Source organism: Molossus molossus, unplaced genomic scaffold (genome assembly GCF_014108415.1).
Source record: "Molossus molossus isolate mMolMol1 unplaced genomic scaffold, mMolMol1.p scaffold_m16_p_10, whole genome shotgun sequence".
Taxonomy (NCBI): domain Eukaryota; kingdom Metazoa; phylum Chordata; class Mammalia; order Chiroptera; family Molossidae; genus Molossus; species Molossus molossus.
In genome coordinates, this window is record NW_023425345.1 from 35,202,966 (window position 1) to 35,491,323 (window position 288,358).

The 288,358-nt window shown below is 39.1% G+C and overlaps 1 protein-coding gene and 1 pseudogene across 1 annotated transcript; both read right to left on the reverse strand.

The window, feature by feature from the left end:
• Positions 1-3,727: 3,727 nt before the first annotated feature.
• Positions 3,728-110,939, reverse strand: LMNTD1 (lamin tail domain containing 1). Its single transcript, XM_036251510.1, has 8 exons — positions 110,851-110,939; positions 107,865-108,097; positions 105,059-105,257; positions 92,397-92,577; positions 91,755-91,874; positions 86,967-87,181; positions 86,182-86,353; positions 3,728-4,357 (listed from the first exon to the last, which is right to left on the reverse strand). Exons 1-8 carry the CDS (start codon positions 110,937-110,939, stop codon positions 3,728-3,730), a joined length of 1,839 nt encoding a protein of 612 aa, XP_036107403.1.
• Positions 110,940-192,782: 81,843 nt separating this feature from the next.
• LOC118623676 lies at positions 192,783-194,603 on the reverse strand (annotated as a pseudogene).
• Positions 194,604-288,358: the final 93,755 nt, after the last annotated feature.

The following is a 288,358-nucleotide window of genomic DNA, read 5'->3' on the forward strand; positions in this document are numbered from 1 at the left end:
CACAGGCAGTTAAACATGCCACATCTACTTCATTCACTTGGAAGATTTAAATCTATTAAAAGTTCAAATTGCCCAGTTTATGCACAACAAGAAAATCAAATAGAAGTTTTATGAAACATTGACCCTTATTGTGGTGGTCCGGAACTGAACCCACGATCTTCAAGGTATGCCTGTACATATTGTATCTGATCCTCATATCTCCCACCAATCGCACAAGTACATCTGAGTGTCTCCTACTCCGTCTCGCTGCGCCAGGCAGGAGGGAAATGATGGTGGGCAGGAGAGAAAGGACCCCTTTCCTTGTGGAGCTGCCCTTCTAGCTCTTTCTTCTACCCTAGCACATTTGAGGGACACAGCCCGCTATATCAGTACTGGATGTTCACTGTGTCATGATTTTCAGCTCAGGGCATACTCATGGCAGGTTGGAGCGGTGAGGTTCGATGGCGTTTGGGGGTGCAAGTCGATGAAGCACCCCAAGTGATTCTGATGTCTTCCTCTTCCACGTGAATAAGGACACAGATTCAACAAATTTAAAGGACACTTAGTACACAGTGCATAGGTGCTGTGATGGGAAAATAGTTCTTTGAGCAAGCTGGAGGAGCACCCAGGGTGGAGTTGGGTAGAGCTTTCTGGAGGAAGTGACATACGATGACAACAGAAACAGCAGAAGCTGGTAGTCAGGAGGGCCATGAGGATGAGATGACATGGTATAATCACATTCTAGGAATAGCCTATGCTAACGCTCAGAGAAACAACAAAAGAATTTGCAACCATCAAAGAAACTAAAAGAATTTAAGGGCTGAAGGGTGGAGTGCAGGCAAAAGAACAGCTAGAAGCCTAGGTCTGGGCCCAGTTTTGAGTAGCTTTGTTCTGACGGCGACAGGAGACACTGAGGCATTTGATGACGGGGCTATGGCTGCACAGTGCAGAAGGGTTTAGGGGCTGGTAGACAGAAGCAGCTAACAGCCTGACCCATGGTAGAAGTTGGCCATTAACTGAATGTATTGGATAAAGGAAAGAGGAATTAGCCAGGCTTTGATCTGAACAACTAAAGGGGTAGATATACAGGGCAGGGCACACCTTTTATGAATGGTGGTTGGGAGACAGATAATGAGTAGTTCAGTGTGGAACATTTAAGTTTGAGGTGGCCAAGTGGGAATGTTCTGCGCACAGCCAGATACATGGATCTGGAGCTCAGGAAAGAGACCTGAGCAAGAGAGAAACACTTCAAATGCTAACAAAAGAACCTGGGTAAGATCATCCAGGGAGAGTGTGTTGAGTGAGAAGAGACCAGGCCTAGAAGGGACATTTGAGAAACCCCAGCATCTACAGGACCAGAGGAGGAAAAGGAGGCAGCAGAGGAGAATGTTAGGAACAAAGCTATCAGCAGATGGGCAGGTTAACTCCATTCTACTGACAAGGAAACGGGGTCTCACATTCCACAGTTTGGATAGAATTGGGCTTCGCCCTCGATCGGGTGCTTGGTTTTCAAGTCAATTATTTCTATTATACACAATAGCAATAGTACAAATGGGGGCAACACCCTCCTCCCAAACCTTTCCTCGTTTGAATTTCCCTTCTCAGACACTCATCTCAGTTTTCCAAACCACAAGCATTCTCCCTTCTCTGGCTCTCTTTCCTGCCTTGATGCTAGTGATGGACGATAAGGCAACCAAAGGGGAAAGCAAAGATAGCACTCATTTTACCTTGAATTAGGCTCCCAACTAATTCTGAACATGGCCTCACCTCTCCCTTACATGATAATTCACTCAGATTAGGTTCCCTATATCTTTAACGGGGAGAACAGGCTCTGACATTACCCAATGGCCTGAGCTAGGACTGAAGTACTATATAAAGTTTAATCATTAAATGACTTTCTAAGATACTGTTGCAAACACTTGCAATGAGAAAATCAGCTGACGTAACTTGGGTTTTCCTAAACAGTCTCTCTTATGAGAGGGCGTTAAACATGCTCCCTGACACACACTGTGTTTAACCAGGACTAGGTTTATGGTAGCTGACAGGACAGCAGGGATGCATGAAGGCCCTTGCCTCCTTGGTGTGATGTGAGATGAGACTTGGCAAGTCCCCTGACCAAAGTCATTCGCTCTCCCACAGAGACAGTGCACAGAGAGGTTAACAGTGTGGTTTTTGAAGTCAGACTGGCTGGGTTCCTATCCTTTTAGCTGGTGGACACATTGATTCTGAGAATCTATTTCCTGCCTGTAAAATAGGATAACAGTACTCACCTCACCTCGTTATTATATAAGATAAAGGCTGACAAAACCCTCAGCACCCTGCCTACCTGGCACAGAACAGTCAGTAATCATTACCTATTGTCACCAGCTTTTTTTGTGTAAGTTTTGCCCAGGGGTGGAGTGGGGCTCCCACCTGGAACCGACGATTGAGGTTACCTTGTAATAACCCTGAACCTGGGGTGAGGGAGCGGCAGAGCAGGCAAACTCAACATTTTCCAAGAAGCAAACTGTACTAATTCAGTGTTCTTGGGCTTCAGCTTGGTCCTCAAAAGATTTCTAAAGAGCAGTGACAAGGTCGCAGGAGTTGGGTCCCTAACAGAGAACACGTTTCTTGTGACCGCGCCCCTCAAATTGAGAAATAAGACCCCTGACAAGGTGTTGAGAACTCGTCCAGTCTACACCCTGCTGGGATTTCTCCCCGTCCACCACCTGCTTTCCTGAGGTTGACCTGAGCTCACGCTCCAGGAGACCAATTTGTGCGGTTCGCCACCCCCCCTGAAATTCAGTGAATCCATCTATGCGCGGGGCGATCTTTAAGAGGAATTAGTTATGGCTCCTACGGAGCTCATCAGGGAGGATGACGTGTGGTGGCCCAGGGCCCGGGCTCCTGCCCGAGCCCCGCAGCGCCGCCTCTGCGAGAAGCCCCGGAGCGCAGCACTGCACGCAGGGCGGGAGCCCGCGACCAACGAGGTCTCTCCAAGGGGAAAAAGGGGGGACAGGAGGTTTGAGATAGGAAGAGAGCCAGGTTGCAGATGCAACCCTTGCAGTTTGGATGTCCTCTCTCCTGACGTAATGCCAGTTTCCTGCTTTCGCATTGCAGTCCGCTGGCTGCAAAGTCTGAAGATCAATCTACCAAACGCCAAGATAATCACTGCCACTATCTTGCAATTTACTTTCCACGAATACACTTGAACTGATCCAACAACCCCGCCCCCAATTTCCACGACTTTTTGGCTTTTAAGGCGGTGTTGTGCTCCCCTCCCCCCAGGAAGGCCGCCTCTACCACCAGGAAACGCCGTAGGCTGGTGGCTGGAGTGTGGGGCTGGGGCGGGGTCGGTCCAAATCTTCTGCTCCCCCTCACCCCACTTTCGTACCCCAGTTTTTTTTTTTTTTTTTAATTCCAGATCCTTGGCTTTGTTTTAAGCAAAACGACTGTCGAAGCTGCAGCATTTCCGCCCCCTTTCCAGGAATGGTGCTGAGGAGGAGGAAAAAGCCACGGTGGAACGTGCACGCTCCCCACGCCCAACACCCGATAGGGACGGGACTGGCAGCGGCCGCTGGGCCATCTCACGCGCTGCAGCCTCACTGCAGCCCCGCAGTGGCCGCCGCCGCCCTACCGAGCCCGGGGAGACTCCCAAGGGCTCTTTAAATACGATCTATAAATACTACGGGCTCGGGGCGCGCGCGTCACAGCGGAGGCGGCCTCCCATTGGCCACCGTAACCTCGCTTATGTGCACAGCCCGATTGCTCAACCGGGCGGCGACCTCGGCCGGGAGCGCCCCTCCCCCTCGGCTTGCGCACGGGCACCGGGGCCGCAGGCGGGGACAGTGGGTGGCGATCGCGGAGCGGCGACAGCCAGAATCGCTTGAACTCGGGGACCTTTTGAAGCCTGGAGTCCTGCTGCGGTCCTCTGGGACGCCGGCGGTCTCCCACAAGGATCAGTTTTGGCAAGCTGAAGCCCAACCCTTTTAGACTGGATCTTTTTGCTTTCCACAGAAAGAAAAGACAAAAGTTTTAAGGGGTTCACCCGAGCAAACGCTCTGGGTGGCTCGCAGAGGCACCACGTGAGACCTGGACACGCAGCTACAGCCCTGTCCAATGACTTGCGACTTGGCGTGTTCAAAAAAGGCTTTTGCATGATCACTAGTAAGACCTCGTTAGCTTGAAACCGAAACAAAGAGGATTCGGGAAATGTTAAGATGTACCATTCCTCCTGGTTTAAATCTAAGTTTGTTTTTTTAAAAAATGCAACAATTAGCCAGTATGAAGCTGCGGTGCAGAAACGTTCGCCATCGTGCTTCTTGGAGAAGAGAATCTCTTGTAGCACTTGATAGTGTTTGGCGACTGACCCCGACTTGAGTTGAGGAGGGAGGGGGTGCTGGTGGGGAAGGTCCGAAAGGGAGAAAAAGACCACGCTTTGGAGATGAGAGCAACTCGATGTTGTGGAGTCTCACAGGCACCGAGAATTCTGTCGAGAATGCCATTGATAGCGCGAGCGAGAAAGACGCAGATATTGTTGTATATAAATATTAAGATGTTACAAAATCATTTTTCTCTTCGGGATGTAAACTGAAAGTAGAAACCGTTTTCAATTGTTTGTTCCAAGCATTTTAGGTGCTGTCTATAAAAAAGTGAATCCTTTACTTTTGAGTGGGGTGCGATAAATATGGGGATTTTAATTCCTTCACTTGGTTTTGACATGTTCTGTCGTTAAAGCGCACGCAGCATATTCTAAGGTTCCAAGCCTTCCTGCACAATTATCTGGAGGTGACTGCTGGAAGTCACCTGGTCTTCCTGGTTCTCAGTAAATATTAGTGAAATGATTCAGTTAGACAAAAACATGTATTCAGAAGAGAATAAGCATGTGTCAAAATCAAAGATCCCATTGAGTTATATTTTATAAATGTTCTATTTTATATTCTTCTCCTCTAATTAAAACTAAAAGCTCAAACGGACTCTTGTTATTTGAAAACAATACTTTTAGTTAGTTGGAAGCTAGCGGATTTGCTGCCCTAAAAGCTTTTTAAAAAGTACTTTGGATTTTAACAGAAGAGCGCCGCCTGCTGTCACATGGTTTGTGGGCAACGCACCTGAAAGGTAACTTGTCCAGTGGCAAAGCTGGAAAGGTGAACTTGGGGATGTTTTTCACTAACATCTGGTTGTAAGTCACTTTATAATTCTACCTATTTTAATCATTACTGGCAAGCAAATATGATCATTCAATTGTGAATACCACATTACATATTATTCTCATAATACAAACCAGTTTATGCTTTAAAATCAAGATTAAAAGATAGATGTTTTACAGTCATTATACTCTGCCTTAACAGATACCAATAAAAGAGTTTTAATCATTGAAAATATTTTTTTTGGTTCATTCTTTTTTATTATTATTAATTCATTTATTTTTGTTACGGATGTTTCTCCTTGAAAAAGTTTTTCTAATAATTTTAGTAGTATGTGGTATGAATCATCAAAATGGACTTATTTGAATACAGACTACAGTAAGTTCTCACTTAACTTCATGCGTCGGTTTTTGAAAACTGCAACTTTAAGCAAAACAATGTATAACAAAACCAATTTTATCATAGGCTAACAGACATAAACAAGATGTAAGTGCCTGTGGCATACTTTTGGTCACAAAAAAAATCATCAAATTTCAAAATGAAAACTCAAAAACACTTCTAATACTAGGTACTGAAATAAATGTGAGCTATAAACACATTTAAGAAAGATTAACAAAAACAAGTAATATGATTATTTTCCAATTTGCTTATTTCAGTCCAGGGTCTCGGGTGGCTAGAGCTTCTCCCAGCACTATGGGTGCCTGGTAGGAAAGCTCCCTGGACAGACACCCTTCCATCGCAGGGTGCATGACACACCTACACTCACTCAGACTGGGACCATTCAAACATGCCAGTTCATCTAATGTGCACACGTTTGAGATGTGGGAGAAAAACAGAGTCCCCACACAGGCATGGGTAAAACATGCAAACTCCACATACAGTTGCCCCAGCCAGAACTGATCTTTTTCTCTCTCTCATCATTGTTATAACAAAACTGACCTTGAACAAAACAATGTTATTTTATTGTAATATCTGAATATTTACTGCATTTTCCTTTTCTGTTAAGTTTTTAGTGTTACATTTCTCGTACTAATTCATTTATCTGTTGTCTTTATTAATGTCCGGAAGAAAAAAGATTTTTAAAAAGTCCCAACTAACTTTATAAGTTGAAAACTACACATCTTGGCTGCCACTTCCATTGGTTCTTATTTTTAGAGCTGCTCATCTTGAGGAGGAAAGAGCTACATTCAGAGGTTAGCTGCTGGTACAGCTTTGAGTCATTAGGAGGTATGAGGATAACTGGTAAACCACAAAAGACGAGATAGAGAGGTGTAGGTGTTCTGCTGTAAATGCTAATATGGGCATTTCAGTTGCATTCTTCATATTAAGCACTTTATCACCTTTTGTAGAACCATACAGATAATGATCACAAATTATTCTGTGGTTCTCAATTCTCTCTCAGCTGCAGAGGCAGAAATGGAAATGGAGTCCATTATTGTGCTGAAAAATGTATTTAGAAAAAGCTTAAGCATTCTGTTCTTATATGAACCTGGGGTAAATAATCCAGCACTCTTACAGAAGCACCAACTGTTCCAGCTGTTCTATGAATTGGGCTCCCTTTTCTCAGTTAATGGTGCAGGACCCACATTGTTTTCATATGGTTGGCCCTATGGTCACCATACCACAAACTAGTTCTACAGGTAGAAAGTGAATGCTGGTTGTTGGTGTCATTAGAATATATCTGGCAATAGGTTTATTTAATGGTCTTTACAAATTGTCCTATCTATGGAAGTTCACATTTCTGCTATGCACACAACGTTGGAAAAATGTCAAGGTTTAGGGGTTGATTGGATACACGACAAAAGGCTTATGAATTTGTGGAGCTTCACTGCAGGTAGGTTAGCACAGCCCTGAGATTCTGGGGTGATTCATAAATTACTTATTTGCAGTTGACTGCAATGCTGGCTTTCTGACCTTTGACTGGGAGATGGTCGCTACACTGTGTTACCAATGCCCTTGCTTGCTGACAGGGAGGTTAGATGACCCATATGACATGAAGATGGGAGTATATGCTTTACTGTTGACAAAAGTATAAACTACATACTTACTAAACTTGGGTTTTCTTTCTGTATTGACATATGACTTGAGTTTTGTGTATGTTGAGGAGCTCATACATTTTGGGAAAAATCCAAACTACTTTTGTTTTCATAGAAATAAATTTATAGCAAAATCCAGTTGACATTTATTTTTATAATTACGCCTTCAAAATCATGCTTCCTCACTTAAACACACCTCCCTTTAAGTAATTTTGCTCTGTACATCAGGTGGCCTAAAGAATATTAGTAGCAGAATTACCACTTAATGAGAATTTAATAAATATCAAGGACCATGCCATTTATCAATCAAGGACAGAGCTAGAAGACTTATTTAGAGCCAAATAAGTATTCATTATTTAATAGGAACACAGCTACATCCAATAAAAGGCAATACTTTAGGACATAACTGAACTATATAGAACATTATTTTAGATGTGAACTACAGTGAAAGTCACTTTGGTATATAAAACGACCAGTCATTAGCTTATCTGGTTTCTTAGTCAGTTTGGGCTGCCATAGCAAAACACCATAGATGGGATACCTTAAGAAACAGATTTATTTTCTCACAGTTCTGGAAGCTCCAAGTCCATAATCAGGGTACCAGTGTGGTCAGGTTCTGGTAGGAGCTGTCCTCCTGGCTTGCAGATGACTGCCATCTTGCTGTGTGCTCGCGCGACTTCTTTTTTGCATGTGCTTGGAGGTGTGGGTAGTGAGGAGGGGGGAAGAGAGAGAGATATCTTCCTCTTCTTAGGGACCCACCCTCATGACCTCTTCTAACTCTAATCACCCCTCAAAGGCCCCATTTCCAAATACCATCACTTTGGGGTGAGAGGGTTCAACATATGGATTATGGGAGAACACAATTCATAGCAATGGGAATCTATTCCCTCCTTTTATTTCTGTCAAAAAAATAAATGAAAATAAAAATTTGTTCTCTGATACTTCTTTTAAAATTTTTTATTTGTAAATAATTTTAAATTTAAAAAAAGTTCCAAATATAAGATAAGGAGTTCCTTTATATCCTTTACCTGGCTTCCCCTAATGTTAATAACTTATATAACCATTGTATAATTTTACCTAGAGTAGGCAACCACCAGAGTTCCATAGTTATAATACTATAAACTTATTCAAATGTCACAAATTTCCCCCCTAAAACCCTTTTCTAAAATTTCAGGATACTATACAAAATGAAGTTGTTTTCTTTAGTTTTCTCCAATCTATAACAATTTCTCCTTCTTTCTTTGACTTTAGTGAATGTGACCCTGCTGATGAGTGCTGGCCCGTTATTTTGGAGAATGTCACTCATTTGGGGCTTGTCTGATGTTCTCTCAAGATTAGACTGAGCTTCTGCATTTTTGGCCATACCTCAGACATGACCTTGTATCTTTCTCTGTCATTTCAGAGGACACCTAACATTAATCTGTCTTCTTACTGGTTAGCTTTCCTTGATTACTTGGTAAAGGTGTGTATTTCCTGGGTTTCTTCAAGAAATATTACTATTTTTCCCTTTGTAGAGATATATTCTGGGGGAGATTGTTCTCTGATTCTTGATTGTTTAGTGATGCCTTAAAACAGAAGTGGGGGAGGGAAGGAAACTTCCTGCCTGCAATATGCTATATATTTTCACTCTGTGAGACACACAGTGTCAGACAGAATAACGTGAGGTTATTAGTCCTATTTTAAAGAAGAGGAAGCTACATTTTTTTTTTGGTTTTTATTTATGTTTTTGGTTTAAGTGATTTGACCAAGGTTACAGAGCTAAACCTGTGCTTTTTCATTTTGAGTAACTGTTGGGTTTTCCGAAGAACGTACAAATATAATCACAGAATTTGTGACAATAGAATCCAAAATTCAAATTTGTTTAATACCAGAACATAAATAGATTGTTTCTCTAGTTTTCATGTGCTAGAATTTATAAACTCTTTAAAAGCACATGATAGCCCAGTCTGAAGTATTAATTTAAAACCAGAGCAGGCCCTGGCTGGTTTGCTTCAGTGGTTAGAGCGTTGGCCTGTGGACCAAAGAGTCGTAGGTTTGATCCCAGGCCAGGGCACGTACCTCAGTTGTGGTTCATCCCCAGCCTTGGTTAGGGTTGTGCAGGAGGCAACCAGTCGATGTGTCTCTCTCACATCGATGTTTCTCTCCCTCTCTCTCTGTGTCTCTCCCCCCCTCCCTGCCTCTCCCGTCCTCCTACTCTATCTGAAGGTAAATGGAAATATATCCTCTGGTGAGGATAAAAAAAATTATATATATATATACACACACACATATAATATATATATCATCAAAACTCATTTAAGAAGCCAAGTGCTTAATTAAATCTTGAGTCAGATTATTTAAGTGTTTTTAAATAATTGTGCTCTGGTTTAGGCAAAAATAATAGAGGAACACCATTTGAAAATGTTGTGTCATGATTTAGGGGCCAACCAAAGATACTTTACTACAGATAAATGATGATAAATGAATAACTATAATGATAGCAGCAATTTTTAAGTCATTTAGGATAAGATTTTTTCAATTAAATCATCGCGAATACCTTCTGAATAGAGGTTAAATTTGAGTGAAGGTGAAATGGCACATTATCTAAATTACATTTTTACTGACATAGATAAATGTGTAACATTGCCCAGAATAATTAAGGATCAGGGTGGGTGGGTGGCTCCCATACCAAGCCACCTGTCTTGTCCTGTGCCTAGGGCCACCAGGGACCATTAAACCAACACCCAGGACTCCTGCTCTAGACAAGGCAAGTCTGGCTGAACAGGCCCCTCCTTTTGTACTTGGAAACATCCTCCTCCACTTTCTTGGCCTCCCTCCTTCTCCTCCTCCTCCTCCTCCTCCTCCTCCTCCCCCTCCCCCTCCTCTCCCTTCCCCCTCCTCCTCCTCTTCCCATCCACCCCTGGAAAAATAGACTTCTCAAAAAATGATGTTGGGCAACTGGATATTCATAGGCAAAAATAAAAAATGAGCCTTGGCCTAAGTCTCACATCTTACACAAAAATTAACTCAAAATGGAGCACAGAGTAAATGTCAAATACAAAGCTATAAAACTTTTTAGAAAACAAGTAGGAAAAGACCTTTGTGATTACAGAGTTCTTGGCTCTTAACTCTTTGGCTAGGCAAAGAGTTCTTAGACTTGAAACCCAAAGTAAAATTCATGGAAGGAAAAATTGATATGCACATTTGTTAAGATTGAAAACTTTCTCTGCAAAAGGCCCTGTTAAGAGAATGAAAAGACAAGTTGCAGGGTGTGAGAAAATATTTGCAAAATATATGTTCATAAAAGGACCAATATCTAGAATATATAGTGAACCCTAAAAACTCAACAGTAAAAATCAAAAACCCAAATACATCAAAAACATATGAAGAAACATCTCTTGGAAGAGGATCTATAGATGGTAAATAAGCACATGAAAAAATGTTCAACATCATTTGCCATTATGAAAATGCAAATAAAAACCACAATTATATATCATTACATTTTCCATAAAAAATAGAAAATGCCAAATACTGGAAAAAATTCGAAGTAACTGGATCGCTCATGCTTTGCTGGCGGAAATGTAAAATGGTATAGTTACCCTGCAAAACAATATGGCAATTTCGTAAAAAACTAACTATGCAGGGACCATATAACCCAGGCATTGCAGTCATGGGTATTTGTCCCAGAGAAACAAAAACTCTGTTCACACAAAACCCTGTAGACAATTATTTATAGTAGCTTTATTTATAACTGTCCCCAAATGGAAACAACTTCCAGACGTTCTTCTACAGGTGAATTGTTAAATTGTGGTAACTCCATACCATGGAATACTACTCAGACATAAAAAGGAATGGCCTTTTGACATAGGCAACAACATGGATAAAAATCCAGAGAATTATGTGCGTGAAACAAAGCTAATCCCAAAAGGTTACACATGTGTGAATCCATTTATATGACATTCTTGAAAGGAGAAAATTATAGCAATGGAGAAAAGATGAACACTTGCCATGGGCTAAGGAGAGTATGAGTGGATGAGAAGTGGGTGTGGCTATAAAAGGGACCCTTGAGATGATGGAATTGATCTGTATCTTGAGTGCATCAATGTCAATATCTTGGTTATGATATTGCTCTTATGTGCATTTGTATGCACACAGCTTCACACATCCTGGGTAAAGAGTACATGTAGTCTCTGTATTATTTGTTGCAACAGCCTGTGAATCTACAATCATCTCAAAATAAATAGTGTATTTTAAAAAAAGACTGAAAGTACTTCCCTCACCCTTCAATCCCACCCCCTCCCCAATCTGCCATTAAATATTTTGGTGAGCTTTGTTTCAAATGGTGTGTCAGGACAAAACCCCAGGTTTCAGATAAGGATTCCGTGGCTTTTTAGACCCTTTTATAGATATTAGTCAGATATGCTCACCTTTTCCATTTCATGATATATTCCGGACAATATATTTTTCCAGGGCAATATATCTCCCTCTCTGTTTTTATTAATATAAATTGGTTTATTATAGGCATGTAGAATTCCATTTTTACTATTGATAAGCTTTTAAGTTAGTTAAGGGTTGAATGGTGTCCTCCTCAGCTCCCCCAAAAGATATGTTAAAATCTTAAACCCTAGTACCTCAGAATGTGATCTTATTTAGAAATAGGGTCTTTGCAGAGGTAAACAAGTTAACATTAGGTAATTAGGATGGACCTTAATCTAACATGACTAATGTCCTCATTAAAAAGAGAAAATTTGGAGACAAACATTCACAGAGGGAAGACGACGTGAAGACACACGGGGAGATGCCATGCGAGGACGGGAGACTGGAGTGCTGCATCCACAAACCAAAGATGCCCAGGATTGCCATCAAACCATCTGCAGCTGGGAAGGGGTAAGAGAGAATCCCTTTACTAGTTTCAGAGGGAGTCTAGTCCTGCTGACTCCTTGATTTCAGACTTCTAGCTCCCAGAACTATGAGATCATACATTTCTGGTGTTTTAAGCCATCCAGCAATACTTTTGAATGTTTGTGGTACTTTGTTTTAGCAGCTTTAGGAAACTAATACACTGTTGTTCCTTTTCTTTGCTATTAGCAACTGCTGCAGTGAACATTCTTATGTGCACAGCTTTACACATTTTTGTTATTATTCCTGTAGAATGGGTGCAATTTGTGAATCATAGTATATGTATATAATCCATGTTAGTATGTGTATTAGTCTTCCTGGGCTGAAATAACTAAATACCATAGACTGGGAGGCTTAGGGAACAGAAACTCAATGTTCACAGTTCTGGAGGCTGGGCAATCCAAAGTCAGGGTGCTAGGCATTAGGTTCCTGGTGAGGACCTCTTGCAGATGGCTGCCTTTCTGTTGTGTCCTCACGTGGAGGAAAGAGAGGCAACAAACTGTCCTCTCTTCTTTTTATTTTTTAAACACAATTTTTTTTCTTTATTGATTTTAGAGAGAGAGGAAGGGAGAGGGAGAAAGGGAGAAACATCGATGAGAGAGAACATTGATTGGCTGCCTCCCACATGCCCCCCACTGGAGATCTGGCCCACAACCTGGGCATGTGCCCGGATCAGGAATTGAACTGGCGACCTCTTGGTACATGGGTCAATGCTCAACCACTGAGCCACACCAGCTGGACCTGTCCTCTATTCTTGAAAAACATGAATCCTATGTGAGATTAAGGGCCCACCCTCATGACCACATCTAATCCTAATTACCTCCCAAATGTCCCTTCTCCAATACTATCACAGGGGATTTGGACTTTAACATGTGAATTTGGGGGGTATACAATTCAGTCCATAGCAGTATGTATATAATACAAAACACACTTCCAAATTACTCTTGTAGGCATTATTTTAATGTGTGAAACCAGGGGAAATTTTATCATTTGGGGGGAATTGGGCCTGGAGTTGCAATTTCTATAGGAAGCCACTTCCTTATATAGCAATTATTGTACCACCCAGACATTTTAATCTCAGTGATGTGTGAGTGGGGTGTTATTGTGTAGCTGTTAGCATCTCAGAGCACAGCCGCACTGTGTAGTGCCACCCTTTGGACTCAGTTGCAGAGGAAAACCACAGCTGGTCTCCCTCCTGCCTGATCTTGTGTGTCCTTCCTCTGGCCCTTCACGAGCCCCTCCTCCTCCTTCCTCTCTTCCCTATCCTCACACGTCAACACTTGTTTTTGGAAAAAGACTATAGTGTAAATAATTTACACAGTTTTAAAGATTTAACCAAATGTGCCTTTCCTTCCACCACATGTGCTCTTTAAGCCTGGAATGTAGGCATTCATGAGCAGATGAAGGGAGGGTTGGAAAAGGAAGGGCCAGTCTGGGTGCACTTAAAAATCAGGCAGAGGCCCTCGAGTCCTGCATGAACCTGGCTGGCACGGCATTGCCCACTCTCCCTCCCTTTCTGAGCCCTTAGGCGGCGTGTACGTGTAATGTCCCGTCTTCAGGCACCCGTGGGCAAAAGACCCACGAAAGGGGGATGAAGACAACGGTTCCGATGGAGAAGGCGAGTGGACGAGTAGTTGAACGACTCACCTCTTTCTCACCGCAGGTTAAATCTTTATTCTCCTGTTACTTTTTGGAAGTGGGGAAGGCAACACGTCGCTTCTGTATGGAGAAAATACTTGGAGGATAAACTATAAAAAGATGCTGACGTCCTAGCTCAGCTTCAGAGAAGGCCCCGCATCTCTTCCTCCTAGCCCAACCCCGCCTCCCTTCTCAGGGTTTCTCGTCAGCTTTTCTTTCTCCGTCCTGAGTGGGTTTGTTTTTTCATGTGCTGTTGACAACATAAACGATGAATTTAGTGAGAGCGTGGTTGAACTTTGGGGTAAAGCTAAAGCACAGCTGTTTCCTTTCTCTCATGCGTTTTTTTTTTTTTTTCTCCTCCCCATCATTTTTTCCTTTAAGCTTGGACATTTGATATTTTAAAAAATTAGCCAACTATCTGTATTTTAGAATCAAAATTGGTTTTTGAAAACATCAGACTCATTTTTCTTCATTAAAGCGCCTGAATGTTCCAGGACTCTAGCCACTTGCTGTTAAATATTAAGAGATGCTGGACTGTTTTGAATGGGAGTGTAGCTGTGGTATAGTTTTTTGTTTTTTTCCTTTCCCTTGCACACACCTCAGGAAGGAAAAAACAGAAACACCCTTTAGACTACTCTGCGAGGAGTACATTTTAAGCTCATAATAACCGCAAACAAGCAAAACCTTTGTGTTTAGCAGAGAGTGGGTCTGGAGGAGAAGAGAATGTTTTAAAAGACACAGAACATTGGGCTCCTCTCAGGAAGAAATGCTGTGCTTTCTAAAAGCTGTTTACCAAGGGAAAGGATGGGAGAAAATGTACCCATCACTGGGGCGTTTGAATCCCTACCGCTGACTTCAGTTTCTAAGATGAATGATCTGTGTAAATAAAACTAAAATTACCTCAGCTTTCCGTATGCAATATTTTTCTTCCTTTTTTGTTCGTGGTTGGCACTCCAGTTTGAGTCAAGCTTGTAAGTAAAGCACTACATTTTTAGACAGTAAATACTTCCAGAATGAACCAGATCTTTTATACTCCCAGCCTCATCGTCTTACAACACCTGAGTGGAAATAAATCTTCATTTGAGGAAGCAACATAAAAGTTTGACATTTATAAAGATATTAGTCCCATGAAACATTAGACTTTTCACCAGGGAATTCCCATATTTACAACTGTCTATTACACATTTTCTAACTTCTTGCCTTGACATGCTTTCAGATTCATTCTTTCTAAAACCAATTTTATCAGCTTTCTCTGGTCCCTCACCAAATTTATTCATTCATTGAAGAAAAAAAAAAAAAGAATGCTTTCTCTATGCTAGGCACTGGCTAGGTGTTAGGACTACAGTGGTGATGGAGACAGTATCAGCCATTATGGGACTTACATTTTAATGGGAGAGGTCTGGGAGAAAGTAGTAACTGTCTTAATGACTGCACAGTCACAATCAAGACAGATGTTGTGAAGGAGATGTGCAGTGCTTTGGATGAGTTTAACTGGGGGACTCTGTCCTACTTTGGGGAGTCAGGGAAACTTTACTAAGGAAGGAGTGCCTGAACTGAGCTCTAAAAATGACCGGACACCCCCTGCCAGGATGCTATGGGTGGGTCCAGGGAAATCCACAGCCTCCGGAAGGACCTGAATTGTGAGGAAACCTGATGTGTTAAGGAAACTGGAAAAAGGCTGGGTTTCTGGGATAGAGAATGAAGAGAGAGTGATGTGAGGTTTAGTCTGGTGAAGTAGGCTAGAACATGAACTCCTTCGGGCCACCTTGAATTTTATTTTAAGAGTAATAGAAAGCCATAGAAACATTTGAAGCAGGAGAAAAATTGAGCTTAAAAAGATTTAACTTAAAAAGAATAAAACATAGTAATAACTCTGGCTGCTTTGAAGAGAATTGAAGTGGAACTCAGGTAGAGTTTTTGCTCATCTAGCACATTTTCCCTTTCTCCCTGCTTGTGGGGAACCCCTTCCATGTGATTTGGGTGGGGTTGACTCTCCTTTATCTCCCAGCACAGGGATGGGCACATAACCTATTTCATATATAACTAATCAGAATTCCCTGTTTTCCTGGCCTCAGTGTGTGGTTCAGAGGTGGGCACATGAGCCCAGCTACGCTAATCAACACCCTCTCCAGGACTTCTGCTGAGACTCTCAGGAAAGAGAGGATCCCTGTCTCTCCAGGATGGCTAGCTGTAATGACCAGGTTAGACCATCAAGGACAAGGTTAGCCATCTTTTCCATCATTTGAGGAAAGACATTTGATAATAAAACCAACATAGAGGGAAAGACAACTAAGAGATGGAGAGAATGGTGGATTCCAGAATAAGTTAGGCAAATCCGTAGATGTAGTTATGTCTAGTTCACTCCCTCTTGGAGATGTGATCCATAAATAGCCAGAAACGTTCCTCGTATTCTATAGAAGGTAGTGTCTATCTGGCTGACCTTTGGTAAACCAGACCTCCCACAATGATATCATGGTTCCCTTCAGTTCATCAGATCTTCACTGAGTGACTACTGTATACCAGAGATGATGCTCAGCCCTGAGAATATGATGGCTGGGAGTCCTTGCACGCTAACAGAGACAGTCCAGGTGGTTAAGCAAAGGCGTAGAGTTAGGAGATGTGGGTTGAGTCCTGCTTTACCGCTTAACTCTGACTTTAGGCACGTTGGTTAAAGATTCTTTGAACTTCAGCATCCTCATTGATCAAAATTATATAATGATAGTAATAAAAATAATAACACCCAATTCACAGAGGTGTAGTAACTAAAATAATATTTGTGAGGAAAATATAGTTTTTAGATTGCTGCATAGATGCCAGTTATTGTTCTCAATAGCCATTTACTACGACGGGCGAGAATAGACATCATTATCCTGAACCTTGGAAGCTTGGGAAGCCAGAGTCCAGGATGATTAAGCACCTTGTGCAGAATCACGCAGCCTGTTGTATGCGGTGCTCGTGTCAGAACACAGGTCTGTGCATTCTGTTGTTTCCACCCCACTGCGCTGCAAGAATCTGATGCATTCCTGTTGGTAAGCACAGCCTGTCTATTTTTTAAATGATTCTGGGACACATCTGAAGAACCATAACATGAGGTTAAAAAAAAAATTAAACCTCTGTTTTGCATTTTTCTTGGCAGCTTGGAGGGAACATATTTTTCTGGGCATGTTTGGAAATGGATGACAGTTTTTGATTCTTATCCATATCCTCCAGGCTCTCTTTGGGACTCTTTTAGAGATTATCTTCGGGGTTCAGAAAAGCATCATGCCATTTTATTCGTCAAATCCTCAGGGTTTTAGGAGTTTTGAGTCTTATTTCCCTGTCTGCCCTTTCATTGTGGCTATTATTTTTTATATATAATATTCATAATTCATTTTGTTGGAGATTTCATTTTATGTATTTAAGCCAATAAATATGTATGACTGTTAGAGAAGGACCAAAGCGCCCGAGCTGTGAGTGCTGGCAGCAACGACAGGGCATCGTGTCGTAAAGCAGACCGTGGGGATCACATCACTGCGCTCCTCTGCACAAGCTGCATGATTGAGAAGAGAATGGGAATCATCTTCTGCTGAAATTCATCATAGGAACATCTTTGAAGCATATTGGAAATGGATGATAAAATTAGAAGGACACGGTTTATTTCACTTGGAAAATTGTAATCCCTTATGGGAGATCTGGGTTTACAGACTTCAGAGTTTTGGCTTTGTTCAAGATTCCTTGAGTCGTTGGGTGGCTGGAAAATGTGATTTAAATTCACTCCTTGAAAATTGGAATAATCAGAGTTCATAACGCGGTACTTGGCATTTGAGAGTTAATTATGCTAATGGTCAATGTTTATTGTATGATTATTATGTGGCAGACCATATGCTAAAGACTTTACTAGCTATATAACTCATTTAATCCTCTTCATATTCTGGGAGTTATGCACAATTATTGTTCTTATTTTATAGATAAGACAACTGTGGTAGGAATTTTTCAGTGCCTTACAATTACCTGTTGGTCAATTAACATGTTGGTCTTTTCCTCTCGACCTGAATTTGTGAGGGTAGGCATTGACCCCTCATAGCATCTGTCTCCCACGCACAGCAGACTCTCATTCCCAGGCAGTCAACAGATACGCCCTAATCTATGCTTCAGAAAACCGCTGTGTGTAGGATGAACTAAGGTGTGGAAAGACAAGGTAAGGAAAGAGTTGAAACTATTTTAATTGTTTAGGTAAATTAAATAAGGACTTATATGTGGATTAAAAAATAGAAATGTCACCGCCTTTCAGAACTTTCATCAGTGTTAAAGAAGAAATAGGGCAAAGGAGTGAAAGGATGATATAAGTTACATCAGGGTGTTCTTGGCATTATCCTGCTGGAATCCTAGTCTGCACCTATGGTGGACATCACTAATCAACAGCAGAATTCTTCCTCCATGAGCCTGGACTTGGCCTGGGAATCCTCCTCAACTCAATGCTTTTAGTTCCTGCAACAATTAGAGTAGGCACACACAAATGGAAAATATTTGCCGTTCCAGGTTTATTGTATGCAACTTCTCAAGCTCAGATGTAGGAGAGAGATCACTGAGTGTGGGGGATAGCAAAAATGCTGGCATATGTTATGATATTTTTGGAAGTAATTAAAATACATATTTTATCACAAATGCATTTTTATATACTTCTATGGCAACTTTTATTTTGGTATAATTTCAAACTTTTAGGAAAGTTGCAGAAAAGGATTGCTTTATACCTTTAATACAAATTCACCAATTGTATATATTTTGCCTCACTTGCAGTCTATCATTCCATTTACCCATATATCTGTCTACGTACATATTTTTCTGAAGAACTTGAAAGTTGTAGCCATTATACTCATTTACTCTTCCACTTAAAGTATTATTATTATTATTGTTATTAATTAAGAAAAATACCTTCAGTAACATTGACTTGGTTTTCCTTTTGGTGCGCATGTAAATCTATATGATTCTTTCTGCTCTTCTTTTGAGACCCCAGTGATATCTATATTAGACCTTTTTGTATTATTCTATAGGTCCTCTAGACTCTGTTCATAAAATAATCTTTTTAAATCCCTATTGTTCAGATTGGACAATTTTACTGATATCTTGATGTTCATTTAGTGAGCCCATCCAGTAAGTTTTTTATTTCACTTAATGCATTTTTTCAGTTCTAATATTTTCCTTCGATTCTTTTTTATATCTTGTTTCTCTCCTGAGACTATTTTTTCTATTTGTTTCAAGAGTTTTAACATTTACTTATTAGAGAATATTTTAATAGCTTTTTTAAAGTCTTGATCTAATTTCAACAGGTATATTTTGTGGTTGTTGATTGAATTTTCTCTTAAAAATGTCAAGATTTTCTTGGTTCTTTATATGTTGAATAATTTTGAATTGGATCTTGGACATGTTGGATATTATGTTATGGGACTCAAGGTCTTGTTTAAATCCTATAAAGAATGTTGGCTTGCTTATCTGTCTTAGGAGGCAACTGATCCTACACTGCCTTCTCTTTGCTGTGGTTTCAAAGTCAGTTCAGTTTTTTTTTTTTTTAATCTTCACCTGAGGATATTTTTCTATTTATCTTCAGATAGAGTGGGAGAGAAAGAAAAGAAGAGAGAAAGAAACATCAACATGAGAGGGACACATTGACTGGTTGCCTCTTCCACGACCCTGACCAGGGCTGGGGATGAACTGCAACCCAGGTACGTGCCCTTGACCAGAATCAAACCTGTGATTCATTGGTTTGCAGGCCGATGCTCTACCCACTGAACAAAACTGACCAGGGCGTCAGTTCAGTTTTCAAAGCCTTTGCTGTGTTGCTTGGGTTTGTCCATGTGTATAACACCCAGTGACCAGTCTTGGACTCGAGCAGTGGGCCATTCTGGAGGGTCAGATCCATGCGTGCACAGCTCAGGAATGAGTGCAGGTGTTCAGACATAATTTTATGATATCAGTTTCTTGAACTTCCTTCTTTTTCTGATTTTCCCCAGTGAAATCTTTCTGCTCCCAAGAACCCTCTTCCTGGTCTTCTGGCTAGATAGTCACGACTCTAGTTTCCCTGGTCTGTTATGCACTTTCTGCAACTGTGTCTGCTCCCTGGACGATGCAGAGAGAGGTCAGAGAGAAGAGAGCAGCAGGGATTGCTCTCACTCTTGGATCCGTGGTGCCTCTGGTCAGAGAGAAGGGTTCTCTGTCCTCTGAGTTTCAGGCATTTGCTCAACGATTGTCTGTCACCTCTGTGCTATTGTGGCATTGCCCAGAGTCTGTGCCATGAGATGGAGAGACACCCCCAAAGGATTTCCTCCAATCTTTCGGACTCATGACAGGCCATTTCGGTGCTCCTCAGACAAACAAGAGAGGGCTCCTTTTGGAGCATTTTCTGTCTACACCTATTTCACACTCTGAACTTCAGGTTGCCATTGAGTTCAGGCTGGGAGACTCTGGATTTAAAGAAAAGGGAAACTCAGCCTCAGTTTAGTGGTCCTCAGAGTCTGCTTGTCTTCCCCCGGATGCCTGCTGCATATCCTTCCCCAAGCCCTCAGGCAGCTGCTCCGTACATCCTCTGGGATCGTTAGAGCTGTGCTCAGTGCAAGGCAGGCTTTCTCCACGTTATTTGAACCCAGAGAGAGCTTCTTTGCTTTTAAATACTTCAATGTCATATTTCCTAAGATGAAGGACTTTCTCTTATACGACTACATTATAACAGTCAAAATCAAGAAATATTTTTATAATACTGTTATCTAACTCATAGTCCATGTTCAAAATTTATCAATTGCCTTAATAATTTTCTGTGTAGTTATTTTTCCCCTGATCAAGATTTATTCAAGGATCATGCATTAAATTCAGTTGTCATGTCTCTTTAGTTCTCTTTAATCTGGGACAGCTCCTTACCTTTTTTTTTTTCCTTCTATGACCTTGACACATAAAGAACACAGACCGGTTATTTTGTAGACCACCCTTCAATGTGTATTTGTTTGATGTTTCCTAATGATTACATTCAGGTTGTGTATTGTTGGCAGAAATGCCATACGTGAGATGTTGTGTTCTTCTTAGTGTACAGGAGCTATATGATATCTATTTGGACCATTAGTGGGGTTGTTATCTTTGATCACTTGGTTAAGGTGATGCTTAATAGTTTTTTCTACTGTAAAGTTACTATTTTTGTTTCTAAGGGCTGGCGTTTGAATATGATCACAAGGTTATAACTAAAATTCTAGACTGGTGCTATCCGTAGAGCTCTCTGAAATGATGGGATGTCTGTTCAACATGGTTGCCATGGTCACATGTGGTTATGGAGTACTTGAAATGCTACTAGTGCAGCTGAGGAGATTTAAGGGGTATAATTTTTTTTGCATTTATCATCAGAGCTGGAGGGAGAGAGGGGGGAAGAGAGAGAGAGAAACATCGATGTGAGGGAGACACATCGACTGGCTGCCACCCACACAACCCCAACCGGGCCGGGGACAAACTGCAACCAAGGTACGTGCCCTTAAGGGGAACCGAACCCGGGACTCTCTGGTCCGCAGGCTGACGCTCTAACCGCTGATCAAAAGTGCCCAGGACTAAAGGATATAATTTGAATTTGAAAAATTCTAGAGAACATCCTATACCACGTGGACAAAAAGGGGCCACACACTAAACCTGACAAGCTCAGGGGAGACCTGCATGGTGGGCCTTAGAAACTCAGAGACCTAAAGTAACCACATAGGTTACATAGGATGGTCTGAAATTAAAACATCCTAACTAAAAGCTAGTCATGTCCTAGGCAAAGGTCAATCTTCAGCTCAACTGAGCCTGTCTAGTATTGTCTTTTTGCATTGACGATAACATACCTTTGGAATGCAAAAAGAGTGATCCCCTTTTCCCAGACCACCCTAGGGCACAATCTCTCACCAGAGCCAAGACCAGAGAACCTCTCACTGTTATGGTGTTCTCCTGCCTACCATCTCCATGTGCTGTAAATGTTGGCTGTTAACTGTCCTATACCCATCAATGTAAAAGAAGGATGTGACTATCCATTTTATTTGTATTCAATCCCAGAGACTTCCCCATTTTGCTTTCTCCCGCCTCCCTAATCTATCACTACTGGGTCTTCCCCTTTAATTCTATTGTATAAAATAAGTGGTAAAACTGCCATTTTTCAATCCATCGATATTTTGCTTACTGGCTATTGTCATCAGTTTGGCTCAAATAAACTCATAAAAATTCTCTCCAGGTTTGGACATTTCTTATGTCAACATTTATATCCCAAAAAGTTTCTTTATACCCTTATTTCTTGAAATGTTCTGAGGGAAAAATAAAAGAAGAGCATCCCATGGTCAAATAAGTTAGGGATCATTCTAGAGAGCACGCTTGTGAAACTCAGTACTAGATGCTGCCATCTTATTGTCTACGCATTTTTGTTCTTCCATTTGTCCTAGTACTAGGTGTAGGTGAAACTGTGAGCTAATTCCTCGGAATCCCGCCAAAACTCCTTAACTTGTTTATGACTTCCGGAGCCACACAGCCAAGTCAGTGGCAGTGTTGGGACTTACACCTGGGCCTGTCATCGGACTCCAAAAGCTGACGTGTTTCTGGTGTAACCAGAGGTGATCATGGAGAAGTGCCATTGAAGTCCGGTTGCCTCATGAGACTTTGTCTAAAGTTAATGAAGTCCTTGGAAGACTTATTACTTAGTATTTGGATTCAGTTTTAGGAGTGCAAAAACAGGAAATGTTTAGCAGTTACAGAATGCAGTCATCTCAGTCTTTCTAAGGGAATTGTTATTAATATTAATGGCGCTTGTCAACTTCCAGCATAGCTATCCGAGGATGTGTTTCTATTTAAATAGATGAATTCCTGGAACAGAGTTGTATATGAATGCCTTAGTTGAAGTTATTCAAGCAAATGCTCTCATGCAAATAGAGTCATCATAAAGGGTCCTAAGTGTCTCGCAAAATCATACACACAATCAGTTACTGAAGGAAATATAGGACAGTTAGAAAGCACAAGGGAAGGAGGCTTGGAGGGAAGAGGAGAAAATTTGCAGAGACAAAGAAATCTTGAGCCAGAGACTAGAGCCAGCAATTGGCTGGTTTGAATTAAAGCGGAGTGAGCTGTGTACCTTGTCTTCTTTCTTTTCCTTCAGCTGAAGTTCCTTTGGGAAGCTCAATGCTGAGCCAGGGTTGAAGAAATTCCACTCCTGTAACTGTAACTGTTGTTTTGACTGGCCAACCCCAGTGGCCGAGAGCTGTAGTCTGAAGAATTTTTAAGCAAAGGGACTTTGTCTGGTTGATGAGTTCAGAATTCAGATAAGATCTTGAAAGTGGTAACAAGAGTCATTATTGTTGTCTAAAACTATAATTCTTGAAGTAATTTGGTTTAAAAGCAGAAGTATTTGGGAGATTGATTTCATCTTCAATAAAAGTGGATTTTGTTTTCTGCAAGGTACGTAGTGGCAGTTGTGACCCCCCAGTGCCCCTCTAAGACGTTGCAGATGGTTATTTTCAAGTGCTGCTTGGCGTATATTCGGGAAAAACACAGGGAAAATTGGCTTTGAAATGCGCGTGCTTTAAGGTATATGCTGAGATATCTTGTAAAGATTTGTTTTCTTGCCAAATACAGCATTCAATTACCAACTGGAAGTGTAAAAGTTCATATTTTCATGAAAATCTTAGCAATGAGTTTAACATTTCATTGTTTCCACTCTGCAGGGCCTACCTAGCATACCACTAGAGGGCGCTGTTGGCAGTGAGATCAAGAGAGAGCAAAATAGAGAATTTTGCCTAAATTTTTTTTTGAGATTTTTTTTCAATTTTTATTTAAGCCAGTAAATAATTCTGTAATTTAAAAGTTACTTTGCTATTTTTGTTCTTATATTTCATACCCCAAATACTTATCTTCTAGACATTATTTTTGGTCATTAATTTAAACTTTTGTCCAGATTTCTAACTAATTCTAAATCTAGAATCTGTCTGTTTTTTCCCTATAATGTTATACGTTCTTTTTTTTTTTTTTTTTTTTTTTTTTTTTTTATCCTCACCCGAGGATATTTTTCCATTTTTTGTACAGATAGAGTGGGTGGGAGAGAGAGGAAGGGAGAGAGAGAGAGAAACATCGACGTGAAGGGACACATCGAGTGGCTGCCACCCGCACGACCAACCAGGGCCGGGGACAAACTGCAACCGAAGTACGTGCCCTTAGCGGGAACCGAACCCGGGTCTCTCCAGACCGCAGGCCGACGCTCTAACCGCTGAGCCAAACTGGCCAGGGCTTCCCTATAATGTTATACGTTCTTCTATATCTTCTTTTGGAATGTTATCGAGCACTTGGGGACTCATTATATTTTATTTTCCAATTAGTGAAACAATTTTATTTGTCAAATCATACTTTTCCTGATAGTTGTCCAAGGATCTTAGGGTGGGAAGGGGCCTGTTTATAAGTGATGAAGTCTCTTCTACACAGGGATGAGGGGCTGTCTAAATCTAAAAACAACAAGAGAAGTTCTTGCATTTTGGGCCAACTGTATCATTCATTGGAAGTTCTTCATGTACATAAAAAAGTCTGCCCCCTTGGAATTCAATGTATTAGACAAGATCCTCTAGTTGCAAACAACAGAAATCGAACCAGGCAGGGTCATGCACCGAACACGTGGGGATTTACTGTCAGCAAACAGAGATGCCTCTTGTGTCTGCTTCTCTCTACATCATACTTCATTCTGTTCTCTCTGCATATCAATATTATCCTCTTATTTTATCCCCATGGCAACACAGGCCATTTGAATGCGTAAAAATGACGAAAGCTTTTTCTGTTACCTAAGTACAGGCTATTCCAGCATTCTATGAAACCAGCTACCTCTGGTGGGTGCCAGTGTGAAGTGATCATTGGTCCCCATAGACTCACTCCCACACTGCTTTCATGGGAAGCAGGTCTCCTGGTTCGATGCCTTGTTGTGTGGGTTTCCGGGCCTTGGCGGAAGCACCCCCTAGCTCCTGGCAGCGGTGCTGGCTGAAGTCCGGCAAGTGCACACCCGGAATACGTGCCTATCCTTGGAGGAGCAGGGCCGGCTTCCTAGGATGAAGGGATTCCGTATAGTCAGCTTGCCACTGAGTGACTGGTTCATTTCCTCTAGAAATAATGCTGTTTGGGGGTTCAGTGTGGATTTCTGTTGCCAACAAGTTGGATATTTAAAGGCAGCAGTAGCTAGACCGGCACTGTAAAGGGGGCCCATGTCCTCAGGTCACACATAGCTTCAATTTCGGCCACCATGTCCGCTCTGTTTATGTGCCCATCCTTTCTGCACTGGGTAACCAGTGACAAAGAGTGGCTGATGTCAAGCCATTTTGTCTCCTTGGTTGTTCAGGACTTTTTCCATGGTACATGCTTTCTGGTCAGCATGTACATGTAATACACAAGTCTTCAGGCTTCATGCTGTCACCCATATGTCTATCCACAAACCTCCTTATCTCTGATTGTCCTGTTCTTCCAGCTTCTAACCAGACAGTCAGGGCATTGGCCACTGCCCAGGGATTTATATATGTGCTCACCTTGGGTCACCCGGAGTGAATGACATACATTCCACCATTCATAGCGTTACCGAGGGAGGGAGAGATAAAGAGAAACATCGACATGAGAGAGACACATCAACTGACTGCCACCCACAAGACCCCAGCCAGGACCGGGGACAAACTGCAACCAAGGTATGTGCCCCTAGCGGGAACCGAACCCTGGACTCTCTGGTCTGTGGGCCGGCGCTCTAACCACTGAGAAAAATGGCCAAGGCTTTCTGGCAGGCTTTTTAAACACAAATTGCTGGGCTCAACCCCCAGAGTTTCTGATTTACTAGGTCTGGGATAGCAACCAAGACTTTGCATTTCTAAGAATTTCTAGGTGATGCTAATGTTTCTGGTCAGGGACCACACTTTGAAAACCACTGCTCTAAAGGTTATAGTATGCATCCTTAATTTACCACAGTCTTTAAATAGTATTTTACCACTTTGTGAGCAATGTGAAACATTTATCTCTCTAAGTTTTTCTCATTTATGACTGCCCTTTTGCTGTTATTGTCATATAACTTCTACCTATCTTACAAACTCTAATACATTTTGTTATTTTTGTTGTTTTATTTTATTTAAAATTTTTTTAAAATTGATTTTAGAGAGAGAGGAAGTAAGAGGAAGAGAGAGATAGAAACATTGATGAGAGAGAACATTGATTGGCCACCTCTTGCATGCTCCTCACTGGGGATTTGGCCCACAACCTGGGCATGTGTCCTGACTGGGAATTGAACCAGTGACCTCTTGGTGCATGGGTCAGCCCTCCACCACTGAGCCACACCAGCCAGGCTACTTTTTGTTGTTTTTAAATAATCACTAACCTAAAAAGTTTTAACAGGATTAGTCTTTACTTTTATCTATGTTAACCTTTTCTGGGGCTCTTCATTCTTTTCAAATATTTCCGACTTCCATTTGGGATCATTTCCTTTTATCCTGAGGAACTTTGAGTTTTTGGGGTTTTTTTTGCATTGCAGATCTGCTGGTAGAAAAGTCCCTCAGCTTTGGTTTGTCTGGAAATGTATTTCACGTTCACTTCTGAAAGACATTTTCACTTGGTAAAGGATGCTAGATTAGCAGTTCTTTTCCAGCACTTTAAAGATGTCATTTAATATTCTTTTGGCCTCCACAACTCATATACGCATTCCCTTGAAGATACATCTTTTTCTCTGGCTACTTTAAGTATTTTCTTTTATCTTTAGTCTTTAGTAATGAACTGTGATTTCCTCAGTAGTTTTTTCTTTCTTGTATCTGTGGTAATGTCCTTTATTTGTTGTGAAAAATGTATAGTCATTCTCTTTTCAATATTCCTTTTCCACAGTTTTTTCTCCTCTTATTCTAGGACTCCAAATCACCCATGTTAGGCCATTTGACAGGGTCATTTTCTTTTTTGAATTCCTTTTCCTATCTGTGCTTCTGTTTGAATAATTTATTTTGACCTGGCTTTCCATTCATTGACTTATTCTATGACATCTTAATTTCCTATACTGTATAGTTCTAGAAAGTTCATTTGGTTCTTTTTAGAGATTTTCATCTACTTTCCCACCTTTTCCTCTATTACATTTAATATATTTATAACAGTTATTTTGCTATGTCTGTTAAGTCCAACCTCTGGATCATCTATAGGTTTTCTGCCATCGTTTTCTTGATTAAAAGTCACATTTTCCTGCTGCTTTGCATGTTCTTTTTTATTTTTAATATTTTACGCTGGGCATCTGTGACTATAGATATAGATATAGTTCTCTCCAGGTAGGACACACTTCATCCTCTAAGAGGCAGCGAGGTTGAGGGGCTAGTCACTTCAGTTCCATCAAGAACTGAGTTGGGATGGGAATGGGTTATACTGTGAGGTTGCTTTGGTTCCCATCTGGTTTCAAGGGTGTTGACAATGAGGTCTGTCCCATGTGTCATATGGCTGTTTTTTTCAATCTGACTTTGGGACTTAATCACTAAGAAGCTATGAGATCTCTCTCCACCTCGAAGCCTCACAAACGGATCACCATCCATCCGAAGCTTGTGGGTGAGATGGATTGGTAGGGAGGACTACTTATTTTGGGGAGGCTTTCTCTAGAGTCCAAGATACCACTCATGCCCATGTTGCTATTTTAGACTTGGTTGGATTTTCCGTTCCTTCAGAAGAAGAATCCCTTATGACCATCTCAATCATCTACCAAATCATCAAGCAAATGTTACCATGGAGGAAACAGGTCTTCCCTGTCTGAAATGTAATTCCTGTAGATTCTTTCTTTCTTTCTTTCTTTCTTTCTTTCTTTCTTTCTTTCTTTCTTTCTTTCTTTCTTTCTTTCTTTCTTTCTCCTTCCTTCCTTCCTTCCTTCCTTCCTTCCTTCCTTCCTTCCTTCCTTCCTTCCTTCCTTCCTTCCTCCTTCCCTTCTCTCTCTCTCTCTTTCTTTCTTTCTTTCTTTCTCCATTTTTTCCTGCTTGTTATTGTAGAACTATGGTCTGCTAGAGCCTTTTACATCACAAGTAAAACACAACTCATCTAAATTATTTGTGATCCTTATGAAACCATGCAAATTAGGTAATTTTATTCTGATTTTGTCAGATAAGACAAGGCTTAGAGTGGATCACCTGCCCCACACCCTATTTGTAAGCGACAGAATCAGAATTTCAGTGCAGGTTGAACTTTCCATACCTTCAAACATGTGCTCACCTCCCTTCCCCAACCTGCTCTTTCCATTATAAATGCAATGCTGAAAGGTGACTCAGAAGAAAAAACAAGTTCTGTGATTAAATCAATCTGAGAAATGCTGGAGACTTTCTCCCGTTCTTCAAGATTCATTTTATGTCAGCATGTTTACAGTCCTACAGTAAGAACTTCTTTAATACAATGTTCTCTAAACTTATTTGATCTTAGTGCTTCCCCCACCCCAGCAAGTCATGTCTATTACACTTCACAGAACTAGACTTACGTGCAGCACATTCTGCACAGAGCAGCACTACATCCTCCTGTCTCCCGGTCATCCTAAAGGTCATGTGTGCACGATCTTATAGTAATTCACCAAAGCACTGGACAAAAGACTACAGGGCTAAATGTTACTAATTTTATTATTCCCTGCAGAAGAAACACATTAACTGAATATTTAGAATACATCTACTTTGAGCTATGCTTTTTTTTTTTTTTTATGAATTTTTATTTATTTTTTTGTTACAGATATTTTACCTTTTTACCCCATTGGCACCCCCCACCCTACTTTTTTTTTTTTTTTTTAAGAGGAAAATGGTAAATGTAAGAGAATAAATGAAGCACAATAAAATATGTAGTTTTATTTAGCTATTCTCTTACCTAAATTATGAAGTAAGTTGCTATGCCCATACCAGTAATAAATCATTTTGCAACATATAAAAGAGCTATCTGAGAAGTATTTATATAAAACAACAAGAAAGTTCAACAACTGAGAAATTTATAGCTGTCCAGACACAGGTCATATAAACAGAAGTATTTTCTCCACAGAGTAGAGTCATTGGATATCACTATCTCATATTAATATTTTTACCTGGATTTAACTGTAAAGTTTAAAATAAAACCTATAAAATATATATGTTGCAGGGAATGTATTAGAGTGTGTTAATTTAGGTAAGATGCATGATATAAACTTTCTGATGAACTAAAATACAAACTGACTTCCACTGGATCTTCTGGTTTGTCTACCAAATCCCAGAATAAATGAACCTTCATTTTCTTTGAGATAGAAAGAGTCCTTTGTGGGGTTTGAAAGCATCATGACCATGCTCTGCTGAGTGGGAAAATTTGTGTATTAGACTCAGATGTACCTTTCTTTTTCTTTTTTTTTTTTTTTATCCTCACCCGAGGACATTTTTCCATTTTTTGTTCAGGTAGAGTGGGAGGGAGAGAGAGGAACAGAGAGAGGGAGAGAAACATCGATGTGAAAGGAACACATCGAGTGGCTGCCACCCACACAACCGACCAGGGCCGGGGACAAACTGCAACCGAGGTACATGCCCTTAGCGGGAACCGAACCGGGTCTCTCAGGACCGCAGGCGGACGCTCTAACCGCTGAGCCAAACAGGCCAGGGCAGATGTACCTTTCTGATCCCGAATATCAAATGTTTACTGAGAAACATGTGATTACCCTTAACCAAAAAAATCACACTTCATTTATCATACCAATGTTACCTGAATAAATGCTGATCAGCCCTGGCCAGTCTGACTCAGTTAGAGTGCTGGCCCATGGACCAAAGGGTTGCAGGTTTGATTCCTGGTCAAGGGCACATACCTGGGTTGCAGGTTCAATCCCCGGCCCTGGTCAGGGTTGTACAGGAGGCAACCAATTGATGTTCCTCAAATCTGTTCCTCTCTTTCTCTCTCTCCCTCCCTCCCTCCCTTCTTCCTTTCCTCCCTTCCACTCTATCTAAAAATCAATGAAAGAATATCCTCGCGTGAGGATTAACAACAACAAATTTCTGATCAGTGGTTCCTATTGTTAGAACTATAAAAACACAGCTTTTAGCTCAGAAAAACATAGTGACGCTCTGCCATGCCCACAGTCTCAGTTTAACCGATTATCACCATTTGGCCAATCTCGTTTTACTACTTTTCATCATCCTCAACCCCTCCACCCACCATGAGATTATTTAAGGCAAATCCTGGGTATCTTACTTTAGAATGATTCTGTACTTTTGCCTCCTGTACTATACATTACTTAAACAAAGACAAACACACTTAATTTTGGAAGTATTTTAGGTTTGCAGAAAATTTGCAGATAGCAGAGTTTTCATGTCCCCTATTAATATTTTACATTACTATGGTACATTTGCTACAATTAGTGAACTAATACTGATACATTGTTACTAACTAGAGGCCATAGTTTATGTTCCAATTTCCTTTGTTTTTACGTAATGCCCATTTTCTGTTCTAGGAGCTCATCCAGGATACCACATTACATTGCATCCTCGTCTCCTTAGACCACTCTGGCTGCGGCAGTTTCTCAGACTTTGCTCTGTGGATGGAAAACACTGAGTAACGATGCGCTCCATCTTTCTAGGAAGGCTAAGTGACTTTCCTGATGTCACTTAGCTAGTGAGTGGTGAGGCTGGAGACAGAATACAGGTCTCTGGACCTGGATTCAGTGTCCTTTCCCGTCCAACCCTGATGCCACTCTGCTTTTTTGTGCTCTTCAGCATTGAGTCAACAGACGCAATACCATCATTTATTTGGCAACCTGGAAAGATGTAGGATTTGCCTATTTAAGAGAGAGGAAAGTTTGCTTTATTAGCAACCCACGTTGCTTCAGAGAGAGAAGAGGTGGTCTATACCTCTGGTAAGAAGTTCTGGTAGGGGGTCTCACTATTGTCTTTGCTGGTTTGGTCACCCTGGATGAATGGCCAGTGAAGAACCTATTTATTTATTTTTAACCCTAGCGAAGAAAAAAATGGCGACTGAAGTAAAAGAATTATGTATCTGACCTTTATAAAATAAAGGCATTTCTTCACATTATTTATATCCCTTTCTCTGCTGGCCCCTGGACCACAGGAGCTGGGAGACTGTGATTTGCGTCTCCCATTCTCCCTTTCCAGGAGAGTTTTGCGTTCAATTTACATAATGATAATGAGATGCATTCATGTGAAGTTTAGAAGGAAAGTTCTTCAGGCATCAGTGGCAGGTGTGTGGACCTCAGAACACGTGGGTTTTGCACTTGCCTACTACGCTTCCCTGCCAATGCCCTTCTCAGAGTTGTAGGGCCACTGGAGCTGTTCACAGGGTTTCGGTGCAGTTTCCAGACCCCTGGGAAGCAGCAGGAGCTTCCTGGTTCTCTGGCCCTCACCCCCTGCCACTTTTCCTCCCAAGCTCTTTCCGTGGTTTTTAAAATATCTGCTTCTTTGTGCTAATATCTTTCTGTTTGAAATACATAGAGTGGTTTTTGTTTTTCTAATTGAACTTTGATTTAAAACGTTGTCATCAGAGTCTGAAGTTGAAATGGTAGGACCAATTTTTATCTTTGATAGACAAGAAAATGAGAAGATCCAAAGTAAGTTGTAAAGCAAACAAAAGAATCACATACTATATTTTTATTTAAAAATAAGTCCCCTAGCAAGTGGCTAGTCATGTGGGAGACCCCCATCCTTGGAAGAGAAGAGGGTGCTGGAGGAAAGCCCCATTTAACTTGCATATAAGGACAGAAGACCACCAGACAGGCCCTGATGAGTCTGTTCGAAGAAAGCAGTTCAGCCACCTTCTAGGGGTTAAAAGGAGCCCTACCCCCCCACCCTAGGGCAGCACAAAGAGCTGCCCACATGAAATTTCTCTGAGTGTGGTTTCTCTTTGCTAGCCTAATAAATCTTCTCTAATGAGAAACAAAAAATTAAGTACAGAGAAGTCATAATAGTCAACATTTTGCTTTGTCTTTTTTTAACCTTAAAGCTAAGTCCATCAAATACAACTTCTGGTCAAGATGGTGGTGTAGGTAAATGTGGTACTCGCCTCCTCCCACAACCACATCAAAAATACAACTAAACTACAGAACCAACATCATTCAGAACCACCTGAAATTGAGCTGAATGGAAGTCCTACAACCAAGGATTTGAACAAAAAACCACATCCAGACTAGTAGGAGTGGGGGAGACGTGGAATGGGCCGGTCCCACACCCACATGTGTCAGATAAAAATCAGGAGGCCCTCCCCTGAGGAGCAAGGGGTCCCAGCCTCACAATAGGACCCCAGCCCAGGCTTCCAGTGCCAGGAAGACAAACCCCCATAACTACTGGCTGTAAAAACCAGCAGGGATTATGGCTGAGTGAGACAGAGCTTCTAGAGCCCCAGGCAGTTGTTCTCAAAGGGCTCATGCACAACTAACTCAAACTCACTCCCTCTGAGATCCAGTTTTGGGGCAACAGTTCAAAAGGTACCAGGAACATACAGAGAGGGACTAAATTGTCTGGCATCAGGGTAAGAGTTGGGGGGTGGGGCGGCAGCTTTCTGCCAGACAAAAGTGCTGTCAGAGGCCATTGTCCCTGTTCTGAGATCCCCCCCTCAACAGAGCCAACAGGAAGGCACCATATCTGAGTCTCCACCAACCTGGTTCACACTGTTTACCTGTTCTGGTGATTCCCCGAGACCTTGCCCCACCCAACTTGTGGGTCTATCCAAACTGTTTCCAGTGGCTTTTCCATACAACTGACCTCTCTTGCCTCATGCTTCAGAGTTTTCTAAAATCTCAAACAAGCAGCATTTGGCATCTTCATACAGCTTACCTTTGCTAAGTGGCCCCAGGCCTAGCACTGGTGGCATCCCACCTAGGTTCACAGTTTGGTTTTTCCTGGGCATCTCCATGCCAAACGCAAGTAGCAGCCATCTGCAGATCACTCTGTAGCTACTGCTGGGTGACATGGCACAGGTGGTGGCTGACCTTGCACCTCCCAGGAGGCTTCAGACCATATCAGATTATAATCCTACCACCTCCATGAGCAACAAACTCAAGGGACAGACTCGGTGAGCACGCCTGCACAGCAGCTCCTCTGTTGTAGTCGCAGCTGGTTCTTACAGCTGGTTGGCCTGGGGGGTCAATCTCTCTCAGTGACACCAACAGCAATCAAGGCTCAACTACAATAGGACAGTGCCCACAGCCCACACAGGGGTGCACCTGGATTGCCCAGCTTGGGTAACTGGGAAGGTTGTTCCACTGGGCCCTACAGGACACCTACTATATTAGGTCACTCTACCAAGTCCAGGAGTCAAAGCAGCTCCACCTAATAGAAACAAATATAGTGAAGCAGCCAAAATGCAGAGACAAAGAAACATGTCCCAAATGAAGGAACAGAAAAATCTCCAGAAAAAGAGCTAAATGAAATGGAGGCAAGCAAACTACCAGATACAGAGTTCAAAACAATGGTTATAAAGATGCTCAAGGAACATAGTGAGAACTTCAACAGCATGAAAAAAAAGAGAAACCATAAAAAAGAACTACTCAGAAATGAAGGATACACTAACTGAAGTGAAAAATAATTTAAAGGGAATTAACAGTAGAGTCGATGATGCCAAAAATCAAATCAATAATTTGGAATAGTAGGAAGCAAAAAACAAACAAACAAACAAACAAACAAACAAAACACACAAAACATCCAGTCAGAACAAGAAAAAGAAAAAAATTAAAAAATAGATAGTTTAAGGAGCCTCTGGAAAAACTTCAAGCACACCAACATTTACATCATAGGGGTTCTGAAAGGAGAAGAGAGAGAACAAGAAATTGAAAACCTATTTGAAAAAAATAATGACAGAAAACTTTTCTTACCTGGTGAAGGAAATAGACATATAAGTTCAGGAAGTGCAGAGAATCCCAAACAAGATGAACCCAAAGGGGCCCACACCAAGGCACATCATAATTAAAATGCCAAAGGTTAAAGAAAAGAGAGAATCTTAAATACAACAAGAGAAAAGCAGTTAGTTACCTACAAGGGAGCTCCCATAAGACTGTCAGCTGATTTCTCAACAGAAACTTTGCAGGCCAGAGGGAGTGGCAAGAAATATTCAAAGTGATGAAAAGCAAGGACCTATAACCAAGATTACTCTACCCAACAAAGCTAACATTTAGAATCAAAAGACAAATAAAGAGCTTCCCAGACAAGAAAAAGCTAAAGCAGTTAATCACCACCAACCAATATTTCATGAAATGGTAAGAAGAAGAAGAAAAAAAATAAAGATAAAAAATATGAACAATAAAATGGCAATAAATACATATCTATCAACAATTGAATATAAAAATAAAAATAAACAAACAAGCAGAACAGAAACAGAAACAGATTCATAAATACAGACAACATTTTGATGGTTGCCAAATGGGAGGGGGATTGGGACAATGGATGAAAAAGGAAAGGTATTTGGAAGTACAAATTTGTGATTTAAAGTACTGCATACGGAATATAGTCAATAATAGTCTATTGATTAAGGTGTCAGATGAGTATGAGATTTATCAGGATGAGTTATGCAAGTTATGTAATGTCTAATCACTGGGGCATACACCTGAAACTTATATAATATTGTATGACAACTATAGTTGAAAAATAAAAACTGATTTAAAAAAAGATAAAACTAAGTCTACTTTAATCTTTACACTCCCCACATATCATTTCCCAATTCCCTCTCCATTTCCCAGAGCAACCACTATAGTGAGCTGATTTATATACTTCCAGTCTATATTTTATATGTAATAGACACATAATTAATTATATATTTATAATATTCTTACTACATTATATGTATCACATACATATTAAATATATGAATAATGGCATCATGTACATATTATCCAACTTGTATTTTTCTTCAACATCTCATTTTAGAGGTTGATCACGTTAATATACATAGATCTAGTTCAATTTCTTGAACTCCTTCATAATGTTTCCTGATGATTGATTATTCCACATTGTATTACTATATTCCCCTATTGATGGGCATTTAGGATTTTTCCAACTTTTATGCTATCATCAATACTGTGATATAAGCTCCTCTTATTTTGAATGCTTTCTGAGTCTTGAAGTTTAATGAAGTTAAGACAACATATATTTTTTAAAAATATTTTTTTATTTCTTGATTTCTTTTTATAAGACACCTGCTTAACAATGATAGGGTCCATACACTTTAAAAACTGGGAGAAGTCTGATTTAACATAACAAAACAAAAGAGATTGTTTAAATGAACAAGCTTTTCTCAACTTCCCCATCACTTCTGACTCTATGAAATCATGGAGACAGAAAAGAATCATTAGTGTTAATTAGTATTTGTGAGTCTTTGGTTTTTAAATTGTGCCATTGTGGTATTTGCCTTATAGTACTTTTGTGCCCACATCAAAAAAATGGAAGTATGAGACTCCTTGCTCCTTGGACTTTGCTAATCTATACTTTTTGCTTAGGTTCAATATCAATGTCGTGCTCCCTTACAAATTCCCTGCAGTAAAGAAATCTATGTTGGAGCACAGAATGTAGTGAGAGAATTATCCTTAGTGACTATCTGGTATAGTACTTAATGAGAGTTCTTAGTCACTCATTTGAAGGCATGTTTCATGCAGAGAGATATGCTTTGCAGAGATGCACTTTCAAGAGGGTTGAGATGAATCATAGTAGTTGATTAGTCTATGGTGGTTATGAGTCACTGTAACCAAAACATTTTACAAAATGCTTGGCTGATGACCAGATGCTCTGGCTTGAACTACTGAGATATGGCATTTTGAAAAATGGGAAGAAAATTATGATATCTTACTATCTCCCCTAGAACATGTTTATCAGCTGCCTAGAGGAATATTTTTATTTTTGCATATACCGCTCTCTTGACTTGGAACACCCACTCTAATGCCCCTGACTTGCAAATTCCTATTATTCATCTTTCAAGATCCATCTCAGAAGTGAAGGGTTTCCTGAGACAAAGTGACTCATTTCCATCACTGAGCCCCACAGCTGTTGGTTTCTACTGTTATTAGACCACCTATCATGTAATACTGTAATTTACCTGTCCCCATATTTATCTTCTTTACCATTCTTCTGGGGCAGAGACCCTGTCTTGGTTGTCCTTATGCACATGACACATAGTAGGGCTCAATTCACTTTTGTTACTTTGTTAAAGAGATGTGCTTGTTTATGTAGGCACTATGAGATGCTAGTAATTATAACATTAATAATCATAACAGTGAAAATTTACTGCTTCGTATTCTAAGAGTTTTATAGATTCAGGTCTTTAAGTCTTTAATGCATTTGAGTTAATTTTTGGTTGTGGTGTAAGATAGTGGTCCAGTTTCATTCTTTGGCATGCTGCTGTTCTGTTTTTTTCAACAGCACTGATCAAAGAGACTGTCTTTTTTTTTTTTTTTTTGCTTTTATGTTATAAATTAATTGACCATGTATGTGTGGATTTATTTCTGGGCTCTATTCTGTTGTATTGATTTCTGTGTCTGTTTTTATGCAATATCATACTGTTATATTATAGCTTTGTAGTATAGTTTAAAATCAGGGTGCATGATACCTCCAACGTTGTTCTTCCAAGTGCTTCTTATGAGGTATGCACAAAGAATTATTTTACATTAATTCATTTAATTCCCCATCACCTTCCAGGAGGTACATACAGACAAGGATGCTGAAGCACAGAGAGATGAAGAAACTTGCCCGAAGTCATATAGCTTCTAAGTGGTGAAGTTAGGAATGACACTCAAGCACTCTGACATCAGAGACTGCATGTTTAAGCATTGTGTTATATTGCCTCTATTTTACGTTAGGAAGAGAATCTAAAGATAATTTTAATGAAGCAGAATAAATATTTTTACAAAGAAAAATAAAAATTGGAGTCACCAAAAGGGACTGTCTCAGGATTAATATGAAGGCTATACTTGAATGAGTTAAAGCTATACTTTTTGCCTGGGGGGAAGTCTCTGTTCTATAGTCATGAAAGCCAAATTGTAGAGTAACTATGTGGTGTGATTCTTTGTGAATAATAAGAATAGAACAGAGGGCCCTTATGGCCTGGAACTTTTCCTTTCACATCTTTCTCCATGCTTATAAAACATATATATGTAATCAGGCTGTAAATATTGGTTTATGACACAGAAGGGGACTAAGTAGAGAGCTGAGCTTATTAATTTTCCTTTTATGCATTATTTCACTGGTTTCAGTGCAACATGTTACTCTTCTAATATTTGAAGGGGAATTGAGTGAGGAAAAATTATTAAAGATGAACAAAGTAAAATTCTAGTGAGAAATTCCAGAGAAGGTGACTTGCCAACTCACATGGGGTAGGCGAAGTCGCCATAATTCAAAACAAATTCCATAAAACCCTCATATTAGAAATGGTAGTTTCATTCCTAAGGACTGTAGGAAATGAGGAAATGATGGCCCGATGCTGGACCAGGTCTTGTGGGGTGCACCTTACTCATTTACGCATCTCCGTGCCCCACTCACTGTGCCCCACTTTGCCCATCAGGCTTTGGCAACTCGCTCAGTGAGGAGCCCCGGCCACTTGCCCACAGCCGCTATCTCAGCCTGTCCTGGGCGAGGACCACTCATGCATCCCTGTCTGACCAAGTCTCTCACAAAGGCTCTGACTCCTGTGGTCATTTCCGAGTTCAGAGGAAGTACATGGATGAGATCTGGCTTCCCCAGCAGCTGCCCCAACAGGCTGGGAAACACAACCCAGAGAACAGGGGAGGTGCTGTGCAGCCCACTTGGACAGAAAACAGAAGAGAGCCAGAACATAAATCCTCCTTTCATCCTCCCATTGATCTTCTGAGGCTCAGTGGTTCCATATGGCCTTTTCGGAGATGTCTGTGTGGCAAAGCAACAGAGTAGGTCTTCTCGTGGAGCCAGTCCAGCTCCGAAAGGCACCAGGAAGCCTGTGCCGAATTCCTCCAGATGCCACCTGATGTAACTCTCTCCCCTGCTGGCTCTGCTGTGTATTGTTGTGCTATAATAGATCATGGCTTGATTACACGGCCTCAGTGATAATGAGCCCCGTGAGCCTTTCTAGTGAGTCATCCAACATGTGGGTGGTCCTGGGACACCCAAAATACCATCCATTGTATTTTTCATGTCGTAAAATTTAATTTGAGGTTTTTTTTATATCATCCATGTCTCTTCCTAATAAACTCAATCTTTTATCTACCATCTTGAACATATGGAATGTATTTCTTATAATTTTGTTATAATTGTTTTAATGTCCATGTCTACTAATTCTGTTATGTGTCATTCCTGGGACTGTTTCTCTTGAACAATTACTGTTTTCTCCTCCTCAGGGGAAAAGCACATGAGGATTATAAAGCCTTATACCACTGCAAAGTCACTGTATAAACACACCAAGAACAACAGCCTTTTGGCATACTTAAATTTTGATTGGATGCCAGACAGGGTAAATTTTACCTTTTTGCTTATTGGATATGTTAATATTCCTTGAAACATTTTTGAGCCTTTTTCTGCAGTTCACTGAAAATAGTTTGGTCCATTCAAGCTTGCTTTTGGTAGGACCAGAGCGGCCTTTAGGCTCAGTACCGAGGGAGGACTCTTGTCTTCCCTGCATATCACAAGGTTGTTCCTCTGCCTGGTGGGAACCCAAAGCATTCGTGAGTCCCAGGGGTTATCCTGCTTGTGTCTCAAGGTTCTCTTTTCTTGGCCTTGTTTCTTCAGTTTTTTCATATTCATGCACTGATCAGCACCCAGCTTAAGACTCAAGGGGGACCCTCAAGAAATCTCCAGAAAGTTCTCTCTGTGCAACTCCTTCATCTCCACTCAGCTCTCTCCTCTCTGGGGCTCTGCCCTGTGACCTCCCCAACTTCTCAACTCTGTCTCTTCAACTCAGGGAGGCTGCCATGACTGTTCTGCGTTCCCTCTCCCCGTCCGAGGCCTGGGAACTGGGCAGTAAGCCAGGGACATCACAGGGCTCTGCTTGTTTGTTTCCCTTCTTTAGGGGATCACTGCCCTCCACGCCTGTTGTCCAGTGTCTAAGAAACCACTGTTACATATATGTTGTTCATTACTTTTTCCTTTTTCCAGCTTATGACTTCTTCCTGATTAAAAGTGAACATCCCATACTTCTACGCTATTCTTTTTTTTTTTTATCCTCACCCGAGGATATTTTTCCATTTTTTGTACAGATAGAGAGGGAGGGAGAGAGAGGAAGGGAGAGAGAGTGAGAAACATCGACGTGAAGGGACACATCGAGTGGCTGCCACCCGCACGACCAACCAGAGCCGGGGACAAACTGCAACCAAGGTACGTGCCCTTAGCAGGAACCGAACCCGGGTCTCTCCGGACCACAGGCCGACACTCTAACCGCTGAGCCAAACCGGCCAGGGCTATTCTTTGAATCACGCAGTTAAGGGACTTCTCACCCGCAGGGACAATGCCTGGCACACAGTAGACAGTCAAAGAGTATCTGTTGAACGACTAAAGAAATAACTGGAATCCCTAACTTTAGTATACTTAAAAAAAAATCCTCACCTGAGGAGATATATATATATATATATATTTTTTATCCTCACCTAAGGATATTTTTACATTTATCTTCAGATAGAGAGGGAGGAAGAGAGAGGGAGAAACATTGATGTGAGAGAGACACATAGACTGGTTGCCACCCACACAACCCCAACCAGGCCGGGGACAAACTGCAACCAAGGTACGTGCCCTTAGCAGGAACCGAACCCGGGTCTCTCTGGTCTACGGGCCGATGCTCTAACTGCTGAGCCAAACTGGCCAGGGCTCACCTGAGGATATTTTTCCATTTATCTTCAGATAGAGTGGGAGGAAGAGAGAGAGAGAGAGAGAAACATTGATGTGAGAGAGACATATTGATTGGTTGCCTCCCACATGACCTTGACCAGGGCTGGGGGCCAAACCGCAACCGAGGTACATACGTGCCCTGGACTGGAATCGAACCCGAGACTCTGCTCTGCTGGCCGACGAACTTTAACTGCTGGGCCAAACCGGCCACGGTTAAATTTAAAGATACAGTATGATTCTTAATTCTCCAAACTAGACACATATTAAAATATCAAAAATTTTATTTAGATCTATGTAGGCTTGAAGGAAAATCCTTGCTCTGTCACTGAGTAACCATCTGGCCCTCTGACCTTTTTCTTTCTGAGGAAACCATGAACCTTGCAGGGCAGGCACGAGAGAGCCAAGGGGTGGTGTGTGTAAGCACGCGGTAACTTCTCAGCGGAAATGCAGCTCTTGCTGCTGCTGTTCTTGATGTGTTTCAACAGCGACCTTACATTGATTAAAGGCTCCATAATTCATCTACTTTCCATATATGTATCTTATATAATCCCAACAATACATTTTCTTCCAAATAATTACCTAGGGTTAATAAAAAACAAACAAAAGTCCCAAGAATCTTGTGAAAGAAGGAAAAAAGAATAAAGCAAGCTAATATTTGAGTATTTGGAGACTTGAGAGCAGAGCTTAGCTTCTATGGAGGACCCTTGAGCATCACACTCTAGTTCTGGCTTTGAAGAACAACATCCAGGCTTGCGTGATAGACTTTGTCTCTCAAGTTCTCAACCTGCCTGCCCTCCATCTAGCTGTGTATGCCAAACGCTATTTTTCACAGACTCCCCTTTGTACTACTGTCTGTGGTGTAAGCCCTAAAATGAACACTACAGGCTGCTTGGACAGCTGGTAGAACTGGGAGGGCCTCGGAAGGCCTGAGTGTAAGTTCCCCTCCCCACGCTGCTCTCGCAGATAAGGCCCCGAGCCACACAGCAATCCGTATCAAGGGGACCAGGCACCGTTCTGCTTATCCCTGACTAACAGGTGGGTTGTAGCTCCCTGCCAGCCTGTGGAATTATTCAAACAAGCCAATCACACCCTCCTGTGCAAACCAGGGGGCTCCCCCTCTCCTGACACTACAAAGCCTGCCCCCCACAGTTCCTAGTTGTTCACTCTGCCCTTGAGTGCAACCCTGTGTAGGGTACTCTGTCCTCTTCCCTAGTCTGAGAGTGTGTGTGACTAACAGATGCTGTTGATCGCACCTGCCCAATGTTGGGGGTCAGGTGTTTGGCCATCCTCCTAACCTTAGGATGGAATCTCACCCTTGACAATGGGGTGACTAAAACACCATCCACGTCACTCACTTGCACGGCCTCTGCTCACCCCTCCGGGCTAGTGGGCAGATGTGAAGACAGTGCATTCGGATTCACTCCACCGAACAAGGAGACCAGGTCAAGGGTCTCAGAGGGGAGGACGGCGAGGAGAATGAAGGCATCGAAAGTGTGTTTGCCAGTCCTCTGAAAACTGGGAGTTAGAGACACAGCTTCCCATAAGAGGTTGGGGCAACAAGGAACTGCGCCCTGGCTCTGAGCGCCGGCTCTCCCACTGCTGAGAAAGGGTGACTAATGTGGATTGTGGCAGGACAGGTGTTCTTCCTCTGGTCTCCCCTATTCCCTCCATCCTCACCCCTGATGGGTAGGAGTCTCCTAATCTGATTCTACTTCCAAGCTACGCTGTGAGAGGTGGTCAATACAAAGAGGCAGGCTTGCTTCTCTAATAATTTCTTTGGTCAAGTATCCTACCGGGGATGTTGGAAGCCACCGCTACACCCCCAGTTAGAACAGGAACAACGGTCTGGCTGGCTTTGGAGAGGTGGAGGATGGAGCGGCGCCACTGAGTGGGCAGAGGATAGAAACAGAAGTGTCAGTAAAGTGCCTGTTCTGTTGCAACTGACACACTGCAAGACATAAAATACAACTTCCCCCCAACTTTTTAAACAACAAGAATATTATTAAATGAAAGAAAAAAGAAATATGTGATGTGGTTCTGACTATAGTTTATTTCCCCAGAAAATTCCCAGCTTTAGAGACATTAAATGGAATAAGTTGGGGAGCTACAAGTTAATTGCATTTGAAAGGAGTATTTGATGAATCTAGATGTTTTTCATAGGCAGTTGATTTTAACAGCTTCCTTCTAGCTGGTAACTAGTGTGGCTGTTTTAGTTGGAAAAGCCCTCTTTTCTTGTTGTCTGAGTCAGAATGGTCTCTCCCAAGAGAGTGAGGCAAAAGCCTTTGAACAGTCTGGGAACAACACAAAAACGCACCAGCTCTACTCTGAGACTTGCTTACATGCATGACCTCATTTAGTCTCATAACCCCTATACCAGGTAGGTGCTATCACGGGTTGTGTGACTTCTGGCCAGTTACTTAACCTTTCTGAGACCCATCTGCAAAATGGGTGAAGTCACAATACCATCTCATAGACTTTTCATAGAAATTATGGGATGGAATCACTGTAAAGCACGGAGCCCCATCCCTGGTACACATTAACTGGGGAAGAGAACAGAGTAGGCCACCCCAAGATATGCCTCTTTGGCACAAGGGTTACTCTGAGGAACTGCAGACACCAGAGAAGCTCTGAAAACAGTGAAGGGAAGTTTACATTAGAAAGGGGCTGTACCCGGAAGGGCGCTACTCTCAGAGATAACAATTTCACCTGAGACTTCTCGCAGCGCAGGGCCACCTTTGTTACCAGACATTTCCTCTTCCTCTCTTTGAAGCCCCAGACACCATCCCTTCCCTTAGCTCGTGGTGCAGAAGCCTCAATTGTGTGGTAGCTTTTTGAGTCTCATATCTTATGAGGCTCCTGTACATACGTACTTAAAATAGTTGTTTTTACCTTCTGCTAATGTATCTTGTATTATGGGGGGGGGGGGGAGGGAGGGTTCTTAGCATAGAACCTAAAACAATAGGGGAAAATTATATTTTCTTCCCTACAACTGATAAAAGTATTCCCTGTTAAAAAAAAGCTATGCTATTTTTTTTTATTTTTTTATTTTTTTATCCTCACCCGAGGATATTTTTCCATTTTTTGTACAGATAGAGTGGGAGGGAGAGAGAGGAAGAGAGAGAGAGATAGAAACATCGACGTGAAGGGACACATCGAGTGGCTGCCACCCGCACGACCAACCAGGGCCGGGGACAAACTGCAACCAAAGTACATGCCCTTAGCGGGAACTGAACCCGGGTCTCTCCGGACCGCAGGCCGACGCTCTAACCGCTGAGCCAAACCGGCCAGGGCAAAGCTATGCTATTTTTATTCCTGATTGCCCAAGGGGAGTGTTTATAGACTGTGGATGTTAAAATATTTGAAATTTCAAGACCACTCACAACACCAAACATTCCATCACTGGGCCATCGTTTGAGTGTGAGCTTGGTTCAGTGCAGCGGGCCTGTTACAGCCAGACCATCTCTCAGACCACCAGCTGTGTTTGCGTCTCTGGCCCCAGGCACGTGGTGGGAAGCATGGTGTGACATAGCACAGTTGCTAAGACATGGGCTATGGAGCCAGGTTGCCTGTATTTTAATCCTAGTCCTGCGTCTTAGTAGCTGTGTATCCTTGGGCATTTAGTTTAACCTCCCTGTGCCTCAGTTTCCTCATCTCTATTCTCATGGGAAGAACAGTAGCACCTACCTCACAGGACTGTCATGAGGATGACAGAGACAGTGCAGGTCAAATGTGCCTGGATGTAGAGAGCACACGATAGCTAGGACACCTCAACGAACAGCGTTTGAGTAGATGACTACTCAAAGTGGATCCTAGTACAAAATACTAATAAGGTGTTAACTGGGAATTCTCACCCCTATGACTTGGGGAATTCTCGGAAAAGAATGGTTTTGGGTGTTTAAACAGCTAACGTGCATTAAGTACTATTTGCAAGGCACTGTGCTAAGAATTTTACCTGTTAAAATCTTTATTATCAAGCCACAAGATAGGCACTGTTGTTCTTCCCATTTTACAGAGGAGAGAACTGAGGCACAGAGAAGTTAAGCACCCATTGCTTCAAGCAGTAGGAAGGACTGTTAAAGGGCCAAGTGAATATGATTTTGATACTGTTGTAATTAGTTAGTTGTTATTAACAGGAAGGAGCAAAGGGGGAAGTTAGACATTATAGGCACATAATTTGGGCAGCTTTGCCAGGAATCCACCTCCCCAGGGATCCAACAAAGGGAAGATAGACCACGCCCGGTAAAGTCAGGGGGACTAGGGAAGGTGCTCACTGTCAGTTACACCTGGGAACAGAATGGGCGTGGCCACGGCAAGTACACAGAAATTCGGGCATACGTAATCCCCCAAACAAAGGAATTCATTCTCTTGGTTCCTCTTGGGACTCTTGGTGTGCTTGGCTCATGACTCTTGGCACTCTTGGCTTCCTTGCATTTGCCCAGAGGGCGCACAGCCATGCGGACCCTACCTGCAATGGACTGATGGGCTGAAGTGGGAAACTAGCCTGATGCTGGACTGGACCCGGCTCCCACACGGACAGGAAACTCTGGACACTCACTGGCTCTGCTTCTAGCTCGACTGAAACCCGAGCTACACTTCCTCTATGACTGGACTGTGGGAAATGGGACTTTGGAAACCCAGGGGTGTAATTCCACGAAAACCAAGCTTTCTACTATATCACATCCTCCTGTGTGAGTCTCAGAAAATTCCTTTTCTCGGGATATTGCAAGAACTCCACGCCAGCAACAGGGAAACGAGCCCCTCTTCCATCCAATAACAGTTTGGGGCACAGAGCTCACTCAGGCATAGGGTTCACATACTGGGCTACGCTCAGAAGGCGGCAGCCTGGTCTGGGATGGAAGAGTGGCTGCTAAACCCTTGCAAACCCCCTTACTTGTTTGCAGAGGGGGCAGAAGTGTGGAGGTGGCAGCAATTACCCCCTCGCCTGGAAGCCAGTGCCACAAGAGGCCACCTCACTGAGCCTGCGCCAGGGGAGACTGCAGAGGAATGCTGTGCCAAACCTCAGGCACCTGGCATTTGTGTGAACTGGTAAAAGCTGAGGAGAGGGGAATGGAGCCGGCTTTGTGGGGTAACATGCCTCTTAGTGCAGCACTGAGCTGAGGCAAAGATGGTTCCTTTCTGCCCAGATATATCCATCCTACCACCCATCTGAAAAACCTCATTTTCACAGTCCCCTGTTTACACAGGGAAGGACACAGGGAACATGTTAGAGTGTCTTCAGGTAACTCCAGTTAATCCTGAGGTCGCTGCTTTATGTGTATTTGTTGAAAAGACTGGAAAAGATCGAATTTAATGTCATGCAGCTGAAAGCAAGAAAGAGAAAAAAGAACAGGAAGCCAGAGGGTGTGTGTGCTGGGGCGCGGGGTGAAGTGGCAGAAGAAGGGGCGGGGGAACGGGGCTCTTAGAGGGAAACCAGTTGGGTACTAGAGACAATTCTGCCTGCTTCCAATTTCTCTCAAGCCAGCCTTGGAAATGCCATTTGGGAGGACCTCATGATGACTTTTTGGCATGGATGGTGTATAATGCTAACCCACGGGAGAGAACATACAGGGTATTGTCTCTTTTCATCTTTAAAAACACTTTACTTTCTATTCAGCAGCAGTCTTATTGTAATTGAAGGGCCCATCAGTAAAGTAGACACTGAGTGTCTTCTTACATAAGTGCTTACACAGTTCTGACTTTGCAAGGGTCTCTGAAAAGCATTCTATCTCCTGTAAGTTCTTTTAAAAGTTTTCTTTTGGCTTCAGCAGGTGTGTCCAGATATATCCAGAGGTGAAAATTGTTTGTGTGCAAATGAACTCCGCAACCACATAGTTATGCGAAAGATATATGTTCAAATTCACAGCTGGAGGAGTCCCCAAGGTCATCCCCAGGTACCATGACCAGGAAATGGCTTTTGCTGTTAATTCTTGTCCTCATTTAGAACAGAAACATTAAGACATTTTTACAAATGTAAAGTGTTTGTGATAGACAATCTGAAGGATATAAATGAATTGAAGAAAATAAAAATCACTTGTAATTACAATGCTGAGACGACTGTATTAACAATTTTTGTTCAGATTATGTCTGTATCTCTATCTTTGTCTCTGCTGATCTGCTAATTGACCTGTGACCACAATAATGTTTTGGAATAGTAACCAATTTTTTTTGTAACATTTACTGAAATATGATATACAGAAGAAAAATACACAAGTCATTAGTGGACTTACGTGCAAACCAATATGTTTTATACATTGAACATGCCTGTGTGCCTAACCCAAGCTCAAGAACCAGAAAAGTACTGGAACCGGTATGTATTTCCTCTACATTTGCTCGTACCCTGAGGCCCTTTCTCTACCTCAAGTGGCTGGAGTTTTTCCCCTTCATGTCCTGGGAAAAAAGGTGTCAGCAGACCACAGAAGAAAAGAACTTCACTTTGGATCACTTGACAGAGATCCAAAAATACGATGAGAGACTTTTAAGAACATGAATCAGTTTGAGCTGATTTTTCTAACCCTAAATCTAGATAAAGGGTTCTTGGGGGAAGAGGAGAGAAGAAAGTACGCAAACAGACCATAAACACTGGTGGGTCTCCTAGCAGGGGTATGAGCCCTGCTCTAAGTTCAGAAAATCCGTCAGAGAAACTGTGGATAGGAATTTTGACCCACATAGAAATGTTTTCAGCTCCAATAGCATCCTGCTTTCAATACCGTGAAGGCCAGAACTCATGTTTGCCTCAGCTAAAGTAGCTCCCGCCTTCCCTTTCTCCGTGGTGCTTTCTGTGTGCCAATGTGCACGTCTCAGACACGCAGGTGATTCTGATGCAGGTGGTTCTTAGTCCTCACCTCCAGAAACGTGGGTGTAGGTTTATGTCCAGGCCAAGACCATGGTTCCCAAATTTGTCTGTGCATCAGAATTACCTGGGGACCTTGTTAAATATACAAATTCCCAGGACCCACTACAGAACGGAATCAGGCCTCATACCATTTTATGAGGACAAAGCCTCAGTGCAATGGGACCGAGTAACCCAGCAGAGTCTGTCTGTAAGTCATCGATGGGAGGGGTGCAGCTCAGGTAGTCAGGCTCCTCTTCAACCAGATTGGCCCCTCCTACCTAGATGTACTTGCATAAGGACTCAAGGTCAAGGAAGGTTTGCAATCCACAGTATGAACCAGTATCAACCACACCTTTTTCTCTGTCATTTATTTTGTCAGCAGAGGAATTTATGTGAGGATAAGGGTACCCCTGGAAAGAGCTGTGCAGGCCACAGTCATCTCCTCATTCCCTACAAAAGGGACAGTGCAGCTGAGACACCATTGGTCTGTCTTTTCTAATGCCATGCCAGTATCCTGGGGCTGCCAAGAGATGCTGCCGTGGATGAGATTACGTCCTTCTGACCAATGATCCTCTGGGCCTGGAGGCTTTTCGAGCTCTGTTCTCTATTGAAAGCATAGCAAGGGGGCAGAAAACATTTATAGTAATAATAATAACAATAATGGCCTTTCAAAGTGAAGGCTTTAAAGACTCATTTTTTAAACTTCTTTAGATGAACTAAAGTGACAGTGCAATAACCCACTGGGATGATGTAGACACCACTGATCCGTCACCTCTAGGTTATGTACGCTAAAGCCAGCACCTGTCACCACCAGTGGCTGCACAGACACTGTTTAGGGCTGTCCCTGATGGAATGGAAGCACAGTTGAGGCTTTCTGCCTGCCAATGGGAACAAATGGGGAAAATGGGAAAAGAGGGAACAGGACGGGAGGAAACCTAGAATTTCAGATCCTTCAAATAATGCTCCAAATTTGGTCCAAGAGGAGAAGTTAGAGAGGGTACAAAAGAACTTGTAGGGAGCAGGTGTTTTTCGTTTAAAATATGGGGCATCCAGGAAAAACAAAAGATGGAGAAGAGGTGACCACTGCGTCACTCAAGATCCTAGTGCTGGCTACAGGGCAATACGGCGAGCGTTCTAACTTCTCAGCTACATTCAGGAAGCAAGGATGGGAAATTCAGAACCAGGTGGTGCTTATAAAAAACTTGCTTTGAAGTATATCTTACATCCAGAAAAGCACAAAGGCATAAATAAACAGCAAGGTGACATTTTATAAAGTGAATGTATTACTTGTATACAGCGAGCACAGGATGAAGAAATAGAACTTGAAAAGTTCTCTGGAAGCCCATATTGCCTCCTAATCACTGGTGCTCACGAATGAAACCACTATTCTAACTACTAACACGGGGATTAGTTTCGTCTGCTTTTGAACTTGGCATAAATGGACTCATACAGTACATGCTCTTCTGTAGCTGGCCTCCTTTGTGTCTGTGAGTTCAACAATGTAGCTGTGTGTGGCTGCTCGTTTTTATGACTACGTAGCGTTCCATCCCCTGGGTGTACAACAAATTCTCCATTCTGTTGCCAGACCATTTACGTTGTTTTCCATTCTTTGCTGTTGCAAATAATGCTGCTATGAACTTGTTTGTATGCTTTGAAAACAATCTATCTTCTATATTATCATAAAAACAATTTAACTATTTTTACTTAAGAAGAACACGGTTGAATATATGGCAAAATATGTTTTTGGAATTAAAAGTTACACTTCAACATCTGTAACAAAACTAATTACATTAAAAATAAATACATAAAAGTTACACTTCATCAATAGAGTGGTGTTGACAGAAAGTTATATTAACACACGCAGGAGCCGGGGCATCTTTGATCTCAGGGGAAGAAGGCAACAAGGGAAAGACTAAAGACCAGAGGAAAAGAGTCAAAAGCACATTGTTCCAGTGGAGGTCGATGGAGATAAAATCAAGATCACAGACTGTGGTAGAAAGTAGCAAGGGCAACTTGTTTCCCCAAGAGGCGAGGAGCCATGGTGAAAATAGAGAATAATGAGCTGGAAGGAAGAAAAGCTGAAATTTAAATTACTGGTTAAAAGTAACTTGCCTTTCAGGGATGAGACTAAGGATAGGAGAAACACAGATGAGGTTTGGGAAAGCTGTCTTGGAGGATGTAAGCAATACGGAGGACCAGCGAGGATGGAAGAAGGTGGGTTTGTTGTGGAACCAAGGAGTATAGTCATGAGATTTTCCTTAGTCATTTCGATCAGCCTCAATTAGAAAGAGAGTTCTGGCCTCACCTTATTCCCAACTCCTCCTACATGCAAATTCGTTGCGCTGTGGCCGGGGATGTACTGCACGCGTTTTATCACGACTTTCCAGCAGACCGCGGTCAAGCATTTCATGTTGGCAGGCTCAGCATCCTACCACTTGCTAACAGCTGGAAGTCAGGTGTCTCGCCGAGGGAGAGCCCTCCTCGAGTTGTCAGAAGGGTGCTGTGCGTGCCGAGGGGAACAGAAGGAAGGCGGTGGGTGATGGGATGCACGGAAGCCCTCGACCTCTATGCTGCATCGAAAGGACCAGGCCTGTGCCCCACAAATGGGTGCTCTTCTGCCTTAGCCGGTGCAGAAACGGCCTCCTTTGTGCCGCCCTTTTCCAAATACCAAGGATTGTTGAAACCTAACCCCATTTCCCATCCTCCTCAAATCCTTTCCTGACTTCAGTGTCTGATTTTTTTCTCTCTCTGCTCCAGTCCATTAGCCGGCACCTTGCCTGCTACTCGTAAGGCACTGCCTTGTAGTACCGTATTTTTAGGTACATGTGTCTCTGTAGTTTCTAAATGATCTGAAATCCACAAATAACAGCTGAATTATCATTGAGCCATTGAGGTGCCTTGGCCCATGCTGGTCAGCCATGGGCTAGAGAGCCCCTGCCTCACAGCCTGTCCACCTGCTGCTGGTGACATCCTTTAGAAGCAAGAATCCTTAGGTATCAAGACAGTGTATTCTCCAGGACTCTACAAGACTTGCGCCACCCCTGGCCTCTGTGATAGGACATTCCACTCTCCTCAAGCACAGCCGTTTGTCATGCCCCTTACTGCTCCCTGCACACACCAGGCACACTGCTCCCTGGAGTCTCTGTGTGCCACCCCTACTGCTGGAACTCTCTGTCCCCCATGTGTCGTGTGGCTTGTTTCCCCATCTTCCTCAGTTTGGGCTGACATGTCACCTTCCCTGTGCAACCTATTTCAAGTTCTCAGGAACCCACTCCGGCATTCCCTTTTCACCCTTCCCTGTTTTGTGGTCCAGCACACCGCCACCTTCTAACATGCTACATGAAGGTACTTATTTTGTTCACTGTTAGTTTCCTGCCACTAAAATATCAGCTCCTTGAAGGTAGAGATTTTTGTGTTTCCTGCCCTGGTCCAGGACACCGTCAGCATTGGGACCAGTCCCTCATGACAATGACAGAGCAGGAACTCAGTCTTTCCGTGGTGAATATAATGCTGGCAAATAGCTCCGTTTATTCCTCTGTTAGAGCATATGTACAATGACCAAAGTACTTAAACCAAAAATTGATCTGACCTTTACAAGTCACTGCCAGATATCTGTGCAACTTGGGACATAAGAGTGTGAGCGCTAATGCTTCAGTTTTGGGGGGAGACATTTTAATGATTCGAAGACAATAGACTGTGATTTGAAATCAGTATGGTCATCATGGCTAAACTGTACGTAGATAAACAATAGCTAAGTCCCAATAGAAATCCTATAAACCCTAAAAAAGGTATCTGTGTGACAGTCAAGAGATTCTTAGCAGTCTGATTGCTCAAAATTTCTTCAAATCAAAACTTAAGTAATCACCTAGTTTACTTCCTGGGTCAGTGGATATATATTTAAGTCACCAATATATATTAATATATAATTTATTCTTATGTGTCTACCTTTCTATCTAAAAATGATTGCAAATAAATTTCTCTGCATTTCTGTGTAAAGGCTCTACGTCAAGCAATATATATATATATATATATATATATATATATATATATATTTGGGGAAACCCAAATCTCCTTATTAGTATTTTTCCTTGATAGCTAATTGTAGATGCTTACATAGAAGCAAAATAATTTGCAAACCAGTACAGGATAAGTATAAGAATAAAATGGAGGAAAAACCAAACAACAAAAAAGAAATCCTCATACTCTAAAGTTCGGGCTATAAAATGTCTGCTTTTCAGCAGTAAATGTGAAGGTTATAAGTAAAGTGATAAATTGGTCAAGTTTGATTAGAATCAACAGAAGGTAACATTTTGAGAATAAATAACACTGCATGTTGATCCCAAAACCACATTAGCCTCACCAGTCTTCATCATGTTTAATTTTACATTTCCTAGTAATTATTTTACAGTTGTCAGAGAGTGATCTTCAAGTTCTAAGGCAATCTACTTTCATGAAATAAAACCCAGGACATAAAACAAATTTAACTGCCCCCATAACGAGTTATATATATTTAGCTGTTGACTCATGATATTTGTGACAATGAATTGGGGGTATCCCCTTTTTCTTATGAACAAAATCAGTTAAATTTTGAGTAGATTTTTCTTTTCTTTTAAATTAATTTATTTTTGTTTCAGATGTTTCTCCTTTTTTCCCCCCATTGACACCCTTTTCCCCATCCCCCCCCCCCCCACCCCGGCCCAGGCTTTGTTGTCTATGTCCATTGGTTATGTGTACATGCATATAAGTTCTGTGGTTTATCTCTTCCCTCCCCCCCCCACTCCTTCTCTGAGGATTGTCAGTCTGTACCCTACTTCAACGTCTCTGGGTCTACCCTATTCCTCAGGCTGTTATGTTCATTATATTTCACAGATAAGTGAGATCATGTAGTATTTGTCTTTTTCTGCTTTGCTTGTTTCGCTTAGGATAATACTTTCCAGGTACCTCCATGTCGTCTCAAAGGATAAGAGATCTTTCTTTCTTACAACTGCATAGTACTCCATTGTGTATATGTACCACTGCTTTTTTATCCACTCATCTACTGATGGATACTTGGGTTGTTTCTAGATCTTAGCTATTGTAAATAGTGCTGCTATGAACATGGGGGTACATATATTCTTTCTGATTGGTGTTTCAGGCTTCTTAGGGTATATTCTTAGAAGTGGGATCACTGGGTCAAATGGCAAATCAATTTTTAATTTTTTGAGGTCACACCATATTGTTTTCCATAGTGGCTATACCAGTCTGCATTCCCACCAGCAGTGCACTAGAGTCCCCTTTTCTCCACACCCTCGCTAACACTTGTTTGATGATTTGTTGATGGTGGCCATTCTGACAGGTGTGAGGTGATACCTCATTGTTGTTTTAATTTGCATCTCTCTGATAATTAGTGATGTTGAGCATTTCTTCATATGTCTCTTGGCCATTTGTATGTCCTGTTCGGAGAGGTGTCTCTTTAGGACCTCTGCCCATTTTTTAATTGGGTTCTTTGTCTTCCTTTTGTTGAGTTGTATGAGCACTCTCTATATTTTGGAAATTAACCCCTTATCTGATGTATCATTGGCAATGATGCTCTCCCATAGAGTGGGTTGCCTTTCCATTTTGATGGTTGTTTCTTTTGCTGTGCAGAAGCTTTTGAGTTTGATGTAGTCCCATGTGTTTATTTTTTTGTTTGTTTGTTGCCTTATATGATGTATCAGTGAAAATGTTGCTGCATATTATGTCCGAAATTTTGTTGTCTACATTTAAGTCCTTTAAAATTTTGGATAGATTTTTTGCTAATGTTCCCAAGTAAGAATCAGTGATACAATTCAAGAGGTAGAGAAAAGTAAGTGTCCCCTCCTGAAATGAGAAAGCAGGAAGTAAAGTGGACTCTATCAGGATCTCAGTGTCTCCAGAAGACGCCCCTCTTGTGTCTCCAGAGCAAGCCTAGCATGTTCACCGTTCACCGAACTCCCAACCTCCTGCAGCCTTAGCTGGGCGCTTGTGTTTAGGTTCAGCCCCTCACTTGAAGAGGCACCGGCTTAGGAAACAGCTGTTCACAATTAAATTAATTATCATTTGTCAGCGGCGCTGAGGCCCAGGAGTTCGGAGCTTGCGAGAGAGAACGCTGCCAGACCACAGTGCACTTGGAGTGTGTGTTCACCTACATTACCCGTCTCGTTTGGTCAGATGTCTCTACAGTTTTCAAAGCAGTGAAATGTCTTTGTAAAACTATCGCCACACAATTCGCTAATCTTTTTTTCTTTTTTTAACTTGAGAGCGTTTTGTTCATCATTTGTTTGAGGCTGTTTCCCCCTTGGATTTTGACATACCACTTAAAAATGAAAGACAAACAGCACAGAATGAAGTGGGTATAAGAAATATCAATGTGGTCCTCTAGGAATGAGCAGTTAATGGGTGAAGCTAAAGTTCCTTGGTAGTAACCCTGCAAAACTGATGAATTAGAATTCTAACCATTTAACCTTGTGGTTAAAATAATTCTTCGCTGACGTAAATGGTCTGAAGGGCTGGAGAGACTGTAACTGGACTGGCCGAGCCTAAAGGCTAGTCACAGGAGCCAAGTTCAGACAGGCAGGGGATTAACCCCAAACCTGCCAGCTAACAGAAAACAAGTAAGTGTGTAAGTTACTGGGATAGGTACTTTTGTTTGTTTTATTTGTACCTGGAAATACAAAAAGAAAAAAAAAATTTGGAGTTGAGAATGGGGAAGTCAGATTTAGAAAATATTCATTTTTTTCAATTAGTTTTCAATTAAATTCTTCTCTCTAAATTATTTATTATTATTATAAATATATTTAATGGCATAATCCATAAACAATCCAATGTGTAGAAAAACAACGTGCATGAAAATGTTTCTTTTTTTAATTTTATTTTTCAAGTACAGTTTACATTCAATATTATTTTGTATTAGTTTCAGGTGAATAGCATAGCGGTGAGACAATCACATATTTTACAAAGTGGTCACCCAATATAGCCAGTACCCATCCATAGTTATTATAATATTATTGACAATATTCTCTATGCTGTACCTCACATCCCTATGACTATTTTGTAATTACCAATTTTGAATATGTTTCTTGAAGCACTGCTTTACAATAGAAAACATTTAGAAAATTTAAATGTCCCACCGGTGAATAGATAAATAATGAGATTTGAACCACTGGCCATTTTAAATAGTTACAAAGACTCTGAAGCATGAACTATACTTATGGTAAAATTACAAAAGAAAATTTAATGATACTATTGAAAAATAAAAGGGAGAAAAAACCCAGGATAAAAAGATTGCATGTACTGATTTCAAGTATACTCACTTCTATAACTTTTAAAATCTTTATGATGTAGTTATAAATTAAACATTTGAAGTAACATATTAGAAAGATTTATTTTTATTCCAAAGAGAAACTATAAAAACTTTGCTGATAAAATCTAAAAGAAACCAGAAAGTTTAGTTTCTTTTTAAACCATAAGAGTTTAAATAAAAACCAGTTCTGCGAATATCCTTTTGAGCTCCATGACCCCCTGACCCCCAATTTGTTCAATATTTAAAGGTTTTGAATAAGCCTATAATATGTAATGTATTCTTCTGTAACACTATCCCACTTCTTTCCTAATCTCTCTTTTATAGATAGTGAGAAATAAGCAAACAAATCTACAGCTAGCAAAGAAGCATTATAGATAACCATAGACATCTATAGTATTTTTTGTTACCTGCAGAAGAACTGGTGAAAACTCCATTTGGCAAGTTCAAAGAGGGTTCATATTCATAAAATGTTCCTATGTAAGTGAAGTTTAAACTATAATACCTCCTTCAAGGACATCATCTCTGAAACTTGGCAATTTCAAATCTTAACAAGGTGTATATCTTTAGTTGCCAATGAACAAAAGCAATCAATCCATTATCTAGATGGAGGGAATAAAGTCATAAAAGTTAAAGTGAAGCACTTATACTTAAGGTTTGGCAAAAAGGAAGCCTTATTTTATGGGATAGGAGAGGGAACTACAAACATGAAAATCACTTATTAAGTTTTTGCAAATAGCGTACATTCAGAACTAAAGCCATCAACTTTGCACAGTTAAACTATTATGGTTTTTCTTCTGGGGATACAGGGTCATCAGCACCCTCTCATGCTTAGCCAGCAGTCCTAGTTTTCTACAGACCTTAATCCACAAGTATCTGTGAAGCTTCTGGGGTTCGGTAGTAGCCTGAGTATTCTAGAGCAGTGCTTCTTTTTGAGGTGCCTACTAACCACTTAGGGATAGAACTAAAAATGTGGATTCTAGTTCAGTAGATGTAGGATGGATTATAAGGTGATGGATTTCTAAGAAGCTCCCAGGTGATGCAATGCAACTGTTTGAGAGATTAATTTTTGACCAGCACTACTCCTGAGTACCGAGGGCAATGTTGCATGCCTTTGTGAAAGTGAAATAGACCAATGACCAAGGTAAACTATAGAGTATTTGGCAGGATATAGATGGAGCAGCTGTGACTGAACTCTAGGTGCAGGCTGGTGTAGGGGGCCCAATGTTGCCTGAGGATAAAATGAAAACTTAAAGTATTCGGTTCAGTGGCAGGTACAAGGTAGGTGCTCAGTAACTTTCATCCTCTTCTTTCTATAAAAATAAGTTCCAAATTAAACTATTAGGGAATGTGACCAAATAACATTTCAGCATTTTACACTCATTAAGTCAAATGCTGATTAGAGAAGAAATCAGTGGGTATAATGTAGTGTGCAGAAAACATTACTTAATACATCTAAAATCAGTGTTCTTTTGGGAAGATGCACTCTAACCAAAAAAGCTAGAGAGATTAACTTTCCATAAGAGAATTAAAGGGAAAGTGAAACGTAATGGTGTGGGTTGGATGGAGAGTCAGAACTAGACTATGAAGCTAAGGAAATAGGGCTAAGAAGGAAGGTTGATGGAGACATGTGCCTTTTATGAGGGGAAGTGTTTGAGAAATTCCCAGATATCAGAATGCCTGAAAGACTTCAGAACAGAGGTGTTCATTTTAAGTTATTTGCTGCACTGTGGACTAAAGGATATAGTAAATCCTCTATTGTCCCAAGGCAATGTGTGCTGGACACATACAGCCCTGTGAAGGAAGTGCTTTGGGGTGTGGAGGATTCTGGGTGGTAATGTGATGCAGAGAAAGGACAGTACACACAGAAGACAGGACAATAGTCCATGAAGAATTCAGCAGGAGGTCATTAGTGACAATAACAATCCACACAGATATTGGGAGACACGGGTTTTCCATGATGGGGGTAGAATAACTGGAGTCCCTAGGAACATTTAAGGAATTGACAATTTACATAAGAATAAGACACAAATTGAGGCAGAAATTGTGAAAATGTAGGAGAGACAATGTGACCAGATACCAACCAGAAGACTTACGCCTTAGAGTGCAGTTTGGATTTCAAACTATGGGGAGTAGGAGTTGTTGCGGGATCATGAGCATTAAGTAATGTGTGCTCAGCGGTGCAAATATTCACTTTGGCAAAACAAACAAGACAGGTTTAGAAAAGCACATTGATCAATCTTATTAGAAAATTTTCAAAAATCTTTTAAAAATCAGAACCTCACTCTATCCCCCAAGAAGCTTTTGCCTGAAATTTTTATAATGCGTGCTTAGAATAATTCAACTTTTCAACTGAGGTTCAATCCCTCATCTTTCCCCTTAATAGGATACCCTCCTCACATCCGAGACAGTTTCTTGAACATGACCATTTCCCAATACAGTATTTTCATAATGGAGATTAGAGAATATGACATTTATTAATTAGGGAACATGACCTACATAGTACACATTGATATTGATTGGCTTAACACTGAATTTTGAGTAGGGGCTGGGGAACCTATCACATAAACCATGGCTGCCTTCTTTGATCATATGCTTTGTTCTAACAGAAGAAGATGAAGATAATAATTTTAAGAGGCTAATGCTGACAGCAAAGACAGATCTTTACTTGGAAGCTGAAGCTAGATGTGATTAAATACCATATTACAAAAAGTTTTTTAGGTTTATAACTGTATGAGTATAGCTAGAAATACTACTCCATTTTTTTTTCCTCATTGAAGTTTCTGTTTTTAAGCAAATCTTATAAAAAGTTTGGAAAAGTTGAGGTTTCTTAGAAAAATAACCACATTACAGTGGAACAAATTCAATCTCCATCTCTTGCTATCTAATTAATGCACTGCCAGATTCCAAAGGAGAATCTGGAATTACTATTTCTTTTCTATAACGTATGAGGGCAAGTTCAAACACTTGGCCCCCGAACACAAAGCTCATGATTTGGCCTAATCTCCCGTTCTAGCCTCATTTCCTGTTCCTTCTTTCATTCCATAGTCTAAACTCATCAATATAAATGACTGTTTCTCCAAACCACCCAGGCCTCTCATTTAATTGCTACATGTGCTGATCAGCCTTTCTTTTCTCCATTTTCCTGAAGCATCTTAACCTTTCTCTTAAAATCAGCTCCATAGCTCCTGTCTGGGATTCTTCATTCTCCGAACACCACACAGGACTTTGCATCTAGCTTTATTGTAGTACTTCTTTGATTAGTTTGCTACAAGTATGTTTCCCACTGGCCTATGACTCCCATAAAGGCATGAACTATGTATTTTATAAATTCCAGTGCTTAGCATATAGTAATAGATGCTCAAAAAATATTTGGTGATTAAGAAAGCAGGACTGGCAGTGAAGGTGGTGTGGGGGAGTGGGGAGGAGAGGGTCAATGGGGGGAAAAAGGAGCAACATCAGTCATAATGACAGTAATAAGATAAAAAATAAAAATAAAAGAATGCACAACAGAAAAATAAATGTGCAAGATACAAACTAAACAGATAACTACAAGCCCTTCAAAATATATCTCCAGCTAATCCACAAAAATTTTAGTAATGTAAGAAAGAGGAAAGGATGCTGAAGGGCCCCGAAAAGGTACTACAAGAAATTAAGAGGTTGGATTTGAAAAAATGGTGGCGGAGTGACTGGAAACTACACAGACGATCTTCCAGGACCAAACAGAAATTACAACTAAAATAAAGACAAATCTTCAGAAAAAAGCAACAGAAAACAAGTGGGACAGGTCCATTTAACCAGGGACATGGGTAGGAACTGCGGAGGCGCAAGAGGGTGGTGGGCTGGAAGCTCACGGACAGCAGCAGTCTTAGCTATGAGCAGCGCCCTCAGGGACAAAATACCAAGCCTGCTCCACAGCACAGAGTGTAGAACAGAGCACTGAATTGGCTACAGCCACTCACCTGGGGCTCTGGCAGGGGGAGGGCAGACTGGACTGGAACTCTGTGGGGACACCCAGGATTTGAGGGCACTCAGAGTTTTTGCTGAGTTGTGGCTACAAAAGACGGTGGCCAGTTTGCTCCTTCCCAGAGCTGTGGGGAAAAGCAGCAGCCCCTCCCTTAGAGATTCAGCCTTTTCTAGGTGAGGCAAAGAAATGCAAATTGAGGCTCATTAATAACCAGCATCTGTCCCACCCTCTGGAAATCCTCTTAGGAAGAATACCAGGACTACATTCCAAGGCCCTGAGTAACTGAGACTACTAGCCTCCAGGAAAAGAGCTAGAGGATAACTAAACCATTCCTGGGCTTGCAAATCTACCCAGGAAAGTAATACTTGACAGTGGTATTTAACTTCGGTTCTCCCACACTCACCCAAACCCCGAAGAGGGAGCCACAAACAGCAGAACACCAACACCCACAGGGAAAATCTGGCAGGCTCCAAAACCCACTGAGATAGCCAAAATAGTGAAACAGAAACAAATCCCAAATGAAAGAACAAGAGAACTCTATCAAAGATGAGATAAATGAAATGCAGTGAAGCAAATTATCAGAGGCAGGGTTCAGAGCCATGATCTTGAGGAAGCTCAACAGCATGAATAGGACATCAGCACATGAGTAAAGATATAGAAACATTGAAAACCAACCAAATGGAAATGAAGAATGACATAGCAGAAATAAAGAAAACATTGGAAGGACTAACCAGCAGAGTAGAGGAAAATGAGGACTGGATCAGTGAATTAGAAGACAGGGTAGAAAAAAATCAACCAATCAGAAAACCAAAAGGAAAAAACAATTAAGAAACAGGAAGACAGCTTAAGAGAACTGTGGGACAACTGGAAACGTAATAACATTTGCATCATAGGAGTCCCTGAAGAGGAAGAAAATGGGCAAGGGTTAGAGAATATATTTGAAGAAATAGTGGCAGAAAACTCTCCTAACTTGGTGAAAGAGGAGGGCATTCAAGTTCAAGAAGCACAGAGAGCCCCAAGTAAGAAGAACCCAAACAAGCCCACACCAAGACAGATAATAATGAAAATGCCAAAAATTAAAGACAGAGAGAGAATTCTAAAGGCAGAAAGAGATAAGCAAATGGTTACCTACAAAGGAACACTCATAAAGCTGTCAGCTGACTTCTCAACAGAAACACCACAGGCCAGAGAAGAGAGTGGTATGAAATAATCAAGGTCATGAAAAACAAGGATCTGAATCCAAGTCTACTCTATCCAGCAAGGTTATCATTCATAATAGAAGGTCAAATAAAGAGCTTCCTAGACCAAAAAAAAGGCTAAGGAAATATATTAGCACTAAACCAGCACTGCAAGAAATGTTAAAAGGATTGCTGTAATTAGTAGGAGAAATAGGAAGAAAAATATAACCACACTAAACAAAAATTGCAATAAATAAGTACATATTAATAATCACCTTAAATGTAAATGGTTTGAATGCTCCAATCAAAAGACACAAAGTAGCTGACTGGATAAAAAAAGCATGACTCACATGTATGTTGTTTATAGGAGACCCACTTCACAACAAAAGACTCACATAGGTTGAAAGCGAAGGGGTGGAAAAAAATCTGTCAAGGAAACGAAAAGGAAATAAAGCTGAGGTAGCAATACTCATATTTGATAAATTAGATATCAAAATGAAGACCATAACTAGAGACAAAGAAGGCCACTACATAGTATTGAAAGGATCTATCCAACAGGAAGATATAACCTTGGTAAACATATATGCACCCAATATAGGAACAAAAAAATATATTAAAAATATTCTGGAGGAGGATTTCAAAGGAGAAATCAACAGCAATACAATCATAGCTGGGGACTTCAACACCCCGCTGACATCATTGGGCAGATCATCTAAACAAAAATTTAACAAGAAAACACAGACTCTAAATGAAGCACTATATCACATGGACTTAGATATCTACAGAGAATCACACCCCAAAACTGCAGAATTCACATTCTTCTCAAGTGCACATGGGACATTCTCAAAGATAGACTGCATGTTAGGGCACAAACTAAGTCTCTACAACTTCAAGAAGATTGAAATTATGTCAAGCATTTTCTCAGATCACAATGGCATGAAACTAGAAATCAATTGCAACAAGAACATGAAAAGACATTTGAAAATATGAAGGCTAAATAGCATGTTATTGAACAACGAATGGGTTACCATGGAGAACAAGGAAGACATTAAGAACCTTCTGGAAACCAATGAAAATGAAGACACAACAACACAAAATCTATGGGATGCAGCGAAAGCAGTTCTGAGAGGAAAGTTCATAGCACTACAGGCCTACCTCAAGAAGCAAGAAAAATTTCTAGTAGACTATCTAACCTCACAATTTAAAGAACTAGAAAGCAAACAAAAAGAAAACCCCAGAGCAAGTAGAAGGAAGGAAATAGTAAAGATCAGAGCAGAAATAAATGACATAGAGACCAAAAAACAATTCAAAGGATCAATGAAACAAAGAGCTGTTTTTTTGAAAAGATAAACAAGATTGATGGACCCTTATCTAGACTCACCAAGAAACAAAGAGAGAGAACCCAAATACACAAAATCAGAAATGAAAGAGAAATAATAACTGACACCACATAAATACAAAGGACTGTTAATAAATATTATGAACAATTATATGGCAACAAATTCAACAATCTAAGCAAAATGGCCAAATTTCTAGAAAAACATAGTCTCCCAAAACTGAACCAGGAAGAGATAGAAAACTTGAACAGACCAATAACAGCAAAAGAAATTGAAGATGTAATCAAGACTTCCAGCAAACAAAAGCCCAGGCCCTGATAGTTTCACGGGGAGTTTTACTGAACATTCAAAGAACTAACACCCAATCTCCTCAAACTACTTCAAAAAATTCAAGAAGAAGGAAGACTTCCAAACTCATTTTATGAGGCCAGCATAATTCTAATTCCAAAACCAGAAAAAGACACTACAAAGAAAAAAAGCTACAGGCCAATATCCCTGATGAACATAGATGCCAAAATTCTGAACAAAATACTAGCAAATCAAATCCAGCAATACATCAAAAAAATTATTCACCATGACCAAGTGGGATTCATCCCAGGGATGCAACGCTGGTACAATATTCTCAAATCAATAAATGTGATACACCACATAAACAAAATAAAAGATAAAAATCATAGGATCCTATCAATAGACTCTGAAAAAGCATTCAACAAAATCCAGCACCCATTTCTGATAAAAATGCTTGACAATGTGAGAATAAAGGGATCATATCTCAATATAATAAAGGCCATATATGAAAGACCTACAGCCAACATTATACTCAATGGACAAACACTAAAAGCATTTCCATTAAGAACAGAAACAGGACAAGGATGTCCACTTTTGCCACTCTTATTTAACATACTACTGGAAGTCTTAGCCACAGCAATCAGGCATGAAGAAAAAATAAAGGGGATTCAAATTGGAAAGGAGAAAGTGAAACTGTCATTATTCGCATATGACATGATACTATATGCAGAAAACCCCAAAGAATCCATAAAAATTCTACTAGACTTAATAAATGAATTTGGGAAAGTAGCAGGATACAAAATTAACGTCAATAAATTGATGCCATTTATATACACCAATGATGAATTCACAGAAAAAGAAACTAAAAAAAGAATCCCATTTACCATTGCAGCAAAAAAATTAAGATACCTAGGAATAAACTTAACCAAAGAAATAAAGGACCTATTCTCAGAAAACCATAGGACATTGAAAAAAGAACTAGAGGAAGATATAAAAAAGTGGAAGCACATACCTTGTTCATAGATTGGAAGAATTAACATCATTAAAATGTCCATACTACCCAAAGCAATCCATAGATTCAATACAATCCCCATCAAAATGTCAATGACATACTTCACAGAACTAGAACAAATACATCAAAAGTTCATATGGAACCAAAAAAGACCTCGAATAGCCACAGCAATCTTGAAAAAGAAGAACAAAGTAGGTGGGATCACAATACTGGATATCAGGTTATACTATAAAGCTATTGTAATCAAAACAGCCTGGTACTGGCACAAGAACAGGCAAATAGGTCAATGGAATAGAACAAAGAACCCAGAAATGGACCCAAGACATTATGCTCAATTAATATTTGACAAAGGTGGCAAGAGCATACAATGGAGTAAAGACAGCCTCTTTAATAAACGGTGTTGGGAAAATTGGACAGCTACATGCAAAAAAATTAAACTAGACCATCAACTTACACCATACACAAGAATAAACTCAAAATGGATAAAAGACTTAAATGTGACTCATGAATCCATAAGCATCCTAGAAGAAAATGTAGGCAACAAAATTTCAGACATCCTAAGCCGCAGAATTTTCACTGATACCTCACCTAAGACAACAGATACAAAGGAGAAAATGAACACATGGGACTACATCAAACTCAAAAGCTTCTGCACGGCAAAAGAAACAACCATCAAAATGGAAAGGCAACCCACGGTATGAGAGAGCATCATTGCCAATGATACATCAGATAAGGGGTTAATTTCCAAAATATATAGAGTGCTCATACAACTCAAAAGGAAGACAAAAATACCCAATTAAAAAATGGGCAGAGGAGCTGAATAGACACCTCTCCGAACAGGACATATGAATGGCCAAGAGACATATGAAGAAATGCTCAACATCACTACTCATCAGAGAGATGCAAATTAAAACAACAATGAGGTATCACCTCACACCTGTCAGAATGGCCACCATCAACAAATCATCAAACAACAGTTGTTGGCGAAGGTGTGGAAAAAAAGGGGACTCTAGTACACTGCTGGTGGGAATGCAGACTGGTGCAGCCACTATGGAAAACGCCATGGTGTTACCTCAAAAAATTAAAAATTGAATTGCCATTTGACCCAGTGATCCCACTTCTAGGAATATACCCTAAGAAGCCTGAAACACCAATCAGGAAGAATATATGTACCCCCATGTTCATAGCAGCACTATTTACAATGGCTAAGATCTGGAAACAGCCCAAGTGTCCATCAGTAGATGAATGGATAAAAAAGCAGTGGTACATATACACAATGGAGTGCTATGCAGCTGTAAGAAAGAAAGAGCTCTTATCCTTTGAGATAACATGGAGGGACCTGGAAAGTATTATCCTAAATGAAACAAGATCAATAGAGAAAGACAAGTATCATATGATCTCACTTCTTTGTGGAATATAATGAACATAACAGTCTGAGGAACAGGGTAGACCCAGAGACGTGGAAGTAGGGTACAGACTGACAATCCCCAGAAAAGGGGGTTTCGGGGGGAGAGATAAAGCAGAGAACTTATATGCATGTATGCATAACCAATGGAAATGGACAACAAAGCTGGGGTGGTGCAGGGAGGGAGGGGGAGGAGGGTGTCAATGGGGGGGGAAAAGGAGAAACATCTGTAACAAAAATAAAAAGATTAAAAAATAAAAACAAAACAACAACAAAAAAAAAGGAATTAAGAGGTCATTTATAATCTCTAAAAGCTAATTATTGCTTCAGGGCACTATTTCAAACAGCTTTCCTTTGCTTTAATTACACTCACAATATGCCCCAAATAAATATAAGGAGGTCACGGTTTTGTTGTGATTCTTTGAAATATCAGAATTCAAAGGGCCTCAGGGATATACTTCCTTTTCCAAGATTGGCACAGACATTCCCCGTTGAAATTAACAGGCAAGATCAAGTTGAAAAACAATATGTATCTTCCTGGTGATTTACACATAGTGATGGTTTTAAACTAAGGCCACAACATTCCTTGACAGGTGTCCTAGAGAGGAGTGGGAATCTATGTTCCCTCCCTTGAGTCTAGGCTGTATAACTGCTTGACTAATAGAACAGGGCAGAGTGATACTATGTCAGTTTCTGTGTCCAGATCTTAAGAAAAAAGTAGCTTCTACTTCCTGTTTCTTAGGCCACATGCTGTAGCAACCTAGATACCTTGCACAAGGGAACCCGAGCTGCCTTTGGAGAGGCCAATGAGGACATAAACATGTAGTCAGCACCAGCTTGCCTGCCCTGTGAATGAGCCATCCTGAGAGTGGATGTCTTCCCCACCCCACACTCATCTCTAAACCCCTTGTAGTTCCCTGACTTGGAAAACAGTTCTTATGATATTTCTGCTCATGGTTACTATGTTCCTCCTGGACCTGAACACAAATGAATTATTAGTTCACTAATATAAAATATGATGTGGAATGAAGGTAGCAAGGAGGGAAGATTATTATTGTCACTACCTTTGATATCTATTGATATTCAGGCAAAATCTGGCTACCTGACAATTATATTGACCTCTCTTACAGAAACCTTTTACCCTCTAAGCAATTCCAAAAGTTTTATGTTTTCTCATGCTGTGGTAAAATGTAAATAACAAGCTGGTAATTTCATGGCACTCAACATACTGAAACTGTCTTTAGTCTAAGAAAAGTAAAATATTAAGAAAGTAAAACTCCTCTAAAAATAAAACAATTTCTAAAGAATATAAATGTATTCTGAATATGTCTATATAGATATATTTCAATTCAGTATTTTCATAAACATACATAACTGAGTGGTAACAATGTATATTGTTCTTATGCACAAATTCATGTAGTTACTACACATCTTAAACTTACTCAGATGGTTATACTTGGACTTGGGATAAAGTGCCAAGAGTAGTAGGAGTTTGCCCCTTAAAGGAACTCTTGCACTTATGCTGATCTGAAGATTTGGATTCCTCTGCAAAGCTCGTTGAAAATTAACCAAAAACACTTCATCATCAGAACGACGTTTATCCTGTCACAATATCTTTCACTATTTCCTGCCAAAATCATAAAGAGTGTGTGCATGCCAGAGAGAGAGAGAGAGAGAGAGAGAGAGAGAGACAGTCAGAGTCAATGTGCCGGGGTAGGGCGTACAATGTTTATCTCTTGGGTAATATGCAGCAGTAGGTAAGTTCGGGATTTCTTTTGCATTGTAATTCATCTAGTTCATCTATTGGTAGATGAATTTGTTTCCTTAAACAGTGAATGTTATTTAACAATGCTCATTTTTCAAACGTTTTCAAAATTTCTGTAAGGTAATTATAATGAGTGCTGATGCTGACTTACAGAGGGCAATAACGAGTGTCAGATTTCCGGGACCATAAGGTAAAACTCACTGCTATCTAAGGCTGCTGAAGTCTATAGGATCAATCTTATAACTTTCATTCAGAGCAATTTAGGAAAACAAAATGCTCCAAACCCACATTCTTTCTTTGTAATCCGTGAATAGTCTTGCTTAAATATTACATATCACAAGTAGTGATTTATACACAAGAGATGGGCCATCTTCCCCCAGCTATGCCATTCTAGAGAGATGACAGTCCCTGAGGAGGGAGATACTGGCGGCATTGTGCTAGGACTCTCCGGGGTGACGCAACTGACAAGGAATCCGCTAGAATCCCAGCAGTGAGCATTTATTTCTCTTTTCCTTGAGAGGGCAAGAGGTTACAGACTTTCTAAGAGTGAGCTTCACAAAAGCAAGCAATACTAAAATGTACCATATTTTCGACCACCCAGAGAGGAAATGATCATGGAGAAGAGCTCAGAGGAAATATGTTATTGATGAAGTGTCGATGAATCATAGATATGTAGACGAAATTCTCCTGAAACTACACAATCTTTAAATACAAGGAACATGACTAGCGCTGAAATATGTTTTGGATTTAGGGAACCTCTGCTCAGGAGGGAAATAATTGGAAACACCTGACCCATACATGCCACTTCTTCATGTGTTTTTATTACACATCTTTGCGGGAAAGAGGTTGGGAGGGAAGTTGGTTATAGGTGAGATTGTTTATTGGCCCTTTCAGTTGTATGTTTATATTCCCAATGTGAACATGATAATCACAAATGGAGACAGCTGGAAGAAATTATAAACCATGGAATAAGTTAACTTTTATTGTTCACTCTCAGATGCCCCTGTAGTCTCCTCACAACACCATGACTACACAGTTTCTATAGTAACCATGAAACAGCTATACCAGCCTACCCAACTTAGCCTACATGTGATTCAAAGATCACACAAAATGGTTCAAAGTGGCAGAAGGAGTTATTGAAAGTTTTCTGAAAATGTGCAAGTATATTCCTAAGTGTCCAAAGAAGAGCAATATTGTGATCAGCGTGGCCTGGTCACTAGAAAATATTTAAGCTACAACATTATGTGGGAATTAATGTGTATCCTTTTTATATAAAACCAGAAAGTATATGACACATTATTTTTTCAAGCAATGTATATATTCTCAGATGCTTTGGACTGACATATGACTTTTTTTTTTAGTTTCAAAAATACTAATCAGATGTTATTGAGATGTTTTCCTACTATTTTAACTATGGTTAAGTGTACAATTCGGCAGCATTAAGTACATTCACAATATTGTGTAACACCATCACTTGCTATAACCAGAACCTTTCCATCATCCTGACAAGAGATTCTGTACCCATGAAACAATGACTCCCTGTTCCACTTCCCCCTAGCCTCTAGTAAGCTCTCTCACACTTTCCATTTCTGTGAATTTGCCTCTTCTGGGTACCTCAGAGCAGTGGAATCATAGAATATTTGTTCTTTTGTGTCTGGCTTTATTTCACTTAGCATAGTATTTTCGAGCATAATCCATGCTGTAGCATCTATTAGAATTTTACTTTTGTTGTTGTTGTTGTTATCCTCACAGGAGGACATTTTTCCATTTATCTTCAGATAGAGTGGAAGGGGGAGAGAAAGAGGCAGACAGAGAGACAGAGAAACATCAATGTGAGAGAGACACATGGATTGGCTGCTTCCCACACAACCCCAACCAGGGCCGGGGACCAAACTGCAATCTAGGCATGTGCCCTTGACTGTAATTGAACCCAAGACTCTCCTTTCTGCTGGCTGACACTCTAACCACTGAGCAACTAGCCAGGACTAGAATTTTACTTTTTAATGGATGAATAATATTCTGTTATATGTATGTGCCACATTTTAAAAATCTATTCATCTGTTGATGAACACTTGGGTTGTTGCCCCATTTGGCTGCTATGAATAATGCTGCTATGAACACTGGTACACAAGAATATATTTGAGTGCCTTGACACATGATTTAAAAAAAAAATAAAGTATAGCCCTGGCAGGTCTTGCTCAGTGGTTAGAGCATCGGCCTGCGGTCCAGAGAGGCCCGGGTTCGGTTCCCGCTAAGGGCATGTACTTTGGTTGCAGTTTGTCCCCAGCCCTGGTTGGGTCGTGCCGGTGGCAGCTACTCGATATGTCCCTTTCACATCGATGTTTCTCTCTCTCTCTCTTCCTCTCTCTCCCTCCCGCTCTGTCTGAATAAAAAATGGAAAAATGTCCTCAGGTGAGGATAAAAAAACAACAACAACAAAAAACAAAAAATAAAGAATCTTTAGCGCTTGGTGTTTCTATGTATTAAAACAGAACTCAAGGGTCACTGCTGATTTGGGGGTTAAGTTGCTTTTCTTTATTTTTAAAAATATATATTGTGGAAAAATGCTCACTTTTCTCACTCCTCTTCACATTTCAAGACTGTATATGCCCTGTCTTCCTGCACATGCTATATAAATACACGTAAGTCAACACAAAATAATTTAAATTAGGCAGGGCTACAAGGTATAGAAAGGATGTGTTCTCAGAAACTGAAGCAGTCATACCTTCTGACTTCAGAGAGGGTCAACACTAAAAATGAGCATATTTTGTTATTTTCTTTCTTTTTTTTTTTTTTTTATATCCTCACCCGAGGACATTTTTCCATTTTTTTGTTCAGATAGAGTGGAAGGGAGAGAGAGGAAGAGAGAGAGAGAGCGAAACATCGACGTGAAGGGACACGTCGAGTGGCTGCCACCTGCATGACCAACCAGGACCGGGGACAAACTGCAACCGAGGTACGTGCCCTTAGCGGGAACCGAACCTGGGTCTCTCTGTACCGCAGGCCGATGCTCCAACCGCTGAGCCAAACCAGCCAGGGCTGTTTTGTTATTTTCTCAACTTCTGTATTCTCTGTAGTTATAGAATAAGCTAAAAAGTAAGAAATAAGAATGTTTTTTTTTGTTTTTTTTTTTAAAGAAATGCTATCAGATTATTTAATTAAACCATTCTTGGCCCTTTGGAATTTATTTCCTATCCATGGGGAAAATCCCATGTACCTACTATCACAAGCTGAAAGATGAGATTATCTTGGCTGGATTTGAAGTATGTGTAGGCAGGTTTAGAAACTTCACTTATTATTACCAGTCATTAGGAAGCTCAATTAATCCATGCATTCAGGGGACAGATTCCAAATGCAGTGAATCAACAGACCATGAGATTTTAAATTCCTAAAACAAGTGGCTTTTGGAAAGTGCACCTGCAGAAATGACAGAAATAGATAAACAGTTGGGCAGGGTATAAAAGACTAAAATTATTGATTGGGGAACTTCATGTGTATAAAATGAACACTGTGGTGGTTTTGCTTACGACCATTTTTTTTCTTCTTAACAGCCTAATAAGCAAAAGTTTTACCTTGTCTACAAACTCTATCTCCTTCTTTAAGAAATGGTTACAGTAAAGTCTTGAGGAATTATCTTTTCTAAAAGAAACCACTTTCTTGCTTGCTGTTGGCTTCCTGTCCTGTGTGATGAAGGTTGGCTGCGACATGTCAGGCATCCTTATGTTCTCTAGACTTGGATCTCATTTATTGTTCTGAGCAAAACAATAAAATGGCAATGCATGGTGAAATATTATGCAGATTATTAACATGGTGAAATTGTATTGTTATAGCAGTAAAAGTAGAGATGTTCAGAGTCTTGTCATCATACTTATCTTAAATTAAGACCTAGAAATAGCAGATCTTGAACATATTCACAGATGCAGAACAGTAACAAGAGGGAGGAAATTATTTCTGTGATACCTCAACTTTTGCAAGGTGAAAGAATTATTCATTTTTTAAATCCTTCTAACCCAACCCTGAAAAATATACACTTGTTTAGGTTACAGTTTTAAGGGTGATTTATAATATACAGAGCTCTGACTCCTGTGGATACTGTCTACTTCTGGTTTTACATATGAAGATCAAAATGGTTCTGAGGCATCCAGTTTTAATGACCAATTTCTAAATGTTCACACCATTCATTTCCTTCCTTTTTAAAAAATTTATTTCCATCTCCCTGCCCATCCCTCCTTTGGCAAACATCAGCTTGTTCTCTATATCTATGGGTCTCTCTCATTTAAAAAAAAAAAAAAAGATTTTAGAGAGAGGAAGGGAAATCGAGACAGAGAGAGAAAACAAAACAAAACATTTATGTGTGAGAGAAACACTGATTGGTTGCCTCTCATACATGCCCTGACCAATGATCGTACCCACCACTTTCTGGTGTATGGGAAAATGCTCCAACCAAGTGAGTCATACTGGCCAGGGCTCAATGGGTCTATTTCTATTTGGTTTACACATTTTTTTTTTTTTTTTTTTTTTTAGTTTCCACATGCAACTAAAATTAAACAGTATTTGTCTTTGTCTATCTTATTTCACTTAGCATAATAATGTCTAGGTCTATCCATGTTTTTGCAAATGGCAAGATTTCATTTTTTATTATTGCTGAATAATATCCCATTGTATATAGTAGCTTTGCAGTACAGTTTGATGTCAGGGCATATGCTACCTCTCACTTTGTTCTTTCTCATAATTTATTTGGCTATTCAGGGTTTTTTGTGGTTCCATATAAATTGTAGGGTTTGGAATTCTAATTTTTAGAAGAATGCCATTGGTATTTTACTAGAGATTGCACTGAATTTGTATATTGCTTTAGGTAGTAAGGACATTTTAACAATATTAGTCTTTTCAATCCATGAGCAAGGTTTATCCTTCCATTTTTTTGGTATCTTCTTCAATTTCTTTCTTCTATGTCTTATAGTTTTCAGAGTACAGATCTTTCACCTCTTTGGTTGAATTGATCCTTAGGTATTTTATTCTTTTTGATATAATTATAAATAGGATTGTTTTCTTAATTTTTTCCTCTGATCATTTGTTATTAGTATATAGAAACACAACATATTTCTACATATTGATTTTGTATTTTGCCACTTTATTGAAGTCATTTATCAGTTCTCATAGTTGTGTGTGTGTGTGTGTTTTGTGTGAAATCTTTAGGGTTTTCTATACATAGTATCATACTATCTACAAATAATGAGAATTTTACTTCTTCCTTTCTAATTTGGTTACCTTTTATTTATTTTCCTTGTGTGATAGCTATGGCTAAGACTTCCAATGCTATGGTAAATAGAAGTGATGATAGTAGGCATTCTTGTCTTGTTCCTCAACTTAGAGGAAGGCTTTCAGCACTTTATTAGGAATGCCTAATACAATACAAAGGGTGCCTTCTAGGTATAAGAACGTTTATTGACTATGAATTTAATACCTTGTGTTTGCAATTTTGGTTCATTCTTAGCAGTACGCAATTGCATACTCTTAAGGACAGTAATGATGATATGTCACAAGGTCCATTCTGCCCCTGTTCTTTCTTCCCTCTTTAGAATCCATCCTAGATTTCTCATTGTTTCCTAGCAAGCCCGAGAGTTCATGTGCCAGGTAGCAGAAACAAAAAGAAATTGCCTGGATTTTCCAGAGTTCTCTAATCCTAACTTGTGGAAAGTTTCGTTTCTGCAGCATTGTGTGGCATCACCCGCCTACACTGTGCATTAATCACTCAGCAGAGCTCCAGCGCATTCCTTGCAAAGTCCTGAGCAAAGAGGATATGAGAGCTGTGACTCCAAGCACATGGTTTTAATCCATTGTAGCACAGAATGTCATTAGCCATCAGAGACCCCAGAGATTGAACTTTGATTTTTTGAAACCAATAACTGGCACTTTGTTAAATTAGCAAGTTTGGAAATAGGACCTGAATATATTTGCTCTTTGGAGCAGTCTTAAAATTCTCATGGTAGCCAACTTATTTTCTTGTGAATGGAAACATCTTTTTGTAATCCTACTTCTAAAAGTGTGGTGTGTTTCCTTTTAGACACATTGGGAATGGAGTGATAAAGACAAAGACAGGCAGGTGCCAATGCTTGATTGACAGAGGGGCGTGGAGGAGCTCTGGCTTAAGGCTAGAATTCTAGTCTTAATTCTGACATTAACTATCTAAGTGACTTTAGTTTAGTCACTGAATATGTTTGAGCTAAAATGTCTTCAACTATAAAATGGGGGTAATGTCAGCCCTACCTACCTCATAGTCTCAAACAAGATGATGTGAAATGCCATACAAGTGCATAGCATTACAAATCACCAACGAATGGCTATGAATTCCAATAGAACTGAATGATGACTTAATCTCTGAACAATTTTCCCTGAACAGACACACCTGACTCAGGGGCTGACTGCAATATAGAAGTCATTCACTGATAGATGAAGTAAAATTTTGTTCCCAGTTAAGGTTTAGAAAATATTCTGAGGGCACATTGATGGTCAATCCTAAAAATACCAGCAGATGGGGATGAAAGCTCTGAGAAGACAGAAGTAAGTCATTTCAAGAGGCCTGAAACTTCAAAACAGGGTGGGTTAAAAAAAAAAAAAAGAAATCAAACCTACCAAAGAATCTCCCACAGAGGGGATCAATGAACAAATTTATGACCATGTTAGTTAAGCAAAGTATTAAGGAAACCAACAAAGGCTAAAAATCGTCCAAAATTATGTTATTCAATATTTCATGAGAGGATTGAAAAATTTTCCCAACCTAAACCAATAACAACAAAAAATCCTTGTTATTGTATATAATAACATGACCTTTTTCCAACTCATAACCAGATTAGGTATTCAGTATAATTCCCTTCTGACTATAGAAAGTGAAGGGTAATTGAATTATAGAACTGCTGGTTGCTAATCCCTGTGGCAGATTTCAGATACCATCCTTTGTATTTCAACTACACCCTGCTCAGGGCTATACCAACTGGAGGAAATGGGTCCCAGTGCAGATACAACTCTAAAACCTCCGGGAGCAGGGATTATATCAGTAGGGGCCAAGGCTGGATTCTCTAATTCTTTGCAGTTAAAAGACTCTGGGTTTTGTTTTGGCTCTGTGTTTGATTACTAGGCAAGTTTTATTAACTTGTCTCTACAGACTTCAGTTTCTTTTGCTCTAAAATGAGGTGGTTGGAATAAATCCCTTTGTAGTCCCAATGTCCTATTAAGAAATGTCTGAGAAAAAAGCTTCTCCAAAGAATAGGGAACTTGAAAGTTCAAGGATAATGATGCTATAGAAATGGAGAGAGTGAACTTGCAAAATAGTAAGTGACCTTTAGAAAAATAAAAGATGATGATTAGGGAAAACTAAAAAGAGATGAATTGAAAGAAATTAGACATCTGAGCAATCTGAGAAAAGCTGAAAGGCTGGTGCACAGACGTGGGTAGTAGGGACCACGAGAGGCCAGCAGGCTGTCTTGAGCAGTAAAATGAAGTCATTTGTACCAGCAGAGTCTAGAATACTAACAAGTTAGAGATTAGGTGGCTGCAGTTTTCTTAAACCAAGGAATGAACCTAAAGCTTAATCAGAAAAAAGAACAAGAAAACATAAAATAGATCGTTCATGGACTAGGACAGCAAAAAGTGTCAACTAGAAAAGGATACTGACCCAAAGGAATCCTTGACCAAAAAATCACCTTGTCATACACTCTTTGGCAAAGAGTTTAAACACACCACTTATAAAACAGAAAGCCATTGAGATCTTCCTCAATTACTTAGATGTTGATATCATGAAGAAAAGATGAGGCAATGTAGGAAGTGACCAATTAAATGCTAGAAGGCCATTTATCAACTAAATAGCAGAAGCCAAAGTTCCTACTCTTCCCTTTCATTGTCATTTACAAGATACACAATTATAGAACATCTGCAGTCTTTTTAACCAGAATAATGTCTATTATGCTATAAATAATCTGTTGCTCAAATGAATTAAAATGTATTGGTATAGTTGCAGAATCGTGTTTTTGAGTATTTGAAGTGACTCTGAATTTCAGTCACTCTTCTCCACCAACAAGGGCAGGATGAGAATATAGGGCACATAGTAAAGATGTGATATTTCCTTATTTCCCAGTCTTAGAAAGTTTATCACACAACAGGGAAGACAAAAACGGGCCCCCAAAGCAACATAAACTAGAAACAAAATAGAACCAGAAGCATGAATACATGGAACAGACTGACAGAGGTCAGAGGAGAGGAGGATGGTGGGGGCGGGGGGGGGGGGGACTAGATGAAAGAAGGTGAAGAGATTACTGAAGAACATATATGCATAAACCATGGACACAGACAACAGTGTGGTGATGGCCAGAGGAAGGGGGGCTGGGGGCTGGATGGAGATAGGTAAAGGGGGGAAAAATAGGGGACATCTGTAATAGTGTCAACAATAAATAAAAATAAAAACAAAAACAAAATAAGTATCAACAGAAAATTAATGAGTATAGGCTATATGAGAACAATTCATGTTCTTTCTGTTGGCTCTTAATGATGTATTTTCAAATTATTTCAGTGTTATAATTATATTTCTGCAGAGAAAGATAATTTGCAATATTGTCACTACCTTTAAAGGTTGAGTTGACTGCCTGTTGTTTTTTAATTCAGATGCTTGCTTTTCTTGGTCCCTGCAACCTCCCTACCACCCTCAGAAAAGAAGGAGATGGGTGATGGGCAGGGATTTAGTCCAATATTTCAAGCATTGATTTTCCACATTGATACAAATCCTGGAATAAACTATCAGTAAAAGGATTTTCTTTCATTTAAAGAAATTTTAGGTTTAAGAACATTATTTAATGGTAACTTAAGTCAAGTGGTTTGAAAACTCCTTGCAGAGTATTATTTGATTATTAAGTCCAAGTTTTCAATGAATTATTTAAAACACGCCCACATATATTTCAAGGCATAATAAAAAGTTTGGGAGAAAGAGTATCCATCTGGAAGATATATCTTAAAAACTGAGGTTACAGAATTATTTTTACCAGCTAAATTCCTCAAATGCTTTCTCCTTTCTACACTTACAGATGCCATAATGATGAAGTAGCCGGTGGATGGAGGTTCAGGAGTCAGCTGTATCAGGAGAGCTGCATGAGAGGGTGTGTGGACAGGAGCAGACGCTGCTTAGCCTGCCATCTCAGCCCACTCTACCATGGTGACGGATGAGGCGACAGAGATGGTGGCCTCTCTCACCTCTGTATGTGTACGCAAGGATTGAAAGTCACTTTGCTTAATATAATTTCTACATAGAAAACTAGTATCAAACTGAAATAATGCTCAATTGAATGTTAGCACAAATTACTTCTACCCCAGAAATGAGATGCTCTTCTATTCCTGTAAAGTAAAAGATAAGAAAAAACAATAATGTCCTAGGTACAGACAACAGTGAGCTTCTCTGGGAACAAAACAAAACAGAACAAAACAAGGGGACTTCCGGTCAAGATGGCGGCGTAGGTAAACGCGGTATTGCGTCCTCCCACAACCACATCAAAGTTACAACTAAACTACAGAACAACCATCATTCAAAACTGCCTGAAATAAGGCTGAGTGGAAGTCCTACAACTACGGAATTAAAGAAGCAGCCACATCGAGACTGGTAGGAGGGGTGAAGCCTCGACGGGCTGGTCCCACAACCATGCGTGGCAGATAAAAATCAGGAGGACACCTCGGCTGGGAAGGTCCTCCCTGAGGACTGAGGGGTCCCCGTCCCACACCAGGCGCCCCACTCAGGGTTCCAGTGCCAGGAAGAGAAGTCCCCATCACTTCTGGCTGGAAAAACCATCGGGAACTGAGGCTCAGAGAGGCTGAGGCAGCTGGAGCCCCAGGCAGCTCCTTAAAGGGCCCGTGCACGGACTTATCGGACTCTCTCCCTCTAAACTTGGAGGGGAGGCAGCTTGAAGGGCACCAGAGACATAGAAGGAAGAACTGAGCTGTTTGGCACTGGAGCAAGGGCTGGAGAGGGGGCTTTCTCCGGGACAAACATGCTGTCAGAGGTCTTTGTTCCTTTGGTGAGCCCTTCTCTGGGGCAGCAGACAGCCGCCATATCTGGGACTCCAGTAACCTGGCAGCCCCACCCTGGTGACTCCCTGAGGCCTCGCCCTGCCCCACCCAACTTTCAGGCCCACCCAAGCTGTTGCCAGTTGCTTAACCATAGGATTGGCCTGGCTTGGATCCTGGTTCAGGTTTTCCTAAATTCTTTCAAACAAGCAGCATCTGGTCTCAACTAGCCCCATACCGCTCGTTAAGTAATACACAGAAACAAACACAGAGAGGCAGCCAAAATGAGGAGACAAAGAAACAGGTCCCAAATGAAAGAACAGAACAAAACCTCAGGAAAAGAACTAAGCAAAATGGAGATAAGCAACCTAATAGATGCTGAGTTCAAAATACAGCTTATAAGGATGCTCAATGAACTTAGTGAGAACCTCAGCGAACTTAGTGAGGGCCTCAAGAGCATAAAAAAGGACCAGTCAGAAATGAAGGATGCACAGTCAGAAATGAAGGAGGCACTAACTGAAATAAAGAATAATTTACACAGATTCAATAGTAGAGTAGGTAAAGCCAAGAAGCAAGCCATCAATTTGGAATATAAGGAAGCAAAAAATACCCAATCAGAACAGCAAAAAGAAAAAAGAATCCAAAAAAATGAGGATGGTGTAAGGAGTCTCTGGGACAACTTCAAGTGTGCCAACATTCGCATCTTGGGGGTGCCAGGAGAAGAAGAGAGAGAACAAGAAATTGAAAACCTATTTGGAACAATAATGGCAGAAAACTTCCCTAATTTGGTGAAGGAAACAGACATGCAAGTCTAGGAAGCACAGAGAGTCCCAAACAAGATGAACTCCAAGATGCCCACACCAAGACACATCATCAAAATGCCAAAGGTTAAATTCAGAGAGAGAATCTTAAAAGCAGCAAGAGAAAAGCAGTTAGTTACCTACAAGGGAGTTCCCATTAGACTGTCAGCTGATTTCTCAAAAGAAACTTTGCAGTCTAGAAGGGATTGGCAAGAAATATTCAGTGATGAAAAGCAAGAACTTACAACCAAGGTTATTCTGTCCTGCAAAGCTGTCATTTAGAATCGATGGCCATATAAAGAGTTTCCCAAACAAGAAAAAGTTAAAGGAGTTCATCACCACCAAACCATTATTATATGAAATGATGAAGGGTCTTTTTGAAGAAAAAGATAAAATATATGAACAAACAAAATGGCAATGAATACATATCTATCGACAATTGAATCTACAAACAAAATGAATGGCAGAACAGAAACATTTTCATAGATACAGAGAACATTTTGTTGGTTATCAGATGGAAGGGGGGTTGGGGAATAGATGAAGAAGGTGAAGGGATTAAGAAGAAAAAATTGTTTGCTAGACTGACAAACCTAAAAAAAAATGGGGGAATGGGGGGTTGGGGGGTGGGAAGAAATAAGCCAAAGTACTTATATGCATAACCAATGGACACAAACAACAGTGTGGAAAAAGGCAGGAGGGGGAAGGGAGTGGGGAGGAGGGGGTCAATGGGGGAAAAATGAGGAACATCTGTAATACATTCAACAATAAAGATAAAAAAGACAAAAGCAAACAAACAAAAAAACAACTATAGTAGAAGCTTCAGTCATACCCAAACCTTTCTTTTTCTCTGCAAGCTTAGAGGAAGACTTACCAAGTTAAACTGCCAGTGTTTGATTACAGAGAAACAATTATCCAGAAGCTGGCTGTGAAAATGTGGTCTGCAAGGAAGAGGAACAAAAATGCAAGGTGTTTCTGGTTAGCACAGTTATTTCTTATCCGCTAATAAGTTTCTGAATCCAATGACTCAGGGTGCTGTTTGGCACATCACAGTGTAAACTTTCTGAATAGTAAGTTATGGACCTGGAGTACAAATAGGCCTGTAAGATACTCTTCTTACCACAGGCAGTGGCTTAGGTATAGGAAAAACTAGCACATCACTACCCTTTTTCTGGAGCAATTTGTTGGCATGAAACAGACCTTGTAAATATTTTATGTACGTCCTTCCAAACTGACTAGCCTGAGGATGGAGGTTTTGAATTACACCCTGAAAATTTGTTCTACTGCATAGTGCTGTATTTAAAGTTAATAACATTTATAAAAGTTCCCATCTATAATTTTTTGAAATTTAACCACAGGATTAGTAGTAGTAGTGATGTTTGTTTCAGTGTCAGAAAGTAATGGCAATTACTTGGGTTATTTGATCCTGAAACCCTCAACACCTAGTAACATCAGTGTGAATACTCTGACTTCTTGAACAATATTTCTTATTTGTATGATGAAATGGATCATTAATTACATATGTATTTCTATAAATGGGATTATAATAATTCATAAAGTAAATAATTTAAAATACTTCTGTTTTATTGTTTTCTATTTCATGTTATTTTTTACTTATTTTATTTTATTTTTCAAAATTTTATTTTTGTTACAGATGTTTCTCCTTTTTTACCCCATTGACACCCTCCTTCCCATCCCCCCCCATCCCCGGTTTTGTTGTTTAGGCCCATTGTTTATGCGTACACGATTATAAGTTCTGTGGTTTATCTCTCCCCTCCCTCCACCACCCCCTCTTCTGAGGGTTGTCAGTCTGTACACTACTTCCACGTCTCTGGGTCTACCCTATTCCTCAGACTGTTATGTTCATTATATTCCACAAATAAGTGAGATCATGTGGTATTTGTCTTTTTCTGCTTGGTGTGTTTCACTTAGGATAATACTTTCCAGGCCCCTCCATGTCATCTCAAAGGATAAGAGATCTTTCTTTCTTACATCTGCATAGTACTCCATTGTGTATATGTACCACTGCTTTTTTATCCATTCATCTACTGATGGATCCTTGGGCTGTTTCCAGATCTTAGCCATTGTAAATAGTGCTGCTATGAACATGGGGGTACATATATTCTTTCTGATTGGTGTTTTAGGCTTCTTAGGGTATATTTCTAGAAGTGGGATCACTGGGTCAAATGGCAATTCAATTTTTAACTTTTTGAGGTCACACCATATTGTTTTCCATAGTGGCTGCACCAGTCTGCATTCCCACCAGCAGTGTACTAGAGTCCCCTTTTCTCCACACCTTCACCAACACTTGTTGTTTGATGATTTGTTGATGGTGGCCATTCTGACAGGTGTGAGGTGATACTTCATTGTTGTTTTAATTTGCATCTCTCTGATGAGTAGTGATGTTGAGCATTTCTTCATATGTTTCTTAGCCATTTGTATGTCCTGTTTGGAGAGGTGTCTCTTTAGGACCTCTGCCCATTTTTTAATTGGGTTCTTTGTCTTCCTTTTTTTGAGTTGTATAAGCACTCTCTATATTTTGGAAATTAACCCCTTATCTGATGTATCATTGGCAATGATGCTCTCCCATAGAGTGGGTTGCCTTTCCATTTTGATGGTTGTTTCTTTTGCTGTGCAGAAGCTTTTGAGTTTGATGTAGTCCCATGTGTTCATTTTTTCCTCTGTTTCTGTTGCTTAGGTGATGTATCAGTGAAAATTCTGCTCCATATGATGTCCAAAATTTTGTTGCCTACATTTTCTTCTAGAATTTTTATGAATTTACGGGTCACATTTAAGTCTTTTATCCATTTTGAGTTTATTTTTGTGCATGGTATAAGTTGATGGTCTAGTTTTATTTTTTGCATGTAGCTGTCCAATTTTCCCAACACCATTCATTAAAGAAGCTGTCTTTACTCCAACTGTATGCTCTTGCCACCTTTGTCAAATATTAATTGAGCATAATGTCTTGGGTCCATTTCTGGGTTCTGTACTCTGTTCCACTGGTTTATATGCCTGTTCTTGTGCCAGTACCAGGCTGTTTTGATTACAGTAGCTTTGTAGGATAACCTGATATCTGGTATTGTGATTCTACCTACTTTGTCCTTCTTTCTCAAGATTGCTGTGGCTCTTCAGGGTCTTTTTTGGTTCCATATGAACTTTTGAAGTATTTGTTCTAGTTCTGTGAAATATGTCATTGGTATTTTGATGGGGATAAAATACTTCTGTTTTATAATGTTGAAATAAAAGATCCAGTTATAAAGTTACTCAATCATTCTGTCATTGGGACTAATATCTTGGAATTCTTTGTATGGTCATTAAAGACACCTGTATTACATCTGTAAGAAGGGACATATACATGGTTTGTCTATTCTTTACAAAAAAATGTCTGCAGAAATATGGTGTTGTTATAATCTAAATTTTCTGAAAGCAAGCAACAGAAGAGAAAATCATTACCCTTGAATACATGATGTAATAAAAATTTTCTTTATAAAAAAGTTCTTAATTTTTTTGATGCTATTATTTGATAACAAAAACTAGACAGAAACCCTTGGCAGATTGTAGTACTTCTTCAAGTAATTATTTTCTATTCAGTATGATTGTAAGAGGTCCAAGTAATTGGCCTTTTCTTTACTAAGGATAGCCAGATTTTTTTGTTTAAAATTTCTATATATCAATTAATACAATTTCTAGTTATAACATTGACTAAAAATCTACCGAGTCATAAAGATGTGACATATGATATTTCAAATCCTTAATCTGATAAATTTAACAATGCAATACAGGTATAAACATCAATACACAGAACAGATACTAATATGGAAGACACATAAAAAGAATTTATTTCAAACTTGTATTTCTTTCCTTTGTTACCATTATGGATTAGAAACATGTTCTTTTTTTTTTTAATCCTCATTCGAGGACATTTTTCCATTTTTTTGTAAAGACAGAGTGGGAGGGAGAGAGAGGAAGAGAGAGAGAGGAAAACATCGATGTGAAAGGGACACATCGAGTGGCTGCCACCCGCACGACCAACCAGGGCCGGGGACAAACTGCAACCGAGGTACATGCCCTTAGCGGGAACTGAACCCGGGTCTCTCCGGACCGCAGGCGGATGCTCTAACCGCTGAGCCAAACTGGCCAGGGCTAGAAACATGTTCTTATGGAAAAAAAATTACTTTGATCTTAGGACCTATTGAACTGTAAGGAGTAACTGACCACAGTCTGGCTAGCATAAAATTCCACAAATGTGATCTTAAGAGAGCTTACATTGATGAGATTTTAAATGTTTTATTCCTGCATAACATTATCTACATTCTAGTTTCATTTATTTTTTTAGCAGGCTGGCTTTTATAGTGTGGCTCTGCAATCCTCAGAAACAAAGGGACCTTATCAATATCATTACTATAATGACATTTGCATGGAAGACAGTAGCCACTGTAGCGTTAAAACAAATACCACTGCAGGGTGCACTGTCGATCACAGATGACAGGCAAGTGTATTAGGCAGTGTGCAAATAAAGTGCACATGCCGCAGTGCTCGCTTGAAGCCATGTCTGTAGGATACTATCTTCAGACTAGTTTCTGTCATTTAACTTGAGTTACAGAAGACTGACAAAGTTATCCGAATCGGTAAACTAATCTCAGCAAGAGGAGAGCACATCCTCTGCAGGTCTAGGAACCACAGTGGCAACACATCACCAACGCATCTGCTTTCTGAGAGGTCTGCAGCCTTCCCCAGAGCTCCTCCGTCACACTGCAGCCACAGCCTTGCTTCTGCACTAGCAGCTCCAAGTGCTACATTCTGTCAAACACATCTTCCTTGTTTATTGCTTTTCAAATTTCTACTGTGAAAAATTTCAAGCACAGAAAATATGAAAGAATAATACAACTAATCTGGATACCTATCATCCAGATTCAATCACTAATATTTTGCCATATTTGTATCAGTGATATGCTATTATCACTAAACCACTAGAAATTAAGTACAACCTTCTGAATGAATCTAAGAACAACCAACACAGCTACAACATAATCAACGTTGTAGGAAAGAATATCTAATATTAATTCTATATCCAAATTTACCTAATTATCTTTAAAATGTCCTTCCTCGCTGAGATTTTTGTTTCCTTTTTAACCAGTAGATATTGAGTGAAACTAAATGGTAGTGATCCTGCGTGGGCCACCTGGTTCAGACACAACTTGACGGCTTAAACAAGATTCTTTCTCTCTCACTTAATAGTCTGGACATGTGCCAATCCAGGCCATGCAGAATGTCTTTGTCATCCTCAACACACGGCTTCATCTCTGGGTTGAAAGATGGCAGCTGCAGCCCCTGTTACCATGGCACAGAGGAGACACAGGGCACATGCTCTCCAAGGGCATGAGCAGATGCTATATCCATGACTTCCGGTCCCATTCCATTGTACGGCGTGCAGACACAGTCCTGCCTAACTGCAGGAGAGACTGAGAAAAACAGGCTTCACTCTTGGCAGCCGTGTGTCTAGGTTTCGCTGGACCTGCGGGTCTTGTGTCTAAAGGAACAATGACGTAGGGGCAGTAATTAACCCTCTCTGCCATAGCCATTTCTAGAAATGACTGAGCAATGACAAATTCTATTAAAATTAATTTCCAATATGTTGCAATACAACAATGGGTCTAGACTTATTTCAGGTAAGACTATTTTTCTCCTGTGCTAAATAAACCTCATATTATTCACATTCATTTTGAGTTCATTAGTCTATTCTTTTCAGGATTTCTTTCTCCTTCCGTTTCAGGGTATAAGCTATTAGAGCTCATCAGTATCACTGTGCTGTCTTCCCTCTCTAATTTTCCTTTTCCTGTCATCAAGTTTCTAAAAATAAACTTTTATTTAAGTATAATATACATGCATAACAGATCATAAGTCATAATTACACAGCACGGTGAAAACAGTGATTCATGTAAACACCACTCAGATCAAGAAATGAAACATTGTTAGTAATTCTAGATGCAGTTTTTGTGTAACCTCCAACGGCTACTTCCTTCCTTCTCCCAGAAATAACTACTGTTCTGACCTTGAACACCAGGGTTTTGTTTGTTTTTTAGTTTTATATAAATGGAAACATACAATATGCAATCCTTTTTGTTTGCCATCTTTCACTCAATATTATGCTTGTGAGATTCGTTGATGTTACTACATGTAGCAGTAGTTCATTCATTCTCATCGCTTATGGGATTGCATTAATATATCATAATTTATTTATCCATTATACTGTCAATGAACAATTGGATTGCTTCTAGTTTTAGGCCATTATAAATACAGTTGCTATGATCATTATTATATTTGTCTTTAGTGTGCATGTGTGCATATTTTTAGGCATATGTAATTGCAGAGAATGGAATTGCTGGATTATGGGGTAATGCGATATTCATATATTCATTTTTCTTGCCTTATTTCACTCAGACTTCTAGTATACTGCTGAACGGAAGACAGCATAAGGAAAATTGTTGTCTTGATCTGGATCGCAAGGGAAAATGTTCATTACATTGCCATTAAGTATAATAGTTTGCTTTAGGATATTTGTAGATACCATTTGTCAGATCAAGGGAATTCTTTCAAATACTAATTTTTTAAGGTTCTTTCCTTATGGGTGGGTATTAAATTTTACCAAAAACTTTTTCTAGATCTATTGAGACAGTTATACAATTTTCTTTTTTATTCTGTTAAGATGATGTTTAATTGATTAATTTTCAAACCTTAAACCAACTTTGAATTTCTGAAATAAAACCATGTTTTTGTGATATACTATTCCCAAAAAACCCACGTATAAAAGATCATCATATTGGAAATTAGAATATATTTTTTACTGAATGATAATGAAAGTATGATACGTGTAATGAACATGACAATTGTATGCTATTCTTTTAGTGTCTGTCTTAGATTTTGACATGCATATCCTTGATTTACTGAAGTCTAATATAAATAGTTACTTTTACAGCTTACTGGAAAAGTTGGGAAATTCAGAGTATTTTAATGCCATTTACTCCCCTCCAAACTTGCTGTTGTTATGGGTTAAACTGTGTCCACCCAAAATATATCTTGCAGTCCTAACTCTTTGAATCAGTGAATGTGACCTTATTTGGAAATTGGATATTTGCTAATGTAATCAAGTTAAGATGAGATCATACTAAATTCGGGTGGTTCCTAATCTACTGAATGGTGTTCTTATGAAAAGAGGGAAATATGGACACATACACAGGAGAGAAGGCCATGTGAAGAAGACGAAGGTGAGATCACAGTGATGCATCTACAAACTAAGGAACACCAAGGAATGCCCGCCACAACCAGAGACTGGGAAGAGGCAAGAAAGGATAATCTTCTAGAGCAGCGGTCCTCAACCTGTGGGTTGCGACCCCTTTAATTTTATGGTTGGGGGTCACCACAACTTGAGGAACTGTATTAAAGGGCCAGGGCGTTAGGAAGGTTGAGAACCGCTGCTCTAGAGCCTTCAGAGAGAGGGTGGCCCTGCTGACACCTTCATTTCAGACTTCCAGGGTCCAGAACTGTGAGAGAATACATTTCCCTTATTTTAAGCCACCACGTTTGTGGTACTTTGTCACAGTCATCCTAGGAAACTGATATGTTGTCACGAACTTAAATCCTATATAAATTTTAAATCCTGCCCTGGCCGGTTTGGCTCAGCGGTTGGAGCGTCGGCCTGCGGTCCAGAGAGACCCGGGTTTGGTTCCCACTAAGGGCACGTACCTCGGTTGCAGTTTGTCCCCGGCCCTGGTTGGTCGTGCGGGTGGCAGCCACTCGATGTGTCCCTTCACATCGATGTTTCTCTCTCTCTCTCTTCCTCTCTCTCCCTCCCGCTCTATCTGAACAAAAAAAAAAAAAATTAAATCCTGCAAGTGAATATCAGTATTATTTTGTGCACTAGATACTCATTTCTGTTTATCCATGCTTTGACTCCACATCTTTCCTCACGTCTTCCAAAATGTCTGAGCATCCTTCTTGATCATTTTCCGTCTACTTGAAATATTTCCTTAGCGTGACTTTAATGTTGGTGAATTCTCTTAGTTTTTATTTGCCTGAAAGTGTCTTTATTTCACCTTCACTTTTTGAAGTATATTTTTTCTTGGTGCAGAACTCTAGAATAGTAGTTCTTTCAGCACATTAGCGCATGGGAGATATCATTCCATTGTCTTCTGACTTCCATTATTTGGTTTTCTGAAGTTTTATTATAATATACATTAGTGTGGTTTTCTTTAAGTATTATGGCTGAGATTTATTTTTCTTGACTCTATGGCTTGATGTCCTTCATCAATTTTTGAGAATTTTTGCATGATTTATTTAAATATTACTTCTGCCCCAATCTCTCTCTACCCTGTCCTTTGGGACTCAGATTACAACTCTACAGAAGAAGCTTGTCCCCGTCTCTCTTCCTAACCTGCTTTGCTCTTCCTCTCCTTTTCTTTCTGTTCCTGGGTTCCCCTCCTTCTTTCCTTCCTCCTGGATTTTGGAATACTCCCCACTTCACTTTCTTTTCAACACTGCTTCAAAATTCTCTTTGTAATACAGATCTAACTCTATGAGATGTCTGCTTAAAAACCTCCAGTGTCTCCTTTTCTGCCTGTCCTTCATCAAACACATTAAATACAGTCATGCACTGTATTTATTGCCATTTATGTGATTAAAAACACATAGATTTTACTATAAATATTTCATTGATCCATATATGGATGATTAAAATACAAAAATGAGGACCAGAATGACTCATTCCAATTTTATATCAGACTTCCTCTATGCTTTCTGTATTTTAACATGTTTAAAAACACAAGTTTGGTTGGTAAAAATTAGGCCTATGATGTGTAGATGTTTCTTTAAAACTATCTTTACTGTGAAGCCTCTAGGCTCCTGTCTAATATAGTTGAGAGGCACACTTAAACACAGGGCAATGATTCCCAGGTGGAAGAGTCACATGAAACTAAGATTCTTTCTTCTGTAACTCAGCAAACTAGCCTCCTTATTAGTGTAGGGAGAAAGGAGCAGGGTTGAAGAACCTATGAATAAAATGGCTAGATTTTTGTTTGATATCTTTTTTCTTTGTCAATTATTGAAAAGTGTGCTAATGATAGCAAACAGGTGAATGGTAGGCAAATTAAAAAGAGATTAGATAATTAACAAACTAGGTATCTTTCCCCTGAAAGATCATGTTACATATTCTTTCAGAGAAATGAACTGATGATGCAGGGATTGCTATAAGGATTATTCATAACATCTGCCTCTTTGTATCCATCTTTCACAGTTGAAATCAAAGAAAGGTTCTTACACTTATGATGTATATCTATTCACATTGAAAATTTAATAAATAAAAAATTTTAAAGGTATAAAATGATGAACAGAGGCCTTGAAAGCATCAAAGCAACTATCTTTTTGGATTACTGTTGTAGAATATACTCATACAATGCAATGTCTTGTGTTGAATAGCAAAAATTATTAAGTAATCAAGGTGAGTTGCCACCACTATAGAAAGGTAAATCAAGAAAATCTGAATACAAAATAATATTGAATGTAAATGGTAATTAGAAAAGAAAATGTGAGGTCAAAATTCTTTAGAAAACGAGTTGTCCAGAATGAGTAAAATAGTGAAGGCTATAATTAATTGGAGAAAAACATAAATTAATGTACTTCTTGAGAGTGTTAACTCTAAGTCATAGTGTAGTAAAGGTATGTATGTGTGTACAAAGTAATATATATTATTTATGTATATAATATGTATATAAAACATTGCTGAAAGAGCTCTTTAAATTTCAGACCCAAATCTCTTACTTTACAAATGAAGAAATTCAGTCACAAAGACATAGGGTACTTAATTTTATGAAATGTATTTAGAAATTTATGAAATTTCTATCATCCCACTTCTGAAAGGTATTATTTTGTGGTGTTATTTCCCGATGATGTATTAGCATATTAACATGGTTTTCATACAATTGTTTATAGAATCCCATGTTTCCAGGGAGGAGCCTCAAAGATCACAGGGGAGAAGAAGAAGAAGAAGAAGGGTATAATGGGAATCTCTGCTTCTACTTCCACTTGGGCAGGTCTGCTTGTATTCTTTTCATACGCTGGGACTCCGCCCAAGGTTTCATTAACAAAACATCCCGCTGCTAAATACAAGTTTTCAAATCATTATAACTTCACCAGGACATGGCTTCTGTATGAAACAGCTTAGGGTCCGGCACTGTGTTTTTCTCAATAGTTCTTAAACATTTGGGGACAGGTGATGAACCTCATGGACTCTCTCCCCAGAAAACATGACACAAGTATGCATTTTTTTGTGTGTGTGAAATTTAGAAGATTCATGGACTTCCTGAAATCCATGCACAGATTCTGGGTTAATAACACCAGCTCTATAAGCTTTATTGAGAGAACTTAAATAAAAAACTTCTGGTTGGGGAAAAAATAAGAATTTGGGATTAATATTAGAATGTGTTTGGAAAGGATGAATTTTTTTTTTTTTTTTTTTTTTAGCATACAATAACTTGTAGAACCAGTTTATCCTGCCTAATAAAAAACAAAATGTCTTTTTGACCAAACTTCAAGAACTTTGAATTTTTGTTGGCCATGCTATTTTGCTGTTCTTTTGATTCCTTGATTCATTGAACAGTATTTATCAAGAACAGCATAGATACTGTGCTATAGAAAATGTAAGTGAATGGTTTCCAATACTTCCTTTAGGAGCCAGCTTTTTTTGAAGATATGAGTAATTTTTAATACTTAGCATATTTTACCACTTACCCCCTTTTCACCAGTTACACACACATACAATCCTTGCTCTCAGCCGGAATAAGTATGCATTTGACTTACCAGAGCTGGATCCGACCTGGCTGGTTGAAGACTGGGCTGGCTTTTCAAGGTGCATTCAGCCAAGCTGGTAATGTGAGGTTCAATCAGAGGACAGTAGGGATGTGCAGGAACATTGGGACTGTGGCACCAAGGGCTGTGATTGGGGAAAAGAGATGGTGGGACTTCTTTTTCTCTGTAAAAGAAAAATTAAGCCCGAATTGAACTCAAAAGGCTTTTTTTTTCTTTTTGCAGAGGCATTAGTAATGAAGGCTCAATTAAAAGAGAGAGCATATTTTAAGACCAGACAATATGGATTTTCTAGACCTCATGGGCAGCACTTTTATCACAACATCAGAAGCGTTTGCCTACAAATGAAAAACAAATTCTGCACCTTCAGTCACAGCCAGCTCTTGACCTAAGATAAAATTCTTAGATGTTGCACATCTCCCTTTACCTCAGGACTGCTAAAGATGTGGTGCAGACTTCATCTCTTCACCTCTTCACAGCCTTGCCTTTAACAGCAGCGCCATCGAGACGTGAAATGGCCGGGGGTAGGGTCTCCAATGCTTAGTAGAAATCGCCAGCCTTATTGTCCCATGCATATATCCCTGCTTGCTCTGTGTTTTTATGTCTTAAAATTATTATGGGTTTTATAGTCTTATTTAAAACAGATATTTTTGGACATTACTGATTTACCTATTCATCATAAATTTACTTGTCACCCAGTCATTCCTGCCTGTTCAGTTACCATTATGGGAAGGGCTCAATTAAACAAAACAAAACAGAGCAAAACGAATAACTTTTACCTCTTAAGAAAAGCTAGAACTGGTTCCATCTGAAAGCGTGAGGTATCTTCCACAGATTGATTATGTTTTTCTTTGCTTGTAGTTGTAGCTTTTGGCCAACGAAATATATGCTTTTGAGATGTTGGACTTACTATTGAGCATCTCTCCAATTCAATGTCAGTGTCTAATTTCTCCCAGGCTTGCTTCCAGTGAATAGGAGTGTACCAGGCAATGGCCTAACAAAAATGATTCATTAATATCAAATACAATGGGAGTTATATTTTAAAAGAACATTGTGGGCTTATTGCAATAAAACTTCAAAGTCAAACTGTATGACGTCACTTTACCTATTGTGTATGGATAAGTGAAACACCATAAGAATGTAGTAATACATCCTGGCCTTAGTTTCTGATTCTGAAAATCACAAGCTGCATAACCTCAGTCAGGTTAGTAACTTATAATGTATCTGAATCCTCAGACACAAAATAAGGAGGCTGGGAGTGGGGAATTGCTATATGAAGGTGTTCTGAGATTCAGTTAAGCTACTAAATTTCATAACTATAAAGAACTGTGCAAAAAGTAGTTATAATATTAATAAGTTAAAATGTGCCTTGGCCAGTTTGGCTCAACAGTTACAGTGTTGGTCCACAGACTAAAGAGTCGAGGGTTTGATTCCCAGTCAAAGGCACGTACCTTGGTTGTGGGTTTGATCTCTGAGGGGGTCGTGTGGGAGGCAACCAATCAATGTGTCTCTCTCACATCAATGTTTCTCCCTCTTTCCCTCCCACTCTATTTAAAAAATATCAGTGGAAAAATGCCCTCGAGTGAGGATTAAAAAATGTTTTAAATGTTAAATATTTAAGATACTATATATATGCATATATGTGCATGTGTGTGTGTCTTATATATCTTATTTGAGATGGGAAAATAGGAAGTAGAACCAGAGTCAGAGACACAGAGAGGAGACCACATTCTCTGGGTTAGATCCTAAATGGGACTCCTAAGGAGACCCATGACCACTAAAGCTGGAGTTTGTTTTCTTTTCTCAAATATATGGCATGTGTACAACATACATGTGCAAAAATTATTCAGGAAAATCATGTGTAGGGACTAACAATTATGTCTTTGTTTGACATGAGAAAATTAAGCACCCACGTGTGATCTAATATTCTACTTGTTCTTGTAATTTGTTTTTAGTTTATAAAATTAGAAGTTTTGGGTTTATGCTGTTATCATTGAAAAACTGTTTAGATTGATTGGATTACTCTGATTAGACTGACAAATTAACTAGACATAAAGGCAATGCAAGCTCAGCTAGGCTAGGCCTACGGCAGAGAAAGAGAAAGATGAAATCTATTTTAAAAAGTTCAATTCATGGATCACAACAGAAAAACTCCACTTTTGCTTCAGGTTATCAACTAGGAATTCTCCTCTGTTAGCAGCTCAAACAGACATTTTTGTTGAAAATATGTTGATTTCTTTTTTTGTGTGCAATATCCTTCAGTTAAATTGTAAGATTTTCCTAGACAAGAGTAATATCTTATTTCTCTCTATATTATAGGGACTTAAAAAATTTGATAACAATGATAATGTGATAAAATAAAATTATATGGTTTTAATTATAATTCTGGAATGTTAGCCATATGAACCTTGTAGGCTATATTTAGTACAAGAGAACAATTCTTGGAGTTAGAATGTCTGGCTTTATTTTATTTAGTTCTGCTATTTTACCAATCATGTCACCTTGGGCAAGCCATTTCTAAGCTCCATTATCATTCTTTGTAAATATACTTAAACAATCTGAGAATAAAACGAGATAATGCACAAATAGGCAGCCCTTCAGTGAGTCCTACAGCATAGCAGCCGTCTCTCCATATGTGAATCTTTAATGCAAAAGAATGGATCAGGAAGTTCCCAGGAATTGAATAAGATGCCTATTAATTTTTTTTGCCATATAATATAGAGGCTACAAATACAATAGGACAATGTAAATGGTGAAAAAAAAATCTAACCCTTTTAAAAAATCTGTAGATTCATAGACTGTTAGTGATTCTATTGTAAAGCCTTATGTTATATATTGGAAAACAGAATGAAGATTACATAGATAACTCACGGTAGAGCAGGACTAAATTGACCTCATGAGTTGTTGCTATATTGAATATTCACCATGGACACATTAGTGATATGTCACACTTTACTTTAGGTTTCCTTTTTTAATGACCCATGACCAACAATATAACATTTTTGCTCAAGTCCAGAAACAGAGCCTGTTCTAATTTGTATCACTGACTCTTGTTTTAGGCAGAAGATTACAGGCCCTATAACTTTTTCTGAGATGTGGATTATTTTCTTTACACAAGTTATATAACTAGCAAGCAATTCCAGAGTCATGATAAAGCCTTGGGTTTCCTGTGTTTTAGCATGTCTGTTGGAATGTAGCAAGCCGTCTGATGACTGCAGACAGAGAGGTCAGCATCACTGAGATGAGAGGAGAAATCGATTTGTTGTTCAAAAGAGGAGTGAGGGAGAACTCGGGCTTACATTAGGGTTTCAGGTTAACATCAAGTCACATTTTTGTATTGAATGGAAATATTTTCTATTTGAATTAAATAATGCTGATTGCTTTACCACAGGGTGGGATTCCAATAGGACCTCAATTTAAAAAAGGAGGCTTGCCCGTGGGTGTAGCTCAGTGGTTGAGCATCGACCCATGCACCAAGAGGTCGCCAGTTAGATTCCTGGTCAGGGCACATGCCCAGGATGTGGGCCTGATCCCCAGTGCGGGCATGCAGGAGGCAGCCAATCGATGTTCTCTCTCATCGATGTTTCTACCTCTCTCTCCCTCTCCCTTCCTCTCTCTAAAAATCAATAAAGGAAAAAAGAAAAAAAGGCTTGAGCAGAGGTTTGTGGATGAGGAGGAATTAAGGTACAAAGGGGAGAAAAGAGAGTCCGCGTAGAGGCAAGAGCATGTGCACAGGTCTTGTAGCTTCGTACCGGAAAGTAGAAGAAGGCCCGTGTGGCTGAGAGGAGCGCAGGAAGAGCTTGGGGAGGGGTCAGTCAGGGAGGAGGAAGGGGACACACCCACTGCGGTTCAGGTCAGCTGGGTGGACGCCCTCTCCTGCGTACTCAGAGCATGTCATTTCGCCACCTCTAATGCTTTCCTTCACCCTTCCCTGCACAGAACTGTTATCTCTAACGTGGGCCACTACACTCTATGCACATCTATTAAAGCACTGTGCCACTGTATGGCAGTTACGTGTCATTATCTCTCAGTGTCTACCGCCAGACTCTGATTTTTCTGGGTCAGGAGTAGTTATGCAATAGTTAAGCTCTTTTTTCCCCAGCACCTAGCACAATGCTTGGCAGATATTAAATATATGCAAATATTTCCTGTATGAATCAGATTCACTCTTCCACTAGCAAACAAAATTATTTGTGTTCACATCACCCTGAAGAAATGGTCTGATTCCATGTGAGAAAAGTAGTTTAAATGGCTCAGGAAAAGGGCTAATCTAAATTTGAAGTCTAATTCAGCTGCAGGGAATGACAATTTACCAAACAAAATGTGAAATTTAAGAGCCGAGGGAACTGATCTGTCTGGTTCCACATTTGGTGCCTGGAACAGTGTGCGTACAAGGTAGAAACCCCAAAGTTGTTTGCAGAGTAGATAAATGGGTGCATACATGTGATGAAGTTCTGAAACAAGAATGCCTTATTCCTTATCTGGGTTTTGCTAATAATTTATTATGAGACCAAGTAAATAATTTAGATTGCATAGCTTTATTTTTCACTCTCAATAAAAATTATTGAAAGTATTACAAAATTCAGTTTGAGTCCACAAAAATATGTAACAGTTAAGTGAATGAAGGCTGCAAAATTATACCTAGTGATTGTTCTCTCCATCTAATAACTGCTTGTTCTCACAGAAAGACTTTAAATGGCTCGTGATAAATTAGCAAGTCTATATCATCAGGTATAACTTAGCGAGAAGAAACTCAGAAATAGATTTTGATCAACATATTGTGTGGATTAGTAGTTGTATGATGTAAATTAGACTGGTGCTAAAAAAAAAAAAAAAAAAAAAAAAAAAAAAGGCAGGTATTTAAGAAAAATCTAAAGAATAGTTTTGTAAGAGGGGTAACTTTTTTGTTGTAAAAAAGGATACCTTACTTTACTGTAAGGTATCTCAGCATAAATATAGACCCAAAGACACACCTTACTTTACTGGTTTGTCTTTGGATCTATGTTTATGCTAATATTATACCAAGGAAAAGGTGAAGTGAAAATATAAAATTGTCAAATATTGAGAATTAGTTACTAAGTTATTACTAGTACCCACAATTTTATAGTGAATTAATATCATCAGACAAATTAGAGTTCAGTTTCTTTCATAGAATATTAGTTGTCAAGAGCAGATATCCTATATTATACTCCTGACACTTATTACAACCCTGAGAATAGAGAAGAATCTCCACAAACATTTGAAAAATACATAAATGAATAGAAAGGGCCTGTACAGAGTTTCCTCCTGCTCTTTGGGCTAAATACCACACAAAATATCCATCCTCAATTCTGAAATTTGAAGTAGCTTCATATTTGAAATATCAAAACTATTTTTGCCAAATTGTAAGCATCTCTATGCTACTTTGTCCCTGGGAAGAGGGTGCTGTTGATTTGCTGATTTGTTATGACAGTCAGTGATGGTTCATCCAAGATTTTAGGGATGGAAAAATAATTGCACAAGCAAAGGGTAGAAGGAGAACATGAGACTATTCATTTAAAAGCGATTGTGAAAAACCAGATACTGACCTCACCATTAGGTTTGCACAGGATTGTTGTACAGTTTGGGTTTGTACTAAACTTGTTTTCTTCCTTCCAAAGAAAATCTGACGGTGGCTGATGCTTTGCTTTAGATGCTGCTGCCCAGACCTGTAGAAAAATAGTTTGTTAACAAAGGATGTCGTTGGAGTTTAATAGTTTTGTAAATGTCAGAGGATGGTTGCAACATTATCTTTCCCAACAAATGAGGTTTTAAAATATAATGACTATATAATATAAAATGTCAAGCTGTATAATACTTGATGTGGTTTAAAAGAAAGCACAGAAAGGAAAAACCCTCCAGTATCAAACTATCTATTCTCTAGGCAAACAATCTCTTTTCTCTTAGGGATTATGTTTGCTTAACTTTAGGAACTATTTTATTTTAATAGTTAAATCATAAAAACAAGAGGTATTGTACAACAAATTGAAGAAACCTATGGACTTGTAATGATTTGTATTAACTTACCCACAGAGACAGAAAACAGGGCTCAATTAGCCATAGTAACAAGACCACATTTTACACAGAGCTCGGGTGATGAAGAAACTAGTAGCACTGAGCTGCAGTCTGACCCAGGTAGCTGAGATTTTCCTGTACAATTTCGGTTCATAGTATTGACATCTTATACTCACTGTTACTGTGCAGTTGGCTTGCATTGTGATATTTGGAGGGAATCGGTATCGAGAGACTGTTTGTCCATTCATGTTTTGCTGGAGAATATGATTTCCAATCTCCAGTTCTTTGTGAAGAGAAGAGTTAATGAGATTCACAAATAAATCCTTCACGTCAGCTATTTGAATGTCTCCAATAGCACTAGAAAAATATAAAGAACATAAGGTGCCTTCAGATAAGCATATCTTTAGCTCACATTAAGAACTGAATAATAAATATGCTTTGGAAGTTGTTTCTAAACTGTCTACTCTATTGGACACATTCTATGTGGAGATAGTGTTTTTGGAATCCAAGGTAACTGCCTTGATCTGTTAATTCTGTTTGTTTATCTGTGCAATAAAATCATCTGTTGCACATAAAATAATTAAAGAAAACTTAAAAAGTGCTTTAGGTGTCAAGGTATAAATGCCATAGGAAGATGCGGTGATCATTATTTCAATCCTACTGTTCGTAAAACCACTGAGACATGAAACTCAAACAGATTAAGAGAAAGTTAAATTAGTTTATTTCTGATAAGGTTACTATGGAGATGACTGGCAACTATGTACTTAAAAGAATTCAGCAAACAAAACATGACACAAAGATAAGATGGTAATTTTTCCTACTAACATTTTAAGAGCTTAATATGTAACAGGGACCAGGCTAAATATTTAAATACTAGCATTTTTCTGAGTGTGGGTCACAATCACTTTGATGGATTAGAGACATCATTTTAAAAATGAAATATAGCCCTGGCCAATCTGGCTCAGTGGTTGGAACGTTGGTCCACAGACCAGAGAAACCCGGGTTCAGTTCCCACTAAGGGCACACACCTCCGTTGTAGTTTGTCCCCAGTCCCAGTTGGGGTCATGTAGGGGGCACCCACTCGATGTGTCTCTTTCACATCGATGTTTCTTCCCCCCCTTTCCACTTTATCTGAAGATAAATGCAAAGATGTCCTCAGGTGAGGAAAATAAAAAAGAAAGAAATATAGCCCTAACAATTATAACAACCAAAACTTATTATGTGCCAGGCATTTTTTAAAGATTATAGCTATATAATTTTTTCAATTACAGTTTACATTCAGTATTATATTGTATTAGTTTCAGGTGTACAGCATATTGGTTAGACAATCATATACTTTACAAAGTGGCCCTCCTAATATTTCAAGTGCCCACCTGGCACTGTACACAGTTATTATAATATCACTGTCTTCCCTATGCTGTCCTTTACATCCCCATGACTACTGGTTTGTACTTCTTCCTCATTTCACCTTTTCACCCAGCTCCCCTAAACTCCCTCTGCTCTGCAACCATCAGTCTGATCTCTGTATCTCAGAATCAATGTTTTTATTTTGTTTATTTTGCTCTTTAGATTCCACATACAAGTGAAGTACATGGTTTTAGTCTATTGTATATATGTACCACAACATTTTATCTACATGTCTATTGATGGGCACTTGGGTTACTTTCGTATCCAGGCTATTGTAAATAACACTGTAATGAACATAAGGGTGCATATATTCTTTAAAATTAATGTTTTGTGTTTCTTTTTTTTTTATCCTTGCCCGAGAACATTTTTCCATTTTTTATTCAGACAGAGCAGGAGAGAGAGAGAGAGAAACATCGACGTGAAAGGGACACATTGAGCAGCTGCCACCCACACGACCCAACCAGAGCCGGGGACATGCCCTTAGTGGGAACCAAACCCGGGTCTCTTTGGACTGCAGGTCGACGCTCTAACTGCTGAGCCAAATCGGCCAGGGCTGTTTTGTGTTTCTTTGAACATATACCCAGAAGTGGAATTGATGGGTTATAAGGCAGTTCCATTTTTAATTTCTTGAGGCAACGTCATACTGCTTTCCACAGTGGCTGCGCCAATCTGCATTCCCACAAACAGGGCAAGAGGGTTTGCTTTTCTGCATATCCTCGCCAGCATTGATGCATTGATGATGGCCATTCTGACAGGTGTGAGAGTAATGTCTCATTGTGGTTTTAATGTGCATTTCTCTGATGATTAGTGACGTTGAGTATCTTTTCATATGTCTATTGGCCATCTGTATATCCTCTTTGAAGAAATGTATGTTCAAATCCTTTGCCCATTTTTTAATTGGATTGTTTGTTTTTCTGGTGTTGAGTAGAATGAGTTCTTTATAAATTTTGGATATTAGCCTCTTATTGAATGTATCACTGATGAACATGTTCTATTTAGTAGGTTCTTTTTTGTTTTGTTAATGGTTTCCTTTGCTGTACTACACTTTTTTATTTGATGTAGTCCCATTGGTTCATTTTTTCTTTTGCTTCCCTTGCTCGAAGAGATGTATTAGAAAAAAAAATGTTGCTAAGAGAAATGTAAGATTTTATTGCCTATGTTTTCTTCTAGGAGTTTTATATTTTCAAGTCTTACATATAGATCTATAATCCATTTCGAGTTTATTTTTGTATATGGTGTAAGAAGTTGGTCTAGTTTCATTTTTCTTTGCATGTATCTGTCCAATTTTCCCAACACCATTTACTAAATAAACTGTCTTTACCCCACTGTATGTTCTTGCCTCCTTTGTCATATGTTAACTGACCATATAGATGTGCATTTATTTCTGGGCTCTCTATTTAGTTCCTATATCGTGCTATTTTGATTACTGTAGCTTTGTAGTATAGGTTGATATCAGGTAGCATGGTATCTCCAACATTCTTCTTTCTCAAGTCTGCTTTGGCTATTCAAGGTCTTTTGTGTGTCCATATAAATTTTTGGATTATTTGTTCTAGTTCTGTGAAATATGCCATTGGTATCTTGACAGGAATTGCATTGAATCTATAGATTGCTTTGGGTAGTATGGACATTTTAGTAATGTTAATTTTTCCTTTCCATGAGCATGGTATATGCTTCCATTTATTTGTATCTTCTTCAACTTCTTCAATATCTTATAATTATTCAAATATAGGTCTTATACCTCCTTGGTCAAATTTATTCTTATGTGTTTTTTTGATGCAATTGTATGAGATTGTTGCCTTAGTTTCTCTTTCTGATAGCTCATTATTGATGTATAAAAATGTGACCAATTTCTGAATATTTATTTTGTATTCTGCTACTATAGTGAATTCATTTATCAGTTCTAGTAGTATTTTGGTGGAATCTTCAGGGTTCTCTATATACAGTATTAAATAATCTGTAATAATGACAACTTAACTTCGTTTTCAATTTGGATGCCTTTTATTTCTTCTTCTTGTCTGATTTATGTGGCTAGGACTTTTAGTACTATGCTGAGTAAGAATGGTGAAAGTGGACATCCTTGTCTTGTTTCCAATCTTAAGGGAAATGCTTTTAGTTTCTCCTCATTGAGTATGATGTTAGCTATGGGTTTGTCATATATGGCCTTTATTACATTGAGGTATATCCCTCTATTCCCACTTTGCTGAGAGTTTATATGATAAATAGGTGCTAGATTTTGTCAAATGCTTTTTGTGCATCTATTTATATGATCATATGTTTTTTATCCTTCATTTTGTTAATGTGGTATATCATGTTAATTGATTTGTGGATATTGAACCACCCTTGCATCTCAGGACTGAATCCTACTTGATCATGGTATATGATCTTTTTAATGTATTGCTGAATTTGGTTTGCTATTACTATTATTTTTGAGGATTTTTGTGTCTATGTTCAGCAGGGATATTAACCTATATATATACTTCAGTATCTTCTATATGTATTTCCTTTGCTCCATCCCAACTGTTACTGTCTTCCTTAGGCATTCATCACCTGTCAGTGACCCTATAACAGTGTTCTAACTGGTTTCTCCCATCTTGTCCCTTCTAACCATTCTCCATTTTCCTTCCAGAGCCATCTTTGTACAATAATAGATCCTTCAATGCCTGACCATTTTCTTCCAGACAAAATACCAGTTTCACAACGTGGAAACAAGGGCTTACATGACCTGTTAGTTTCTTTAATAATTTTTTTCCTACTTCCTACTTTTGCTTAAACTGTAGCCACAAAGAAATTCTCGTAAGACTGTGATAATTCATCCTACTGCATGTTTTACCCACTGCCTGCACTTGTGCTGTCCCCTCTTCTTGTTCCCCACATCTTTCACAACACTTGAAAATTTCAGATTTCTTAATGCTTTCAGTACCATGGGCACCGAATTTTATCTCATTGTTATTTTAATTTTTTAAAAATTATAGTGCTGATGAATAATCTTATTAGTAATTCTGTTTTCTTCTGTGAATTGCCTATTCATATTTTGTCTACTTGTATATGGTTGTTTTACATTTTTATGATTGAGTTATGTTATTTAGAGTACAACATTTAAATATATACTCATATATTTTGAAGAACTATGTAGTAACAAATGAGTATTATTCATGTTATTTTAAATGGCTACATTGGTGACAATTTGTTACAGCAGTAATAGAAAACTAAATGTACATCTTATTAATTTTACAATCACTGTGCTAGAAATGTTGCCTATAGTTTTGATTCCAATGTCCTCATTGGAAATTTAGTCCAGAGTTTTCTGTCTTTTATTTTTTCTGTTGTTAATGAACTACCAATCTTTTTGTTGTTGTTTTAAAGGTAAGTATTCTTTTTCTGTAAGTTTTTCTACAATGTACCTAGGATTTTCTTTTCCTCTTATATTGCTGGGATTTGGTAGTGCTTCTTATATCTGTGGCTTGATGTTTTTCATTCGTTTGGGAAAATTCTGTACTGTACCTCCAACAATTCTGTTCTATCTCACTCTTTTCTTTCCTAAAGTAACTTCTGTTATAAGTAGTTAGATTTTTAAAAATCTTGCCCTATTTGTTCTTATGCTTGTTTCTGTTTTTCTAATCTCTTTGATCTCAGCCTGTATATTTTCTTCTGAGAATGTTCCAGTTCAATAATTGTCTCTTCTGTTGCATCAGATGTATTCTGGAAACCAACTACTTTTTAAAAAATATCTAATTGGCTTTATTCAATAATTCATGAATCAGGCAGCATCCCATTCAGTAAATAGAAAGGTGCTTCTGAACCCATCTACTTCTGAAATAGTAATTTCTGGTTTTCTATTTTTTTTATTTCTAGAATTTCCTGCTGATTCTTTTATTTTTAGCATCCAGTTTCATGGTAATTTTTTATCTTGTCATTTAATCTTTTGAATATTTTAGTTGTTACATTAAAATTCCCGTCTGATAACTGTAGTAATTGGATTACCCAGACCCATTTTTAGTGTCCATTTTTAATCTTAGCTTTTGGTCAACTTTTATCTTTTGTTTGCCTTATTATTTTTGACTTAATGATTAGTATAATAGATACAAAGTTGCAGGGATAATTTAAGGTTCTGCATAAATCATACAAGATTCAGACTTTTTTTTTTTTAATTTAGAAAGGATTTTATTTTAGCTTGCAGCAGCCATATAAATTGGGGGAGGGGGGAATCACTTTAATCCAATCACAGTGTAAAATTATTTGACACTAGACCTCAGCCCTAATTAACTTGTCTATTTTGACATTAGCCTTACTATTGAGTGTATGCTTTGAAGCTTTAACGGAAAGCCTGGGGTGTTCACCAGTGACCCTCCTTCTTGACAGGGCCTGAATGACAATCTTTATTCACTCAGTCCTATGAAATTGCCAAAATCTCTGATTAACTTTTCGGCCTCTTAGCTGCTACTTTCAAATTGACAACTGTTTGGAAGAGAAAATGACTCCAAATGTCAGGCTATCACTCTGTGTTTTCTCTCATAGAGGTGGACTTGTGAGAATAAAAGATGTAAGCATGTGTGAAATCTCCACATACACTACCAAACTGCCTTCAGAACAGTGTCTCACTCACATCATGGGAAATGCTGGTTTTGTACAGGTCCATTTTTGAGCAATTTCTACACCTATTCTTTTGTTTTGCCTCACCATTATGGTTCTTACTAAATTACAAATATAACATTTACTCTTCTTTGACAACCCGAGAGTTCCTCTATGTCATCCTTATCCTACCCTTATTGAATTCTCTGTGGGATGTTTTCATTTTTGACAGCTTGTTGTTTTTCAGACTTGGTTTTTTTTTGGTTTGGAGAAATGAGCCCTAGATTGAGTTTTGCTTTTAAACAGATAAGACCCTAGAATAGCTCAGTTATCCCCCTTTTTTTTTTATCACATGTAATTAAATATGTACAGTTTCTTTAAAAAAAATTTTTATTAGTCAAGTAAACTTTTAATTCATTGATCTAAAAATTTTACTTTATGCACAAGAGTATAATAAATTTGATTGCCTGAAAGAAAAATAATAACATTGTCCATATCAGGGATAGTCACTTCATTTGCCTTCTTTTTTATATAAAGACAAAGGCTACAGAAAAATACTTCACACAATACATAAAATTCAGAGGCAGGACTATTAAGCTGCTATCACACAGCCTTCAGTAATTATCTTTTTCTCTTTCTAATAAGCCTTCCCATTTTTCTTTAGTAGAAACGTGACTTGAGACCTCCACTTGTAAGTTTTTATTGGCTGAGAGTGTAGAGTGATGTATCAATCATTCTGTTAATAGTCTTTGCATGGCCTTAATTTGTAAAGAGATTGAAGAGACATATGGCTATATCACTGTTTTAAAAACAACTATTTTCCATTACTAAGCTCTGATTTATCTAGTTGTCGGGTTCTCCTTGAAAGCACTATGCTACTTATGTCCTTCAGGTTTCTGCCATTCTAAAGTTTGCTAAAATTATCCTTGGGGATTTTCTCCCAATTTATATCTACCTAACATTCTCAGATTAGCATCAGTGTTTATAGTTGTGTTGGGGGGACTGGAGAAGGGGTGCAGCATTTAGGGCCCCCTATGTTATAAAAAGACAAACATGGAAAGACTCAGGAAACTTGATTCAGTACATTGGTACCATACGAGAAAAGCTATCAGACCAAATGTTTTGGTAATAGATCCTTAACGCAATGGAGAGGTAAGTTAGTATGTCACTGCCACTAAGTTATAAGTCATCCAAGGGAAGAATAAATGGAGCTCAGTTGGAATCAGCATCCTTTGGGAACATGAGCAGATTTAACATCATAAGGTGCTTTGGGCCAGAACTGTTCATGTAGTTCTCATCCTGGTGAGGCCCATCTCAGCCCACAGTTTACTTCATCCTCACTCCAGATTTAGAGAACACAGAATTACCTGGATGCAGAGATGGGGGCCGAGTGGGAAGGTAGTCTTCTTAATACAGTTTAGTTACTCCTGAAGAAGGCATCTAGAGTTGACCTTGCAGCTAAGATATGGTCTTAGATGTAGGGAGAAAAATGATGAATAACTAGAGAAAATTATAAACTTGTTTCTACTTTTTTCTCATTTGCCTACTAATTCTTTTTTCCTATGCTGGAAGATATTAAACATCCATAGAGATGATGAGTACTGGCTGGAAGGAAGAAACAACATATTTGATGGAAACAACTAAATTGAGAATTGTCTTGTTTCCATTCAAAATGAAATAACAGGAACTGGATTTGTCCTACTACCTGAAACAATTAGTAGTATAACGATAAAATAGAATATTATTCATTCTTTAAAAAGAAGAAAATCCTGCCTTCAATATAGATTTTGACAACATGAATGTGTGACAACATGGATGGAAATGAAGGACATTTTTTTCAAAGAAGACATACAAATGACCAACAGGTACATGGAAAGGTGCTCAAGATCACTAATCATCAGTGAAACTCAAGGGAAAATCACCATGAGATAACACCTCACACCTATTAGAATGGCCATTATCAAAAAGACAAAAGATGGCAAGTGTTGGTGAGGATGTGGAGCAAAAGAAAGACTTGGTGCACTGTTGGTAGGATTGTAAATTGGTGCAGCCAATATGGAAAACAATATGAGGGTTCCTCAAATGACTTAAAATAGAAGTACCATATGACCCAGCAATTCCTTCTGGGTATTTACCTGTAGAAAGTGGAATCATTATCTTGTATAGGTATCTGCAGCACTACGTGCACTGCAGCATTATTCACAATAGTCAACACAGAAACCAACCAAGTACCCACTGACACGTAACTAGACAAAGAAAATGTGATATATCTTTTATATAAACATGTACAATGAAATATTATTCAGCACAAAGTGTAGGTAACAGAGCCATTTGTGACAATATGAATGAGCCTCAGGGGCATTATACTAAATAAAATAAACTAGACAGACAAAGACAACTACTACATGGTCTCACTTATATGTGGAATCTAAAAGAGCTGAATTCACAGGCACAGAGATTAGAATGATGTTTGCCAGGGATGGGGATTGAAGAGAAGTGGAGAGATGTTGGTTGAAGGATGCAAATGTCCAGTTATAAGATAAATAAGTTCAGGGGATCTAATGTACAGCATGGTGACTATAATTAACAATACTGTATTGATACCTGAAAACTGCTAAGAAAATAGATCATAAATGTTCTCACTAAAAAAAAAAAAGTAATTTCGTGAGGTAATGGATGTGTTAACTAACCCTATTACAGTAATCCTTTCGCTATATATGCATATTAAATCATCATGCTCTATATCTTAAACTTATACAATGTTACATGACAATGTCTCAATTAAAAAAACTAAACAAAAAGAAAACAAATCAAGTTTTACATCTTGAATACATACATTTTTTATGTCAATGATATCTCAATAAAACTTAAAAACTGAAGCAAATCTATAATACAAGAAATGTTAAAGAAGGCTTTTTTCAGGTAGTAGGATAATTATACTGGATAAAAACATGACTTACAGACAACAAAAGCACTAAAAAAGCAGTAAAAACATGTAAGGGTAAATATAAAGTATATTTTTCTTATAATTTAAATTTCTTTGAAAAGTTGATTATTTAAACAAAAATAACTATAAAGTATGGGAATTATAACATATGTACAAGTAAAACATGTGACAGTGAAAGCACAATGGCCAGGAAGAGAGAGATGAAAAATAAACAAATCCACAATTATAGTCAGAGATTTTTAACACCCTTTTTTCAATAATTGCTAGAACAAGTAGATACAAAATCAGCAAAAAGACAGACATAACACCATAAATTAATTTGACCTGATTGACATTTATAAAACACTCCACTCAACAGCAGCAGAATATACATGCTTTGTAAGTGCACCCAGAACATATACCAGGGTAGACAATACCCTGGCTATAAAACAAGTCTCAATACATTTAAAGGACTCAGGTCACACAAAATATGTTCTTTGACTGCTATGGAATTTAATTAGAAGTCAATAAGACAACAATATCTGGAGAGTCACTGAAACAGAAAAATCTGTAAAATATTACACAAGAATTAAAGAAAGGCAAATGAAAATTAGAAAGTATTTTGAACTAAATAATATGAAAATACAACATGTCAAAATTTGTGGGATGCCATTAAAGCTTTACTTAGGAAAAATGTATAGTATTAAATGCTTATATTAAAAGAGACAAAGGGATCAAATCCATCATCTCAGCTTTCACCTTGAGAAACTAGGAAAAGAAAAAGCAAATGAAACCTAAAATAGGCAGAAGAAAGGGAATACAGACCAGAATGGAAATCAGTGAAATAAAAAATAAAACAAAACAAAAAAAGAGAAAATCAATGAAAGCACACACTGGTTCTTTGAGAAGCTCAATCAAACTGAGCAGGATTAATCAGGAAAAAGAGAGAAGATATATCAGAATCAGCAATAAGAAATGTGACAACACTACAGATTCTATAGATAATAAAAAGATAGTAAGAGAATATCATGAACAACTTGACGACAATAAATCTGAAACCTTAGATAAAATTCCTTAAAGACACAAACTACCCAAGTTCACTCAAGAAAAAATAACCAAAATATCCTAATATCTATTTTAAAGAAATATAATTTGTAGGTAAAATCCTACCCACAAAGAAACTCCAGGCCTAGATGGAGTCACTGTTGAATTTTATAAAACATTTAAAGAAGAAATATTACTTCTACACAAACTCTTCTAGAAAATAAAACAGGAGGGAACATATCCAACTCATTCTATGAAGCAGGGATTCCCCTGATACCAAAGCAAACAAAGACATTACAGAAAAAGCAAGCAAACTAAACTACAGATCAATATTCTTAACAAACATAGATGTCAACATTTGAACAAAATTTTAGCCAGTTGAGTTCATAAACATTATGACCAAATGGGGATTATTCTAAGTGTGAGGTTGTTAACAATAAGAAAAACCATGTGATCATCTCAATGGACATACATAAAGCATTTGACAAAATCCAGCATTCATTTATAATATTCATTGCCACAGATTAAATATTCTGAATCACAATCCTCTCACTTCTTATTTTTAAACTTTCTCATTGCTTCCCATAGTGAAGTCCAAATTCCTTGGTCTGGTATTCAAGGCTCATTATGATCTGTCCCCAACCTGGTCCCTAACAACCCAGTATGGCTTCACCAGCACTGCTCAATATAGACCTGCTGTAAAATGCCTTGTACCTGATCTTTGCTTTTCTGCCTCTTTCACTTTGTTTATGCTGCTCCTTTGCTCTAGGCTAGTGGTTTTCAACCCTGTTGTGCATAAGAATTACCAGGAGGTTAAAAAGATATACATAGTATATATGATGCCCGACTCTACCACTAGGAATTCTGACTCAGAGTCTGGGGTAGGGCCAGGAAATTAAAAGCTCCCCGGGTGATTCAACCATATAGGTAGAATTGTTCTCACAGACTACAAATTTGTAAATCTAATATTTACTTATCCCTTCAAGATATTCTACATGATAGTTGCTTCCCAGATTATCCTCTGCTAGAAGAAAGCTCTCCTCTGAATGCCTTGATACTTTATTTGCCTGTCTCTTCATCCTTACCTGCAGGTCTTCCCTGATCTGAGCAGAAGTTCTTGAAACCGTATTCATAATTCTTTCTCTGAATTTTTGCCCCAAATGAGTCATCATTTTTACTATGGTAGGTACCGAATAAATAATTTAAGTGTTTTTAGAAGGTTGATAAGTTTTCTCTCTAGTTAAATGGTTAATAGTGGTTGGTTTTAGGAAATCTAACCTAAGGGGGGGAAAGTTTCCTTTATGTCTGACCTGCAACTCTGGCTAACAACTTCTTGTAACCTTTTAACACTTGCTATCAATATGTGTTTGTTACTAACAATTTACAATTCAATCTGTTCTCTATGCCAAAAAAAAAAAAAAAGCAGAATTAAGTAAATGTATAGGACCCAGATTTTATTTTAATTCTAATATCAACTTTCTTTCAGATCAATTCTTTTGCCATAGATACTAACAACCATACAAATGAGTCAACGAGTTAAAAGTCCACCTTTTTTTTGTTGTTCATTAGATTTCACATATAAGTGAAATTATCTGGTACTTGTCTTTCTCTGACTGGCTTATTTCACATAGTATAATACTCTCCAGGTCCATCCATGCTGTCCCAAAGGTAAGATTTCTTTTTTCTTTTTCCTTTTCACATGGTTGAATAATATTCCATTGTGTAAATGTACCTACCACAGTTTATCCACTTATCTACTGATGGGCACTTGGGTTGCTTCTTGGCTATTGTAAATAATGCTGCAATGAACATAAGGGTGCATATATTCTTTTGAATTAAAGTGGAATTGCTGGGTCATTAGGCAGTTCCATTTTTATTTTTTGAGGAAACTCCATACTGCATTCCACAGTAGCTGCACCAATCTGCATTCTCACCAACAGTGCACGAGGGTTCCCTTTTCTCCAGATCCTTGCCAACACTTGTTGTTTGTTGATTTATTGATGATAGGCATTCTGGCAGGTATAAGAGTGATGTCTCATTGTGCTTTTAATTTGCAGTTCTCTGATGATTAGTGACATCGAGCATCTTTTTATATGTCTATTGGCCATCTGTATGTCCTCTTTGGAGAAGTGTCTGTTCAGGTCCTTTGCTCATTGCTTAGATTGTTTGTTTTGTTGTGTTTTTTTTTCTTCTTCAAAATAAACTAACAAACAAAATAAAACAAACTAATAGATACAGAGAACATACTGACAGCTGTCAGAGGGAAAGAGGTTTGGGGGCTGGGTGAAAAAGGTGAAGGGATTAAGCAAAGAAAAAACAACTTATAGACACAGACAACAGTATGGTGACTACAAGAGGGAAAGGAAGGTGGGGAGAGGGAGAAGAGGGTAAATGAGGGATAAATGCTGATGGAAGGAGACTTGACTTGGGGTTGTGAACACATAATACAATATACAGATGTCATAGTTTAGAATTGTACACTTGAAACTTATATAATTTTATTGCCCAATGCCACTCCAATAAATTCAATTAAAAGAAAATATCTACCTTTCTCTTTCTATATCGAACTCAAGGTACTACTAGAAGAAAAAATATACTAAGTCCACCTGACTGACTTGCCAATAATAAAGAAAAGCCCTTGAATAATTGAGTTGACTTTATTTGTAGGGCTATGTAGTGATGTTTTCTCTGGCATCCTTAAAGAATTAACATTCATTCTTTGGTTCCTTAGAAAGTTATATTGATTCCTTTTAGTTGCCCAGAACATGAAACAGTTATATTATATCTAATTTCTTAAATAAAACCATGGATGACAAAACAGATGAAAACTCTGCTTCCTACTGACTATTGCTCCTATCCCAAAAGAAGATATTAGATAATTAGAGTATGTACCTGGATCTATCTTGGCCCACGTCTTCATCACTCATAGACTCAGGCTTCCACTTTTTATTTGTAAGGGATGATTGTGCATTAAGTTTCTCAGAATCACCAAACAAAGATAGGAAATAATCCTCCCCATCCCCAATCATAGCTGGCTCAGAATCATGGAATGACGGAGTCTTGTTATTTGGACCTATGAAGCTGTTGACTTCTTTCAAAGAAATCAAAAAGGAAAGTAACAAAGAGAGAAGTAAATAAAAGAATATTGAAAGAACTCAAAGCCACTATCTTTATCTTTTGCTTCCAAATAACTATTTTCTTTACACATTTTACTGTCACTGTCAAACTAAATGAAGATTATTAAAAGCTCTAAACCAAAGTCTACAAAATTACCAGTAAGTGATTATTTTTAGTGATACTCAATTCCTAGAGATTATTTTAAACTATCAATTACATTATCAGCACAATGACTAACTGATTATTTATTTGTACAAGAATCATCATAAGTTTTTGAGTAGGTAAAACATTTGAGTCTCTCAAATTTGAATGTCATATATACGTACAACTTTGCTCTATTTTATATTAGCTATTCTCTCCAAATTGATACCCATAAATTAAACCTTTCCTATCAATATTCAGTAGTTTAGCCAGGTAAAGATGTAAATTTCCTCTCATCAACTAAAACACTTTATTAGAAAAATAATGTTTAATCAGATTCTCTTATCCTCTTGAAAATACACTCCTTTAAAATTCTCACTATTAAGATCCAAACATGGAATAGGTTTCTTGATTTTGCATAGAAAGAACCATGCTGAGTAAATCTAATAATCTAAGTGCAAAGAGAAAATAACACTACAGAAAGGCAGCATGATGAAGTGGCTAGAGCAATATGTCTTGGATTTAGACAGACCTGCAATTGTATCCCTGCTCTGTCACTGACTAAGCCAACTCATATAAACTCTCCAAGTCTCAGTTCTTCCTGAACATAAAAAAAAAAAAAAAAAATACTACCTTGTTAAGGTGACATGAGGATTGAAGGTAATGTAGATAAGTGTCTAGCAGTGTCTGGTATTTAGCAGGTACTCAATAAATGATAGTTATTATTGCAAGCCTGGGTCCAAAATCATCAAAGAATTAACTCAATCTAGAGTTTGCTTTATGGTTGTGAATATTTAACCAAATCAAAGTGAGGTGAAAGCTGGAAAGAATTAAACTCAGTTCCTAAACAGGATTCCTCAAAGTATTTTGTTTAGAAGGAATGTTTGAAATTAAATTAATTTATTCCTAGTCAAGTGAGTATTTACTTCATCCTTTAATTACTTTGGAAATAGAGAATATATAGCAGCCCTTTTAATAGTTCATCCTGAGGGATAAGAACCTTTGTATTCTAAAGGGAAAGAGATATTAATTTTAGTCCCAGTCATTATTTCATCTAGAGGAACAGATGGAAATGATCCAAATACAATAAGTTGCAGCAAACTCAGACATCCATCTACACAAGCAGGACTTACTGCAACTGAATGAGAAGATTACATCCTAGCTCCACTCTCATCTTGCAAGGGGAAGCCACTATATTTTGGTTTTGTTTTTTGTTTTTTTCCCACTAATACTGGCAGCTTTCCCAGTTTGACTCAAATATAGAACATATGCCCTGATGATACAGTGCGAAAGGACAGAAAATGTGCCCTCCCTAGATCTAAAATCTGTATTTTCACTTTTAAGCACATGAATTCGGTCATTGCTAAAGGTCAGTGTGAACTTAGGAGGCTTCTTTGAAAAATGTATCTTAGGCATGCAAACAATGAAGCACAGGGAATACAGCAACAATGGCAGTAGGTCAGAATCCTAGAACCACTGTGTCAAGGCTTAGGCAACTACCAAAAACCAAGTCAAATGTCGATAAGAAGCCACCAGGCTCTAACTGTGCACAGAATGGTAGAGGAAAATGGAGGCATCAGGAAGCCATGAGTTACCAGTTTTGAAATATGTTAGTTGATTGGTCATTGAAATACAGACCCTAATTTAGCCCGTTCTTTGAGAAGATACTTAGAGATATGTTCAGATTTATAACTAATTTTTTTTTGAGTCCTTACTATGTGCTAGGCGATTTTCATAAATATCTTACATCTCCTTTAATAATCTTTAGGATAGCCCTGTGAAGTTAATATGTTAATCCCTATTTTGCAGTTGTGGAAAATGGGACTCATAGATGCTAAATACCTTACCTAATGTCTCACACTGTTGGGAGTATTAAGATAGTTTGGAACTTGGTCCTTTGTTTCCAAGAACAGTGGTCTTTCCAGGAAACTAATAACATACCCTCAGAGTTCCCTATACATGGTGAGGAATACACACCCTTGTAGCGTGGGTATTGCTGAGTGCATTGTTGGCAATTGTTAAAACTTTACTTCTTCCTACTATAGTTCTGTTCTTATTTTCCTATCCTCCAAATACTTTATTGTTTCTCCCTTTTCTCTCCACCATTTTACCGCCTTCATTTTTCTTCTTTCTGCTATCTATCTGTCTTTTCCTCACCAAAGCTGTAAATCTCCTAAAAGCACAAAGTACATAAGATATTGCTTAAGCTTTCTGATAGCATTAAGAGGAAAGCAGTTAATGTTATACATTAGAATTTTTTAAATTATCTAGTAATTCTAGAATATTTAAGCAGTCAACCCATGAACCATTATGATAACTGAAGATATTTTAATCACGGGGATGATATACTTGGCCACATACGTTTATGTGACCAGAGAAAATTTATCGAATATATAATTTAAAAATAGTCTAAAAAAAAATCAGTACATGTGTTGCTTACCCGTGCTTTCTGATTGGAAATGGCTCACTGTAGTTGATTTAGAAGACTTGGGTGCAGTTGTTGATAAAGATAGTCCACTAATCTGAGAGCAAGGCAGATAGTGAGTGAGAAGTATTTCGCTGGATGATGACTGTGACAATGGCAGTACTTTTCTACCTGAATGTATAACCTTTGGAAAAAAATGTACTAGAGATTGCTGTATTCTTGAGAGATGGGCATGCATATCTTCTCTTCTGTGTACAAAAATTAGTATAATAAACAAAGTAAGAAAGTCAAAATGAGTAGACTATGAACACAAGAAGCAAGAACTATCATCATTACCCAGAGTTCTGCTATTCAAAGGTGTTATGCATCTAATATAAGCAAAGAACATCTTATATTTCTAGCTTTAACAATCCAAATAGCACACTTTAGTATCAAGTTAAGATAAGCTTTTTTTTCTCTTTAAAAATCAATACATTCCCATTGTTGATGGTATTGAAAAAGTGTAAAAGTAGACAGAAAATAAAAATCAACAAAGAATTGTACCATTTATTTCCAGGATTTTAAATGAATTTTTCTTTACACAAAATTAAGACTCTATAAACCATTTATATCCCACATTCTTCACTCATTATATCCTATTTCCCCTTTCTAGCAACATAAAAATATAATTCTTGTTTAATATGTTTACTATACCTTTTTTCTTTGACTTCTGCTGCTGAATTAATTTTCCTATATTTATAAAGATTCTAGGGTTAATATCTGCTTTAAAATACACTCTGAAAATTAATGACTATAAATATAGTACACATGTGTATATATGTATACATATATGTGTGTATGTGTGTGAGTGTGAGTGTGTGTGAATGTTGAAAGGAATAGCAGGAAAAGAAAGACTTAATTTCCAGGTATCATTTTATACACAAATGTTATTATAAAAACATTATTTTCATAAATATAAAAGCATTTAACTAATGCAAAAAGGTTTTTTAAAAGTCCCTAAATTACAGTTAAATTATTTTACAGGTTAAACAATATCCTCACGATATGACTCATGAAAAGGCTTATTACAATCCCATTTTATTCATTACACTGAGACTCTTCTCAATAAACTAAAAGCAATCTCTCTGTGTGTGTTTAATGCCTGAATTGTGAACAAATTTCTGGGGTTCAAAACCTTTTAGTTCTCTGAAACACTGGATAAATGACCAGCCAGCTTAAGTACCCCCTTTTCTGGGGGTCACATATCCACTGTAATTTAGAAATTAAGTATTTTACCTTCATGGATTGTCTCTATTTTGATCTCTTTGTTTTTCAGAGTTCCTATAAAATTATTTTAGCCAGTTTTCAGTTGTATTAAAAAAAAAACCAAAACACATTTTCATAAGGAAACAAGAGGTTGGAGCTTCCTAATCTGCCATCTTGCTGATGTTTGTCTCAATCTCTCTGTTATCAAGAGGTGTTCACAGTCCTTCTGTTTTACAATTTTAAGTTCCTTCATCAAGAATATTAATCTGGAGAGTTTTTACTCAAAACTAGACTTCTCTAAATGTACCTCTCAGAAGGCACAGACATCTCAGGCAAATTATTTTTTATAATTGAATGGCATTGGATTTGAAAATTGCGTCATTCCTGGCCCGGTACTCATTAAGCTTGAGCACTGCCATTCTGCTGACACTCCAAGCACTCATGTCTGAAAAGCTCAAACCCTGAACACACACATGAGTAGGACTGCGGTGGTAGTAGGATGGGGACTGTACAGATATGTTGTCAAATTACCAATATCCCATCTCTGTCCAACTTGAAACAGGCTCCTCTGATGGGATTTCTCTCTGACACTGGCTAGAATAAGCAGGAAAAGTATTTTTTTCAAAGTTCCTTATTACATCTGGGTTTCATTACAGATGAACTGGCTATATATTTCAGCATGTTCATCTTATAAGCTCTGATTTTTTTTTTTCTTCAGAAAAACAATAGTGTTCCCAAATAAATTTAATTCCACAAAAGGTCCCAATAAGCCTTGGTAAATGTTGCAATCAAAGAAATATGGCCTAGGACTCCAGGGTGTTCTTATTTTTATATTTGAATAAGAAACTTCTATTGGCTGCACACCCCTTTGGAAGAGCTGAAATATTTCAGGCAGAGATGCGCGTGATGGAGACCATTGTCCGGAAACCCTGCACTCACAGACCTACTAGACTCTTCTCAGAAGATGAGAGATTTGTCTTAGAGCTTAGTTAGCTTTCCCTACTGCTTAGCATATGGAATTTTCCAAGCCCTTCCTTGGTATTTTTCAGCCTCTGTGATTGGTTAGCACTGAACCAGAGGCAGTTATAAAAGTTCAGTTTCAGCATTTCAAATTTTGGGGGGGAGATGTTGCATTGGTAATACTGAAAACAGTCATTTCTCAGCTATGAAATGATTAAAAATATAAATTTCAATAAATAAAATATTTTAAAAAATGAACTTGAACTGAACAGTAAACACAGGACATCTAGGTCCAAAGTAGTAACACTAGCTTTAAATTGTGTAAATTCAATACAATAGGTTTTTTGTTTTTTTGTTTTTAAACACTGGAAAACCAATGCTAATGCTTTAGTTGGTAGAATGATTTACATTAGTAGTAAAAATGGGGAACTGTAGTTTTTATTTAACATCCTCACAGACATATCCCAAACCAAAATTCGTTAGCAATTCTTTGTCCCCAGGTCAGGAGAGTGGCTCTAAGGAAATTAGCTGCCAATTGTCTTCTCATGTTGGATATGAGCTTTGGACCCTCAACTAGGACTGATAAGATGAAGACCTGGCTAAGTGTATTTTTATTCTCCTCAAGGACTGAGCCTCATAAAGCAGTGGGTGGGAAATAGTTGTACATTATAGTTAATTTTAAAAATGTGTAGAATCAATTCTACTTTATTAGATGTTTTGAGACAAGAGGTCAAGCACTCCAACATTACCCTCTGAAACTCAGGCCCTTCTCGCCTCTCATTTGTGCCATGCTTACTGGGTTTGTTTCTCCATTTTCTCTTCCTGCTCAGGGACTTGACTCTGCAGGGCTGTTGATGTTTCCTGAGTGACTTGTAGGTCTTTCATCTTGTCTAGGAGAAAAGTCTGTTTTCTTTCCTGGAAAAACAGATCATGACATTAGGCAATGAATATAGGTGAGGTTCAAGCTAGATTTTCTTTTTCAAGTGACCTCACCTGTTAATATAACTTCCTTAAAGCATCTGCCATGTTAAATGATTTTTTTACCAAGCTAGTGCCAGGATCCAGTTTCTAAGGGGAAGATGTAAGTTCTGACATAGCCAATGCTGATATTGGCTGAGGCTATCAGACAAATCAAGGTGAAGGTGTGAAGCATTCACTGGAAGAAGCTCAAGAGGCAGGGTAGGAACACAGCATACCTGTCTTTATGACTACAACTTGTACATCTTGCCAGCGCTGCCTGTTAGAACACTGTGGGGTAATATCTCCATGGTTACAAAGTTCCAGTCTCTGAACAATTGCTGGGTTGGTGCTGCACCTGTTTTGCAGTTTGCGGACATGAAATAAGGTAACTTGCTTTTAGCAGAGCCAGAGCTCCCGCCAGACAAACTTTGTCACCAAAATGTTTGATATCCTATTTTGGATTTCTGAGGGTCAAGGCTAGTATGTAATAAATATTAGAAAGTTAATCTCAGTTTTGAAATGTTGATTTTAAACAATTTCTATTGTTTTTTGTTTTGTTTGACACATATTCTTTGAACACATGGAAACAAACAGGAAGCAGGAACGAAACACTTACATACTTTTAAGGCAAAAATAAACCTACTGGTAGAAATGGTGAAATTAAAGTCAGGAGACCTAAATTCTTCTAGTTATGCCAGCACTATGATTTAAGAGATCACTTAATTCAGATTCTACTTTGAGTAAAAAAATCTACACTTAATGTTTTATGATAATGAGGGCATGAGAATAAAATTAATACATATGAAAGTACATCATTGTACACAATGATATGATATATTAATGGTAATGATTACTGGATGAGTAAGTTAATTCAAAAATATTTAAATGAGCATATTCTATGTATCAGAAACCAGCAATGTACTATGAATAAAAAATTCCTGCTTCAAGGAATAATGATAAAACATCTTCCAATTTAGATTAGAAGATGACTTCTAGAATTATAAATGATATTGAAATACAAATAACAATGAACAAAGTAACTATTTTAATAAATCAAAAGACAAGAAATATATCAATATATCACACAATGAGGCAAGTAAGTTAGAGGAGGGTAAGCATTTGACTATATTTTCTCTACAGTGATGAAGTGTAACTTCTTATCTGTGTTATGGGCCAACTGTACAAATAGCCTAAAGAGATTTATAGTAAATTGTAATTTAAAAAGTAAATATAAAGAAAAAAATCAAAAATAAAATAAGAACCATATAAATTTATACATATGCTTAGAAAAGATTTAAACATGGATTTATTATTTATTGCCACTATCCCAGTTTCCCTAACTCCCCCTGTCTGGTTTCCTAGCTCTAAAATGTCTTTACTTCAACTATATATATTAGCATGAAGTCATTATGACCACATGTGTTTTGTCAGAGAGTCTATTCACATTTTCCAACTTAGTTTGGAGAAACAAAATTCTGTCAACTGGGAAAAACTTTGGAAGGTTTTAATTTTGTAAATGTTTCAATAGTCATTTCCTATACAGGATATTTTCTTTATTTCCTTCTCCCAAATTATAGCATATATACAACTAAAACCAATTTCCTCTTTTCTTGTTACTTGAACTAAACAGGTGAGTTTCAACAGGGATGAAATGAACAATAGGGGGCATTTTGTCAATATGAAGAAACATTAGTAGTACTCATAATGATTTGGTGGGGTGCTACTGGCATTTAGTGGACGGGAGCCAGAGATGCTAGATTTCTGCAATGTGGCAGATAATCTTAGTTGGCAAGGATTCTCCCATGTATCACATAATTTGCCTGAGATTCATGTAGGTAAAAAATAGTTTATAATTTTCTGAGCATAAATTCTAACTTCCTATTACCTATAAAGTATTTTTGTACACCTTTTATATACCAATTTCCCAGAAAGTAACTATTTACTGTTTACATTGAAGGAAGATTATATATTGGTTTGTTCAGACCTTTTTCAAGAACTGTTATCAGTTTGGGAAAATTACATCATCTATGGCAATACTACTTGGTGTATTTATGGATTGCTGTAACTTACCTGACATAGGTAATAATAGTAACAACAACAACAAAATTGACCTGAATCTAATGAATCCTCTAACTTACATAAAATGCAGAAAACAGAAGAGCACGTTAGCTAATAGATTAAGAGATTTAAAAGATGAACTTTGTAATTTGTGGGTATAAAGTATATTCTAATTCAAGTAAACTATACAACATTTATAAAACATTGGACACGTAAACACACTGAGTATTTAATAATATTAAGGAATAACAAATATTTTAAATATGTTATGGTATCACCTATTTTTTATTTTAATCATTTTATTTTAATTGAATTTATTGGGGTGACACTGGATCACAAAACCATACAGGTTTCGAGTGTACAACTCAACAAAACACCATCTGCCCACTGCATCGTGCACCCGTTGCCTCGAGCAAAGTCTCTTTCTGTCCCCATTCCCCCCTCGCCCCTTTGCCCACCTCCACCTGCCTCCTACCCCCCTTCCTTCTGGGCATCACATTTTTAAAAAATAGAATCCTTATTGTTTAGAGATACCTAGTGAAACATTTATGGATAAAATGATATGATACTTGGATTTGCTTCAGAATAATATAGAGGGTAGGGAGCGGATGTAGATGAAAAAGATGGGCCATGACTTATACTTTTTGAAGCTGAGTAATGTACATGAAGACTCATTATACAGTATGTCTATTTTTTTTCTGCATATGTTTGAAATTCTCCATAGTAAAAAGGCTAAGAAAGGGAGGATCAGTTTGGAATGCGTAGACTTCCAGCATCGAGAGCATCATCACCATGGCTATCTCTAGCTCAGGAGCTCTTGATAGGGTCAAGCAAGAGCTGAAAGGGAAAAGTAGAAACACTATTTATGGGGTCTTCACATCGGTTCTTTCAACACAACTCTGGAACCTAGAAATGTCCTCATTTTCGAAAATGAGGGAATGAAAGTTCAGAAAAATGAACACCTCCTCCAAGGTTATACAGCCAATAAATGGCATAGCCAGAATTTGGTCTCACATCCATTTGTTACAAAGACCTTTTCACTGTACTCTCTCTTTCTCTGCTATAATTCCTGTCCAATATCTTCCTAACTCCCTTCGTGGTAACTGCCTGACCTCTTATCTACTCCTAAACCAGCTTTGTTCTGATCTTTCTCTCTACTCTGGTCTCAAATCACTCTCGCCCCCACTTCTGGACCTGTGTCAATGTTCTGGGTGACCTTCCCTCTGTTGGGTAAACAGCAGAATGTTGCTTGAGAAATTGAAGCCCCATAAGAGCAGATGTAGAGTCAAATAGGACTCTGAAAATTGAGTTTTATATTGTGAACTTTTACTTGATTAAGAAAAATTTAAAGTGGCAAAATACCATATTCAGCAATTTTTTAAAAAACAGGCAAAATATTACATGTGCATAATTTGTTAAAAGCTGAAAAACACAAAGAACTGGCTTTATGCATTTTAGTCCTCTGTTTCAACATATGGAGAACATTTGCTCATGAGGGGATTTTATAAAAATCGGTAATATAAATAAAATGTCTTGTGTGAATGAAGGCTGTATATATAAACAGAATTTTCCTTCCCTTTCAGGCCATGGGTGGTAGTTTCCAAATTGAGTAATATGTAGTTGAGGATTCGAATTTAAAACATGACATGTTTCACTATCTAAGATTCAAAGAGTTTGTATATATAGGAATATAGTTTCACATTTTATCTATGTAAATATAGTATAAATTCCTATGGTAAAGTATCTTGATAATCTAAAAATGTACTGGGTTCACCCTGGCCGGTTTGGCTCAGCCATTAGAGCATCGGCCCATGGCCTGGAGTCTCCCGGGTTCGGTTCCCGCTAAAAGCATGTACTTTGGTTGTAGTTTCTCCCCAGCCCTGGTTGGGGTTGTGTGGGTGGTAACAGTCGTTGTGCCTCTCTCACATCGATGTTTCTCTCTCTCTTCCTCCCTTTTTCCCTTCCACGCTATCTGAAGATAAATGCCAAAAATGTCCTTGGTTGAGGATAAAAATAAATAAATAAATAAATAAATAAATAAACAAACAAACAAACAAATAAATAAAAATGTACTGGGTTCATTTCTTTGACACTGATCCACATGTAACTAACAGAGCCTCAAACATAGATGTTATTATTTTACCTTGAAGTCAGGGTCACATTAGGGTCCTATTGGAGGTGTTCACAGAGAGAATAAAAGACCATTTATTGAGAAATTCAAGTTTCAGATAGTTTGTTCAAATACCTTCACTGGACATTCCAGTAAAAAATTCTATTACAACGCAGTACTCAGATCTTACATCTATATATGTGATACCGAGTATCAAATAGTGGTTTGAATCCTCAGACATTCATATCAATTTTAGCAATGGTTCATAAATAACTGCATAGTAACTTTATACATAGAGCACTTTAGACTTAGCCTTTATCTATCAATGTTTTCTATTCATGTTCAAAGTACATGCCCTTAGTTCCAAGATAGGGCATGTCAGATTTGCTCAGGAGGCAGAGATCTAGAACACGTGATCTTAGTTGCAGAATACCATATCTTTGTAGAACATTTAAAAAAATACAAATCAATATATTTTTGTATTTCTTCTATACACTATTTTAATACTAGCATAAATAAATCCACCTTTTATTATTTGTACACCATATAAATTCACAACCAATAGCTCACATGTCTTAAAATAAATCAACCAACAAACTGTTGAACCAAAAACAAATGGCTGGTTTTCAGTTTTGCTATAGATATGAATTTGCAATTTTATTTTTTTCCCTGCCATCCACAGGCAACCTTTGGCAGAAAACTGGTGTCTGGAGCCAAAGACTGTAAAAAAATTATTGGAGAATAATTTGTATTGAGAACACTATCCACCAGCTACCCCCCCACCCCCGCCGTAAACAGGGTAAAGGCAATCAGTATCCAATATTGCAGTTGAACGCTCCCTCTCTATAGCTTTTAAAACATGAGAGCCCCATAGGAACACTGTGTGAGAAGCACTGGATTAAAGGAGTATGAAAGAGTGTTACTAGAAGCCTGAACATGAGCCTTACCCATGTCTTCAGGCCCAGATCTAAGACTGCAAGGAGCCCAGCCAAGCTCAGTGTGGACGCACAACAGGCAAGGGGGTGCCTAAACCCTGCTTTTCTGGTTACCACAAATACAACACATTTGATCACTGGTCTCTACTGTTCTCATCATTCATTATTGATGATGGCAATAGGTGGTAACGAGGGGTACCGTTCACAAAGGGTGAATTTGTTATTCTTAAAAAATTTATTGATACTATCTACATAAATGAAGTTGCTTTCATTAGTCTCCTGACAATTTGAAGTATAAACAAATTTAAGTTGGTAAAATAAATTTGCTTAGCAGCTTTTCTCATATGCTAATGAGAGAACAGAAGAAATTGGGAGGCTCCTAAGTATATTAAGGACCCTGAGGTTCAAGTTATATCTTTTGCAAGAGAAGAACACCTATAACCTTCACTAAGAACAGAAAAAGAAACCACTGGAGTGGATAATACTGTGTCTGAGATAACTTTGTGTCATTTGTTTGAGACCCTGGGTATTAGGAAGAGATGAGAATTCAGACACCTGAGATGGAATGAGAAAAATTCATGCCGTGCTGAGAAACAGAAGTCTCTGAAAGATCTTTGATAAAATGTAGAATAGTTTGCAATAGAAGAAAGACAAGCTGGACATTTTTATGTGCTTGAAATTTCCCCTAGCTGTTGTATTATTCTTTGTTTTGTTATTGTTCTGTGTTCATGTTTGTTTCTTCTTAGGTTTCTGGGTAAATGCTTTTACAATTCAGTCAGCCATAATCAATAGTGAATGCTACTACTACTGCTACATTAGCTATCATTTATCATGTTTCTGTTTGTGTTAAGTACTGTGTGTATACTATCTCATTTCACCCTTTTAAGGCTATATTTTCATTCTTCCTTTCACAGATGAGGAAATTGATGCCTATAGCATTCAAGTAATTGCCCAGAGTCACACATCTATGAAGTGGCAGAACCAGGGCCAGAGTTCAGGTCTGTCTGACTTGACAGATTGCATTTGTCAATTACACTATACCATTCCCTGAAAAAACTGAGCAACACTATTTACAAGGCACTTGGACAGATACTCTGTAATAATATAAACAGGTGTCAGGCATGTTCTTTGCTCTTCTGGAATTTATTCTTTTCATAGGACAGTAGTGTCTATGAATATGAAAAAATGCATGATAGAATGTGAAGGAATCATTTTGTTAAGAGTTAGAAGAATTTAGGGAAAATGACTTTTGCCATTATGGTTAGCAAAGACTTCACAGAAGAGGTGAGATATGGGTAGACGTCAAAGGATAACTAGGATTTCAAAAGGCAGAGAATAGGAAGGAAGACATTTATTACCTCACTCTTTTATACATGCATTTATGCATCAAATGCATATTGTCTATTGTGGCTAGACAGTGCTGAATGTACTTTTCTGGTAAGCATCAAACCGCAGGGTAGACGAGATACAGGCATATTAAACGGCTGAGGCAGAGAGATGACCTGGGTGCGCAGTGTGAGGTAGAGCCAGAGAGATGAGAGTCCTGACGGTGGAGGGCCTTAAACCCCGGCCAAGGAGTAGAATATATTCTCAGTATGCATTATGTAGCCATTTATTTGATCTTAATGGATCAGTAATTAGATTAATCACAGGACACTTCAGAAGTTCCTTATTTCTAGTTGTATGTGTTCGTAGTGTGCATATGGTGTGTGTGTATGTGAGTGATTTATAGAAGTTTTTTATATACTCCAGATCAGAGTTCTTTGCTGGATTTATGTATTACAAATATATTCTCCCAGACTGTGATTTGTCTTTTCACTCTCAGGATGGTGTATTTTATGAGTAGAGGCTCTTAGTTTTAATGAAGTCCAATTTATCAATAATTTTTGCTTAATAATTTCATATCCTGTTTAAAAAATGTTTATCTATCCCGGGGTCATGAAAATTTAGACTATTTTTTCTTCCAGGAGTTTTACTGTTTTTAATTTTTTGCATTTATGATTCACCTTAAATTAATTTTTCCTGATAAACAGATTCAAGGTTTAGTTCTTTTCCACATGGTTATCCAATAAATCCTGCATTTCCCCAGTGAAAGACAGTAGTGCCTGGGTTGTCATCATGTAACCCTATGTTTGGGTCTCTATTCTGTTTTATTAGTCTATTTCTTTATCCTTGAGCTGGTACCACAACAGTTTTAATTAGTGTAACTACAGAGTATAGATTTTTCCAAATGTGTTCTTTTAGTACAGGGTGGGACAAAAGTAGGTTTTCAGCTGTGAAAAAAATTTTAAAATTTACATAGTTTTATATAGATAGCTATTGATTAATGTCCAAACATATGAAAAATTTCTAGTTTTTTGTTGTTGGTGATTTTTAGTTAAATTCCTCTGTGGTCAGAGAACAGACTGAATAATTTCTGTTCTTTGAAATTTATTGCATTTACCTCATGGCCAACATATGGTTCATTTGGTAAAATTTTAATGTGTTTTTGAAAGGAGTGCATACTGTGAATTTGTTGAGTATTGTGTTTTATGTCTCAATTACATTAATTGTGAAAACTGTAAATCACTAGTATCCTTACTAATTTTTTTCTACTTACTATAAAAATTACAGAAAAAAGTATATCAAAATTTATAATTTTGACTGCAGGTTTTGCCTGTATTTTACATTCTCATCAACAATATATAGGGTACTCTTCACATCATCACCACACTTATTTCCTGTCTTATTTTTTTAATAATCAATTAATTTATTTTTGTTCCAGATGTTTCTTCTTTTTCCCCCACTGATTACCCCCTCTCCCTCCCTCCCCGCCCTGTCCCTCCCTTTGTTGTCCATGTCCATTGTTCATGCATACATGCATATAAGTTCTGTGGTTTATCTCTCCACCACCATATCCTCTTCTGGGGATTGTCAGTCTGTACCCCACTTCCATGTCTCTGGGACTACCCCATTCCTCAAACTGTTATGTTCATTATATTCCACAAATAAGTGCGATCATATGATACTTGTCTTTCTCTGTTTGGCTTGTTTCGCTTAGGATAATACTCTCCAGGTCCCTTCATGTCGCCTCAAAGGATAAGAGATCTTTCTTTCTTACCACTGCATAGTACTCCTTGTGTATATGTACCACTGCTTTTTTATCCATTCGTCTATTGATGAACATTTGGGCTGTTTCCAGATCTTAACTATTGTAAACAATGCTGCTATGAACATGGGGGTGCATATATTCTTTCTGATTGGTGTTTCAGGCTTCTTAGGGTATATCTCTAGAAGTGGGATCACTAGGTCAAATGGAAGTTCAATTTTTAATTTTTTGAGGTAACACCATAGTGTTTTCCATAGTGTCTGCACCAGTCTGCATTCCCACCAGCAGGGTACTAGAGTCCCCTTTTCTCCACACACTTACCAACACTTGTTTGATGATTTGCTGATGGCAGCCATTCTGAGAGGTGTGAGGTGATACCTCATTGTTGTTTTAATTTGCATCTCTCTGATGATTAGTGATGATGAGCATTTCTTCATATGTCTCTTGGCCATTTGTATGTCCTGTTTGGAGAGGTGTCTATTGAGTTCCTCTGCCCATTTTTAAATTAGGTTCTTTGTCTTCCTTTTGTTGAGTTGTATGAGCACTCTATATATATTGGAAATTAACCCCTTATCTGATATATCATTGGCAATGATGCTCTCCCATACAGTGGGTTGCCTTTCCATTTTGATGATTTTATCTTTTGCTGTGCAGAAGCTTTTGAGTTTGATGTAGTCTCATGTGTTCATTTTCTCCTTTGTTTTTGTTGCCTTACGTGATATATCAGTGAAAATTCTGCTGCTTATGATGTCTGAAATTTTGTTGCCTACATTTTCTTCTAGGATTTTTATGGATTCATGAGTCACATTTAAGTCTTTTATCCATTTTGAGTTTATTCTTGTGTATGATGTAAGTTGATGGTCTAGTTTTATTTTTTGCATGTAGCTGTCCTATTTTCCCAACACCATTTATTAAAGAGGCTGTCTTTACTCCACTGTATGCTCTTGCCACCTTTGTCAAATATTAATTGAGCATATTGCCTTAGGTCCATTTCTGCGTTCTCTATTCTGTTCTATTGGTTTATCTACCTGTTCTTGTGCCAATACCAGGCTGTTTTGATTACAGTGGCTTTGTAATATAACCTGAAATCTGGTAATGTGATTCCTCTTACTTTGTTCTTCTTTTTCAAGATTGCTGTGGCTATTCTAGGTCTTTTTTGGTTCCATATGAACTTTTGAAGCATTTGTTCTAGTTCTGTGAAGTATGGCATTGGTATTTTGATGGGTGTTGCATTGAATGTATAGATTGCTTTGGGTAGTATGGACATTTTAATGATGTTAATTCTTCCAATCCATGAACAAGGTATGTGCTTCCACTGTTTGATATCTTCCTCCATTTCTTTTTTCAATGACCTGTAGTTTTCTGCAAATAGGTCCTTTATTTCTTTGGTTAAGTTTATTCCTAGGTATCTTAAATTTTTTCCCGTAATGGTAAATGGAATTGTTTTTTCAGTTTCCTTTTCTGTGAGTTCATCATTGGTGTATAAGAATGCCATCAATTTCTTTATGTTAATTTTGTATCCTGCTACTTTGCCAAATTTATTTATTAAGTCTAGTAAATTTTTGATGGAGTCTTTGGGGTTTTCTACGTGTAGTATCATGTTATCTGCGAATAATGACAGTTTCACTTCCTCCTTTCCAATTTGGATTTCTTTTATTTTTTTCTTCTTGTCTGATTGATGTGGCTAAGACTTCCAATACTATGTTAAATAAGAGTGGCGAAAGTGGGCATCCTTGTCTTGTTCCTGTTCTTAAGGGAAATGCTTTTAGTTTTTGCCCATTGAGTATGATGTTGGCTGTAGGTCTTTCATACATGTCCTTTATTATGTCAAGATATGATCCCTCTATTACCAGATTGCTGACCATTTTTATCAGAAATGGGTGATGGATTTTGTCGAATGCTTTTTCAGCATCTATTGATATGATCATATGATTTTTATCTTTCATTTTGTTTCTGTGGTGTATCACATTTATTGATTTGCGAATATTGTACCAGCCTTGCATCCCTGGGATGAATCCCAGTTGGTCATGGAGAATAATTTTTTGGTGTATTGCTGGATTCGATTTGCTAGTATTTTGTTCATCTATGTTCATCAGGAATATTGGTCTGTAGTTTTCTTTCTTTGTAGTGTCTTTTTCTGGTTTTGGAAATTGAATTATGCTGGCCTCATAAAACAAGTTTGGAAGTCTTTTACCTTCTTGAATTTTTTGAAATAGTTTGAGGAGAATGGGTATTAGTTCTTCTTTGAATGTTCGGTAAAATTCCCCCATGAAGCCCTCTGGGCCTGGACTTTTGTTTGCTGGGAGAGTCTTGATTACATCTTCAATTTCTTTGTTGTTATTGGTCTGTTCAAGTTTTCTATCTCTCCCCAGTTCAGTTTTGGGGGACTATGTGTTTCTAGAAATTTGTCCATTTTTCTTACATTGTCGAATTTGTTGCCATATAATTGTTCATAGTAGTTGTTAAGGATCTTTTGTATTTCTGTGGTGTCTTCTCTTCTTTCATTTCTGATTAAGTGTATTTGGGTTCTCTCTCTTTGTTTCTTGGTGAGTCTAGCTAACAGTCCATCAATCTTGTTTATCTTTTCAAAGAACACCTCTTTGTTTTATTGATCCTTTGAATTTTTTATTTTGGTCTCCATGTCATTTATTTCTGCTCTGATCTTTACTATTTCCTTCCTTCTACTTGCTCTAGGGTTTCCTTTTTGTTTGCTTTCTAGTTCTTTAACTTGTGAGGGTGGATAGTTTATTAGAAATTTTTCTTGTTTCCTGAGGTAGGCCTGTAATGCTATGAACTTCCCTCTCAGAACTGCTTTTGCTGCATCCCATAGATTTTGTGTTGTTGTGTGTTCATTTATATTGGTTTCCAGGAAGTTTTTAATTTCTTCCTTGATTTCCATGGTAACCTATTCATTGTTCAATAACATGATATTTAGCCTCCATGTTTTCAAATGTCTTTGCATGTTCTTGTTGTCCTTGGTTTTTGGTTTTATGCCATTGTGATCTGTGAAGATACTTGATATGATTTCAGTCTTCTTGAAGTTGTAGAGACTTAGTTTGTGCCCTAACATGTGGTCTGTCTTTGAGAATGTCCCAGGTGCACTTGAGAAGAATGTGAATTCTGCAGTTTGGGGGTATAATTCTCTGTAGTTATCTATTAAGTCCATTTGATCTAGTACTTCATTTAGAGTCTGTATTTCCTTGTTAATTTTTTTGTCTAGAAGATCTATCCAGTGATGACAGTGGGGTATTGAAGTCCCCTGCTATGATTTTATTGCTGTTGATTTCTACTCTGAAGTCCTCCAGAAGATTTTTAATATGTTTTGGTGCTCCGATAGTGGGTGCATATATATTTACCAAGGTTATATCTTCCTGTTCGATAGATCCTTTCAATTTTATGTAATGGCCTTCTTTGTCTCTAGTTATAGCCTTCATTTTGAAATCTACTTTATCAGATATAAATACTGCTACCCCAGATTTTTTTGCCTTTCCGTTTGCTCGAAAGATTTTTTCCATCCCTTCACTGTCAACCCATGTGAGTCTTTTGTTGTCAGGTGGGTCTCTTGTAAACAACATATATGTGAGTCATGCTTTCTTATCCAGTCAGTTACTCTGTGTCTTTTTATCAGAGCATTCAACCCATTCACATTTAAGGTGATAATTGATATGTACTTATTTATTGCCATTTTTGCTTAGTGTGGTTCTATTTTTCTTCCAATTTGTTCTAGTAATTACAGCAGTCTTTTTAGCATATCTTGTAGTACTGGTTTGGTGTTAATATATCCCTTAGCCTTCTTTAGTCTGGAAACCTCTTTATTTGACCTTCTGTTTTGAATGATAACCTTGCTGGATAGAGTAGTCTTTGATTCAGATCCTTGTTTTTCATGACCTTGATTACTTCATGCCATTCTCTTCTGGACTGTATTGTTTCTGTTGAGAAGTCAGCTAAGAGCCTTATGGAGGTTCCTTTGTAGGTAACCTGTTGCTTATCTCTTGCTGCCTTTAGGATTCTCTCTTTGTCTTTAATTTTTGTCATTTTAATTGCTATGTGTCTTGGTGTGGGCTTGGTTGTGTTCTTCTTACTTGGGGCTCTCTGTGCTTCTTGAACTTGAATGCCTTCTTCCTTCATCAAGTTAGAAAAGTTTTCTGTCACTATTTCTTCAAATATATTCTTTAACCCTTGCCCATTTTCTTCCTCTTCGGGGACTCCTATAATGTGAATGTTATTATGTTTCCAGTTGTCCCACAGTTCACTTAAGCTCTCTTCCTGTTTTTTAATTGTTTTTTCCTTTTGGTTTTCTGATTGGTTGATTTTTTCTACCCTGCCTTCTAATTCACTGATCCGGTCCTCAGCTTCCTCTACTCTCCTGGTTAGTCCTTCTAATGTGTTCTTAATTTCTGCTATGTCATTCTTTATTTCCACTTGTTTGGTTTTCAGTGTTTCTATATCTTACTCATGGTGCTGATGTCCTTACTCATGCTGTTGACCTTCCCCAAGATCATGGCTCTGAACTCTACCTCTGATAATTTGCTTAGCTGCGTTTCATTTATCTCATCTTTGATAGAGTTCTCTTGTTCTTTCATTTGGGATTTTTTTCATTTTGGCTATCTCAGTGGGTTCTGGAGCCTGCCAAATTTTCCCTGTGGGTGTTGGTGTTCTGCTGTTTGTGGCTTCCTCTACTGGGTTGGGATGAGTCTGGGTGGGCCCACGTTAAACACCACTGTCAAGCCTTACTCTCCTGGGTAGATTTGCATGCCCAGGAAAGGTTCAGTTATCCTCTAGCTTTTTCCTGGTGGCTAGTAGTCTCAGTTACTCAGTGCCTTGGAATGTAGCCCTGGTGTTCTGCAAAAGAGGATTTACAGGGGGTGGGATAGATGCTGGTTGTTAATGAGCCTTAATTTGCATTTCTTTTTTTTTTTTATCCTCACCCGAGGAAATTTTTCCATTTTTTGTTTAGATAGAGCGGGAGAGAGAGAGAGGAAGAGAGAGAGAGAGGAAACATCGATGTGAAAGGGACACATCGAGTGGCTGCCACCCGCATGACCAACCAGGGCCAGGGACAAACTGCAACCGAGGTACATGCCCTTAGTGGGTACCGAACCCGGGCCTCTCTGTACCGCAGGCCGATGCTCCAATCTCTGAGCCAAACCAGCCAGGGCTCAATTTGCATTTCTTTGCCTCACCTGGGAAAGGCTGAATCTCTGAGGTGGGCGCGGGGGGCTGCTGCTTTTCCCCACAGCTCGGGGAAGGAACACATTGGTCACTGTCCTATGTGGTCGCAACTCAGCAAAAACTGTGAGTGCCCTCCAAATCCCGGGTGTCCCCACGGAGCTCCAGCCCAGTCTGCCCTCCCTTTGCCGTAGCACCCAGGTGAGTGGCTGTGGCTATTTTAGCGCTCTGTCCAGGCTCTCTGTGCTGTGGAGCGGGCTCCGTCTTTATTCCCCAAGGGACCTGCTCACAGCTAAGACTGCTGCTGTCGTTGGGATCCCAGCAAGGTACCCTCTCTGGCCTCCGCAGATCCTCCCAGTGTCTCTGGTTATATGGTCCTGTCCTGCTGCTTTTCTGTTGCTTTTTTTTCCGAGGATTTGTTATTATTTTAGTTGTAATTCCTATTTGGTCCTGGGAGATCATCTGTGTAGATTCTATTCACTCTGCCTCCATTTTCACATCCTCTATGCGTATCTTGTGCGCAGCTGGGTCGCACAGGCCTTTCTGGTGCCCCCTCATCCTTCAGGTCCCGCAGGTCACTGGATTGCACAGTCCCTTTGGGCACCTGGCTGTATGCCTATCTTATGTGCTGCTGGGTCGCACAGGCCTCTCTGGTGCCCCCGCACCCTGCAGGTCCCGAGGGCGGGCAGCTGGATTGCACCAGTCTCTCTTGGGCTCTGGCTTCCCACCGCTCTTGTGAGCTGCTGGACTGCACAGGCCTCTGTGGAGCCCCAGGTCCCGACGCTGGCGGCTGCGGAGTGCTGCTGCCCCATGGGGCTCAACTCCTGCTCAGCTTTTGCTGTAGTTTTTGGGGATAGTTCTCTGCTGCTGGTCTGTGCTTCTGTTGCCTGGGGATGGATGTCTTCTCCCCAGCCTCTGTTGCTGGGGGTATATCTCCACTCTGATTGGGCTGCTACTATGGGGGATGGTGCTGGGCTCTGAGCTGTCTGCAGCTTCCATGACCAGCACCTTGGGGGCTCCACTACTGTGCACCGGTCTGTGTTGACACAGAGTGTCCACTGGTCCGATGGTGCCAGGTGCACTGGTGGGCTCAGGTTGCTGGGCCCTAGCCGCTCCCACTGCCTCCTCCCAGGGAAGAACCGGGATCTTCCAAAATAGTGGGACCTCCCCGCAGTGCAGGGAGAAGCGCCCTGAAGGGCCGCTGACCGCGGTAGCCGGCTGCTCCGTCCACAGCACAGGAACATTCTGCTCTGAGGCTCTGCACTGCTCGGAATTGGTCGTCCACCTTCACGTCCACTCACACTCTCTCACATACTCACCCTCCCTCCGGTCCTGCCTGCCGCCATCTTTTTTCTCTCCTGTCTTTTTTATAAAAGCCATCCTAACAGGTATGCAATGATACTGTGATTTTGATTATATTTCTCTGATGATTAGTGATCTTGAGCACCTTTCATGTACCTGTTGGCCATTTCTATGTCTTCTTTGAAAAAAGGTCTATTGAGATCTTTTGCCCACTTAAGTGGATTATTTAGGGTTTGCTATTGGCTTGTATAAGTTTATTATATCTTATTTCTGTCTGTGTTCAGGCACCTGTCATGTTTCCTTAGGTTTTGAATATTCTTGATTGAGTATCAAATGTAGTTTATGAAAAAATTTTAGATAGACCTAGGCCTAAAGCAATGTTATAGTCCTTCAGAGTTAGGGACACTAGAAATTCTGTATAAACTTAATTCAACCAAAATGGGAAGTGTCCTTGTTAAAGGTCAACCTTGTACCCTAGGAAATTGCTAACTAGCAATGAGACAGAGGTGGCTTAAACCAATCCTTTCCCCTGTGGATCAAACTTTCTCTCAGCTTCTCTTATTGGTCCCTCCCTCAGGACAGTTAGTCTTAACCTCCTTCATGAGTCACCATGGTCCAAATTGTGAGGATCACCTTTGGTACACTATGGTACCTCCCGGATGGATCTGAGTTGGAAGCACTCTGGTGTAAGACTATCCCTCCTGGAAGGATGTTCAGAACTGTATGAACCCTGACAACACTGATTACATCTCTCACCTTGCTTGGCCCTTCCCCCAAGCTCCCTCTCTGCTAGCACAGACAGTGTTAGTACTTTGATAATTAAGCTCATTAGGACAGAACCCCTATGTCCAATATGATCTGTATTTACCATTTCTTTTCCTAGCATCTTATCCCCGAATCATTTCTTCATCTTTGAAAAATCGTCCTCCTGTGTTACTCTATATTAAGCCATCTGCCAGGTTATTTTATTCTATCACCATGACAACTCCCTTTACTCCTCCATTACCTAGTTAAAACAAAATATTCAGTTTTATCGTTCTTATTACTTGCCTATACACATCTAATGCTGCAACCAAATTAAACCATGTACTATAGTATTTTTGTGTATACCCCTGGCTTTCCCACACATGCCTTTGTTCTGACTATTCCCACTGATGAGCTGTTCCCAGCACTGCTTCTGCCTCAAAAAAATCTACCCATTCTCCAAAACCAGTACACTTGACTAGAAAGGGGAATTGATATCTATTTCATAAAAGATTAAGTAAAATAATACGAGTAAAGCATTTTAAATGGTAATCATAATTTTTTGTTACTATTATTACCCATAGTTTTCATAAAGTATTTTTTTTATTCTCCCCAAACTAGAAATGATTTTCTTCTCTCCTGAAAATCCATGGGGCATTTTTTCCATTCCCTTCCCCTGGCACATCATCACTTTCTATATTACACTGCAGTTATTGTGCACATGACTTATCCAATCATAATAGATGCTAAGCTCCCTGAGGTAAGGGGTCATTTCTTGAGCATCTTTGTACCTTCCCCAGGGCACAGAAAAAGTACCTTATAAGTATTTGCAAAAGCAACAAACAAAATCACCAGAGTGGTAATTACAGCTTTATCACAATTTTTACTCACAAATTATATCTTGATGAAATTACAAATTAACAAATCCCATTATACCTACAAATTGCATAGTGAATCATTCATCTGGAGGGTGATTACCTGGCTCCTTCCGAAGGGTGGTAGCAGGCTCTGAACTGCAACAAAGACCAAAGGAGGCAGTGTTGCTGCTCAGAAGTAGGAAACGGGGAAGATTTTTTTGTCCCTGATGAACCTTCCAGTTCCAATATCAAAAATTTTAAATCATTTTGGCTTTAAGATACAGCATTATTTTATCAACTGCCAAGGGAAAATGTCCAAATAGGAAATTTGATAAGCGATCCCTGCATAGAGCTAGAATCCCCAAGAGACAACTTGAATTTGTCAACCTTGACACTGGGAAGAGAAAAAAGAAAAATCTCCCCCAAGATTGTGAACCACACCATTACTCACAAAAGTATGATGTCTCAATTCACACCACCAGTGTGATGCAAAAACCTCAGGAAGAGAATTTGATGTAAAGTGGTCTCAGATCAGCGGTGGCCCTAGGTAACTGTCAGAAGTACATGCTTACAGACGAAATTCAGCGCAGACGACACCAATGCCGTAGGATGCAATCTGATTATATGATATGCCCCGATTTCAGATGTCTTAAATTGTGAAAAAAAATCATTGAATTAACGCAATATGTTGTTTCCACTAAATATAGAGAAGGTCTACAAATAATTCAACGAGGGAGGGAGAAAGTAAAAACAAACCTCTCTCTCTTTGACATTTTGACCAGGCCCAATAGTGACCTCTTCCAGAGACCAGTCACAAAGTAACCCCTGCATTCCAAAAATAGATGCAGAGAGGGTGGAGCGTTTCAGGGTCAGTGCTGGTCTCATCTTGTCTTACCAAGCTCATGATGGGAGAATATCTGGGGTGGGGAGGAGATGGTGAAACACGTTCTGTAATCCCAGTGTACTGACTCCTTCGGCCCTTGCCTCCACTACACTTCTCTGAGAGGCTTCTTGCTCCCTTTACCTGCCTAGTTGTTCACTTGCTTGGTTGTCTGCCTTTCTCTATCTCATAGAGCACAAAGAAAGTACGTCATTCATGCAAGCAGACATTTTACATTACGGGGAACACACACACACACACACACACACACACGCACCTTGGTAGAATTGGACGTCCCTTGCCACTTCCCACTTCGACTTTTGTGGCTTCACTCTATTGTGTTTTTTTTTTTTTTTTCAAATAAATTCATTAAAAAGTTGATCAAGACAGTGAAAATGATACACTGTGTGCTTGGTTGTCTGAGTCAATTATACACCCCTGTATTACAATTAAAATTAAAATTACTGTATGCATGGACTGTAGGCCTATGTATTCGAGCACCCCAGGAATCCTTCAACACCAGGTGCCACCACTCGATCACTTTTTGTGTGTGGGCAGTAACTTTTTTCCAAAAAATCGGGTGTGGTGAAACCAAGCCAATCAGAGCGTGCTGTTCACTGACTGGCTATCCTATCTTCTTCGTATCCTGGCCACTGATTGGCTCAGCCTCATGCAAGTTTGTTTCTCTCATACACGCTTCTACCTCACTATGCATCGGAAGCATCTTTGCTTTTGTAAGTGTTTGTGATTTCTGAGAACTTTTATCCAAGCCTCACGATGGCTCCTAGACGTGCTGCTTCTTCTAAGCCTTCTGACAATGAAACTAAGCGCAGGAGGAAGATGCATACCATCCAGGAGAAGGTGTAACTCTTGGATATGATCAAAGATGGCAAGAAAATCATGAAGGTTGCCTGCCACTAGGACTTGAATGAGTCTACTGTTTGCTCCATCCGTAAAGATGAAAAGACATCTGTGCAATGGCTACTGTCTCTTTCAATAAGGAGGCAAAGCACATCGTGACAAATCGTAATAAGTTCATAGTGAAAACAGAGACTGCCCTAGCCGTTTGGATCAGTGACAGCCACAAGAAAAAAATTTCACTGGATTCGCTGGTCATCCGGGAGAAGGAGAGGCAGCTCTATCAGCACTTTACGGCGAGCGAACCTCAACCAGGACCCTCTTCTGCAATGTTTATGGATTTCACAGTGAGCAAGGGTTGGTTCGAGAAGTTCCAAAGAGGTATCATCTGAAGAGTGTCGTTTCCACAGAGAAACTGCCTTTGCTGACAGCCTGCAGCAGAGAACTATGTGAACAACACATTCCAGAAGATCCGTGAGGAGGGCGAGTATCATCCAGAACAGATGTTCAATGTGGATAAAACAGGACTGTTCTGGAAGAGAATGCCTGACATTCATTTTCAAGGATGAGGCCAAGGTCCATGGCTTCAAGGTGTATAAGGATCGCATGACTATTGCTGTGTGTGGAAACGCTGAGGGATTTTTGCTCAAGCTTGTGCTTATCTACAAGGCCAAGAACCCTAGGGCCCTGAAGGATAAAAACAAGAACTTGCTTCCAGTGCATTAGATGCGCAATGACAAGGGCTAGATCACAAAACAGCTGTCATCAAACTGGTTCCACGAGTGCTTCATCCTCCAAGTCAAGCTATATCTCGAAGAGAAGGGACTCCAGTTTAATGTCCTTCTCCTCATGGAGAATGCTGGAGGTCATGAGCAAGACCTATCCTTTGATGGTGTGCGGATCAAGTTCCTTCCTCCCAACACCACTTCACTGATCCAGCCCATGGAGCAAGGTGTTATTTGCACATTCAAGGCCCTCTACACACAAAACACCCTGCAGCACCTCATTGAAGGCGTGGACCTTGAGGAGAACTTCTTGCTGAAGGAATACTGGCAGCAGTATACCATCATGACCTGTCTGAAGAACATCCAGGCCATGTTGAAGGACATAAAGACAGAGACCGTGAAGACCAGCTGGAAGATGTTGTGGCCTGAAATGGTCCACAACTACAGAGGATTCACCCCAGAGGACATAAGCAACTCAGCAGTGGATAAGGCAGTTAGGCTAGCCTGGATACTGGGAGGAGAAGGTTTCGTGAACATGACCCGTGATGACATGGATGAGCTGCTGGAGACACATTTGGATCCCTTAACTGACGAGGATCTGGTGGCGATGACTAAGTCTGCAAGTGAGGAGGAGGAAGACAGTCAGAGGTTTCTGGAAGTCAGGAGGAGAAAGTTGGCCTTACACTTGAGTGTCTCTCGCAAGTTGTGAGAACTCTTAAGTTGATACAGGACATGATTGGCGAATGGGACCCACAAATGATGCGTGTGTTGCGGTTCTGGAATGCACTTGATGGAGCGATAGAACCCTATTAAAGCCTCCTCACGTATATGAAAAGACAGCGCCAGCAACTGCCTATCATGATGTTCTTCAGCCACACACCCAGACACCCACTGCCTACTCCCAGTTCTCCTTCAGCGGAAGAAGACCATGACCCACCTGCTGAAGATACTGCACCACCTGAAGACTCTCCTACTTAGGTTGTGCCTTCAGAGGAGCAGTAAACTTGCTCTTCTTTGCTGCGCAGTACATCTCTTCATCATCATTGCTTCATCATCGAACAAGCTACACTATTTTCATAGGTTAGTGGTTGTGTGTAAGAACTGTGTGTGTGTAACTAAATGTACAATAATAATATGATATTTGTAACATCTAATATGTCTTATTTTCTCTTATTTCGTCTAATATATTGGGTAATACGAGTGTAATGGTGACTAAAGTGTGTTATTTCATGTCTAGAGGGCTCTAATAATGTTAAAAATGTATTTAGAAGGTCATAAACAGGTTTTCTATGTTCTAACTGTGAAAATATTTGATTTATAAATAAAGAATCCTACTTCGCGGAAATTCATTTATCGTGGTAGAGTCTGGAACTGGTTAATGGTGATAAACAAGGGCCGAATGTACTACTCAGAATAAACCTAAATCCTTAAGATGTGGTGTTACCTTAAATGGGAGTTTAGATGACACCAGAGAGGAGGAGAAAGGTGATCTGAGCACATGTCAAGGGAAGGTTTGAGTGAAATACTGCCGTGTTGGCCTTCGGACGAGCAAAGTTAGTTTGAGGACTTAGGTGGCTGAAGGCTGGGAAATCAGTGACACTGGCAGGTGAGAAGCTTCCAAAAACAAACTACTCACTGCAGCTTGGACCCTGGGTGAGGGCAGGTAACCCAATAGAAATAGAATACAACTCACTGTGACTTGAAATACTAATCACACAAGATATTACTTGTATATGTGAATCTGTTTAATGCAAAATCAGGTAAATGAGGGAGCTGATTGATATGAAGATGTAATACCATTGGTGTAAACTAGAGCCAATGCAGAGAATGCACCAATACTGAGCAATTCCCCTGGTTGTCATTTGCCCAGTCCTGGAGTTTTATGTGCTGCCTGTCACTATACACCAGCATGCAATCTCAGCACTCACTGCAGCAAAATAATAAAAACACTCTTCAAAAGACCTGCCTCAGGAATATTTGCGGATCAAACTCTCCTATAAGGTAATCAATACCTAACCTTGGACTTAATCAACACAATGAAATATCCAAATAAACCAAACTCAGTTTTTAAATACATTTTAATACTTATAAATTATGATATGCGATCTATAAATTGACTCAAACCCTACAACTAGAACAAATTTTTCTCCTAAAGGAAGAATAATAATATTTCTTTTTTAAAAATATGTTTTTATTGATTTTTTAGAGGGAGAAGAAGGGAGAGAGAGATAGAAACATTGATGTGAGAAACATTGATTGGCTGCCTCCTGCACGCCCCCTACTGGGGATGGAGCCTGAAACCTGGGCATGTGCCCTGACTGGGAATCGAACTAGGACTTCTCAGTCTATGGGATGACACTCAATCCATTGAGCCATAACGGCAGGGCAAGAATAATCACATTTCAAAGTGTTGCCTCCTTAGGCTATGAGTTGTCAAGTAAACGTGTGCGTGTGCACGTGCGTATTTCATATAATCTGTGTATATAATTCATATATATAATCCATACCCATATCTGTATGGCATAGAATAGATACCGTCAGTCATCTATATTTCCAATTGCTTGTTTGACTTCTCTGTCTGGGTGTTCTGCGTGATATACTATGTACAAAGCCAAGATCATTATTTTGCTCACTTTCCAAACACACTGGAGATACTATAACTATTTATACCAACTCAGGTAAAACCAATAAAGTTGCTCTCAAGCCAAGTGCTTTGGTCATTTTTTACTCTTTCTTCCTCACCTCAGTATATTCAGCCAGCCATCACAGATAGTCCAGATGTCTCTTGCATCCATTCTTTGCAACAATACCAGTATAGACTCTCATCCTCTCTCTCCTAAACAACTAGAACAGCCCAAAAATGGCCTACTCCCACAAGTATACCAAAATTATCTCAAGCAGAGGTGTAATTGTTTAGGTTCTCTGATGCCCAAGGAAGAAAGTAAGGACTCCTTAGCTTAGCTTCATGATCTGGCCTAAAATGACTTTCTACCATCATCTCTAGTCATTACTCCACCTGAGCCCCATAATCTAACCATAGCAGGCTGCTAAACATTACTCAATGCCTCCCATCCTCGATTTCTTCGCTTGTTTATGTATTTGTATTTAATTGTATTTTATGATGGTAAGAACAGTTAACGTGGGATCTACCCACTTAACAAATTGTTAAGTGTACAGTACGGTATTGTAGTACTTACTCATGTTGCTTAACTGAAACTTTATAACTGTTGATAGTAACTCTCCATTTAACCCTCTCCCTGCTCCTGGCAACCACTGTTTCACTCTGATTCTGTACATTTAACTATTGTAGATGCCTCATATGCAGCCTTTGTTTAACAGTTGTTTTCTCTGTGTAAAGGCCCTGTCCTCTTCACCAGTGGTAACTCCCACTCACCCTTAAAGGTTCAGATCCTGCGTCATCTCAATGTTGTAGTTGTTCACGACCATCTTCATCTCTTCTTTTCACTCCTTTCCATCTGTGCTCCCACAGATCTCTCTTTGAGTATTGATTACATTATTAAAGACCCAAGGCAGCTCTTTATTGGTCAAAATAGAAACTACTGTTATTTTATCCTAAAGCACCTGGTTTTACAACATCTGAGTCCATTTTCAATAAAGGCATCTCTTTTGCTGATGGAATATGAGGAACAACTAAACACAGTTGTTAGGTCAACTGTCAAGATTGGTAATGTAATCAGAGTTACTTTATTTCTCTGGCCCTCTGAACCTATTATGAATAGGAAAGATGATTGTGATACAAAAAGAAGTTGAATATTTCTAAGTCACAAAGTTTAGCAGTAACGCCTAGAAAACAAAAATTATTCCAAATGCGATGCTCTTTTGATTAAATTCTATTCTCCTAAGCATCTAACTCTAACATGAAAAATGGACAGACAAAAATAATTGATATTAAAATGGTTAAATCTAAGTTAGAAAATATATTTACTTTTATTTCCTGCTGACTTTTCTCTCTTCTACTCCTACCCCTCCTCATGCATGTGAAGCCAGAAAATCTGAAATGTTTCCTTATCGAGAAGCAAAAAAGATTATATGGTAGCTCCATGTGAATTTTCAGGATCTCACAAGGGTGCTACAATGGCCCAAAGGAGAATCCAGGCAAGAGCTTGGTGTGGTTTCCTCCCTTCACCATCAAGTATGATCTGCTTCACATTTTTTGCAGATCGAAATAGCCCAGTTTATACATCTGTGTCAATAAGGGATGGTCCAGCTGATATGCAAAGTTTACTTACAAACTTATCATTCTATAACTTAACAATTAAATTAAATCAGCTATTCTTTTCATATCTGTTCATCTGTAAATTGCATACAAAGATATAACTCACCTTAGAGAAGTCTGTTGGAAAATGACAAGCTTGCTCAGAAAACTTAAAAAAAAATCACCTCAAATATTTAGAAGATTCTAAAGTTAAGAATAATCTCACTGTCAATATCAGTAGGAAGCCAGTATGCTGCATAATTCTGAAAGATTTCTTGGGATCCTTGCTCCTGTTCCCTGTCCAAACCTGGGTCCTACAAATGAAAAGTTTTGGCCAAAGAAGTGAATATTGTTGGCACAGAGGTCTCAGGTTTCCTGTCCTCTTTGTGCTTTGAACTAAGCTCTTTTGACTTTGTGGTTTGTTTACCTCTTGGGAATCTACATAAACTTTGGAATTTCTCCAAATTCAGAGCTGAGAAGAGATGCTGTATATAAATGTAGCATTACCTGAAGACTTAAAAGTGAGTCTGAGAAACTAGTGGAAGGGTCCTGAATCAGAATTAAATTATAGACAGACCCCCTCCCTCAAGAGATACACAGACCAAAGTAGCCCCAGAAGGCACCAATGGGAGAACCTCACTGTCATGATTTTTAAAAGCTAAAACTTGTCAGATACGCAGAGTTCCAGTAATTTCATCCCTTTAGGAGGTAAGTGGCTGCTGAGACTCTCTGGTAAGTATTCTTTAAATGACCCAATAACAAATAAGTTCCAACTAGGTAGGATAGGTCAGTGGGGGTATTTTGGATGTTGAATAAGTTAACAAATGACTTAAAAAACTCTTGGCTGATAGCAAATCAGTTTGGTGGTATTCAGTTACTTGAAATGTCCTCACAGTAGCACAAGGGAAGGATGGAAAGGAAGGATATGTTGGAGTTACCTGGGATAATGTATAGCTTAGAGAGGCACTCTCTCTAGAGTGTAGTTCTCAAACCCTAAAATCATGCAGGCACCTGTTAGGAATCAGTTTTTTTATTCTTACTCAGGAAGTCTGGGATAGGGCCCAGGAACCTGCTTTTTCAACAAGAAGCGTACTGATTGATGCAGATGGTGCAAGGGCAATGCTCTGAAAGTTTCTTCTGAATTTCTCCAGTTGGGAACAGAAGAAGCAATAGCCCTCTTTTTATAATGTATGTGTCCCAAGAGGGCTTCTTGCAGATGCTAGCTTTCTAGAATGTGTCTGTAGGCCAGGCAGTGTTTGAAGTAATTTTCATACATTAGTTTGTGTGATCCTCACAGCAGTAACAGGAAGCACGAACTGTAACCATTCCAGTTTATAGATGAAGGAGGGGTTAGTAGAGGAAGGTGCAATGTTATGATTTATAATAAGAAATATGTATTTGGTCTTTGTCCCTGGTTTTGGCACAGAGTTCCTAAAACTCATGGAACTTCCTAAGTGAAGAGCACAGTAAAGTTGTCTTTTGTTATGTTAATGAGGTGATCTTGGGAAAGACTGTGTAACTAGAGGATGGGGGCTGATTGCCAGCAGAGCCAACCTTGTGGTTGGCTGGATGGAAATCTCAGTCCCTCCTCTTCTCCCTCTCCCTCTCTGAGGCCTCCAGCGCTGGGAAGGGGAGAGAGGCTGGAGATTGAGCTCAGTTACCAATGGCCAGTGTTCAGTGAACCATGCCTTCAGATGAAGTCTCCATAAAAATCCAGGAAGGGTAGAGAGAGATTGCACGTTAGTGAATACAGGGAGTTTTGGGGACAGTGTCACACTCAGTGAGGTCACGGAAGCTCTGTGCCCTTTTCTGTACCAAGGTCTCAGGGTCTGACAGATTGTAGGAAGGATGGTGGCTTTATTCTGAGAGAAGGAAGCTTGTCTGAGGGCCTTGAGCTGAATAACAGGATCTGCCTTCTGTTTCAGGGCCACTTTGGAGAGGGAAAGCTAACGGTGCTGGACACCACTGTGGGCGGCAACGGACGTGATGAGTCCCTGCAAATTCTGGATATAATCTGAAGGAAATGATGGCAAAATTAGCTGGTCAATTAGATATGAAGTGTAAAAGAAGGAGAGAAAACAGAATGACTCCAGGGATTTTGGCCTGAGCAACTACAGGAATTAAGCAGCTGGTTTACAGATACAGACAGATATATAGGCAGATAGATATAGATAGATAAGTATCTAGCTATTTAATATATGCAACATATTTATGGTTTTTCTCTTTTAAAGGTCTTTTTGTCAAATGCAAAAAAAAAATGATTGATTAAAAAAACATACAGCAGCATTGAAGATTATTTGGAAAATTGAGAAACACAAACCTGTGGCTTCCAAGTTGATTATATGATCATAGTCTTATTTGCATTTGTTTTCTTTTGACCACCTAGAGAATGTGTTTTCATCGTAGACTGAGATCTAATACATACTTATTCAAGAAGGAATATTTTTCTTTGGCTGAGGAATGCAAATTTGGTGCTACATATGTGTTGTAAAATATAACATTTATATCAGATTTCCAAACTTTTTGTATCAAAAGAAATACTAGTTGAAACACTTTCCAAGTAAAATGGATTATATCTGCTGAAAGCATTACTGGTTCTCATTTAAGTTGCTTATTTTTTAAAAAAAGAATCTGACCTTGAGGACAGCTGCCAGTTGGCACCAAACACAATGGAGATGAGAAGAGAGTCTCGGGCCAAAGTAAACACCTGAGTCTACCAATTGTGTCCCGTGGACTCTCTTATGGCTCCGTAAGGTATTTGGGGTCTTAGATTTGACATTTCTTCCAAAAGGCTCATCCTCAGCAAACTCCCTGCTAGTTTAGATTCATTGGCATTTTATAAAACCTGGCAGTGTCATTGGGCCCCACTTGTTAAGACTTGCAAAGCACTATGGACTCAGGCTACAATCTTCAGTTGAATTTGGAAATAGGAAATTAGCAATTACAAAGTGTTCTTTCTGCCAAAAATCACATGCTGCCACCATTGCTTTGCTCTGTGATGAAATGGGTCATTTTAAACCTTTGTCGTAGGTGAAACACTGTGTACTTGACCAACCAAAAGGGAAAATACTTCTTAATTCAAGGGAGATATTTTCAGCTACCACACATAGACTTATGTACATAATAAGAAAATTCCCCAAATAAAACCTTTTAAAGTAACCTAGAACTGCATCTGGCAAAACCCCCCTCCACTTTAATAAGAGACTTTGTAAATTCACCAAAGTTTAATACACCCAAAGCTAAGTGAAAAGGGATATGAAGCAATTAGACAGGAAATTGTGTTTACTTGAACTTTAAGATATTGCCTCAATTACTTCTTCCATTGTTAAGGACTACATGGCTGGAGTGGGCGAAGTTGTTCACTCTGGGCTGTTCATTAGCACAGCTGATTGGTCTGATCAGTGAATCAAATATTTCTATATCTGATGAGACCTTAGACAGTATCAAGTGCAACTTTCTTATTTTACAGAGGGGGAAACAAAGGCCCAGAGGATGACCTGACCTCCCTGGCCTTCAGTTGTTCGTCCAGTTGGTGACAGTCAGGTCTGGAAGTTTTCCTATCCCACTCTCTTGAATAGAAGGAAAAGGCACAGCATCCTGTTGTTTGGATAACTGTATCTCCCCTTCTGCTTTTAAGTAAAGTCCAAACATTTGGAGGAAGCTCTGGGGAAGGGATAGTGTCAAAAGCAAGAAGTCTTATACAGTAAAAATACCATTTTGACATTTTTCTTGTTTTTTTTTTCTTTCCTTCTATCTGTTTCATGATGGCAAAAATTCCCCATGGTGATACCCCTGTCTACTCAGTCACTTAAGCCAGAACCATCACCCCATCCACTAGATTGTAAACTCTTAAACCCCTCTGCTTCCCAAACAGCTCCCAGATCTAGCCTTCCCTGTCCATCCTCACGCGTACTGCCTTACTGTCTCACTGCAATACTACAGAACCTTTTCACCGGCCTCCCTTGCTCTCAATATCTTATTTCTCAGTGGCAGAAAACTGCCAGTTGTCCTCCATTACTCCCCTCCCCCCCTTTTTTTCTGCTATACTTCCCTGCTTGCCTTGCAGCTGAGTGTGAGCAGGTGATGACGTTCCGGCCAATGGGAGGTAGGCAGAAGAGTCATGAGAAGAGTCATGGTGCAGCTGCTGGGGATCTTCTTGAAAAGACAGTTGGGAGGCTGATTTTGCTCTTTTAGACTGTGTGCCTACGAACTTTTCTGCATGGCACATGGATACTGCCATCTTAAACACGAGATTGGGGTTGGACAGCAGGGAAACAATATAGGAAAAGACAGTCTGACGCTACAGAGCCTCTGATCCTGTACCAGTCCTGAGCCGGATCTCTGGATCTGTAATACCTGCTACACAGCCGAGCACCTAAATTCCACAACATTTGGGAGGTAACATTCCTGAAACATAGATGTGATTATGTCCCCATATTTAAATGGCTTCCCATTGCCTATAGAATAAAGTTCAAACTCCTTGCTAAGCCATACAATGCCTAGGTGATCTGACCTTGGACTTTCTCTGGAGCCTCATGTCTCTTCATTGTCCACTTTGTGCTTAAAGCTCCAGCAATCCTGAATCGCGTGTAGTTCAGGGAGGTCACTGTAACCTCCAGGCTTTTGCCTATCCAGTTTCCCCTGGCTGGGCATTTTTTATTCATCTTTCAAAAGCCAGTTTGGATGCTTCCTTCTTCTGTGATATCTTCTCCTAACACAGGAATACCAATAGAGTTCATCACTCTCTCCTCTATGTGACTTTCACCTTGTTCTTGCTTCTATTATAAACCTTATACTATATGGTAATTGTTTGTCTATATGTATGTCTTCTCGCCTAGTCTATGAGACCATTAAAGAATTAGTTCTTTTTTTTTTCTTCCATTTTTTATGGTTGGAGGAGAGGATATTGCCCTCTAATTGTTGAATTAAATTAATTTGAATTGAACTCTGAGGGTGCTTTAGGAAAGCGAGTCAGAGAAGAAGAAAGTGAGGTAAAAACCAGTAAATCTTTTAAAAAATTAGTTTGTACATAATTGGCAACATGCTTGGGTCCTAATTATTAGTGTTCACTAAGCACCAAGTCTTGGGTATAGATATGAAGATTTATAATTTATCTGGCTATTTCACATTATATTTCCATGAACCCAGAAAACCAAGAGTTCTTCTAAGGCTGTTGGTATTAAGAAGAAAGTAATATTAAAAAAACTGGCCTCAGAGATAGTAGATATGAAGCATGAGTACATTAAAGTTAATTCATGATTATGCCAAACATAAAATGTTCAGAAATAAGGCAGCAATAAAACGAAAATAAATCTGCTACCATAGCAACTAAGCAGCAATTTTGTGAATCTCCTGACTCATCTGGAATCAACATAGAGAGATTTGTAAATTGGGGTAAAATGAAAGGCATAAGTGAATCTAGGTATTATTTTTTTTTTAGTTTTATTTAAATTTCAATTGATAATCCAAAGCAAATTTGAATTATAGGCAAAGCTATAGGACTAAAGTAAGATATACCCCAAATCCTCAAGGTAGGATATGAGATCAGGCTGCGAATTACAATGTTCATCTAAAGAAGTAAAATCTAAAAGAATATGTACAGTATAAAGTTTAAAATAGACCACATTAAATTTATTTTTTAGGTATAGATACACTGATGATAAAACTATCAAAAATCAAGAAAATGATTATCAGAAAAATCAAGATAGTGGTTCACTCTAGAGCAAAAGATGGGGTTGAATTGGAGAGAGACATATGTGGGGGTTCTGGGGTCCTAAAAACGTCTATTTCTTAACATAGGTTGTATTTACACAATTATTTCCTTAAAATGATTTATTAAATTGTAGATAGATGTTTCATGTAGTTTTGTTTGTATACTATATTTCACAAGCTGAGGATTAGATACAAATGTGTTCCTTTTACAAATTTTTAAATTACATATACTTTTTGGACTATGTTACATATTTTATTTTATAAATTTGTTACATTAAAAATAAATAATTCGATGATTGTTTTTGATGTTCCAGATACAAAGTAGGCTTCCAGGAAGGGATTGTGAGGTTTAAAATCTTTATGTTAGAAATAATCCACATGGAATAATTGTAAAAATGCCTTCTAGTCTGCAAATTAGACTCGAGAGACTAGAGATGGCATAAAGCGTGAGTCAGTGTGCAGACAGCCTACATTTGTTTACTGTGTGAGTCCCTGCCCTGGCGGAAGTGGTATGTACCAAAGCCCAGCCTGAAACAGCCTCCACTTATCCTACCCCTGTTACTACAGAGAGCCAGTACATTTATGAAGATTAAAACCATAGAGAAGATTCAATTTTCCTACAAAACAAAGCTAATGCCTTTGGAACATAAGATACTGGTTTATAAGAAAAGGAAATCGATATGTAATCATCAGTCCTCGTGCTCCACTCTTGCTGAAAACCAAGTTAATTTTTTTCCAAACAGTCTGTCAACATCTTAATGTCTATGCCACGATGTTAGGAAGCATGTTTCAGGTAATAATGGCAGATTGTTTTAATTAATTAAATGATGTTTGATTATTTCAAACCATGCTCCTTTTATATCTAGACATTTATTTTAATTAATACCAGAAAGAGGGGGAATGGAGCCATACTTAGTTTTAATATCTTTTAGCCTCTTCTCCACTCTATCAGAAAAGTATGAAATCAAACTTGTAACTGGGCAGCATGACTCTGCTGCAGCTTGTTTATTTTATTTATTTATTTTTCCCCGCGGCAACTTGTTAATCCTAAAGTTTTGTTTCTTTGGGGCTCATATCCAACTAAGAAAGAGAATACCCTAAGACAGAGAATACCTGCAACCTTCCCGCTGACTTTTTGGACCACATCATTTTGACCTTCTCCTGTTTAGCTCAGAGGAAGGGGGGTCGGGAGATAGAGGGGCCAGCATAAGATGTGCCCCGAGGGAAATCACTGAGTTCTCTTTGCTCCCGAGGTGCCTGTGGTCAGGGAATCACAGTTCTTTATCTTCTTAGAGGCATTACATTTGCCTCAGACCCACATGGGAGAGCTTTCTTTGGGGCTTTTTCTAAGGGGCCTTTTATGGCTGACAGTCAAAAGAGTTAGAAGATTGCTCCCTAAGAAGTACCAAAAGTAGAGAAGGCTTCTGAGTTGATCAGACTGCCTCACCAGATTCCCATATATTTGGGTTTTCCTGGATGCCACAGTCATACTTTTCAACGCATAATTCGGCTCTTAGTCCCCCCTAATTTGAGTCACTTGAGAACCTAATGCAGATGGGGAAGCGGGAGGGGGCAGGGGGCAATGGAAATAAACAAACAATTCAGGCTTAGTTTTCAATGTAAGTTGCTCTGTTTTTGTTTTTTGGGTTTTTTTCCCCCCTTGCTTTATCTAATCTACGCTAACAGCCTTTCTTCTGAAATTTGGACAACACAAGTTTCTGTAAATTCACACTGAGAAACATCTGGGCTCTTGGCAGCTACTTGCCAAACAGAAATCAGCACCGTGTTGCCATAAAGAGCAGAAAGAAATGGTAGAGATAAATGAGTAAATGTGTGACATATCACAGTAAGATGTTCCCTTCTTAAGTCTTGCCAGAGTTCACTGTTTACCTTTCTGATGTTCCTAATTATACAAACTTTAATGGTGTAGAGCTCTGATTTAGTGTTACTTGATTTCATGAAAATATAACCAGATGTACAATTCTTTTAATGTCCTATCCGGAACATGTGTTGAATATCTCGGTAGGAATGTTGCAAAATTTCTTGAAAAATAAGTTGTCTACTCTTCAGAATTATGTTTTTAAAACTTTCTTGTAAAACCAGTTTGACATCAGGATATCTGATTCCTTGTACTCATAGTTAACATGAGGATAAGGTGGTCTTTTGCACATTCATTATTAAATAAATTCTAAAACCAGATTCACAGGCTGTTTTAAAGTTCGAGGGCTCCGTAGAGACAATTTAGTCTTGTATTTTAATTCTAAAGAAAAGAAATTTACATTAAATGAATAAAGAAGGGGATTCCATTATACTAGGTCCTATAGAGGTTAGAACAATATAAAGGTAATTCCCACCTCATGAAGTTGACATCCTAGTAGATAAAAGGAGAAACACATACAAATAACACTAGCAAGAATACTAAGTGCCTTAAAATGAATAAAAAGTACTAAAGTTTTAGAGTAGAACAACTCATCTGTTCATGGTGGTGTCTGAGATGTGAGGGACATTTTCATAGAAAAGTAACATTTGATTTGGCCATTGAAACATGGATAAAATGTTATATGTTTGTTAACATTTTAATTCTGACAAAAATCTATTGATTTCACGTGGACATGAAACTACCATAGTTGTGGTTTTAATCTAGTGAAATGCCTACATTGGGGAATACATTCTTTTCATTGGTATTATTATTACTGGAAGAAGAATCAGCTGACTATGGCTTTCTGCCTAAGAATATGTGCCTGGGGAATGTGTTTGGGGGCCTTTACCTGTAGGCCTCTCTCAAGAAGTAATACCTTCACTTATTTGGTTAATTGTCTATCGCTAGGATTAAAAACTTGATGAAATTTTGAAAGGAGAACTGTAAAGGGAATTGCAGATAGAGATAACGTGGACATGCGTGGACACAGAGGGAGTGGGTTGGTGCTGCATGCTGGGCTGAGAAAGAGCCACAAAAACAAGTGCGCAACTGCATGACTGAAAGAACTATATTCTTGGATCGGCTCTAAAACTTTCTTACAAGTGCATCCAGTTTAAGTAACAACCTCTGATAAGTGACAATCTGCTACCTCTTGAGAGCTCCTGTTCCATCTTTATTTAGTTCTATTTTCTCTATGTATTGAGCTAAAGTCATTTTCCTTATAGCTTCCACTTATTTGTTCAAGTCCTACCTCTTACGGCCACATGATACAAAAGAAGTCCTTTTCCAAATGGCAATCATTCAAACATTGAAGTCAGCTGTCTCCACCCCACCACCACCACTACCATAGTTCTAAAGGCCAAAACATCTCCATTTCTTTAACCACTTGTCATATGACAGGATCATCGATCTTTCCCCATCCTGGTCCCTGGTTAGTGTGCTCTGAGCTCTGTGTTTCTGAAATGCCCTTTGGTGATACACCTCCACAGCACACAATTCTGAAGACGATAACATGCTGTGCGGCAGCCTACCACCCCTCTTATTTCTATCCTAGACGTCACAGTGTAACTGATGCAGTCCGAGGCCACCTTCATCTCGAGTTAGTTCAGCAGGCAACACAAAGCCATCGAAGGCTTTTGAACACAGGCTTAGAACTGGCAGTGGCTAAGGTTGGATTAAAAAAGAAGAGAATAAAGTGGGGGGTAAGATTATGAGAAAACTGTGGTAATGGTCCAGGAAAAAAGCAATGGGAGGCTGATTTAAAGTGGTGATAACACAAAGGGGATGGTCAGTGATAAGAGGGGGTTGGGGAAGTAGATCCCATGAGATTTGGCATCTCATTAGGTGGGAGAAAGGGAGAAGACACAAAAAATTTTAAGGCTTTTCATTCAGATGGGGAAATTGATGGTCTCATTATTCAGATGGAAGGAAGAAGTCTTAGAGCACAGCTGTCTTCAGGGAGGATGCTGTTTGGTTGTGGACATAGAAGATAAAACCTCAGTTCCAACCAGAAATTCTCAAGGAAATTCATCCAAGTGGAGCCAGACCCGCCTGCCCTCCGAGACAGTCAGAAGGATTCCACTCAGCTGCCTCGGACCAAGGCGCCCTGACTGCCCTTCTCCCCTCTGGCTCCCCGACAGGCTGGCATCTTCCACCGGCTTGAGTTTTGAAAGCTATTTACATAGAAATACAAAATGAAGTTATATAATAAACAAAAGACCAATATAAAACCAAAGACACAAAAATAAGCAGTTTTAAAATGTTATTTATTTACCTATCCATCCACATATCTAAATAGTTTATAATGATTTTTCTTATTTCTTGTAGGTGTTAAGTCAACACTCATTTTTAAAAATGTATTTTCTACTTTATAAGCATTTGTTCATTTGACAACTATTTGTTGTTTTTACTAGGTTCTAGGTAAGTTACGAAATATAACTAATGTCCTCAATCTCCAATAAGAAAAATAGGTAATAAATGTCTAATTATGAAAATATATAAATGGATGATAGTTAATCTCTTACCTTGAAGAACTTTTAAAATTAAAAATTATTCTCCCTACATTCTGTCACTTGTGGCCCATAGCAACCCTCTTAGCTAAGAAAGAACTGTCACCATTTTTACACTTGAGAAAATTGAGTCAAATTAAATGACTTGTGAAAGGTTATATAGTAAACTCAAATCTTCTGATCTAAGGTCTAGAAGATTCCACACTACATCAAATCTACTTTATCTTTTATGATAATATTGATTTTGAATAGCCTGCTGCCTCTTCAACCTCAACATTTGAATCACAACTTGACCCAATTTTCCTCACTATGGAAGAATCACCGTTTCTTTGTTTTGTACCCTCACAGCAGCGTTGGATTTCTCTTCCCTCGCCTTCTCCTCACATCCAATACAGCAGATGTTGCCGTTTTCATTGTGATCTTACATGTACAACCTCCTTCTCTATCCTTCCAGGCCCTGCTCCTCCACATTCTCGGTTACTGATCTGACTGCCGTTTGCAACACTCGCCGCCTCAACGCTCAGCCAGAAAGACTTGTGGACGAAACACAGTTCCCCTCAACAGACATCTCATTGGTATAGTGGAAAAAACACCCGCCTTGGAAGAGAATGCTCGGTCTTCAAGGACTATGAGTTTTTCCTTTCGATAAGTCTCCAGATTGTTAAGATTTCAGTTGGGGAGCAGAGCCCGTGATTGCAGACTGCTGCGGGGCAGCAGTGGTTCTTCGATGACGACATCTGTGTACTAACAAAACAACAGCGTCTACAAAAAGAAGTCTGAGGTGGAAGCAGAGGCTACGGTTGAGGAGAACTGGGAAGTCATCTTCCTTTAACAGTCAAGGGTGGAGGGGAGGGTTCAGACCCTCTAAGTAATACCTTCAGAAAGAAGAGAACCTTGAGAAACACCTACTTTCCAAGGCATGCAGGAGTCAAAAGAAGCAGAGAAGGAAAGAGAACCAGTACGATACAGGGTAGGGGTGCCAAGGGAGAGAAAGATTTATCATCAGATGCCAGGAAAGTCAGGGAGGATAAAAATGGAGGTAAAGCACAAGCCGCACTTGATGATTAAGAATACATATTATTAAAGGCAATGTTAGCAGGGCACCAGGGACAGGAATTGTAAAAGGTAGTGAGATGTGAGCAGGTCGTGAGGAAAGGGAGACCACAAAGTTATGAGTTGAAAAAAACTGCCGAACAGGTTAGGAGATTAACAAGATCAAAGGAAGATGTTTGATTGTTCTGATGGTGGTAGGAGGGTGGCTTTGTTTTGTTTAGGATGAGGAGACCTCAGCAAAGGCAGTGAAAAGGTACAGTGACAGGGAGGGACTGAGAGGAAGGAAACATTTGGAATCTTTGACTATGTAGGTGAGTTAAGATAGGTAAGTATAGTCCTATCCTTAGTTTTACTCAAACAGAATAGTTTAGCTCTAGCATTCATATTTTCCATTTAAGAACATTTACAGTGTCTTAAAGGACAAATTTAATTTAAAATATCCCAATATATAATTCAGAAATAAAAGACAGCCTCCACTGTCCCACCCTCTGTTTCTCTCTCTCTCTCTCTCCTCTCTCATATACACAGCCATGAGCACTTCCAAAATATTTTCCAACTCTATTTTTCCAGGCAAATGGTTTGATGAGCCAAATTAATACATATTGACTATGAAATTATTTCACACAGGCAGGTAAATTGAATAAAATGCGGACATTTTCAGTGCAGCAGGTTGACGCTAGGTCCTGAAAGAGCAAGAGCCTCTGCATTAAAAAATTAGATTAGAATGAGACTCATTTTATGCCAATCTGACTTGTTCCTGAAACGGTTCTTTATAAATGTGAATTTCCTTTGCCCACCACATTGGCTGCTTTCCCTTCATTATGCGTGGTGGAATTAAAGAGTAAACGTCTTTAGGTCAAAGATATTTTTCTTGAAACAGCAAAGCTTCGGTTGAGGGATCAAGTGTGCTTATGAAGCTTTTTTTTTTACCATTTTAGCCTTTAACATAATTGAACCTGTTAAAAAGTTTTTGTGTGTGTTCAATGAGGTAGAGCTTTAGTTCCATTGCTAACTGCAGAAATAAGGAAAATACTGTGGCATTCGATGGAAACATAGCAACATTCAATTTTTTCAGAGAAATTCAAATGTTTCTTATTAAAATAATACATTGCCTGAAAAAAGTATGTCATTCCCTGTACTGAGACCTTGGAGGTGCTGACGGACATAGGCATCCATGCGCGCACACACAGTGGGAGAGCAATCAGAGGGACAGGAGGAAAACCAGACAATTGTATTGTGACAAAGGCAGAGGATACTTCAAAACAGGAGGAAGTGATTGTCAAGGCCAAGTGCTATTAGATGGTTAAAATAGAAAAGACTACAGAAAGTGTCCATTGGGTTTATTGAGGTCAGTCATTTAGTGGCCAGTGGTTTTACCTGCTCTGCATAGGTGCATTCCCTTGATAAGCTCATTTCATCCCAAATCCTTAATTGTCAGTGACACCTTTAATGCTGACCTCCGGCACACCTAGCTGCTGCTGGGTGCTTTCCCAGAAATCCTTCAGAGCAGTCAACCATGAACTGTAAGCAAGACTAGAGTTTAATCTACTATCCATGATTCTATCATGTGCAGTAAACTTGGAGCCCATTCTCTCTCAGGTACTTTCTTGTAGAATTAACCCCAGAAGAGAACAAGGTGTCAGAGGTTAACTGCAGAATAGCAATCAGATTGTACTTTGCAAGCAGTCTAGCACCTTGGGAGACAGGATTAGAATTCAAAGTATGCTTGATAAATAGGAGAAGTGGCTATTTTAGTTTGCTAGGACTGCCTTAACAAAGTACCACAGAATGGGTGACTCAAATAATAGGAATTTATTTTCTTATAGTTCTGGAGTCTAGACACCTGAGGTCAAGGTGTTGGCAGGGTTGGTTTCTTCTGAGGCCTCTCAGCTTAACCAGTAAATGGCCACCTTCTCTCTGTCTTCATATGGTTTTCCTTCTGTGTCTCTATATTCTAATTGCTTCTTTTTATAAGGACACTAGTCATATTGGATTAGGGCCCACCCTAGTGGCCTCATTTTACCTTAATTACCTTTTTAAAGGCCCTATCTCCCTGAACATTCTGATGTACTCTGGTTAGGATGTCAACGTATACACTCTTTTGAAGGGGGAAGGGGAGGGACACAATTCATAACAGTGGCCAAAGACAGAATAAAGCTCAATTAAAAAGGCTGGGCCAGGGTGGCTCAGTGGTTGAGCATCGACCCATGCACCAGGAGGTTCCCAGTTCAATTCCCTATCAAGACGCGTGCCTCGGTTATGGGCTCAATTCCCAGGAGGGGGCCTGCCAATCCAAGGTTTCTCTCTCCTTAAAATCAATTTTAAAAACTTTTTAAAAAAAGGTCAGTTGAAGGAGAGAAACTTGGCACTAAAATAAACTCTTTGTTCACCAGATGAGGACAGGCTAGGTGTGTGCACACGGGGCAGAAACAGTTCCTGACGTCACTGTGAGGATGTGCTGACCACAGAGAGCGATGTAACCCGTGAAATACAAAAGCGCCATTTCTGGATGTGAGTAGTAGCATTGCCGTACTGAGGTCAGTTCAGCAGTTATGCTTTGCAGTGGTCAGGATACAATATACTTTCCAATTCAGAACTCCAAAGATGGATATGAAGATTTTGGGTGAAAAAATTTCAGAAGAAAACCATATAGAACTATATATTTTTAATCATCAGAAAGTAAAGATACTGAGATTTCTCAGTCCAGGAACAAGGAGGCTGAGGGAGGATTTATTAATGCTCTTTGACTCAAAAAAGGTCACTTGGAAGATAATGGCCAGCAATTCTCGCATCCATAAATTAGAGAGTGAAAGGAAAGAAATTTAGATTTGTCATAAATTATTTCTTAATGCCAGTAATTTGTTGTTGTAAGAAAGTATTTTTTTTAACAGTGCGAGTAGATAAAAACTGGAATGGTTTACTGACTTTAAAAATAAAATAAATTGTCTTTTATTTCAGGTGATTTTAGCATGATTCTGCCTAAAGTTATGAGTATGTGGAATATAATCATTCATTTATTTATTCAACAAATTTTTATTAAGTGCGTGCCATGTACCAGTCATTATTCCCGACATAGCAATGAACCAACAAAGTTCTGTCCTTATGAAGTTTATTTTCAGAAGGTCAGATAGACTACACACACCTACACACACACATGGACACACACACACACACACAGTGATAAGATCTATGAAGAGAAGATATAAGGAGGATAAAAGAATAGATATTGACACTAATGCTGTTTTAGACTGTGGTCAGGGAGGGCTATCTAAGAAAAAAAATATTTAAGGAAAGATTTGGATAAGTCAACAATGGTCAGTATTTATGAAGCACTTACTGTATGCCAGACATTGTACTAAGCTGTGTGTTATTTAATTCTTACAGTAATTTATTTTACAAAAGAGAAAACTGAAGCTCAGGGAGGTTGAATAACTTTCCCGGTAGCTTGCACAGCTAGTAAGGCTCACACATGCTGGTTGTCTTGCTTTTTGTAGCTGCTGTTAATAGTAATTTTAATTTAAATATTAACATTAATATTAAAGTTGAGCCCCTGCTGAGTACAGGGTTTTCTTTATTTCTTGTTTGTAGGTAGTACCTCGGTACCAGGTGAATTTTACAAAACTCCAGTGACCCTGTACAACCTCTAATGCTATCTGCCTCTTGATTCTAAGGCACCACCAAGACCAGACATGTTCCTGACACTGGTCAAGCCCAGAAGGCAGGTGTCTCAGAAGACAAGAAGGAATGAGACCTCAGGGACCAGTAGAGGGGCTGGCCTTTACTAGTTCTGAGTTTGCCTTTTGTAATCAGGTCATAAAACGGCTGAGACCAAGACCCCGCCCCCATCCCCCACCCCCACTCGCCCCTTTTATGTCTGTTTTTGCTCTAAGAAGTTGTTTGGGAGACTATTCATATCTCCAGACAGTTCTTCAGGGCAGATTGGATAATGGTAGTCAGGCTGAGATCCAGGAAAGAATGATCTAAGATTGCAGGTGTTCATTCTGCCATTTTTCCAAAGTGAATTTCCAGCCCTCAGCAGGCAAGGCAGCTCCAAGAACAGCCTGAGCCCCGTCCCCCCCTCCACACACACACACACACACACACACACACACACACACACACACACGGCTGCCTTTGCTCTCCCCGTGGTCCCCCAGGGACCAACTAGTTTAGGCAAAATGGAGGCTCAGGCTGTCCTGGGCATACTCATGCAAGGGAGTTCTCACCAGCACTAATCATCGGTACATTTGCTAATTCCTCCCTTTTTTAAAAAAACATTCATAGTAAGATTTTTGTCCTACGTGTAAATTCTGACTTTAATCAGATAACTCAGAATTAGAGTAGAAGTGTCTGATCCTTTTCAGGGAAGCTTTTGAATGTTACATTCTCCAAAAGCTTTAGCATTTTTTTATTCCAAAGATGTGAAATATAGACATAGGTGACGTTATGTATTTTATGATTTAGACTCTCCCTCAACTCTGCTGGAAATGTGGGTGTACTGTGCCGAGAAGGGGGAAACACTTAGCTCCAGCCATGGTTTTCTTCCAGTTACGACTGAGCTGCTCATCTAGAGGAAACTGTATATTCCCGTATGTGACTGTGTTTTAATGGAATAGCAATTCCAATGGCAAATCTCCGTGCGATGTTTTAAAGGAGCATTTCACAAAACAACAAACAAAACGGGCCTTTCCAAACTGTTAACAGGAACGCCTACGTCCTTTCGGTTTATGACATTTACTCCATTTAATTCTGTGTTCTTCATTCTTATTTGTACAGTAGCAAACATGAATTTTATAAATCTGCCTTTTTTGTGTCTCTGAAAGATAGGGAAAGTGGTAAAATGCACCTTTTAAATGTAAACACATCTTTTTCTTCAACAAGATAGGCATATATTTACTGGCTTTCCCTGCCACAGCCAAACAAAACTCTGCTACTCCTGGGACGGGTCTTCCATGTCTGCCCCAGGGAGCTCCTCACAGAGTAATTAAGTTTGACATTTTTCTACATGTCTTTTTCTGAACGGACTTCCTCTTCTTTGACTGAACATAAAAGTAGTAAACTCAGCACTGCAGCTTCGGGCACCAGGTCCCTCGGTTTTCCCCAAACACTTTGAGTAGATCGTGTTCAACTCTTAAGGCACCAGCCTTTGGCTTCCACGTCTCCATTCACTCAAACTGTGATGGGTGTTTAGTGAGTTATGTGTACTCCATCATAAAATCCTCTCAACAATCCACCATGCACTGGATAAACCACCTCCGACTTCACAGGAGAGAAACCAAAGCCTCAAAGGCTGAAGTAACACGTTCAGGATAGTCCGGCAAGCGGCAGGGAGGAGACTGGGTCCCAGGCGAGCTGACAACTGAGCTCCTGACCACTGCCCCGGGCTACCTCCCCGCCCGGCCTCTGTCTCTATTCGTTGCCACACCGACCTCTACAAGAACAGGTTTCTTCTGGTTTGTTCACTGGGGTATTCCCAGGCCCTAGAACAGTCCCCGACACACAGTTAACACAGAATAAATGTGTCTTGAATGTATCATTCTCTTTGTCCACTTTTTTTTCTTTCAGTTATTGTTTTAATGAAGCAGACGTGAATGAGCTCAGCAAAGCAAGCCTCCCGCAATGCACTCGAGCTACAGCAGGGGACGGAGCCCTCCCCTCGGAAGAGTGCACTCGAAAGAGAAGACACTCACAGCCATCTCATGTCCGGTCGTGCGCTGTGGTGACGAAAGTAGAGCGGGGAAAAGGGGGTAGACAGTGGCGTGGGGATGCGGTTTCAGGCTGAGTAGCGGTGGAAGTCTTCTCTGAAATGGAGACAGCGGAACAGACCCCCGCGGAGGGCTCCCTCAGAAGTAAGCCATTTGCCTATCTAGGGGGAGAGGGTGAAAACGGGAAAAGCAGGTGCAAAGACCGTGAGGTAAACGCCTGCTGGGGATGTTTCAGAAACAACAGGGTGTAAATGCAGATGGTTCGCGTACAGCAAACAAGCGGGGGGGGGGGCGATGAGAAGGACAGTCAGAGAGGGGGGCGCGAGAAAGCTCTAGGCCACGAGAGCACTGCAGCGTTCACGCTGGAGGAGAGGGGAGACTAACAGAGGGTCCGAACAGAGAGCTGATGTGACTGATGTCCCCAGGAAAGGCATCTCCTGGTGGGGAGAACTGTAAGAGAACCCACATGGAAGCAGACAGTCCAGTCGGGGGCGCTTACAAAAGTCTGGACTAGAGACAACGTAGGTTAGACCAAGGTAGTCGCAATGGGAGTGATAAATATTGAAATTTTAAATATCTTTCAAAGGTAGCATGATTTTCCGATAAGGTGGACATGGACTAGGAAAGAGAAGAGCAGCCCGACGGTTTCCGGTGGAGGTGGGCATTACTGAGGTGGGGAGGACTGTGGGAAAGTAGGCCTGGGACTGGAGGGAAATCAAGACTTTGGGGTGGTTTTATTTTTCATTTTTTTTCTTTATTGATTTTTGAGAGAAGGAGAGAGTAGAAGGGAGAGGGAGAGAGAGATAGAAACATGGATGAGAGAGAACATTGATTGGCCGCCTCCTGCATGCCCCCCACTGGGAATCTGGCCCACAACCTGGACATGTGTCCTGACTGGGAATCAAACCCGTGACCTCTTCGTGCGTGGATCAACGCTCAACCACTGAGCCACACCAGCCGGGCAAGACTTTGAGTTTTTGAACATTTTTCTCACCATCTAAGACTGCCTTGTGTGGTGAGAATATTCAATAATGATTATATAAGACCCAAGTCAATTTTCAGGGACCTACAAATCCAAACACACTCAGGGTACACCCAGCGGGTAACTTAACTGTATGACTTGGCCAAGTGTAAAACAAAAAGCAGTGATGAGCCCAGTGAACTGGAGAGTTCATGCATGATTCAAAGGCACTGGCACAAAATGAAAAGTTGTGCTGGTCAGTGTTGCCCTTGACCTTGAGCTTGTGACCCCTGCAGAATGACATCAGCATCATTGGCTTTCAATCCACATCATTCTTAGTTCATGCTTATATGTACCATCTGCTGGACTGGCCAGGTAGCTGAATTTTGTAGGACAGAAACTGCACATCCTGCCTGATGCATATATTCATTCATATATTATTCATACAATAAATATTTGTGAAGCCCGTACTCTGTGCCAGTCACGGTTCTAGAAAATACATGATGGCAAATGTATAGTGCCAAATAATATTACACATCATGTGAAATACCTCACATCTTTGGAGATGACCCATGACTATCTCAACCATAAAAACAAACACAACAGAACATAAAGGCATCAGAGGACGGGGAGCAGCTTAAATAGATGTTTGAAGTTTGATGTCTACGCACTAAAGTTTATATGCTTAATTCATAAGATATTTTTTTCAGGACCCCCCTCTCTTATACATATTTTTACAAATCTGAACATCTGTTTTTGTAGCCCCGAGAGAATAAACAGAAATAAGTTGGCAGAAGAGGGGAAGGGAAGAGAGCTAGCAAAGAAGGGGTCGATATAATAAGAAACACCATCACACTGTTAGAGGGAAAATACCACATAAGATGGTATGTGTTTTAATGTGGAAGTCTGGAGAGACTTCTGTTTCCTGCATGGGCAAGACGTCTGCCAGAGCTTCATAAAGCAGAAGGCTTCACTATTTTAAGGCACAGTACAGTCAGGGATGGGCATTTAGTAAAGTGTATATTAAACTCATAAACTCTGCTTTCAAAGCTCAGGAACTGTACAATCCATTGAAGGGGTTTCCTTGGAAATGACGTGTGTATACATTTTGAAGGGTTTGTTTCAGGTATTTGCAAAGTGCACGAAAGCAAAATACCTTGTTCTCCAATGACATTGGGTATCTGTTTCTGTACTCGGTATGTCACACACATGGTCAGCAGATACAAAAAACACACCCTCGGGCAGTTGATAGCAACGGCCTCTGGCCCTCTCACATCACTCGCCCCCTTTCTCTCTCCCATTTTCATCCCAGCGTCCAGCCAGCTTCTGCCCCCAGCTGCTGAGGCCCGCCCTTTGCTGCTGCCACTCAGATGCTGGAACTGATGAGGGAATGCAGCTTCCCCGAGCAGTGTGTGCACATCGGCTGCGTCTGTGCACGTTTTCACACTGGGCTAGTGCACCTCAGGCCCAACCCGACTTTGGCCCAAACTTGGCTTGTACCGGAGCACCCCATGACTATTATTATATTCAACATGCCCTGAAAGCACACTTCATGTGACAAGCACACAACCGTCACACCATCAACAGGGATTTAATTTGAATTGCTCCTGAGTAAGTGACTTGTCTTTCTAGACGTAGTTAATTCATAGAATCCTTAGTCTTAGGCTTAAAAGCACCCTTCCAGTTTGCCATCAGCATTAACCTGAATATAGTCTGATCCTGTCTGCAAGACTCCCGGACTCTCCCAGTTTTCACTGGTCTCCCTTTTTTTCAGAAACATTCATTTACAAAACAGAACACTAAGAAGAGGTACTCAGTGCATAGCTGTGACAAAAGGACTAAAGCTAAAGGGTTAACATAGAGATTAAACCAATGACCTTGGCTTGTTTAAGGTGGAAGAGAAGCTAGCCAGCCACAGCTAGAAAGCCTGACTGTGGAGCTAAGTAAACTGCCTTCAGCTATCCACCAAGTTTTATTTTATTTTATTTTTTTATCCTCACCCAAGGATATTTTTCCATTTTTTGTACAGATAGAGTGGGAGGGAGAGAGAGGAAGGAGAGAGCGAGAGAAACATCAACGTGAAGGGACACATTGAGTGGCTGCCACCCGCACGACCAACCAGGGCCGGGGACAAACTGCAACTGAGGTACGTGCCCTTAGCGGGAACCGAACCCAGGTCTCTCCGGACCGCAGGCCGACGCTCTAACCGCTGAGCCAAACTGGCCAGGGCCCCACCAAGTTTTATAAGTGTGTAACAGTGTTCATGTTTGTCCAAGGTAAAGGAGGACCCAATTAACATTTGTACTTCTCAGGTGTGTGATCTTTAGTTTAAAACTAATTACATTTAACCATGTGATCTGGATGGTCACAGACTTACTTTTTTAAAACAAGTTACCTATATCCTCTGTCTGAAGGCAAATAAAATGGCAAGCATCCTGGTGTCCATTCATTGCCCTTGCAACCAAACGTTCTATTATTTCAGTTGACATGAAGAAAAATTGAATTCTGTCGACCAAAAGTAAATAATGGCCTTACAGCAGCTATAATAGATCCAAGAGTATTGGGCACACACCTAAACATACATGTCAAACACATACAAACCAGAACAGAGTGTTAATGGGCACATCTCTGTAGCTGGAGGTTTTCATTCACATTTACTCGTCTTTTTGCTTCTAGCCAATTGACGATAAAGTTAGCACAATGAGATTGGTTTGAATAACAGCGTGACTTGTTTTTATAGCAACCCCGCTAAACTCCCTCAACCGACAGTTTTCAAAATTGCCTGGTCCCGAGTTTCCAACTTGTGTTTTCTAGTCTCCTGACCCATAACATCTTTCCAACATGACTCAGTCATACTAAATAATAAAATGGTCCGACTTGAGTCAGAGTGAAGAACTCAGGAGCTCTGGAAGCCAGGAGAGGGGTGTTCTGACCTGAGCTTCACCGTTTACATCCCTGCAACTGAAAACACCTCTGATTTTGTATCTATAACGTCAGGGAAGTCACCTTCCTGTCTACATCTGAGCAGTGGATTTTCCTTTGTCCAGAAAGCTTTTCTGGCCTGCTGGTTGCCAGAGTCCTGCCCAGGCCTGGACCTTACCGCCACCGAGACAGGCCCCAGTGACAGCCCCAAAGCCAGCCTGAGAGCCTGGGGCGCTACTACCTCTGCCTCCCTCTAGTGGTGGCTTCAGCAGCCTGGGCTGTGCCTAGCACCTGTTCCCCCAAGTCAGGGTTAGAGGCTGCGAATTTAAAACTAATAATTCGGTCCTCTTCATAAAATTGGTTATTTCTCCTCTTTCTATACATACCTTCTTCCTTACTGAATGCAAAAGAAAGTATACTTTTTCCTTTCAGTGTACTTTTCCATCTATCTGAAAGTGTATGACAAATACGTTTACACCCCTCTAAACTGCCTAAGAAAAAAGTGGGTCCCCCAAAATGACTACTCAGCCTTTCAAAGTTCTAAAAAAGCAAGTCAAATCCTTTATTAAGGATTAAATCAAGGGGACTTTTGATTTAATGCTGTCTCAACATCTGAGTGCTGATCTTGAGACAGGTGTGTTGGTTTGTTAAAATTAATAGACCTGAAAAATTGTGATATCCATATTTTTTGCGTTTATATATATATAATGCTTAAATATTTTTAAACGTGAAGAGACCATGATTTAAAAATACTATCATTTTAATGATATTTTCCCTTATGTAACCAATAGGTACAACTCTTCATTTCCATAAGCATGGGGATTGTTTCAAAATCCATGTTTTGTGAACATGGATTAAGAATAATTTGATTAAAGAGACAGACTCACAGAGAGCAGATAGACAGCCCTGGGAGGGGTGTTAGCAGGGGTGGAGGGATTGAGCATAAAAGAAAAAAAGAGACAGAGAACTCAGGGACATGGACAACAGTGTGGTGATTGGGGGTGGGTGGAGGTGGAGGAGGGCATAGAGGGGATAAATGGTGACAAAAAAAAAAAAGTAAACTAAATTAAAAATAAAATGTAAAACAATAATTTGATTAATATATCTAGTGATTTTCTAGGTTGAATTTCCTAACAGCATGAACTGGAACCTAAAAGGTCTGTCCTTTCCCAGTGAAAAGGTAATGCACGTCATTTAAAGGACAGAGAACAGTGACGACTGAAAACCGTATTATATAATGTTTTAGCACGTGCTGCACTCTGTCACTATTTCTCCATGTTTAGTTCCAGGACAAAGAGGTCTATGCAGCTGATAGAACTTTCAGCAGAATCATCATAAATGATTCCTCCCACAGAAACTGAAACCTTAAAAACATTCTCAAACATCCCTTGAGAATACATCTTAATCTTTCATCTTGATTAAAGAGATTTGTTTTATGATTCTTTTAAAGAAGACCTTTAAATTCAGTCATTTGAGAAAATGTTTGATGTACTCTTGCACTGTATTTATAGAACAGTAGTAAATCAGTAAGTCTAGAATATTCAACAATAATAATAATAAAAAAAATCTATTCCACAGACTCCTAGTCTGTGCCCAGAAAACACCCCATGCTACCTTTTCCCCTTTCTGAGCTGATACTACAAAGGGAATTTTACATGCTAACAAGAGGGTCAGATGAAATCTACTTGGCAGTGTAATCCATCCCTTTCAAGAGCCAGCTTTTTCCCTGTAACTACTGCTCATAACTGACAATAGTATATTGTTCCACTTCTCACTGAATGATGGTGATGTGCATGTGAAAGTCATCCATGGAGGGAGGGTGGTTTGTTCTTTCTTTTTCCTTTAGTGAAACGGCTTTGAAAAACTCTAAGTGCAGACATTGTTGTTAAAAGGAACAGTTCCAACTCTCATGATGACTTTTCTCCCAAAGTACTGTGTGCAATCATTAATCAGTTCTTTCCGTGGGTAATTTTATGTCACAAGAGAAATGTTAGCATGTCCTGAATGTCCTTCAGGCGCTCTGGGAAAAAACAACCCTACAGACAAGTGCCGGAGTGGAGCACACTTTAAAAACTGAAATTAGTGAAAATATTTTCTGAAAAGAGAACTTCCCACATCACACACAATTCCTTCATTAAATTTCCCAGATTCCTTCTGAAATTGTGGATGATTTCTCTCATTTGGAATCACCAAAGAACACATTATCCATAAATTATATAAATGTGCATGTTTATTGCACAGCATATATGGTAATAACTACATTTTATTGCATATATTCATAAACATGAATGAAATTAACTTGGAGGAAACATCTTGCTTGCAGTCAATCCTTATCTGTAAATGGCAAAGGATGTTACAAAAATGAGATTTGAATACAATGAATAAATTGCATATATTACTTTTAAATTGACTTCAGATAGCTAGTTTTAATATAAACCAATTGTGTGCACTACAGTTTCTTCTTCTACAAAGACTAAAGCTCCTTCCAATCACTAAAACTACTGTTCTGAAAAATTACACCTCTGCCTCTACCGCCAAAATGTTTACATATTAATCCTTGGAGCGGAGAATGTTACCTTATATGTCAAGAGGAAAAATGCAGATGTGATCAAGTCAAAATTTTTAAAGTGAGGAGATTATCTGGGTGAGTCTGATATAATAAAAAGGATCTTTTAAAAAGGGATAGAGTCCAGCTGGTGTGGCTCACTGGTTGTGTGTCCACCCATGCACCAAGAGGTCACCAGTTCGATTCCTGGTTGGGACATATGCCCAGGCAGTGGGCCCGATCCCCAGTGGGGGGCATGCAGGAGGCAGCTAGTCGATGTTCTCTCTCATCAATGTTTCTATCTCTCTCTCCCTCTCCCTTCCTCTCTCTCTCTAAAATCAATAAAGGAAAAAAAGGGGGGATACAGAGCCCTGGTTACTATGGCTCAGTGGTTAGAGTGTCTGCCCCACACTGAAGGGTCTCAGGTTCGAGTCCCAGTCAAGGGCACACACCTGAGTTGCCAGTTCCACCCCTGGACCTGTTGGGGTACATGCTGGAGGCAAGCAATTGATGTGTTTCTCTCACATTGATGCTTCTCTCCCTCCTTCCCTCTTTCCACTCTCTCTAAAAATAAAAAAAAAATGGAAAAATAACCTTCAGTGAAGATTAAAAAAAAGAAATGGGGGGAGGGGGTAACAGGAGGAGCCAGGGTCAGAGAGAAGGCTTTGTGACAATGCAAGCAAATACTTGAGTTACGTGGTCCCAAGCCAAGGAATGCCAGCAGTCTCTAGAAGCCGGAGGAGGCAAGGAATGGATTTTCCCCTGGAGCCCAGAGAAGGAACCAGCCCTGCCAACACCTTGACTTTATTTAGCCCAATGAAACTGATTTCAAACATCTGGCCTCCATAACTGTAGGAGAATAAATTTGCATTGTTTTAAGCCCCTAAGTGTGTGACAATTTGTTACAGCAGCCATAAAAAAATGCATGCAGACCTGGCCGGTTTGGCTCAGCGGTTAGAGTGTTGGCCTGAGGTCCAGAGAGACCTGGGTTCAGTTCCCGCTAAGGGCACGTACCTCAGTTGCAGTTTGTCCCCGGCCCTGGTTAGGTCGTGCGGGTGGCAACCACTCGATGTGTCCCTTTCATGTCGATGTTTATCTCTCTCTCTCTCTCTCTCCCACTCTATCTTAACAAAATATGGAAAAATGTCCTCGGGTGAGGATTTAAAAAAAATGCATGCACTATGGTAGGGTGAAGCACGTCTCATTGGTGGTATGAGGAGCTCTGTGGAACCTCTTCCCCGTGAAAAAAACCACACCTAATGAAAATGATAAAACAGCAACCATTTAAATAAAGCTTTGAACATTGTTATAAGGACAAACAGAAAATGGAGAAATACTGGTATGAGAAAATATATTACATCTCATTAAGAACAGTGAGTCTCTGGCATTTGAGCCATGGCGGGCTCTCCCACCCGCCCATTTCAATGTAATGGAAGTTCTACTCTGAGTGGGTGTGGCCAAGAACTTGAGTTCTTTCTTTCCTCAGCTCAGTCTATTCAGAGAAAATTGGGCTAGAAAATAAAATAAAAGGCTTCCAGATTGGAAAGGAAGAAGTAATGCTATTTCTATTTGCAGATGACACGAGCCTATATATAGGAAATATTAAGGAATCCACTGAAAACCTATTAGAAGTAATAAATGAGTTCAGCAAAGTGACAAGGTACACAATCAATATACATAAATCAATGTATTTCTATCCATTAGTAATTAGCAATTGTAATTCTATTACTTAGTAATGAGCAATTGTTCATTAGTAGTGAACAATCAAAAACGAAGTTTAAGAAGACAATTCCATTTACAATGGTATCACAGAAAATAAAATACTTAGAAAGAAATTTAACAAAAGAAACGCAAAACTTGTATGTACTCTGAAAATTACGTACATTATTGAAAGAAATCAAAGATCTAAGTAAATGGTAGACATTTTATGTTCATAGACTGGAAGACTTAATACTATTGTTAAGATATACTCCTCAAATTGATCTATAGATTCAATGCAATATAATAAAAATTCTGGCTGTCCCTTTCCCCCCCAGAAATCAAGAAGTTGATTCTAAAATTCATATGAAAATATAACTCAAATCTGGAACATATATAGAATTCTTGCATTTAAACTAAGACAAATAATCCAATTTTTAAGTGGGCAAAGGATTACAACAGACGTTTCTCCAAAGAACTATCATATCTCCAATATAATTTTTAAAAGTATTTTGGACTTACTTACTAAAGAAATTGTGAATTTGCAATCATAAATTCTAAATTCCAAGAGGTTTTCTCACTGCACAATCTCCTCATTAATCCAATTGCCATACTTCATTCAAAACTTCAAACACTATTTTCCCAATGTTAACCAAAATAATTGTATGATTTAGATGCAATTTTAAGAATAATATATGTTGCCCTGGCCAGTTTGGCTCGGGGGGGGGGGAAGGTTTCGAGCATCAGCCCATGGACCTAAGGGTCTTGGGTTCAATTCCCAGTCAAGGGCACATACCTGGGTTGCAGGTTCAATTCCAGGCTCTGGTCAGGGTCACGTGGGAAGCAACCAATCCACGTGTCTCTCTCACATCAATGTTTCTCTCTCTTTCTCTCTCTTCCTCCCTCCCTTCCACTCTATCTAAAAATCAATGGAAAAATATCCTCAGGTGAGGATTAATGACAACAAAAAAAGAATAATATATGTTAAATAACTAGGGTAATGATTGTTTTGTTTTGAGCCTTGAGATATATAAACAATGAACCTATCTTCTGGTCTCCTTTTCCCTCCTTACTTCAGACAAAAAAAAAAAAAAAAGAAAGAAAGAAAGACCGAGCACTGAGAAACTGTTTCTTAGGAATTTTCATTTTGAGTCAGAGCTATCCTAATTGATATTCAGTGCATTTACTTCATTCTAATGCCACATTACCAATCTGAGCTCAATTACAGCCAACTGTAAGAATCAGACCTCCTGGGACTATATTTTCAAATGCACTATTTGGTCATGTCATGTCTACTGTATATTTTCAATACTAGAGCTCAGTACACATTCAATGACTCAGCAAATGGTGTGCCAAGCACTGTTCTAGGCATTTAAAATATTACACAAGATCATAGCCTTGAAGGAAGATTAATAATCCCCCAAGAATAAGCTTCTCAAGGATCTTATATTCTAGTGGATGAAACAAAATAAACAAACAAGAAAATACACATATAAAAATAGCAATTTTAGACTGTAATAAGAGTTAAACAATAAGTAAGTCATAATGGAATGAGCCAGGGAAGCCTTTTTTAAAAAGATGACATTTGAGTTAAGTCCTGCAGGACAAGAAGGAGCAAGCCATGCAAAGACAGGGTGGAAAGGACTTTCGGCAGAGGGACCAGAGGGTCCCGGAAACCTTGGGGGTATTGGAGAAATAGAGAGGAGGCCGGAGTGGTGAGTAAGCAAAGGAAAGAGTGGCAAGACATAGAAAAGAGCAGCAAGGGCCTGACTGTAGACGGTCTTCCAGGCAACAGGACATGGGATAAACAGGGAAGAGATAGCATCTGATTTACATATTCCTTTTTAATAGCAAAGAAAATGTCCCTGGAGGCTCTGCAGCAGATTTTCCTTCCAATTCTCTGGTCAGAATTGTGTCCCATGCATTTTTATGTTTAAACCAATTGCTGAGAATTGGAATTGAACTGCTATGATTGGGCCGTGACTAGTCAATTTTCACCTGGATGCCCAGTCACCCCTGGTATGGCCCCCCTGGTAACTACACAAAATTGAAGTTTCTATTAGCAAGGGAGAAGGGAGGAATGGTTGTTGGAAAGTGTTACAGAAACTCTATGCTTTCCAAGTGGAGATAACCAGTAGTTGCTTATACAAGTCTGGGAATTCAGTCAAGAGTGATGGATGGATGGCAGATGAAGTCTTCTGCATATGGCTGATATTTAAGATCACTGGACTGGAAGAGATCACCTGGATAGAGTGTATATAGATTTAGAAGACAGTCTAGTATTGTGTTCTGGTATATCCCAATGTTTAGAGATCAGGTAAAGGAAGGGAAACAAATAAGGTTTGGCCAGAGCTAGATGCTGGAGATAGTCTTAAAAGGCAACAAGAAAAGTGTTCCAAGGAGAACTGGACAATTGGTTTGGATGTTGCTGAGAGAAAGCAGAAGTAACACAGGATCATAATACAGTAATGAGATTTTTTGGTGTCCTGACAAGAGCAGATTCACTGAATGGTTAAGCACAAGCTTGATGGAGTAACCAAAGAGTGAATGAACGCTGAGGAAGTATTTTGAGGTTTGTTGTGAAAGAACAGAGAAATATAGCAAAGGAAATCATGACAATCACTGGAACGTTCTGATTGTTGTAAGTTGGGAGATTACAGAATTTATTTGTATGTCACCTAGAAGGATCTAGTGCAAAAAAAGGCATTGACGGTATAGAATAGAGAGGGCGAACTATAAGAACAAAAATCCTTGAAAAGGTGAGAGTGGGTGGGATCTGAGTGTAAGTGGAAAGATGGGCCTCTGATAGGAGGAGATACATTTATTCCATTTCAAAAAGAGGGAAGGTAGAGAAAATATGGGCACAGAGACTGAGAGGTGAGTAGACAGATACAGGCATTCTTCTATGTTGGCTCAGATAGTTTTCAATTAAGTATGAGTGGAAGTCATCAACTAGAAATTGGGCGGGAGAGAGTGTAGGAGGTTTGGGGTGAGAGGAAATATGCAATAGTTATTTCAAAGACTTAAAAGGGAACCTCTTTGGGAAAAGGTAGTAAGGCTCTTTGGCAGCAATGAGGGCATATTTGAGGCTTGGGCATCACAAATTTAAAGTGCAACCAGTAGACAGTTGTGATGTAATCTCTAGCTGGTGCAGGCCTAAGGGAGATGGCTGGCGGGCTCGCAGAGGGTAAGTACGAGAAGAGTGGGCCAGAGAACTGAGTGTGTTTTCAAGTAAATTACTTTAATAATGGCTCATGAACTGTAAACTGAGTAAAAAGAGAAGCTAATTTAGGAGAGTAGTGAGGATTGTGAAAAAGTGGCAGCATGAGCCTACTGGAGGCTTCAGTAAAAGAAGGAACAGTTGTAACCGAGGTGCTAGTAAGGGAGGTAGCGACCATCAGCACAAGTTTTCACTTTGTAGAGTTTGATTGCTCAGATGTACTGCTCTGCACGTAATGCAGCCTTTGAAAAAGATCAAAGTACCTGCTGGGCCCAGCTTGCTCCAAAAGAGCACAGTTATGTGTGGCTAAGAAGCAACCATGTGACTAGTGCGTCAGTAATGCGCTCCTTCACAACGGCACGGGAAAACGGACCACAGAACACTAGATCTGGACCATAGGGCACCGTCGTCGCAACATGATGAAAAGAGCTTGGGCTTCAAGTCACGGCAACCTGATTCGAACCCTGGCTGTGACATGTAGCAGCTATAGATCTTGCGACATAGTCTTTACCACTCTGACTCCTGGATTATCCTAAACGAGGCTAGGTCTACCTCCCTCACAGGGGTTGTTATGCACGTGAAGAAGGAGAATATATGCTAAGTGCCTGGAAATAATAGGTTCTCAGTAAATATTAACTACTGTGGAAATAAGAGCCGGGTTCTTCCTGCTACATGGCAGTTGAGATACAGCTGAGAAAGCTGTTACTCTGAATGTAGGGGCTGAAGGGAAATGTCGACCAGAAGGGCAAAGAAAGGATTCTGCTTATAGGACTGTGGTGGGGGAGAGTGAAAGCTGGGTTGGTTATCACATTATAGCTGATGATTTTAATGACGGGGATGAAGGTCTAATTTACGGTGAGTGACATTTTAGAGGTCAGAAATAAAATCACAGCCTCCGTGGAGCCCGCCCACGCCTTCGCCACCCCCTGCCCCTGGTATGTTTTTCTTGCCTCTCTCCTGAGCTCCAGGGGCCCTTCTTTGGCCTCTGTAACCGGTTTCCTTCTATAGCTCATTTCTTCTACTTCTGTGACTTTCTAAATAAACTTTCTCTTATTAAAAAAATAAAAAAGAAATAAAAATCAAAACACCTGGATTCATATTTTTGGCGTTAATGATGGGCCCCAAAGCAGGAGACTTGGAGGTGGTGAACACAGTGCGGGGGGCAGACCCACCCCCAGCCCCCAGCAAGAGCAGGCTACGGAGACATTCTTTTCTGTTACTAAATCCTTTTTCATAGGCTGTTGTCATTTGTATTTCTCTGGTCCTTTGTAAGTTTGTCTGTTTTCTTAAGCTTTTGTTGAAAACTGAATACGTAAAGAATCACTTGTGTAACTTGTCAAGAAAAAAAAAATGTTCATAGACATTCCGTGACAGAGGGGTTCTGAAACCATCCTGGTCTTTACCTCCCTCTCAGTTCCCTCGGATCTCTTTCAGCTCTCTTCAGTTTCTCTGGCCTCTTATCTGCCTCTAATTTGTTGTTGGATTGTTCTATCTTCCCTGATTCATCTTGGTTTATAGTATCTAATCTCCCTTTCAATGGTCTTCTGCTTTCCTGTTGAACTACCAGCACGCAGCCCGGCGCCTGGATCTTTCTTTAACCTGTGATTTTCTCAAAGCCCCTTAGAGGGCCAGCTGGGTGTGGTGATACTTGCCTTCTTTGTTTACTAACCCAAAGCCCCTGGTTTTGTAATACTCCCTGGCTTGGATTATTACAGGAGGAAAACATAGACGGAAAATATGCAGCAAAGAAACATCGAACAAATTTTAGAGAGAGAGACAGGTGGTCAAAACAAAAATTCCAATAGTAGCAAGCTACAAATATTTTAAAATATAATGTCCTGGTGGCATTAAAAAATCCCTCTAAAGTGGGTAAGAATCTGATGGGGCTCAGAAAGTTTAAGTGCAGATCAGCTTTTCTTCAGAAACTTTGTTTCCAGAGTATGTATTTCTATTTTAGTCTTTAAACTATAATTCAGACAACATGATGGTTTCTCCATAACATGTATCTAGTACATTGAGAGGTGGTTAATATACCTTGTCTAAAACCCATCAAGTAGAAGAAAAAGAAAGAAAGATAAAAAGGGGCATAGTTTTCTTTTTATATTTATTTTTTACCTTTATTATTGAAAATATTACAGATGTCACCCCATTTCCCGCCCCCCATTGATTCCTTCTTCCCCACTCCCACCCTCTTTCTACTTTCCCCAAACTATTGTCTGTGTCCACTGGTTGTACATATATTCATATAAGTTCTTTGGTTTATCTCTTCCCAAGCCCCTAACCCCCCTCCCCGTGATGTTTGTCAGGCTGTTCCCTACTTCCATGTCTCTGGGTCTATTTTGATCGACAGCTTATTTTGTTCATGATATTCCATAAATAAGTGAGATCATGTGGTACTTATCTTTCTCTGACTGGCTTATTTTGCTCAGCATAGTTTTAAAATACCTTTCCTAGTATTCTGAAATGAGAATAATTTGGACTTTCTTTTGGTAACTTCTCAAACTTTTACAATGTCCTTCTAAGATTAATAGAATAGGATTTTTTGTTTGTTTAATATTTTTTTCTTTATTGATTTGAGAGAGAGAAGAAGGGAGAGGGACAGGAATAGAAACATCGATGAGAGAGAACATCGATTGGTTGCCTCCTGCATGCCCCCCACTGGGGATTTGGCCCACAACCTGGACATGTGCCCTGACTGGGAATTGAACTGGCAACCTCTTGGTGCGTGGGTCGACGCTCAACCCCTGAGCCACATCAGCTGAGCTATAATAGGGTTTTGATGCCTTTATATCTAACAAATTGTTTGACCATTCCATAATGTTGTGTTCCAAAAAATAATAAATATTTTTACAGAATTCCTATAATTCAACACAAACATTTTGGGAAGTAGCTGCAATGTAAGAAAAACTGTGTACATAGTTGCATCTGTGACAGAGGGACTATGTCCATCTTATACTCGCTTTTACCCCAAGGGTGTTGCACAGTTCCTAGCACTCACTAGTTGAATGTATGAATCATTCAATCCATTAATTTTATTATCTTCTGAATTCCCAGTATTATATACTAAAAAAAGCATTTATTATTATTTTTAAAGAAACTTATTTTATTAAAGCCTTGAAACTGGGTAAACTGTCTTCAGTTGACCAAAATGGTTCCTCTTGACGCTCAGAGTCTGGTAAAAACTGCCAATTTCATAGCAACTGTCAAATAATTTTGAAAGTTGATAAAAGTAGAATCTTTAGGATAAATTTGAGCATGTTTTTGCCTTTTTCTTCTTCCTATTTTTTTTTTTTAGCCTGGTGTATTATATTACTATTATTATTATTATTATTTAATCCTCACCTGAGGACATGTTTTTATTGATTTTAGAGAGAAAAGAAGGGGGAGAGAGAGAAAGATAAAAACATCGATATGAGAAAGAAACATCAATTGGTTGCCCCCCCAAACACCCTGAACAGGAATGGAACCTGCAACCTTTTGGTGTACAGGACAGTGCTCTAACCAGCTGAGCTACCTGGCCAGGGCTAGATTACTGTTATTATTACTAGAAGATTATTTAGTTATTCGAGGTAGTTAATGTAGTTTTATTTTTATTGTATTTATTTTTTTCCTTTATTGATTTTAGAGAGAGAGGAAGAGAGAAGGAGAGAAAGATAGAAACATTGATGAGAGAGAACGTCAGTTGGCCACCTCCTGCATGCCTCCCACTAGGGAACAGGCTCACAACCTAGGCATGTGCCCTGACAGGGAATTAAACCAGTGACCTCTTAGTGCATGGGTTGATGCTCAACCATCGAGCCACACCAGCTGGACGATGATGTAGTTTTAAAAAATACAAAGATTTATTTTCATTATAAAAGTAATGTGTATATATTGGAGAAAATTTAGAAAATGTGAGTAAGCCAAAAGAAACAATGGAAATCACCTAAAAGTTTATCTTTGTTTACACTTTAATGTGTTTTCTTTTTAATTTTTTTCCCTTTATTGATTTTGGAGAGAAAGGCAGGGAGAGGGAGAGAGAGATAGAAACATTGATGACAGAGAACATCGATTGGCCACCTCCTGCGTGCCCCCCACTGGGGATTTGGCCCACAACCTGGGCATGTGTCCTGACTGGGAGGTGACCTTTTGGTGCGTGGGTCGACACTCAACCACTGAGCCACACTGGCTGGGCTTCAATGTGTTTTTCCTGTCTTTATTCTACAATCCCTGGATCACACTATATATACTTCTTGAACAGTCTTTTCCCTTCACAAAAGATTGTATTATGTTTTGCTCAAAGTGGCATTTCAATTCAAGCCATTTTCATTATCTTAGAAATTTCATTTTCACATTTCTGAAAAAAAATATTGTTCTTTCCTATCCATGGTGATGACAAATATAGCCATTCTCTAAAGTGTCAGGTGTTAACAGTGTAGCAAGGAAATGAGGTAAGCCAGTTAATTGCCTGATGGGAAAAGTCCAGCATGCATTTCCCACTTAGTAAGGTGGATGTGGACTCTGGAAATGCCAATGCTGCCTGCCCCTGACGGCTGTTGAATATAGTTTCCCCCAGTGTTTCTTCTGTTATCCTCAGACCTGGAAATCGGGCACACAGATTCTTAAGAGCAATGCAACCAGCCAGGTGTCCTTTGCTACACATTAGTAAAGGGCAGCATGGCTAGTCTCAAGTGCCTGCCACTGGCTCAGTGGGGTGACTTGGGACCCACAGCATGAAGTGGGAATGTGTTGCTACCTCACCCAGAGGGGCAGTCACCTTAAAAGGAAGTCAGGCTGTGAGCTGACTGGTGTCATGCCCTGGCAGGGCTCTAACAAATGTTACAGGTTTTATGGGATCTTATCTGCTTGGTAACTCAGGTTAATTATACAGAAAATGTATTGTTTAAAATTCTACCTTACATAAATTAGCCCACAAGCAAAAAGGCCTTTTGATGGTTATTTTCCTAAGTAAATTCTTCCTACATTCCATATTAGGTTAATGAGTGGAGTAGTCATTACTATGATATGTACATGTATCACGGGAAGCGTTCTTTGTCTTCCTATAATACATGCTCCACTTACTGATTTCTTATTTCATTTGACAACTATGTACCAAGCACTGTGCTAAGTGGTGGGGAATCTTAAAAGGAACTCAGTAACCTTTCTCAAGTACTTCATTATTTGAGAGCTGTGCTGGCTATTTCAATTAACATTTTAAATTCATTAAAATTAAATAAAATTAAAACTTTAGTTTCTTGGACATACTAACCACATATCAAGTGTTTGATAGTCACATGTAGCTAATGGCTAATGCGCTGGATAGCACAGCAAAAGGCACTTTTATCACTGTAAAAAGTTCCATTGGACAATGCTGGTGGAGACACTAAGAGAATATCACACCTGTTAATAACTTATGTCTCTGAACCTATCATATTAGATTCATTCTTCAAAAACATCTTGATGACTCTCCCTTGTGGTGGATTTTTAATTATAGAAACAAATCTATAAGGACGCTTAAAGAGAGATTTAGGAAGAAGGTGATGACTAGCATATGCTCATTGTTTAGGCAATTAATTGTCAAACTTTTTATAATTGTACACTACTATAGTAAGCATTTTTGAGCAATAATTCTCAATATAGGTTTTGCATTTATAAAATAATCAAAATATCTTCAACAAACATTTCAAAACTCAGTATACAGTTAGGGCTCATTAATGATAGTTCATATAAATTCACATTTCAAATAATCTTACTGATAACTTTGAAATTCAGAGGATACCTTCTTGCCATATCTAATTGAATCATCACTATTTTAATTTCACAGTGTAATTGAAAAAGAAGTAGAAGTGTCCCCTCTGGAATTTTCTGCTTCACTGGTGTTTGCCTATCATCTCCTGTCCACCCTTTGCTTACAGGCCTCTTTTCAAGCCCCTTGTCGTTTTGTGAGAGTTAGCTTAGTTAACACAGGTTACGGATTTGTATGTCCAATTGGGTGGCGCCATCAGGTGCAGCACCTGACAATAGGCCTCATGGAGACGCAGCGCGTGCACTGGAGTCCGCCCTGAACTCCACTCCACCCCTGGCTCCGCACTCTCGACAGCCCCAACATGGCCCAAGTAAGAGCATCGTTGTCAACACTTGGTAAATATTAGGGAATCTCAGTTCCTTTCTTTAACTTTTCTTTTTTTAAGTGAATAACAATACAATGACTAGTTCTAACATTTTTTCCTCTCACCCCAATAGCTATCAGATGGGATGCAAAACCATGCTTTGGAGACCACTCATTTAGATATATTAGAATGTTTTCCATTTGTCATGTATTTTATGAATGGTGTTTTACTGGCATCAGTCTTATCTAACATTGTTTATGTTTAACTTAATTTATCCCATCCCAAACTTAAAGAAGCTTACAAACGTTTATACAATGCCAAACGATTTTAAAACACACAAAGAAAGTGTGCCTGAGATCCTGTATACTTGGGCCATACATTTGGTTATTACATTCCTAGCTGCCAATGCAAGTCAGGAAGTATGAAGCACAATAGAATATCTCTTTAACATAGGGCCAATGTAGGCTTAGAAAATTTTAAACAATTTTTCCAAAATTTTATAGCTAGTTAGTGGCAGATCAGAATGTGAATTCAGTTCTATCTGATCCCAAAGCCGTTTCTTATGGAATAAGTCAAATTATAAATCTGGTTTTTAAGTGGAGCTGAATAGTGGAGCTGGTTTTTAAATGGCTGTAACAAAGTACCAGGAATGGGTGGCTTCGAACACTAGTTCCCAGTCTCAGGCCCGGAGGCGAAGAGTACTAAACCAAGGTGTCAGGTGGGTGGTGCCTTCTGAGGGTCCTGAGGGGCAGTTTGTTCCATGCCTCTCTTGGCTTCTGGTGACAGCCAGGAATACTTGGTGCTTTGGTCTTACAGGTGCTTCCATTCAATCTATGACTCTGTGTTCACTTCTTCCTGTGCCCCTGTGTCTCATCTCCTCTTCTTATAGGAACCCTAATATTAGATGAAGGCCCACCCTACTCCAGGATGACCTCACCTTCATTAATGACATCTGCAACAACACTCTTTCCACATAAGGTCACATTCTGAGGTATTGGGATTGGAGGTGACAATGATCACATAATGTATATAAAATATCTTCCACCATGCCTGGTGCATGGTGGGTTTTCAATATAGTATATGAGTTTATTTTGCCATCCATTAGATTTATAACTTTAAAGCAATGACTTTGTCTTATTCCTCTTTGTGGTCTTAATACCTTGCATACACCTAGCAGATGTTTTTAATAAATAGTGAAACCTAAAACTAGGAGAGGCGGTGGTGGTGAAGATGGTGTGGGGTGGCCGACCTACCCCAGCCCAGCAAGAGCAGGCCAGTTGTTCATAGATGGTATAAGGCAATTAAGTGCAGCATTTCCAAATGGGTATGAAAACCATTCCAGTGTTGACCTCCTCAGCTCTCTCTGATCTTTCACAGCCCTGTCCAGTGGCTCTGGCCTCTTCCCTGCTCCCAATCTGTCACTTGATTATTCTATCTTCCCAGATTCATCTTGGTTTATAATATCTAATCTCCCTTTCAAATGCTTTTCAGCTTTCCAGTTGATTAACGGTCTGTAGCAAACCAGGACCCAGGATTTTTTTTTTATTTGTGATTTTCTCAAAGCCCCTTAGAAGGGCAGCCGGTACTCGTATTTGCCACCAATATGTGTTAACCCAAAGTCTCTGCTTTTCCAGTTCTCCCTGGCTTTGATTATTATAGTCAGAAAAATTAGACTGGCAATATTCAGCAAGGAAACATATTTCAGAGAAATAGCACCATAAGCAAATCCTCTGAGTTTTTATACTATAAAACACTGTGCACTGTAGTACAGACTAATGTGAGTAAAAAGTTAGAATCAAAGAATAGCCTGTTCAGTTCTACCACTTTTATTATTTTTAGTTATAAGTAACCACCAAATCTAGGTTAAGCTAGTATGCAATCTTTTATAATAAATAGATAAGTGTGGCTTATAATTAGCAAAACTAACAATCCACCCTAATACTGGCTATATGTATATATCAATGGAGAATACTTGCAAAACAATTCGATTATATACTTAAATTTTCCCATTATAATTTTCATATACCACATCTGCCTAATTAAATTATCTTTTATCACTGAAACTAATTAAATCATTTGTGAAACTTCAAATGAAAAGAATTATTGAATTACAATACATTTCGCCCTGGCCGGTTTGGCTCAGCGGTTGGAACGTCGGCCTGCGGTCCGGAGAGACCTGGGTTCGGTTCCCGCTAAGGGCACGTACTTCGGTTGCAGTTTGTCCCCGGCCCTGGTTGGTCATGCGGGTGGCAGCCACTCGATGTGTCCCTTCACGTCGATGTTTCTCTCTCTCTCTCTCCCTTCCTCACTCTCCCTCCCACTCTATCTGTACAAAAAATGGAAAAAAAAAATATCCTCGGGTGAGGATAAAAAAAAAAAAAGAATTACAATACATTTCAAGACCCTTAGTAGATGCCTGAAAATGTGGATAGTACCAAACCCAATGCATACCATGTTTTTTCCTATACATACTTGTGATAAAGTTTAATTTATAAATTAGGCACCGGAAGAGATGAACAATAATAACTAATAATAAAATAGAACAATTATAATATACTACAAAAAAAGTGATGCAGATGTGGTCTTTCTCCCTCAAACTATCTGATAACCTATATGAAAACAAAGTGACTAATGGGCAGGTGTCATATGTAGTGTGGATACACTGGACAAAGGGATTATTGATGTCTGGGTGGGATGGAGCAGGATGATGTGAGATTTCATCATGCTACTCAAAATGAGTTGTTTATTTCTGGAATTTTCCATTTCATATTTTTAGACTGCTGTTGACTGCATGTAATGGGAGCCATGAAAAGCAAAAAATCAGATAAGGGGGACTACTGTACTCCTCATCATTTCAAAGAAATGTGACAATAATTACAAAATTCAGTTGGAAAAGGATACTATATGTAGAAAATCATCTTTTAAAAAATAGAGAGGAAGGGAGAGAGAGAAACATCAATATGAAAGAGAAACATCAGTTAGGAGGCACATGCCCCAACCGAGGATCAAACCCACAACCTGGATATGTGCCCTGACCAAGAATTGAACCCACCACTTTTTGAGTATGGGACAACTCCAAACAACTGAACCATGCTGGCCAGATTCTTGAAGTAATGGTTTTCTAAGTTAAATCTGTTTTCTTCTATATTATAGTGACAAGAACTGGATGAAATAATATTTTAATTCTTTAAAAATTCTTTCATGAGTATGTATGTGCATCACCTTCCCCATGGAAGAAAGTATCTCATAAACTAGGTTCGTATACTACTTTGGTCAGCAATTTGCAAGGAGAAACAGACCTTGGCAAGTCACTTGATCTCTAGTGGGCCTCTCTTTGCTTGCATGCCCAATAAGGGTTTTGGAATATATTATTTTTTTAGGTCCCTTCCAGCTCTACATTCTCAGGTTCTATGAATAGAGAAGTAGTTTTGAACTACATTATTCATCTTTTTACAGAGAGTTATTTTTAAGCTATATGAAGCTTGCACATTTTTAATTGGCCAAGAAATCAAGTATGTATTAAAAAATAAAAGAAAATCCAATCCACAAATCTACCTCCACAAATAATAATTATAACAGACAAGTGTGCTGGGCATAGATCCCTGATAAGATTTCTACTTGGTGCTTTTATAAATCACACACTGATTTCTTAACTAAATGAGGCCCTACAGGTTATGCTGTGATTTTCAATATTATGAGCGCAAAGGCATACTCAGTGAATTTCCATGGTTGATTCTGCACAAGTCATTTTGCATATACAGCAAGCCGAATCTATTTAAAGACAAAAATCCATTCAGCAAAGTCACCTTTAGCAAATTTTAGCAAACGTGTAAGTATAAGCAATGCTTAGAGCATTCTAGATTGATTAGAATTTTTTAAAAAGACACCTTGAAATTACACTTAATTTAAACTAAATGTGAATTTACAAAGCAGCATCTGAGACTGAGCACACTCTTTCCATGATGACTGCAGCAGGTGTTTCAAACAAAGCATCAAAGAGGGTCATTAGCTCCTAAAGGAGCAATTAGGTTGAAATGCTATAATTTACCAAATGTATAATGGTTGATGTTTCTGGAAAGATTTCAGTCTATTCAAAACAGGTCAGAATAATAATAAATATTTCTTAAAGGGACACTAACACAATTCAATATTCTCTTTCTTTCTACCATATATATCTGAAGTTCCTTTCCTTTTTTTTTTTTTTTAATTTTTTTTTTTCTTTATTGATTCTTAGGGAGAGAGGAAGTAAGAGGGAGAGAGAGAGAGATAGAAACATCGATGAGAGAGAACATCAACTGGCCACTTCCTGCATGTCTCCCACTGAGGATGTGGCCCACAACCCAGACGTGTGTGTCCTGACCGGGAATCAAACCGCCGACCTCTTGGAGCATGTGTTGATGCTCAACCACTGGGCCACACCGAAAAGGACTGAAGATCCTTTTCTATAGTATGTTATACTGGAAAATTTAGAAATTATACCTTGTTTCAAAAATGCTATTTTTTAATGCTGATGAAAATATAAGATTACATAATTTTCTATTTTATGATTTGAATTTCATGTATCTTCTTTTTTCTCTAAGGCAGCCTTTTAAATTTCACGTATCTTCTTTTTTCTCTAAGGCAGTCTTTTAAATGCCATCATTCTAACATATTTAACTATATATGTATATATGAAAGCATTCCTATCATCTGATGTTCTTGGAAATACCTCAAAGTTACTAGTAATCCTACCAAGCCAGAAGGACAGCATTCTAGATTCTGAAAATTTCCTTCTAGATTCTAGAAAGATTTAAAAGTTTCTGCAGTTAAGAATGAAACACCAATCAGAAAGAATATATACACCCCTATGTTCATAGCATCGTTATTTACAATAGCTAAGGTCTGGGAACCTAAGTATCCATCAATAGATGGGTGGACAAAAAAGCTGTGGTACATTTATATAATGGAATACTATGCAGCTGTAAAAAGAAGGATCTCTTGTCCTTTGAGATGACATAGAGGGACCTGGAAAGTATGATGTTAAGCAAAACAAGCCAGACAGAGAAAGACAAGTATCACATGATCTCATTTACCTGTGGAATCTAATGAACAAAATAAACTGATGAACAAAATAGGTCCAGAGACATGGAAGCAAAGAACAGACTGACATTAGAGGGAAGGGGGGTTGGGGTGGGGGTGTGGGAAAAGATTAATCAAAGAACTTATATGCATTTATGGATAACCCATGGACAGATAATAGAGCAGGGAAGGCCTGGGGTGGGGTGGGGGGAAGCCTGGTGGAGGGTGGCAGAGGGAGGAAAAAGGGGGAACATCTGTAATACTCTCAACAATAATGATAAATTTTAAAAAAGAATTAAGGAGATGACAAATGGTGAGAAAATTGATAGTGAAAACAGACCACTTATTTTAATATATTTGTTTTGAATTAGAAATTAAGAAATCAATATCTAGAAGTTACTTTCAAGAATGGGATATATACATGCTCCTCAAAGGCAGGAGAGAAGGCGCCTGGGGAGTGGGAGATATTTCCATGCTACAGAGAGGGCAGAAGTGTGAAGCAATGGTCTGGGAGGCTGGGGTAATAGGTAAGTACAAGAGTTGTGACAGTCTTGCAGACGGGCTCCCCTTCCTGGGACAGAGAATATGAAAAAGGGAGAAAGAAGAAATAAGAAACCACTTTGATCTCACTTATTTGTGGAATATAATGAACAAAATAAGCAAATGAACAAAATTGACTCAGAGACACAGAAGTAGGGTTCAGACTGCCAAACCTCAGACAAAGGGGACAGGGGGAGGGAAGAAGTAAACCAAAGAACTTATATGCTTATATGCACAACCAATGGATATAGACAACAGTGCCTGAGTGGGGAGAGCAGGATCTGGAGGAGGATGTCAATGGGGGAAAAAGGAGAAACATCTGTAAAAATAAAGTAATAAAAAATAAAACCACTTTGTGTTGAGTGGAACACTCTGCAAGGTACCTTACATAAATTTTATCATTTGGTCACTACAAACACCTACTTAGATATCCCTGATGAAATAGATGCCAAAATCCTTAACAAAAGATTAGCAAATCAGATCTAGCAATACATTATAAAAATTATTCACCATGACCAAGTGGGATTCATCCCAGGGATGCAAGGATGGTACAATATTCACAAATCAATAAATATGATACACCACATAAACAAAATGAAAGATAAAAACCATATGATCATATCAATAGACGCCAAAAAAGCGTTCCACAAAATCCAGCACCCATTTCTGATAAAAACGCTCAGCAATGTGGGAATAGAGGGATCATATCTCAAAATGATAAAGGCCATATATGAAAAACCTACAGCCAACATCATACTCAGTGGGCAAAAACTAAAAGCATTTCCTTGAAGAACAGGAACAAGAGTGCCCACTTTCGCCACTCTTCTTTAACATAGTACTGGAAATCTTAGCCATAGCAATTGGATATGAAGAAAACATAAAAGGGATCCAAAATGGAAAGGAGGAAGTGAAACTGTCATTATCTGCAGATAACATGATACTATACATAGAAAACCCTAAAGACTCCATTAAAAATCTACTAGACTTAATAAATGAATTTGGCAAAGCAGCAGGATACAAAATTAACATCAAGAAATTAATGGCATTCAATGTTCCTCTCTCTCTCTATCATCCTCTCTCTCTCTCCCACTCTGTCTGAACAAAAAATGGAAAAATGTCCTTAGGTGAAGATAAAAAATAAAAAAAAGAAATCGATGGCATTAATACACACCAATAATGAAATCACAGAAAGAGAAACTGAAAAAACAATCCCATTTACCATCACGGCAAAAAATTTAAGATACCTAGGAATAAACTTAACCAAAGAACTAAAGGACCTATTCCCAGAAAACTACAAGATATTGAAAAAAGAAATAGAGGAAGATATAAAAATGTGGAAGCACATACCTCGTTCATGGATTGGAAGAATTAACATCATTAAAATGTCCCCACTACCCAAAGCAATCTATAGATTCAATGCAATCCCCATCAAAATACCAACAGCATATTTCACAGAACTGGAACAAATACTTCAAAAGTTCATATGGAATTAAATAAAAAAGACCTTGAATAGCCACAGCAATCTTGGGGGGAAAAAAGAACAAAGTAGGAAGGATCACAATACCAGATATCAGGTTATACTACAAAGCCATTGTAATCAAAACAGCCTGGTACTGGCATAAGAACAGGCATATAGTTCAATGAATAGAACAGAGAACGCAGAAATTGACCCAAGACATTATGCTCAATTAATATTTGACAAAGGTGGCAAGAGCATACAATGGAGTAAAGACAGCCTCTTCAATAAATAGTGTTGGGAAAATTAGACAGGAACATGCAAAAAAAAATGAAACTAGGCCACCAATCTATACCATACACAAGAATAAACTCAAAATGGATAAAATACTTAAATGTGACTTGTGAATCCATAACAATCCTAAAAGAAAATGTAGGCAACACAATTTCAGACATCACATGCAGCAGAATTGTCTGGGTAACCAATGGACATAGACAACAATGCTGAGGTTGGGGGCCGGATCAAGAGGATGGTGTCTAGGGGGGAAAGAGGAGAAATATCTGTAACAAAAATAAATTAAATAATAAAAAAATAGAAAGTTAAAAAAATAGAAATTTATTTCTCACAGTTTTGGAACTTTAAGTCTAAGATCAGTGTCCCAGCATTGGTGGGTTCTGTTAAGAGCCATCTTCCAGGTTGTAGACTGCCAACTTCTCATTCTATCCTCACATGATGGAGGGAGAGGGGCTCTTTTCTGACCCTTACAAGGGCATTTGTCTCATTCAGGAGGCCCCATACTTGTGACCTCATCTAAACCTGATTACCTCCCAAAGGCCCAACCTCCTAATACTATTATTACATTAAGGGTTAAGGCTTTAACATGTGAATTTCGGGGGGGTGGGGCACAAACATCCACTCAATAACTGATGAAGAGTATCTATCCAAACCCAAAACACACATGTATGGCTCCTTTTGGCAGTATGTCCAGATAGGTGGGCAATGTCACAGTTCATGCTGTGGCATACTCTCAACTTCTAATGGGAGCTTGGGTCTTCCTGTGCTCATCTCCAATTCTGCCACACACAAGGAAAAGCATGAGTTAAGGTCAAGCGTACTTTGGGATCTTAAAACTAAGGGATAAAGCATTCAATGGAATGTGTGAAGAGGCTAAATGCTGTTATTGCATTTGACTTTTTAAAAAATGGTAGTAACATTTGTTATTTGTCTTTTTGATAGTAGCCATTCTAACAGGTATGAGGTGATATCTCATTATGGTTTTCATTTGCAATTTCCTGATGATTAATGACACTGATCATGTTTTCTTATACCTGTTGGCCATCTGTATGTCTTCTTTGGAAAAATGTTTATTCAGATATGCTTATTTTCTATTTGAATTTGTTTTTGCTGTAGGGTTGTATGAGTTCCTTATATATTTTGGATATTAGCCCCTTATCAGACATATGACTTGCAATTATTTTCTCCCATTCAGTTGGTTGCCTTTTTATTTTGTTGAAGGTTTCATTTGCTGTGCAAAGGTTTCACTTGCTTGTTTTTACTTTTATTGCCTTTGCTTTTGGTCTCAGATTAAAAAATCATTACAAAGACCTAAAAAAAAAACAAAAAACAAAAAACAAACAAACACCTAGATAGGTAGTAGTCCTGATTTTACAGATACCTTTAAACAACATATTTATGTTTAGATAAGTAATTTGTATATTTATATGTCACACTGCTAATAAATGACAAATACAACCTGTTAGGTACCAAACCCAAAGCTTATTCCTCATTTCACCATACTGACTCCAGGAGAAAAAAGCTGAGGAGCTGGTGGGGAGACACTGTGAGAACAGAAAAGAAATGAAGGGTGAGATGGATAGTGAGATACTTTTAACTGACCCAGCTATGGCTCTGACTTCTTATAGCATTAGAGGTCATAGAGTTTGAGGCTTAAGGAAAACAGAAATTTTCATCCATGATACACCAATTAGTCTCTAATGCAGCTTTTCTTTAATCTTACTGACTAGCTGTCGCTGAACAAAACTGAAAATCAAACCCTACTGACTTAAATATACTTTGCTTTTATGTTTGCATAATTTTCAATTAGTAATACTCTTTATTGTTTTTCTGTCCCTCTATCTCTCTGTTAGTAGTTAAGAAATGCACCAGAGAGGTTCTATATAAAGGAAAACTTTGTTGATAGTTTTCATAAATGCCATTTGAAAGCCATTAACTATTGCCCAATTTTTTTGTCTTAGCTGAGCTCATTTTCATTGAGTGAGTGCAACTTATTGCATACCACAATTTGGCAAATTGAAGCACATGAATAGCAACAAATATTTATTGAGCACTGACATTCTTGATGCAGTTTGGCCAGATTCGCTTGTTTATGTGAAGACCATTGACTATACCAGGTTGCTGATTGGCACGTGTAAGAATCACTAAGAAAGAAAATGGCCTGCAAGGACCTTCTGTCCTGCCAGGACATACATAGGTATAGAAGAGGTTTAGCTGGGAGAGTCAGGACCAGGAGAGGCCTAATAGGAGAGGCCTACAGCCAGCTAGGGGCATCATAAGTTTTAGACAGTGTGTCAGAAAGTAGTGTTATCATAATTAGCTAGTTATTAATACCAATAATAGGAAGGGAGCAAAGGGTAGCCCAAACATTTTAAGCATAGTTATCTGGGCAGCTTCACGAGGAAGCTACAGCTGCATGTTCCCCAGGGAATCACCAGTCCATTCTCTGCAGATCACTGGGGGAGGGGACTGAACAAAGGGGGAGATGGGCACAAGGATAGTAAAGTCAGAGTAACATAAGAAAGGCACTTGGCTATCACTCTAATCTGAGGAACAATGGATTCCAGGGGGTGGACCCCATCAGAAGCATGTGAAATCTTGGAGAGTTAATTGGTTAGTTGGAAGAAGCTCCCAGTTAAAATTTCTAGATAGTTCCCTCTCTTGTTCTGGCTCTTGCTCTTTCTTGCTCCGTGATCTGCATTCCCCTGTGCATTCACTCACACATTCTCTCTCCATAGCCATGGCCCACGGTCGTATGGACTCCACACACAATGGACTGCCGCTGGAAACACAAGCTAAGCTAGCCAGATGCTGGACTGGACTGGACTTGAATATGGAGCAGAAATTCTGGGCAGTGGTCTTTATTCTGGCCCTGCTGAAGACAAGATTGGATTTCTTCCCTGGCAAGACAGACAGAGATGGGACCTTGGAGGGGAACCCCCTTCACTGCACATCATCAGTAAAGCTTTTCATAAAACCCCATCCTTACATGGAGGCCTTAGGAAATTCTTTTCTTCATGGCACTCTAAAAGCTCCACTTCCACTGATCACAGAAGCACCAATAAGTAGAAAAGAAAGGCTTGTACTCATATCCTGCACACAGATGCATGAACGTATGCTGGGACCTTGGAGGCAAGTGCCAGTAGGCAGGAAGAAGAAACAGAACTATAGCTATGGCTCCAACCTCCCAGAAAGTATCCAACAGACCAAATATACAGTTAAAATTGGGTGTGGCCACATAAAGTTCTAGGTCCAGCCTAGGTAGATACCCAAAGGAGCAGCAAAACAATAAGAAGCAGGATTCTAGGGAGTGGGGACCCATGAAATCAAAGAAAAACATCATTGTGGAGCCAAGTGATCAGTCTGTTGAAAGATTATTCAAAAAGGCTGAGCAAAACCTGGCAGGGTGGCAGGGCCCGGGTAGCCTACTGAGCTGAAGTATAAGGAAGGACTTTGGGGCACCAATGTGGTCAATAAAAGTTCAAGGTATAGATGCAGTTGTACAGAAGAGGCCAGTATGGCACAGGTAGTGTAGAAATTATTTCCAGATTTCTGGATCTCTCACTGATATTTTCAAGGTGAATTCTAGACCTCATCTGCTGAGATGGGGGGAGAGGAATAGGAGAGGGCAAACACTTCTGAGCTTCGTTCTGTCCTGGTTTGATTGGCACTATAATGGGCCAGGCTGAACCTTAAGGGGAAAGGCTCCTATGGGTACAGAGGAGGGGGGCTGAGGAATGTGGGGGCAGATGGAGGGCAAATAGCTTCTGCCCAATTGTATGCTTCCTGTTAGGTGTCAGTCAGCAAGGCCAACAGCCTGAAGGCAGATTCTGACCAGGACCGAGACACCCACAGTTCCAGGGATCTGGGAGTGTGAAAGCTTCTGTGATTCAGGGGCCTAGGCAGATGTGGGAGGGGTCATGCCAGGTCAGTGACCATGGCCCCTGCTGCTGAGTTCACCTTTCACAGTGACCCTTCAAAGCCCGGGGTCATGGAACCCAACTAGGGTGGAACAGTGGACATGCCAGTTCACCGGCCTGGCAGAAGCCCCTGAAGAACATGCTAAGCAGGATCATGCTGTGTTCCTATTCCAGCCCTTTCTTGGGGTTTGCTGAGCACTGGTTAGTACATATCTCTGCCTTATTGTTGCTTATGGAGCCCAAAAAGCAACTTTAAAATATTTCAGCCTATATTTTATCCCCGCCAAAAGCTCTTTGGTAAGCAATAAACACAAAATATTTTTAATTAAATATTTTCTGAGTGTCTGCTATATGCAGATCATTCACTTTAGTATGCGCTCAATGAAAAGAAAGATCTTGACATGATCACTTCCACACCTTTCAACCAATAACATTTGAATGTCTGTATAACCCTTTCCACTGCCCATTTTACCCCTCTTCCCCACATGGAACGGGATTTTAGTGAGATTTGTAAAGTTAACCATTTTTACCAGCCTGAAAATGAAAACAATCAGCCTAGACAGGTTTGGGGCTTTACCAAATCAAATTTCTATTTCCAGAAATGTCTTTGCTCTTATTTGCCAAAGCAGCCCCAATCCTGTCTGGATTTGGAGAGAAACCCAGGCTGCCTCCCTATTTTCTGGGAAATCTCGATGGCAGATTGCCCAATTTGATTCCAGAGTCCCTTGAGGGTAGAAGGGCAAGAGTTTGGAGGGTGTATCTCAAATCCTCCCTTGGACTGGGAGAAGCTGCTGATACATCAGGCATAAGAAGGTTTTTCTCTCCAGATGCCTGTTCCTCACCCTTCACCCCACCGTCACTACAGTCGCACGCACGCACCTGCAGTATGCGAGAAACAGTTTTTTTGCTCAAATGTGAGGCCAAAATGACTGTGCCACTTATATCTAATCAATCAGAATCACAGGCAAGGAAGTAAAAAACAAGTTAATTTGACCCAGTATGTCAAGATGACCCTACCGAAATAATAGGAATGGGGGAAGTACTGAAGGCAGACAAGTATTCAAAAGTCAGAGTAGAACCTGGCTATTTTGAGGACAACATGTCAGCTATAGGAAATAGCTGAGCTTTGGTCTGGATTGTGGAAAGTGAATAAATAAATAATAAAAAAAAAAGAAAGGCAAATGAGCCCATATGTGGGGTAGGCTGGAAATTAAGGGAAACAAAGAGAACTTAAAAGAGGCAGATCAATGCTGTGAACCAGTAGCCAGCACAGGGCAGTGCTGAGATGGTGTAAATTATAATTTGCACAATCTTCGTAGTCCATCCTTTTTAAAATAAAGTAACTAATGTAGAAAAGAAAGGGAAAATGTGTTAATTCTTATAATTTAAAAAGATCAGTTTTCAAATATAAAAAAAATTACCATCAGACTTATGAGCTAATTAACATTTGACTTCAATTTTTCAGGGTTTAGACTGTGAATAGAAATAACCCTTCAGAGGGGACATACCATAATATCCCATGTGCATATGTGAGCTCTGCCACTAATTAATGGACTAATGAGTTCCAGAGGGCTGCTGCTGCCTGCCCTGGCACAGGTCGTATGGTTGAAAGAAATGGGCCGAAACAGGGTGTTCCACCACCCAGAACTTGGGCTAATGACACTCCCATTGCCAATATTCTTTGAATTGGAAAGGATCAAAAATGCCCCAGTGTGAAAATAATTAATGGGGGCAGGTGGACGATTGGGAGTGGGTGGAAAAGAGAAATCTGAGCACGGGACCAGAGCCAGAGGAGCTCATATGTGAAGGGCTTTTTTTTTCTAATGTTTCATCAGAACTGTGGTAGGTCTCACTTTGTCAACTGTTCAGCTTGATGAGGTTCTCAAGGGCACTTGACACAATAGAGTCGTATTTCAATCTGGGATAGCAAGATTAACCCAAGAGCAATAGGACATGACCCCGGTAATCTGAAGATGAACAAGCACATAAAACAAAAGGCAAAAAAACCCAAAAACAAACAAACAACCCCACCCCCCAAAACAAACAAACACCTTTAGAGAAGGGAGAGAGCAGCTGGTAACCTTAGAAATTTATCAGAGCAAGAGTCTAGAATCAGGATTTCCCAAGAGTTCTGTGTGAACTCCCTGTTTTGCTCAACCCTGGCTACTGGTGTTAAAAACAAACATTTCTACGGTGCCACAATGAAATATTTATAAAGCACTTTAAAAATCGCTTGCTGAATATGATCTTCAACCCAGGTAAAAAGCAAACGGTTCAATTATAACTCATGCTGAATGCTGATAACCTAAAAAGCAGTGTATGCTTACTGCAAATCGTCACAGTTGTTTTATGGCAACTAAAACATAATGCCTACATGTTGTTCAGCAAAGCTGCCAAGTCAGTGCCAGGTTCTTTGAGACAATAAAGAATAAATACAATGAGATAAGAACACAGGAATTGCCACACTAGGTGGTCCAGAGTTCCAGCAGCCCTGTCAGCTGTTGCCAGCACAACCTCAGCTTGGGAGGGAGGGGGTGGTTACTCTTCCTAACTGTAAGGCCTTTTCCCCACTTCCCTTCACCCCATGGTGGGGCCTCTGTTTTATAGGCTCCTTCTTGAAGGAATGCACACTTCAAACCTTTAAGCTTCTCTTTGTTGCTGGGAATGGCTCTGCCATTCACAAATCTGTTCAAATTCTTTCCAAATCCATTTATATTTTCTTCTATTACTACCTCCCAAAGTCATGAGTTCTATAAAAGAAATGGCTATATGAAATTGTAAGCCAGAGAGTAAAATTTGTAAGTTCTTTCTCTGTTAGAAACTATGTTAAAATATTCCAAAGGCATTTTTAGAGCAATAAAGCATATTTGGAAAACTTGAGAGAATTTACTAAAGATAGGTACAAAATATAGAGTCCTTTAGGGAATTTACTCAAGATAGGTATAAAATACAGAATCCTGGGGGTCTCAGATTTGGGGCCCCCACGAGTTGTATTCAGGGCGAGCAATATTTTAAGTTCTAGAAGCAAATCCGTGTCTCGCTTTTTGCAGCAATGATCCCAGTACCTAGCAAACAGAGGCTTCTATTCAACATTTATTTGGTTTTTTTTTAAGTGACTCGTGTACTAATATTCACATGTAATTCATTTCCGTCAGGCCTAGTTAAATGATATGATTTCCTTGAAGATTTTTGTTTTTCAGTATTTCCTTCCTCTTTCAAAAACTTTTCTGTTACTATCTTAATAAGCTTTATGTGTCTTCAGAGTAGCTATTACTATGCAATACTATGTGTGGGTTTACCTCTTTGGTTTTGGCCTGTCTCCCCAAGAATGTGAGTTCATTATGGCATTAATTTTGTCCTTCTGTTCAAACACTGTCAGGTGCTGGTATACAGTATGCATTCAGTAAGCCCGTGTTGATTGGTGAGGGAATGAATTTGTATCCACACATTATCACTAATCCCGGCTTTCCAACCAGAGAGAGGGCAACAAGGCCAAGTGAAGGGACGCAGAATCCAGTCAGCTCAACCAGGAAGTCACTGCCCAGTCACCAGCAGGTCACAGGTGGCAAACTCTGTGCCCAGAGGTCTCACTGGCTTTCTTAGTGTCCCTTGCTCAACTTCCTTGTGCAATGTGGTTCTTATTACTGAACCTGTATTTCCAATCATTCCAGAGTGTAAGAATATTGATTTTAAAAAAAAGTTTTAAACAATAATAATAATAATATACAAAGTGTTCTATTTTCTTCTTTTCAGTAATCAGGCTGGCCAGAGAAACTCTAGTCTTCATACTGAATCTGTTGCCATAGTAACAGTAACCAGCTTGTGTTCTTAGGGAAGGTAGAAAACCATTTGCAGTTGCTCTATCGAGGGACCAGTCTCTTGTTTTTTTATATTTGTATTTATTTGTGTGCAGGGAAAAATGTCGACTAACTTATTCTTTAAAAACTTAATGATCACTCATTATATTGGCCACAAAGACTTGTTTTAAGAGAAGGATAGCATCACCTTCATTCTATAGTTCCTTTAAGAAGAGAGGCAATCCACTTTATTTTCATTTTTCAGTTGCATAAAGAGATAAATCACCACGACTGGGTGATTTATCTCAACCCCAAAATAAAAATGACTGACTCAAGTGAAACTGTAATCAAAGCAGATCCAATTAGAACCCCCAAAAATGATGTTTAAAGCTTTGCCAATATGGCCGTTTTCTCTTTTCCATGCGATTTGGTTTTCCACTGACATGATAAAATAGAGATATTCAACACCATGAGATGAGTAACAAATGAAGAGCATGAAAATAATTGAGAATAGGGTGAACATTCACAAATGTTTGGAGCAAACTGGATTATTTTAGACCAAATGCTGCTTTGGAAACCTATGCATAAAGCTTTTGGGGAAGGCATTTTCTGGAACATACATTCTACTCTAAGACACAGGCATATTCTAATATTGATTTTTTCCCCCAATATATATATAAAGTAGTACATATATAAAATAATATTCAAATTACTATTTTAATTAATAAAGTTGAATGACAATGGCCTGTATAATCACAAAATGAATACCTTTGGCTTTTATCATAAAAATCTAATATTTATGATTTCTTTTTTTCAGGTTCATTCTGCCTTTTCTGATATATTTTATACTTTTTGAGGGTATAGATCATGCTGCCTTCTTTATTTGTACCCAATGGTCAAGAAATGCTTATTGATTTATCACTTTTTCTAATAGATATGAAAGTAATCAATGTTTTATTTTCCTTGAAAAAGAATGTTTATCAATGCATTATTATTTTACTCTAAAGAATACATATTTGTTTTAGAGAAATGGGAAACAATAAAAAATAAATAAAATTTTATTATTTTTCAAATTGAAAATGATTTAGCTAAAACATTTAGCTAATAATGTTAGCTAATAACATTTAGTTAATTTAATTTACTTCTTCTTTTGTTGCTCTTTTAAAAAAAAAAATCAAAACCACAATTGCCATCTTGCTTTGTATCCAGCTCCTTTCATTTGACTAAGTTAATCATTTTCCATTTATGTACAGTTAACATAATATAAAAGCAAAGAATGAAAATAGAATACCTTATATTTTAAATTCAAATGAATCACAAACATGTGCAATGTTCCTTCTAAGACATATTTTAGAAACCATTCAGCTATTATTAAATTCTAATACGATAAACAGAATTGCCTGGAAACTCTGTTCTTTAGCACAAAAAAAGAGGATAATCCTCAGGTCTTGGGGCACATTTCTAAGGTAATATCCCTCTTTTCTTCTGACTTCTATTCAACTTGTCCTTCTGTCGAGGGGGATATGGCAGAGTGGCTCATCCATGCTACCATTCTTCTCAGCAATCCGCATATGCCGCTGTCTGCCGTGTCTTCAGATACAATGATGCTGTGGCTTCTCTGAGCCCTTTCCCAACATATCCCAGGTGAGAGCTGTAGCCAGACCACCACCAGTTCTGCCAGAGCAGTGCCTGCCTCCCATCACTGCAGTCTCTCTCACTCCTAGCTTTCAGGAGTCATTTCATTCTGTGCTTCTGGTTGTTGTTGCTTTATCTATTTTTTGTTATTTTTAAAGCAAAAGCTTTGCCGCCCTTTAAAGTAATAGAGTGACTGAATCACTCTATGAGCTATAAAAATCCATCTTCAGCTTATGAAAGAAGGTAATGTTCTATTGCACTTTTTTATTTCTGTAAAAGCAATCACTTAAGTTTTCTAATATATCTCTATTTTAAAAAATTGAATAGAAGAAATTTATAGCTCAAAAATAAGAGAGTTCTTATTTCCTTAGGATTTAAAATTTTCACATATATATTGAGCCTGTGAAACAGAAACGGAAAAATTTGATCTCACTCTTGAGTGACCACTCACCCAGGTTTGCCTGGGAAAACCTCAGGGTAGTGGCAGTTTTAGTGGCATTGAAAGTCCCACATCCTGGAGAACCCCTCAACCCCAGACAAACCAGGTTGGTCACCCCATATACTGTTCAGTCAGATGAGCTATATTTACCAGGCAACTAATGTTCATGATGCTGGTGGTGTTTTCTAGGGAGTGAACGAGAGTTTAGACAAGTCAAACTTTTCCTTCTTTCTAGACTAATTTCTGTCAAGTGTAACCATAGGCTCTTGTCGTCGTCCTGGGAGATGTTCTGGGCCCTTACATTTTTTAACAAGAATATGTGATCTGAAAAATGTTTGTTCTTTGCCCAAAAGGCCCTATATTGATGCATGCAAAAAACAGCAATTTGATAAATTTGCAAAGGCTAATTTCCCACTGCTCTTTTATCTCTGACTATTGTTAGTTCTGAATTGAGCCAAAAATCTAAACAATTCTAAACTTTTTGTCTTTAAGATGCGATTATTTCCAAATCTTTAGCACCGTGGTCTTTTCTAAAGCCAACATTTTCCACCTAAAGCATCTCTGTACCAATGCAGGGCCTCCCACGAGAGGCACGAGAAGAGGGCTCTGATTGGTGGCGCCATCACTGAGAAACACTTGCCATGCCTTTGCCCACTGGTAGGTAAGAACCTACTCCTGAAAGGCTGTCTCCTCTCTCACTGATTTTAACAAACTTCGCTAGCAACCTGTCCTCAAACTGACCTTACCTTGGATATAATTTTGAAAAATAACACCACCTACCACCATGGGATGTTATAACTGTGGCCTAATTGGAAAGAGCAGTCTTTAGGGTCAGAAAGGCTTGAATGTGAATCTTGGTATCATCACCTTACTAGCTATGACCATATAGAAGTTAAGAAACTTCTCTGAGCCTCGGTATCTTAAATGGTCAATACCTGTCTGCAGGAGTGGTGTGAATGTTTACTATACCAGTACAATGCCTGATAGAAATGCTAATATGTGTTGATAAATATTAGCCTCAGCTTCTTCTCTCCAGGATTAACCAGAATGTAATTCCTCCAAACAGAGGAATCAGGGAATGAAAACCACAACCAAACACACATCTCTTCTCTCCTTTTCCTGATAAAACTAATGTAGAGGTCCAAATGCATAATTCCTTCACAAACTGAATCTCTTTGAACACTGTAGTAACAAATCACTTTTAGGGTAAAGGAATATAGTATTACTCTTCCGAATGGGATCATTAAATGCCATGTATACCAGAAGCGGAATTACTTCATAATTATCTCTCTAAATTGATTATTCATTTGAACACCTATTTTTGGTCTATGAACATGTCATAAAGTCATAATGGCATAGTATTACAGCTGGAAAACTGACCAAATCAAACAGTAAATAATACTTTGTCCTTGGACTATTTACTTCTTTTTAACTTGCCCAGATGGTTTTCAGTGCTATTTCAGGTTTCTGGTACACAAATATCTCTTTTATAGTAACTATTATTAGTTATTTTTTAGCCTTGATTCACTATTTATAGTTTTAACTTTTTCTTACTACACAAAAATGTCTCTCTCTCTTTCTCTCTCTCTCTCTCTCAGACCACCCCCAGAGACTCACCCACAATCAAGTCAGTACACTTTCATCAGAAGAAGAAAAAGTCAAGTCATCTTTTTAGATGAAGATAACCACAGTCAATATTTTTTTGTGTTTCTTCTCATTTTTTCCCACAGAGAGATAGACACAGCAGTCCACTACATATGTTCAAGGATTCTCAAAAGATGCCTAAAACCATGGAAAGCACTGAACCCTATCCCTATGTTTTTACCTATGATAAAGTTTAGAAATTAGTCACAGCAAGAGATTAACAACAATAACTAAACATAGAACAAGTACAACAATAATCCGTGACACGAGTTATGTGAATGTGCACTCAGTCTCTCTCAAAATATCCCACTGCCCTGTACTCACCCTTCTTGTGGTGATGTGAGATGACAAACTGTCTTATTAAGTTGACAACGTTCACCTTTTCACTTAAAGGAAGCACGTTACAGATTCCCTTTGGCATATCCAAACTGCCAGCATCACTACTCTCGTGTGTTGGGGTCATTACGGAGTAAAATAAGGGCCACTCGAACACTAAGCGCTGGGAAACCAGGACACTGTCTGATAAGCAAGAGGCTACCAACTGGCCGCAGGAGCAGAGAGCGTGGGTACGCAGGACAGAGGATGGTTCTCGGGCAGAGGCAGGGAGGAAGGTGACTCGAGGGATTTCATCATGCTACTCAGAGGGCACATAATTTAAAACTTGTGATAAGATATTATGTTTTAACTTAACACATGAGGGTACATTCATCCAACTAAGTGCCAAGGCCCTTTCTTCCATATAGGCCTGCCAATCAGGAGGGTTTTAGGACATTTATTTTTTTTTTTTGCATGAGTCACACTTGTGTTTCTAGTTCTTTTTTTCTTTCTTTTTTTTTCTTTTATCCTCATCCCGAGGACATTTTTGCATTTATCCTCAGAGAGAGTGGGAGGGAGAGAGGGAGAAACATCGATGTAAGAGAGACACATTGACTGGTTGCCACCCATACAACCCCAACCAGGGCCGGGAACAAACTGCAACCGAGGTACATGCCCTTAGTGGGAACCGAACCCGAGGCTCTCTGTTCTGTGGGCCGACGCTCTAACCACTGAGCAAATCCGGCAGGGGCTGTTTCTAGTTCTTTAAATTGCAGCAAAAGGCAATCAGAGTGCAGAATCTATTTTTACAACATTTCCCCAATCATTTGTGGTTCATCATTCCCTTGCTTATTTGGATTGTCAACATTTTCAGCCACTCACTCTCAAGTCTTTCCAAAGTATTCAACTTAGTTTTTATAGAAACAGTTCTTTCACACTCATTTTCTATTAGTTTACCAAATGTTTGATTAAATACTGTAACAAATAAAAAAATACGGTGGCACTGACCAACTTGCAGACAAAATACAACTGTTTCTTGGTAAACATACAACTGAATTAGTGGGACAAGGAAGTTCAGCATACCAGCCAATCTCCTACTAGTCTCCAGCCATGAGGGGGAAAAGGATTGCAGAGTACTGCTAATGAGGTGATTTGACTAATTGGGAATTGGCTAACTGAGCTTCTACTATCATGATCTGGGCTAGGGCAACAGCAGTGGACAAAGAGGGGAAAGGACCATCTGAAAAGACATCAAGACACTAGCTTTGGACATAAAGAGGCTTGAGTTCAAGTGCTGACTTCAGCACTTAGCCATGAACCTCAACCTTTTTGCTGTCTTACATGTAAAGTAAGAATAATGCGAAGGAAAACACACCTATTGTACCTAGCGATGTGCCTGACACAAGCCACTAATTAATATGATATTAAGTCAATAGAGTCTGATGTTGAATTGAGGAAAGTGAAGAGTCAAAGATGACTCCCTGTTGTCTGCCTTGGCTGAATAAAAGATAATGATACCACTAACTGAAACAGGAAACATAGGAGGAGACATAGGTTTTGCAGATAATATAATAGAGTTAGTTTTGGATGTGCTGAGTTTCCTGGTATGACATCCATTTTGAGGTAACTAGAAAGCAATTGGAAATATTATTCTGCTTCTCAGTGAGAGGTCTTGGTTGGTGACATCAACTCAAAGTCATCCATATAGAAATAATTAATGAAACCCTAATAATGGATAGGTTTGGGCAGAAAGGGTGTGCGGACATGGCAGACTGGTCAGAGCAATACACAACCAGATATGAGGCAAAATCCAATATACAGAAAGAGCCAGCTGGGGCATGTTCAGGAGAGATAGGTACAAGTTTAGATGATTAGGTCAGTCCTACCTATGTCTTGCCTATTATCTTGGCTCAGCCTCCCAAAACTGAGGCAACTTTTTTTTTTCTTTTTTTTTTTTTTCACTCCAGAGACATCTTAAAGCTCTCCAGATAGGGCTAGAAAGTAGGTCACTATGAAAGAGATCTCATAGTAGTTGGAAAGGAGAGCAAGATTGAGAGGAATCTTCTTTATAACAGAGAAGACTTGAACATGTTTCCAGGTTGAGGAAAGGAAACAAGTAGAAAGAGAACTTCTAAAACAAATTAGAAATCAAAAGTGTTTTTTTCTGTAGTATGAGATTATAGGTGATTTTTTGTGTTCAACTTCCAGTGTCTTCCAAATTTTCTACATTGAGTTTATAAATACTGAACTCAGGAACAACCCATTTTCTTCTATATGAGATATAAGATTGGGGATAGTCTATAAAAGAATGTTCCAGAAAGAGTGGGATGGAGTGTTATTGGGAAACAGATAGAGAAGACAGTTTGGGAAGGATACGTAGACACTTCTCTCATTGAGAGAAGCAAGACGAGAATGACTGAACGAAGATTCAGAGAAATTTTAAATTGGTGACAAGAAAATGAGGGAAATTACATCATTTGGTCTCTATATTTTTAAAGTAAATTAAGAGACAAGGTAGTTGACAAAAACTGAAGAGGAAAGATAGGAACTGAAATAGAAAAAGAGTAAAAATGTTTTTAAAACTCAATATCAGGAACAGAATAGGATTTAATTTGAAATTGGTAAAAATATTTCCCAAAAGTTTGGGAGTCCTGCTGAAGTTAGATAATATGTGTGTGTAATGCAGGCAATTACTAAATATTTCCCATGGCGACAGTGAGCTGGCTAGCAATAGTGGAGACAGTTAGAATTGGCCAGGCAGGTGGGTGTCAGTAGGGTGAGAAAATCTAAGGTAGCCCTCAGTCCCACCTGCTTCTCTTCTTGTTATCTATCTGAGGCAATTATACCATCATGCCCTCTGTTGCTCCTTGCAGAAATCTTGGAATCACCCTAGATTCCTCTCTCTCTTTCATGAATCCCTATCTAACAATTTCCAAGTCTGCCCCCTTTTTCTCCTAACCCTTCTCCCACCATCACTGTCACCATATTTGTTGAAGCCTCTATTATCCTCTTGCCCTAACTACTGCCATGGCCTCTAATAGCTCCCCCATATTCATCCCTGCCTTCGTTAATTCCACCCTTTAAAAAAATCACATCAGGTATTGTTTCACCATTAAGATGCTTCTGATTGCTCTTTGGATAAGGACAAAAAGTCTCAACACAACTGACCAGGTCCTTAAAGCTGGCCCCTGTGACATCTCCAGACTTACCTGGCATAGTCCCTCTCCTCACTCTCTATTCTCTGGGCATATGGGCCTTCTCTTTGCCCCTCAAAAACATGGAGATAGTAAGTGACCAATGGAGGCAGAGATGGGGGTGTATCATAAAATCAGATGTCATGGACTTCAAAAGGAAGAAAAAATAAATAAAATAAAATGACTCAGCATTGACCCAAAGGGGTTGAATAATTTAAGCTAAAAATAACAAAAGATGATGTTTACATATTGTTTGGCTTTCCCTTCCACCTTCCACCCTGGCTACCCAGTATTTGGGAATTTGTGGGGAAGCTTAGATCTGTTTCAGGGGATAAAACCAAGACCCTTCACAGACACCAGAACTTCCAAGACAGTTGTCTCTGGGCACTTTCTCCAAATGTCCCAAAGGCACCTCAGTCCCAGCAGCTCCCTCCCCACCATCTTCCTCTATCCATCTCCATAAGCCACACCTGCATAGAGCAGCGATGTCCTGGCTACTCCCACACCTGGTCCTAGTGATATGGCACTTCAGTCCTGTTTCAGCTTGCCTAGGTTTGTCATCTTTCCCCAGTCTAATTCCCTCGGCCAGTCCTTCCTCCTACCATCCTCCTCTCAGATACTGGGGTGGTCCTTCTACATCAGCTTGGTCAAACCACTCTCAGCTTGCAAAGAAAAAAAAGAAGAGGATGTAGTCATATATAAGGGAAAAAATGCTGACACCACTCTCTAAACTTGATAGAAGGAGTAGGGAGGAAACAGGAATGACCTCTGTTTGAAAGTACTGCAATTGAAGCGGGGTTACTAGAGGAGAACCAAACCTTAGTCAGTTATACCTAAAGTTTTTCATTCACTTAATTAGAAAATATCATAAATCCAATATTTCTCTATACAAGTTGTGAAATGGTTGAGGCATTGAAGATGATACGTACTAGTTCATACAAAAGGGCAGACCCTCTTTCTGAAATGATGCGCAATATTCTGCAAGTTTAATTTACCTTTCATACAAAAATGTCAGAAAAATACTCAGACCTTTTTTTTTTTTTTTGAGAGTGGTATAACACTACGACAATTCACAAGTTTCTGGCTTGGCCACCTAATAAGTGGTGGTGCCATTTCTTGAAACAGACGATAAACAGTAACATGATGACCAGTTTGGTTTTGGACATGTTGAGTTGGAGATGCCACGGGCAGGTGTCAAGGAGGCAGTTGGGAGTTTGAGAGAGAGTTTGGGGTAGAGCTATAAACTTTGTGTCATCAGTTTAGAGATGTCAGTGAAGTAATGGCTGTTGAGGAGAGGGATCAGAGAAAGCATAAGCGAGCACAAAAGACTGAAAACCCCGGATGATCACCTTAAAGGAGTAGCAAGAAGAGACCTTAATGGAAACATCTGAATAACAAGGTTAGCCTAGGGGTGTAAGGAGGAGGTCTAAATGAAGTTGTCACCCAAAGAAATTACACTGAGAACTTAATCTGCAGAGTCATTTTGGAAAATTACATCACTTCTTTGTTTCCAGATCTTCCCTTTCAAAAGAACTAACTACAGAGCGTTAAATTGGAAACTGAACTTTCAAATAAAGGAAATAATTATAAGGACTTTGTTTTAAGGATATAAATCAGCAAGTAGTTAAGCCAGGGAATAATAAAGTCATTAGCTGAAGCATAGCAATGTAAATCCTAGAGACTTTTATTTCTTTTTAAAAAGTGATTGTCCAGTAAGACACCAATATCATAAAGGGTCATTAATTGCTGCTTACAAAGTGATTAATCTTTTTATTTCCCCTCCAGTCATGTGAAACATTCTATAAGATGCCTTTGTAAAAAAAAAATATATATATATATATATACACACACACACACACACACACACACACACACACACACATATATAGTAACAGGGACTTTACAAGGGCTTTCGTTTTGCAAGGTGTTCGAGTGTGGTAACACAGGTCTCAGAATCATAATTCAATACCAGGCTGCTTTAAACCTGACATTTTTATGTAGGTTCGGAAGATATGCAGGACACCAAAGTTTCAGAAAGCAATTCTCCCATTATCTAACTAGAAACACACACACACACACACACACACACACACACACACAGACTGCTATCTCCTTTGTAAAAAAGGTCCTACGTGATAAAGGATGAGGACGGCAGATTTGGCAAGCACCACCATTTCCTTTCTCTGGAATAAACGAACCATTTAATATTTGCCCTTATGCAAGATGACGTGGAGCTCTATGCCAAAGTCCAACAGCCTTTTACCCACAGTAGAGCTTTATTCAAAACTGGAGTCAATCCTCTCGAACCCTGCCACTGCTTCATCAACTAAGTTTATGCAAAATTCTAAAACCTGTGTTGTCATTTCAATAATCTTCACAGAATCTTCATCAGGAGTAGATTTCATCTCAAGAATCTACTTTCTTTGCTTCTCCATAAAAATCAACTCCTCATTCTTTAAAGTTTTATCATGAGACAGCAGCAATTCAGTCACATCCTCAGGCTCCACTTCTAATTCTAGTTCTCTTGCTATTTACACATCTGCAATCTCTTCCTCCACTAAAGTTTGAGTCATCCATGAGGGTTGGAATAAACGTTTTCCAAACTTCTGTTAATGTTAATATTTTGACCTCTTCTTACAAATCACAAACGTTCTTCATGACATCTAGATAGTGAATCCTTTCTAAAAGATTTGCAATTTGCTTTACCCAGATCCATCAGAAGAATCACATTCCATGGCAGCTATAGCTGTACAAAATGTATTTCTTAAATAACAGGATTTGAAAGTTGAAGTTACTCCTTGATCCATGAGCTGCAGCATGGGTAATGTGTTAGTGGGCACAAAAACATTAATCTCATTGCACATCTCCATCAGAGCTGGACCAGGTGACCAGGTGCATTGTCAATGAGCAGTAATATTTTGAAAGAAATGTTCTTTTATTTATTTTTTTCCTGAGCAGTAGGTCTCAACAGTGGGCTTAAAATAGTCATTCAGTAAACCTTGTTGCACACAGATGTGCTATTAGCTAGGCTTGTTTTTCCATGTATAGAGCACAGGCAGAGCAGATTTAGCATCACTGTTAAGTGCCCCAAGATTTGCAGAATGGTAAATGAGCATTGGCTTTACCTTACAGTCACCACCTGCTCTAGCACCCAACAAGAGAGTCGCCTGTTATTTAAAGGCTTGAAAGCAGGTATTGACTTTTCCTCTCTAGCTATAAAAGTTTTAGATGGCATCTTCTTCCAATAGAAGGCTGTTTCTTTGACGTGGTAAATCTGTTGTTTAGTGCAGCCACCTTCATTAATGATCTGGGCTAGATAACTAGCTGCAGCTTCTCCATCAGCAATTGCTGCGTCACTGTGCACTTTCAGAAGCCATATTGTGAAGACGGCTTCTTTCCTTAACCTCAAGAACCAACTTATGCTGGTTTCAAACTTTTCTTCTGCAGCTTCCTCACCTCTCTCAGGCTCCATCGAATTGAAGAGAGCGAAAGCTTTGCTCTCGATTATGCATGGTTCTCAACCTTCCTAGTGCCGCGACCCTTTAATACAGTTCCTCATGTCGTGGTGACGCCCAACCACAGAATTACTTTTATTGCTACTTCATAACTGTAATTTTGCTACTGTTATGAATCGCCATGAGAAATATCTGTTTCTCGATGGTCTTAGGTGACCCCTGTGAAAGGGTCGTTGGACCCCCAAAGGGGTCGTGCCCACAGGTTGAGAATCGCTGGCATAAAGGAATGCTGTGGCTGGTTTGATCTGTCCAGACCACTGAAATTTTATATCAGCAATAAGGCTGTTTTGCTTTCTTATCATTCTTGTGTTTACTGGAGTATCACTTTTAATTTCTTCTGAGAACCTTTCCTTTGCATTCACAATTTGGCTAACCTGAGCAAGAGGCCTAGATTTAGGCCTATCTTGGCTTTCGAAATGCCTTACTCATCAAGCTTAATCATTCCTACTTTTTGATTTAAAGTGAGAGACGTGTGACTCCTCCTTTCGCTTGACATTTAGAGGCCATTGTAGGGTCATTGTCCTAATCTCAATATTGCTGTGTCTCAGGAAATAGAGAGGCCCGAAGAGAGGGAGAGAGATAGGGAACAGATGGTGGATAGAACGGTCAGAACACACACAACATTTATTGATTAAGTTCACCATCTTACATGGGCATGTTCACAATGCCCCAAAACAACTACAATAGTAGCATCAAAAACAACTACAATAGTAGCATCAAATAGTAGCATCAACTACAATAGCTGATCACAGATCACCATAACAAATGTAATAATAATGAGGTGAGCAGATGCTGTTGGAAAAGTGGTACTAATAGACTTGTTTATACAGAGTTGCCACAAACCTTCCATTTGTATTTTTTTAAAAACATAACAATGCAATTTTTCTGCGAAGAAAGTATGTGGTAAAGCATAATAAAAATATTAAATAAATATTTAATTAATAGCCACAACACATTTTAATCCATTTGTTGTGTGTATTTACTGAAGAAAAGAAGTAGACTGCTATTCTACCGGCAAAGAATTGCAGAGCACACTGTTTGCCTGAAGGTTCGTCTTATCTCTATGGCACACGGATACATGGACCCCATATTGCTACAATATGTTTGACACAAAAGGTCTGTTATCTGTTCAAGCGCTCCTTCCAGATGAGAAACGAAACTCCTTTTGGATCTTCCTTAAGGAACAAAAGGTCTGTAACTTCTATTACTGACTCTTACCTTCAATGAAAATGGCAAACATATATACCACCAACAGTTCAGAGGAAGCGGAAACAGCCCTGAGGACAGTGTAAGTGTCTCGGTAACTAAACAGCAGGGTGCGAATTCCTGTTGCCCCTCTGATTGTCCTTGCAGAGCCTGATGGCAAGGCTGCGTGTTTAATCCTCAGGAAGGAGTAACAGATCAGGGCACTGGGGAGGGAGCATCACCGGACTCCAGCAGGCTCTGCTGAACGCCTCGTGGTGTGAAACTGTCTTATTGCCCCTGCAGCTTGCCTGCCTTAGAAAAGATCCATCACACACTAAAAGTAAAAGCAATTAGAATCCTTGAAGTGTTTGAGGAGCACTTTCTTACCTGTTTCAGTTAGTCTTTAGAACGTATTTATATTGAACAACAACAATAAATAGCCGGCATATATTACATTTGTGCTTTTATACACTGAGTCCTTTGAAAGATTGGACAACCAGGGCCTCCTGGTTATTACTGAAGGGAAAGCATGCTGTCAAAATGGGCTACTTCAGGGAAGTGACATTTATTTGTGACATCTGAAAATGAGCCAGGACTCAGGAGTTCAACATTGCTGGGGCTAAAATTCTGCCTTCCTCATTAGTCAGGGTTGGGGCCCGAGAAAGTGGCCATTGCTGATAGAGGCCATGGTTCGGGACATGACCCAGAACTGGCTGAGAGGTGCAGACCACATTACCATTACATAAGCATGATACAGCAAAAGCATAGGACGCATGCACCTCCCACCCTCCTGCACCACCCCATGCAGAGGATCCCGCCACACGCGTCAATAAGAGCCATTAGCTGTATTGAATAAAGCTGCTGCTGCTGTTGCACTGGGAATAAAAATTCTGCTGCTGTTTGTTGATCCCTCCTGATGTCAGCTCTGGGTGCTTTTTTTACCTTGGGTATCTCACCACCAAAATCCCCCTGGCACCCCCATCTCTGACAGTCGGCCAATCAAGGACATGTGTCTCAAGGACAAGGGTGCTCAAGCTTTAGCACATCAGAACCACCTGGAGGGCTTAATAAAAAGCAGATTCTTGGCTCACTCTCAGGGTAAAACCTGGATGGAATTCCCCAGTGTTCTAGTCTGAGGTCTCCAGAGAAGAACCAATAGGATTGGTTGATTGATTAATTGACGGATCGAAAGGAATTGGCTCATCCAATTATGAAGGCTAAAAAGTCCCAAGATCTGCAGTTAGCAGCTGGAGCTCTGGGAGAGCTGAAGGTGTAGTTCTAGTCCAAAGGCCAGCAAGCTTGAGACTCAAGAAGAGAAGACATTTTTGTTCAAGTCCAAAGGCAGAAGAAAAAAACATATCCCTCTTACTGGTTCTTTTACTAAATCTTTTTGTTCTATTCAGGTCTTCAATTGAGTTGATAAAGCCCACCCACATTAGGGAGGGCAATCTGCTCTACTCTCTCAATCTACCAATTTAAATGTTTATCTCATCTAGGAGCACCCTCACAGACACATCCAGAATAATGTTTCACTGAATGTCTAGGTCCCCTGTGGCCCAGTCAAGTTATCACATGAAATTAACCATCACACCAAAAGATGTGGATGCTGCTGGCCCAGGGTCCACACTCCGAGAACTATTGCTATAGCAGAAATTGAGTCGGGAGTAGAGACCCTCCAGGTGCTTTATCCTTATTACAGAGCCTGGTACATAGGTAAGCACTTAATAAACAGGCTGTTGAGTGAGTGAATACAGTAACAGAAGAAGAGAAGACATGGAGGGAGAGAGGTTGGGAGAAGAAATGATCCCTCTGTATAAAGAGAACTCAGTGAACATGAAATAATCAGGGTTCTAGTCTGACTCGAACTTATTTTCCTCAGCTCTAGGGTTTGGCCTCGACCCTCTCATATCTTTTACAGCTCCACATTTCTAAATTCATTTCTAGTTTAAGGTGGAAGTGATGCCTAACAATTCTTTAAAATATATAACTTATTCAAACAATAACTGTGAGCAATTTATCGGAAGCCGGTAAGGTGCCAGGTACTGTACTAAAAACTAAATAGCATTATCTTATTTAATCTGCACAATAATTCCATTATTTCCATTTTGCAGATGAAGAAACTGAGTTCATGTATTAAGGAAGTGTGGGGCTGGGATTCCAATCCAGGTTCCTCTGGCTTCAAAACCTCCCCTCCTATACTACACTGTACCACAAACATCTGTGGAACATCAAATATGGGCAACTTACCACACTGTGAGGAAAACCTCAAGGCATTTAGGGAGAGCCAGGATTTTATTTTTTAAAAACCCAAACACCTAAAGAAATTTGGAATAGAGAACTGGTCAAACTATTACTGGACTGTAATATTAAGAAATATGTAGAGTGATATTAACTGATTTGGGGATCAGATTATCTGGTTTCAAATTAAATGGGTTTGAATCCCATTTTCATCATTTAGGGGCTCTATGAGCTTGGTCAAGCTATGCGATCTTCATGCCTCAGTTTCCCCTTCCATAAATACATACATTATAAGGGGGCATAGAGCTTTACATCCTCACAGAATTAAATGAGTTAATATGTGTGAAGGAAGCATTTACATAGTAGTCACAGGGCAGTCAGTTATGTATATTCTTTAGTAATATTTTTATTTTATTCCCAGCACCCACCTCGATGCCTGACAAGCAGAAGCTTATGTAAGAATTGAATGAACGCCAGGAACCAGCGCTCTCTGGAGATTGTGGCAGTTGTCCACGCAGCAATCATACTTCCCCGTGTAACTGACCTTCTGGACACCAAACCTCTGGAGAGCTTCTTCCTTTTCTCAGCGCGTCAACTTCAATAACAGTTATTACGACCTCTCCAGTGCCTGCCTGTTGCTGGCTCTGTGATATTAGAGCAATGTGGCTTTGACATGCTATATAAATACAGAATAAGAAAATGAGATAAAACCTCGAAATTCACCGTAGCTGCCTGACAACGTTCAAGTCTCACAGCTGAAGATGACTGAGACTTTAAACTATGTAATTTTTTTTAACCAAGAAGAATTTAAAATTTTTTTCTTTTAATTAAAACCCTATGTGTACATTCTGGTGATGACCTTTTTTTTTGCTTCATAAACAACTTAATATAAGTCACTTGAAAACTCAGAACTTCACTCCAGCCTTCTTTAAAAAGTGACACATTGCCGAAGAGCTCGTGACAGAGCACAGTGAGAGTCGTGGTTTGTTCTCTGGCATTAAAAGCATACCTGAACTCTTCAGCACATGGATACTGAAATATTCAACAATGTCCTGAGATTTCCATGCTGCTGTCTGCTTCAGCACTTTAATTTCCAAGGATATGCCAGAGTTGCACATTAGCATTTAAATGGACAAGCCAAGTCCTACGGAAAGCTAAGATATATATCACACCGGAACTGGCTTCCGCTCCTACAGGGACTGCGGAGTGTCTTTGCCTCTCCTAATGTTCCAACTTCTCTTTCAACTTTTGCCTTTGTGGATTCGGTACGCTCAGTTATCTGCAAGATTTATAACCAAGAGCTTTGATGTCAGACAGATGTATGGTGTCAACATTCTGCAATTCAAAAAAATGTTCTTTCTCCTTCAGGAGGTAACATGGTTTTTCTCTCGGCTGGCTGCTTACTTGATATAATAAAGCAAACTTCAGTTCCTTGGATCTCTCTTAGAAAAGAAAATTTTAAATCAGTCCTCATGCCAAGTTGGAGCTTAATTGGGTATATTGTCCCTAACGTCACTACACCACCAGGCTAAGTCAAAACGGGCTCATACTTCATATACCTAAAACCCACAGATGCTTATATCTCAGCAGCAAAACCACAAAGTAGTAAATACTAGTGTTTTTATTTGGATATAATTACCTGCCTACTGAACTCAGACTTACCTACTACACAAGTTACATCACATGTTTCTCTAAGGGCCATTATTACTTCTACCCTTTGATCTCAAGTGTGATAAGGATAGGTCTTATCAATATTTCTAGATAACCTTCTTATACCGCCTTATCAGGATGCAGCGGATCCAGGGCAGGAAGCTGGCGGGTTGAGTGTCACACAAGGGTGCAATCATACCACTTGCCAGCAAACAGCAGTCACCCCTTACCAGCATTCTGCTTTCAGTGGTTTCAGTTACCTGTATTCAACCATGGCCTGAAAATGTTAAATGGAAAATTCTAAAAATAAATAATTCATAAGCTTTAAATTGTGTGCCATTCTGAGTAGTATGATGAAATTTCTTATCATCTCACTCTCTAGGTCACAAATCATCCCTTTGTCTAATGTATCCACATTTTATATGCCGCCCACCCATTAGCCACTTAGTAGCCATCTAGGTTACCAGATGAACTGTTGTGGTATTGCAGGGCTTGTGTTCAGGGAATCCTTGATGCTACATCATGATGTCTACATTGTTTACCTCACTTCATCTTGTCCCATAGGCATTGTATCATTTCACATCATCACAGAATTTTGAGACAGAGAGCCCACATTTACATAACTTTTATTACAATATGTTGCAATAGTTATATTTTATTATTAGTTGTTAATCTCTAAGTTTAATTTATCAATTAAACTTGATCATAGGTATGCATGTATAGGAAAAACAGTATGTACAGAGTTTGTTGCTATCTGCAGTTTCAGGCATCCACCGTGGGTCTTGGAACATATCCCTCACAGATGAGGTGGGGGCAGGGACTACTGTACTTCCTTTAGGGATACTGAATTAAGCACCTCACTAGTGATCATTTTCATGGTATCACCTAAGATCTGTGCTGCCCCATAGAGTAGCTACTTGTCACATGTGGCTACTTGAATATAAACTAATTAAAAGTTAAGTTCCTCAATTGCACTGTTCACATTTCAGGTGCAAAATAGCCACACAGACCACTGAGTTGGATAGTGTAGCTACAGAGCATTCCCGTAATTTCAGAAGGTTCTACTGAACAGCACTGACCTAGAATATTAGGATTTAAGAGACCTCACAAAGGGCAACCAACAATCCTAGTTTTCTCAGGATTGAGGATTTCCTGGGTTTGAGGACTTTCAGGGTTGAAATTGGGGTTAGTCCCCGGAAAATTGAGATAATTGGTTACCCTAAAAGGTCATCTAGTCCAACCATATATCTAATGCAGATATTCCTTCTGCAATATACTTGACTTTAGACATATCTGAGCTTCGTAGCTAAGTGATAGTGTATAGTAACATCATGATATGGATGCAGCAGGCAGTATTTGGAGAACTGTGGTAGATTAAGCTAAAATAATAAACGGTAACTCAGTTGCTGATTTTCTCCAAGAGGTAGAAAGCTCATCCTGGCCGGTTTGGCTCAGTGGTTAGAGCGTCAGCCTGCGGCCCAGAGAGACCCGGGTTCAGTTCCCACTAAGGGCATGTACTTCAGTTGCAGTTTTTCCCCGGCCCTGGTTGGTCATGCGAGTGGCAGCCACTCGATGTTTTTTTTTTTCTCTCTCTTCCTCTCTCTCCCTCCCACTCTATCTGAACAAAAAATGGAAAAATGTCCTCAGGTGAGGATAAACAAACAAACAAAAAAAGAGGTAGAAAGCTCATAGGAACAAGGGAGATTGTTCAAGCAACCACATTGAAATAATCTCACCCACTGAAAGGGAGCGCACTTCATCAGTAGCTTACAAGATTAATATTACATCTAGCATCGAAGGCACTTGCCTGTTAGCAATGGCTGGAATATTTACTGGTAAAACAGGGCTCCATGTCATATTAGCAGGCAGAGTTCTGTTGAATTATTTTTTTCCAAAAGAAATTAATATATATTTTGAAGAAATCAACATATATTTGAACTAAAAGAAGCCTCGGAGACATTCCAGTCCAACTCTAATTTCACAGAAGAGGAACCCAAAGAACAAAGCAAATGCCTTTTCCAAGATTCCACAATGAGGGGAAAAGCCTACATCACTTTTCAAAAGGCAGGGGCAAAAGCACAGACTCGTCTAAATTCCTGTAAAGGAAATTAATGGTGTTTTAACTGAGTGTTTCATTGTTATTACTTCTCCATAATTTTTTTTTTTTTATCCTCACCTGAGGACATTTTCCCAGTTTTTGTTCAGATAGAGTGGGAAGGAGAGAGAGAGAGAGAAACATCGACATGAAAGGGACACATTGAGTGGCTGCCACCCACAAGACCCAACCAGGGCCAGGGACAAACTGCAACTTAGGTACATGCCCCCAGCGGGAACCGAACCCGGATCTCTCTGGACCGCAGGCCGACGCTCTAACCGCTGAGCCAAACCGGCCAGGGCCTTCTCCATGATTTTTGTTTAGTGTTGTTAAAAACTGTGTTGCTTACTATTATTTTATATAGGTAGCTTCCAATAGAGAACATTATTAGCAAACACAGTATTAGTAAACATTGTTTAAAGAGCATTCAGAATTGACAGCGTGTTGGATAGGACGATGGTTTAATGGTATCAGATGGCAGAAGAAGGCACAACTATTCCAACCTTATTTTGCTTTGTCTTCTTTTCACTGAAAGAAAAGAGAACAATAGCACTGTAAAGGGGAGCTGAGGCCAAGTGAGACAAAGAAATGGCAGGAGAAAGCTAGGGCTCCTTAAATATGAAAAAACCAAGACCCCATCTATGAAATGAGGATTATAACAGAAACTATTCCATAAGTTTACATAACATGTATAATAGCTTTAGAACAATGTCTGATCTGCTCAATGCTCAATAAATTCCATTAATTATTCTAATTATTATCAGTGAATTACAAAAACAATGATTTCAAGCACCCAGATCCAGATGGATTACATACCAGGGTAATGAACAAGTTGTGAAGATGTTTGTGAATGAGGACTACATAAAATACAATGAAGTCTGGCATCTGCAGCTTATGACTATTGCCCTGATGAACAACATAAAACACCTGCACTCAGACCCTTGCTAAGGCAATGTTTTGTAAATGTCAGTCATTTCATTACCATCTGCATTCATTTCCTATTTCTGCTGTCATAAATTATCATAGACTCAGTGGTTTAAAACAAGAGGAATTTATTCTCTTACAGTTCTGGAGGTAGAAGTCAAAAAGGACATAGTGGGGTTTAAATCAGGGTGCTGACGGGGTGGTTCCTTCCAGGAGCATCACGGCAGAATCACTCCTTGTCTCCTTAGCTTCTAGACTCTAGAATCTAGAGGTGACTTTCGTTCCCTTCCTCAAATCACTCTAATCTCTTGCTTCTCTTGTCCATCCCCTACTCCTCTGTCTTTGACCCTCCTGACTCTCTTTTATAAGACCTCTTGTGATTAGATCACTGGGCCCACCCGGATAATCCAGAACAATCCCCCCATCTCAGGATCCTTAACTTAATCATAGCTGCAAATTTCCTTTTACCATAAGGTAACATTCAGAGATTCTGAGATGAGTATGTAGATACCTTTGGGGGTCATTATCCTGCCTACCACATCATCCTTACCATTTGATTTTTGCCGTGTCTGCTTACCAATATACTATTATTTAATATTTGTCCTTAAAAATTTTTTTAAATTTAACCTTATCTGTAAAGTCATGGTTGCAATGGACTAATTTTTTTTCTAAAACATATTAAAATAACATTTTAATTGATAAAGTTTTGGTTATCTTCTAACATTCTCTTGGGCTGAGAATGATATACATACCACACTTTAGAAAACACTGACTATAGCCCACCAGTGTGGCTCAGTGGTTGAGCATCAACCCATGCACCAGGAGGTCATCTGTTTGATTACCAGTCAGGGCACATGCCCAGGTTGTGGGCCAAATCTCCAGTGGGGGGCATGCAGGAGGCGGCCAATCGATGTTCTCTCTCATTGATGTTTCTATTTCTCTGTCCCTCTCCCTTCCCCTCTCTCTAAAATTAATAATGAAACAAATATTTTAAAAAAGAAGAAGAAAGTGCTGATTATAAATTCTGTTATAAATCAAGGATTAGCCAAAGATCTTACAATATCAGATAATTGAAAATGCCAAGCCTAGTCTAATGGGCAGGCTTATTATCTTCTCTGAATTCATTGAGTTCTGTCCCAGTAGTATTATTTTAGAATAATTGAAGGCCTGGTTTTGAGTCATATTATTAAAGCCAGACACAGATATTTGACTGAGTTACAGTTTAATGTTAAGTCATGTACATTAGGGAAAGTCAATGCAAGAACCATCTCCTTGAACTACATTTCTGATGGTTTTGTACACCCATAATTGGAGCTATAACCCATTTTGGCAGGGAGTATTCTTTGTACAGGGAAGCAAGTAACAAATTCCCCCTTGAGCTTAGTTCCAGGAAAAAAATATGGCCTCTGATGTAATATTTGTTGGCTTCCTTTAGTCATAAAAAGAGAACAAGGGTAGCCTCGTGTATTTCTCTTTCTGCCTAAGCTGAAACACAGATTCAAGGTATAAAAAAAAAACCAGTTCATTGCTGGGACTTTGGCAGCAACATTCTGTGGCTCCCAATGCATGAAGTATATTGTTCTGAGGAATAGTTTTTATACTTCGTAATGTATCCGATCTTGTTTGAAGTGATCACATGGAAGTCCTATTGTCATAGAAGTTGTAATTGGATGAATTTGAATATTTTATATAAAACTAATTCCTGAATCCTAAACTATATTTACTATTTTAAGAAAGTAATTGTGGTGGGCATGAAAATGTGCCTGACACACCTCTAACCATGGAGAACTTGACCAAAGGCCCTAGATCCCACACTCTCAAACCCATCCCTGTGTTTGCACTGAGGCCATGCTTCCCGTGGGCTGTTTCCAGTAAGGACTGAGGGCAACATGGATAATAAAACAAGCCCTTACAGGGGGATTCAGAACTCCTGTGATGGCTGTGCTGAACCTTCCTTAGATTGCGTGGAATATAAGAGGCTTCCATCCAACCTTTGTTCCCTGTTCTTGCTCACTGTCCTTGCATCGTGGTCAGAGAAATCTCACAGCCTCTTCTGGTTCACTTCACCTTTTCTTACCCAGGCATTTCCCTAATTAAATCCTTATGTGTTTAATCCCATTTGGCATCTATATCTTAGAAGACCCGATTAATAAGAATTGTAATATTCTGACCCTTAAAATGATCAGAAACCTTTTTTTTTTTTTTCTTATTTAAAGACAGATATGCATCTAATTTATGCAGTGTGGTGACACCAAGTTGTTTGGCTATGTATTTAAAAGGAGAGGGCATACTACACAGCTTTGTTTAAACCTGGGCTTGTATTCACCTCCTGGAGTCTTTTGCTGCAGGTCCCACAGCTGAACCAACAGTCAGGATCTACATCATTGTAGTATAGTTAAGATCCTTAGGCCATCAAAAGGCTGCTGATAGAAAGATGAATGATGAAAACAGACTTCACTAGTTATTATGGGTTTTTGTGATGAGGTGGAGTAGAGAGAAACAGAGTTATAACAGTGCTCAGGTGTGAAGTAATTGAGACTGGATCTTGATGATGATTCATTTAAGAAACTACATGTAAATACAAAACCCACAACTGCATTGAAAGAAAACAAAACAAAACAAAACAAAACAAAACACTGGCAAGGAAATGGCAGAATTGAATAGTTGGCCTGAAATGTCCTTTTGACAAGATGAAGTGCTAATATATAATACCCAACTTCAAGAAGAAATAACACAAATAAGTTTAGCCTTCCTCAGTGTTTTAGACCTTTAAATAAAGGCTACTTCTTTGCGTATTCCTATTCTATGTGAAGGACCTTTACCTCCATGCCGCAAGCCCCGGTGAGGTTTTAGGTTATGATGAGGGGGCAATCTCTCATGCTACACACTGAAATTCAGGGCTTATTATTCTACTTGTAGTCTTAGTTTTTAACATACATATAGCAGACTGCAAAATATATTTTCATAATACACGGTAATTTGTAGGACTGAAATTTTCATCGTACACTTGTATTATCATATACAATGGCCATCTTTCAAGCACCCTAAATGGTACTCTGTGTTACAGCATAATCTCTTCAAATTTGACTTCATATTATAGACAGTCAGGGACATTATAAGGCGTCTTTTACCAACTTTAGCTCTTTGTCTAAAAAAGAACTGCTGGTACATGGAGGGACCTGCAGAGTATAATGCTAGGCGAAAAAATCCAATCAGAGAAAAACAAATATTATATGATCTCACTTACTTGTGGAATATAATAAATAAAATAAGCTAATGAACAAAATAGACCTAGAAACATAGAAGTAGGTACAGACTGACAGACCTCAGAGGAAGGAGGTGTGGAGGGAGGGAAGAGATAAACCAAAGAACTTACATGCATATATGCATAACCAATGGACATAGACAACAATGCTGGTGCGGGGGGGGGGGGGGGGGGGCAGGGTCTGGAGGAGGGTGTCAATGGAGGAAAAGGAGAAACATCTGTAACAAAAAATAAATTAATTAAAATAAAAATAAATCATTGAAAAATAAAATTAAAAAAACTTCTGGTTAGCTGATAAGAGGGGGGTGACTGGTACTGAACAAGATTGGCTGGCTGTAGGTAGTGCTCAAGAGAGTCTCATTTACAATAAACACATGAGTCAGATGTTATTGTTGGATACAAATTATGGTTGAAATTTTTATGTTAAAGGCAGCTGCTCTTATACAATCTAACAATTGGTTAAGGTACAGTTTGATTAAAATTTCTCCAAAGTCCCTCCGTTGTCCGAGTAATTGAAACAAATATCTTTTTTAAAAGGAGTGAGGATTGAAAGATAGGAAAATCCATGGAGGAATGGAATTATTTCTTCATTAGTTTTAACTGTCTTTCTCTTTTAAACATTAATTCAATAATAATAACTAAGTCTAAAACATATTCACTTGGCCCTGGCCAGGTATTCAGTTGGTTAGAACGCTGTCCCGAGGTTATGGGTTCATTCCTTGTCAGGGCACATACCAGAATCAACTAATGAAAGCATAAATAAGTGGAAAACAAATCAATGTTGTTCCATCTCTTGCCCATCAATTTAAACATGTTCAAATGGAAAGGAGAGGTCAGGGATTGTGCAAAGAATCATAAAACCTATTAGAATATTTTTGATCAACTCCCCTCTCTCCCTCTTATTCTTTCTCTCTCTCTCTCTCTCTCTCTCTCTCTCTCTCTCTCTCTCACCATTTTGTTATATTGGTAATTGCTAGCACCTCCCAAAGACATTTTTAATGGTGACAGTCACGGACCAATACTATTTTAACAATTGTGGTATGACTATTGTTATTTACAGCTGGAATAAAATGTCTTCTTATACAGCAAAAAAAAGCCATATTTTTGCATGTTTTTGTTCGTCCACAAGTATCACTTACCAGGTACCTATAATGACTTAGATTAGAAGACCTCAAAGAGTCCCTGGAGCTCTAAAATTCTTTGATTCTGACAGGTAGAAAAGACATGGTGACTTTTCATAGAAAACAAAAAACTGAGGACTTTGGCTTCTGGCCAAAATGAAGCAACAGAAAACTGATTTATCCTTCACTTTAAACAAATATAAAACATATTTTAAAGAAACAAAACAGTTTTCAGACACTGGACAGCAGACACCACAGGAATATGATCTCTGAGAGAAGGGACACATATAAGACAAGCCCTAGAATTATACTATCTTACTGCCTAGAGAGAGTTTCCAGGGCACTGTGCAAAGAGAGACCAAATACAGCATGGTAGTCTCACTGGGTTTATAGTCTAGGGGTCAGAGTTCAAAGTGACAAAGGTGGTAAGATTTTATGGAGCAGAGTACCAAAGAGAAGAGAGCTGCAGAGAGAGAAAGAGAGAGAGAGAGAGAGAGAACCAGAAATTTGCAGAGAGTTCCCTTTGAGTCTTTCAGCTCTGAACTAATCAGAATGTATGTATGTGAGGAAACTACCCAAGGTTAGGGAGAAAGAGAGCCACCAAGAAAAGAATAGGCAAAACAACGTGTAGGAATAGTTCAGCTGGAAATAGTTTGTGTTCCCACTAGCCAGAGTTAAAAGATCTTGTATACAGGGCAATGGAAGAATCCTCGGAAGGCCTTAGTAGTGTGGCTAAATTAATCCTGGGCCACACACTGTTTTGCCTCCATTCTAGCTAAGCTTAAAACTGAGTCTCTAAAGGTACTCATTGATTCTAAGTAAATGAATGGCATGCAAAAGAAAACCAGAACCAATAATGTAAAATATGCAATGTCTAGAATTCAATGAAAATACCAGGTATGCAAAGAAGCAAAAAATAGGATGTATAACCAAGAGAAAAAGCAATCAAGAAAAACAGACCCAGAAATAGCACATAGTATGGAACCAGCAGACAATGATGTTAAAATGCTACTGTAAATACAATCCATATGTTTAAAATGGTAGAGTAAAACATAATCATGATAATAAAGACAGAAGTACAAGATATAAGAAGGACTCAAATAGAGCGTCTGAGAACATTATCTGAAGTGGAAAACAATACTGGATGGGTTTAGCAGCAGATTAGACACGGCTTAAAAAAATAAATCAACTTTAGAACATAACAACAGAAACTACACAAAATGAGCATTGAGATTAAAATAAAGACTAAAAAATGATTTGTGGGATGATATAAAGTGGTCTAATATATGTGTTATTAGAGTCCCAGAGAAGATAAAATAGGACAGAAAAAATATTTAAAGAAAGAATGGCTAAACATTTTTCAAATGTGATGAAAACTATTAACCCAAAGTTTGAGAAGTTCAACAAACCCAAAGCAGAATAAATATAAAGAAAACCATGGCAAGTTACAGCATGATCAAATTTTTTACAACCAGCAATAAAGAGACAATCTTAAAGCAGCCAGAGAAAAGTAAACACATTACATACAGAAAAACAAAGTAAGAAAGACAGAAGACAACTGATAACATCTTTCAAGTACTGTCAACCTAGAATTCTATACTCAGTGAAAATATCTTTCAACAATCAAGGCTGAATGGAGATTTTTTCAGACAAACAAAGCTGAGAGATAACAGACTCAGCAATTGATTTCAATCCTTTGATATCATTTAAATTATTTGGGGGAAAAAAACTTGTATTAGCTAGATAGCCCAGGCTTCTTTGAAACTTAAAGGCTTATCTTCTCCCAATCTGCCTTACACACAGCATTCCAGAGTGTGTTCATAGTAAACAATCCCCAGGAATGAGATAAACCTGTGCATTCCTCATTTAGTATAACAGTATCATCTCATCTCACTTATCATCCTTTCGGTTTCTCCATCTAAAGGTTACTAACTCTATAAGATGTCAATCAAAGAAAAAAGATATCCTCCTTTTTCGGTAAAAGTAACTTAAAAGCACAAGCTTTCTATATACCTAAAACATGGAGATTTGTCTAGGTGACTTCTGAGGATCCTTCTGGTTCTGAAATTACATAAGCCCAATAGAAATACTAACACGACCATTTACTCAATAGGAACTCTGCTATACTATTTCTGTCCAAACAATAAATACATAATTAGATATTGTGATAACTGTTACACAGGATAAAAATATTGCTGTAAGGTAAAATAATACTAGGTCTAGCATGGGTTACATTTCAGGTAGGAGAGAACACATGAAAAGAAACTGCTGCAGGTAGGGTGCCTTTGAGGAACAACAAGGACAAAATTATCAGGGGTGAAGAGCGTGAGATGGGGCCGGAGAAGTGGGCAGGAGCCAGATTGGACAGGGGCTTGGAGGCAACATTACAAATTTTGGTCTTTATCCTGTGTGCAAGGTTTAAAGCAGGGTAAGGATATGAAATAATTTTTGTTTTAAAAAGATCACTGACACCCTGGCTGGTTTGGCCCACCAGTTAGAGCATCAGTGGCAGACCTGAGGGTCTCAAGTTCGAGTCCCAGTCAAGGGCATCTATGTGGGTTGCATGTTCAATCCCTGGCCCTGGTCACGGTGATGTGGGAAGCAATCAATCAATGTCTCTCTCTCTCTCTCTTTCCCTCTCTCTCCTTTTTCTCCTTCCCTCCCTTCCACTCTATCTAAAAATCACTAGAAAAATATGCTCAGATGAGAATTAACAACAATGACAAAAAATGATCATTGACTATTGTCTAGAGCAGTGCTGTCCAATATATTGCAAACCACATAGGAAATCTAAATTTTCCATTCATTATATTATGAAAAGTGAGAAGAAACATGTCCAAGTAATTTTACTAATATATTTCATTTAAGCTAATATATCCAAACTATCATTTTATTATGTAATCAATGCAAACATTTATTGATATCTTACCATTTTTAATATTAAGTCCTTGAAATTCAGTGTGTATTTTAAACTTACAGCGCAGCCACTGTACACTTGCAGCATTTCCAGTGCTCAGTAGCCACGTGTGGTTAATGGCACATACTGGGCTGTGCAGGTCCACAGAGCGAATTGACAGGAGCTGGAGGGGAAGCAGAGAGCCCAGTTCAGAGGTGAGTGCAGAAGGCTCATTGCCTGAATTAGAACAGTAACAACAGAGATGCAGAAAGTGGATGGATTTGAAATTAGTTTGGAGGGAGTTAACAGCAATACAAACGATGGAATGTGAGAAAAAGCATGAAAAAGTAAAATATAACCGGATAATTCTAAGACTATTCCTAACTAATGCTTTGATCTTAAATTTTCTCTTCATAGAAGGGCCTTAGTAAGATATATACTTTTACTGTCACTTATACTTTTTATTAGTTTCTTTTTTATGTCTATTTTTATTGTGATCAACAGCTTTTCTGCCCTCGTCTGCTTCAGAATTCCTGTTTGTTTATCTGTTCATCTGATTATTTCATTCATCTTGATTTAATAAAGATTCTTGAGTGACCAGCTTGTGCTTGGCTTTGTGCTAAACGCTGGGAAGATATAGAAAAATGAGAAATGATACCCTTACTGAAGAAGCCAACTCTAATCATCAGACCTAACACTTACCTCTTTTCTCTCAATTGTCTTGGCTGTTTAATAACAGGGCGTATTCTAGTCTCATGCGAACATTCTCAGCACATATGTATACCCTTAGTTTTGGCAGCATCTGATCATTCAGTCAGGGTTCAGGCAGAAAACCAGAAATCACTCAAGGTATTTTGAATAAAACGAAGTTTGACACTGGGAATTAGAGACTTAGCAAACCATTCGAAGGGCCAGGAGAGCAAAGGTCACGGAAGCCCCCGCGAGCTTTCAGGAAGTCTAGAAGTGCAAGAATATCAGGAAAGCTGCCTCCACTGATATTAGCTGCTTCATCAAAGTGAGTGAGTCTCAGGAGGATGCTTGGAAGCCACTGGCCAAACATCACGTGAATCATCCACCACCCCCACCTGCCTGCCCATAGCGGCCACTGGAGGAGAAGGGCTTTTCCTTTCTGTGTCACAAGGAAGAACCTCTCGTCAGCGACTCTCATCGAAACTTGCTGGCTATGGATTCTAGGCAATATAAGGGGGAATGCAAGAGAGAATATTAAAAGAGAGTGGGTATGAAGCTGAGTTGAAATATACAACCTGGTACATGTAGACTGGGCATATTGTTGGCTCTGGGATAAGGTAGTCCGTATCTGTAAGCCTCAACTACTCAGTGTACTCCTAAATAAGATTTCAATTAAATTTCTAACATGTGTATCTTGTATCATATTTCTTCCACCAGAATCAGAATCAGAAATACCTTAAGGAATTCAAAGGCAATAAATTGTTAAAATGTATTGAGAGACTGGATATACAAATGGAAAATGGCCAGACCATATATAAAAACAGAAGTTTGACCCATAACCTGCAGCAACCTGCCCAGGAAACCAACACGTTTATGGACAATGAACAGCCCAGGAAGTCAGACTTACAGGAAGCCAGTTGCTGTCTCTAGTGACAACCCAGAAGGCTAAACAATAACTTCTATAACCATCAGCCCAAAATGATTAATAACTGACAGCTTCCCTAATCTCTGTCCTATTTCTAACTTAGGACCAACTAGAGAAGGTCAAGTACACAGCCCTAACCAATCACATAGGATGCCCTGCTCCTAGTTAGCCAGCCTGCGGCTTCTTCATGCCAACAGCTTCCGACTGGGGAATACCTGAAGCCTTTTCTTTTTTCCTACTATGACACTTTCTCCCACCTCTGCCTGCCTTTGTATCTCTGCCAGAATGCAGCTGACAGTGGCTGACTCCCTTGCAAGCTCTGCATAAATAGCCTTTGTTTTTGTCATTTACTTAGTCTTTTTTATTAGCACAGTATTGATCAAGCTAGGAAAATAACGCATGAATTTCCTGAAGGCAGGGCTAATAGTTTATTCTTTTTTTTGTGTATTGGCATAGACTCAAGCATATTAACAATAATTGTTATTCAGGACTAACTATGTTTCTGGTAGTGTGCCAAACACTTCATTTTATCTGCTTTAATTCTCCCCAGAATCCTTGAGGGAGGGACTGTAATTAGTTACTTATCAGGTGAGATGTAAGCAGAGAGAAGTTGAGCTATTTGCCCAAGGTCATAAAATTAGTAAGATGGGTTTGAACCACCCAGGTACTCAGACTGCACAGCTTATGCTAGTAACATTTTGTGAATTGATTAAACATATTGCTTTATGAGCTCTACCAGACATGCATATAAATTTCCTTTCTTTATTGCCAATACCTCCTTGGAAAATTCAAATACAGGATTCATTTTAGAAATCATGTATTTATGATATAATTAATTTCTTAAGACCTTTTCCCCCAATTTGTGATGGAAATCATGAAATAATCAGAAAAGCATCAAAAAAGTACATTTACTTAGCCACATGGGTTGTTTAAAATTGAGGCACTGGAGAAGGAATCACACGAGGCCACATGACACCTTTGTGTTCACCATTTATTCCTATTTTGAATAAGATTTGGATGCTACTATTCATCGCTGGGTTTTAGGATACATGTTTCAGATCCCAGCTAAGGAAAGAAATGGTTGTTCCTTATAGCATTTAAATAATATATAAGGCTAAAACTACTTTAGTGTGAAACAGAGGGTGCTTTGTTTTTCTGACTTGTTTTTTACTTTTTTCTCTCAATGATCTCAATGTACTCATTTTTAAGTGTGTGGAGAGGTAGGAATATGGTGGGGTTAGAATAAATGTCATCCAAAGTATCTTATAGTTTTCAATTCTTTAATTAGAGGAGCACATGAACTCTCTTGAGTCTTATTGAATTAAAAAAAATAAATGCCACCTACATTTCAAAACTTGACCATTCAAGGGTGTTAAACTGACTTGGCTCTTTCTGAAATTCATGGTGAAAAAAGTGGGGGAAATCCAATTCTAGCAAAGAAACACTAACCCAAAGAGGGTAATGTTAAAACAAAGATCTTTCTCAAAATATAGTTAAAGTAAAAAGAGGCCATATCTTTATTTTATTCTTATCTGTTGTATAAAAATACAAATGTATAGGGAGGATATGAACATTTCAATCAACATTCAGTGGTAATTAAAAGCAATTGTAGTCCTCAGGCTGTTTCTTTCCAATATGATCCAGTGATCAGAAGGAATTACAAATGATTACATTTTAACTGGAAACACATTTCTGTCCAGAACTGAGCTTCGACTCATGGAAAGGCACAGCGGTGGCCCCTCGTTGTGTTCCCATCTGGGGCTCTGATTTGACCGGCAGTGATTATTCTGCCAGACTCGCTGCGCGAAGATCCAGAAAGTCAAAGCCAACATATTCTTGTATGCTGCTCATGAAAAAATAAAATAAAATAAAATTGCACCAATTACCATGTTTGCATTTTGCAGAATGGCTCTATTTGAATCGATTATAGGTTAAACAAGAGCATTTGTAACATTCACAGCTCAGGGGTGATCTGGCTTTATCCCAGGGCACCCAGTCTGAAAAGTAAGTGATTGCAAGCACACTCGGAGAGGAAGTTAACAATGGCCTATCATGGCAAAACGGTCTGGAACAATTAAATATGGCTTAATTTTCAAATTGAGAAATACATCCCACGGTTGTAATTATAGCCTAAATGCACATCGCCTTCCAGTTGAAAGACTTCTTCAAATCCCATTACAAATGCTCATCTTTTCCTGATAGTTAGTGCTTCCAAAATGACACCATCATCGGTGATAAGATAAAAGCTGTGAAAAATTTAATGCCTCATACCAGGAATTACTTGGTCATAGAAACCACCTGAGGCGGTTGTACGTGCTCCTGGCTCTGGGAATTCTGTTTTCTTGTCCAGGGGAGCACAGCGAAGTCACAGAAGCTTTGATAGGGCAAAGCAAGGATAGCCTAAAGCACTTGGCAACTTATTACATTTCATGTGAAGTGTAGAGTTCTTTAATTTTCTTAGTCTAAATGCACATGGATCTTTTTGGTCCACAAATCTCTTGTACTAAGAATCTAATAGCTACAATATTTCATATGAGGTTTTGCGGGATCTGAGGTCATCCTCAGGGCTTCTAAAGTTTCTTCACAAGGTATAAAAGCAATGCCTACAAAAAACAACAGAGCAAGATTTTCCTATCTTTACCTATAATCATTCAGTGACCATTTATTACCAAAACATCTTCCTCAGGAAGATAAAGGGGAGAGACTCTCTCATGGGAAAAGGACGTGATGACTCAGAGGCACGAGTTGATGTTCTGAGATGGCACATTCTTTCCCTTCCTCTCGTTTTGTTTCATTTCATTTCACACACACCTATATAATGCTTCCTATGTTCCAGGTACTATTCTAAGCACTTAACAAGTAGTAATTTATTTACTCCTCTTGTCAATACCATGAAGTAGGTACTTTCATTAACCCCATTTCACGGATAATGAGATTAAAACACAGAGAGGTTAAGTAACTTGCCTAAAACCACACATTTGTAGAGCTAAGATTTTGAAGACCTAGTCTGGTTCATGTTTATTAGAAATCCTCATTAGTGAACAAGTACACTCAAACCATCAATAAATGAGCTTTGAGAGCAAATGGTAAAGTCATTTTGTGTTTGGTTCTATAAATTTTATAGCTTAGAGGAGGTTTTTCATGTTTGTTATATTAAAAGGGACAATTTTTTTAGTGCTCCCATAAAACCTCTAGCTGCATAGGATGATAAAAATGTATATAAGTCCGCTGATTTGTCTGTGCAGTTTTTCTTATTGGCATGTGGTCACAATGCTAGACCTTTAAAATGTAATGCTAAGATGAAAAATAAAAATAAAATGATATATATCACAATACCATTTATGTAAATTAAAAACATATGCAACATGAAACCATAGTACATATGTGTTTTACAGTTATATATATATATACATATATACATACACACACACACACACACACAACAAAAAAAGTGTATACAGCAAACACAGCGGAGGAGGAGTCTAAATAAAACTGGAGCACAGCCTTACAGGGATCATTAATCATGGACTGAGGCTGATTAACTCAGTACTCTGATTCCAAGATCTGAAGCTGGAAGAAAGTATCTGTCTAACCACATGCCACGCATGTACAGAGTCCTCTCATTTATGAATTCATTTGTGTTAACAAGGAAAAGTGAGACCATTCTCTGTGTTGCTGATTATTTCATTATATCATAATTATTGACCCACTATAGCAGCAGTGCTCACATTTTGAGGACACTAAAGAGCTTATAACATAAAAAAATATATATTTCTATCAATATATGTCTTTTGATATTTACCATATTAGAAATTAAGACTTGGAATATTTAAATATTTGTTAATTTTAAAATAACAGTAACGACCCAATGTATGTAAACACAAATAACCTATTCTTAATAAAAAGTAACTATAGTTTCCAAAACAAAAATTTTAGTAAGAGGAGAGTCATTTTTTTTTATATTTGTTCAAATATCTTTGATGTTTGGATTAACTGAAGACAGTTGGATTCACATATCTACTTCTGCAGTCTATCTTTTGCCATGTGTGGCTTTGGTTGAAGTATATAAAGAAAATCTGGCCTCACACAGATATGTAGTTGGAAAAAGAAGAAATATTATAATAGCCTACCAGATAAATGTAAATATTCTTCTTTGACACTATACCAAAACGAAAGTACTAGTTTTTAGTACTTATTACAGTTGGAATCTGAAACCATATCAATGAACTTTTCACACTGTTACATTAAAACCCACTAGTCTGTTATTCTTTGAATGGGTCTTTACTCATGCATGATTTTGTAACAACATGCATTGATCATTTGAAAAATATTGATTCACCGAGTTGCAATATTTTTCAAATGTTGACACATTTCATTAAATGTTATCAAAATCTCACATTTATTGATGTCCACATAATAAACACAAATCTTATCCCAAAGTTCCCTTTTAAGTTTTGGGAAGCTTTAAGCTCACGGTGATAGGTACAGATTTTCCAAAATTTGCATTTTCATTTGAAAAATTCAATTATATCATTGGCACCAAATGTCAGTTATTTTGCTTGAAGTGACAGGCCTACTCATTCATTGTTGATACAGTGATAGTTTGTAGACATCCTTTTAAGTAAAAATGTTGCTCAGCTTGCAACTCAAACAGTAGCTTTTCTGTAGACAACCAGGGCGCTTTGGTGTGCAGAAGTGCCTAATGTGCACAGAATGTTAACAAGGTATGTACTCAAGGGCTGAGATGCAATGCATTTTCACTGAGGACATTCTTTTTTTTTTTTTATCCTCACCCGAGGACATCCTTCCATTTTTTGTTCAGATAGAGTGGGAGGGAGAGAGAAAGACAGAAACATCGACGTGAAAGGGACACATCGAGTGGCTGCCTCCCACACGACCCAACCAGGGCCAGACCAAACTGCAACCGAGACACACGCCCTTATCAAGAACCGAACCCGGGTCTCTCTGGACCACAGGCCGACGCTCTAACCACTGAGCCAAACTGGCCAGGGCTCACCAAGGACATTCTTAAGTAAGACTTGCATTTTTTTAAACCATGAGTACACGGTAATGAAGAACACCGTGTCTGGTGCCACCTCCTTGATTCCTGCAAAAACACCAGCAGATTCCCTCACCCTCCGTGCAGATGTCCACACAGTAAGTAGAAGATAACATCTTAGCACTATTATGAAAATTGTTTTGGTGTTGCAGAATCTCCATGGGCCAGAAGACCACACTGCCACTCGACAGGGTGGAATCTACTGAAACTCAGCACCTAAAGAATTTACATGCTAAACATATCCTAAAATAACTAATGAAATCTTTAGCCTTTCTGAGCCTCAAATAAGAATAAATCTAGCCCTGGCCAGTTTGGCTCAACAGTTAGAGTGCCGGCCGATGGACCAATGAGTCACAGGTTTGATTCCAATCAAGGGCACATACCTCGGTTGTGGTTCAGTTCTTGGCCTTGGTTGGGGTCCTGCAGGAGGCAAATGGTCAATGTGTCTCTCTCACATCAATGTTTCTCTCTCCCTCCCTCTCTCTCTTTTCCTCCCTCCCACTCTGAGGATAAAATAGAAAAACATATCCTTGGGTGAGGTTAAAAAAAAAAGAACAAATCTAGAGGTTTTAGGGCCATCTATTCCTTAATTAATCTTATTTGCCTTTGTAATAGTTGGAGCGTCAATTTTTATAAAGTCAGACATTTAAGTAAATTTTCAAACTTTCTTAACTTGCTATTCCTAAGGATTTCACAGCATCCCCAATAAGATCGCCAGTTAAATCAATGAACAATTATTTTTGCTTTATGAATTGTTCAGAAGATAGTTCTGAGAGTGTGTCAGACCTGAGCTGAGTCGCTGATCGACAATCAAGCTATAGACTACGGTGCACTAATCAGAATTTTTTGAGTCATCCATGCAGTCCTGGTTTCCAGCCCTTCCCTACTCCAGTCAAGTCTGCAGAAACAGTGTAGTGTCCTACTCCTTGCCCCAGCAGCAGACGCACAGGCCCCTGAAATGAGTACTGAGTATATTTCCTGTGTTATTGCATTGCCCCCTCCGCACCACGCACCCTTTTCTTCCAGTGGTTAAGAAGTGTTCTCTTTTCACATCAGGCAGGAAAGGACAGTGCAACTGCCTTATGGCATAAATACTTCATCAAGAACACGAATAACTCCCACTCCACATTAAGTCAGTGAATACTACTTCTCAAAGCCTCATAAAGACTCTGGACTGAGTGCAAGGACTTGGGTAGTAAGGAAAATAGTAGCAACATTATAAAGAGCCCGAAATTACAGTTCGTGGCCTCCATAAACAGAAAACATGCTTGAGAAGAACAGCTCAGGCCAACGTGAAAAGGGCAATCATGAATTGAGGTGCTATCCAATGAGAAGTAAAACACATGGCACCAAGTCAGTGCTGTTCCCACAGCTCCAAACATTCCCTGTCACTTGGCCTTTGTACTCGATGTTCCTTCAGCCTGGAATCTTCTCTCAGTTCTCCACACTTCATATCTCTCTCTGCTCAGATGCCATTTCAGCAGGGGGGCTTTATCTAAAATAGCACCCCCACCCAACCCTCTGTTTCTTACCCTGTTTTATTTTTCTCCACAGGAGCTACCGCTACCTGACATATTATATGTTTGTTTCTTTGATGTGGTCTGCCTTGTTCCATTTAGCAGTAAGTTCCGGAAAGCAAGGAATTAACTATTCATTGTTGTACCTCAGGGACTACACAGTTCCTGGTACATAATATGACACAATAAATATTTGTTGAATGAATGAATGAATGAATGAATGCTATGGCGGCTCAGAGAGGGCAGAGGAAACCAGTGGTTAAGCATTTGAAGGATTGAGGTTTAAGCTGGGCCTAAAGAGTGCTTTTCATTTTTATTTTTTTATGTGATAGTTATTTATTTTAGTATTATTATTTTTTTGTTACAGATATTTCTCCTTGTTCCCTCATTGACACCCTCCTCCCCATCCCTCCCTGTCCCATCCCCAGCTTTGTTGTCCATGTTCATTGGTTATGTGTACAAGCATATAAGTTCTGTGGTTTAACTCTCCACCCCCACCCTCTCTTTTGAGGATTGACTGTTATGTTCATTATATTCCACAAATAAGTGAGATAATGTGATATTTGTCTACCTCTGCTTGGCTAGTTTCACTTAGGATAATACTTTCCAGGTCATCTCAAAGGATACGAGATCTTTCTTTTTTACAGCTGCATAGTACTCCATTGTGTATGTAACACAGCTTTTTATCCGTTCTACTACTGATGGACATGGGCTGTGTCCAGATCTTAGCTACTGTAAATAGTGCTGCTATGAACATGGGAGTACATATATTCTTCCTGATTGGTGTTTCAGGCTTCTTAGGGTATATTCCAAGAAGTAGGATCACTGGGTCAAATGACAATTCCATTTTTATTTTTTGAGGAAACACCATATTGTTTTTCATAGTGGCTGCACCAGTCTGCATTCCCACCAGAAGTGTACTACAGTCCCCTTTGCTCCACACCCTCGCCAACACTTGTTGTTTGATGATTTGTTGATGGCGGCCATTCTGACAGGTGTGAGGTGATACCTCATTATTGTTTTAATTTGCATCTCTCTGATGATTAGTGATGTTGAGCATTTCTTCATATGTCTCTTGGCCATTTGTATATCCTGCTTGGAGAAGTGTCTATTTAGTTCCTCTGCCCATTTTTAATTGGGTTCTTTGTCTTCCTTTTGTGGAGTTGTATGAGCACTCTATATATTGGAAATTAACCCCTTATCTGATGTATCATTGGCAATTATGCTCTCCCATACAGTGGGTTCCCTTTCATTTTGACAGTTGTTTCTTTTGTTGTGAGGAAGCTTTTTAGTTTGATGTAATTTCATGTGTTCATTTTCTCCTTTGTTTCTGTTGCCTTAGGTGATGTATCTGTAAAAATTGTGCTGCATGTATGTCTGAAGTTTTGTTGCCTACATTTTCTTCTAGGATTTTTATAGACTCACAAATAGCATTTAAGTCTTTTATCTATTTTGAGTTTATTCTTGTATATGGTGTAAGTTGATGGTCTAGTTTCATTTTTTTGCATGTAGCTGTCCAATTTTCCCAACACCATTTATTAAAGAGGCTGTCTTTACTCCATTGCATCCTTTTGCCTCCTTTGTCAAATATTAATTGAGCATATTGCCTTAGGTCCATTTCTGGGTTCTCAGTTCTGTTCCACTGGTCTATTTGCCTTTTCTTGTGCCAGTACCAGGCTGTTTTGATTACAGTAGCTTTGTAATATAACTTGATATCCAGTATTGTGATCCCACCTACTTTGTCCTTCTTTTTCAAGATTGTTGTGGCTATTTGAGGTCTTTTTTGGTTCCATATAAACTTTTGAAGTATTTGTTCTAGTTCTGTGAAGTATGTCATTGGTATTTTGATGGGGATTGCATTGAATCTATAGATTGCTTTGGGTAATATGGACATTTTAATGATGTTAATTGTTCAAATCCATGAACAAAGTATGTGCTTCCACTTTTTTATATCTTCCTCTGTTTCTTTTTTCAATGTCCTATAGCTTTCTGCAAATAGGTCCTTTATTTCTTTGGTTAAGTTTATTCCTAGGTATCTTAATGTTTTGCCACAATGGTAAATGGGATTGTTTTCTTAGTTTCTCCTTCTGTGAATTCATAGTTGGTATATAAAAATGCTCTCAATTTCTTGATGTTAATTTTGTATCCTGCTACTTTGCCAAATTCATTTATTAAGTCTAGTAGATTTTTGATGGAGTCTTTAGGGTTTTCTATGTATAATATCATGTAATCTGCAAATAATGACAGTTTCACTTCCTCCTTTCCAATTTTGATCCCTTTTATTTTTCCTTCATGTCTGATTGCTGTGGCTAAGACTTCCAGTACGATGTAAAATAAGAGTGGCGAAAGTGGGCATCCCTGTCTTGTTCCTGTTCTTAAGGGAAAGGGTATGTTCATCAGGGATATTGGCCTGTATTTTTCTTTCTTTGTAGTATTTTTCTGGTTTTGGAATTGGAATTATGCTGGCCTCATAAAACAAGTTGGAAGTCTTCCTTCTTCTTGAATTTTCTGAAATAGTTTGGGGAGAATGGGTGTTAGTTCTTCTTTTGAATGCTTGATAAAACTCCCCTGTGAAGCCATCCCGGTCTGGGTTTTTGTTTGCTGGGAGAGTCTTGATTACCTCTTCAATTTCCTTCATTATTATTGGTCTGCTCAAGTTTTCTATCTCTTTCCAGTCCAGTTGTGGGAGACTATGTGTTTCTAAAAATTTTTTTATTTCGCTTAGATTGTCCAATTTGTTGCCGTATAATTGTCCATCGTATTTGTTAAAAATCTTCTGTATTTCTGTGGTCATTTGTTACGTCTCTTCTTTCATTTCTGATTTTGTGTATTTGGGTTCGCTCTCATTGTTTCTTGGTGAACCAACTCTTTGTTTCAGTGATCCTTTGAATTGTTTTTTTTTTGTTTTTTTTTTTTTGGTCTCCATGTCATTTATTTGTGCTATGAACTTTTCTCTCAGAACTGCTTTTGCTGCATCCCATAAATTTTGTGTTGTTGTGTCTTCATTTTCATTGGTTTCCAGGAAGTTTTTAATTTCTTCCTTGATCTCCATAGTAACCCATTCATTGTTCAATAACATGCTATTTAGCCTCCATGTTTTCAAATGTCTTTGCATGTTATTGTTGCAATTAATTTCTAGCTTCATGCCATTGTGATCTGAGAAGATGCTTGATATGATTTCAATCTTCTTGAACTTGGTTGTGCCCTAACATGTGGTATATCTTTGAAAATGTCCTATGTGTACTTGAGAAGAATGTGAATCCTGCAGTTTTGGGGTGTAATTCTCTGTAGACATCTATTAAATCCATTTGATCTAGTGCATCATTTAGAGTCTCTGTTTTTTTGTTAATTTTTTGTCTAGATGATCTATCCAGTGATGTCAGCAGGGTGTTGAAGTCCCCTGCTATGACTGTATTGCTGTCGATTTCTCTTTTGAAGTCCTCCAGATTTTTAATATATTTTGGTGTTTCTATATTGGGTGCATATATGTTTACCAAGGTTATATCTTCCTGTTGGATAGATCCTTTCAATATTATGTAGTGGTCTTCTTTGTCTCTAGTTATGGCCTTCATTTTGAAATCTAATTTATCAGATATGAGTATTGCTACCCCAGCTTTTTTTCTTGCTGTTTGCTTGGAAGATTTTTTTCTGTCTCTTTACTTTCAACCAATGTGACTCTTTTGTTTTGAGGTGGGTCTCTTGTAAGCAACAGATATGTGAGTCATGCTTTCCTATCCAATCAGCTACTCTGTGTCTTTTGATTGGAGCATTCGATCCATTTACATTTAAGGTGATTTTTGATATGTACTTATTTATTGCCATTTTTGTTTAGTTTGTAGTTTGGTTATATTTTTCTTCCTATTTCTTCTACCAATTACAGCAGTCCTTTTAACATTTCTTGTAGTTCTGGTTTGGTGCTAATATATTCCCTTAGCCTTTTTTTTTTTTTGGTCTGGAAGCTTTTTATTTCACCTTCTATTTTGAATGATAGCCTTGCTAGATATTCTTGGATTCAGATTCTTGTTTTTCATGACCTTGATTACTTCATACCATTTCCTTCTGGCCTGTAGTGTTTCTGTTGAGAAGTCAGCTGAGAGCCTTATGGGGATACCTTTATAGGAAACCTGTTGCTTATCTCTTGCTACCTTTAGGATTCTCTCTTTGTCTTTAATTTTTGGTGTTTTAATTACTATGTGTCTTGGTGTGGGCCTGTTTGGGTTCTTCTTGCTTGGGGCTCTCTATGCTTTCTTGAACTTGAATGCCTTCTTCCTTCACCAAGTTAGGAAAGTTTTCTATCACTATTTCTTCAAATATATTCTCTAATCCTTGCTCATTTTCTTCTTCTTCAGGGACTCCTATGATGTGAATGTTATTATGTTTCCAGTTGTCCCACATTTCTCTTAAGCTGTTTTCCTGTTTTATAATTGTTTTTTCCTTTTGGTTTTCTGATTGGTTGATTTTTTTCTACCCTGTCTTCTAATTCACTAATCCAGTCCTCATTGTACTCTATTCTGCTGGTTAGTCCTTCCAATTTGTTCTTAATTCTGCTATGTCATTTTTCATTTCCACTTGGTTGGTTTTCAGAGTTTCTATATCTTTACTCATGGTGTTGATATCCATACTCATGCTGTTGAACTTCCTCAAGATCATGGCTCTGAACTTCACCTCTGCATTTCATTTATCTCATCTTTGGTAGAGTTCTCTTGTTTTTTCATTTGGGATTTTTTTATTTTGGTTATCTCAGTGGGTTTTGGAGCCTGCCAAATTTTCCCTGTGGGTGTTGGTGTTCTGCTATTTGTGTTTCCCTCCGCTGGGTTTGGATGAGCATGGGAGGACCCACGTTAAACACAGTTGTCAAGTCTTACTTTCCTGGGTAGATTTGCAAGCCCAGGAAAGGTTTCATTTTCCTCTAGCTTATTGCCTGGAGGCTATTAGTCTCAGTTACTTGAAGAGTCTTGGGTTCTCAGTTAAATGAAAAACTCACTCAGGTGTTCAGGGGATGAGAATTCCTGAGGGTTGGGCAGATGCTGGTTATTAATGAGACTGAATTTGCATTTCTTTGGCTCACCTGGGTAGGGCTGAATCTCCAAGGGATGGGCTGTTGCTTCTCCCCACAACTCCAGGAAGGAGCAAGCTGGCCGTGTCTGAGCAAAAACTCTGAGCACCCTCCAAATCCCAGGTGTCCCTACAGAGTTCCAGTCCAGTCCACCCTCCCTCTGCTGGAGCCCAAGGTGAGTGGCTGTGGCTAATTTAATGCTGTCCTGGCCCTCTGCACTGTGGAGCCGGCTTGGGATTTTAACCCAGAGGGCACTGCTCACAGCTGAAACTGCTGCTGTCCGTGGGCTCCCAGCCTGCCACCCTTTTGTGCCTCAATAGACCTACCAGTGTCCCTGGCTATATGGTCCTCTCCAGCTGCTTTTCTGTTGCTTTTTTCAGATGATTTGTCTTTATTTTAGTTGTAATTCCAGTTTGGTCCTGGGAGGTCATCTGTGTAGCTTCCACTCACTCTGCCGCCATTTTTTTCTGTATCTGAAGAGTGTTTTTTATATGTGCAGCCTATAAGCAGAGCAATCTACTTGTTATACAGGACTCAAGTGAGATACCATCTTCTCAAGCAAGTCCTGTGGGGGCCTCCAGACTGGATGAGTTTCCACTGCTTTGTGTCCATAATTTTCCATGCTCTCTTCTATGGCAGAGTTTACTCTGCTGCATCTAATCTGTTTACTTGTCTAGCTGTTCCTGTAGAATATTAGCTCTGGGATGACAGAGGCAATGTCTTATTCATAGTTTCATATCCAGCCATAGCATAGATCCTGCTGCCTCATCCACACTTGCTGACTGTATGTAATGCACTAAGCAGAAAGTTCCCACAGAGGGGTGAAAAGCAGTTATGGACCAAATCAAAGGCCTGGACCAGGCTGATGGCAGTGGAAATAGTCATAAACAATTGTAACCAGTAACAGGCAACTGATTCAATGTTAAGAGCAGCCATAGATGACTGTATATTTCAAACTTTGGTAACTATAAAGGGTAATGGTATAGCTCTAACCTCTGTTTCAAATCTTAAGGTTCTTAAGAAAAGAAAACTATTCCCTGTAATGGCCCAGTTTCTTCATTTTAGCTATACTTAGAGGTAAAATCTGTCAGAATTTGTGTATATAGCTTATACCCTAATATCAAGCTTTCAGACAAAACTTTTAGAACTTTGAATTTTTGTTCTGATTGCTACCAGTTATCTGTGAAAAAAAATAATTTTTAGGATATGAAGGTAAAAATAATGAAATATTAAATTTCAGCAAATTATTCTTTGGAAGTATCATAGAATTCAGGGCTTCAAGTAACTGTAGCAGATAAAGCAAACTGAATTTCTCTCTCCTGAGAGTTACCTAAGGGAGATCATGGGCTCGGTGACTCATAGGCCAGGCTGCAATAAATGGGTAGAGGAGAAGGGAACACAAGTACCAGCTTTTGTTTTTGTATTTCTGTTCCTGCCTTGAGGTCAGCTCTTGTGCCTTCTCCTTTATAAATAATAAAGTTGCAGTAAGGTGGAAAAGAGTGATGAACTACCCAAGGTCAATTCCATACAAATTTCATGGACCTCAGTAAGAAAGAATATTTTTCCTAGGGGGGGAAAAATCAGTGTGCAGTTAGCAAAAGAGAGAAAATAGATGCTGGGTCCACTGAGTTGGCAGCTGTCTGTTCTATGGTCCAAACAGCTAATTCAAGTGAAAGTGGATTTCCTCTAGGGCAACTTGCTGATTGACTTGGGCCTAGAATGTTTTGAGGAAATGAGGCTGCTATAAAGACCTTGCTCCACCTCTCTGCCTTCTTTGCCTCTTTCTGCCCATCCTTTCTGTCTTTCTGAAAGATTTCCCCAGCATACGCATTGTTTTTGCTTTCTCCTAACTAGCTTGTCATGGCCCCAGCTCTACCTAATAGCACCTCTCATTGTTCTCTTGGTTTCTGCATTGCCTGCTAATTGCCTCATAATCTCAGTTTCATAATTCCAAATTTCTAAGAAAGGAAACTGCTTGAGATCATTGCATGTCCATGTCAAAGGTCATACGCCACAGGCTAGACATTGGAATCTATGGGTTGCCTCCCAGTCCAGTGCTAATTCTTATTCTAACTAGTTTTTCAAGGGTGGGAAAAAAGTGTTCTTAACCCTCTTGGCCAGACCATAGGCAGTATAGTTTCCTTTAACAGAGGGTGTTAGGAAAACAGCTCTTGTGAAATAACCTCTCATAAGTGAAGTACCAAGCATAGTATCAACTCTATTCCCCAGTAACTTTATTTTCTCACTTTCCAAATCAATGTCACACTTCCTCGTACCTTCTCATTACCCACTCTCAGTGCATTCTTCCCCGGGAAAACAAAGTCCCCCTTCCCCAGATCCACCCACCCACGTTCCTGTTTAAGGTTAGACCCGCCATTTGTGCTCTGACTCTCATTCCACTCCCCTTCCCAAGGATTTCCCTCTGACTATTATCAATTTCCTAAAATATATTATGTATTTCTCTGTGTGCATTACCTGTGTTTTTCCACTGAGGATTTCCCACTAGAAAATAAGCTCCTTGAGACAAGAATGCCATGTGTTTAACTTAACATTACTCCCAGCAATGACACTATTCCTAGCAGCTAGATTAATGAGCCACAATTAATTATGTGGTCTAATTTGAGTGCTGCTCAATAAATGGGACTTATTCTTTCTCTTATTTTTTTTAAAATTTTGTTCAGAATTTATTTGAGAATAATTTCTGTTTATAGTCACTTCCCTACAAACAAAATACAGATACAAATCTAGTTGGTAGGAAAGAATCTTTATTTTGTTTGTCTTGAAGATTAGTAATACCTTGATGTGTATATGTTTTCAAAAAAGATAAATGTGTTTTCCTGATGTATTTTTCAAGATCCATTTAGTGTAACCAGTCAATAATTTCAAAATACCTTCAAATAAATGAGTTTTTTGTTATTTCCATAGCAGAAATAAAACATTTCACTTTCAGGGAGCTTACAGTCTAGAAAGATAACTACAATTGCATGTGCAAGGATCTTTATCACACTTTGGTTTATAAAAGGAAAGATTTAAAATAATCCAAATTCATAAAAATATTAGTCAAATAAATTTTAATTGGTAAGGAATGCTATTTATTGTAGCATTTCTGTAATATCAAAGGAACCCAACTGCCAATCCATGTGGGCTATTTGAATAAACTAAGGCCACACTAACAAAATGATTACTATGCAACTGTGATCACAAAGATACATTATTAAACGAGAAAAGCAATGTGTATAGTTCTTGCATACTATGCCATCTTATAGCTAAGAAAGAGAGACAACACATGCACACATACATACACACCGTCTTTATTTTTAAAATGCTACGGTAAGTCAAAAGCTAGTAACAATGGTTGCCTTAGGCAAGAATGGGAAATCTGTGAGAGCATAGGTATGGAAGGGAGATTTCAAAAACATTTTGCAAATTTTACTTTGGAAACATAAAAATGCTTTATGCCATCCTAAAAATGTAAAACTTAAAATCAATCCCTAAAATTAGAAAGCCAAAGAGAATAATAACTTATTTTTTTAGACGGTGGCTTAACTACCCAGAGAAGAGTTATTTCTTGAAAACAGTGATGTTACTATATATCCGTAGTGGAATATAGTCTAAGAACAAAAGAAATGGAAAAATGTCTTCTCAGTAATCAAAACTCTCTCAATAATCATGTTATTATTAATATATTGTCCTTTTGGAATGATTATAAGATAAAGCAAATAAATAATTATATTATTTCATTTAAAAACCAAGGTTTTCAATAAAAGAGGGAAAAGATACCAATATAAATCAAAGAAGCAAAAATCCTATAACCAAAATTTGAGTTATAAATATTGGTATGAACTTCTTGATTCTTTTCCTTGCTTTTACTACTGAAAAAGTCTAAATATTTACAGTTAAATGAGATGATGTTGAGACTTACTCCAAATAACCCAGCTTGTGGAAGGGAAGGGGACAGGAGGAGGGGAAGGAGGGAGATGAAGGAGATTGGCCATATGCTAACAGTTGTTGAAGCTGGGGGATGGGTACATGGCAGTTCATAACAGAATAATATCTACTCTTTGTATGTTTAACAATTTCTGTTATAAAAATTCTAAAAAATATTGTTTCAATATCTTTATTCCATTTGCTTTCAGTTCTTTCTGGAAAACTATAACATGACTTATGGAAATAGAGAACTTATGAAAATCCCTTTTCAGAATAGTCTGAAATAATAATGAATGCCATACGTATTAAATCTCTACCTTTCATCAGTTATTTAAAAAGAAGACTATTTTACACATCAACTGACATAAAATATTAATATAATGGAGGCTTGGCTAGAAGGTTTTGATTTCACATGAAGGAAATACAATAATTAAGTTAGAAAAATATGGATAAAAAACAGATTGCTTTGAGATTAGGTAATGTTCTATTAATTTGATACTCAGTAAGACTAAGGTATATTTTCCAACTTGCCAAACATCTGTCACTATATAGAAACAAAAATTCTGCTTTTTTTTTTCTGTACAATCAAAACAATAGAACATCTTTCTCCAGACTGAAATCAATCTTTCAAATCCTGTTCATCTTGTTTTCTACAAAGCCTGTCATCCATCCTGGCCTAAGCTGACATGCTTCACAACAGACCCCGCCCACCTGACTGACATCACCATCTTCAATCATGACTAGATCTCCATTATCCTCAGTAACTATAAGATTAAAATGCTTCAAAAGAATGAATGCACTGCAGCAACTATGTTGAATTAAATCAAACCTTACACAGTTCCGCATTTCTAACAAGCAGAAAAAAGAAAGAAAACACTTAATAAATAAAAGATGAAGTAGGAGTCATATGTCATCACTAAAGAACCACATGAGTTTGGAGCATCTCCTGATAATTGCCGGTCGTGTACACATAAAGGCAGAAATATTAATTTTTTTCAAATATGTGCACACACATGTGCATGTGTTATCATAATAGAGGCAGCATCCAGAATCCCTGAGAGATCTGCCATGATTATGCTGAAAAACTCTTAAAAAGGCAATGTTCCTATGCTGCTTTACAGGCAACAGAGCAATGGCACAGGCTCAGAGATCTGACTACTTGGGTTCAATTGCCAACTTACCACGACCTGTGTAACTTGGGCTATATTATGTATCTTCTTTGAACTTCAGTCTTGTCACCTTTGAAAAGCAATTATTACTAAGTAGTACCTTCTTTCCAGGTGTTCGTGAAGACTTTTTTGATGTATCACTTAACAAATACACTATTCACATCACTTGATGCAAAGTTACCAAAGGGCAATGTCTATATCACAATGACATTTTAAAATCACTGTATCTGAGTTGAGATGACAGCACAACTTTTGGACTCTGTGGTGAAGACTCGTTGCCTGTCATCCATTGATTCCTTTCTCTATGATATTGGGGCACATTGTCACCTGGAGTAAAAAAACTACACTCTCCAACCACTTTTGCTCCTGGTAGTGGCCATGTACCTATGTCAATGAGAATCTACTAAAAGGGATGTGTAGAACTTCCAACAAAATGTTTTGTTGTTTTTTTTTATGAAAGTGAGTCTGCCCTTTCTTCTCTTCCTCCACCTTGCCTCCTGAACCTAGGACAACCTACCTGGATCATGAGGCCAGGGTAGTTGGACAGTAGGAGTCGAAAATCACATAAATCTGGAGCTGCCTTACTAGCCCTGGATTTCTAACTTGTAGACATTTTTACTTGGGAGATAAAGTTCTGGCTGATTTTAACCAGAAAGTTTTTGTTTTGATTTGTTTGTTACTTACTGCCAATAAAGTCCTTTAGATCTGGTTAGAAACAATAAACAATGGTTGAAAACACAGTTCATTTGTCAATATCTGTGTCAGCCTATGTACAGGTAAAAGGAGAAGTACAGACTTGCAGAAGATGCTTATCTGAGATTGTAGACAGGTTAAAAAACATACAGGAGATCCAAGATGGCAGCAGATTAGGTGGATGTTGCACTCACTTCCTCCCAGGACCAAAATGGAATTATGACTAACATATAGAACAATCAACCTAAATAACTAACTGAAGACTAGCTGAATAGAAGTCATATAACCAAGGATTTTTATTTATTTATTTATTTATTTATTTTTATTTTTCTTATTCTCACCTGAGGACATTTTTCTACTTTTTGTTCAGGTAGAACGGGAGGGAGAGAGAGAGAGAGAGAGAGAGAAACATCGACGTGAAAGGGACACATGGAGTGGTTGCCACCCACATAACCAACCAGGGCTGGGGGACAAACTGCAACCGAGGTACGCGCCCATAGTGGAAACCTAAGCCAGGTCTCTCGGGACCGCAGGCCAATGCTCTAACCGTTGAGCCAAACCGGCCAGGGCATAACCAAGGATTTTGAGAAGAAGCCACCTTAAGACTGGGTATCCACTAGCCCCACCCTCCTGACTCCTATTTGCCCTGCCCTATTGAGCTTGGCTCCTGGCAGAATCTTTGACAGACTGAGTTGTGTGGCTCTAGAATGGGGGCCATTTTTTCCTTGTAAGCCCAACTGGTGCAGAGTCCTCCCTTCATGCAGATAAATCTTGGTCTGTTTGGGCCTGATAAATTCTGCTGGCCTCACCCTCACGACTCCCTGAGACCCCGTCCCACAACAAAGACCTGCCGGCACCCAGTGGGTGGAAACTAGACATAGTATGCCCTGGGACATATGCTTAGTGGCTTCAGATCCAGCACTGGTGCTAAGTTTGAAACTGTATCAATCTGATAAACAACACTCACCCCTACCTTGTGACTCACTGAGAACCTACCTCATAAAAATCAAGTACCACCAGAGGCTCATTCATTGACTGACTCTATCAGGCAGCCAACAGGCAGAGGCCAGCTTTAGACATCAGCGAGATCCAATTAGCTTCACAAGCATTGTATCTAAAGGGTGATCTTGGCAGACACTAGACTCTGCTGAGGCAAATTCCATTTCATGTGGTCAGCACCTGCACAGCAGCTCATACACTATGGTTGGGGTTGATTCTCACAGTCAGCCAGCCTGAGGGTCAATCCACACATGAACAAGCCAATAACAATCAAGACTCTATTACAATAGGAGGGCCCATCTGTAACCATATAACCTAGAGTACCCAGATCAGGAGATCAAGGAGACTGTACCACTGGGTCCCAAAGGACCTACTACATAAGGCCACCCTATGAAGACTGGGAGTTATAACAGATCTACTTAATACATAAAAATAAACACAAAGAGGTAGTTAAACTGGGGAGACAAACATGCTAAAATGAAAGAACAGAAGAAATCTTCAGAAAAAGAGCTAAATAAAATGGAGGCAAGAAATTTACCAGATACAGCATTTTAAAAAAATGGTTATAAGGATGTTCAAGGAACTTAGTGAGAACTTCAATAAAGAGATACCAAGCAACAAAATGACCACGGCGTAAATGGAAGCTACACAGACCATCTCCAAGGACCAAACTGGAATTACAACTAAAATAAACACAAATCATTGGGAAAAAGCAATAGAAAAGCAGCATGCGAGGACCATATAGCCAGGGACACTGAATCAATCCTGGTAAGATTGTGGAGGTGTGAGAGGAGTCTGGGAGCCCACAGACAGCAGTGGTCTTAGCTGTGAGCAGTGCCCTCGGAGTTAAACCGCCAAGCCCTTTCCACAGCACAGAGAGCCGTGACAGAGTGCTAAAATAGCCACAGCCACTCACCTTGGGCTCCAGCAGAGGGAGGGCAGACTGGACTGGAACTGTGTGGGGTCACTCAGGACTTGGAGGGCGCTTAGAACTTTTGCTGAGTTGCAGCCACGCAGAACAGTGGCCATCTTACTCCTTCCCAGCATTCTGGGAAGAGGCAGTGGCCCCTTCCTTGAAGATTCAAACCCAAGGGTGAGCCAAAGAAATGCAAATTAAGGCTCATTAACAACCAGCATCTGCCCCTTCGGGGAATCCCTTTACACTGAACACCTGAGGGAGTTTTTTTATTCAACTGAGAACTAAACGCTTGCCCTGGCCAGTTTGGCTCAGCAATTAGAGTGTCGGCCTATGTCCAAAAAGAACCAAAGGCTCTTCAGGTAACAGTGACTAAGAGCCTCCAGGCAAAAAGCTAGAGGATAACTGAACCATTCCTGGCTTGCAACTCTACCGAGGAAAGTAAGACTTGGCAGGGGTGTTTAACGTGGGTCCTCCCATGCTCATCCAAACCCAGTAGAGGGAGCCAAAAACAGCAGAACACCAACACCCACATGGATAATTTGGCAGGCTCCTTAAACCCACTAAGATAGCCAAAATGGTGAAACAAAGAAACAAATCCCAAATGAAAGAACAAAAGACCTCTACCAAAGATGAGATAAATGAAATGCAGGTAAGCAAGTTAACAGAGCTAGAATTCAGAGCCATGATCTTGAGGAAGCTCAAGAGCACGAGTAAGGACATCAACATGATGAGTAATGACATAGAAACCAAATGAAAATTAAAAACCACCAAGAAGAAATGAAGAATGACATAGCAGAAATTAAGAACACATTGGAAGGACTAAACAGCAGAGTAGAGGAAGCTGAGGACTGGATCAGTGAATTAGAAGACAGGGTAGAAAAAAATCAACCAATCAGAAAACCAAAAGGAAAAAACAATTAAAAAACAGGAAGACAGCTTAAGAGAACTGTGGAACAACTGGAAACGTAATAATATTCGCATCATAGGAGTCCCTGAAGAAGAAGAAAATGAGCAAGGGTTAGAGAATATATTTGAAGAAATAGTGACAGAAAACTTCCCTAATTTGGTGAAGGAAGAGGCATTCAAGTTCAAGCAGTGAGAGGCCCAAGTAAGAAGAACCCAAACAGGCCCACACCAAGACACATAAAAATTAAAACACCAAAAATTAAAGACAAAGAGAGAATCCTAAAGGCAGCAAGAGATAAGCAACAGGTTACCTACAAAGGAACCCCAAAAGGCTCTCAGCTGACTTCTCAACAGAAACATTACAGGCCAGGATGCAATGGCATGAAGTAATCAAGGTCATGAAAAACAAGGATCTGAATCCAAGACTACTCTACCCAGAAAGGCTATCATTCAAAACAGAAGGTCAAATAAAGAGCATTCCAGACACAAAAAGGCTAAGAGAATACAATAGCACCAAACCAGCACTGCAAGATATGCTAAAAGGACTGCTGTAATTAGTAGAAGAAATAGGAAGAAAAATAGAACCAAACTAAACAAAGATGGCAATACATAAGTACATATCAATAATCACCTTAAATATAAATGGATTGAATGCTTCCATAAAAATACAGAGTAGCTGATTGGATAGGAAAGCATGACTCATCTATATGTTGTTTACAAGAGACCCACCTCACAACAAAAGACCACATAGATTGAAAGTGAAGCAATGGAAAAAAATATTCCAAGCAAATGAAAAGGCAAAAAATGCTGGAGTAGCAATACCGGTAAAATAGATTTCAAAATGAAGGCCATAACTAGAGACAAAGAAGGCTATTACATACTATCAAAAGGATCTATACAACAGGAGGATATAACCTTGGTAAGCATATACGCACCCAATATAGGAGCACCAAAATATATTAAAAATCTTCTGGAGGACTTCAAAGGAGAAATCAACAGCAATACAATCATAGCAGGAGACTTCAACACCCCACTGACATCACTGGATAGATCCTCTAGACAAAAAATTAGCAAGGAAACAGAGACTCTAAATGAAGCACTAGACCAAATAGATTTAATAGATATCTACAGAGAATTACACCCCAAAACTACAGAATTTACATTCTTCTCAAGTGCACATGGGACATTCTCAAAGATAGATCACATGTTAGGACACAAACTAAGTCTCTACAAGTTCAAGACGATTGAAATCATATCAAGCATCTTCTCAGATCACAATGGCATGAAACTAGAAATCAATTGCAACAAGAACATGCAAAGACATTTGAACACATTGAGGCTAAATAGCATGTTATTGAACAATGAATGGGTTACCGAGGAGATCAAGGAAGAAATTAAAAACTTCCTGAAAACCAATGAAAATGAACACACAACACACTATCTATGAAATGCAGCAAAAGCAGTTCTGAGAGGGAAGTTCATAGTACTACAGGCCTCCTTCAAGGAACAAGAAAAATTTTTAATATACTATCTAACCTCACAACTTAAAGAACTCCAAAGCAAACAAAAAGAAAACCCCAGAGCAAGTAGAAGGAAGGAAATAGTAAAGATCAGAGCAGAAATAAATGACATAGAAACCAAAATAAAAACAAACAAACAAACAATTCAAAGGATGAATGAAACAAAGAGCTGGTTTTTCAAAAAGATAAACAAGATTGATGGACCCTTAGCTAGACTCACCAAGAAACAAAGAGAGAGAACCCAAATACACAAAATCAGAAATGAAAAAGGAGAAGTAACAACTGACACCACAGAAATACAAGGGTTTGTAAGAAAGTATTATGAACAACTATATGCCAACAAATTGGACAATCTGGAAGGCACAGATAAATTCCCAGAAACATACAATCTTCTTAAACTGAATCAGGAAAAATCAGAAAATCTGAATAGACTGATTATAACTAATGAAACAACGCACTAATAACTTTAAAAAAACAACCTCCCAACAAACAAAAGTCATGGCTCTAACGGCTTCATAGGTGAATTTTACAAAACATTTAAAGAAGAATTAACAGCTATTCTTCTGAACTATTCCCAAAAATTCAAGGGGAGGGAAGACTCCCAAATTCATTTACAAGACCAGCATTAACCTAATTCTAAAACCAGATAAAGACACTACAAAGACAAAAATTATAGTCCAATATACCTGGTGAACATAAATCCTAAAATCCTCAACAAAATATTAGCTAACCAGATCCAGCAATATGTTAAAATGGTCACACATCATGATCAAGTGGAATTTATTCTGAGGATTCCACCAAAAAACTACTAGAACTGATAAATGAATTACATAAAGTAGCAGGGTACAAATTAAATATCTAGACATCAGTTGCATTATTATCCATCAATAATAAACTATCAGAAAGAAATCTCAGAAAAAAATGTCATTTACAATGGCATCAAAAATAATAAAATAACCTGGAATAAATTTAACCAAGGATGTAAAAAATTCATACTCAGAAAATTATAAGACACTGAAAAAAGAAATTGAAGAAGACACAAATAAGTGGAAGAATATACTGTGTTCATGGATAGAAAGAATTAACATCATTAAAATGTCCATTCTACCCAAAGCAATTTATAGGTTCAGTGTGATTCCTATTACGATAGTGATGGCATATTTCACAGAACTAGAACAAATACCCCCAAAATTTATATGGAATGACAAAAGATCCCAAATAGCCACAGCAATCTTGAGAAAGAAGAACAAAGTTGGAAGAATCATGCTACCTGATATCAAACTATACTACAAGGCCATAATAATCAAAATAGCATTGTACTGGCATAAAATCAGACATATAGATCAATGGAATGGAATAGAGAGCCCAGAAATAAACCCATGCCTTTATGGTCAATTATTATTTGACAAAGGAGGCAAGCCCATACGATAGGGTAAAGATAATCTATTCAATAATTGGTGCTGGGAAAATTTAATAAAACATGCAAAAAATAAAATTAGACCACCTTCTTAATACCATACACAAGAATAAACTCAAAATGGATTAAAGACTTAAATGTAAGACTCAAAACCATAAAAACTCTAGAAGAAAACATAGGCAGTAAAATCCTGCACATTTCTCTTAGCAATATTTTTTCTGATATGTCTCCTCAAGCAAGGGAAACAAAAGAAAAAATAAACAAATAGGATGACATCAAACTAAAATGTTTTTGCACAGCAAAAGAAACCATCAACTAAATGAAAAGAAACTCACTGAATGGAAGAACATATTCACCAAGGATATATCTGATAAGGGGTTAATACCCAAAATTTATAAAGAAGTTATAAAACTCAATGCCAAAAAAACAAACAATCCAATTTAAAAATGGGCAAAGGACCAGAACAGACACTTCTCCAAAGAAGACACATAGATGCCAATAGAGATATGAAAAGATGCTCAACATCACTAATCATCAGAGAAATGCATATTAAAACCACAATGAGATATCATCTCACACCTGTCAGAATGGCTGTCATCAATAAATCAACAAACAACAAACGTTGGGGAGGATGTGGAGAAAAGGGAACCCTCATGCACTATTGGTGGGAATGCAAATTGGTGCAGCCACTGTGGAAAACAGTATGGAGCTTCCTCAAAAAATTAAAAATAGGCCCTGGCCGGTTTGAGTTAGCAGTTAGAACCCATGGGCCAAAGGGTTGTGGGTTCAATTCCAGTCAGGGACATGTACCTGGGTTGCAGGTTTGATCCCCAACCCCAGTCAGGGTTATATGAGAGGCAACCAATCATTGTGTCTCTTTCTCACATCAGTGCCCCCACCATCTCCTTCCCTCTCTTCCACTCTCTCTAAAATTCAATGGAAAAATGTCCTCACGTGAGGATTAACCCCCCAAAAAGTTTTTTTTTTTAATTAAAAATGGAACTGCCTTATGACCTAGTGATTCCACTTCTGGGAATATATCCAAAGAAACTCGAACCACTATTTTGAAAGAATATATGCACCCCTATATTCATTGCAGTGTTATTTACAATCGCCAAGATTTAGAAGCAGCCCAAGTGTCTATCAGTAGATGAGTGGATAAAAAAAAATCCATGGTACATTTACATAATGGAATAGTACTTGACTGTAAAAAAGAAGGAAATCTGACCTTTTATGAGAGCATGGATGGACCTGGAGAGTATTATGCTAAATGCAATAAACCAGTCAGAGAAAGACAAATACCATATGATTTCAGTTATATGTGGACTCTAATGAACAAAATAAACAAATAAAATAGAAACAGATTCACAGATACAGAGAAAAGACTAATGGCTGTCAGAAGGGAGGAGGGTTGAGGGGCTCGGTGAAAAAAGTGAAGGGATTAAGCAAAAATAAGAAAAACCACTCATAGATATAGACAATAGTGTGGTGATTACCAGAGGGCAAGGGGTGTGGAGGCAAACAGAGGATGGTGTGGGGGGGATAGACGGTGCCTGAAGCAGACAGCTTTGGGTGGGGAACACACAATACAATATACAGATGATGTAATATAGAAATGTACACCTGAAACCCATATAATTTTATTAACTAATGTCACCTGAATAAATTCAGTAAAAATTAAAAAAAAAAAAAAAAACACATAAAAACCAAGTAAAGAAACAAAGGCTTACAATTTTGAGAGGATCACGTGAATCAATAGATGGCTATGAACCATCATTAATATATTACAGTGTAAACAGTATATAGAAATTCTTAGGAGACTTGAGACAAAAGTAAATAAAACAAGAAGGAAAAAAAAAACCTCTAGAGATATTATAAATGGCTCTGGAGCACAAGGAGTGGAAAAATTTATGCAGTTCTTGGGGCTTGAGAAGGAGCCAGAATGTTTTGGCAGCAGGGCTCTGAAAGGCCGTCCTCCACAGTGAGTGGGAGCCACTGCACCCCAAGTATCCCCAGGACCAGCCCGCTCCGCGTTTAATAAGGGAGGCATTCCCGTCCATACCGAGAGTTATTAATTTAATGACAACCTTTTTTATTGTGTTTGTTTCATGGGTTAGGGTTCAATGCATGCGCACTGATTTATGTTGTAAGAAATTGTTGGTTGTCTCTCTCCTAATAGCAAATGCAAAGTCAACACGATCAGCACTAAAAATCCCGTCCATCTGGCTGACCTGGAACTGTCTTTTAGAAGCTGATTGATGAGCCCTGGCCGGTTTGGCTCAGCAGTGGGAGCTTCGGCCTGTAGTCCAGAGAGACCTGGGTTCGGTTCCCGCTAGGGGCACGTACCTCGGTTGCAGTTTGTCCCAGGCCCTGGTTGGTCGTGCGGGTGGTGGCCACTCGATGTGTCCCTTTCACGTCGATGTTTCTCTCTCTTCCTCTCTCTCCCTCCCACTCTATCTGAACAAAAAATGGAAAAATGTCCTCGTGTGAGGATAAAAAAATAAAAGCTGACTGATGAGTCTCACGTTTTACTCTGGGTAACAGCCAGAGCATGCTAAAACACCCTCCTCTGCATTGTGGCTGACCCACCTCTTTGATAAATTGATTGTTTAACAGATTTTTAATTGTGCAACGTCTCTTGTATACACAGTCTATTGCTATTTGTATGGGAAATGCTCTTTTCTTTATACTTCACATTGGTTCAGTACTTATCAAATCACTGTGTCCAGTTTGGGTCATCAAACAAGAAGGTGAAGAAACTGGAGCTGATGTAGAGAAGAAAATCACAAATATGCAAATTTTATATAAAAATAAATAAAAAGAATGGAAACTGCTCCGTTTTAAGAAGATCAAGGATGACTTGGATTGTTTATGTATTTTAGTATCATTTTTTCATCCCTACTACACACATGTTGACACACACATACACACACACACACATGCACACTTATCACATGGTCAATGATGAAGCCAAATTTGTTTTTTACTATCTAGATGGTTATCCCTGACTCATACCTGTGTTGAAGGAGACTAAGAAATACAAGTGAGACCTCAGTCTTTCTTTCTTTTTCTTTTTTAATATGCTTTCATTGATTTTTTAAAGAGAGAGGAAGGAGAGAGAGATAGAAACATCAATGTAAGAGAGCAACATTGATCAGCTGCCTCCTGCACACCCCCTACTGGGGATGGAGCCTGCAGCCTGGGCATGTGGCCTGTCTGGAGATCGAACTGGGACCTCTCAGTCCATGGGATGATGCTCAATTCATTGAGGTACATCAATCAAACAAGACCTCAGTCTTTTTAACCCCCATCCTGCTTTTGTATATGACTACTTGAGTATATTTTAATAAGAAGGTTGTGGGCAGTAGCTATGGTTTAGAAGTATTCAAGCCAATGTAGAAATTATCTCCAGCAAAAGATAGGGAAAATATAAATGTAAAATTGGCTCCAATAAAAGTCTGTTCAGGCCCTGGCCGGTTTGGCTCAGCAGTAGAGCATCAGCACATGGACCAATGTGTTGCGGGTTCAATTCTGGCCAAGGGTACATACCTTGGTTTTGATCTGGCCCTGGTTGGGGTCATGTGGGAGGCAACCAGTTGATGTGTCCCTCTCACTTCGATGTTGCACTCTCTCTTTCCCTTTCTCTCCCTCTCTCTCCCTTCCACTCTATCTGAAAAATATCCTTAGGTGAGGATGTAAAAAAAAAAGTCTGTTCAGTTCTGGTAGCTGCCAGTTTACATGGGCCAAGCACAGTGCTCACCTAAGTCTTTTAACAAGTGCATGAAGTAGGTATTCATTCCATTTTACAGATGATAAAAATGAGTCACAAGAAGTTAATTAACTTTCCTGAACCAGACATGACAGAAGACAGTTTTTAATTTCACTACTGTCTGACTCCTGGAACTGTGCTCTGAACCATTAAAATATCTACATATAAGGATATGTCTGAGAAAGAAGAATCTGGATGAGATTTTTCATACTAAAGAAACAGAAAATTACCAGAACCAAGCAATGGTAGTTGCTTAGTCGATACAAGAATCTCCATAGGCTGCTTGCCCTTAGCATGAAATGAGTTTAGCATTAATTCCAGAAGGATAGTGTTCAGAAGCCACTTGATTATAGTTCCACTGGTGACAGCAAGTGGCTTTTGATGTGAGGGTTGAAGTGCTTTTGTAATTATGTTATGGATGTGCACTTTGAATGAGCCTGGGTTCCAGGCCTAATGGAGAATTAGTGCTATATAATAACAAATGAAAAATGCAGTTCTGAGCACTAGTTAAAAAAAAAAAAAAAGGCCAATGCATATGTGTCTGCTTCATATTCACTCCATAACCTATTTGGGATTTTAGTTTTCAAATGTTCCCCAGATGGTTTGGCAAATAACTATATTCAGGACAAGATTAGCACAAGTAAGAACAGATGTTAACAGTAAGTTAGGGCTGTCAGATTTGCCAAATAAAAACACAGGATACCCAGTTAGCTTTGAGTTTCTGATAGACAACAAATAATTTTTTAGTGTAAGTATGTCCCAAATATTGCCTGCATATTTACACTTAAAGCTATTCATCATGTATCTGAAACTTAAGTTTTCCTGGGAGTCCTATGTTCTATCGGGCAACTCTACGGTAGATGAATCCAGGTAGGGGTAGATGAGTGTTCATTGTTCTTTATTCAATATTTCTGTGAGTTTGAAAAAATTTTTAATGAAAACGTTAAGTGCTTTCTATACATTTATTGACTTAAATATATTGTAAGGCTTCTTCATATTAATTATAAATTTAGTTGTATAGAAAAGGAAGAAGAGTCACATTCTAAAACTGGATTTACTGTTCAAAGACATCGGGATAGGATAGGAAGGAGGAAACTGTCATGAGGACTCAACTACATACAGCGAGGGATCTGACTTGGGAAGGGTTGTCCCCACGGGGTCAAGATTCTCCTTCCCTGTCCAGAGACACCAGGGCAGCTTGAGAGCACCGATGGGGGAAATGCCTCTACATCCCTCCAGACTGATAGACACTCAGTGCACTGGCCTCGGTCGAATGAGACAAGTGAAAGCCCCATCAGTACCAGATAAACCAAGAAGACCAAAACAAGGACCTAACAATTAAAATGTTATTGGAATCACAACACATGTAGGCCACGGTCCATGTGCTAAACCTATACCTGCTCAAATAAAAGATTTAAATAGGATCAGAGTCTTCTAACACAGTAGACAAAATGTCCAGGATGCAATAGAAAAATCACCAATCATATCAAGACAAGAACGTCACAACTTGAATGAGAAAAGGCAACTGACTGACGCCAACACTGGCATGAATCAGATGTTGGAATTATATGAAAAGGCTTTAAAGCAGCCATTATAAAAAATGCTTCAGTAATCAAGTACAAATTCTCTTGAAACAAGTGAAAAATAAGATAGAAAATCTCAGCAAAGAGATAGTGTCAGTTCTCTTCAGGAATGTATTCAGTGTAATAATACCCTGAATAGTATTATTCAGGGAATAATTTATATTTCTTCAAAGCAAGGTCTTTGAAATAGATGTAATAACAGTAAATATAGCTGAAGTAATGCGATCTAGACCACTTCATCAAGTGCAATCAATGTCCAGGATAAAAGAAGCGATGTTTGAAAGGTCAGGCAGGGCATACAAGCTAAGCTATCTGTGCTTCTTTGGAACTCCTATTTTTAGAGGACTAGTGTTAGAAACAGAGGAGTAACTTCAAAGCTACACTAATCTAAGCAACTCAATTCCTACTTGCCTAAAGGCCATTGCCAAGAATTTAGCAAAAAGATCGAATGTCAGAAGTCTAACAAACTGAAGGAACCAGGCTTTCCAACTGTTGCTCTACAATGGGAGTTGATGCTTTGCAGAGCTATATAAATGATTCCCCAAGCTATTTTTGCAGGCTTATGCCTAGTAGAAGTAAAATGTTGCAAAGGCAACATACACAGTCTCTAGAAGACATGTGCTAAGGAAGTTGAATGAAACTGTAATTAGCCAGTAGAAGCATGTGGTATGATTAAAACAACTATTTCCACTTTGGAAATTTTCCTAGTCCTAATAGATGTTACATTAGCAATAATTCTGGCAGAGGTTTATTGTGCACTTTACTGCATACCAGACCCTGTGATAAGCGTTTATGTTATCTCATTTAATGCACATAGCAACCCTCATGGTATTATTATCCCTATTTTATACAGGAGGCCACACAGCTTGTTTAATAAAACCCCAGCTTTTTGTTGAATCCAACTCTCTGCTTACTCTGTATCTGCATCCACTCAGTGGAGCATGATCACATTTTAAATTCATGATAGTGAACCTCTAGGGATTTCTTCATGCTTCCAGCATTCATAGTACATTTCCTTTGGTCACTAACTTGTACTCTCATGGGCAATCATTTGCAATTTCTCCCCAAAATCCCAACCGCTCCTTCCTTTCCTCACTCTCAGCTGATTACTTTGCTTCCTACATTACTGAGAAAATGCAATCAGAAGAGAGACTCTGAATCTGCAGTCTGCCTTCCTGCCCGTTGCTGTAGATGAGCCATGTGCTCTGTGCTACCGTCACAATATGTTCCTATCACACACAATCCCTCTCTTTGTGCCTCAGACCCCACCCTCTCTTACTCAAAGACAATTCTCCCGTTTCCTGCCTGCATTATTATTTTTTTCCTTTCTACTGAATCATGCTTCTGATCATACAAGCATGCTGTCATTCTCCCATTTCAATAAAGTTAAATAAATGAACACAACCAAAATTTCTCTTCCCTCCCTAGCCACTAACCACATTCTGTTCCCTTTGTAGCAAAATTCAAGATGTGTCAATACTTGCTCTCTCCAGTTCTTATTCTGTTTAAAACACACTTCTAAACAGACTTTTACTACCACTCTACTAAAAATGTTCTTCAACCATGACCTCCATATTGCTAAATTCAATGGCCAATTCTTAGTCCTGTTTGTACCTAGCCTTTCAGCGATATTTGACACAGCGGGTCACTCTACTCTCCTTGACATATGGGCCTCGGTTGGCTTTCAGAACACTCCCTTAGTTTTCCTCTTACTGCCCTTGCTTCTTCTTCTGAATTTCCTCTGCTCGTCCCCCCTTATCTAGCCAACCTCTTATGATTAGAGTGTCCAAGACTCAGGTCTCAGTCCTCTTCTCGATCTTCTCTCTCTCTCGGTGACCTCATCATCTTCCAGTTCCAAATATCTTCCTTCTACTAATGACTTCCAAGTTCTTATCTCCGGGCGAGGTCACTGTCCTGAATTCCAGACTCAGACACCCAAAGGCCATCCTCGTTTTGATATCGCAGACCTAGTGTATCCAAAACCAAATTTCTAATTTTCCTCCCACACCAGTCACAGTTCTGGCAGGAAACAGATGGCACACTTAAGTTAGGTAATTTGAGGACAGTTTTAGAAAGAAGCTGTTTACAGGGTGTAGGGAAACCGCAAGGGACAGTGCAATCCTCCAGTGCTAACAAAAGTGGCCACTGTCCCACCAACTCTAAAGGGTAAAGGAGTAAAGGGAGGAAACAGTCGTTACAAGAGGAAAAAGAGAACCAGAGAGAGAGAGAGAGAGAGAGAGAGAGAGAGAGAGAGGTAGAGGTAGACAGAGGTGTGAAGAAGGTTGACTGACAGGAGCTGTGACCCTTGGTGGAGGAAGACAACCAGTTTAAAACAACGCCTCCTTCCCTTGAATCATTAGTGTTTCCCATTAACTGAGCGAACCCAGAAAGCCAGAGAGGGCAAGGGACCAGAAGAAGTACCCTGCAGAGGTCAGCCTCCTGGGGAAGAGAGCAAAATGAAGACAGGTACACAACAGATCTGGAGGGGCAGATAAAAGATATCTTGCCCACTCCAAAACAACTCTGCCTGCGGTTTTCCCCCTATTAGGATTATTGCTGTAAGACAGATGGTGGCTTACTTTCTCTTGTTTGTTTTCGGTGGTAAAGAAGCTGATGATTAGGAAAATCATAGAACGTGTTTAAGGCTCCCAACACATTCACAGTTAATGTTAGCCTAATAAAGATTATATAAATCACAGTCTTCACACTCAGCACCTATATAAGTAGGTCTAAATTTCCTGGGGAGTGAGGAAAGTGGTGGTGGTGTTAATGTATATAGGTTAGGTTTTTCTTTTCTTTGTGATTGGCTGCATAACAGACGTCCACATTAATGAGAATTGAACAATGGTTGTACACATATTAGTCAAATAAATAAGTAAAGGAGGAGAAAAAGGAGAAGTCCAGTTTATAAACATGGCCAACCTGGATAAATGATCTCTAAGGAACTCACTCTTAGTCAATGTACACAAATCTGCTTCTAATAGGCCCTACGGAAGCTAGGGACAGACCTCTGACACATGAACGGGTACATCTTTATTTGTGTATTAGACATATGAATAACTAGCAGCACAAAAGAGATGAGGGACAAATGGGAACACAACATTGAAAATAATTTGGGACTAAACGAGATTCTAGTGCACACAAAGACTCATCTTTTTGTAGCAGAGCCAAAATCCAAAATAAAACAAGGCACAGTCCTCACCTGACCGATACAGCACATGGAGCTGGAAAATAACTTGAAGATCTTTGTGTGACTCTCTCCTTCACTCATAGAGAGGTGATGTAAGACAGGTGAGGCTGACTCAGCTAACATTAGTCAGAAAATGTTAATAACCATGTCACAGTATGTAAAGAATGGACTAGACATTGTATTAATGGACTTTACCATTTGGAGGAGACAGACGAAATTGTATATAATGTGATGAGTGAAGAGATCCATGTTTGTTCAGAAAGGAGCCCAGGGGAGGTCTAACAGAGCAGTAAGCTCTGGGAGGGGAAGGCCCCTGGTACTCAGCTACAGGTAGTAGAAATTCAAGTCAAGACAACTTCGTTTTCTGCGCCCACTTCTGATGGTGGAGAAAGCATGAGGGGACTTGTTGGTTTACTCTATGCTTTGCTTCTGTCTGCATTTTGTTCCCTTTAGAGTTAGTAAACCGGATCGCCTATTCTATGACTAACTCAGAAGCCCTGTGGAAAGCCTCCCTTAGACACTTCCTGACTCCACGGAGGGTCTGCCGGGGGACTCCACGGAGGGTCTGCCGGGGGACTCCACGGAGGGTCTGCCGTGGGACTCCACGGAGGGTCTGCCGGGGGACTCCACGGAGGGTCTGCCGGGGGACTCCACGGAGGGTCTGCCGGGGGACTCCACGGAGGGTCTGCCGGGGGACTCCACGGAGGGTCTGCCGGGGGACTCCACGGAGGGTCTGCCGGGGGACTCCACGGAGGGTCTGCCGTGGGACTCCACGGAGGGTCTGCCGTGGGACTCCACGGAGGGTCTGCCTTGGGACTCCACGGAGGGTCTGCCGGGGGACTCCACGGAGGGTCTGCCTTGGGACTCCACGGAGGGTCTGCCGGGGGACTCCACGGAGGGTCTGCCGGGGGACTCCACGGAGGGTCTGCCGGGGGACTCCACGGAGGGTCTGCCGGGGGACTCCACGGAGGGTCTGCCGGGGGACTCCACGGAGGGTCTGCCGGGGGACTCCACGGAGGGTCTGCCGGGGGACTCCACGGAGGGTCTGCCGGGGGACTCCACGGAGGGTCTGCCGGGGGACTCCACGGAGGGTCTGCCGTGGGACTACACGGCACTTTCCCTGTGCTGACTTCCAGGGCAGCCCTGGCTGGGCCCCTGCCTCAGCTTCTCTTAAAACAAGAGATTGGGCTCTGGTGTTTCTACTAGGTAGGTAATTGTGAGGATTTCTTCTCTATAAAAAATAGAATAGGGTTAGAGTTCTATAGCAACACGTATTCACTCAAAGTTCAACAAACATTAATTGAGCCGAGTCCTGTATAAGATTAAAGGTGTTTTGATCGCCAATTTTGATCTGTATATCGGTGGGGAAGGCTCACAACAACATGCAATTCTTAGACATCAGCTGAGTGTCCTACAACTCAATTCAATTCTGACTCTATCTACCTGGAGATAATGTCAGATTTCACAGATTGAGGCTTCAGTCCTACAAGGCTTCAGACAAACCCAGATTGTCATCTGGGCTTCTGCCCAAACAGACTATAGATCAGAGGTCCCCTGCTTGAGGTTGATTAATTTGCTAGAGCAGCTCGCAGAACTCAGAGAAACATTTTACTTACTAGATTATGCATTTATTATACAAGGATCTAACTAAAAACAGCAAGATGTGCGGCATCTGCACATGTGAAAAGGAGCACAGAGCTTCCACACCCTCTCTGAGCATCAGCTCTCCCCTCCGTGTGTCCACCAACCTGGTGAGCACGTTCTCAGAACCCTGTCCTTCGGATTTTTATGCAGACTTCAATCCATAGTGATGGTTGATTAAATTGGCCATTGGTGATTGAATTCGATCTCCAGCTCTTTCCTCCTACCCCACCACCCAAGTCAGGGATGTGGGACTGAAAGTTCCGACCCTCACGCGATGGTCTCTTCTGGCAACCAGCCCCGCCCTTAGGTGCTCTTCAAAAATCACTCATTACCACAACAGAAGACACCTTTACTGCTTTCAACACTTAGGAAATTTCAGGGGTTTGGGGAGCTTTGTGCCAGAACTCAGCCAAAGACCAAATATATTTTTCTTACTATAAATCACAATATTATAAAAGTGCTGGAGGTAGATACAATAGCAAACAGGAAAGGCAAGTTCTGTCCTCTGGGAAGGACTTGATGGGCCACACCTGGTGGTTCAGGTTGGCCACTGGAACCAGGCTCTCTAGCTTTGAATCCTGGGCTCTCTCACTGTATTATTAGGCAACTTATTTCATTTCTCTAAACCTCAGTTTCTTTATCCATTAAATGGGAATAATGATAGAACCTATATTAATCAATGTGGAGTACTTAGAAGAATGTTAAGCTTATAGGAAGTCTAGTAACGTGATTACTGTTATTATCATAGAGTTTGAAAGAAAGAACTTTAGTAATTAAGCCAGCAAAAATAATTTTAGATACGGATAAGGACCGTGAAGGAAATAAAATAAGATATGAGAGAGAAAGTGATTGGAAAAGTTACTTTAGATTGGTGATAAGAAGGCTTCTGAAAGAAGTGACATTTAAGTTGACATTACGTACTTTGCATAAGGCAGAAGTAAACGTTTATTGTGTTAAACCAGCAAGAATTGGGGGCTTATTAGAGAAGCTTGAATTACTTATCCTAACTAGTATTAATACCTGCCTCATAGGGTTACTTCCAGCACTAAAGTATGTACAAAGTATCGGTTTAAATATAGAAGAACAAGTATCTTCATGATTCTCTTTTCCAAATTCTTTGTTACAGCTATAGGTTAATGTAGACGGCATCAGAAATCATGGTTCTCCATTTAAGGCATCTTATTGTGATTGACAATGCAGCCTGTTTGCACACAAAAAATGGGTGTAAGTGAATTATATAAAATAAGCAGGACAGCAGGGAGCCAGCAAAGGTGAACTAGGGAAGTTCAAAAGGCTGTGCTCGGAAGTCTTCTCCCTCTGCTTCCCAGGGACCATTAACCTTAGTCTGCAGTCAGGGTTATAGGACCTGTGTGGCTTGATCTTCCCAACATGAAGGCACAGCCTTGCTGAAGATTTAAATCAATGGGCTTATTACAACCTATTGTCTTTCTTTTGGGTAGATTCAGACTCATCAGTAGCAACCTGGGACTCCTACAGCAAGTGGGCAGAAGACTTAAAAGTTAGAAAAGTGATTATATCATATGGAATCAGAGATGCATGATTACAAATGGAAATCAATCTTGAGGGATGGTTCGATTTTCCTTTGAAAATCTTGTATCATAGCTGCAAAGTCAAAGTCCCAGAAAAACTTCAGAGATTCAAGAGAACATTCAGCAAGTGATCAATTAACAATTCTACCCAACAGGAAGATTTTAAACAACAAAATAAGATATAATGACTTGAGAGCTCACTTGCATATTTATGTGTCTCTACACACCCTGACAAGTTTTCTCTAGACTTATATTAGCAAATAAATTTCTCGAAACTTGATTGTATTTTTTTTGCAGTTTACCTTCAGGCTCTTCAGGTATTGTGCTCCATCATCATCACTCACCATCTTGTATCTCTAACAGCATCACACATCTTATTTCATGATCTAGCATTGTCAGCAGATATACTGCTAGGGCAACAAAGAGGATACTTCATGAGTGTCTAAGATGGCCTTGTAGATAAATAAGTTTTTTAGTTCAAAGACATTCTTATACCCACAAACCCTCTCATGGTTGGAAATTTTCCAAGGTACCAAAATGTGTCTGCCGTAGGAAGCACCCAAAGGAAAGCCCATTTCTACCATCATACAGAGAAAATCCCAAGGAAACCATGGTCCCTTGGCTCAGTCCCAGGTGTCTGATACATTCACAGAAGTATAATCCAGACAGGATGTCCATGTTTACATACATATTTCAGCATCTCTAAAGAGAATACAAATACATTAACAATAAAACTTATTAAAATTCTCTCTCCCTATTTTATAATGTCCCAAGACCCTGGAAGCCTTTCACTTTCCTTCCCAGAGAACTGTTTATGCCTCCACCGCGTTCTGTCATCGTGATTTCTTTCTTCAAAAAGTTCATCATCTCTTCCCGGAGCCTTCTAGCAAAGGATATGCCTTGCCGACAGGCCCCTGGACACTGGTTCTCTTCTGTGCTCTAATTTTCTGTCAAAAATCCATCTGCTTTGCTTTTGGCCATTCTATCTCATCCTCATTTTATCAATTTTGCATCATAAAAGCCCAAAGAATTGCCGGGAATTGGAGCCTTCCTCTGTATGCAGGAAAAGATAGGAAACTGAGCAAGCCAAGCTTGAACCTTCCTCATAAATTAATTACTTTTGTCCCATCACACCTAATAAATATGGGGCCAGACAATGCCTTCAATGTGTACATGATGCCCATACAGGCACTTCCCAAAGAGCATTCCAGTTCAAAAGCAATGCTTTGTGCAAAACGGAGGTACCCATTTGCCTCTGGTAATGATTCCAGAAAGTCCAACATGAGAGCATCATCTCTCCAAGGTTTCACACAGCTGAGCCTTGGGTAACATAAAAAGTCCCCGTCTGTCACCAAGTAAAAGAAGAATGGCTTATTCTCCTACTGGGACTAAATTAAAAGATGCGGCTGTTCCATCATATTCAGCAGCACTCCTATAATGCTCAAAGCATCTGTGGCACTGATTAGAAGGAGAAAATATCATCTGGCTGGCAGAAAGGAGCTGTGACTAAAACAAAAGTATTCTCACCCTTGACTAAACATTTACTGTCAACAATCTGTCTTCTGTATGTGCCAGGAAAACAACACTCCCAAACACACACACACACACACACACACACACACACACTCACAAATGTTCTATTCACAATCAGTCTGCTGTAAGAAACAATTACCAAAGGAATAATTTTTCTTTACCTTATAAGCTAAGTGTTTTACATCAGAATTCAATGGGATTCCCCCTATAGAGGACATCCACTTAGGCTGCTGGTTTCCAAAAGACAAACATTAAATAAGAAAGAGGGATTATTTCTTAGCCCTTACTATGCTCATTATGTGGCTCATGATTTCCACAAATAGGTTTCATTAGTCCAACATTAACTGCCTAGGACTTTACCCTGGGCTTCAAGTGAGCCAAAGGAATAGGACTGATTTTCCTCGTGCACATGTAATATCCTTGCTATGGACAAGGCCCCTGTCTGTACCTGATCTTCAAAACCTGGAACAAGTCCATCCAACATATTGTTTACAACAACCCAGCACCCCTTTCTCAGATTTTAGGTCTTATTTAAAGGAGATCCAAATGTTGGGTAACTTTGGATAAAAGACTTCTGTCTTTCTTGTGACAATATAAATAAAATATTTCTTATTTAACTCCCTAAACTGCTAAATCCCCCAAAAGGAAAAATTTTCAATTTAAAATATGTTAATGTTATTTATACAATACTATATGTCAATTACATCTCAGTAAAACTGGAAAAATATATTAATATTTTTACTCTTTAGGAAATTATTATAATCTATAATTATTTAAATCTAATTTATAATTATTTAATCAGTTTAGATTATTCTTCCACATTGTTGAAAGTTTTCTTTGTGAAATAAATTAGGAAAAAAACAAAACAAAAACAGGAAAAACTGTGACAAACCTATTTTATTGTCCAGTGGCTTGAGACAGTATTCCAAAACACATTCATATTTCTATTAATGTTAACTATCCCTATATAAAATTGCTTCTTACAGGTGAAAAAGAAAATCTAATTATATATTATACTTAATCATTTCTTAATTTTAAGGTTTTCTACTCTGCAATCTTCAATTTCATATACCATTTATAATTTCTCTTTATATTTTGTGGGTCTTTTAAATCACATTATCTGATTTATTTCAGCTCTTAGAAAGAAGGCTTTTATCCATTTAATTTGTTATGAACTGCTGCAGAATGGCAAAGTCACACCCACAGATGATGAATAAAATTATCTGAAGATAAATAAAAAATCATATATGTTGCTCACTTTGGAGTGAAATAAATATAAGAATAAAATTGGGTTATCACTCTATGTCTTATATTTGTAACTGAGCGAGGATCCCATTAGAATAGTAGAGGCAGCCTGGAGGCTCACATGCAAAGGAAAGGGAGGTTTGGGAGCAGTCCCAAAGGAAACTGATAAACGTGTTCAATTATTGGAAAATGCATCAGATGGGAAAAGCAACTGCTGTTGCTTAGCTTAGAAAAGAGACTTGTTTCATACATGGTCCCCATGCATAAGAAGTATAGTTATCAAGAGGAAGATAATTAGATATTCTTTTTCTCTCTCAAAAACTCAAGGAAATATTGGTGAAAAAATAATTTCATATACAATTTTAAAAAGTGTTTTGACCAGAGGCTGAGTTAGGTCAGAATGGTAGGAGGTAAAGCTGGCCCTCTGGAAACTATCAAACAAGAGGTTTGTTTCATTCTTTGGCTCTTTGTGCTTCTTTACCAATTCAGCAAGCCCATCTTCCTGTTCTGTAAGGCACCAAAGACCCTTCTTTTGTGGTGGTTGTTGTTTTTGCCTTCCCTATCAAATCTATCTCAATAAAAGCTCTGATAAAGTAATTTATATTATAATAAGTATTTTAATTATTAACACAAACTATTATTCCTCAATTCAACAAAATAAACCAGGCTTTGTTTGTCTCTATTATCCTAAAGCTTCCAAAACAAAGGAGCATGGGTTTTTTGTGTTTTTTTTGTTTTGTTTTGTTACAGATGTTTCTCCTTTTTTACCCCATTGGCACCCCCTCCCCATCTCTCCCACCCCGTCCCCGGCTTTGTTGTCTATGTCCATTGGTTATGCATACATGCATATAAATTCTGTGGTTTACCTCTTCCCACCCCCCCCAACCCCACTTCTGAGGGATGTCAGTCTGTGCCCTACTGCCATGTTTCTGGGTCTACCATATTCCTCAGACTGTTATGTTCATTATATTCCATATATAAGTGAGATCATGTGGTATTTGTCTTTTTCTGCTTGGCGTGTTTCACTTAGGATAATACTTTTCAGGTCCCTCCATGTCGTCTCAAAGGATAAGAAATCTTTCTTTCTTACAGCTATATAGTACTCCATTGTGTACATGTACCACTGCTTTTTTATCCATTCGTCAGCCCAACAGACACTTGGGCTATTTCCAGATCTTAGCTATTGTAAATAGTGCTGCTATGAAGATGGGGGTACATATATTCTTCCTGATTGGTGTTTCAGGCTTCGTAGGGTATATTCCTAGAAGCGGGATCACTGGGTCAAATGGAAGTTCAATTTTTATTTATTTATTTATTTTGAGGTAACACCATATTGTTTTCCATAGTGGCTGCACCAGTCTGCATTCCCACAAGAAGTGTACTAGAGTCCCCTTTTCTCCACACCCTCGCCAACACTTGTTGTTTAATGATTTGTTGATGGCAGCCATTCTGACAGGTGTGAGGTGATACCTCATTGTTGTTTTAATTTGCATCTTTCTGATGATTAGTGATGTTGAGCATTTCTTCATATGTCTCTTAGCCATTTGTATGTCCTGTTTAGAGAGGTGTCTCTTTAGGTCCTCTGCCCATTTTTAATTGGGTTCTTTGTTTTCCTTTTGTTGAGTTGTTTGAGCACTCTATATATATTGGAAATTAACCCCTTATCTGATATATCATTGGCAATGATGTTCTCCCATACAGTGGGTTGCCTTTCCATTTGATGATTAGTTCTTTAGCTGTGCAGAAGCTTTTGAGTTTGATGTAGTCCCATGTGTTCATTATTTCCTTTGTTTCTGTTGCCTTAGGTGATGTATCAGTGAAAATTCTTCTGCTTATGATGTCCAAAATTTTGATGCCTGCATTTTCTTCTAGAATTTTTATGGATTCAGGGGTCACATTTAAGTCTTTTATCCATTTTGAGTTTATTTTTGTGTATGGTGTAAGTTGATGGTCTAGTTTCATTTTTTTGCCTGTAGCTGTCCAATTTTTCCAACACTATTTATTAAAGAGGCTGTCTTCACTCCACTGTATGCTCTTGCCAACTTTGTCAAATATTAATTGAGCATATTGCCTTGGGTCCATTTCTGGGTTTTCAGTTCTGTTCCACTGGTCTATATGCCTATTATTGTGCCAGTACCAGGCTGTTTTGATTACAGTTGCTTTGTAGTATAACCTAATATCTGGTATTGTGATCCCACCTACTTTGTCCTTCTTTTTCAAAATTGCTGTGGCTATTCGGGGACTTTTTTGGTTCCATTTGAACTTTTGAAGTATTTGTTCTAGTTCTGTGAAATACATCGTTGGTAATTTGATGGGGATTGCATTGAATCTATAGATTGCTTTGGGTAGTATGGACATTTTAATTATGTTAATTCTTCCAATCCATGAACAAGGTACGTGCTTCCAGCTTTTTATATCTTCCTCTATTTCTTTTTTCAATGGCCTGTAGTTTTCTGCAAATAGGTCCTTTACTTCTTTGGTTAAGTTTATTCCTAGGTATCTTAATTTTTTTGCCATGATGGTAAATGGGATTGTTTTTTCAGTTTCCCTTTCTGTGAGTTCATCATTGGTGTATACGAATGCTGTCGATTTCTTGATGTTAATTTTGTATCCTGCTACTTTGCCAAATTCATTTATTAAGTCTAGTAGATTTTTGATGGAGTCTTTGGGGTTTTCTATGTATAATATCATGTCATCTGCAAATAATGACAGTTTCACTTCCTCCTTTCCAATTTGGATCCCTTTTATTTTTTCCTCATATCTGATTGCTGTGGCTAAGACTTCCAGTACTATGTTAAATAAGAGTGGTGAAAGTGGACATCCCTGTCTTGTTCCTGTTCTTAATGGAAATGTTTTTAGTTTCTGCCCATTGAGAATGATGTTGGCTGTAGGTCTTTCATATATGGCCTTTATTATGTGGAGATATAATCCCTCTATTCCCACATTGCTGAGCATTTTTATCAGAAATGGATGCTGGATTTTGTCGAATGCTTTTTCCGCATCTATTGATATGGTCATGTGGTTTTTTATTCTTCATTTTGTTTATGTGGTGTATCACATTTATTGATTTGCGAATATTGTACCAGCCTTGCATCCCTGGGATGAATCCCACTTGGTCATGGTGAATAATTTTTTTGGTGTATTACTGGATCCGATTTGCTAGTATTTTGTTCAGGATTTTGGCATCTATGTTCATCAGGGATATTGGCCTGTTGTTTTCTTTCTTTGTAGTGTCTTTATCTGGTTTTGGAATTAGAATTATGCTGGCCTCATAGAACGAGTTTGGAAGTCTTCCTTCTTCTTGAATTTTTTGAAATAGTTTGAGGAGAATGGGTGTTAGTTCTTTTTTGAATGTTCAGTAAAACTCCCTCGTGAAGCCATCTGGGCCTGGGCTTTTGTTTGCTGGGAGAGTCTTGATTACCTCTTCAATTTCCTTAGTTGTTATTGGTCTGTTCAAGTTTTCTATCTCTACCCGGTCCAGTTTTGGGAGACTGTGTGTTTCTAGAAATGTGTCCATTTCACTTAGATTGTTGAATTTGTTGCCATATAGTTGTTCATAGTAGCTGTTAACGATCTTTTGTATTTCTGTGGTGTCGGTTGTTACTTCTCCTCTTTCATTTCTGATTTTGTGTATTTGCGTTCTCTCTCTTTGTTTCTTGGTGAGTCTAGCTAAGGGTCCATCAATCTTGTTTATCTTTTCAAAAAACCAGCTCTTTGTTTCATTGATTCTTTGAATTTTTTTTTTTTTTTTTTTTTGGTCTCTATCTCATTTATTTCTGCTCTGATCTTTACTATTTCCTTCCTTCTACTTGCTCTGGGGTTTTCTTTTTGTTTGCTTTCTAATTCTTTTTTTTTTTTTTTTTAATCCTCATCCGAGGACATTTTTCCATTTTTTGTTCAGGTAGAGTGGGAGGGAGAGAGAGGAACAGAGAGAGAGAGAGAAACATCGATGTGAAAGGAACACATCGAGTGGCTGCCACCCACACAACTGACCAGGGCCGGGGACAAACTGCAACCGAGGTACATGCCCTTAGCGGGAACCGAACCCGGGTGTCTCAGGACCGCAGGCCAACGCTCTAACCGCTGAGCCAAACCGGCCAGGGCTGCTTTCTAATTCTTTAAGTTGTGAGGTTAGACAGTCAATTAGAAATTTTTCTTGTTTCTTGAGGTAGGCCTGTAGTGCTACGAACTTCCCTCTCAGAACTGTTTTTGCTACATCCCATAGATTTTGTGTTGTTGTGTGTTCATTTTCATTTTCATTGGTTTTCAGGAAGTTTTTAATTTCTTCCTTGATCTCCTCGGTAACCTATTCATTGTTAAATAACATGCTATTTAGCCTCCATGTGTTCAAATGTCTTCACATGTTCTTGTTGCAATTGATTTCTTGTTTCAGAGCATGGGGTTTTTAGAGGCAAGCTTACTTATTTTTGAAAAAAAGGAAGAAAGCTTTGACTCAAAGGAACATAACCTTAGTTTGCCATGTAGCTTATATACAGTGGTCATGAAACTCCTGGGTATTACATGTTTCCCCATCTGTCAAAGCTGTATTCTTAACCATGTAGACTAAATGATTAAATAAAACAGTGCATGTGAAATGTTGATTTTGTTGTTACTATTATTTCTATCTTTACACTGTCTCCTGGGTTCAGAAACACTTAGAAGGAATCTGTGGATCTTTTCTGTCCAAAAAGTCAACACAGGGAAGGGAAACATATGATGCAGGGTGATTTTTTCTAAGAGACAAAGTGAGAATATTAAACTAATTATAATCATAACGGTAATAGTAGGTACCATCTGAGCACTCAGTATGCACCAGGCACTGTGCTAGTTGCTCATCTCCTTTAATCCATATAAATCCTGGAAAAATGGACTTTATTATCATACAAATGAGGTGACTGAGGCTCAGACAGATGAATTCCTCAGGGTGACAGAGCTCATAACTGATGGGACTGGGACTGAACTCAATCTACCTGGCTACAAAATCTATACTTAAGTATGTAATTTGCTCTCTCTGGATTTAATGCTCAGTAAATATATATCACTCTATTCTATCTGTTCCTACTCATCTCTGAAATGATTTAATTGGGTTAAGATACATGTATTTTCTGGGCATTGGGCTTTGAATAGTATCTACAAGTTTAATGAAAACAAGTTGGAACTAAATAGACACCTCTCCAAACAGGACATACAAATGGCTAAGAAACATATGAAGAAATGCTCATCATCACTAATCATCAGAGAGATGCAAATCAAAACAACAATGAGGTATCACCTCACACCTGTCAGAATGGCCGCCATCAACAAAGAATCAAACAAGTGTTGGCGAGGGTGTGGAGAAAAGGGGACTCTAGTGCACTGCTGGTGGGAATGCAGACTGGTGCAGCCACTATGGAAAACAATATGGTGTCACCTCAAAAAATTAAAAATTGATCTTCCATTTGACCCAATGATCCCACTTCTAGGAATATACCCTAAGAAGCATAAAACACCAATCAGAAAGATATATGTACCCCCATCTTTGTAGCAGCACTATTTACAATCGCTAAGATCTGGAAACAGCCCAAGTGTCCATCAGTAGACAAATGGATCAAAAAGCTGTGGTACATATACACAATGGAGCACTACGCAGCGGTAAGAAAGAAAGATCTCTTATCCTTTGAGACTACATGGAGGGACCTTGAAAGTATCATCCTAAGTGAAACAAGCCAAGCAAAGAAAGACAAGTTTCATATGATCTCACTAATTTGTGGAATATAATGAACATAACAGTTTGAGGAATGGGGTAGTCCCAGAGACGCGGAAGCAGGGTACAGACTGACAATCCCCTAAAGAGGGGGGAGGTGGGGGAGGGATGAACCACAGAACTTATATGCATGTATGCATGAACAGTGGACATGGACAACAATCTGGGGAAGGGGCAGGGAGGGAGAAGGAGGGGGGAATCAGTGGGGGGAAAAGGAGAAACATCTGTAACAAAAATTAATCAATAAAAATAAATAAATGAATAAATAAAAAGAACAAGTTGTCTTGATTTTATTTATGGTGCCTCTTTGAGTAGATAGCTTTTCTATTAACTATTTTTGATACAAACTGACTTATAGAAAAATTGCAAAAACTATATAAAAACTTTCCCTGAACCCGTCTGAGAGTTAGTTGCTGACATGATGTCTGATAATCCCACATACTTACTTGGGAATCTCCTAAAATAAGGTTATTTTCCTGTAGATAACCATGATAAACCATCAAAATAATAAAGTTACTACTGACACATTACTGACCACTAGACCCCACTGGAGTTTTTCTAACTTTCCCAATAATATATTTTATAAAAGGATCCAGTCCAAAATGACAAGTTCCATGTAGTTGCCATGTCGTCTAGAAAGTTCCTCAGTCTTTCCTGGACTTCCAAAACCTTGATACTTTTGAATATTATAGGTAGTCGGCTATATTGTAAAATGCTCCTCAGTTAGGGTTTATCCAATGTTTTCTCCTGATTAGATTCAGACTTTTTAGCAGGAACATAACAAAAGTGATGCTGTGTTGTTCTCAGTGCATCCTATCAATTTCTACTTGTCCTGTCACTGGTGATGTTAAATCACTGGGTTAACATGTCTGCCAAGATTTTCCACTGTGAAGCTATTCATTTTCCCTTCAAAACTAATGAGCACTTTGTGAAAAAATACTCTGAGATTATATAAACATCCCATTTATCATTAAGCTGCCAACCTCTTCATTTATTTGTATGGGCATATCTCATTCTATCCTTCTTCACTGTATTGTGCTTCAGTGTTATGTTGTTTACAAACGGAAGGCAAGACCATCCACCAGACTTGACTGTGATACGCACTTTATTGCTGCGGTCTGGAACCAGACCCACAACATCTCTGAGGTGTGCCTGCATCATGGATTCATACTTTATTCACCAATTTTAATCCATTACAATAAAGGTTTGTTTTGATGTGGAAACTGTCACAGATTTGGCCAGTGGTAGCCCCTTTGGTCTGTTCTCTATGTCCTTTCTTTTTTAATAAGACCTTTTTCTTAAGATTAGTTTAAGATTCACAGAAACATTGAGGGAAAGGCACAGAGATTTTCCGTACACTCTGTGCTCCATACATGCATTTCCTCCCGTTATCAATGTCACTCACCAGAGTGGTACATGGTTGTCTATGTCCTTTTGACATGCCCCATCATTCTTTGAGCACATCTTTATTTCTGGCACATAGTGTGTTCTGGATTTATCTTTTACTAAACCTGGGATCGGGCAGTTTTTTCAGCCCTGGTTCCTTTAAGTTGAGAATTACCATTCTCACAACAGAGATCTTTGTCCTAAGTGTGCTCCTTATGAACACATAAACATATCTACATAGATGTATTTTTATATCTGTCTCTATACTTTGAAAAGCATGAGTTCAAATAGATATTTCCAATTCCGGTCCAATGCCATAGGTTTCTTCTAGTTTTCTCTCTTTTCATCTTTGTACTGTCTTTCCTTTGACAGTAAAAAAAAACTAGCTGCCATTATCTTAAATATATTTACTTATTTTGGTCAGTCCCCCATATGTAACCAACCTCCCATCACTACCACTGTTCCTCCCCTCTACTGGCACAGATGCCATCTTTACCCCAAATCAGGCTGCCATCCCATGGGGACTCCCTTCTCACGCTTTAGGTCTGCAACACCATGCTGTAGCCATTCTAATACCATTTGCATACCTTGATTCTCAGAAGCCTACCTTGCTCAGCACAATTTAATGGAATGTGGATCAAATTATTCTGGAAAAAAGAAGAAAGTGAATCCACTGCCCTTGAACATTTGTCTCAAACTATGCAATTCCTGTTATTTGTGAGCTTACTAAAAAATAACTTGTAGCTCTAAGATAATTTATCCTGAACTACCAATAATCAATCTTGGATGCAGAGTAAGAGAAACTGATGTTAGTCTCTTTCATTGCAACAGGTAGAAACTTCCACCAGATTGCATAACTTTTCCTGTGAAAAGGACCCTTAAAATCAGTCAGGAGGCCCAATTGTTCTTCACAATGTCAGTTGTTCCTAAAATTTTAGGGGTCATGAACACATTTGGGATTCTGGTAAAAAAAATTTAATCCTTTCTCCTGGAAAACTTCATATTCGTGTTTGCATTCAAGACTCTTTACTTGGCTGATAGTTTATAGTTTATTATACACTTACTATATACCATGACTGTTCTGACTCTGCTAGACACCGAGTATACGACATTTTAAAAATAAGGTAAGAGTGTTCTCAGGTAACATGTTGCAAACCTCTCGTTGATGAAAGGACTGCTTGGACTACCTTACAATGACTACATATTAGAGGGACGTCTACCAGTTCAGGGTGAATAAGTTGCACATTGAGTCAGTCACACTATTTATATACAAAAGTAAATCTTAAAATATCAACTGCTAAATCAGGGATGGGCAATAAACTTATAAAATATACTCAACCTCATGAATAATCAGAAAAATGTACCTTAAAATCACACTCACTCAACAGATTAGCAAAAATTAAGAGTCTGACAGTGCCAGTGTTGGCAAGATTGTAAACCAATAGAAAGTCCTTATATACTGTTTGTGAGAGAATAAAGTGCTACAACCACTTTAGAAAACAACTTAACATGTTTAGTAAAGGTGAAGATACATAAACTATAAACCAGTATTATAATTTCTATAGGTGACTATATTACCATTTGGAGGAGTGACTTTTCGGAAGTCACAAAATTTAGACAGTATTCCTCTTACCTTACTTTTAAGACAGATAATTTACCCCCTTCTGCAGGTGAAAAAACATTCATGATGTGTAAATTGTAGCCCCAGGGTCCTCAGGATGAATAGTGGTGGGATGAGAATTTGAAACAAGGTCTCTTTGATTCCAGAGTCTGGGCTATTTCTGTTCGACCAAAAGCTACAAAATGTTCCCATATAAATGACCTCATTTAATCTTCTCAATAGCTCTCTAGGGAAGGCATTGATATCTTGATTTTTTAAATGAGGAAAATCAGAAGGACTAAATGGCTTTCCTATAGTCTTGGCATACAAGAACTTAAATCCAAGGCTGTTGACTCCAAAGTTCAGTGATTTACAAACCAAGAACATCATGTGCCCAATAATAAATCCTTGACTAATATAATAGAGGGAGGGGGAAGATTTAAGTTAACTTGTAGTACATAACAGAATCACCAGAGGTGTCCGATTAAAATTTTCTCCTTCCTTCCGGTCAAGATGGCGGCGTAGGTAAACGCAGTATCGCGTCCTCCCACAACCACATCAAAGTTACAACTAAACTACAGAACAACCATCATTCGAAACCGCCTGAAATCAAGTTGAAGGGAAGTCCTACAACTACAAAATTAAAGCAGCAGCCACATCCAGACTGGTAGGAGGGGCAGAGGTGGACGGGCTGGTCCCACACCCACGTGTGGCAGATAAAAATCAGGAGGACACCTCGGCTGGGAAGGTCCTCCCTGAGGACTGAGGGGTCCCCGTCCCACACCAGGTGCCCTGCTCAGGGTCCCAGTGCCAGGAAGAGAATCCCCATAACTTCTGACTGGAAAAACCAGCGGGAACTGAGGCTCGGTATAGCTGACACGGCTGGAGCCCCAGGCAGCTCCCTAAAGGGCCCGCACACGAACTTATCGGACTCTCTCCCTCTAAGCTTGGAGGGGAGGCAGCTCGAGGGGCACCAGAGACATACAGGGAAGAACTGAGCTGTTTGGCACTGGAACAAGGGCTGGAGAGGGGCTTTCTCTGGGACAAACATGCTGTCAGAGGCCTTTGTTCCTTTGGTGAGCCCTTCCCTGGGGCACAGACAGCCGCCATATCTGGGACTCCAGCAACCTGGCTCACACTGGTAGCCCTGCCCTGGTGACTCACTGAGGCCCCGCCCCACCCAACTTTCAAGCCCACCCAAGCTGTTGCCACTTGCTTAACCATAGGATTGGCCTGTCTTGGATCCAGCTCCAGGTTTTTCCTAAATTCTTTCAAACGAGCAGCATCTGGTCTCAGCTAGCCCCATACCGATCGTTAAGTAATACACTGAAACAAACACAGGGAGGCAGCCAAAATGAGGAGACAAAGAAACAGGTCCCAAATGAAAGAACAGAACAAAACACCAAGAAAAGAACTAAGCAAAATGGAGATAAGCAATCTAACAGATGCTGAGTTTAAAATACTGCTTATAGGGATGCTCAATGAACTTAGTGAGAACCTCAGCGAACTTAGTGAGGGCCTCAAGAGCATAAAAAAGGACCAGTCAGAAATGATGGATGCACAGTCAGAAATGAAGGAGGCATTAATTGAAATAAAGAATAACTTACACAGATTAAATAGTAGAGTATGTAAATCCAAGAAGCAAACCATCGATTTAGAATATAAGGAAGCAAAAAATGCCCAATCAGAACAGCAAAAAGAAAAAAGAATCCAAAAAAATGAGGATAGTGTAAGGAGCCTCTGGGACAACTTCAAGCATGCCAACATTCGCATCTTGGAGGTGCCAGAAGGAGAAGAGCGAGAACAAAAAATTGAAAACCTGCTTGAAACAGTAATGGCAGAAAACTTTCCTAACTTGGTGAAGGAAACAGACATACAAGTCCAGGAAGCACAGAGAGTCCCAAATAAGATGAACCCCAAGAGGCCCACACCAAGACACATCATCATCAAAATGCAAAAGGTTCAAGACAAAGAGAGACTCTTAAAAGCAGCAAGAGAAAGGCAGCTAGTTACCTACAAGGGAGTTCCCATTAGGCTGTCAGCTGATTTCTCAAAAGAAACTTTGCAGGTTAGAAGGGAGTGGCAAAAAATATTCAGAGTGATGAAAAGCAAGAACCTACAACCAAGATTACTCTATCCTGCAAAGCTGTCATTTAGTATCGATGGCCATATAAAGAGTTTCCCAGACAAGAAAAAGTTAAAGGAGTTCATCACCACCAAACCATTATTATATGAAATGATGAAGGGTCTTTTGGAAGAAAAAGATAAAATATATGAACAAACAAAATGGCAATGAATACATATCTATCGACAATGGAATCTACAAACAAAATGAACAGGTAGAACAGAAACATTCTCATAAATACAGAGAACATTTTGTTGGTTGCCAGATGGGAGGGGGGTTGGGGGAATGGGTGAAAAAGGTGAAGGGATTAAGAAGTACAAATTCATTGCTAGACTGACAAACCTCAAAGGGAAAGGGGTTGGGGGGTGGGAATAAATAAACCAAAGAACGTATGTGCATAACCAATGGACACAGACAATAGTGTGGGAAAAGGCAGGAGGGGGGGCGGGAGTGGGGAGGAGGGGGTCAATGGGGGAAAAATGAGGAACATCTGTAATACATTCTACATTCAACAATAAAGACTAAAAAAATATTTTTTCTCCATCCTTTTAGTTTTCTTTTCTCTAATACAAATTACCCAAGAGTTATTTATATACCAAGAACTATTTTATATTCTGATAGCTTCATAAGTGCTGACTACCATTCGTACTTCCTGTATTCCTAGCTTCAATGTCCTGATTCCTAGAAAACTCAGGCGGAGAGGTTAAATGATTTGCTTCAGTTCACAGAAAGTGTTCTCAGCAGTCATAACCTCTGACTGCCAGGTCCATGCTCTCCTAATCTAAATTTGCTTAGCAGTGAAATAAATTCCTACTTATTTCTTTATGCCCACCTCAACCTTCATTTTATTTATTTCATCCCACGTGACTTCCACAACTTTGTTCTGTCTGCCTTGGGGCGGGGGGGAGATAAACCACAGAACTTATATGCATGTACACATAACCAATGGACATGGACAACAAAGCTGGGGATGGGGTGGGAAGGGAGGAGGAGGAGGGTGGCAGTGGAGGAAAAGGGAGAAACATCTGTAACAAAAAATAAATAAATGAATAAATAAATAAATGAATAAATAAATAAATAAATAAATAACTCAATCTCTGCTAGCCAGAGAGTCAAGACTACAGAGTGCACACTCTACCCCGGAGGGCCATTTGGGTTCCACTTGAACACTGAGATCTTGCAAAGATTGTCATTGCTGTGACTCTTACTGTTTGTAAATTTATTTTTAACACAAAATAATTCATGTAAAAAACCAATTAAAAAAAAACCCATCTTGTTTTGAAGTACAGCAATGGGAATTATATTTTCTTCTCTCTGGAATATTGGTCACGTCAAGTCAGTGAATAGTAATAAAGTGACAGTAGTCATTTCAAGTCAGAAAATGATATAACCTGAAAACATAGGAGATTTAGCCCAGCTGGTGTGGTTCAGTGATTGAGTGTCAACCAAGAGGTCACTGGTTTGTTTCCAGGTCAGGGCACATGCCCAGATTGTGGACTCGATCCCCAGTGGGGGGCACGCAGAAGGCAGCCAATCAATGTTCCCTCTCATCGATGTTTCTCTCTTTCTCTCCGTCTCCTTCCTGTCTCTCTAAAATCAATAAAGAAAAAAAATTTTTTGGAAATATGGGAGATTTCAAAAAGTTGGTTCTTTTTTAATTTTACTTAATTTGTGTAAATGTGGAGGAATTCGTGGTCCCTGTCTCCATAATTCTAGGAAGCAGGAAGGTGTTCTTGTGAAGGGGGATGTACGGGACGACAGATGCAGAAAAATCATGAGAATTTTTGACCTAATTGGGGAAATCAGAACATAAACCTCTATCGGTTGGTCAATTCATTGACATATATGTAGATACACAAACATGCAAATATTCACATACAAGGAACAGCTACAGACAGGCCCTGACATACAGCAGTGTAAGACGCAACACAAATCTCTCTCTTTTTTTTTTTTTTTTTTTTATCCTCACCCGAGGACACTTTTCCATCTTTTGTACAGATAGAGTGGGAGGGAGAGAGAGGAAGGGAGAGAGAGAGAGAAACATCGACGTGAAGGGACACATCGAGTGGCTGCCACCCGCACGACCAACCAGGGCCAGGGACAAACTGCAACCGAAGCACGTGCCCTTAGCGGGAACTGAACCCGGGTCTCTCCGGACCGCAGGCCGACGCTCCAACCGCTGAGCCAAACTGGCCAGGGCACAAATCTCTCATTTTTAACACTGCAATTGAAATCTAAATGAAGATGCTGCTTGAGCTCATATGGAATCTAGTAGATATATTATGCTTTATTCTAAATGTCTAATATTAACAATTGACCTGTTATTCTGATGTTAATGATTGCAAATATTTTGAAAGGAATACTTACTAAAATGCTAAGTGCATTTTGCATATATTCTCTTATTTAACCCTCAAAACTTTCATAGGAGATAAGTACTGCTATTATCCTCAGCATTTATTCAGCACAGGAGACTGAAGCTTGGAAAGGTTAAATGGCCCAGGTCCCAGAGCTGCCAAGTGGTGGAAATTAGATTCAAATACATGTCCTTCTGGCCTTTCAGTTGATTTTGCCTCAGTTATTCTATGCTTCGCCAACCCTCTACTTGAACACGATGATCTGATTCTATTCTGGTCACCCTAGTGTTTTCCTGTCGTCAAGTGAATAACTTGTCGCCTGTATTTTCTAGGGAAGGAATGATGTCACCAGGGAAGAGAAGGGACAGTGCCTTCTGAGAAACTGCTTAAAATTTTCTAGACCATGTCATGGGAATAGTTTAATCTCGGACCCGAAACATTTAGGTGAGCTGGGATGGAGGGTTCTGGGAAAGGAAAGGGTCAGGCAAATATTTCTTCCCTTAGACACAGTCATTGTCCTCTATGGGTCTCTGGCCTGAGAGAGAAAGCCCAGAACAATCAGGTCAGCCAAACAGATGTGGGGCAGAGCTCACCGTTAGCTATCCGAAGACACTAAAAGGGACATCAGACAGCTTTGGAGTTCAAAAGAAGTAAAAAGACAGCCTGATGGTCTGTGAATCTGTGAAGGGCAGTTTCCTTAGCAGTAGTGCTAGGTTATGAAAAGGAAGACCAAATAGAGAGGTTATGAAGGAAACTGAATATCTTAGGCTTTACTTGATCATCCCACAGTGTGGTAAACTCCATGAAGGCAGCCAAGATCTAGAACTTCTGGTCCCTTGCTATCTACCTAATGCCTAGTTCAAAACAGGCACTACATAAGTAATCATTCTCCCATATGTTTAGTTCTATTTATTAATATTGATTAATTGATTAATAGAGCATCTACTATACACTTCTATTCTAAGCATTAAGTATACAGAAGTGGATGAACCAACGCGTTTGTTTTCATGGAATAAACAAATCAATATATTACATGTTATGTTAGGTGATTTAGGTGCTAATAAAAATAAAACAGAGTAGCCCGGCTAGTGTGGCTCAGTGGTTGAGCATTGACCCATGCACTAAGAGGTCACCAGTTTGATTCCCGGTCAGGGCACATGCCCAGGTTGTGGGCCTGATCCCCAGTGTGGGGCATGCAGGAGGTGGCCAATGGGTGTTCTCTTTCATTGATGTTTCTATCTTTCTCTCCCTCTCCCTTCCTCTCTCTCTAAAAATCAATAAAGGAAAAAATATTTTAAAAATTAAAAATAAAACAGAGTAAGGAGAAAGAGAGTGAAGAATTACAGAGTCAGGAGCCAGATGGAGATAGAGATAGAGAAAGAGACAGAGTGATCAAGGAAGCCTTCTCACTAAGGAGCATTTAAGCAGAGAGGTCTGAAGGAATTGAAGAGTGACAATGCAAATATAGCACAATAACCTAACATAATCAATTGATTATTTATTTTCTAATCCCAAGGCCTCCAACTCCCGCAGTCCTGAGTGCAGGAAGCGCAGACTGCCTCCTGGGAATATCTAGAAATCACAAGATGCATTGTCGTGTGTTCTTGAATTTGACTTCGTGATTGCTTAAAGCCTACTCCAGACATGTAACCACGGTTTATCATTTTTTATATCAACCAGTGAGTACATTTCCTTTTCTACTTGGTCATTTTCCTAAAATGCAAATGGGGACAGACTATTTCTCATTTCCTGCACCTAAGAGAGCTTCTATACTATTTCATATCACTGAAAAGAAATTTAAAGTTTCTCCTGCAACTTGAACTGTTTCAACCTGTCCTAGTGAGGTACTACCGATGCTTAAACTATTTATTTAATCATGTACATAATTCAAGTATTGGACAATGCTCATTGGCTGACATTGACCAAGCGTTTAATTTCTGTGCTCATTTTTTTTTTTTTTTTTTTTTATCCTCACCCGAGGACATTTTTCCATTTTTTGTACAGATAGAGTGGGAGGGAGAGAGAGGAAGAGAGAGAGAGAGGGAAACATCAATGTGAAAGGGACACATCGAGTGGCTGCCACCCGCACGACCAACCAGGGCCGGGGACAAACTGCAACCGAGGTACATGCCCTTAGCGGGAACCGAACCCGGGTCTCTCCGGACCGCAGGTGGACGCTCTAACCGCTGAGCCAAACCGGCCAGGGCATGTGCTCATTTTTTGACACAATTTCACTCTAAGGATAAGAAGCACAATGCCCTACCTGGGGCATGAGAGTAATAGTTGTTCAGTGGGGCCATCATGGGAGTGGCAGATTTGAGTTCTCCATAATCTCTCCAGAAACAATTTATTCATGAGTGTGAGCCATCTTTATTCAATTCAAATCTAGCAAACACTTACTAGCACTTTCTCTATGAAGACCCAATGCTAGGTGTCAGAAGGATTTCTAATTTTAAAGAATCAGACTTTTGCACCTCTGATTGCTGCTGCTGTTTCCTCACAGAAATTTACTCGTGCCATGGATTTTTCCAGGGCATACGTAATGCACGTATATTGATTGAATTATGTTAATGGTTGCATTTATAAATCTGAATGTTGGCCCTAAATAACTTCCAATTCTCTTCTTTAATGTTGAACATTTCCATAGTATACTTGACCTAAATTCTATGTTCAATAGCTTACCCCACTACCACCACCACCAAGTGGCAAGTTTTTAAGTGTCAGGTGTAGATGCGGGGAGCAAGTGTCAATGTTCACAAAATAACCTTGGCAAGTAGGTTATTTCCAACTAAAATCAGTTAAATCCCAACAAACTCAGGAAGAGTTCTTTACCTCCCCTTTCTCTTAAAGAATATTTGGATGGAAAATCCTGCTTTAGGAAGAGAGTCTTGATTTAATCACCTTAATAATTTTACACCCCAACGTTAGTCAGGAAGCCTCAAGTCTCTTAGAATAGATACCCTTCCTTGTGTCTTACTGTGTCTGAGTTGACTAGCAAGAGTTCTTCCTGCCATGTATTCAGCTCTTTCTCAGCTACCTGTATGTAAACTGCCCATTCTTACTTCTGAAGTCTAATACTCCATATCCATCCTCCCGCCCCATTTTCTCCTTTGTCCAAAATGGTTTATATACTTCATGTTGCCTCACTGTCTTTGGAATTTTCACGTTTATGTGAATTCCTCCTGTGCACATATTACACTTTGATTTTCTCCTGTTAATCTGTTGTATGTTGTTTGAATTATTCAACCAGCCAGAAGAAAGTGGTAAGGGGACTTTTTTTACCCAGCCCTGAGAGAGGCATTCCGCAATCAGAGAATGCATAAAAGCCAGTGTAAAAATGGACTGACTCACAATATAGCTTTGCTCATTTTTCAAAAATTATTCAAAAAAAAAGAAAACAACAACAAAAATGCTGGTAAATGTTTCAGTAATCTAAATGATTGTTGACTAAAATTACTAAATTTGAAATTTAAAAGAAAAAGGAAGTTAAATCTTACACCGTAATAATAGGTGACAAGTATAATGCTTAAATTGTTTTAAATTGCTTTACATGCATTAGTTCACTTAATCTTCATTATGACTCATTAAAATGGATACTGATATTTTCTCAAAAAACACAAACAAAAAACTTTGTTCCTCTAGGAAGAATTTACTAGAACTTACTTGATAGACACACATTATCAATAGCTCATCTCAATGTTTCTCATCTTCGTATGATGAGTGGATGAGGACAACATTTAAGTTTAAGGACTCTCATTTCAGTAGTGAGAGGACCTGGCTCCCAGGCTTTGCCTCATTTGTGGAAAGGTGCATAAGAGGACAAAGGGAACATAGGTTTTGTTTCATAGCATGATAACAGAGAAGCATCCATTTCTGATGCCACACGAAAGGCTGAATAAGGGGAAACAGAGACAACATCGATATTTTATGGTTACTCAGTGGCTGGGCTGTACTCATGGATCATTCCAGAGGGTCAGAACCCTGTGTCTCCCTATAAAAGTGAGTACACGGCTACTCTGATAAAGGAGATTCTTGTAAAGAACACATTCCCAGCTAGTCATAAATCTAGAAACATTGGATCAAAAAATTATTTTGGAACATTCATAATTCTGATATTGTTCCCCCTTAAATTGTAGCTAACACACTTATCATGCCACTTTTGAATTCTAACAAAAAGCATGCACATTGATAACTTTCAAGTTTTAGCGATTATGAATAAAAGTACTATAAATATTTGTTTTTGTGTGGACACACTTTCAACTCACTTGGGTAAATACCAAGAAGTGTGAATGCTAGATTCCATGGTACAAGTATAAGTTTAGTTTTGTAAGAAACTGACAAACTGTCTTCTGTGGCTGTCCTATTTTGCATTCTCGTCAACAATGAATGAGAGGTCACTTGCTTCCCATCTTTATCTGCATTAAGTGTTGTCTGTGTTCAGTTCATTGTGGTCCATTTTGGCCATTCTAAAGTGTGTAGTGGTATCACATTGCTATTTTATTTTGCATTTCCCAATGATACATGGTGTAGAGCATCTTTTCATATGCTTATTTACCACCTGTATATCTTCTTTGGTTAGGTGTCTTTTTAGGTCTTCTGGTCATCTTTTAATATAGTTGTTTTCTTATTGTTGAGTTTTTAGAGTCCTTTGCATATTTTGGATACTAGTCCTATATCAGATATGTATCTTTTAAATGTTTTCTCACAATCTTGGCTTGTCTTTTTATTCTCTTAAAAGTACCTTTCACAAAGCAAAAGTTTTTAAATTTAATGAAATCCAACTTATGAATTTTTTCTTTCATGGATCCTGATTTTTGTATTGTATCTAAAAAGTCATCACCAAATCCAAGGTTGCCTAGATTTTCTTCTATATTATCTTGAAGAAGTTTTATAGTTTTATGCTTTACATTTAGGTCTGTGATCTATTTTGAGTTAATTTTTGTAAGGGATATAAGGTCTGTGTTGAGATTCACTTTTATTTTTATTCAGTTATTCCAGCACCATTTGTTTATAAAATGTATGTTTACTTCATGGTATTGTCTTTGTTTCTTTTCAAAGATCAGTTGGCTATATTTTTGTGGGTCTATTTCTAGGCTCTCTATCCTTGTTCATTGATCTATTTATGTATTGTTTCACTAATACCATATCGTCTTGATTGCTATAGCTTTATAGTAAGTCTTAAAGTTGAGAGTGTCAGTCCTCTGACTTTATTCTTCTCCTTCAATATTCTATTGGCTATTCTAGGTCTTTCTTTTCCTCTTCATTATTATTATTATTATGATGATTATTATTATTATTTAGAGAGAGAGAGAGAGAAATTGAGAGGGAGAGAGAGAGAGAGAAATATTGATGAGAGAGAACATCCATTGGCCACCTCCTGCATGCCCCCCACTGGGGATTGGGGACATAACCTGGGCATGTGCCTGACCAGGAATCAAACTGGCGACCTCTTGATGCATGGGTCAATGCTCAACCACTAAGCCACACTGGCTGGGCTATTCTAGGTCTTTTACCCTTCTATGTTAACTTTAGAATAAGTTTGTCAATATTCACAAAATGACTTTCTGAGGTTTTGCTTGGGATTTCATTGAACCTATAGATCAAGTTGAGAAGTACTGACATCTTAACCATATCAATTCTTCTTTTTTTTTTTATTGATTTTTAGAGAGAGAAGGAGAGAGAGAGAAACATCGATGAAAGAGAACATCAATGTTCTCTCTGCCTGCCCTACACTGGGGATTTGGTCCACAACCTGGGCATGTGCCCTGACCAAGAATTGAACTGGTGACCTCTTGGTGCATGGGTCGACGCTCAACCACTGCCACACTGGCTGGGCCTGGCCATATCAATTCTTTATACATAGACTCCTTTAACAAATTAATAAAACTAAGAGCCATAACTTCATTCTTGTAGCTTTTATCTTAGTTTCTTTCTACTAAGACTTTGGTCCATATGTCCTCTTTTTCCCTCTATTTGCTTTTTTGCACTATAAAACATGAGTTTTACCTAGAGCTTATCACCTAAACTAGAGAAATTTGGAATTCATGGAGAAAATTGAGGTAGAAAGGACAGGAAGAAATGTTGTTGAATAAATAATATACACTTTATTATCCACACAAAGCCCTAACACCTGGCACAATGTCCTACCAAGGCACTTACATTTAGTTAAATAAATAAATGGATTGATGACTTGCAAATATCAGTAGTAGAATCCATTGTGACATTAATACAGCTTGTTTGAATCAATCTTGTCTCTAGGTATGTTTAAATTATTGATAATTCCTTATGTATCTAGTTCTTTAAATATAAAGTATGCTATCATATGTCCATCAAAAATGCAAATATTAATTTTAGAGTAGTATACATCTATCCTTAAACATGTAATTAATAGCAAAAATATATTCCACAAGGTACATTTCTTCTTGTGCTTCAATTCATGAAATGATTAATAATGAAATGGATAGTAGTTTGATAACAGTATTACAATGTGATATTTATAGGTAGATCAGTGACTCAGGTTGAAATTTTTTTTTGCCCAGATGTTTCTGATGAGAGCTTTTAAAATATTGCTATAATTTTCTCATTTTGACTAATTACTTTCTCTTTGATGTGCTAAGAATCCACCCTTTTCTCTTACTAACTATTTAAGTTGGACCAGGTAGGATAATACTTTTGCAGAAAATCTTAAAGAAACTTGGAAGTAAGAGAAGAAAGTGTAAAACAGAAAAGGACTTTGCAGCACTATAAAATGGTGTCAACATTTTAGCAGGCACATTTAATGAGTCCATAACAATAATACTATTTTACAATTGTATACTGGCAATCCATTCTCCAAGGAACTTTCTCAGATGTAATCTTACTTAACTGTCACATGAAACCTGTGGATAAACCAGGTGGTTTGCCTAAGATAGCCAGGGTATTATCGCAAATCCAACTCCCATTGTTCCTTTTGCTATTTCTGAGTCTTCAAGTCATTAGTCATCACCAATTTATGCATCTAGTAAACAATAATGATATATTAATGGTCTAGGTGAAAATCTTAATTTTTAACTTTTCCTCATATTATTTTATCCCTTCTGCCAAAAAGAAAACTTATACTTTTATTTTTCTCAATTTGGCTAACAATCAAAATTCTTACAATGTCAAAGTAGTAAAGTGTCATTGACCACCCTATGAAATGTAATAAATGGGAACTTTTTCTTCCACTTTGGATAAAAATGAACCTATAATTAGGAAATGTTATGAGGTCTAGAAGAAAACATGTTTTTCCTGTACTGTTTGTCCTTCCCATGATCTTCAACTCTGCACTGATCGTCAATACTAGACTAAATCATAGTTCAAAATTATGGGAGATCTCAGCTACAAAACATGAAATGAGCTACTTCTAAACTAGAATTATATGTGTGTCTGTGCGTGTGTGGGGGTGGGTGGGTATGAGTGTGTGACTGTACAGTACTCAAAATTCTGATACAGAGAAGAATATGCTTTAATGATGCAGAGCAGAAAAAGATTAGAGAGTTGTATATCCACTATTCAAAGTCCAATGAAAATGAACTATAAAAATAAAAAGTTTGAATAATTTTTTTTTTTTTTTTTTTTTTTTTATCCTCACCCGAGGACATTTTTCCATTTTTTGTACAGACAGAGTGGGTGGGAGAGAGAGGAAGAGAGAGAGAGGGAAACATCGATGTGAAAGGGACACATCGAGTGGCTGCCACCCGCACGACCAACCAGGGCTGGGGACAAACTGCAACCAAGGTACATGCCCTTAGCGGGAACCGAACCCGGGCCTCTCCGGACCGCAGGCCGACGCTCTAACCGCTGAGCCAAACCGGCCAGGGCAAAAGTTTGAATAATTTTAGAAAGTAAAGCCAGATGTAAGTTTTAATGCTTTGAGATTGATTTGATTTCTACTTGTTCTCAAATTATAAAACTAAAATATTGCTCTCTTTGGGCAAAGTATTATAAAAATGCCATACTGGTTTTAGCGAACTGGATGCTGGTCCTAGATCCACTACTAATAAGCACTTTAGGATTACTTGATATTTTGTAGTTGTAGCATCCTTAATTGCAAAATGGCGGGTTGGACTATGATTATTTTTCATCTCTGATTTTCTATCATTCTAAATTACTTTCAAAGGCCTTCTAGCTAGTGATAGAACCATGTCTGGAGCTCAAGAAATTTCTTCATTAGTGTGTAATACTCTTTCCTTATTACTATGCTAAAATTGCGATTCCCATGTAAAATAACACTCAGTGAAGAAAAGAATACTTGATTTTTAATGATTATATGTCAATAGCACAAAAAGTACAGAGAGTGAAGTAATGTTTCCTTATTAAGAACATTCATCTCCTTCTTTTTATGGTTACTTAACATATTAAAACATGTTCAATGTATGTATGAGTGGGCGGATACTGTCTCGAGCTTTATCTTACACCTGATCTTTTCACTGAACGGAGATTTCACATCTGATTGCTTTTTTTATTGATCTTTTAAGGCTGCCTATCTTCCTGAGAGATATTTTCAAATAATAAAACATATCACATCAAATGTCTGAATTGCACTAAGTTAACATTGCACTTTTTACACACACCACCTTGTTTAATCTGGTTTTAGCAAAACTGAGTTAGGAGGCATTTTATTACTATCTCCAACCTTGGAAAAACTGAGCAAATGCTATTCATGAGCTGTGGGTATTTATGGTAAGCAGAAGTTATAAAATTAATCTGCACCAGGAACTTCAACTAATTCATGGTACATTAAAGGAAATAGGCCTTCAATGTGTCCAAGATGATGTTCAGTGTAAAGGAAAAGCTCATGAAACTGGATTCATAAATGTGCTGAATAATTTAAGATTTTTCTGAAAAAAGTTACAACCAATTTTCATAGTATCATTTGGATGTTGTCTATGCTAGAGTATTTAACAAAACTTTTAGAGGACATATAACACATGTTCAGAGAAGGGCACAAATCACAAGTGGACAGCCTGATGAGTTTACAATCAGAGCATCTCCAGCATCCCAGAAGTGCCCTTTGTTCCCCAAAGCAATCGCTATCCTGGCTTTATTCTTGAATTTTATGTAAATGAAATCATACTATAAAGTACCCCTTTTGCCCAACATTAGGGTTCTGAGCTGTAGTTTGAGTAGTTTCATTGTTGTGCTGTATGCAATTACATAAATATATTTCAATTTACTTACCCATTCTAATGTTGATAGGCACTTGGACAGTTTCCAGTTATTGTGGTGCTGCTATGAACATTCTTACATGTTTTTTAAAGAATTATACATGTTTTTGTGACCACACCTATGCATATTTTAATCCTTGCTATGTCATTAGTTATGCATATATTCAACCTTGCTAGACACTGAAAATGGTTTTTTGAAGTAGGTATATCAATTACATTCCCACCAACAGTGTATGAGAGTTCCAACTGTCCCATATCCTGGCTGTTCCATATCTTAGGTGTTCCATATCAGCCCAGCACCTGGTGTTACTAAATCATTTAATGACATGTATATTTTTCTTGTACACCTGTAGTTAAAAAAGCAAATGATTTTGAAACAGTGATCTTTTATATATTAACCAGGAAAAATAAAATAAACTGATTAATCTTTGCAGAAAAGCTAGCTATACTAAGTCTATCCTGAAAGTTTTCAGAAAGATGCAAAACATATAGGTTCACCCTAAGTATGTTGTTTTTATGAGAAAGCACGAAGTGACATAATTGTTTTAATGTGTGAGGTCAGAATCAATCTATGATTTTTAGTTGAAGAGTTGGAAGATATGCTCTGGCCAGTTTGGCTCAGCGGTTAGAGCGTAGGCCTGCGGTCCGGAGAGACCCGGGTTCAGTTCCCACTAAGGGCACGTACTTTGGTTGCAGTTTGTCCCTGGCCCTGGTTGGTCGTGCGGGTGGCAGCCACTCGATGTGTCCCTTCACGTCGATGTTTCTCTCTCTCTCTCCTTTCCTCTCTCTCCTTCCCTTCCTCTCTCTCCCTCCCACTCTATTTGTACAAAAAATGGAAAAATATCCTCGGGTGAGGATAAAAAAAAAAAAAAAGAGTTGGAAGATATGTTAAGTTCACTAAAATGAGGAAAGTCTGGACACTGTCCAAATATGTAATTTACAAGGGAAATCAATAAAACCAAAGGTGCCTTCATAGCTCAACTTATATTTTGGTTTAGGAAAAAATTAGAATAATTATGGATCATTTTTCATCATTTTGTAAATTTAGAAATGATGAACTTGTTCTCCCTCAAATTAAGTAGAAAGCTTGGGGCTGTGAAAATCCAAAGCTCTGTTTAGCAGTGATAGGAGTAGGAAGGCTCATCCTTCTAAGCCCTTTTTCACAACCTGACATCACCAGTTTCCCACTTTTCCTCACTGTCAGCTGATCTCTAATCCCCTTTGATCTACATCAACTTTTCCATCTCCTAGTCAATGCAAAGACAAGCCCACATATTCTGCCATCTAGAAGTCACCAAACTTCATTTAGTCATGAATTTCTATTCAAAAATATTTATGGATCCCTATATAGATGAACTTCCAGAAAGAGTCCAAGGAAATAATAATAATTTGAAAATTATTAATATAATCTGATGAATAACATATTTTAAAGGCCTAGTACAGAATTTATATAAAGTTTAAATTGATAAAAAAAAAAAAAAAAAAAAAACACCCTTCCTAGATATCCCTAACTTTATGTTACCCTTTGATGGGAAAAGTGGAATATCTGACTCTGTATTTCATAATAATATGAAAATTCCATGAGCCCATTAAGAAAACCATTCTCAAGAATGGGGAAATGGCAGCAAAGTGAATGGAAGGTACACAGACCATCTCCCAGGACCAAACTGGAATTACAACTAAAATAAAGACAAAACATTGGGAAAAAGCAACAGAAAATCAGCTAGAGAGAACCTGTATAAACAGGGAAGGAAAGAGGACACCAAATCGAGCCTAGTAGGAACTGCAGAGGCATGAGAGACTGGGCTGGAAGCCCATAGACAGCATCTGAGGGCTGTTTTAGCTGTGAGCAATTTCTTCGAGGTTAAAATCCGAAGCCAGCTCCACAGCACAGAGGGCTGGGACAGAGCACTAAATTAACTACAGACACTCACTTTGGACTCTGGCAGAGGAAGGGCAGACTAGACTGGAACTGTGTGGAGAGACTTGGGAGTTTGGAGAGCTGGGAGGGCACCGAGAGTTTTACACTGAATCACTCCCTCATAGGACAGTAGTCATATTACTCAAAGATCCCCTTCTCAGAGCCCCAGGGAGAAGCAACACCACCCAGCCAGGCCAGAAAAATGCAAATTGAGGCTCATGAACAGCTGGAGAAGGCCAGCAAGCATCTGCACCACTCACTGAAAACCCTCTTACCCTGAACACCTGAGAGACATTTTCATTCAGCTGAGGGCTACAACCTAAGGCTCATCAAGTAACTGAGACTACTAGCCAGGAGGCAAAAGCTAAAGAAGAACTGTACCTTTGATTAGCCTGAAAATCTACCCAGGAAAGTAAGACTTGGCAGGGGTGTTTAACATGGGTTCTTCCATATTCATCCAAACCCAGTAGAGGGAACCACAATCAGCAGAACACCAACACCTACAGGGAAAATATGACAGGCCATAAAACTCACTGGGACAGCCAAAATAGTGAAACAAAAAAACAAATCCCAAATGAAAGAACAAGAGACCTCTACCAAAGATGAGATCAATGAAATGCAGTTAAGCAAGTTAACAGAGCTAGAATTCAGAGCCATGATCTTGAGGAAGCTCAACAGCATGAGTAAGGACATCAACACCATGAGTAAAGACATCAAAACATTGAAAATCAACCAATTGGAAATTTAAAAACATCAAGAAGAAATGAAGAATGACATAGCAGAAATAAAGAACACATTGGAAGGAATAACCAGCAGAGTAGAGGAAGCTGAGGACCAGATCAGTAAATTAGAAGATGGAGTAGAAAAAAGTCATCCAATCAGAGAACCAAAAATGAAAAACAATTATAAAACAGAAAGACAGCTTAAGAGAACTGTGGGATAATGGAAACGTAACAACATCTGCATCATAGGAGTTCCAGAAGAAGAAGAAAATGAGCAAGAGTTAGAGAATATATTTGAAGAAATAGTGACAGAAAACTTCCCTAATTTGGTGAAGGAAGAAGGCATTCAAGTTCAAGAAGCAAGGAGAGCCCCAAGTAAGAAGAACCCAAACAGGCCCACACCAAGACACATAAAAATTAAAATGCCAAAAATTAAAGACAAAGAGAAAATCCTAAAGGCAGCAAGAGATAAGCAACAGGTTACCTACAAGGGAACCCCCATAAGGCTATCATCTGAGTTCTCAACAGAAACACTACAGCCAGAAAGAAATGGCATGAAGTAATGAAAGTAGTGAAAAGCAAAAATCTGAATCCAAGACTACTCTATCCAGCAAGGCTATCATTCAAAATATAAGAAGATAAAAGCTTCCCAGACCAAAAAAAAAAAAAAAAGGCTAAGAAAATGTATTAGCACCAAACTAGCACTGCAGGAAATGTTAAAAGGACTGCTGTAATTAGCAGAAAAAATAGAAAAAAATATAACTACAGTAAACAAAAATGGCAGTAAATAAGTACATATCAATAATAACCTTAAATGTAAATTGATTAAATGCTCCAATCAAAAGACACAGAGTAGCTGAATGGATAAGAAAGCATGACTCATGTATAGGTTGTTTACAGGAACCCACCTTACAATAAGACTCACGTAGTTTGTTTTTGTGTGTGTGTGTTTTTTGTACATGCCCTTAGTGGGAACCAAACCCGGGTCTCTCTGGACCACAGGACGATGCTCTAACTGCTGAGCCAAACTGGCCAGGGCTAGACTCACATAGTTTGAAAGTGAAGAGATGGAACAAAATCTTCCAAGAAAATGGAAAGGGAAAAAGATCTGAAGTAGCAATAATTTTATCATATCTAATAAAATAGTCTTTGAAATGAAGGCCATAACTAGAGTAAAAGAAGACCACTACATAATATTATAAGGATCTATTCAACAGGAAGATATAACCTTGGTAAACATATATGCACCCAATATAGGAGCACCAAAATACATTTAAAAACTTCTGGAGGACTTCAAAGGAGAAACTGACAGCAATACAATCATAGCAGTGGACTTCAACACCCCACTGACATCACTAGATAGATCCTTTAGACAAAAAATTATTAAGGAAACAGAGACTCTAAATGATACACTAGGTCAAATCAATTTAATAAATATCTACAGAGAATTACAGCTCAAAACTGCAGAATTCACATTCTTCTCAAGTGCACATGGGACATTCTCAAAGATAGACCATATGTTAGAGCACAAACTAGGTCTCTACAAGTTCAAGAAGATTGAAATCATATCAAGCATCTTCTCAGATCACAATGGCAAGAAACTAGAAATTAATTACAATAAAAAAAAAAACCTCAAAAATATTCAAACCATGGAGGCTAAATAGCATGTTCTTAAACAATGAATGAGTTACCAAGGAAATTAAGGAAGAAATTAAAAACTTCCTGGAAACCAATGAAAATGAACACACAACAACACAATATCTATGGGATGCAGCAAAAGCAGTCCTGAGAGGGAAGTTCATAGCAATACAGGTCTACCTCAAGAAACAAGAAATTTTTCTAATTGACTATATAACCTCACACCTTAAAGAATTAGAATGTAAACAAAAAGGAAAATCCAGAGCAAGTAGAAGGAAAGAAATAGTAAAGGTCAGAGCAGAAATAAATGACACAGAGACTAAAAAAAAAAAAAAAAAAAAACAACAACAAAAACAATTCAAAAGATGAATGAAACAAAGAGCTGGTCCTTTGAAAGGATAAACAAGATTGATGGACACTTAGCCAGACTCACCAAGAAACAAAAAGAGAGGACCCAAGTGATTAAAATCAGAAACGAAAGAGTAGAAGTAACAACTGATGCCACAGAAATACAAAGGTTCATTAAAAAATACTATGAACAATAATATGCCAACAAATTGGACAATCTAGGAGAAATGAACAAATTTCTAGAATCACAGCCTCATAAAACTGAACTGGGAAGAGATAGAAAACGTGAACAAACCAAGAACAACTAAGGAAATTGAGGATGTAGTCAAGAAACTCCCAGCAAACAAAAGCCTGGGCCTGGACAGCTTCATGGGGGAGTTTTACAAAAGATTCAAAGAACAACTAACACCTATTCTCCTCAAACTATTCCAAAAAATTCAAGAAGAAGGAAGACTTCCAAACTCGTTTAATGAGGCCAGCATAATTCTAATTCCAAAACCAGATAAAGACACAACAAAGAAAAAAATAACTACAGGCCAGTATTCCTGATGAATATAGATGCTAAAATCCTTAACAAAATATTAGCAAATCAGATCCAGCAATATATTAAAAAACATTATTCATTGTGACCAAGTGGGATTCATCCCAGGGATGCAAGACTGGTACAATATTCACAAATTAATAAATGTGATATACCCCATAAACAAAATGAAAGTTAAAAAGTATGTGATCATATCAACAGACAATGAAAAAGCATTTGACAAAATCCAGCACCCATTTCTGATAAAAAACACTCAGCAATGTGGGAATAGAGGGTCATATCTCAACATAATAATGGCTATATTTGAAAAACCTATAGCCAACATTATACTCAATGGGCAAAAACTAAAATCTTTTCACCCTGGCCGGTTTGGCTAAGCAGTTAGAGAGTTGGCCTGTGGACCAAATAATCACAGGTTCAATTTTGGTAAAGGGCACACAACTTGGTTGTGGTTCATCCCCAGCTCTGGGGTAGTGCAGGAGGTAACTAGTCGATGTATCCCTCTCACATCAATGTTTCTCTCTCTCTCCATCTCTCTTCCTCTTTCTCCCTCCTTCCCACTCTATCTGAGGATAAATGAAAAAATATCCTCCAATGAAGATTAAAAAAAGAAAGAAAAGAAATACCAAAAGCATTTCTCTTAAGAACAGGAACAAGACAGGGATGCACACTTTTGCCACTCTTATTTAACATAGTACTGGAAGTTTTAGCCACAGCAATTAGACATGAACAAAAAATAAAAGGGATCCAAATCAGAAAGAAGAAAGTGAAACTGTCATTACTTGCAGATGACGTGATATTATACATAGAAAACCCTAAAGACTCTACCAGATATAATAAATGAATTTGGCAAAGTAACAGGATACAAAATTAACATCAAGCCCTGGCCAGTTTAGTTCAATGGTTAGAGCATTGGCCTAAGGACCAATGAGTTGTGGGTTCAATTCCAGTCAAGGGCACATACCTCAGTTGCAGTTTGTTGCCAGCCTGGGTTGGAATCAACCAGTGAATGTGTCCCTCTCACATCGATGTTTCTCTCTCTCTCTGTCTCTCTCTTCCACTATATCTGAAGATAAATATAAAAATGTTCTCAGGTGAGGATTAAACAAAAAAAAAAGTAACATCAAGAAATGGACAGCATTTTTATACACCAATAATGAATTCACCCAAAGAGAAATTAAAAAACAATCTCATTTACCACTGTGGTAAAAAATTTAAGATACCAAGGAATACACTTAACCAAAGAACTAAAGGACACATTCACAGACAACTACAGGACATTGAAAAAGAAATAGAGGAAGATATAAAAAAGTGAAATTATATACCTTGTTCATGGATTGGAAAAATTCACATCATTAAAATGTCCATACTACCCAAAGCAATCTGTAGATTCAATGCAATCCCCATCAAAATACCAATGGCATACTTCACAGAATTAGAACAAATACTCCAAAAGTTCATATGGAATCAAAAAAGACCTTGAATAGCCACAGCAATCTTGAAAAAGAAGAACAAAGTAGGAGGGATCACATTACCAGATTTCAGGTTATACTACAAAGCCACTATAATCAAAGCAGCCTGATGCTGGTACAAGAACAGGCATATGAACCAGTGGAACAGAACAGAGAACCCAGAAATGGACCCAAGGCAATATGCTCAATTAATATTTGACAAAGGTGGCAAGAGCATACAGTGGAGTAAGGACAGCCACTTTAATAAATGCTGTTGGAAAAATGGGAGAGGTACATGAAAAAAATGAAACTAGACCATCAACTTACACCATACACAAGAATAAACTCAAAATGGATAAAAGACTTAAATGTGACTCATGAATCTATAAAAATCCTACAAGTGCCCTGGCCAGTTTGGCTCAACGGTTAGAGCGTCGGCCTGCGGTCCTGAGAGACCTGGGTTCGGTTCCCGCTAAGGGCGCGTACCTCGGTTGCAGTTTGTCCCCGGCCCTGGTCGGTCATGTGGGTGGCAGCCACTCGATGTGTTCCTTTCACATCGATGTTTCTCTCTCTCTCTGTTCCTCTCTCTCCCTCCCACTCTATCTGAACAAAAAATGGGAAAAAAAATAAAAATAAAAATCCTAGAAGAAACTGTAGGCAACAAAATTTCAGACATCATACGCAGCAGAATTTTCACTGATACATCGCCTAAGGCAATAGAAAAAAGGAGAAAATGAACACATGGGACTACATCAAACTCAAAAACTTCTACACAGCAAAAGATACAATCATCAAAGTGGAAAGGCAGCCCACTGTGTGGGAAAGCATAATTGCCAATGATATATCAGATAAGGGGTTAATTTCCAATATATATAGAGTGCTCATACAACTCAACAAAAGGAAGACAAAGAACCCAATTAAAAATGGGCAGAGGAACTAAATAGACACTTCTCCAAACAGGACATACAAATGGCCAAGAAACATATGAAGAAATGCTCAACATCACGAATCACCAGAGAGATACAAATTAAAACAACAATGAGGTATCACCTCACACCTGTCAGAATGGCCACCATCAACAAATCATCAAACAACAAGTGTTGGCGAGGGTGTGGAGAAAAGGGGACTCTAGTACACTGCTGGTGGGAATGCAGACTGGTGCAGCCACTATGGAAAAACACTATGGTGTTACCTCAAAAAACTAAAAATTGAACTACCATTTGACCCAGTGATCCCACTTCTAGGAATATACCCTAAGAAGCCTGAAACATCAATCAGAAAGAATATATGTACCCCCATCTTTGTAGCAGCACTATTTACAATAGCTAAGATCTGGAAACAGCCCAAATGTCCATCAGTAGACAAATGGATAAAAAAGCAGTGGTACATATACACAATGGAGTACTATGCAGCTGTAAGAAAGAAAGATCTCTTATCCTTTGAGATGACATGGAGGGACCTGGAAAGTATCATTCTAAGTGAAACAAGCCAAACAGAGAAAGACAAGTATCATATGATCCCACTTAGTTGTGGAATATAATGAACATAACAGTCTGAGGAATGGGGTAGTCCCAGAGACCTGGAAGTGGGGTACAGACTGACAATTCCCAGAAGAGGGGGTGGTGGAGGAGAGATAAACCACAGAATTAATATGCATGTGTGCATGAACAATGGACATGGACAACAAAGCTGGGGACAGGGCCAGGAGGGTGTGTAATAAAAATAATAATAATAGAAGAAGAAGAAGAAGAAGAAGAAGAAGAAGAAGAAGAAGAAGAAGAAGAAGAAGAAGAAGAAGAAGAAGAAGAAGAAAGTAGGAGGGATCACAATACCAGATATCACGTTTTACTACAAAGCCAGTGTGATCAAAACAGCCTGATCAGACATCATACACAGCAGAATTTTCACTGATACAATGCCTATGACAAGAGAAACAAAGGAAAAAATTAATACATGGGACTACATCAAACTAAAAAGTTTCTGCACAGCAAAAACAAACAAACAAACAAAATCAAGCATCAAAATGGAAAGGGAACCCTCTATATGGGAGAGCATAATTGCCAACAATACATCAGATAAGGGGTTATTTTCCAAAATATATACAGTACTCATACAACTCAACAAAAGGAAGACAAAGAAACCAAAAAATGGGCAGAGGAACTAAATAGACACCTCTCCAAACAAGACATACAAAATGGTCAAGAGACATATGAAAAATTGCTCAACATCACTAATCATCAGAGAGATGCAAATTAAAACAACAATGAGGTATCACCTCACACCTGTCAGAAAGGTTGCCATCAATGAATCATCAAAAACAAGTGTTGGCGAGGGTGTGGAGAAAAGGGGACTCTAGTACACTGCTGGTGGGAATACAGACTGGTGCAGCCACTATGGAAAACACTATGGTGTTTGCTCAAAATATTAAAAATTGAACTACCATTTGACCTAGTGACCCCACTTCTAGGAATATACCTTAAGAAGCCTGAAACACCAATCAGAAAGAGTATATGTGCCCCCATGTTCTGTTTACAATTGCTAAGATCTGGAAACAGCCCAAGTGCTCAGCAATAGATGAGTGGATAAAAAGGCAGCGGTACATTTACACAATGGAATATTATGCGGCTATAAGAAAGAAAGATCTTTTATCCTTTGAGAGGACATGGAGGGACCTGGAGAGTATTATGCTAAGCAAAATAAGACAATCAGAGAAAGACAAATACCGCATGATTTCACATATCTGTGGAATATAATGACCAAAATAAGTTAATGAGCAAAATAGACCCAGAGACATAGAAAGGAGTATGGTTCAGACTGTAAAAGTCAGAGGAGGGGGGCAACAAGAAGGGAATAGATTAACCAAAAAACTTGTATGCATATATACATAACCAGTGGACATAGACAACAATGCTGGTGCGGGGGAGGTGGGATCGAGAGAAGGGTGTCTAGGAGGGAAAAGGAAAAACATCTGTAACAAAAATTAATTAATTAATAAAATACAATTAAGTTATTACTGATAGGAAAGAAAAAAAAGAAAACCATTCTCTTCCCTTGTGTTTAGATAAAACGACACATATCTGCATTGTTATTTGCTGCAAACCATAAATTTCTAGTGGAAATGAAGCCTTCTTTGGATTAATGAATCATCTCAAAATATGTAATATAATGATATATATATATAAAGATTTATATAATGATAATCATTTGATTATCTTTGAAGAAATAAACATAAAATTTTAATGGTGATAGCTAACTTTCCACTTCCAATGTGTCAAGAACTATGTATACATGCACTTTTATTGTCACATTTGCTAGGTTAAATTTTATTAAATTTCTTGGGGGGACATTGATTAATGAGATTATATAAGTTTCAAGGGTACGATTCTATGATACATCATCTATAAATCGTGTGGTGTGTTCACCACCCACAGTTAAGTCTCCTCCTGTCACCATACACTTGACCCCCTTTACCCACTTCTACCTCCCCCCAACTCTCCCCTCCCTCTGGTAACCACCATGCACTTTGTGTTTATGAGGGTTTTTAAAATTTGTTTTGTTTGTTCTTTGTTAATTTGTTTCATGTCCCACATATGAGTGAAATCATATGGTTCTTGTTCTTTCCTGTCCAACTAATTTTGTTAAGCATATTCTCAAGCTCCATTCATGTTGTTACAAATGGCAGTATTTCATCTTTTCTTATGGCTAAGTAGTATTCCATTGTATAACTCAGTGGTAGAACATTTGACTGCGAATCTACTTTTAACAATATCCCCTAGAATCATTACCCCTATTACAGTGATGTATCTGAGGATCAGATAAGGTAACTTGCCCAAGGCCACTTGAACCAGGTCTATCTGTGCCCTTAATTACCATGCTTTCCCAAAAGAAAGTACCCTTGTGGGGAAGAAAAGGGCTGTCACAGAGCACTAACTACTCATCACCAAAAAATATATTTAAATGCACTTCAACCACTGACCACTGCAAGTCCCTGAGTAAATTGGATATCCACTCTGAGGCATTCTCAGTCTCTTGGTCTCATTATGATAATAATGGATTGTTCCTTTCAAATCTCTCATTTCAAGAAGTCATGCTCTGCAAGGAAAAGCATTATTATTATTTTTTTTTAATCCTTACACGAGGATATGTTCCATTGATTTTAGAGAGGGAGGAAGGGGGGGAGAGAGAGGTGGGGAGAATCAATGTGAGAGAGAAACATCATTGATCAGTTGCCTTCTATATGTGCCCAAATGGGGATCAAACCCACAACCCAGGTATGTGTCCTGACCAGGAATCAAACCGGCAACCTTACCGTACCCAGGATGCTCAACCAACTGAACCACTCTGGCCAGGTAAGAAAAGCATGATTGAAATGATGTACAGTAATAGGCTTTCTCAGTTACAATGTTGCTCCTATAAAGACTAAAATGGAGATGATAGCCTAAGTTCTGAAGCTGAACCTGGGGACCCACATCATGGGTGTATTGGAAAGACTATCTTTTCATTCAGGACAACAAATATTTAATATTTTCTGTGTGGAGGAGGAGGAGGCACTAGGTTTACAATTCATCACAATCTTAAAGTGCTAGTCCCATAACGGGTTCAAATAACATGTGGAAGTTCAAAGAAGAAAGGGAAACAACTTTTGAGTGGGTATTCTTCAACCTCCAAGCATCCTGCTTAGGACTTCTTTGTCATATTGTGCCCCTCAGCTGCAAGTCTATGTAGGAAGTGATTGAAGCCAAGATCCTCCCTGAAATTAGGTGTTTGGGATCAGAGCAGCTGAGGCCTCTGTCCCACGGGCAAACACTGGGCCATGAAGCCTCAGCTGTTTACCAGATCATGCAATCAGAATATTTTAATGATTAATAACATTATTCCTATCTCTACCAAAGACAGACAAAAGGAAGTGGATTTTAAACTGCAAAAGGGATGATTAGATGCCCAAGTAAGAAAATATATTAGTAGCCCTGGTCGGTTTTCTCAGTGGTTAGAACGTCAGCCCGCGGATCAATGAGTCACGGGTCTGATTCTGGCCAAGGGCATGTAACTCAGTTGCGATTTGTCCCCGGCTCCAGTTGGGGTCATGCGGGAGGCAGCCACTCCATGTGTCCCTTTCACGTGGATGTCTCTCTCTCTCTCTCTCTCTCTCTCTCTCTCTCTCTCTCTCTCTCTCTTCCTCTCGTCTCCCTCCCACTCTACCTGAACAAAAATGGAAAAATGTCCTTAGGTGAGGATAAAATATATATATATGTGTAACTGGTAGAAATAGTCACCATTTGTTGAGCAGTTGTTGTTGGCCAGGTACTGTGACACACTTCACAAGAATTATCTTAATACTCATAAGAGCCTGCGTGGGCAAGTCAGCCCCCCATTTTCCAGACGAGGACACTGAAGCTTGTCACAGTTAGACGCTTCTTTAAGCTCAAGCAGTTCTTCAGTGGTGTAGCCAGACTTAACCGCCCTCTAATTTACTCCATGAAGTCTATTCTTGCTACCAAACAACAGTAAAACAAGCCTTTCTCTACAATCTGGTGTGGTCACCGTATATTTCACTTGTTCACCTTGTAGATTGTCACCACCCTTCACTGACTGAAGGTTGCAGGCTAATGCTACCCAATTTCTGATGCAGTGTGAAAAATATGAGGTCAGGGGAATCCTAGATTAGGGATTCTTCATCCACCCTCCAAGGGTGTAGCAGGCCCTCTGCCCTTTGGTATTTCTCACGCCCCTCACATGTGCATGAAAAGAAGACTCACAGTGCGGTCACCGGAGAGTTAGATAGTAATGCTCCCCACACCTACACAGTGCTCCTTTAAGGTGCTGTGTGATGCCGAACAGCAGCCTTCAAAAGCAGTGTTGACACGAATGTCAGGCACACCCTGATGCCTAAGGATGAGGGCATGCCGTGCTTCAAAACAGACACGGTTTGCACCCTATCAACCCTAGCATCACCGACAAAAGATGACTGCAGATGCCTGTGTTGTACCACGAAACCTCTCTCCCTAAAGATAAAGTATTTCTCTGTAAGTATACTCTCACAAAAATGATGTATGGTTCTTCTCCACTCTTTGAGATAAGGTGAGTAAAGAAAGAAAGGAAAAAAAGAAATAGAACATGGAAATAACTGACATGGTTCTTTGAATGCCTGAATCTTGTAAGCACATGAGTACGATCCTATCCTATACTTGTTGATTACAAATTCCCAGAAGGCAGGAAGTGTCTTATTTATATCTCCAGTCCCCACAGCTCCTAGCACGGAGACCTGCACTTAGAAGGCAGAAAGAGTGAAATGAATTAACAAATTCACTTATTCCAATTTCTTGATTAGAAAGAAAAAAGCATTGTTTAAGAAAAAGACCAATTTCAAATGAAACCTCTTCTTGGATAAAAATTCCAGGACTGCTTTACCGAATCCTATAGGATCATTAGTTCCTTGGGAATATAATAATATTTCATTTGGGATTTTAGTAAAAGTGACTTTGTGCCTTAAATACAGAACCTGCACACTCTATCCTACAACTATATTCTTTTTCTTAGAACTAAAATAGGTTGATGCTCTCTTTAATTTGTGATTATTTAGAAATAATCAGAGAGAGAAAACATAGGTGTGCCTATACTGTATAATTTCAAATATACCTACATGAGAATGCAAAACATGTTTTCACTTAATAGCAAACAATATTTCTGACTTTGGTACTCAAGGTATTTCAGGGGCAGTCTGAGACCGTGGCATTTTATGCTGGCGACTGCCATAGAGATGTGCTAATAAGTCCTCTCCCTCCTCATCTGAGGAACACAGAGCTGGAACCCGTAGGGGTGCACCAATGTGGCCGAAGATGGCACAGTGTGTTACTGGCAAATTCAGGACTAAAAACCTAGGTTAGTATAGGTTAGTATTTCCAGTTTAATACTCCAAGTTGCACCCCCCCCCCCCCCCGAGTTGACCTTCCAGCTTTTCCAGACCTTAACTCCACCCCTGTTGACTGGGGAGTCTCTCCCTGCTGGATCAAAAACTCAGCCACATTAGAAACAGAGTTGTTGGTTTTTCTTTCCTTGAAAACACACTGCTTCACACCATTTCTTCCTCGGGCTATGGCTTTAACATTTCTCCCTGGCAGATAGAGATTTCATGTGTGTTAGCGTGCTTCAACCCTAAGCAGTCACATGGTTGCACCTTGAGCAAGAGATTGAAAGGAAGATTTGTTTGATAACCAGATGTGATTAATGAATAGAGCTATAGCTTTAGTAGTGAATTAATCCTTCAACACTCTCACTTGAAGTTTATCAGCCTTTTCTTCTATTATTTAGAGAACTTTCTTTCACAGGGTGAGCTAAATAATTTATGGGACATAGCTCTTAATCTTTCATCATCACCAAAGTTCTCAAACAGGCAATCCTGGTGAAAGAAAAATCCAACTCTACAGAGTTAACCTACCCAATTTTCTTGCAATATAGAACAATGAAGTTATGAAGAGTAGAAAAACAAAATAAACACTTGATCCAGGACCTAGCCTCCTGTTATACTCTTAATAATAATTCCCGTGGTGGCAACTTTAACAGTACAGTAAAATGGTAAGTTGATTCATAATGGGAACATTGAGTTTAAAGTACCCTTTGGAGACTGGCTGGTGTGGTTCAGTGGTTGAGCATCGACCCATGCATCAAGAAGTTGCCAGTTCGATTCCCAGTAAGGACACATGCCCAGGTTGTGGGCCAATACCCAGTGGGGGGCATGCAGGAGGCAGCCAATCGATGTTCTCTCTCATTGATGTTTCTATCTCTCCCTTCCTCTCTAAAATCAATAAAGAAAAAAAAAGTGGTGTTTTTTTTTTTTAAATAATAAAGTACTCTTTGGATAGGAGATGCTTAATTTATTTACATATTTAATTTGTTTTATTTACTTTTGCCACATAATGTACAAAGAATTTTCATTCCAATTGTTATTGTCAAATAAAAAGTGTCCTAAAGCAATCTAAATAATAGCCACTTCTTAGGGAAGAAATAATACTTTTTCTTGAGTTACAGTGTCCCCTGGAATGAAAAAGGTTAAGTCTACTTCTTTAGGAATATTTTCCAGTTTTTTAGGCTTAAAGGAATCAACAGATGGAAGGAAAAGAGAAGTGCATGCCCAAAGTCCCTGCGTCCCACTGGGTGGGCACTTACTGCCCTGGAGACGCTTCCCGCCGGGTAGGCAGGGTTAGCCAGGCGGAGGCAGGGGGACAGGTCTGCTCTGTGTCGGGCACTTAATGTCAGCCGGCTGGGACAGAGCTCCAGCGGCGAGCAGTTTATCAGCCTCAGAGCTCTTGGGAACGCTCACCACTGAAGAATAGGCCCCTTGGGAGCAGAACACTATCAACTCGACCATCTGAGTTCTGTTTCCTATTATGACTCCTTTTAGCAGGAGAAATGGTTTCCTAGTGGTTGGGCATGTTTAAATGTATTGCTTTATTTGCTGGCTATTGAAGTGAGGGGGAAATCCACTGCACGGATTCCTGAGCAACGCTGAAAGGTCATCCGTCGCATCAAGTCCTGTCCTTTGATAGCACGCTTCCCACCTAGCATTTCTCTAGCGGGCACTTAACAGTTCCAGCATTCGGTCTCAGCAGCCTTCCCTGCATGAAATACCTGTTTGCGTGGAGTCAGAAAAGTCTCTGTACTCACTAACAATGATCTGCTTGAGGGAATGCATTTCTAATCATTTCCAAGTTTTTATTTCCATTATCAGCATCCCACATTCAAGCAACTGTGAAACAGACACATACACTTTAAATATCCAGATTCTCAAGGGTGATTTTGAAGAAATTCTTCCACAGATCTGTATAATTGGCATTGAAGCAGAAGAATTCCTTGTAAATAATATAGTATATATAACATTATTCACATTATGTCCTTCCAAGGAATAATGTTTATTTTGATTATCATGATCACAGTGTTATGATTACTATCCTTTGATAAGGTGACATTAATTTAAAAATATGGTTCTAAGCAATAGTCAATATTTTAGTTGCACAGTTGATTAAGTGTATTCAGACACATTTCTTAATGTCCATTTAATTGTGTTTTTAAAAATGTTTTTTCTTTATTGATTTTAGAGAGAGAGGTAGTGTGAGGGAGAGAGAGATAGAAGCATCAATGAGAGAGAACATCGATTGGCTGCCTCCTGCATGCCCCATACTTGGGATCAGACCCACAACCTGGGCATGTGTCCTGACCTGGAATCAAACCGGCAACCTCTTGGTGCATGGGTCGATGCTCAACAACTGAACCACACTGGCCGGACAGTTCATTTAATTCTTAGAAACACCAATATGTATATGATATTCTTATTATTGTAAGAATATGTCTAGTTTGACTTTTCAACTCAAATCTACTGCCCACGATCTATGGCTCCTCACACATTTTAACTCACTTGAGATATTGTGGTCAGTATTATACAGCACATAGGTCTCATGAGGGGTCACCATGGCACAGTGCTAACATTCTGACTTGCAACTGGGCAAGTTGCATGAACTTTTAGGTAAGGGTCCTCCTTGGGTCCCCTTATAAATGCATCAGCATCCTATGAGGGTCCTGGACCAGATGCCACCAGCCCGATAAACTGCAGGTGCCAGTATGTGGCACAAGTATTTGGCATCTCAAATAAAAGGTGCAAAGCACAGTGGAAGGTGGCTTTGGAGTCAGGCAGACTGAGTTTGAAACCTGCTCTGACACAATCTGTGACTTCAGAGGGAAAAAATTAACCATAAAGAGTTCCAGCTGGGTTTAAGATGATTAGCCATACAGAGCAGTGGTTAAAGGCAGAGTTTCCTAAGTTCAGTCCTGCTCTGCCATTTTGTGCTTGCTCATTTTGGGCAAGTTAACTTAAATCACTCTACACCTTTGTTTCTTCACCTGCAATATGGGGCTAAGAATTACAACTTCTCACAGGGTTTGGGAAGCATTAAATTTTGAATATAACTGAAAACCATCTTTTACAATAGTTGGCACATAGTGAGCACTCAATATCAGCTATTTATTTATTTATTTATTTATTTATTTATTTATTTATTTATTTTTATCCTCACCCGAGGACATTTTTCCATTTTTTGTTTGGATAGAGCGGGAGAGAGAGAGAGAGAGAGAAACATCGACGTGAAAGGGACACATCGAGTGGCTGCCACCCGCACGACCAACCAGGGCTGGGGACAAACTGCAACCGAGGTACATGCCCTTAGCGGGAACCGAACCCGGGTCTCTCAGTACCGCAGGCCGACGCTCCAACCGCTGTGCCAAACCTGCCAGGGCTTAGCTATTTATTTTTATAAAATGTATCTCAAGTTCTCATTGCTAGTAGGTACACAATGCCCTAAGGCAGTCACTTTCATCCATGCTCCTGTCCATGGTCTCCACTCTCTGTGTTCTCATACCACGGGGCCACAGTTCTAAGAACCAGAGGAACTACAGAGCTAGTGAAAGGAACTTATAAAATGTCCTGGGAAATATACTCTCTTGTTTAACTTCATAGGTCTTATTTTTAAGCCCTTAAAATTATTTGTATCTTTGAAATATCTACTCCTTAAG

What these genes read in the sequence shown, in the direction of transcription:
- LMNTD1 (XM_036251510.1), bottom strand. Translation starts at nt 110,939, where the DNA reads ATGAAAGACCTACAAGTCACTCAGGAAACATCAACAGCCCTGCAGAGT. An exon ending in TTTCCAATCAGAAAGCACGG is followed by an intron (nt 105,258 to 107,864) that starts GTAAGCAACACA and finishes TTTCTTTGAAAG; the next exon opens with AAGTCAACAGCTTCATAGGT. An exon ending in AAGCCAACTGCACAGTAACA is followed by an intron (nt 91,875 to 92,396) that starts GTGAGTATAAGA and finishes ATTTTTCTACAG; the next exon opens with GTCTGGGCAGCAGCATCTAA.